Source organism: Canis lupus, chromosome 36 (genome assembly GCF_011100685.1).
Source record: "Canis lupus familiaris isolate Mischka breed German Shepherd chromosome 36, alternate assembly UU_Cfam_GSD_1.0, whole genome shotgun sequence".
NCBI classification, from domain to species: domain Eukaryota; kingdom Metazoa; phylum Chordata; class Mammalia; order Carnivora; family Canidae; genus Canis; species Canis lupus.
In genome coordinates this window covers 19,334,926-19,623,283 of record NC_049257.1, presented here as the reverse complement: position 1 = coordinate 19,623,283, position 288,358 = coordinate 19,334,926, and the positions used below count along the sequence as shown (strand labels likewise).

At 38.7% G+C, this 288,358-nt stretch overlaps 3 protein-coding genes, 1 long non-coding RNA gene, 1 other non-coding gene and 2 pseudogenes across 24 annotated transcripts; 3 read left to right on the top strand and 4 right to left on the bottom strand.

Annotated features, from left to right (window-relative positions):
* Nucleotides 1-39,789: 39,789 nt before the first annotated feature.
* LOC119867885 lies at nt 39,790-39,944 on the bottom strand (annotated as a pseudogene).
* Nucleotides 39,945-97,830: 57,886 nt separating this feature from the next.
* On the top strand, nt 97,831-98,895 carry TAF9 (TATA-box binding protein associated factor 9). Its single transcript, NM_001286231.1, has one exon. The coding sequence runs from the start codon at nt 97,959-97,961 to the stop codon at nt 98,754-98,756; it is 798 nt and encodes a 265-aa protein (NP_001273160.1). The 5' UTR covers nt 97,831-97,958; the 3' UTR covers nt 98,757-98,895.
* A 48,823-nt stretch (nt 98,896-147,718) lies between these two features.
* On the bottom strand, nt 147,719-250,123 carry LOC102155817. Of its 6 annotated transcripts, none has more exons than XR_005384759.1 (8): nt 250,027-250,120; nt 218,899-219,005; nt 213,443-213,484; nt 198,723-198,827; nt 192,788-192,855; nt 161,287-161,341; nt 159,079-159,953; nt 147,719-148,008 (listed from the first exon to the last, which is right to left on the bottom strand). It is a non-coding gene; the product is annotated as an uncharacterized LOC102155817 (long non-coding RNA). The 6 variants fall into 6 exon arrangements; XR_005384761.1 differs by lacking the exon at nt 213,443-213,484 and adding an exon at nt 220,279-220,336 and having other exon boundaries at nt 250,027-250,066; XR_005384757.1 differs by lacking the exon at nt 213,443-213,484.
* On the bottom strand, nt 158,326-158,427 carry LOC119867882. The gene has a single exon (XR_005384929.1). It is a non-coding gene; the product is annotated as a U6 spliceosomal RNA (small nuclear RNA).
* ATP5MC3 (ATP synthase membrane subunit c locus 3) lies at nt 166,238-169,343 on the top strand. The gene is made up of 5 exons (XM_038584921.1): nt 166,238-166,283; nt 166,418-166,525; nt 167,598-167,675; nt 168,200-168,393; nt 169,084-169,343. Exons 2-5 carry the CDS (start codon nt 166,487-166,489, stop codon nt 169,196-169,198), a joined length of 426 nt encoding a protein of 141 aa, XP_038440849.1. The 5' UTR covers nt 166,238-166,283; nt 166,418-166,486; the 3' UTR covers nt 169,199-169,343.
* Nucleotides 182,600-267,572, top strand: ATF2 (activating transcription factor 2). 15 transcript variants are annotated; one of them, XM_038584913.1, is made up of 18 exons: nt 182,600-182,769; nt 197,231-197,317; nt 197,938-198,036; nt 201,787-201,842; nt 202,413-202,447; nt 210,743-210,787; nt 212,453-212,527; nt 214,797-214,866; nt 221,172-221,268; nt 224,275-224,393; nt 224,529-224,657; nt 229,359-229,537; nt 230,351-230,465; nt 232,736-232,822; nt 247,799-247,948; nt 251,006-251,212; nt 260,421-260,526; nt 265,008-267,572. In XM_038584913.1, exons 7-18 carry the CDS (start codon nt 212,496-212,498, stop codon nt 265,232-265,234), a joined length of 1,518 nt encoding a protein of 505 aa, XP_038440841.1. In that variant the 5' UTR covers nt 182,600-182,769; nt 197,231-197,317; nt 197,938-198,036; nt 201,787-201,842; nt 202,413-202,447; nt 210,743-210,787; nt 212,453-212,495; the 3' UTR covers nt 265,235-267,572. The 15 variants fall into 15 exon arrangements, with proteins under 15 accessions (XP_038440841.1, XP_038440835.1, XP_038440836.1 ...); XM_038584907.1 differs by lacking the exon at nt 197,231-197,317; XM_038584908.1 differs by lacking the exons at nt 197,231-197,317; nt 210,743-210,787.
* Nucleotides 207,787-208,432, bottom strand: LOC111094253 (annotated as a pseudogene).
* Nucleotides 267,573-288,358: the final 20,786 nt, after the last annotated feature.

Here is a 288,358-nt window from a genome sequence, read left to right as displayed (position 1 = left end):
TAAGCAGGAAGCTAGCACAAATCTCCATCTTATGACCCTGAGATCATGACCTGAGCTGAAACCAAGAGAAGGACATTTAACTAACTGTACCACCTAGGCACCCCAAGATTTTTCTTGCTTCTTGCAGTATTGCTATAAACTTCTCTTAAAACTGCTTTGCCTCATCCCAAAGGTTTTGGACCATTGTGTCTTCATTTGCATTTGTTTCCAAGTTCTTTTTTATCTCTTCTTTGATTTCTCAGTTAGCCCATTATTGTTTAGTAGCATGGGATTTAACCTCCATATATTTGTGGTCTTTCCAGGTTTCTTCTTATGGTTGATTTCTATTTCATAGTGTTGTAGTCAGATGCATGGTATGACTTCAGTCTTTTTTAATTTATTGAGGCTTGTTTTGTGGCCTAATATTTGGCCATTCTAGAGAATGTTTTATGTGTGCTTGAAAAGAATATGTATTCTGCTGTATTATGATGGAGTGTTCTGAATATATCTGTTAAATCCATGTGGTCCAATGTATCCCACAAAGCCACTATTTCTTTGTTGATTTTCTGTTCGTATGATCTGTTCATTGAAGTAATTGGGTATTAAAGTCCCCTACTATTATTGTATGACTATTGGTTAGTTCTTTTATGTTTGTTATTAACTGTTATATGTATTTGGGTGCTCCCATACTGGGTGCATATATATTTACAATTGTTATATCTTTTTGTTGGATTGTCCCCTTTATTATTATATAACCTCCTTCTCTGTCTCTTTTTACAGACTTTGTTTTAAAGACAGTTTTGTCTGATATAATAAGTATTGCTATCTTACTGGCTTTCTTTTGACATCTATTTGCATAAGTGTTTCTCCATCCCTTCACTTTTAATCTGCAAGTATCTTTTGGTCTGAAGTGAGCCTCTTATAGGTAGCATATAAATGGATGTTGTTTTCTTATCCATTGTCACCCTATGTCTTTTGACTGGAGCATTTAGTCCCTTTATATTCAAAGTAAGTATAGATAGGTATTTATCACCATTTTGTTACTTGTTTTGTGGTTGCTTTTGTAGTGTTTTTCTGACCCTTTCTTCTCTTTCTGTTTTTCATTGTTTTCTGCTTTTCTTTAGTAATATACTTGGATTTCTTACTCTTTATTTTTTGCATATCTACTACTGTGTTTTGATTTATGGTTACCATTAAGTTTATATATAACATCTTCTGCATATATATAACAATCTATATTAAACTGATGGTCACTTAATTTTGAATTCATTCTTTACTCCTCTCCCTTCCATGTTTCAGATATTTAGTATCATATTTTATATTCTTTCATTTTGCTCTTTTCTTGACTGGTTTTTACAGATACTGTTTTTGTTGTTTTGCTTTTGTGCTTCCTATTTTTCTTACTCTTACTTATGGTTTTTGTTTTTCCACTCACTGAGTCCCCTTTAATGTCCCTGGTAGGGCTGGTTTAGTGGTCACAAATTCTTTCAACTTTTGTGTGTCTGGGAAACTCTTTATCTCTCCCTCTATTCTGAATGATTGCCTTGCTGGATAGATTGCAGATTTTTCCCTTTCAGCACTTTGAATACATCATGCACTCCCATCTGGCCTGCAAAGTTTCCACTAAAAAATCAGCTGATGGCCTAATAGGGTTTCCTTTGTATGTAACTGTCTTCTTTTCACTTGCAACCTTTAAAATTCTTTTTTAAACTCTATTTTTTGATATTTTAATTACTGTGTCTTGGGGAATCCCTGGGTGACTCAGCAGTTTGGCATCTGCCTTTGGCCCAGGGCACAATCCTGGAGTCCTGGGATCAGGTCCCCGTGGGGCCGTCGGGCTCCCGGCATGAAGCCTGCTTATCCCTCTGCCAGTGTCTCTGCCTCTCTCTCTCTCTCTCTCTCTCTCTGTCTAAAATAAATAAATGAATACATACATACATACATAAATCTTTTTTTTTTTAAATCTTAATTACTGTGTCTTGGTATGGACCTCCTTGGGTTGAATTTGTTGGAGAATCTCTGTGACTCCTGAAACTGGATCTCTGTTTCCCTCCTCAGATTTGGGACATTTTCAGTTCTTATTTCTTCAAACACATTTTCTGCCCCTCTTCTCTTTCTTCTCCTTCTGGAATCCCTATATTGCAAATGTTATTATGCTTGTTGGAGTCACTGAGTTCTCTAAGTTACTCCTAATTATATAGTATTTGTCTCTCACCTGTTCAGCTTGATTGCTTTCCATTACTCTAGCCCCCAGGTCACTGATACATGCCTCTGCTTCCTGTAGCCTACTATTTATTCTATCTATTGTATTTTTAATTTCATTTACAAGTTCTCATCTCTGATATGTTATTTTTTATCTCTTTGTCAAGGGTCTCAGTGATGCCTTCTACACTTTTCTGAAATCCAGTAAGTATCTTTATGATCATTACTTTAAATTCTGTATCAGGTATATTACTGATTTCTCTTTAACTTAGATCTCCTGCTGTGATTTTTGTCTGTTCTTTCATTTGAGACATATTTCTCTGTCTCCTCATTTTGTCTACCTCTCTGTGTCCATTTATAAATTTCTTTATGTTAGGAAAGTCAGCTCCATCTACTGCTCTTAATAGTAGTGGCTTTATGAAGAAGAGGTCCTATAGTGCCCTGCAGTGCAGTGTCCCCTGTTCACCAGAAACTGACACTTCAAAGGAGTCTCCTATGTGTATTTTATATTCTGCTATTGTGTTTGAGTCACTTTTCCTTTCATTATAAATGTCTGTACTAACTCTTTGCTTGTTGTGGGCTATGCTTGCTCTCTGTGATATTACTGAGACCCAGGCAGGCTGACTCTGACAAGGGTTGACTGCAGAAGGGCTCACGAGAGCCAGGCAGTGGTGTTAGCAAAATTTGTGCTGAGCCACTAGTGCTAGACTGGATCCCCTGAAGTGCAGTGGCCACCAAGGCAATGCTTGCAGAGGCAGTGGCTAGGTTGGCTCTGCACAGCATTAACAAAATTTACACTGAGCCCAGGGCTGAGGCCAGCAGGCTTAGAGAAGGCGAGTCCTCTGGGGAACTCACGGGTGGGACACACTGCTAGCAAGTGTCTGGGCAGCGCAGCCTCCTGCAGGTGGCTCATTGTCTATGCTGGGGAGCAGGGGAGGAAAATGGCAACTGCCAGCTCCTTTGTCTACAGAGAAGTCCCCCAACACAGTCCAAAATCAGTATAAACAGATTTCCCTCCCATTGTGCAAGCTGTCATTTCTATGTTGCCTCTCCTCAGATTGCTGCCTTTTTAAGGTCCTGGACCCAGCTATCACTAGCCTAGCCCTCCTGAGTCAGCTGACTTTTAAAGCTCCAGGCTAGGGGAGGCCAACCTTTGATGCCCTGCCATTTCTCTCTTGTCCCATTTGGCAACATACATGTCCATATGAGCTGATACTCCAAAACAAATCCCTCTGGAGAAGAGATCATAAGACTTACATCATGACTACTCCCTGCTGACTGTTGCAGATATTCCCAACTTCAAGGATGGGATAGATTGAGATGATGGAGGAGTTGGTAGCAGGGAGGAAAATTAGAATATAGGATTGAATATCTCTTGTTATTACTAGACAACAAATAAAGAATTCATTTATCATCCTGATAAAAGAAAAACAATGACTTTTAAGATTCTAGTGGAGGGATGCCTGAGTGGCTTGGTCAATGAAGTGTCCAACTCTTGATTTCAGTTCAGGTCCTGATCTCAGAGTCATGAGATAGAGCCATGGTGGGCTCTGCACTCAGTGTGGAGTCTTCTTGAGATTCTCACTCCTTCTCCCTTGGCTCTTCTCCCCCTCTAAAATAAATACATCTTTTTAAAAAAAAAAAGATTCCAGTGGATCTCTCTTCTTTTGAGGAAAATCTGAGAGGAAGTAGTAGGATGAGCTACACCCCACTCTTGCATCTGGTATGTGACCACAGCTGATCTTCATCATTTCTCTCCTTTATCACCCATTCTAAATTTGCTTCACTCTCAGCTACCATCTTTGCTGGTCTCTGTGGTTTTCCTGGTGATATGACCTAGAACCTCAACCCTGAAATATCTCAGCAATGGTCCCTATGCCCTTCTCAGGCCAAGGTTGCTGCACTTGTCCACTTACTATCAAATATGATCTAGTGAACACCAGGAAGCACTCAAATGGATCACCTGAGACCAACATATTATTCTCATTCCCATTGTGTAACTGCAGCCTGCCACCACCTAATTGTTAGGGGCAATGACCCCCCCTTCTTTTTCCTGGACATCAGAAAGCCAAAGGGCCCAGGTAGTAGCCACAGTTTGTAGTTCAATGAGACTCTTCCCTCTTTGGAGACCACAATCTCTAACCCTGCAGAACCCAGGTTTCTGGAGATGAGAAGCACAAATTCCCCAAGTAGATCATTGAAATGAAGATAAGTGGGGTCTGCTGCCATTCTATAGTTCCCAGTCCAATGTATTCTTCCTATTGAGGATGCAGCCACATATAAAGTTCTTTGATTCCCGGTGTATATTCTGTTTAATAGGATAACACTACCCTCTAGCTGGGTATGACCTCCAAGCTGGCACTTTAGCTGTGCCTTTAGCTATCCATTCCCAGGTTCTATCAGGTCACCAGAGTAGTGCAATATGTAAGAAGATCAGTGAATCTTATGGTCATAGATCCTCTCCTGTACCTCTTCACTGAAAAGTGGGTCCCCTGGTGTCGTATTATGTATGACCCCATACCAGTGAATCAAACTCTTAATAAGCCCTCAAATAGTGGTACTAGAAGAGGTCCTAGAGTCAGGAAAAGCAAATCTATACCCAGAATATGTGTCTATTCCTGTCTGAATGAATCACTATCCTTTTAAGTATGGAAGGGATCCAATGTAGTCAGCTTTCCAGCAAATAGCTTATTGGTCTTCGAATGGCACCATAATGGAGACTCAGCCAAGGATCACAAAGTATGTCTTTCCAAGTATGTCTTTCCCAATTATACATTCAGGGACCAAGAAAATGACCACCAGATGGATTTGCAGACCCAATTGGCCCACTGTGAACTAGACCCAACCTACCTGCTGTGGCAAGAACTTCATTCATTTATTACCTGGCTTCAGTATGCTCATACTCTAACAGGAGGCCCATGGCGATGCTTAGGGATCCAGGTATTTATGTCAACTGAGATTTTGTGTCCAATCGTTCTTGAAATGTTTAGGTGCTCAGTGCTTAGTTACCCAAGTAAATGATAGTAGGCCCCTTTAAAAAAGGACTAGAAGGATCATTATTGTGTGCACCTTCTGTGGTGTTGCAGGATCATTCCACCAGGCAACTGAAGCTTTCCTTTAGCCAATATGTTCCAGACCCCAAAACTGGCTCAGGTCTAGAAAATGGGAAGGGATTATGACTTTTGTTATGAAAACTTCCCACAGCCTTCTGACCATCTTTACTGTATTGAGTACTATTCCCCCCAAATTCATGCCCACTTGGAACCACAGAAAGTGAATAGGGTCATTATAGATGTAATCAAGTTAAGACGAGATCATACTATGCCAGTGTGGGGCCTTAATCCAATGACTGATGTCCTTATAAGAGGAGAGAAATTTGGACTCAGACATAGAGAATACCATGTGAAAGTGGATGCATATACAGAGAGGATGCCATGTGACAACAAAGGTAGATATTGAAATGATGCCTCAACAAACCAAGAAACACTAAAGATTCCTGGAAACCACCAGTAGCTAGACGAGAGAATGAAAGATGTTTTCTCTCAAAGTTTCCAGAAAGAATCAACCTTGACTACACCTTGATTTCAGACTTTTAGTCTCTAGAACTGAGAGAAAAGAAATTTCTGTTGTTTTAATGTGCCCAATTTGTGGTTTATTACAGCAGCTCTAAGAAACTAATACACCATCCATCCTTAATTTATTCTGATGGTACAAATTTCGTACCCTGTCACTACTCATCTATTTTGTTCCTAGAAATTCTGTGTTCTATTAACCATCCAGAACTCTATAGATTAGCAATCCTATTCCCCTCTATACTTGTGATCCTTTATAATAATTGTGTCCACCTGGCTCCCGAAGGTTAATTACTGCTACCTGGGCTCTCGTTTTCTGGTCTAAGATTTTGCTGTCAGGGTGCCTGGTTCTGTGGCGACATCTCCTACTATCAACCCTGGCCTCTAGGGAATAGCCATCACCAGACTTCTTGGTGATGGCTTACACCTCTCCCACCAATGAATTCTGTATGGTCTTCGTAAATAGTGCATCCTTTGAGGCTTAACATAATCATAGGGTGAGTTTTCTAACCTTTCACAGTATATCCATTCCAGCATGCTGACTTCTCTGAGCCCTTGAACTCCTTTTTTCATCCTTTTCATGGCAATTCTGATGCAGCATCTTACTTAGTGTAGGCCATTGGTACCTCCATGCTTCTCGGAGCCATCCTAGAAGCGAGTTTACACCATTTTCTGGGGTTCTTGCCAATGTGGCAAATCCTGTTTCTTGAAGAGGACTAACACTCCTTTTCCAACCTCAATTCTTGGATCAGGCATTGGCGGTAAAGCAGAGCTCCCTGCCTCTGGATCGCCACCAGAGTGTTGGGGCCATCTTAGCTCCTGAATCCTCTCTCTAACCCTTCTGATAATTCCCTGTGTTAAAATCCTTGTCTCCTGAGTTACCCGGAGTGCTTTCTTTCTGCTCTGATTTTTTTGTTGTTGTTTGGTTTGGGATTTTTCTTTTGTTTCTTTTTATTTTTTGATTAATACTTTTTTTAAATTTTTATTTATTTATGATAGTCACAGAGAGAGAAAGAGAGAGAGGCAGAGACACAGGCAGAGGGAGAAGCAGGCTCCATGCACCGGGAGCCCGATGTGGGATTCGATCCCGGGTCTCCAGGATCACGCCCTGGGCCAAAGGCAGGCGCCAAACCGCTGGGCCATCCAGGGATCCCTGATTAATACATTTTTAACAAGGTTATATTAGAAAAGGAAGAGAAAGGAGAGCAGTTGGAAAAAAAACAATGTCCAGAAGGGGCAGAGAGTAAGGATGTATTCTCACAGTATTTAAATAGCATGGCAAGGGCCCTCAGGGGTGGTTAACCCCTTAGATGCTAGGCCACAGGGAGATCCATGTGTCTCCAGAGGATGTCAGGGATACTCAGGGAGCGTGGGAGGGGTGTTTACTAATGGGTATTAAATTCTTCCCTATTTAACTACTGGTAATAATGTACTAGAAAGTCCTGGAAAGAAAATCACCTGAGAACAAATATAGACTGAGAGGGAAAAAAACTCACCTGTGGGGACTTGCTAAAAATGAAAATTTCTAGACCCCCTCCCCAAGGATTCTGATCCAATAGGTTTGGTGTAGGACCCAGGAATCTTCCATAGGCACTTCAGGAGATTCTGACAGAACAGATCCACAGAACATATTCTGAGAAAGACTAGTCAGCAGAGGAACAGAAAGGGAACACTGTGTATGGAGCAGAAGCAGGGTGCTGAGGCCAGAGTGGAGTCAGTGTGGTTCTGTGACTTTCTTTCCATGAGGAACCTGCCAACCAAGCACAGAAGCCAAGCGTATACACAGTCATGTATATCCAGGCTTGAGGACTTAGTGGAACAGTGCCAAGTAATGAGAGGCAAGTAATGAGAGGTTACGGAGAAAGAAAAGTTCAAGGTAGTCAATCGGCTGGAGCATCTAGACTAGATAAGAAGGAGGAAAAGCCAAAAGATCGAAAAATTGGGAGGAAATTGAGAATTTCAGCAACCAGGAGTCTCTATGAGGTCAGAGTGCAGACGCGGGAGAAGTAGGGTGAGACAGAGAAGGGAGTAGACTGTGGTCCACCTTGTAATGTGGAGCAGTTCTGGGTTATGACTGTCCTCAGCGTATGTTGTCCAGGAACTGGGTGGCTGAACTAGAACAGAGATAGAGGAATATGGAGATGACAATATGCAGGAAATGCAATGCTAGTGTGATGGGCTGAAGAGTGGCTCCCCAGATTTATCCACATCCCAATCCCTGAAACCTGTGAATGTCACCTTTTATGGCAAAAGGGGCCAAATGGGTCTTGGAGGTGTGATTAAGGATTCTGAGATGAAGAGATTATCCTAGATTATATGAGTGAGTCATAAAATACAGAAAAATACATATATATTTATAATTAACTTTGTGATATACTTCCATCTTTCCTGTATTTTTATCCACATATTCTGAAAAGTTATGCATTAATATTCTTAACGGCATACGTAAGAAAATTAAAATATATTTTGAAACTGTCACCCTATTATATTGAGGCACAATAACAACATAAATAACTCATATCACATATGTTAAATATATGTAGTTTTGTTTCTTGATTTTTTTTCTTCTGGCTGTTTGCTGAACCAGCCCCAATTTTGTGTGCCTTTTCATCTGGAACCACCAGATTTTAGTAGAGCAATGTGCACTGGTATCTTAAAGGTACAATGCAACATTTTGGAATGGATAAAACATGAAACCTTACCTACAGATGTATAGACAGGTAGTGGTACTGCTACAGATAATGCCCTACCACATAGTAATTCTAATAAATTTGAATTCCCATAAAAAATGTATGGTACAGTGTTAATTAATTGTACACAGCATTACCAAGAATAATGCTGACAGGGAGAACTTCCATTCTGGTGAGGCTTTAATGAAAATCAAACCCTCTCTTCAGAAATGTTCCCATCTAACTTTTTAAAAGATATTTCTAATCATGCTCCTTTTCCATTACCACCCCCTTCTATTTGTGTCAGACACTGCAGGGCACATTCATATCATGAGGCTAGTTCTAGCCCTGAAGTGAATATTTCACGAAGTTGGGTGTGTCACTCCAGTGGGCCGCAGAAGTATTCCTAGAAGTCATTCTTTCACCAGAATGGCTAAAAATAACTGTACACAGAAGTGACTGCAAACCACATAACTATCCCTCTAAACCCAAAATAAATGCACCTCCAATTCAACTTCCCCTTGCCAGAACCCAAAAATCCCTACAGCCATTTCAACACCATTCAATTCAAGAGAAGGTGCAATGGGAAGGAAGTCAGAGTGGAAACGGACTGTGTTATTTTATGTATTTATTTATTTATTTTTGCAAATTTTTCAAAACCACAACTATATAACCACATTGCTAAGTTTTACTTGGCTTCAAAGTAAATCTGCCTCTGGTTGCAGGACTCTTAACATACTCAAAGAAGCCACCTTCCTGCCAGTAAAAGGGCATTTGCAGAAACCTGCAGTCATTCAGAGTTGAGGTCTGATCTACTGTAACTGAAGTATTTCTGGTTAGTCACATCCCATCCCAGCAAACTTCACAGGACATTCAGCTTTTTTGGCTGTCCTGAAATCTGGCAGGGTTTAGTAGTATTGATATAAATGGGTCCTTAAATGGAACCTAGAAATGTTTGTGATTGTGAAAGCCTTGTTTGTGGTAATGTGATTGATTGTGTGTTGTCCTTCTAAGCTCATTTTGCATCTTTATTTGAAGTCAGTAAGCCATGAAAACAGGAAATGGATACTGACCAGAATGAATATCAGCTCTTTCGTTGCATCAGGTTCTTAAAATAGTCAACATTTGTCACTAGAAATGATATGCATTGTATGAGAATGCAGCATGTAAAGCCAGGTAGAGAGCAGACAGTTGGCTGGAGCAGATCATAAAGCCTTCAAAGATCATCAACTGTTGTCAATGTTGTTTCATCATCTATCAAATGAGAAAGCCAACGTGTCTCATGAAATGGCTGTCCACAGCTGGGAGATCAGAACCCAATACTGCTGCTTCATAAGCCTATAGGCACACTTTGGGGTGAGTTAAAAGAGCATCCACATTGTGTGAGATTAAAAGACATGTTTCCAGTTATAAACCCATTTCTTCTTCTTCTTCAAAGAAAACTAAAATGTTCTGGGTTCTAAATGTGAAAAAATGGCAGGATAGCTTGTTGTAGCAGCATACTACCTTCCTCACAGCAAGCTCACCAGCCTCAGTGCTTACCACTACTACCCGGGAGGCTAGGAAGTAACAATCACCTTACCCTCCCTTACTAATGATGGTTTGTCCAGACCCATGGACCAACCAGGGTTTGCATGAGGAGACTGCCCAGGGTGTGAACAACCCCTAAGACCTCATGCCTGGTCATAGTACTGCTCAGTTGCTTTCAGATAACCCCCATATAATAACACTCATATCCCCACTCTTCAAGTAGGAAACTCTGTCAGCCTAGGAGCTAATTATTTGGTACAATAATTAACCTCCCAAAGGCTAAAAGAATATGGACTTAAATCTGTGTTCAGGTTATAGAGCTACAATTATATGGAAAAGCTCAGTGTCCTTATCTTAACACTCTAAGAGCTATGCTGATACATCAAAAGACTTAATTAATCTTGATCTTTTTATTAGCTAAAGGGAAAGACAAAGACAAAATAGGGATATGGTAGAAAAAGAATAAAGTCCCAAATCAACATTACCCAAATTATCCATATCGCATGAGAACATTGGAAGGATTACTTCTATTAGGATGAGAGCCGTTTAAAGTGTTGTTATAAATTATTCAAATCTAAGAAGGTAGATCTGTATTGGGACTGTCAGGAAAGATGCATTAATATATGTTCTTGGTAATCAGAGGTAGCCTTATATGTAGGAGGAATGGTGGCCATATTTGACATGTAATTTCAGGAAAGAAAATCTGCATTCATTGGGCACTATATATATCTTATCTCACTCCTCCTAATACTTCACAAGGAAGCTGAAATTCTCATCATTTTACACACAAGAAAACTAAGGCCTAGAGAATTTAAGCAACTTGCCCAAGGTCACAAAGCTACTAAGTTACTGAGTCAGGATTCAAACCCAGGTCCATCTGTCTACACGATGGTACTTTCCTGGAGCTCCTAGCAGCCCCCATAAGACCAATTCAACCTAAAGAACCAGCTTCCATCTGCTGGGATCAATCCTTGAACTTCCTCATCATGAATAAAGCCTTTTCCCACAAATAGAGAACTAAGATTTTAAGTTTGAAAAGAAAACTCTTTCTATGTGTTAATTTACATAAAGGTACAAATGTGTAAGTTTACAAGTGTTTCTGTAAAGGAAGTTTGGGTAGGAATAAGGATCTTATAGTAAAGATTGTTCATGTCTACTCAGCACACTCCAAAAGACTTCCCACCTCAGTGATGATTTGGTCTAGGCTGAGTCAAACAAAATCCCATTCCCCTGTCATGGCAATTGGTCCATGGGCTGGAACAGTGTCAAACAGACTTTGAAGCGACACACTGAACGTCACACCCAGGTCCCTAATAACTGTGTGGGCCAAAGCCACCCATTCTTCCTCTTCCCATTTCTCACCCTACCACAAGCCACCCAGCATCCTGGAATACTCAGTCTACACTGTTGTGTGAGTAAGAACAAATTTTACTTTGTTAGACACATTGCATTTTGGGGTCTCTTTGTTATAGAAGTTTAGCCTGCACCCAATAATAACAATCATTGATAAATGTTAGTTTTATTCTTGCCCCATTCCTGGATTCTCCCATTTAGAACTCTTCAATGTTTCCAGCGATTTTAATAGATCTTTTTTAAAGCATTAGAAATCTACAGATACAACAGATATGTAAAGATAGGCACTTTAAAAAAAGTTCTGGTATAGTTAACATGCAATGTTAGTTTCAGGTATACAATACAATAATTCAACGATTCTATATATTATTCAGTGCTCAGATAAGTATACTCTTGATCCCTACCATCTATTTCACCCATCCTCCCATGTCCTCCGCTTAGGTAACCATCTGTTTATTCTCTATAGTTAAGAGTGTGTTTCTTGGGCAGCCCAGGGGGCTCAGCGGTTTAGCGCTGCCTTCAGCCCAGGGCGTGATCCTGGAGTCCAGGGATTGAGTCCCACATTGGGCTCCCTGCATGGAGCCTGCTTCTCCCTCTGCCTGTGTCTCTGCCTCTCTGCCTCTCTCTCTGTCTGTGTCTCTCATGAATAAATAAATAAAACCTTAAAAAAAAAAAGTGTGTTTCTTGGTTTGTCTCCTTGTTTTACCTTTGTTCATTTGTTTCATTTCTTAAATTCCACATATAAGTGAAATCATACAGTGTCTTTCTCTGACAGACTTATTTCGCTTAGTATTATACTCTCTAGGACCATCCATGTTGTTGCAAATTCCATTCTTTTTGTACTGAATAATATTCCATTATATATGTGTGTGTGTACATATATAATGGGCATATACATTTTATATGTGTATATATATCACATCTTTTTTTTAAGATTTTATTTATTCATGAGAGACACAGAGAGCCAGAGAGAGGCAAAGACACAGGCAGAGGGAGAAACAGGCTCCACCCAGGGAGCCCAACGTGGGACTCGATCCCAGGACTCCAGGACCGCTGAGCCACCCAGGCTGCCCTATACCACATCTTCTTTATTCATTCATCAATCGGTGGGCACTTGGGCTGCTTCCATAATCGGACTATTGTAAATAAAGCTCTAATAAACATGGGGTGCATATATCTTTTCAAATTAATAAGGGTTTTCTTTTTTTAGTTTTTTAGTAAATGCCCCTCCCTGCTACCAGTGTGATCTCAAAGTTACACACATCCCTTCTGCTCACTTCCATCTACCAGAATTTATTCACATGACCTGCTTTGTAGCTGGCTACAGAGGAGGCTAGGAAATAGAATCTTTATCCTGGGAAATCATGCACCCAGCTAAAAATTAGAGCTCCTATTGCTGTGGAAGAACTAATTGCTATTGGGGGTCAATTATCATTCTCTACCACACTGATTCCTTAATACATTAAATTTTACCTCCATTCTTGTGACTATCATAAAACAAAATACGGCTTAGCACGCTAGGATCATTTTTAGATGGGATCACAAAGGCTCACTGCACCAATGAGGATTTTACTTTTCTCACTTTCTCAACTCTGGATTCAAAATGTTCCTCTATTTTATCTTGAACTCCTCTTTCCTCTGGTAACATGATTTTTCCAATACATCTCTTATTTTATTCTCTTTTCTTTCTTTCCATGTTTTCTATGTATCTTATATTAGGGATCATGTTAGGTGGATTGAGTTCTCACCAGGAGACTAGGGCCCAGCCTTGCAATGACCTCCCTGCTACCTGAGGGAGCTCAGACTTGAATTCCAGGGTTGCGAATCCCTACCCAGAGTGCTCTCTTCTGGACTAAAAGCTTCAGCACAAGAGACTGGAGACAAGATAGTCCTCCATCTAGCCAACTGATCTGATCCATGTGATGGGGTCATGAATGATTTTGACCCAGGTTCAGAGTACAAATCCCCCAGCCCCTCAGTTGTACTCCATTGGTATCCAGGACAAAGTGTGTGGCATCAAGTCTAGGACATTGCTGCTCCCAAAATGGGTGGAGAGGAGGAGGAGTCACCCTCTGTCGCTCATTTTCTAATCTTCCCAAAGGCCTACAGGGAAGAGGACTGGGTGAGGGCCATGGATCTCGAGGGAGGAGAGGGAATCCATGGTTAACCAGCCAGTCATCCCATCTGCTAGCCTAATAGGTGATAACTGTAAATGACCAGGAAGAAAGATGTCATTGGAAACAAAATCATGGGCAGCCTGGGTGGCTCAGCAGTTTAGCGCCACCTTCAGCCCAGGGTGTGATCCTGGAGACCTGGATGGAGTCCTGCATCCGGCTTCCTGCATGGGGCCTGTTTCTCCCTCTGCCTGTGTCTCTGCCTCTCTCTCTCTCTGTGTCTCTCGTGAATAAATAAAATCTTTATAAAAAAAAAAAAGGAAACAAAATCAAAGATGATTATTACCTACAGAGGCCATTTACATATGAGAGTTATGTAAAATGCAAACATTATACTCAGAAGATAAATTACAGCATTGATTAGTTGCTTAATAAAATGGCCATCTTTTTCATTTTCTTTACTAAAAACGTTGCCCAGTGTGTACTTTTCAAATGTTTGGATTTGCCAAAGGCTATTTGCACATGGCCTTTCAGAGGCACATTAACTTCACAAAGGCAAGGTATCTCCAACAAACCTAGAGCTGAAATGAATGGTGAAAATACAGGGCTGGAAATAAAGATAAGGACTACTCAATGTCAAGACATTACTATATTATTCTTTCTAGAATAAGAAGGGACATACTTTTTGAAAAGAAAAAAATGTCAGCTCATGTATTAAAGATCAGGACTGGAAGCAAATTTCAGATCCCAGTCTTTGCAAAGAGACTACCATAGCTTTTAAAATCAGATGAAGGATCCCTGGGTGGCGCAGTGGTTTGGTGCCTGCCTTTGGCCCAGGGTGCGTTTTTGGAGACCTGGGATCGAATCCCACGTTGGGCTCCCGGTGCATGGAGACTGCTTCTCCCTCTGCCTGTGTCTCTGCCTCTCTCTCTCTCTCTCTCTCTCTCTCTCTCTCTCTCTGTGACTATCATAAATAAATAAAAATTTTTAAAAAATCAGCTGAAAACATTCATTCTAATAAAAGATCAAAGTTCCTTATTATCAATTTCTGTTCCTTATAGGGATGACACTATGTCTTCTCCCTACCTAAAAGTTGGAGCATGTGTGGTTCATCTGTTATTTTTGTTTTCCCGGATCTCATTTTCTTACCCTTTAAATCCTTCAGACCCTTCATGCTTCTTCAATCAAATTTTCAAAGGTAATTCACTAATTCACCTTTAATTTGGCCCAATGATTTTTGACACAGACATAGCAAATCAGTATTCAGATGAAAGCAAATGTCCTGGCGGCCCCCGGGGGCTCAGCAGTTTAGTGCCACCTTCAGCCCAGTGCGTGATCCTGGAGACCTGGGATCAAGTCCCACGTCAGGCTCCCTGCATGGAGCCTGCTTCTCCCTCTGCCTGTGTCTCTGCCTCTCTGCCTCTCTCTCTCTCTGTGTCTCTCATGAGTAAATAAATTAATTAATTAAAAAAAAAAAAAGCAAATGTCCTTACTTGCATTCAGAAAGCCATACTTTGCTCCTTGGCCTCCAGACGCTCACACTAACAGTGGAAAAAGTGAATGTGCTGGGGAAAAAAGATACTCAACGAGAACATCCAGCATGATTTATAATAATCAAGATTGCACCAACTTCACTGTGGAAAATAACTTAATAAATATTAAAATAATTATTAGTAAGTCATGATATTGCCATATGGTAAACCATCATCATAACCCTTTAGATTAAGGTTCATGAAGAGTTTTAATAAGCTAAGAAAATGCTTATGTTTTAATATTAAGTGAAAAATGAGGACAAAATTGTGTTTGCAACATGGTCACAACTATGTCAAAGAAAAAATAAGGAAAAACATAGCAAAATTTTATTGTCTTTGGATGGTGAAGTTAGGGGCGACTTTTCTATTTTTCTGTTTTTCAACAATTGTTATTTTTAGAATAGTGACATCTAACAAGGCACTATTTTGAGTGTTTTATATGTTTAACTCACTTGATCTCTGAAAAACCCTATGAAATGGGTATATTATTATGCCCTCGTTTGTAAAAAGAGAGTTTGAGTACATTTCCCATTATCACACAGCTGTGAAGTAGTGGAATAGTGGAGTGAAGCAGTGTTTGATTTTGCTTGCAGGGCAATATTATTTCCCTATGGTAAGTATGTATTACTGTCTATTGAAAGCCTTAAAATAACTTAAAAAAAAAAAAAAAAAAAAAAAAAAACAGGGATCCCTGGGTGGCTCAGTGGTTTAGCACCTGCCTTTGGCCCAGGGTGCGATCCTGGAGTCCTGGGATCAAGTCCCGCGTCGGGCTCCCAGCATGGAGCCTGCTTCTCCCTCCTCCTGTGTCTCTGCCAATCTCTCTCTCTCTCTCTCTCTCTCTCTCTCTCTCTGTCTACCATAAATAAATAAGTAAATAAATCTTAAAAAAAAAAAAAAAAACCGGCACACACAATTTGCTGTAGAAATTCAAAGGAAGAAGTCCTTCCAGCCTGGGAATTAGTGAAGTCTTAGAGAGGCTGAATGGGATATAAGTATGCACTACTTGGGGCACCTGGGTGGTTCAGTTGATTAAGCATCCAACTCTTGATTTTGGCTCAGGTCATGATCTCAGGATCGTCAGGCTCTAAGCTCAGCATGGAAACTGCTTTAGATTCTCTCTCTCCCTCTCTCTCTGCGCCTCCACCGCTTGCATGCTCACTTTCTCTCTCTCCAAATATATTATATATTTAATATATTTATAAATATATTAAATATATATTTATATATAATATATTTGTTTAAATATATTATATATTGTATTTTTATATATACTTAAATATATTATATGTTTATATATTATATATATTATATATAATATATATACATAAATAAATAACTAGCAAGCACTACTTAAAGGAAGGTCCTGCTAAGGCAACCAAACTTGCCATCAGTGGCCTGCAAACAATGAAGACTCATTGTTTTTATGCCTACTGTTTACATTGTATTCAGTGTCTTGGATCACCTTCCATCTCCTGGAGAGTTTATTCTGCTCCTTCAGAGTCTGCTTTTTTTCCCAAAATCCAATGCCCTTTCAGAAAATGTCAGAACCAGAAGGTACCATTCAAGCAGATATCCCTTCTGCACTATTCTTAACAGGAAACACACCTCTTTCTATAAAGAGGCTATTTTGCTTTCAGAAAACTGTAATTAGTAGAAAATGTTTCTTTATAGTTGGACTTCAGTTTAACTCTCTGTAACTTTTCCCTATTGCTCTGGTTTGCCCCCAGAAAGTATTCAGAGCAATACTAAATGCACTGCAGTTCCAGGGTTGTCTGTTATAGGACTCATCCTGATTTTTTCTTGTCCAAGATAAAAATCTTCAGTTCATTCAGTAATTTGCTTCCCGTCTTGATCTGCAGTACATCAGCTGGCATGTGACTTGGGGCTCAGACCTTTCCCATCATTACCCATTCTTTTCAGAAATCACTGCAGTTGGTAAATGGTCCTGTTAAAACAATGGTCCTGTTAAAACAATGGTCCAGAACCAAACAAGACTCTCCAGTGACAGAATGGTGAAGTGATTACCAACTGTGACCTGGGCTCCATCTATTGATGTAAGCCAGTGTAGGAGCCTCTTCACACCTTGCTCCAAATGAGCTGTCATCAACCAAAATCCTGGATGTTTTTCATAGAAATCTGTGTGAAAATAGGTATTTCCAAGTCTGTATTAATACAATTGCTTTTTTCTAATCTAAATATAGAGATTAATATCCTGGTCCACAAACTAGAATGTGATCCTGGTATTTCAGTAAAAACAAACAAAAACCACCCAATAATGGAATTTTACAGTTTTACTGTTCAGAATGGAACCAACACTAAATCATTTGACTTGGATATTGAGGAAAAGATGAGGTTGCATCATACATTGCAGATACGGAGGCTGTGTGTTGGGTGGGTGAAGTATACTCTGGAGCTATATGTGAAGGTTCGAGCAAATCTGCCTTCCCCCAGTAGAATAGAGGAAAGACATACACTTCTATCAAGAGCCCACAAAAAAGCACCAGACTGTCTCACATTTGGTGAGGGACAACATCTGTCCTCACGTTATGTGCAAGTAAGTCATGGACACATGCTCATCCATGATGACAGTGCCACCAATTCAAGGCAAAAATAAGGAAAAGAAAAGAACAATGTAATAAGCTTTCAAAAGTTAGATGTGTTCAATTTAAAGGATTATTCTTCATTCTGAAATTTAGTCCTTCTGACGTGTCTGGAATTAGGTATTCTTTTTTTTGTGAAATAAATGGTTGAATTTTTTTTTAAATGTAGTTATTTAGCAAATGAAAAGGAAGGTAGAGCAGAGAAATAGAAATGGAAATCCTCCTGACATGGATGACTACCTTTTAAGATCAGCTCTGAACATCACCCTGTAACCATGCATAATAGTTTTGTAAAAGCCAGTAGCTTTCCTTATTGTTTAAGCCAATACAAGTTATATTGATGCTATAACCTGGAACCAGACACAGAGAATTCAATTGTTGGTTAAATTAAGGAATGATCTCAGCCAAGTTCTCCATGTGGCTTTTGAACACGGACACAGTTCCCTGGCATGTTTGGTTGGCAAAGCACTACACCAGTTACTTTCTTCTTGCTTCCTTTTCTATGTCATCTTCTGCCACTGGAGTTCTAGCAAAGTTTTCTTGATATGTAACAAACATCAGGTCTCCTGTCACTTGAATAGTTTGGCCAAGGTTGAAATTCTGTTCAACCTTCTGTTCTGTTTTACCTTACCTGTCATCAACAGGATTCTCTTCTAACTACAGGTTTGGAGGCCACGGCACTCTCACAGGATGTAGCAGACACTGGCTAAACATCGCTGTCATATTCTTCTCCTTCCTGGGTGCACAGGTAAGCCATATTCCCCTTAGTTGTGGATAGGCGTGTAGTCGAGGTCTCCTAGAATAGGGCTGAAGGCCTAAGGCCTTCAAGAAATAGGTGTGTGTCTTCCATCCTTTCGGTCTCCTTCCACTGGCTGGATGCAGAAGACAGTGAGGCCCCAGAGAATAACTGAGCCACAAGATGGAAGGAGGTTGGGTCCTTAAATCAGCTCATAGAAGAGAGCCACCTATCAACCTGAAACACGTGCCTTGGTTTGTTGTCTGTGTGAGAAAAAGGTTGTTATATCTGAACCATTATATGTTTGGTTCTAACTGTTAAGGTAGCCAACAACAGCCTAACTTACTATCTGTCTCTGCCCGTAGGCTTAGTTTAAGCTGTTCTCTTTGGGTTCTGTGTTTCCTTGGAGAAGCACCCTCTTTTATGGCCTGAGCTTCCAGTTTTTCTCAACTTCTCCTCAGTTGTGGGCTTTCAATGCAGCCACCTCAATTCAGTCTGCACACATGCCCAGAGGAAGTCCCCGACAAATCTGTCCTCTCTGTATTCTGTGGGGCCGAGCTAAACCTCAGAGATCATCTGGCATCTTCCCTGAGGCTCTCTCTTTGCTTATATCTGTTCTTTCTCGAAAGCAAGTGAAGTTAAAGATCAGAGAGGGCTAGAAATATGCCAGTTCATGGTCCTGAACTGAGCTTTCTGCATCAGAATTGCCTGGGAAGAATTTTGTGAAACAGAAGTTCATGGGCCTCACACGCAGAAATTTTGATTTGATGTTTCTGAAATGGATGACTAGGGCCTATATTTTTAATGTATCTTTGTGACCTGGATGCAGAACCACTGTGCTAGACAATCACATGTGAGGGCCAGCAGCAGCACTGACAAATATTAATAGCGAGACATCCCATCATGGTCAGTAAGAGCACAGTGAGGAAGAGCTTGGGATTTGAAGTCACACTTGAGTTTGAGTCCAGGCTCTACCACTAACAAGTTGTGAGACTGGTAAGCTTAGTTAATGTCTCCAAACAGCCCCGAATTGGGCCACAATAATAAAACTTAAATGAAATAATGACTATAAAGTCCCTAGCACAAAAACAAAATAAATAGTTGAGTATACAGGGGAGTATTGTGTGAGAGAGAGCGAGAGAGAGAGAGAGAGATACAAGTCCATCATAGGGAGATGACATGTGACAGCTTCCATATCCAGGAAGAACAATATCTTGAAGAACACTGCTTGTTTAGTATCTTCTCCCTGTCATGGATCTCAAGATCATGAACTATGTTGGGGGCTGGTTTTGTGCTGCTGCCACTACTAGAAACAACCACCAGAGAGAGCTGTTTTGCCCCGTCTGAGATTTTGAATCTAACCAGAGTTTGGGTTTTTCCCTCTCTCCTTTAAAAAAAAAGTGGAGCCAGGCTCCTGGTCTGATCCTATAAAGCTTCCTTGTGCAGACGGGACAGAGTGTGGTCTCAGCATCCCCGCCCCCTTTCCCTGAGTAAAAAGCAGGTCCCACGAAGGGCAGTGGCCTCCTGCCCTCTGCTCTTCCCAGGGCTGGGCCCTGCAGCTTCCCGGCATCTGGAGAAAGCTCTTCACATCACCTGGAACCTCAGACACTTCTCCCTCTGGCCCATCCATTCCCATGCTCGGTGCCAGGCCTTGCATGACGGCAGATGTAGAAGTCCTCTGCAGCTGAATAACCCCTGGGCACTCCACTTAACGTCAGAGCCTGCGTCTCCCAACCTGCACAGCTTCAGTTAGTTCACAGGCTTATCATGAGGAATAACGAGATAATCCGCATGAGAGTGCTTATAATTGGCAAGTGCCAAGCGAGTGTCCTTAATGTGGCATATCTAGCAGGAGGCCTCAAGCCTGACAACCTGACAGCCTCAGGTTGTCACATTTGTCCCAACAGTCTGGTGAGTCTTCTCCAATCCACAGCAAATTGGGGGACCTGGGGACGTGGATGGCTCAGTGGTTGAGCGTCTGCCTTTGGCTCAGATGGTAATCCCAGGGTCCTGGGATCGAGTCCTGCATCCGGTTCCCATGGGAAGCCTGCTTCTCCCTCTGCCTGTGTCTCTTCCTCTCTGTATGTCTCTCATGAATAAATAAATAAAATCTAAAAACAAAAACAAAACAAACCCTGAGGGAGCTAAGTTCTGCTACAAGAAGACTCACACTTAGAAAAAGGAGACCAAGTTGGGAGAGTGATCCTAGAAGACCCTACTAGGAGTTTCCCAAAGAGGTTTGAGATTAAAGAGAAAATGTCACTTCGCTTCTGAGCCAGAGGAAAGAGCCATGAACCACAAGTCAGGAGCTTTTGGCATTACTATGCCTCAGTTTCCTTGCCTGGAGAATAGAGCTAATAACAACCTGCCCTTCACATGACTTCACAGGGGTTTCAGGAGGGTGATATCAAAGTATTACGATAAGAAAAATAATGTTTAGCAGTTGGTATATGTCAGACTCTGTTTTCAGTATTTTACCTTGAATCCTCAGAGCAACAATGTGAGGGTACTATTATCCCCATCCTACAGATAAGGAAACTAAGTATAAACATTAACCTCACAAGTGCTTATCAGTGACCATCTTGATGACTACACAGTATTTGTGTGACAGCGACATGCAGTTCTCATGCATCCATCAGACCCAGGTGCTCTCCCTCCAAAGACCAGGAAGCAGAATCTGAAAGCCCTGTGAGTGCTGGAAGCTGTGAGACTTCTCTTCAAACCCTCACTGTGCTGGGCCAAGGGTCCCCCCCCAAAGATGTCAGGGCATGATGATTTCAGAAGTGAAGCACTTATTTGTGACATTGGGAATTCTCAGAAATTATAATGAGGTTAAATCGGATTTGATTCATTATATATCAGGCATTGTGCTGAGCATTGAACAGGCATTGTTGGCTGTTTTAACAGTCTTTTGAGGTTAGTGTTATTGATATCGCCCTTTTATGTTTAAGGTTTAAAAAGCCTAAGACTCCAGATCAGGATTAGCAAGCAGTAGACCACGTGCCAGGCACCTGCTTTCCTAATCAAAGTTTTATTAGAACACAGCCATGCCATTCACTTAAATATTGTTTGTGTCTGCTTTTACACTACAAAAGCAGAGTTGAGTAGTGCCAGCCTAATTTATCACTAAAGTATCACAAAATTATCATTTGGCCATTTAAGAAAGTTTACCCATCCCTACTTTAAAAACAGACTGCCTGCATTTCAATTCTGGCTCCGCCTCTTATCAGCTGTGCAACCTTGAACAAGTGATTTCACTTCTCTGGCCTCTGGCTTCTTCATCTATAAAGTGGGGATAAGAGTAGAGACTACATCATAGGGTTGCTGCAAGGCTTGTGTTAATACACTGGTTTGCAAAGTATGGCCTCACATGTAACAGCATGTTACCTGGGAACTAGAAATGCAAATTCTGCTTTGCTCCAGACCTACTAAATCAGAAACTCTGGGGGCCAGGGCCTGCAATCTGTGCTATAACAAGCTCCCAGGTGGTTCCAATGCTCGCTGAAGTCTGAGAACATTGACATTGTACTGAGAGCAGTTCCCACAGTAAGTGCAAAGGTTTACTATTATGATTTCCTTCAGATTGGTATTTAATCGATCTTCGTGTGTGTTGTGGATTTGTCTTGAAAATCAGCCTTGCATTCATAAGCTCTTAGTAGGAGGAATAACATTTGACTTTTTGTCTCCACCTAGTACCAAGCACACTTGAGGTGCTTACTCAACATTATTTGTTTGGTTGAACAATTTCTAAAAATGGAGTTGTTTTCTTGGAATCTAGGGAACAGAAGCAGCCTGGAGTCCATGGGTGGGCCTCCCAGCAAATCTTTGAGTCCCCTGATGTTGAGTGCAAATGTTTGCATGTCCAGGTCTGCATTTTTCTCTGTAGATGCCCCAATATTTTCAGCACATTCTCAAAGATTCCCCAGCATTTTCAGTAGCACTGCTCCAGAACATAAGCAGCCACAGGTTAAGGTAAAGGACTTTTAGTGCCATCGTACTGGAACGGGGAGCCCTAGAGTGATCTTTCCCCTTTCCGTGGAGCAGGGAGGAGCCCAAATGCAAAGATGGCCTCCTCTGTCCTTTCTCCAGTTCCCCTTCTCTGCCCCTGCCATCTGTGCCTTCCTCCTCCTTGATTCTCTTCCTCCCAGAATACTGCTTTTCTTCCAGCTGCTAACGAAAGTGGAGTAGACAACCCTGCATCACATCATGGAGATGGCTGTTTAATTTGAGATGAGTGTTACGTTACTCATTGCTCGGGGCCCCCTTTGATCCACCAGCATTTGCTTCTTTCATCCCCGTGTAGAGCATACATTAGTGCCCTGAATGCTTCCTGGTTCTGTTGTCTTTTAGATGCCATCAGAGATTATTTATTTGGGAAAGCAGATGGATATCTTGTTTAATGTCAAAATAATTACTATTTGGTTGGTCTGATAGTTTATTTACGCTTTCAATGTATTTATGTTTACATCGAAAGAGCATTGCTAAAATTATATTTTATCTGTTAAAGTAAACAGGATATGACAACCTTTTTAACTGAATTTTTCTATCTGAGGAGCTGGTTTATTAAAATGGTTAAAAGATAATGGAACCAATTGGGAATGGCCACTCGAGTTGAAATGCACAACTGCATGCTTTGTATTACTGCAAAAGCAGGAAAGAAGCTGTAAACAATGCTTTAAAGAAGGGGCAGTATGGTACAGTGGTTAAGAATAGGCTTTAGCTTCCAGTTTCAAATCCCAGGTAATAATCCCAAAGATAATGTGCCCACTGTTTCTGTTTTCAATGGACACCATAAGCAAATGCTTCCATCTACCTGGAAGCATTTCTCCAGCCACACACCTTGATCATTCATGCATTTAGCAACTTTTGTTGGTAAACTAGTTCTCGGTTTACCAAAGAAGCATAAGGCAAGAAAGCTCTCCTGGTGGGTTGCTCCCACTTAAGCACTTGGGAAGAGCCATACAGAAGGGTTTCTACCATTCAGCCTCTCATGGGAACTCTTCTGGTTGTATTGACTTTACTCTTGTGCATGATATTAGCTCTATATTTCTCACATGACTGCAGCTTTCTATCACAATAAACCTGTATTACTACCTGCTAATTCATTACCGTAGTCGATTCAGATCGCTTCTAGTTGCTTTTCAGTTGTTTTGCTAGCTGTTCAATAGAATACATGTGTTAATTTAACCTCAGATCTGCTTTCTCAGGTTAAAGTTATTCTCCCTGGTTTACTGTGGTTCATAGAGACTCATCTTTCTTCATTTCTTTTTTTTTTTTTTCTTTCTTCATTTCTTAAAGCGCTTCTCCATATCCTTGCAGGGATGAATTTAGAAATGGTTGCATTTGTATGGTAGGTTGCCAGGTTTGGGGTTTGCTCCAAGTCTCTGGAGTCTTTGGCTTTCCCTCCTGGCCATGGAGAGATGGGTAAGGCGATTAGAATCAGGTCTGGAAAAGAAGGCTTCCTAAGAAAGTAAGACAGAGTGGGGCCAGCTTCTTGATTTCCCCAAAGTTCTGTGGCAGGAGGCCAGGGATCCCACAAAACACATGCCCTGTCTTACAGAAATCCGATGGCACTTCCTGGCCGATGTGGCAAGGGATACCCATTCCTGCTGAGGTGTAAATTCTTTGCATGTATCTGGCGTTAAAGATCTGATGGAAATTATGTCTTATTATCATTGCAACACAAGAGATTTAAAAAATAACAATATTCAAAAGACTTAGATTAATCTGGGCACGATCCTAGGGTACAATTTGTCAATCACTAATGAAACATTGGTCTCATTAGGGAAGAATAGAAGCGTCACAGTGGAATATAATCCTGTATGATGGAAATAAATAGATTCTTAGACCTAGAAAGGACCTTAAGAGCCCATTGAGGTTCTTCTGATATCAAAAACCTTAGAGAACTCTATCAATTGACAAAAAGGTTTAAAAGTGTAGGATGTAGGGGTGCCTGGATGGCTTAGTGGGTTAAGTGTCTGCCTTTGGCATGATCCCAGGCCCTGGGACGGAGCCTGCTTCTCCCTCTCCATCTGCCTCACTTTCCCTTTGCCTCCTTCTCCCTCTTCCGGCTACTCTCCCTGCTTGTGTATTCTCTGTCTCTCTCACAAATAAATGAAATATTTTTTAAAAGAAAAGTATAGGATGTGGCAAAATGGAAGGACACTGCTGATAGGTGTATAAGGCTGGTAAAAATCTAGAAAACCTCATGATCCATATATTCCACTTCTAATAGATATATCTTGGGGGGGAAATCTCACTAAATTCCCAAAGAGCCATGTAAAAAGATGCTCACTGCAAATTTGTTTTAACAGACAAATATTGGCTGTTAAGTAACAACCTAATTCACCAAGAGAGAGAGACAAATCCTCATACATGTATACAATATAATACTTTGCAGCAGTTAAATAAACTGAGCAGTGTGTATCAATGTGAATACATGTTGGAAACCATGCTGAATCCAAAAAGCAAGTTGCTGAAGAATGTATGTACAGTATGATGTCATTTGTGTGGAAGTTAAGCTCTATACAGATACATGCATCCCCAGAATGCATCCCTAGGAAAAGGATAAAGATGCAGAAGGGAAGAATAGACACCAACTTCACACAAATGCTATATCTGAAGAGGGCACCCAAATCAAAGGGGAAATAAGGGGATTTCAGCTGCATCTATAAAAACCTATGGCTTAAAAAAAATAGATCTGAAGCAAATACAGCAAACGCTACTGGAATAGGTGCATGAATATGTTGGGGTTTTTTCTTTTCTTTTTTTTAATTACTTGTGTGTTTGAATTTTTTTAATTCCTCAAACTGTTCGTGCAGATACCCTCTTTTATGGTTCTTCTAATGCAGCCAGCAATTCAGTTGGCCTTTTCTTTGCAATCCCTTGCCATATAAACTCCTTTATGCTATTAACATCTTTCATCCTTCAAAACTGGTGTAGCCTGGATTTAAGAAGAAATACTTTTTTTCTAATAAGTTCTTTCTACACTCACATCCACTTGTTTAGAGAACTGAAAGTTATTTCCAAGATAAATTAAATCATCAATGTCCAGACAGAATCACTCCTCTGCCAATAGATCTCATTCCTATCACGTATTTCCACCCTCCACATGGATGCCCTGACACCTCTCCATCTAATTTCATTAGCAAATTTACAAATGGGCTGTAGGGTCCTCCATCTAGATCATTAATAACTCTGTCAAGTGTTTCCATCTCTTGGTTCTACCTAAGCTTAAGGAGAGAACTTCCTCTCAGTACAGATGCTAAAGTTGCCAAAACAGTTGTGTAGGATTGTCCCTTTATTCACCCTCCTGTGTGCTTTCTCAAGGTTAAACTGAAAATGTAAAGAATGTATTTCACAACGAAAATGCAACTGGTTACACTGGTTTATTCCAACCATGACCTCACATCTTCTCTGTAGTCAACCCTAACTTCATGAAACTTATATTAGGTCTGGGGCAGCCCAGGTGGCTCAGAGGTTTAGTGCCACCTTCAGTCCAGGGCCTGATCCTGGATACCCGGGATCGAGTCCCACATTGGGCTCCCTGCATGCAGCCTGTGTCTCTGCCTGCGCCGCCCCCCTCTGCCTCTCATGAATAAATAAATAAAATCTTTATAAATCAGTCAATCAATCAAACATCAGGTCAAGGTTAGCTGGATTAGAAAAACCAACATTCAAATTTTCTATATAAAATCTTTAAGGAGGGGGATCCCTGGGTGGCTCAGTGGTTTAGTGCCTGTCTTCGGCTTAGGGTGTGATCCTGGAGTCCTGGGATCGGGTCCCACATCAGGCTTCCTGCATGGAGCCTGATTCTCCCTCTGCCTGTGTGTGTGTGTGTGTGTGTGTGTGTGTGTGTGTGTGTGTGTGTCTCTCTCTGTCTCTCATGAATAAATAAATAAAATCTTAAAAAAAAAAAAACCTTTAAGGACACTAAATAAGAGAGAAAGTAAATAGATAAATGGGTACAACTCTGCTAAATTGACAGGAAGAAATTTAGTGCTTAAGATGTTTACAAGTACCCATCCTTGTCTATTTTCCAGTTTCTCCAAGAAGAATTAATGAGAATGTTGAAAATTGTAGCTGGGAAGAATCTGGAGTATAATGAATAATCTGAAAGTTAAAAGCATAGGTCAGTTAAAAGAGGATAAGGTCAAATTTTTTGAATTAAGAAAACAAACCTTATTTCTGTTATATGCCTCCATAATTTTATAAGCATGCTCTCATTCATGATAAATTATTATTATTGTGGAACAGATGGATGAATCTCAATCATTATACTATAATGGAAGATTAAACATTTTCTTAACTTCTATTCATCAAATTAAGTCTTTATACTCACAACAAAGGACAATGCATCAATGTTATCATTAGGGCTTTTTTAATATAACTTTAGCGTGAAGCATAATAAGACATGATTAATGTACTGACAGAAGTAAATACTAAACAACATACATTAGTCTAGATTAGAATCACTTTTTTAGTTCTTATTTTTGGCTTCTCAGTCCTCTGAATTTTGTCAAAGAAAAAGAACCATCAAAATCATTTGATCCTTTTTGCTAGGTGTTCCTTTTCAGTCACATTTTTACTTATGAAATGTTACCTACTCCCTAAAGCTGTGGGGAGCCTGGGGGGATGGCTTCTGGGGAGAGAAAGGGAGACAATATCCACTCATCCCCCAGTAAGACAGGTTTCTCACTTGGTTGAGTTTTATGTCTCATTTAAGACAGGAAGATCTGGGAGGTATGGAGAGAAAAACTTCATGATCTATAGTCCTCTTGTCTACCACATCCAATATGCAAGACTGCCCAAACTACCCCAGATCCAAAAACATCTAGTCATTTCAACATCGTGGAAGGCAGTTTCACAATCTCCCACAAGAATGTATTTCAACATTTTTCATTTTATCAAGCACTCATTTGTCAAGATGGAGTTAAGGAACTGACAGCAGTAAAATACTACATAGAGTGTGGCCACGAGCACTGACCTTGGAATCCGAGGACCCAAGATCAAAACCCTAATCTTCCACTTTGTGGACCAGAGGGCCTCCCACATGCTGTTTAGTCCTTTTTTTCTTTTACTGATAACATTTATTGCCTTCTCTAACCAGATGCACATTAAACATCTTGCGTATAACACCTCAATTTAGTCATTAGGAAACTCTCTACTATATAGATCTTATTGCCCCCTCTTATACCTCATGTTATTATCCTTGTTAATTTATAAAGAATTGGAATGCAATAAAATGAGAAGGCTCCCAGAAAAAATTGCAAGACTAGTTAACAAGCTTCATAATAGTTCAATAAAATATCAATAATTAAATATTTGATAACACAATTAACAGCATCAACTGTCAATTAGTTTATTGTCTGCATACTGTTTATTCAGCATGGTGTTCCCCAGCTGGGATATGTGCTATAATTTTTAACATGAAAATAAACCTCCAAAAAAAAAGAAAAGAAAAGAAACCTCCATAGCAAATTGTCCCATCAACCCAAAAAATTTTGGAGGTAGTTTTTTTCAATCTATAAAGCATAACAAAGTGGGGTGCTAAGTTTGCAAGAGGAAAACTCCAAGGCTGCTGTACAAACAGCAAGACCAGAGAATGACCCTATGTTTACTTTACCTTCCAGAGAGAATCTTGTCCTGCAAAATAAGACATATCTCAGCCTTTCAAGAATTGATAAAATAAAGCTAGCGGCATGTTGTCATTTAATTACATGCAATACTGGAATCATTACTCTAACCCCTGACACTCAAGTAACCCTGATATACATTAATCTTTTTTTATAATAATTAGATAATGTCAGATTTGGGAGCACCCTGACTCATCTTTTTTTTTTTTTTTTTTTTTTTTTTCCTGACTCATCATTGAGTTGACATCATTGAGTTGCCTCCGTTTATGTGGTTTCTGAAGTCACAATTCTGTTCAGTGATAATTAATGTGGGAAATCATGAGTCAGGGTGCCCCCAAATCTGACATTATCTAATCATTATCAAAAAAAGATTAATGTAAATTGAACACCAATAAAAAATAAATTAAAAAAAAAAAAGATTAATGTATGTCAGGGTTACTTGAGTGTCAGTGGTTAGATGACAGGGGTTGGATTCCAGATAAAGAATTTATGATATCTAATCTAAATCCTTATTTAAATCCCATTACCTTTTACCTTTATACTTAGAAAAAAAGACAAAAAAAATTTGCTCACAGATAAGATGCTATTGTGAAAAACACAACCAGATTCTGGAAAAAAGCAGTCATGGAAGGTGGGGATATCACATACAACACGTAGGTTAGTGGGGAGGCCGGTGAGCAAACTTGTTGTCAAAGAAATATGAAAACTGTCAACTGAAAGAATCTGGTTACAAAACAATATGTATAATATGATCTCCTTCTGTTAAAAACACATGCGTGTGTGTGTGTGTGTGTGTATGTACATGTTGACCTGGAAGTACATCTGATCAAGGTGGAACCTAGGGGAATCTCTGGGTAGTGAAAACATGCTTTCATTTTCTTATTTTTATGTGTATCTTCTAATTTTCTTCAATGTACAAGCACTGATTTTATAATAATCACAGACGGTGGTAAAGTGATTATTTCCCTTCTCTCCATATTTCACAGTCTTAGTTCACCACTTGCCCTTCTGTCTTTCCACCACGATCTCAACCACAGGGTAAGACTAGCATTTTCCCTTCAGTTTGGCTGTTGAAAGGGATCCCTGCTGAAGACTGTGCTGGGGCTGTCATGGTTCTGACTCTTCTCTGGCCCCCCAGCACACGCACATGCTTCTAACTCAGACCTGAGATTAACTTTAAGTTTCCTTCTTTTAGCGCTATGGCCCAGACAAATGAATGAACTTCTCTCTGCCTCAGATTTCTTCAACTGTGAAACGTGGCTGATCAGACTTAAGGTGGATTGTGTGAATTAAGTCAGAAAATACATGTGAAAACATGGCAGATACTTACAAATGGTAGAACCCCCAGTATTACATGGTTTACGTAAATGCGTTTTTAGCAGACACTTCTCGGCTCTAGTATTTAAGTACTTTAATGTGGCAGTTGTGTGAGGAAATTATTGCCCGTGGCTGCTGACAGGTTGAACTGTGAGCCTCCAGGACTGTGGGAGCTGAAGCCGAAGTATGATTTTTTCACCTACAAAAACCACTGAAGCAGTTAGAGAAAAGGAAACTGCAGTTATCTGCTTTCTTATTGTCAGGAAACAGAAAATTGTTTCCTGATAATCTGACAAGAATGGAGGTAGGGAAGGAGATGAGAATAAAATGCCATTATCTCAGTTCACAAGTGGAGAGAGAAACGCAGAAGGGTCCCGGCATTACCGTCACATATTAGAGATGCTAGGAGAGAGGGTTGGAGAGCCCCTCCTAATCTGATGACAGGAATCTACTGCTGTCATAAGCTACCCTGGCCCTTTTCTGTCTGCCTCCAAAAGTGTCCACCGTATCTGTGATAGACTTGCCGAGAATTTGGCTTGCACAGAGAAAGTGAGAGAGAAGCCACTTTTCCAGCTACTGGCCCAAGTGAAAGCCTTGGGAAAGAGCTAAGTCTAAATGGAATTTTTAGTGAAATACGCTGGCATATGCAATGTAAATCACATCTTCAGCCTCTCCTATGAAAACCTTCAGGAAAATTTTCACAGATGCTTCAGGGAAAATGGATCCTTTATAATCAATTTAAGGAAATGCTGATTCCTGCCTTGTGTTGTCATGGGATCATTATGGGGACCTCCCTTGGGGCCAGCTAGCACATAGCTCATTCTGCTGTGAGTGAGTTTGAGGCCCTGCTTAGTGCCTTAGTCAAACTCGCCGTGGCAAATCCACACTGGTAGTGATGTGATGGCAATGCTTTCGTCACATGACTTTCATCATTGATTGAAACCAGCGGGTCACCTGTTCAGTGATGCTACATAGAAACTGTCAAGCTCCACCATCCATGCAGGCTGATGTGTACCCCCGCCCAGGCCACAACCTTTGAGCCTGAGACCTCCTGCTTCCATTCTTGCCCTTCTGCAACCGATCCATCATTACCTCCAGAACATACCATTCTTGAGGGACCCTGTGAGCATTTCATTAAACAATGCTGCCTAATCATTTGGAAATTAATTCTCCCATTGCCTTTTTTAAAATTTTACTTCAAGACCAAATATCACTTACTGTTCCAAACAGTGCTTCTTCGGTTTCAACAGACTTCATCTCTTTTCACGTAAATCCTAAGAGTTCACATCATTCTTCACAACTGAATTAAGTCCCATAAGTGTACTGAGCTAGCATGAGGATTGGGATTTGGTGCAACAAACAGAAACTATTCTAAGGTTTTCAAGGAGATTTAATATGGGGAATTGGGTTGTCTCAAAAAAAAGTTGTAAACATAGACTGAGTCACAAGCTCCTGACGCCATCACCGTGCTGCAAAGGTGTTTCAGCTACTAGGGCTGCCATGCTACCAAGTCCTCACTCCCAGTAAATGAGCATCCCCATAGAGGAACATGGAGTCTAACCACTGCCTGCAGTTGGCACTGGCAAAGCTTGCATCCTCCACTATAGGGAAATAGCTGCCACCTAATGTCTGCCTTCCAAATTGCATGTAGGTCCACTTTGAAGGCTGAACATAATTCACATGCAGAATCCTAGCTGCAACGCAACCTAAGAAATATAGCTTTTGGCTTTCCAGCTTCTTCAAATAGAAGGATAGCTAGTGTAGAACATGGCTTTCAATAAGATATAATCCAACAAACTTCTCTGTTTTTCACTCAGTAAGAGATTTAATATAGGGAATTAGATTCTTTCAAACAGTAGAACTAAAGTATATTTCATTCCACCCAAATACGAAACATTAATAATTATCGAAGCTAGGTTATGGGTAGATGGGGAGTTATTCTATTCTCTACTCCTACATCTGTTTGGAGGTTATTTTTCTTCTTTGTAAGTATGTATGTACTGGTGATTTCCCATTTGCCCCCAATTCAGATCCACTCTCTTCCATTCTCCATGAAGTTCTCTGCTTCAGGAAGCTGGTCTTTCTGGACTACATCTCTTGAGTTCCCTTGCTAGTTGTCTTCTGGTTGGATTTAACCAACTCGAGTTTCCTGTAAGAGGTCACAGGGTATAAGAAGGAATAATTAGTTGTCTTCTGGTTGGATTTACCCAACTAGTTGTCTTCTGGCTGGATTTAACCAATTCGAGTTTCCTGTAAGAGGTCAGAGGGAATAATTTCCTCTCCCTCCCTCCTCCACTTAGTTGACAGTGGCTGTGGCCTTTACTATAATAGCTCCTGCCCAGTGGTCCTTCTGTTGAGGCTCTGAAGTTTAGTGGGCTCTTGTAACACTGTGTCCTTCCTGTAATAATAGGGGACCATGGTTTCCTGCTGTTGCTGGTGTCTGGGGCCTCAGCATCCTCTGTTGCTTCCCTTATCCCTCTCCCCGTATCTGTAAGTCATCATTTCATTAAAAACCATTTGAACCATCTAACTGGAGCTCCATGTTCTGCTGAGCCGCTCCAGCTCCCCTTAAGATTCTCCTCTCGCTCTTAACTTTTCCCTCCCCTGCCAATACCCGCACTACCAAGCCTTTGTGCCTTCTGCCCAGGGTTTTCTTTTTTTCCTGATAGCTGTCTCAATTTTAACAGAAGGCATGTGGTATAATCCAGAAATATCAATATTATGATAAACCTTTCAGGCAAAAGTTGGGAACAAACATGGAGGAGATTGGTCTATAGAGCCTAGAACCTATAAAGAGGAATGTCTATTTGTCCAGAAGCCAGGTCCTAAATAAGTGATAGAATTTTATTTGATATTAGAAAAACAGAGAGCAAGCCCCTTAATGACAGAGATCTTTCTTGTTCTCAGTTCTTTCTCCAACACCTGCCACAGCATCTGACACCTGGTAAAAACTGCATGCATTTTAAACAAAGGAATCAATGAGTAACCATGGCAGGAGGCTGCTTAATCCTTTGTCTCTCAGGCTCCTCATCACCCCCACACTTGTGATTTTTGGGGGGCATCATTTTTTCATTGTCCACCAACATAAAACCCACATTTGGCCCTTGGAATTCTCATGGTGTTCTTGGATGAGTATCTTCCCCATCTGGGTCTTAGCGCCCTCATTGGCAGAAAGGCCAGGGTCAGAGACTGTCCACATTTACAACTAAAACAATATTAAAAATGCTTTTACCGCATGTTTTATTTGATGGGTGCTCTTGCTTTGTTTGATTTTATCTGGTTGATTGCTTTGGTAAACTGTGCGTTTGTTTTTTGGCATGAATATGGCATTTTAAGAAAGCATATGTTCCTCAGATAATGTCTTACTCGTGTTGACATTAACCACTTTATAGGAATTGCCTGAGGCACCCTGCCCATGCACAAGTTTATCTTTCAGAAAAGTTTACCCAAAATGTGCATAAGCATACACAAGGGAAAGACAGCCTAAATTAGAAGCCATTTTTTTAAGTGGGGGACAAAATGCCTCACTGACAAAATACCCTAACTAGCATCATGGACCAGAATAGCAATTCTCAAAAACTGAGAGGCAGAGTACATTTCATAGCCATAAACAACTGCCAAGACAGAGCAAAAATCTAAAACCTGAGCTTTTCAGGGTAAATTGCTGTTTCTGAAGAGATGAGTCAAATTTGGGAAACTATTAAAACCTAGATTAGAATATCAACTTTGTCAGAAGTAATGAAAATCCTCAAACATCTTTAACTAGCAGTAAGCAGTCCATCCTCAAATAGTAGAAATATTGACATGCAAACCAATGCTATTAAAGACTGGGTTAAGGGGTGCCTGGGTGGCTCAGTCAGTTACTCTTGGTTTCAGTTCGGGTCATGATCTCCGGGTTATGAGATTAAGCTTCACAGTGAATCTGTGTTCAGCAGGGAGTCTGCTTCTCTCTCTCTCCCTTTCTCTCCCTCTCTCTGCCCCTTCCCCTGCTTGTGCGCACTCTCTTTCTCTAAAATAAAATCTTTTTTAAAATGGGGTTAAAAAAGTCTTGGCTCAAAAAAATACAGGCATAGTAAAACTGAAAGACTAAACTCCAGATCCCCATAATTACTATCTTTCTAAATCAAAAATAATTTGTGACTCCAAGCTAGTCTAATGTATTGTGTTTGAATAGTTATGGCATCATCTAAACTTTTAAATAGTACTTCTTAAATTGGGCAACAAACATATTAACCTCAGCTAAGCAGAGTTCTTACCTTTCTAATTGAAAGATTTACCTCAAAGTTATTGCTGAATTGTGGCACAATTAACTTGAGAATAGAAATGTAAGTCAAAGGGAAAATACCATTCTTTAGTAAGAGTTATGAGAATTCCTTTTGAGGAGAGAGCCATCTTTGTTGGAAAAGTTTCTACTTTGGGCAGAAACAGTACTGCTTACCAACTCTACTATGGATTCCCTGTATTTCTTAGCCCCTTAAAGTTGGTGGAACCATGGGGGGCATCTTCCGGCCAGTGGGCTTTGAAAGTGATGTTATTGGTTGCTTTGAAGTAGAGGCATTTGGAGTGCTTGATGTATTGAAATGGTAGCGTCTCTGTCAGCCTGAGTCCCTGAGTGGCTCCGTGGAGTAGAGCTCCTTGATGACCCATATTGGACATCAACTAAAAATGGGAAAAATATTTTTGTTGTGGAAGCCTGTAAGAATTTAGAGTTAATATGTTATGTCACCTATCTTGACTAAAACAGATCAAAAGACCAAATCTCAAAAAACTTAAGTGTTCACGGAATTGATCTGCATGAAGAATTTCCTTGTTTAAGAAAGAAAAAGAAAGAGAGTAATACAGGCAGGAAATGAAGAAAGGATATGAGTTATACAATGAAATTTCAACCCTATAACTTCCAAATCTTAAGAAAATGCTACAAAAACTCACAAAATACTCGTTGTGATGGGCTATCAGTAAAGCAACTCATCTTTTCTCCAGGATGAAGCAACAGTAGAATAGAAGCAAGGTACTTAGTCTCAGAAGCAGGATCACATCTCTGGGCAGTCCTATGTAATTTTCATCGCATGAAATAGGAGGATTGAGGTGTTCTTATGTTAAACTCAAGGGTCAAGGAAGCTTAAGGTTTCTTATTATGTTTGGACTGTTGGACTACTTCCTACAGTCATAGAAAAAGTTTTTACTCTAAAAAAATACTTCAACTAGATTCAGTAAAATCCAGGCAGTCTAGTTATATGATCATAGAATCTCATAACCTTAAGGTTGGAATGAACATTAAAGGTCAGCTACCTGGCCCTTCCTATTCCTTTTTCTAAGATAATCCCACCAAGTGGTTTCTGATCTCTGCTTGGACATCTGCAGTGGCAAAGAATTCACTCTCTTCTAAAGCAGTCCATTCCACCTCTACATTGCTCTGACAGTCTCTAATTCTCCCTTACGTTTGTTGAGCTAACATCTCTCCTCCTCTCCTCCTATAACTTGTGTTCAGTGGCCCAAGCTCTACCTCTTGAGGCATGCAAAGTATGATCCCTCTTTCATAAAAATGGTCTTCAAATGCTTGAAGCCAACAGCAATCATGTCCTCCTCCCTCTGGAAGTGATTTTTGGAAAAGCATTACCCATATTCCCATCACCAAGCCTGGATGAGGTCTGTCCCTTTCCTTCTACTAATTACTCTGTCCTTCAGAAATGGGTTAGATGGCAGAAAGGAGAATAAAAAGGAATGCAGATCATGTTAATATCAACTAAAAACCTAATTAAGCAAGATTTCTTGTCTGCTCATTACCTCCTCATGAATCTCACCTCGAGAGACCCATTAAATGGGTGAGAACCAGAGTTGCCTTTTGAGTAAATCAAGTAAGAGCTCCCCTCATGGTATAATTTGAGACTATGCCAGAGCCTTCTGCCTCAAAATCCCAAACTCAACACAATGCACTCGGCCATTATTTCTTCTTTGGATAACGAGTTATCACCACAATAACAATTATGAAACATTTCTCTTCCTGCAGCCCATTTGCCAAGAAAAGACCACCCCTCCTCATTCACTAATGACACTCCAAAGAGTCAAAGTCAAAATTGATATGGCTGGTGCTGAAATGAAGAAACATTTCTCCTCCTTTCTGACCTCGTTTATAACATGAGTCCCCCGTATGGAGGGCTCCATATGTCCTACTGAGTTTTCAAAGGACTCTTTCAGATTTTTTCTGTAGTCCCTAATTTCTATCACTCTGACTAAACTGGATGATTCTGAGAAACAGACTTCTTGCTAAGCCTTCCCCTCCAATCACTAGGCAGGTCTTTATCCAGATTTGGGCTCCTCCTGCTCATGCAAATGAACCCTTAAAGATGAACTCACCAAGTGCTCTAGAGACACACACACAAGTCTGAATTCTAGTGTAAATGTAGCTTAGGTTCACATTGAGAGTCAGGACTGCACATTTCTGGTTCTTAAAAGTTTTTAACTGGAAGAAGATGAAATGCATATATCATACTAAGGCAAAAGGATTCACAGTAGATTTTTTTTGCTGACAAAGCACTTGTTCTACATAGCCCAAGGGTAAATGCCAATACGCCTTTAAAATGGAATGAAGGTATTAGAAATAAATTTGAACATCCCTGACGTAAAGCTTTTATCTCATGTCCTGGCTCTTCCCAGCTGAGTGACCAGGGGTAAGTCATTGAATCTCTTTGAGGCTTCATTTTTCTCACCCTAAAGTGGATACAGTATCAATCCCATTCCCATCACCTTCAGCCCCCTCACTTAAGAATTACATGAGATATGGCAGCCCGGGTGGCTCAATGGTTTAGCGCCGCCTTCAGCCCAGGGCCTGATCCTGGAGACCCGGGATTGAGTCCCGCATTGGGCTCCCTGCATGGGGCCTGCTTCTCCCTCTGCCTGTGTCTCTGCCTCTTTCTCTCTCTCTCTCTTTTTCTGTCTCTCTCTGTCATGCATAAATAAATAAAATCTTTAAAAAAAAAGAATTAAAAAAATAAAAAATTAAAAAATTAAAAAAATAATTACATGAGATGATATTTGTAACCAGTACAGTGCCTAGCACGAAATAAGGAATCAATGAATGTTAGCTCTTCTCCCTACCACACACACACACACACACACACACACACACACACACACATTCACACTCAGATTCTTTCCTTTCCCTTATCTAAGAAATACAGAGGCATGTAGCCTAAGAGGCTGGGCTGACAATCAGATGCAGCAGAGAGGGTGGCCGACCTCACCCTGGAACAACAAGGGATGGAGCAGGTGTTCCCCTGCGGGCTGATGGAGAGTGTGAGCACCAGAAATAAATATAAGGACACCAGGCTCGAAAAGGAATGGCTGCAACCACAAACCATAGGTCAGTGATCACAAGTGCTTGGTAGGGAGGGAAGAAGAGAGGGTAGCTCATGGTTTTTTTATTCCACTCAGAAAGAAACACTAATAAACTTTTTTTCCCAAAAAAACTAAGTTTTATATCTGTGCAGGTAGTATATTTACTTGCCTTTTTATTTAAAGAAAGCTGGTATCTTTTATGAAATGTAAGCAAAATAATAAGAATATTCGATAGTGGGAGAAACATGTAGCATCTTAGCACAGCATCATACAAAACAGTGCAAACTTAAATAAGAAGCACTTTTTCTAAATGTATGTAGAAGCCAGCAAGTAATTATCCAGTAGGAATAGGAGAGGGACATAGTGTTGATGCCATACCTCCCTTACTTGCCATTTTCCCCAGTGCACTTCAAAAAAACCAAAAAGGCAGAAATTTTATTTAAATAAATAAAGCCAGAAGCTTCCCCCACCCACTCTGCTCCCGTCTCCTGCTAGGGAACAGCAAGGCATTAACTCAGAGGGGAGGCTGCCACCTACTGGGCCACCACTAACATCCCTCAACATTTTCTGTGGGCTTTTCAAGGTCTTGCCTGCTTAAAATCCTACCTTGGCCCCAAGCTGCTTTGTTAGTGACAGTGATAAAATCATGACCCAAGATACTACTATACAGAAACTTAAAAGCTACAGCATGAATTAATCATAGGACAACCTCTTGCAAACTTCACAGCGTCACTTTTGCTTTAAGCATCAGAGAGCCTGCATTTTCAAAGAGGGGGGGAAAAAGCCCTTTCTCTCTTAATTTCTGTTGTGTTTTCTAAGGACAAAGTGCTTTAATAGTTGGTAAGTGCTGCTAATTGCTCCCTGGACAGCCCTAATCTGGCCATTTCCTCTCTGCCTTTTACTCCATAAATCCTTCAGAAGACTAATCTATTGCTTTAGTATCCCTCAAAAGTACCCCCTTTGATTGGACTGGTTTACATGTTTACAAACAGTCTCTCTACACCCACCCTTTGAAAGAGCCTATTGTTAGAAAATCTTTTATTACTGGTGCTCTGACCAACTCTAGGCTTACCACATCCCCAAGATCAACCACCAGACTCTTCTCTTTTTTCTTCCCTTCCCCCACCCTCTGTGAGAACACACCACCTTGAACTTAAAACAAGCAGAAAATCTGAGGTTTCTGCCTCCACCAGTTCTGTGTCTGAGGACAAATCACTGTGCCTCAGATCCTTGATTCACAAAGCAGGACAAAGAACCCTATGCTAATAATAACAATGGCTACACTTAACAGGTACACAGCTCAGGGCTCTGTCCCAATGGAGCGCTTTCTCCTAGTCTTTGAACCCTGCCCACGGGGTAAGAATCATCACCCTAGAGAAGACCCCACTGACCAAGGTCAACCATGGAGCAAGGGAGACAGAATTCACACTCAGAACTTCCAGTTGGTGGGGACTATTCTAGCTCCTTCCTGCTACTGCTCTTGAGCAAGAGAGGGACTCAAATAATTAGAAAGAGCTCTTCTGTTTATGACTCCTCTTCCAGAAAGTTGCCGGTTATTCGAAAGGAACATTATCCTGGTCCTTTTTCATTTCCGGCTTTTTCCCCCTGCATGTTTGCAGATTGCTTAATTACTTCATTGGGCTTTGGAACTCATACATTACAGATACATGATCGTCCAAGTCATTACCTGCATATTTTCCCATTAAGAATAATTATAGCTCTTACCACCACTGCCCATGTACTTATGTCCTGCAGGCCTGGGCACACTGAAGTAATCATCTTTTGAAAATGATCTTGATGGGCGAGTGTTGTGTGCACAATCAGTAATAAGCAAGATGAGGTGGGAAGATTTCCATCTCCTCTGTTATTGAGTGGCTCAAAAATCACGTTCCCGTCATTTCATCACCATGCCATGCAGGACCCCGGCGTGGTTTGTACTCTCCGGAAAAGTGAGTTAGCACTAAATGTGGAGACAAGACCCAGGGGATGCTGGATTGTATCTGCCTTTCCACAGATTATCTTTCTGAGCACGTACACCTCACCCATTTCCTGGCTCCATTTCATTGTCTACAAAATGGGATTTATAAGATGCTTTAAAAACCTCCGATCATCAAATGTGAGATGGCACAGCCTTATGAATGTGGCAGCAGAGCTTTTTATACTGATGAAGAGCCCAAGTTGTGGAATAAGGGCTCTTCCCTTTTACCACTCTGTCCCCTTGGGCCTGTTACTTAACCTCTTAGAGCCTCAGTTTCCACATCTGTGGAGAGAACACGGTGGTAGCCCGCGCCCCTTCGAGGTTCAGTGGGATCCCACTTGTAAAACACTTTGCTCCATTCGAGGTGCAGGTGAAAGTCCAGTGAATGTCAGCTATTACTATTATCAGCAGGTCTAAGCTGAAAGAGCCTGGGGACTGTTCAGCGAAGCTCAGGCTACACATCTAAATTAAAAACAATAATTGCCTGCCAGATAATAGTCCAAAGACATGGTGAAGGGGTCACATGTTATTTTAATCAGCGGACCACGAGGGGGTTCGATTTCAAAGGTAGGAGAGAGGCAAGCTGGCAGATGTTTGAAAAAATATTAAATTATAACCAAGAAAAAGCTATTTAAATACCTGGTTAGTAAATAAACTACAGCTGGTTTCTTGAAGCGTTCATCCATCAGTCTTAAATTTTTTCTCAAAAATCTTTGTTTTCAATACAGCTACAAAGCATGCACTGTTAAGTTTTTTAGATTTTAAATAAGCACTGAAAAGCCTCCATTAAAATTGCCTATTACCACCTAGAAAAGGTTAATATTTTTATAAATCATTCTGCTAGCTCTCACCCACGGTCTCCCTCATGTTACACTCCCCACACCCAATAAATAATATGGTTCTGTATGCATCCTTCTCTACGTATTGCCCTTTTTACTTACCTATGTATTGTAGACAGCTGTTTATATCACTTAATATTCTTTTCATTTTCTTAATGGTTAGGCGACTTTCTATTCAGTTCATGTAATTTATTTAACCAAGCCTCCATTATTAGTTATTTTGGTTTGCCCCCAAATGATTGTCATGAACAACTATGTAACTAAGTCTTTGAATAAATATCTGGAAGTGGGATTGCTAGATCAATGAAAATACACTTTTTTAACAGTTGTTTTTCAAATTCTCATATTTTTAACTTGCTTTGTACACGTAGACACATCATCTTTTTTTTTTTTTTTTTTTAAGTGTGAACACAGTCCTCCACCACAAATTATGCAGTTGAGTTTCACACAGTTGGGGAAACACAGAGGTCACCATCCCCTTTGTGTAACGAATAAGCCTCGCGCTGGGAAAACCACCGTCGTGACCGTGGGATCTCTCCTGCCAGGTAAGTATGACATATCCTCATCTTAACTAGAATTTGGTGTCCCCACTGGAAAAAAATGTATGTGTTTCTTCTGGGACAGACTGTCTTTGAGGCAGGTTCTGCTGGCACTCCTCGGCGGTGCTATAAGTAGCAAATGGCCAAGGGTTCTGAGCACAGCGACTACCTGGGTCCCGGTAGACTAAACATGTCACATTTATAACCTTCTTAGCTGTGCTTCCCATAAGCTGGGGACAGCATAAACTTGAGTGTCCCAGCCAGTATGCCCAACTGAATATGATTATCTAAGCGTCTGGGTCTCTTGGTTATCCAGGACACATTTGGTGTCACTGAGGTGAGTGGGCTGATGTTTAAAACTGTCCAGAAACTTCAACCACTTTTTTTTTTTAAGTGACTTGAAATACAAGCTTGTGTGTGCACAGAATATCTCTAGAAGGATACACAAGCAACTGGGGGCAAGGTTTGCCTCCAGCTAGGGAAAGTGAAAGGAACACAACCGGGTCAGAGGCTTACTTTGCACTGGGTTCTGGCACAGTTTTAATTTCTTACCACAAGCGTATAATCAAAAGGGAAATTTTTAAGCAAGAAAGACTAACCCCTAAAGAAACAAGTTTGCATGTACATGTTTTCTCTGTCAGCTACCAGATTGGTAAAACATAAGCAAAATAAGATACTTGAATGGTTTTACAAAAAGGGTATGTATGAATAGTTGAGTATTTAAGAATGCAAGGTCTGGAGCCGGCCTGCCTAGATCCATAACACAGTTCTGTCGCTTACCAGTTTGTGATCTCAGATAATTACTAAACCCCTCTGTACCTCAGTGTCCTCCTCCATAAAATGGGGCTAAATGTACTACCTACTTCACAGTTACTTGTATTTAATGAACAAATACATACAAGTTCTCAGAACAGTAACTGGCACACAGCTGGTGATCATTATATATTAGCTATCATTATTGCTTTGGTTGTTGCTATTATTCTTCACTTGATTTTTTGCAGTGTTATAATTATGCTAGCAAAGAGCCCTCCCTACAATTTGTAGACTTCAAAAATTAAAAGAGCACTTTTACTGGGGTTCCGTTGTAAGCATTGGACCCTCGATTTCGGCTCAGGTCATGATCTCAGAGTGGTGAGATCAAGCCCCATGACGGGCTCTGCGCTGGGCATGGAGCCTGCTTGGGATTCTCTGTCTCCCTCTCTCTCTGCCCCTCCACCCCCAAAAAAGAAAAGCAATTTTACTGCAAGCGTCTAACTGATTTTATGTTATTTATAATTGTGCAAATAGTTGGGGGAGAAGGTGGCGGGGGAGAGGTGCAAAACTTCCTTTTAGTTAATAGTGATTCCAGATTTGAGAATTGCCACAACTCTTTGCAAGAATAAGTGACCCAAACCATCTGGGGACTTTGGTTTTTGTTTTCTTTGTGTGTCAACATGATTTTGTTTCTTTCTTCTGTAGAGCATGGGTGGGGTGCAGGGGAGGAAGAGATAGTGGTTAAACAGCAAAGACTAAAGGTACAGTACCCATTTAACGTGATTGCCCCTTAAACAACTGTGTATTTAAGAAGCACATATTTTAAAATTTTAATTCCGGGGACACCCGAGTGGCTCAGTGGTTGAGTGTCTGCCTTTGGCTTACTTAGGTCGTGATCCCAGGGTCCTGGGATCGAGTCCTGCATCAGGTTCCCCACAGGGAGCCTGCTTCTCCCTCTGCCTGTGTCTCTACCTCTCTCATGAGTAAATAAATAAAATCTTTAACTAACTAACTAACTCACTGACTAAATAAATAAATAAATAAATAAATAAATAAATTTTAATTCCAGTATCATTAACATACAATTATATTAGTTTTAGGTATAAGATATAGTAATTCAACAATTCTGTACATGACTCAGTGCTGATCATGATAAGTGTACTCTCAAGGAAGCACATGTTTTGAGATCAGTATTTGCCTCAGAAAACCATGCACAAGATAGGAAGGCATTAAAGATTCCTGGAAATATTCTAATCCCACCTACTGTGAATAATGTGCTCAGTCATTGGAAATGTATTGCTGGCAAAGCAGATGATATGGTGACGGGGACAAGTAGACTCTGCTGTCACACAAGCCTAGATACATTCTTTTGCCCAATATTTTACTGAACATGATAAGCAGAGTGCTGTTATTATGCCTGTTTTATGGGTGACCCCTGCTGCCTTATTTCAATGTGGCTCTTCCCATGCTGCCGGCGTCATCGGAGTGGGATCTCTCCTCCAGGATTTTAGGTTCAGGCCATCCCAAACTCAGGGGATGGCCTGAACATATTTAATTAATGAGAGTCCAGCGGATGCTATTACAAGGATTCTATTCTGAGGTCTTAGCAGATTTGGGGCTGTGCCTCACACACAATAAGCTTTTGCTAAATGAGTCCCCAAATTTATCAGGATATTACATAGTATTGCCCCCATAAACACAGGACTATCCCAAGTGCCCTGGATCCACCAAACCTTCAGGCATAAAAAGGCTGTGTTGTTTGGTCCACAGTTCCTCCTTTCACTGCTTTGACTGCCAAGGGTGATTTGAATAGGGCAAAGAGTTGGAATTGGGTCCAAACAATCAAGTCTAGTTAGAAAACATGTTCATTGCATGTTCATAAATGCATGTTCATAAATGCAGGTTGTGTTAAGCTTAGAATTATGATTCCCAGTACCGCCCATGATAATACCTTTAAAAACAAACCGCAAATTGGCTTGTTTAATTTTACTAAATTATTCAAAATCTAAGAAGTGTGAAAAAGTGAGCCCCATGATGGATGATCTGATAGTCTGAAAACAGAGACAAATGTTGAAACTAATATAACATTGTATGTTATTACACGTCAATAAAAATTAAAAGTAAAAACAGAGATAAATGTCTATCCTGCTCTCCGTCGATGATACAGACAACATCCAGCTTGCCTGGTCATTACGGTAGGAAGCAACGGGCAAAGATTTTTCTGTATACCACAGAGCTCAGCACTCCTCCTGTGGATTAGACATTTTCTTTGAACAGTGACAGAAGCACACAACATACTTTTTAAGAAAGAACAGTTTAAGTATTAACATGCGTTTTGAATAAAAACTCAGTCAACTATATTTAAACCTCCTAAATTAGAATTTGTCAAGACACCAGATCCAGACATTTCAAAAGCAATATGATAATGAGACACAAAGACACTGATGGGTACAGATTAACTGATGGGATAATGTGCTTGTCTCCTCAGTGGCCACAAGCTATATGGCATTACCGTTGTTAAACTTTTGCCATATACAGGGAACAGCTAGGTTCCTGGGGCGAAATCTGTTGCAATGTGATATCAAGGCTGAGATGACCCTTTGAGGTTTGTAGGCATTTTAATCATAGAACATTTTTTTATAATTTTAACTGAGGTTATTGTATAAACATTTTTAATGCATCCTCATTATTAGGCTAAGGAAAGAAATCTATTTCTACCAACAGAGAGCAAATAAATCTTCACTATCTCTTTGGTCCACTAGTTTATGTTTTGAACATCACACCTTTCCTAAAAAGCTGTTGGAGACATATGCTCTCATTATTATCCTGCAGTGATTTATCACTTAACTCTGAAACAGGCAATATATCCAACTTACCCACTAACTGGTGTCCTAGTCCAATTACCATTAATTAACTCAAAATATGTTACTTTTACACAAACAAAGCATTATTTTAAAAATCCTAGGCTTCAGACCACCAACGAATATTTACACATTTCTTGAGCTAATATTTATTGAAAAACCAACACTGTGTTAGTTGATGGTATTTTTTAAGCTTCCAAAAATATCTCAAACTTCTAATTTGAAAATTTATTCCCCAAAAAGATTGATGAGAAGAACTCCAGCATCAGAATGTTCAAATACAAGACTGCAGGTTTTTATATCAGCTATACCAATGACCCATGTGTGTAATTCAGAAGTCCTGTATCTCTCTGTGCCTCTGTTTCTTCACCTGCAACAGAGTAGTAGTAATTTTTCTTGACCTGATTCAGCTGTTAAGAGAAACAGCTAATAAAAATTGTTGCAAAGTACCATGAATATTGAAAAGTACATCATCATCATGATTAATAATAATGTATAAAGCTCAAATATTGAAATGACTCTCTGGCATCATTCCAAATCAAGAAATATACGCTCTGGCCTTGCATAGTAATGAAGAGAAACAGTGTGAGATGCTCTTACTGTACCAGTTCAAATGAACATAGTGATGAATATCTTTAATTACAGTGTATTCTGTAACAGTGTGTGTGTGCGTGCATGCGCACACGTAAGCGTGAGTGTGTGTGTGTGGTGTGTTTTGAAATAAATGTATTGCAATCCTCTCAATAATATATCTAGGGTCGAACAGCACCATTCCCAAACCAGGCAGACATTTATATATCTGTACCTAACCTTGGAATGGAGTGCTCATTTTGATAGAGAAGGTAAGCAGCTAGCAGTCCTCTGTTAAAAAAAGCTGGCTCTGATTTCACAGATCTCAAAATCTGTCATCCTCATGTTAGCTGACTATCTGGCAGCTAATGAGAAAAACAAATCGCTTTTACTTTCTACGAAAGACATTTGCATTTAGAACTTTTTTTTGACTCGTAAAAGGTTTATAAAGCATCCACTGAAACCATTCCACCTGCATTTTTCACCTAAAAGGGTCTTTATGAAATCTTACAGTAAATTTAATAACCCTCTTCAATAAACATGAGCTTTTATGAGTATGACATATCTAAATACGGGAATGGGAATAAAATCTGCATCAGTAATATTTTCAGTGGGGTAATATCCTACATATTAAGGGGGGGGGGGGGAAGGCACGTACAGAGCAGAGTCCTGCATAAGAAAAAAAATAAATCTGCAAGTTTAAGAAAGCAAGTGGTCAATGAACACTTGAGTGACTCATTAAGTTAAATGTGAAATGTCCTGATGTGTACAATATGGAGCTTCGTGATACTCGAACATTAGCATCTTTCATTTTCTTCCATTTTCAGCAAATGCACATTATAGAAATAACTTCAGAAATGGCCTTCAGGAATCACTCATACTGGCTTTTTCGGGAAAGAGGCCTTCACATGAAGTGTTTCCACATCCCCATCGCCTCTGCGGGGAACTTATGCTTGGGTGAGCTGCTGACACAAGCTCCACTGCCACACTAGCATCTCATAGCTCCTTTCACCAGGTAAGCTACCAAATTAGGCATGAGACTGGGACCCTTGTTTCTCCTCTTGCTGGTATGGATCAGTAAGGAAGACAGGAAAATGCTAGTGACTTTTTTATAGCTGCTATATAACAAGAGAATGAAATGTCACAACCCTGGAAACTGCACCTTTCTTAGTCCTATCAAAGCTCATCTAGCTCCCGCTGATGCTGAGGCTTGCCCCTCACCTTCAACTTTGCCTTGTCAGCGAGTAGCAATTTAAAATTCAGCAATGCAGAGCGGTCCAAAAAGTCAAGACATCCTGATGAGGATTCGGTAGTTACTGGACATCCGCATGAGCTAAGGGCTTGGGCAAACCTTCAGAGAAGCCCAACCTTACCGTCTGGTTCCCACAGTCAGACCTGCTCTTCAGAAGTTGTATGTAATTGTTTCCTTGATAATTAATTCACACTTCTAACACCCCAAGGGATCGTGTTCTCAAGTACTATGACCATTTTTATACAAGTTTTTTTTTTTCAGATATTTAAATCATGACTTTTTAAAACCAAGATTTGCCTATTTAAATTAAGGTTTGCTTTATAGTAGGATAGATAGACCGAGATCGATGAAACTCAAACAAAACCCCAGGTTCTCATTTGAGTCCTTATTTCTAGCTCCTCTTGCCCTCTCATATTTTTTTAACCAGAATTTCTAGCCAGAACCAAATGAAGGAAAGATGTCCAACAGCCCAAAAAGCTCTGCTTCCTCTGTTTTCTGAGTTCAAACTTCCTTTTTCAAATCATGAGATAATAAAGGCCAAAAAGCAGAAGGATTGTGAGCGGAAGAGCCAGAGGTCAAATAAGACCTCAGCAGGAAATAATTCAGTTATGCTTTCACCTCTGCACCACGCTCATCCTTAACTCTCACTGCCCTGGACTCCACATCTCAGGACATAAGAGCACTCAGGAACCAAAGAAGGACCTTCTCCTTCCATTTTTTCATCTTCTATCAAGAACTTCAGACTAGAACCATCAGAATTGCCTGGCCAGCCTGCCTCTCCTGCTCAAGTTCCTTGTCCACATATAAACCTCCTCCCCAGCTCTTCTTCGCCATATTGGTCACCTAAGGGGCTTGGAGGCAAGGGAACCTGAGTTTCATAGGATGCTCAGACAAAGCAGAGTTAGGCACTCTCAGAATGCCCAGGCCTTACCCTCGCCCACCCCTGCACAGATGTAAATAAATAAATAAATAAAGCCCTTGCTGCAGACATAACCAGTAGAAAGAAGGAAGATAAAAATTATCTTATAAAAAAGAGGACATTTTCCTTTTTTTTTTTTTTTTAAGATTTTGTTTGAGATAACACAAGCAGTAGGAGGGGCAGAAGGAGAGGGAGAAGTAGACTCCCACTGAGCTGGGAGCCCTATGTGGGGCTGGATCCCAGGACCCTGAGATCATGACCTGAGCTGAAGGCAGATGCTTAACCAATTGAGCCACCCAGGTGCCCCTCATCTCCTGCTTTTAAGAAAAAGAATGAAGAGCCCTCCCTGCCCCAGCAAAAATAGACTAACCACCTCTTAAAACCAATGAGAACCTGCCACAACTTAAAACTCTTGTCCTTCTCCAATGAACTTTTGTTCAAAGCAACCCTCCCCAGTTTCCTCCTCTCCTCTAACAGGAAGTCCCTCTCCTTTGTTCTTAGGGTTTGCCTATGGATCACCATAGTTTGCTTGCCCCAAATTGCCCTTCCTCTGTTATTCCTGAACAAATTCATTTTGCAAGTAAAATAACTATTTTACTTTTAAAGTTGACAAGAGCAGCAACAAAGTAACAATTGGTCCAAAGGCTGACAAAGAAAACAGAAATGAATGAAAAAGGACCTCCAGTTAATCAACAAAATTAATCAAGTTAATGGACCAAAATAGATCATTGTTCCTAAATAGCCAAAAAATAGCGAAGCAGTACTTAAGCTTGATTTTAAAACTTGTTTGTAGGGCTTTCAGACATGACTGCTGCCCACAGAGCACTGGAGGGTATCTGCTGGGATCCTTGCCAACCTGGACCACAAACCCAATCTCAGTGCCAGAGAGCTCCCAATGATCATAAAGACTTTTTCTAAGGCCTGCGTAGCTATGCCTACTAAATGTTCTATTCCCAAGAATCAATGAAGCCTACTGCTCCAAAAAACTGAATTTTAAAAATACCAAATAAAATGATTGGGCTGATGATACAGAGAAAAGAAAACATTTAAGGATGAGCACAGAACACTGAGCTTCATCCTATACAGGGGAGGGGAGAGGGAAAGATCGGTAAATATAGCATACAAATAATAGTTCTTGCAAATCATCTCCTAATTAATCCTCATCCAGACAAAATGTACTAGTTTAACCTTTTCATTCTGGGTTTCTCACAATATTTACAAACCACTGTCTCTCAACAGGAATGGGAAACACACCCATTCGGAAGCTTTTGGACCAAGTGTATTCCTAGACGTGCTCCTGCAAGATGGGGTAAGAGGGTGCCTGCCCCTCTTCCTGCTGAGAACAGTGGCATCTGATCATACCATCAGAAACCACAATCCTATCACTTAGGACTATGGTCTGCATCTTCATTGCCAGAGTTACATGCACTTCATGGCAAAGGGTCTCAGGTTTTGTTTTGTTTTCAAATAACAGTAATATAATTGATCCTTCTCAAACAATGGAGCTGACCTCAATTAAAAAAAAAAACAAAAAAAAAACAGGTCTCACTTAGATCCTCCCCAAGAGTGTAATTGGTGATTTATTAAAAAACCTCATCAAAAGGCAATTGAATCCACAAGGGGAGTCCACAACATGGAGATGCTGGGAATAAAGAACATTCCAGAAAGCACTCAGAACTTTCAAAGCAGTATTCCAAATACATCATTTCTCAAGATAAGTATATTGATAATCAACTTAAGGCTTTGAAAATCTCAATTTGGAAATGATGTGAGCAAGTGCAGCGCCTATGGCCTACCTAATACTATTACTGGAAACGCCTGTCCTGCTGAACTGGCCCCACTCACTGTGAACCAGAATTGCGGAAAATAAAGAAGTAGCCTGAGATTTTGCATCACATTTCCATGGTTCCAGATCCACTCCAGCCAGCATACAGGGAGCGGTGGTAGGGAGGAGAGAGGTTTAGGCAGCAGCCAGATAATCATCAAATGACCTGAAGAATTACAATGAATAACATTTACTAAATGCCTTCTGTGTGCCAGACACTTTTAAGTACATTATACTTTTAATCTGTTTAGCCTGCACGACAACCCATCAAGGTTTGTGCTGTTGCTATGCCAGTATTTAGATGAGGAAACTGAGGCACAGCAAGCTTCCATAATTCTCCTAAAGTCACACGGCTAGGGAAACTGTGGATTCCTCCAGAGCAGAGTTGATATTTCATTCACCACTATATCAAGTCATTACCTAATTGGTGTAGTTTGTAAAATGTGTGTTTGTTGAAAAAATCAGGCTGAATTGAACAGTTCAAAGAAGGTAGAGATCACCTGGGGCTACAGAAGGGAAAGGGGATGCTCGCCAACTATGCTATGAGCAAGAAGTGCGGTTTCCTACTCCTGGCCAGTATTTAGGGTTGCACATTTCTTAGATAGCCTTGAGTCTAGAGGTCAGCATGCTGGAGGTGCACATAAGCCTCCATCTCCTCTTGATAATGCCCTTTCTTGAATGGCGGGTAACAATTACAAGTATTAAGCAATGTGTCCCGCTGCTGTAGATTTATGTATATTTAATTCAACAAAACAAAAATTTAATTCGACAAATAGTTATTGAGCATTTGAGCAAGGTGCTGCACTAGAGGCCACAGGTGACAAGACACTTGTTCCTGCCCAGCCAGAGCTTAAAATAGAAAGAAAAATGAACAGCTCCAACACCCCAGATACTTGTCTGGGTGGGACCCTGCACTTGATCCACATGTGGCAGACTGGATTCCAACCACACTTCCCACACACCTTCCCCCGAAGAGGAAGAAAAGGCTCCATGTGGCAGACCTTGGCACTGGAGAAGCCATGCAGATTAACAGGGAGCTGGCAAGAAGCCTGGGGTAGGAATTACAAATTACCCCAATCACCAATGTGCCTGTTGCCAGAGCTGAAGACTTTTGGACTCAGATTTCTACGGTGCAAGAGGCACCGGAACTCATGTCAACTTTCCAGTCACGCAACAGTGAAAAAGAGAAAAAACACGTCCATGCTGAAAGCCTTTTACAACAGCACAAGGCTGCAGCCATGGTTTGGAGAATTAGACCCTGTTACAGCAAATTGCTGCTGGGGCAATACGCCACCCATTACTGGAGAAGCTCCCGCTACTGAAGGAACCCAAGAGGGCACTGAATTCTCACTTGAGGAAAGCTAATTTGAGAGGACAAAGAGAGGCAAGGTTATCAGCTGTCCTTGGGGAACAAATCAGAGCATCAAAGCTGGAATTGGAGAATGGTTCTGATTTGCAGAGGTCTCTGCCTCCTGTGGTCAGATTCTCAAAAAAAGCAGAGCCCTGAGAGAAAGAAGTAGGTTCACTCAGCTCTGGTTAAGGCTACCCCCTAGGGATCCCTGGGTGGCACAGCGGTTTGGTGCCTGCCTTTGGCCCAGGGCACGATCCTGGAGACCCAGGATCGAATCCCATGTCGGGCTCCCCCGGTGCATGGAGCCTGCTTCTCTCTCTGCCTGTGTCTCAGCCTCTCTCCTCTCTCTGTGTGACCATCATAAATAAATAAAAACTATAAAAAAAAAAAAAAAAAGGCTACCCCCTAGAACAAACCAGGGGCCAGACATAGGGGCAACACCCACCAGTGTGCCCTCAGGATAGGGTCAGGTCCCACGCAGGACAGATGAGAGTCCACAAGACCTAGCAGGTTACAGGTATCCTGTGCAAAACCAGAAGCACACAGGCCTTCCGAGGACTGTGACGTGAAAACCCTGATCTGTTTTGATGGAGAAGGAGGCATAGAAGTCTCAGTCCCTAATACCCCTGCCTAGAAGCTAGTGACACAGCCCTCGGCCCTCCATGAACCACTGAGAATGCCTTCTGATGAAGGGAAGGTCGTGCCTGCCCCTGGGGGTGGAAGAGGCTCAGCATGTGACTCCTGACAGTAGAAGAAAAGTGACAGCCTCTCCCAATACCTGAGATGACAAGCAGAGCCAAGAAGAAATACCCTCCAAAAGGGTCTCCAAGTTTTAAAAAGTCCTGCCCAGTCCCTTGGAATAAAGAAATACGAGTGAGCTGTGGATGTCACAAACAATTCTTGGCTTCTGTGGTACGATGGGGATAGATAATCTGGTCTTTATCCCCGGTTCCTGGCAGACAGTTTCTAAAACCTTTGGAATATCTGGGATGATAAGAGTTTCTTTTGTGTCCTGGAGAATGAGTTAATCACCAATAACCAATGATTTAATCAATCATACCTACCTAATGAAACCTCCGTAAAAACCCCTAAGCCACAGAGTAGAAAGAGTTCTGGGTTGGTGAGCACTTGGAGGTGCTGGGGGTGGGGGGATGCCCCTAGAGAGGGCATGGAAGCTCCTCACCCCTTCTACACACCTTGCCCTATGTATGTCTTCCATCTAGATGTTCCAGAGTTGTATCTTTTTCCATAAATCAGTAATAGTAGGTAAAGCACTTTTCCTGAGTTCTTATAGAACTGTTGGAGCAAAGTATCAAACCCAGAGAGGGGGTCGTGAGAATTCTTTGATGTACAGCCAGTCAATCAGAAGTTCAGGTGGCAGCCTGGGACCTGGGATCTGGGACTGGCTGAGGTGGGGCAGTCTAGGACTGAGCCCTTAACCCATGGGCTACCTCTAGGCAGTTAGCATCAGAATTGAATAAAATGGTAAAACACCTGATTGGTGTCCACAGAAGAACTGGAGAATTGCTTGGTGTGGAAAATATCCCATATTTTTGTTGTCAGAAGTGGCGTGAGTACAAACAGCTTAGCTCAGGATCTCCTCTTGCATATGGTTTAGAAAATTTGCATAATAAATTAGCAAGAATGGAAATCTTGTTCTCATAGGAGAATATAAAAAGATGGTGAAAATGTCGTCCTCTTAACAACTACTGAACAAGTCAGAGAAAGAGGCAAGAGGCACCTATGTTGCAAATTTCCTGACAAGATTGCTTGGAACAGAAGCTGTTGAGCCCCTCTTCCCCAAACCCTTGGGACTATTCTAAAAAGAGAGGACATAGGTGTTGCTCAAGAGAAGTAGAGGAAAGATGAGAGAAGGAAGCTCAGAAGCAGTGGGGCACTGGATGACAAGAAGTAAAAGCACCAAGAGCTTTGTGAGGTGTTGATTTGGGAAGCGATTAAACTGGCCAAGGCTTTGAAGCAGCCAATGCACTCAAATGCAAGAGCCAGAGACAGAAGGATGGAGCTAGAAAGGGATGTTTGTGGGGAAGGGTGTTCTGTAAAACACAGAAATCCTGGGAGGGCAAAGGGGAAGGTGGCTGAGCCATAGATGTGAAGCCCCCAGCGCCAGGGAAGCCTTAGACTTTCAGGGTGACCCATGCCTTTGTCTCACAGGGATGCTGCATGCACCCCCACCTCCCTCATTCCCTTTGCCCTTAGTACTTCCACTCCCTCACACTCTCCCTTCCCATTGTCCAGCTCACTGTCCCAGCCCAGTCAAAGCTAGTTCACAGCCTCTCATTCCCAAACATTCTCCTTTTTTTAAGAGAAGCCATTCACAGAGTCATCCAGATTTCCTGCTCTTGTTAGAGAATTTCTTCATAGGCATTCAGAGAGTACACGAATAAAGTCACTTTGCTCTATTCCAGCCAACTGACAATACCACACACCACACAAACAGCCTCGTCTACGATGCAACCTACCCACACAGGAGGATGTTCTGGTTTTGCAGTTAGTGTACATACTGAGCAGAGTAATTTAAAATAAAGAATTGGATGACTACATCTTATAATTTGTCATTGTTAAAGAATTAAAGTGGATAAGTGGACAGGACAAATGCATGCAAGATAATATTGACAGCATGTTGACGAATCAAACACCCAATCATCTTACCTGCCACGAGTGAGAATTTGGTTAAACATTTTGATGATGTACAGAATAGCTCATGGAGGGATTTGTTCCCAGGTAATTGGCAGGAACTGCAGCTCATTAAATTAGCTCTCATCTGACATGCCAAATGATACTCACAGTTGATCCGTTAGATCATCAGCAAGCAATTGTTTATCTCTCCTATAAGCCAGGATGACAAATAAGCAATTTTAGCCAAAAGGGTTAAGGCCAGTGCCAATCATTATTCACACAGCAATTTAACTGATTCTGTGGCAATCAATACCGTGCGTTAAAAATGCAATACAGCAGTTTTTTCCACATCGTGGGACTCTTTATGTGAAAATTCTACCAGAATATAAACAAACAAAATACTAAATAAAGACAGGTCTCAAATGTTGTATTTGTCATCTGATTTTAAGGGAGTGGAGGAATCACTGAACCTGGAGGCATTTACCTTGGACGGTCGCATATAACGGAGCAGGTACACGAAGAGAGCTCCCACCCAGATTATTGGGGTAACCAGTAGAGAATCATGAAAGGCTGCAGGAGAGAAATGGCAGAGGCTGGTTTAATGCCTACACCAATCTTATCAGCCTCATCAGAAAACCTGGGATAATGATGGATAAAGCAGCTCCCAATGGCTACTTTTTCCTCTCCGTTTCCATGCACTTGAAATCAAGGTGTCCACTGGAGATTAGCTGAGGGAGGGCTTCTGCACCACCACCATGTCTTCTTCAATTTGCTGAATGCCGTGGCTGCCTCTTGTCCCATAATAGATGCTATTTCCTTTTCTGACCAATCGTTTCCCATCTTGCCTAAGGTTCTGACATTATGGCAAGAGTCTAAGCTGTTGGGACAGCAACTCCCCTCATGGAACAAATAACCAAAATAGAAAGGGTAACAAGGAAAGCTACTACAAATGAGGAGTTTAAAACCTCAGAACCGCAGCTTAGAAACTCAGTCATCACCCTGCCACTTAGTGAGATAAGCACTAAGTGGGAATAAAAGCACTAAGATGGCTCAGTCCCAAGTCTCGATTTCCCTCTCACTGGAACATGCAGACTCGTACCTAGTTTGGGAATTATTTGGGTTTTTTGCTTCTTCTTCTTTTTCTTACCTTGACTGAGAGTTGTGATCACTTAGCTACTTGACTCCTCATTGCTATGGGACATTCAAGAAGCAGAAATTCAAGCCAACAACAGCCTCCTCAAATGTGGCCTGTACTGATAAAATATGCAGAGGAAAAGAGGATTAAAGCTGTTGACTAATATGAGGTTTTAGGGGTGCTTCACTATTCCCATCCCCCGTGGTTTTTTTCCTTGGCCTCCCAATCAAGATAATCAAAATTTGATCATAAATCTTAGTTAAGAGCCATCCTTATGTATCATATGTTCCAATAATCACTGTGCTAATCAAAAGCCCTGAGGAGAAAGTGGTACGATAGGTCTTTAAAGCAATATATGTAATTAATGTGGCCATAATATTTATAATCTACATTCATAATTAAAATAATAAATACTATACACAGAGCTCTTTCTCTGGGATCTTGTCAGACACTCAATGACAAAGGCCTGTACTGAGTCCGTGGTAATGGTGCCATAGGAAAAAGCATGGGGACTTGCCAGATTCTCATCACAGGGAGAAGTTAGAGAGAGGGAGAGAGGGATAAAGTCAAAATCACCCCCAAGTCTCTGACCTACATAACTGAGTGGATGAGGCATCAAGATGGTCTGAGACAGGTGAGGGAGAGAAGTTTAGAGCATATTGAGTTTAAGATGCCAGTAGGACTTTCAGGTGGAGAGATCTAATAATCAGTTAAATATTTGGGCCTAGAGTTCAAGAGAGTTGCATAAGCTGGAAGGGCAGACTGGGAAGCTGGCAATACGTGGTTAATGCTGGAGCCATTAGCAGTGCATAAGATCTGAAGGGGGAGGCACATAAAGATAGAACAGGGCAAAAAGCGAACCTCTGCAGGCACTACATTTAAGGAGTCAACCAGGGAAAGCAGTCATCTGAAGGAGGCTGAAATGGGACCAGAAACTGGTGTTGGGGAAACCCCCAGAATCATCTAGAGGTTTCATGACTTTATGGGAAAAAAAAAAGTCAGGCCCCCTACCATTAATAAATACGTATCAATATGCAACATAATCAGACCTCAGCTACCCCATCCCCATCAATGGCCCCCTTTCTGTCCCTTCCTCTGCAAAAACCAAAGAAAGCATTTCAAAAATGGGTGATCATGGTCTTATGTTTCCATGAGTCAAATAAGAAAAAGAAAAAAATTCCACTGACTTTGAAAAAAAGGAAATTATTAGAAAACTCAAAAAATTCATTTCCAGGAAATAATGGAAATGAAACCCAACTGCAACAGGCTGAGAAGTTAGAAGGAGAAGAGGAGGAGAAAGCAAAGTAGAGGGAGAGGTTTTTGTTCTTTCTGTTTTTCAGATTAAAGATTGAAGCATGTAGCATGTATATGGCCTTTGGGGAAGGTACAGGTGGGGTGGTTTCTTTTAGAAATAAATGACGGGCAGCCCCAGTGGCGCAGCGGTTTAGCGCCACCTGCAGCCCAGGGCGTGATCCTGGAGACCTGGGATGAAGTCCCATGTCGGGCTCCCTGCAGGGAGCCTGCTTCTCCCTCTGCCTGTGTCTCTGCCTCTCTCTCTCTCTCTCTCTCTCTCTTTCTCTCTCGCTCTTATCTCTCATGAGTAAATAAAATAAAATCTTAAAAAAAAAAGAAAAATAAATCAGAGATCAGAGAGAGAGAAATTGAGATTTTCAAAAAAACCATTAGAAGGGGAGCAAAAGCAATGGATTAACCCTGGAAGGGAGAAGGCTCCCTCTTCATGAGCACCTCCAGGCAAGTAAATATGATTGATAGAACCATACGGCAGCAGGAGAGGAGTTGTCCATGCTGTGAGGATTGGGAAAGAGAGAGTGGACCTGGGAGGATACAGATACTGCCTCGTGTTTAGAAGGGGCCTATTCATGTGGGGAGTCCTACATCTACAGCGACACCAAAGCAAGCAACTGCATAAGTACTGCAGGTTGGGACGCAGGAGCAGAGATGACATGTGGTCAGGCTGAACCACGTCGGGGATTCACAAAGCCTATTTTGTAAAAGGACATGGCCCCACGAACACTTATTAGCAAGAGAGAAGTGAACTGTCTAATAGGCAGGGCTGCTATCAGTCTTGCTACTGTTTCTTCTTTGCCTGAGACACATCCTTGGGAGCTAGAGCTTAAGCAAGTTCCCTTTCTCTGTAAGTTGCTGCCAATGATACTTGCCACCTCTTATGCAAACGTGGTTCTCTTCTCTCCACGTTCCCTCTCCACTTGCCATCAACTCTCCTCTGTGTTCCAATGGTGAGGAGGATTATATGGACCACCATGGCTTTTTAAAGTTTTTTTTTAATTTTTTTATTTATTTATGATAGTCACAGAGAGAGAGAGAGAGAGAGAGAGAGAGGCAGAGACATAGGCAGAGGGAGAAGCAGGCTCCATGCACCGGGAGCCCGACGTGGGATTCGATCCCGGGTCTCCAGGATCGCGCCCTGAGCCAAAGGCAGGCGCTAAACCGCTGCGCCACCCAGGGATCCCCACCATGGCTTTTTGATAGGCTACCAGGCTACAATGTACAACCAGAAAAAGTCTACCCCACTGTGTAGAAATCATTGACTAGAACACTTCCTGTGTCACACCACCAAGCATCCCTCCGGCTGCAGCCACCTGGGTTTTACTGTCGAACTGTTTCAATCCCACTCTGTGTGGGCCAGACTCACAAACAGGAGCAGACCATCGATTGAGCCCTTAACAAATGTCTAATGGGTTCTCAGCCTAGTGCTAACAGTGGGATTAGCAAGGGAGCCTACAGAGACTGATTATTTCCTCATAGGCTTGGCCATAATCCAGCCTTCACCTGACTCTCTCCTCACCCAGCAACCTTTGAATACAATTCAGTTTCTCAAGTATCTTAATAAGAAAAGATAATAATGAACACAAAATCAACCACTTAAAGGACAGCCCCCTTCAAGTGAAATAATAAATTGGCATTGTGGTTTATGCATAATTTTTTAAGCGTAGCATCACAGCCATTTATTAAAGCTATGACATGACACTGGATATCTCCTTTTTCTCTTCCTTTCTCCCACAGTTGGACGTTTGGGAGCCCTGCATCTTGGTCATAGACTGGAGATGAATACTTCTGAGCTCTGGCATGGGAGAGAGCTATCCCTGTCCAAAGGCTGTGTGCATGGAAATGGTCTGAGGAGGTAATAAGGGGAGGGCATGTATTCTTTTTTTTAAAAAGGTTTTATTTGTTTATTCATGTGAGACAGAGAGAGGCAAAGACATAGGCAGAGGGAGAAGCAGCCTCCCTGTGAGGAGCCCAATGCGGGACTCGATCCCAGGACCCCAGGATCACTACCTGAGCTGAAGGCAGATGCTCAATCACAGAGCTACCCTGGCACCTGGAGAGGGCCTGCATTCTGAAAAGATAGCCCAGGAACACAGCAAATGAAAAATCCAAAGAGAATATCCAATGAATAGCTTATAGTTAGGCAGAGAGAAAAAATCAAATATGAAGGAAAAAAGGCAGAATATGGGTATTCTAGACAGGAGAAGAGGAAAAGAGACGAAACCCAAAACATAGCTCAGAGCCAATGAGAGGACAGCTTCTGGACCTTTCCTTTCAATAAGTTACCTGTAGTTTGGGTCATGGGATGCAAGGGTCATGTAAAGCAAGCAAGAATGCAGCCTAGTTATCACATGTTTTACTTATGTATATTATTTATAATTTTTACAACCCTAAAATGTAAAAAAAAAAAAAAAAGAATAAAACTCTTACCTATTTCCACTGTAGAAATGATAAAATTGAAGATAACCATTTAAGTAAGTGGCAGAGGCATGATTGATATTCACATCGTCTGTCTGCCTTCAATAATACTGTGCTCTTACCACAATGCCAAGCTAACTATGGCTTCCTTAAAGCGCATCAGTCATCAGTATATGAAAAATTCTCTATATACTGAAACCTGTCCGTGTATCTGTAAACCTGAAAAGTTTAGCACCATACCCCAGATGGCTGTGATTCCACGCAGACGCCCTCTGGGGACATCTCTGCCATCAGGCAAACTCCAGTGGCTTTTCTAGGTACATCACCATGTTTTCACTGACCACCACAAGTGCAGAAACCCTGGCTTAGGACAACATATAAATAAGTTCAAAGTCAGGAGATCTCATTTAAACCATTAACTTCAATTTGATCTGTAATATAGGCTGCTTCTCTAATTTTTACTTCTGATAAGGTGTGAATGAATCAGTATCAATACATCCCCAATAGAAAATAAATCAAGAGAAATGCCAAATAAGCAGTGGTAGATAACAATCGTCTTTCTGTAGAGTAAAATATTTTACAATTATTATGCATTATTATCACTGTTATTAATATGTATTACTGCCTAATTCATTAGGGTGGAAAAACTAATCAGAGCTCATTGGAAAGTATACTGGCAAAAACAAAAATATCTTTGTCTTCCCTTGGTATTAACTAACAACTAATTTTGGTAAAGACCCTGGCTTTATTTTTTTTTAAGATTTTATTATTTATTCATGAGAAACAGGGAGAGAGAGGCAGAGACACAGGCAGAGGGAGAAGCAAGCCCCACGCAGGGAGCTAAACATGGGACTCGATCCCGGGTCTGCAGGATCACTCCCTGGGCCGAAGGCAGCGCTAAACTGCTGAGCTACTGGGGCTGCCCAAGATCCTGGCTTTAAATGGGAAAGAAATTTGGTCTGTGAAAGTTATTCAATAAAAGATTATGAAGTTAAGGGATAATTCTGCAATTTGAAACCAACAGTCAATGTTATATATAATTATGAAACATTAGAGCATTTATTATTGACAGCCAGTAGAGAACCACTAGAAGTTCTTAAGAAATATGATAGAGAAATCAAAATTTATGCCTTAATCATTTGAATTTTTCAGTAGCATCAAGTACGAATAAAAATAGAGAGAGGACTATGGAGGCAAGGATGCCAATTATGAATTTAAGTGTTGAGATTTCTGGGTAAGAATATAGAGGTCTTTCCTACAAACATGCCTCAGCCCCACCTCATGAGCACTACCACTATGACCTCAAAATATAAAACAACAACAGATAAAATAAGAAGAGAAAAAGTCTTTAAAAGACATTGTTACCCTGAAAATCAGGCTAAATATCTCCATGGATGAGAAACAAGAGGCAAACTAAACTCATGGCGAGATATGAAGACAGAACATTTCCCAGGAGCAGAAGAGGACCAGGTCTGGGGTGGGGGCTGCCCCCCACCCCTCTGCCCCGGCCAGGAGCATAGCCTGAAGCCCTGAGTCTGCAGTGTTTCCTCAGAACAACACCGTAAGCTGCTCATATCATGTGAGATCTGGTTCTGGACTCATCTCCAGAAGACAGCTACAAAATAATTAAACAGGAAAGGATGAGCTCAGGAAGAAAACAAACACAAATAAAATCCAGATATTTCCACCCAAAATGCATTTGCAAATGAAAACTTCAAAGGCCATAAAGAAAATTCACCCCACCAAAAACAATCAACAAACTCAAAGCACAAAAGAACTTGCTTTTGTTTTGGGAATGGAAATAATGGAGCATCTAAAAAATAAAACAAACATTTAAGAGCCTCAGAAATGTTCTATTTTAAAACAAGAGGACGTGGGCAGCCCCAGTGGCTCAGCGGTTTAGCAACGCCTTTAGTCCAGGGCGTGATCCTGGAGACCCGGGATGGAGTCCCACATTGGGCTCCCTGCACGGAGCCTGCTTCTCCCTCTGCCTGTGTCTCTGCCTCTCTCTCTGTGTCTCTCATGAATAAATAAAATCTTAAAAAAAATAAAATAAAGCAACAGGACATTATAAAATAAAAAAACGAGGCATCATTCAAGTACAAGGATATTTTTTAGAGATTTATTAGACATCCTGGAAATGAATATATCTGTTGCAATTTTATAAAACCCCTCAGCAGGTGGGTAAATTCAACTAGTCTAGTCAAAAACTAGATAAAACTAGTGCAACAGCAGTTGAGGCTAGAAGTTGACAAATGCCCAGGGTGAGGTGATGGTGACAGGAACGTAAAAAAGAAAAAACATTCAGAAAACAGAAATAACTAGGCTACATTGCTGTGGGGTGGTAGCCATTAAGATTTAATTCTGTCTCACCACTGAAATAGCCAAAGATCAACTGTGATGATGACCATTTGAAATTCTATTTGTGGAGCTCTGTTAATGCTGCTGGAATGCAGAAGGGGGTAAATAGTTGAGGATGAAGTCCTCAGTTCTGTCCATCACCCACCATCTAAAATAAAGTGGGTTTACAATAAAATTCTTCACCATTCACATCTGTAACAATAAGAAACCTCTTTTTGAAGTTTTATTTAAGTAATCTCTACACCCAGTGTGGAGCTCAAACTCATGACCCTGAGATTAAGAGTCACCTGCTCTTTCAACTGAGCCAGCCAGCCACTCCAAGAAATCTTTAAGGATCAAGTAAGTTCATCAGAACTCTCCTGATTATCTGATTGTTTTCTGCTTCAGTCTGATTAAGTAAATCTACAAATAGTTTGTCGTAAGATATTTATTATCTATTTATACATGTATTATATCATATGTATTTATTACACAGATATTACTCTTATTTTCTTATAAAATTTTTTAAAATATCCTCTATTATGTCAATAAATTGATTACAGAGTAATGAGGGTTGAGACAATAAAAATTCCTAAAAAAAAAAAAAAAAAAAAAACCTTAACAAAATTACACTTTATTTGAAAAGTGAAATTTTTCAGTAAGGATGTGATAGAAAATAAATTTGCAATATTATGTTAAGACAAAATTTTAAAATAAGGTTGAATTACCCTGAAAAAACAATGTAACACATGATCTTAAACATTTTGCCGGGTCTACCACTAACAGTGTTTTTGCTGACCACCAACTCAACCTGATGCACACCCGGGGCACTCAGACTTTAGTCTCTAATATTATTATTTACTACAAAGAATCAAAGCTCCTTTTGGGGTGATGATCCTACATTCTGAGGCAGGAGAAAATCAGGACAGGCTTGGACCATCCTGTTGCCGCTGGTCAGTAATTAGGGATGTTCTCAAGGGCATCAGAAACTGTGCTGAAAAGATAGAAGGGACAGTTTTCAAAGGCTCCCTGGCTGGTGCCCCCACTGAGTGTCAACCCAGAGGGCTCTCTGACTCTTACCAGGGAACTTTTTAGGGAGGGTTATCTGTAGAGCCCGCCAAAGGACCCATGAAGGCGTCCCATGGCACCCGGACAACAGAGCCAGCATTTGGATGGCTGACCAATCACAGAGGAAGAGCAAGACCAGTGGGAAGGACAGGATCAGCCTTGTTATGTGCATGCATGGGAACAGCAATTACAGTAAAGACTCTGAGCACTGGAGCTACAAGGAAATGGTTTTGGTCTCTTGTTCCTCCTTTGCCCCTACACCAGAGTAGTAAGAACATGCAACACACACACCCAAGCTGCTGGCATCCCAAAGCTAATCTGTACTGAAGGAAGATGAATGCTTAAAATGAAATAGGAGATTAAACTTTTTTAATTAAAGGGACTAAATTTTAATAACTAGAATGAGACTCTTTTAATAATTAAAAGTGATTGAGAAAGTTGAGAATCAGTGGGAGCTGTTATCAACACAGCTCACTGTGCAGAAAATAGAAAGATAAAGCCCAGTATAGTAGTGATCAGAGTACGGAGCATTGTGATAGCAGTTTATATCTCAACAAATTGAAATTCTTGAATCATACCCCTTAAGATATGTAATTTGAACACAAACACTAAGAAAGTGCAATAAAAGAAATTCACCTCCAGACACAAAAAAAATCCTGGGACAACACATAAAATATAGCCCATTATTTAATAGCCCTTTATATTTAATAGTCATTTTTAGACAGTTTTTTTGGGTTTTTTTTTTTTTTTTTTTTTTTTTAGTCAAAGCAGCTAATTGTGTCCTGTACTATTTCAAATAGATTGTTTACTATGGAAACTGTAACCTATTTTAAAAACATATGCAAAGTATCTTCATCTACAGTTAAGATAATAAGCAGAAATTAAAGTGTATACCCACACACTTAGCTCATAGAATAAAAATACCAGCCACTTTCCTATGTACCTGTGTCAATACATTCCGTCCTCTCACCCCCAACCTCAAAATGGTTAGGGCCAATAACTTATCTTAAAATATTGCCTTAGACATGTCCAGTTCTACTCAGTGTTGTACTGGTCCATTTCACTTTCTGAACAATGTGCTGAAACTCCATCACATGTGCTCCTTTAATTACAGAACATGGGTAGTAGCGCCCTAGCTCTATTTTAACATTAATTGTAATACTATGATTTTTCATTTGTTGCTTCTTTCCACGGCATTTTGAGCCTTGATAAATCATAATTGACATAAATTAACCTCATATAATTAATGCAGACTTGCTTTTGAAAGTAAATGCATAATTAGAATTTTTATACTAAATACAGATACACATTGTAAGCTCTTTGGAAATGTATTTTAAAATGCATATTGGCAGCAGGGTGGATGTTTGAATTTTACAGATATAAACGCAACCTTTAACTATGAGAAATTACCACAAAGTTTATATATTTGATATATAATTAATAGACACATTTAAAATACTGTACTTGAAAAAAGCTTAATGCCTTGAGGGAAAAGGCAGTAAAGGACTGAGCTGTGACTTGGTAGAAAAACTTGAAAAACAAGAATGAAGGCTCCTGATTCAAGTGGTTCTCTCTACTCTGATAGATTGGCTAAGCCACAGAGCACCGGCCTTGGAGAGTCTGGTTTGATTTTTAAGTCTCTTGTTTATAACGTGGAAGCCTGAGCAAGACACATACCTACCTCAAGCCTTGGTTTCAGTGCTTTTATAAGGGTCAAAAAAATGCCAGCACCCAGAATCATAAGAAAGGATTATCGTCATAATCACTGTATATAATATAGTCCCCCCCTTGCATCTTAGCTACCAAAAGGTTTCTCAGGATAAAGAAAACTTAAGTCTGGAAAACTGTAGCCATTTATTAAACACTATACAGCAGGTATTGGGCCAAACTCTTTATGTGTATCATCTCATTTGTCCCTTTACCACACCAGTGTTAACCCCATTTTACAGTTCAGGAAATCAAGATCCAAAAAGGGGAGTAACTTGTTTACAGAGTCACCCAGCTGGTAACCAGTGGGTGGACACCTGGGTCAACTCCCTCTTCATGAACATCGGTACCGTTTTACCAGCCCCACTCATCATATGCAAACTCTTCATTCGTTATTAAGAACAAAATACTCAGTGCATTTAAACCTAGAAAGAATCCAGTCTATTCGAGGCATAGTCGGTCCCCTTGCTAAGCTACCACCCCCAGCAACGAGCAGGGTGGCCCAGACGGAGTCACCATCCCATTGGCTAGGCTCCGAGCCTCAGGGGTGGGAGTTCTCCTTGTTCACTGCAGAGTCCCCTGACAGATGGCAATGCTCGTTGGGTAAATATGTCATGTTACAGCCGAATTCCTGGAAAACATGCACCATTGAAGAAAAATTCCTCTCTGGCTAGTCTTCATATTAATAATAGAAGAAGTGAAGTCCGGATGATGAGATGGAGCAGAGGGTACTAGCCCCCCCCCCGCTGGCCCAGGAGCCTCAGAATGGAGGCATCCAGCAGCCGCCTAGGCTCAGCAGCCCGCATCTCCCACATGAAGACACGCCACAGGGAAGGGATCAATGAAGGGCCTCCTCCTCCGGGAGCCAAGGACATGGGCAAGAGAAGGAGCAATGAGAGAAGCCATTTGTCTTCCCCGTCCTAAGTGACCGGTGCTGCAATGGACTCTGTGCCCTGGGACACGCAAGGGAAAAAATGTTAATTGCAGAGCCCAGATGCCAAAGTGAAGAAGGAATCGAGTACTTCCAGCCGCCACATCTGGCTTTTTGGCCAGCTTTCCACTGTGCCGTGCCGATTCTCCCTGCACCTGCTGCTTAACTGTCTCACTAGTTACCGACGAACTAAATTTTACCCACTTTGACCACACACTGCTCAGAACTTGGATAAACGTGCCACCATTACATCGCTTTTCACGCCGCTGTAAGCCTTTCCATAGAAATCAATATCAAAACACTTTTAGCTGTAGGAGTTTTAAAAAAAAAGAAAAAAAGAAATTCTCTATCCTGGACTACTAGCAGCTAAGTACCCTGATCACGTACACATTAATGATTTTGAAAATCGAGATAAAACTCTATCTTGTCCTAAAGTAAGCACTCTCTTCCTGTAAATGAGCACAGGGTTCAAATGGTTAATCCAGTGGCTGTACAGTTAGGTAGGCCCTTAGGAAATTTAATCTACAAGGAGGCTTCATTAAAACACTCACCTTTAGCAGAGCTTTTTTGTGCACATCAGAAAAGTGAGATACATTTCATGGCTTTTCCCCTACACATTTTTATGCTGCACCTTTCAGCAAAAGCTTTTACAATGATATTAAACATTAACTCTGTATGGGTTAATCCCAAGACACAGCATCAGCCTTAAGGTTAATAGTCCTTTTAATTAAAGGATAAGTCAGTTATTGAACACAGAAGCTAATCACAAAAGGATTACCACTGAAAATGAACATAGTCTGTGCAATTAGTCTGATAATTAAGACTTAAGTACTGGACAGAGATCAAAGTGCTTGTAATATGCAATAAAGTTCCTAGAGTTGTAAGGATATTCAAAATGTTAGCTTGTGCTTTATTGCACCTTCCATTTATGGTGGACCCATGATAGCAGCAAACACATTTCCCCTGTGGATGTCAGCATGGGTAACTGCAACAGCTGTTACTACATAAGCCTGGTGTTTCTCACAATATGATTACTCTGTCAACGACGGCTGTAAAAGGTGGCATCTGCATTCATCAAACAGAGTTATCAATAAATGTAAAACCATACAACAATTAGAGATCTCAAAGGAAGAACAAATCCAACCAGAAAAAAAAAATGTCAACCACACTCTTTAATTATGAAGATTGTTAATCAATAAAATGCCTTCATAACTTTTAATTAAAATTTTATTTGAGCTGGATGTTTGGAGAATCTGATTCTTTGTTTTCATTACATTTAACAGTTGCTCTACAAAAATCCTCATGGCATCTGTGAGCGGCAGTCCCTTGGGGGGACACTTTGTATCTGTAATTGCATATTGTCACCTACAGAGGGTGTTAAGAATCCTTGTTAAAAATAAAGGAAATAGTTAGGAGACATCTCACAGTAGCCATTATTATGGAGCAAATTACTAGGTAGAGCAATCCAGAAGCTGTCAAGAAAGGTTAGCAAAAAGGGGTGTGAGGAAATCAACCATTCAGCAATTCATCATGAAACAAAACTAGGTCTAAAATAAAACCGGCAAAAAGGTATTGGTTTTATGAAGTAAAGACATTGCCTCTGTTTATAGCAATGAATAAAGATTATAAGAGGCTACTGATAAAGAATGAAAAGATGAAATGATAAGAGACAAGTTCTTTAATCACACTGATACTCAGGCAAGATATAAAGAGAACAAGTTAGAATTCCAAAGCTTTGTGCTGTTTACTTTATCTTTAATTTGCGTTCATATTAAGATTCTGTGTCATTTATGTATCACCGGCCCCAGAAGTTGCCTGGTCAATTCCCATACCTTCATGTCAGTCACTTCAAGCTGAATATAGGCCCCACTATGAATGTTTTTAAATGGTCTCTTTTTTTATTTATAAGAAAAGAAAATTGATCTTGAAGTTTTTTTCTCAGTTGAGTTTCCACTAGGATCTCATTGGCCCCTCAGTTCTGACTTCTATAAATAAATGAGGTTGACTACTGCTTATTCCATTGCTGAAATCATTAGCAATCTTTCCTTTCACACCTTGGAATGCTGATAGGATATAGAGTTCGGTGCTCAGAGGTTCACTCTGGGCTTTCCTTCCTTAATCTCAGCTTCGTTTCCTGGATTCCCGTATGAGTAAGAATGATTGTGAACCACAGCCAACCAATTCAACCCAGCGCCCTAGATGGCTGCCATCTCTAATTCAGAGATCAAAGCAGATAGAATGCACCTCTGTAGGGGCCAAGAGCAGCCTGCCCCAAAATGGGCCACTTTGGCCAGAAGATTATTTTGAGTTAAAAGCAATCAAAACTCAGCAGATTTAGGGAAAGCTCTTTACCTCCCCCACACCTGCCTAAATATACATTAGAAAAGACAGCCTGGCCCAAGAAGAGAGCTCTTCAAAGAGATTCCTTTATACCTATGAAGCTGATCATTACAACAGGGCAACCTTTGTTTTCCAAACATCTCCTCTCACCTTCCTGCTAATGGCCTTCCTCCCCTTTATATCTCCAGACCCCTACCTCTCTTCTGAGCTCAGGATGATGACCTATATACCTCATTTTGCTTGTCTTTGGAGATTCATGTCTGTATGGATTTCCCATACATAGGAGATTAAATTTTATTTTCTCCTGTCAATCTATCTCAGGTAAATTTAATTCTAGGTCCAGATAGAAGAATCTTGGACAGAGAAAATTTTCTTCCTCCCCAATATCTCCATGTCTTTCTTCTCTCAGAAAAAGTTTAAGTGTAATCATCAGAGCACTGCTTGAAAGATTAACCAGGGAAGGTTGGTTGTGACCAACAGGTCCCCAGCCCAACTTTGGTTCCAGCCATTGAAAAGAAAAAACTTATAACTGGGGCACAGGGGGGCAAGAGCACCTGGCCCCAGAGATCCCAGCCAGACCAAAATCAGCCACGTACTGCTGACAAAATTGAAAGGCAGGGAGATGAGTGAGTGGTGAAAGGAATTTATTTTAGCAAGACCAGCACCAGGGAGACAGACTAACATCTAAAAGGCTATCTCCAAAGTTTAAAGAAACTTCTAGGTTTGTATAACGAAAATGGGAGGAGCACCTGGGTGGCTCAGTCAGTTAAGCATCTGCCTTCAGGTCAGGTCACTATCTCAGGGTCCTGGGATTGAGCCCCTGCTCTCTGCTCAGCGGGGATCCTGCTTCTCCCTCTCCCTCTGCCCCTTGCCCCAGCTTGTGTGCTCTCTCTCTCTTTCTCTCTCTCTCTCTCTCTCTCTCTCTCTCTCTCTCTCTCTCTCACTGTCTGTATCTAATAAATAAATCTTTAAAAAAAAAATGTGAGACATAGATTTGTGAGTATGTGCAGGTGGCCAGCAAAGGTCAGCTCGGTCATTGTCTTGGGGTCAATCACATTGGGTCTTGCTAGTGACCTTATTGCTTGAGGGTAGTTTTGGTTCCCATTGGGAAGCTTTGGCTGCAGGGCCTTTTGCCTGAGTTAAGAGATAAGCTGGAAAGAAGAACCTAATGACTTAGAAAGTACAGACTGAGGTCATGAGGGAGGTAGTTGAAGTCCTCTCTCACTATGATTACACTCATCATGAAATCAGAGTCACATCTTAGAGAAAGAAGAGGAAAATAATAGTACTTCATACTTAAATAATGCTTACCAGATGTCAGACACTGTTCTGAGTCTTTATAGATATTAACTCACTTAATCCTCACAAAAACCCTAGGAAAGCAATTATTATTATCACACCAAGAGGTTAGGTCACTCGCCCATGTCACCTAGCACATAACTGATGGAGCTGGAACTATGAATCCAGCTGTCTGGCTTTAGAGTCTATGTCCTTAATCTCTGTCTATACTGCTTTTTTAAAAAACAGCACTTAAAAAATAAAAATCAATAAAAAACAATAAATAATTTAAATTTTGTTTAAATTACCAAAATGTTCAAAAAATAAATACAAAAGAAAACAGCTCTGACTGGTCATCTGCTTTCAAGCTTATGGCTAATGTTTTATTTCTGTGTGCACAATTCTGCAATGTGAATTTTACAGATGAGGAAATTAAGACTCAAAGAGGAGAACTAAACCTGCCCAAAGTCACACAGTAAGCAATAATGTCCGGATTCAAGTTCAGTTCAGTTAGACTCTAAAAATCCATATTACTTTCCATGTTGTTGGAGTAGGATAATCACTGGATTTTAATTCTTCAAACATTCAATGATGAACAGGAGAGAGGGCTAGGGTGCCTTGCTGGCAAGAGCATGAGACTCTTGATCCTGAACTAGTGAGTTCGATCCCCATGTTGAGTGTAGAGCTTACTTTTAAAAAAGAAAGAAAGGGAAAAAAGGAAAAAAGTTTTTTTAGATGAGTAAGCTTTAAAGACACCTGGGTGGCTCAGTCCGTAAAGCATCTGACTCTTGGTTTCTGCTCAGGTCATGATCTGAGTCGAGAGATGGAGCCCCACATCCAGCTCCACACTCAGCCCAGAGTCTGCTTCAAATTCTCACTCCCTCTCCCTCTACCCCTCCCACCCATGCTCTCTCTCTCTCTCTCTCTCTCTCAATAAACAAATAAATCTTTAGGGGAGGAAAAATAAAGATGTTCCCCAGGGCAGGAAGGATTGCCTTCAACCCTGACAGAAGGCCGTGTTTCCACCGTTCAGGGATGAATATTAGGGTGTAGCATTCATGGTGACATGTGCTCCTCCCTACCAGATTAGTAAAACAAAACAGGCAAGAAACAGGGATTTGCAAACAAGCAACCCAGGATGGGGAGGAGGCAGTGGGGGCAGGTGGGGAAGGCTGATGAAGTGAGAAAATCAGGGTCTGCTGCACATCCGTAAAACCACAATACCTGTTCCCTCTCTCTCAAAGCTTGGAGATAGTCCCTCCACACTCTCCCTAAACAACGGTCTCAGTAAGCATTTTCAACCTGACCGTGACTGCACTTCCCCATCTTTTTCTCCTGTAGCATTTTATTTTTTTCCTGTTTTTTACTCCTGTTATTCTCAGGCGTTAGATTTTCTTTTCCCCATCATGTAGTCCACACTCTGGGCTGGGCAGCGACTTTGTGTAAGTTCACGAAAATGTGAGTTTCAGGGTTCACAGTAGGACCCTTGTTTTCTTTCCCAATGCTTAGCATGGCCGAGTGTGTCCTAGGCAGCAGTCAGAAACATCAATGGAAATGATACGTGTTTATGAAAAATGCTTTGGGCATACTTTGAATTTTGTTCATACCTATAAACAAAGCAGGGAGATACCCGGCACAAGTAATTTTAACCACTTAATCTCACCCATTGCATATAAATAGTAGTCATATTTGAACACCAAAGAGATGTTTCAAACCTTAAATGATATGTAAAAAGCACTGCAGACCCCCGAGTGTTATTTAATTTCTACATTTTGAGATGATTGAAAATGAACATGATTGAAATATGAAAGTCATATTTTTTAAAACTTTCATTTTGCAAAGGTTAATTGACAAGCAGTTTGAGCAGAGGGAATGAGCTGCAAGTAAGTTTCCAATTACCAGAACTGGGACATGGACTTGGGAGAATGTATGAAATATATAAATCTTGAAATGCTAACAGAACATCCATTTACTGGGCTGAGGAACGAGCAGCATAGATTTGAAGACATTATGGCTCACTTTATAAAGCTATAACTATCTATATAAAGATAAAATAAAATAAATATCTTGATTTTAATGTCAGAAAGAAATTCTTTAAAAATTTTCCATAGGAACCATCAATGACTAGTAAAACAAGACTCTTTTTTCTATTAATGAAAACATTTGGGTACAGTAGCATGCCTGTGAATCTCTATATATTCATATATAGACACAGATATGTAAATTCACTGCCAAATAGATTAGCAAAATGCTAGTAGTGTGGCAATCTGGGGGAGAGTCTATCTTGTTGCAATTTTTAAATTTCTCAATCCATCAGTTAAATGTCGATTCAGGGCACAGACTCATATTTCCTTGTCAAATAAATTATGTCTTACATCAAAGACCACACAGATTCCTACTTAACAAAACAGGAGAATGTCTGAATAGACCATAAATGTGAAATATGAAAGAGAGCAAAATGAGACAGCCAATAAAATAAAAGATTTGTTAGTCAGCTAAAAACTATCTACAAAATGGTACTACCGACAATCAGAACTGGTGATTAAAGAAATATTCTTTAAAACTGATGCTAATTTTTTTCCATGAGAAATGAGTTCTTGTGATAATGCAAAATGGTAAAATTGCTATGCATAAAAAGTTTTTAATTAGATAGCAAAGACTGTGACGGTGCATGTATCTTTTCTGCGCGGAAATTGAAACACCATGTACACATAACAGGAGAAAAGACCAAGAAATGTGCCAGATCTTTAAGAAATAAGCCAGGTACTAAATTATTATATAGTTGTAAACTCATGCGTCAATAATATTTATCAACTTGACATTATTCCCTTTCAAAGTAATTTATAGCAATTAATTCTTATTTATAGATATGCTTTCTACTCTGGTTTCCACCCTCACCCCCAAAAGATGGTGTTGAAAAACCTGTTCCCATCTAGGAGCCACTACTAAAGATGTTATTTGGTGCAGTGATTTTGGTAAACTAAATTGTCAGCAGTTCTTAGGTTGGAACTACCTTGAAATTCGACAGACTGTAATGAATTCTAAGATAAATACATTATTTTTAACTTTTCTTTAAAAGGACTTCACTACGATACTGAATTTCTTAGATAAGCCTGACTTCCAAAGGATTTCAGAGGATTTGGCTTAACAGTAAAATGAGGTAATGCAAAGAAAGTGCTTGGCACAGTACCTAGCACGTGGGAAGCGCTCAAGGAAGTAGGAGCTCTATATAATTGAATGGACTCGATACATATTTCCAAGAAATTAGAGTCTTTTTTGTTCAGGGCTCCATCATGTATGGGTTCGCGTGCTAGAGAAAACCCATACATGGGTTTAATTTCTTAAAGTCCTGGAGGCTGGAAGTCAAAGATCTAGGTGTTAGCAAGATTGGTTTCTCCTGAGGCCTCCGTGTGCTTGGATCGTAGGTGGCCATTTCCCAGTCGTGTCCTCACATCATCTTTCCTCTTTGCACTGGCATCCCTGGTGTCTCTGTGTGGTCTTCTCTCTTGTAAGGACATTAGTCAGGTTGAATTGGGACTGATGCTAAAAGCCTCATTTTAACTTAATTGCCACTTTAAAGGCACTATCTCCAAATGCAGTCATATTCTGAGGCCCCTGAGGGTTAGGGGTTCAAGGTATGAATTTGTAGAGGATGCAGTTCAGTCCATAACAACACAATAAGATGAAGTATAAGCACCTCCCAACACTGGAGGAGCTGTTGGGATCCAAAGTGTCCAGAGGATGGGAAATCTAATAAGCAAGTATGGAGCAGAACGGCTGGGGAGGGTGGTGGCCCAGCACCTGCTCTGCACCTTCTTCTTGCCCTGGTACCATTTGCCTCCTCTCCTGCACCAGCGTCTGTGCAGCTTTGCATTTCTTCTACATCAACATCAAAGCATCTGAGCCCTGAGTCAGATGTTGGTTTCCTTAAATTAATACTTGATGAAAATGAGTAAAAGGCTTAGTCTTTGAGGAACCTCCTCCCCCTACCAGAGAGCCTAGTTCTGCCTAGAGAAGCTCTGGTTAATTGAATAGGGGCTAAGGGGGTGAGTAGGGAAGATCCCCCACCACGGTTTAAACCACCTGCTCAGGATTCTTTATTGTCCCCCACTTGCTTCCTTACCTTTTTTTTTGCAGGTGACTCTGTGCTCCCTGGATGAAGAAAAACCAAGTTATGGGGTGAAGAGGGGGTGGTTATTCCAAATAAGGACTGGGGGGCAGTGAGACAGCCAGTGGGGAAGTGAAAAGGAAAAGGGGAGGTCAGGGAGTGCCCTCTATTTAAAGGGACCTGAAGAAACTTGAAAAACAGAGACTGGTCTTAGCACAAGCAGTGTTCTTTTATCCTTATTGTTTCATCCCATGCAAATGATAACTGCAATTTATGAGACCCTATTAATGTGCTATTCAGGAAAGAGTCTTCTTTCCTTCACAGGATGTTAGCATGAAGAAACAGTGTCATGGCATAAAATCATTTCCATAGAATATGTAATTAGCTAGAGCGGAACCTTAAGGGAAGGGAGGAAAGAGACCTCTCTTCCCTGTTTCCCTTCTCTCCAAGTTACAGGGAGGAGGGGGCTTGAATCTGAGAGTGTCTGTAATTTAAGCCCTGGAATAATGCCTAGTACAGTGCTCTACACTGTGTTCAATAAATAGATGTTGTCAACTGACAACCCCATTGTAGAGGAACATTTGTTTCTTTAGCCAAATTCACTGTATCTGCAGAGTTCCATTGTTCTTTGGGGCTCTCTCTTCCTTAAAATGATGGATTGCCAAGTAATAAAAATGTTTTCACCTTTATCTCCTCTACTCTCACCCCCTTTACTTCTTTTATTGCCAGGCTCCGTGTCAGGTGATCCGTCCACCCATCTCTCATTGGCTTCCTGGTACCCAGCAGCTCAGAGCCATTCTGGTTTTAAAATTTTGGCAAATTTTTCATTATAATTGTTGAGGTTTGTCGATTAGGGGAAATGTGGATTGTGTTTTAATTGTTCAGAAATAATAGCATTCTGACTGGCATGAGCCAGGAAAGTCTCCCCTGAGCAAAGACGCCCTAGCTGTGAAAAATTAAGAGGCAAACTAAGCCATAAAACCAGGAAGCTGAGAGGGGTAGAGCAGCCTAACACCAAGGGGTTACCATCTTTTTTTTCCTAAATCGAAAGAGGTTATTTAGTCTTTTAAAACACTTTAGAAAATTAATGGTTTGGGTAAATAATGTTTTTATCCAAAAAGAAAATGAGTGGTTTCCTCTTATCTCTCTATATACTATCAATTATCCTGGAGCTCTCTGTGACCCACATTTCTCTCCATCTACCAGTCAGAACCTAAATTCCATGCAACACCTGAGGAAAAGGCACTCACCCAAAGAATCACAAGTTGACATTTGTCTTCTCTGCATAATCACAGGTAGTGTGAATATGTTTCAAGCTAGAACCAGAGAGATACTGCACAGAAAGTTTTTTGAAGAACTTTGCAGCTCAGAATCTAATTTAATTAATGAAATGGGACCTATGTGATCATGGGATAAATATACCACATCTTCTTTATTCATTCACCTACAGCTGAACACCTAGATTGCTCTCTTATCTTGGTTATTGTAAATACTCGTAGGAGTGCCGGCCGCACTGGCTCCATCTTGCCCTTCCACCTTGTTCATTGCCCCAGCAGTGACCTCCCTCAGGGCTATGGGTTCCAGGCCCCACGGAGGTTAATGTGTGCCCTGATGGGGATGTAGAGGACTTCTTCTGATCATCTTTAAAGTGGTGCACAGAAGGTACCAGTTTAGATAACTAGTCAAGATGACCGGCACACAGAAGGGTCTACTTCAGATAAGTAGTAGAGATCCTCTGGCCCACACATGGCACCACCTTCGATAACTACCCTGTGACCTCACTACCATGCGCCTCACTTCATAAAACCTGAGGATTGAGGTCCAGACTGGGTGGAGAAAGGCTCAGAGAAGAGCTGCAGGAGAATGGTCCTCACATGCCTGGATTATCACCGGATGCTTCTTGTCGGTAAGTTACACAGAATAAAACTGTGTAAACAGTGTGGAGTGGCTTGCTCCATTCTTCACTCTAAAGTGCCTTCTTAGTCTGGAGACTTTACTGACCCTTCACCACCTTCTAATAATAATGGTGCAATTAACATAGGGGTACATATACCTTTTCAAATTAGTGTCTTTGTTTCCTTCAGGTAATTCCCAAAAGTAGATTACTGGATCATATGGTATTTCTATTTTTAATTTTTTTAAAGTTTTTTTTGAAGAACCTCCACACTGTTTTCCAAAGTGGCCACAGCAATTTATATTCCCACCAACAGTGCACAAGTGTTCCCTTTTCTCCACATCCTTACCAAAACCTGTTACTTCTTGTCTTTTTTATTTTAGCCATTCTGACAGTTGTGAAGGACGATGTGTTGATTTGTATTTCCCTAATGATGAGTGACATTGAGCATCTTTTCATATATCTGTTAGCCATCTCTGTGTCTTGTTTGGGAAAATGTCTTTTCAGATCCTCTACCCATTTTTTTTTAAGATTTTATTTATTTATTCATGAGAGACCCAGAGAGAGGCAGAGACACAGGCAGAGGGAGCCTGATGTGGGACTCCATCTGGGGTCTCCAGGATCACGCCCCGGGCTGAAGGCAGCGGCGCTAAACCGCTGAGCCACCGGGGCTGCCCCCTTTACCCATTTTTAAATCAGATTTTCTTTGTGCGTGTGGTGTTTAGTTGTATGAGTCTTTATATATTTTGGATATTAACCCCTTTTCAGAAGTATTTGCAAATATCTTCTCCCATTTAGTAGGCTGCCTTTTTGTTTTATTGATGGTTTCCTTCGCCGTGCAAGTCTTTTTGGTTTGATGTAGAGCCATTATTTATTTTTGTTCTTGTTTCTCTTGCCTGGAAGATAAATTTCCAAAAATAATATTGCTAAGGTTGATGTTCAACATATTACTGTCTATGTTTTCTTTTAAGAGTTTTATAGTTTCACATCTCACATTTAGGTCTTTAATTCATTTTGAGTTTGTTTTTGTGGATGGTGTATGAAAGTGGTTGGATTTCGTTCCTTTGCACGTAGCAGTCTGGTTTTCCTAATTTATTGAAGAGACTATCTTTTCCCCATTGTATGTTCTTGCCTCCCTTGTCATGGATTAACTGATGGTATAAGTATGGGTTTGCTTCTGGGCTCTATATTTTGTTTCATCGATTTATGTGTCTATTTCTGTGCCAATACCATACTGTTTGATCACCATAGCTTTGTATGATAGTTTGAAATCTGGGATTATGATACCTCCAGCTTTGTTCTTAAGATTGCTTTGGCTGTTCATGATCTTTGATGGTCCCATAAAATTTTAGTATTATTCTAGTTCTGTGGGGATTGCATTGAATCTGTAGATTGCTTTGGGTAGTCTGGACATTTTAACAATATTAATTTTTCCAATCCATGAGCATAGTATATTTCTCCATTTTTTTCATATTGTCTTCGGTTACTTTCATCAATGTCTTACAGTTTTCAGAGTCCATGTCTTTCACCTCCTTAGTTAAATTTATTCCTGGGCATTTTATTCTTTTTGATACAATTGTACATAGAATTGTTTCTTTAATTATTTTGTTTGCTAGTTTGTTGTTTAGTGTATAGAAACACAACAGATTTCTGTATGTTAATCTTGTATCTTGAAACTGTACTGAATTAATTTATTCTAATATATTTTGGGTGATATCTCTAGGGTTTTCTATGTGTAATATCACGTCATCTGCAAATAGTGACTGTTATTTCTTTCTTACCAATTTGGATGCCTTTTCTGTTTGATTGTATTGCTATGGCTAGGACTTCCAGTACTATGTTGAATAAAAGTAGTGAGAGTGAGGTATCTTTGTCTTGTTCCTGATCTTAGAAAAAAAGCTTTGAGCTTTTCTTTTTTCTATTGAATATGCTATAGCTATGGATTAATTATATTAACATTACTTTTTTAACAGTAATTCTACATTAAGTAAATGAAAATTTGGTTACCTTATTTGTAAAAGTATTGAAGCCTATTCTTGGAAACTCATTGGATGTAAAATGTCCTGAAATCAATATGTTATGAATATTTTGGCAGCAAAATTTAAGAATTCAATGTGCAAATTCTTACTTCCTACACCAGTGAGAAGGATTTATAATTTTATCTGACTAAAAAACAAGGTGATAGGTGATCCCTCTGGAGGATGAGGCAGCACATAAATAAAACAAAATAAATAGGTTATGAAGACTTCTAAAGAAATTTTAATTTAATAAAATAAGGTTTCAACTTTTTCCCTTTACAAATATTTAGTAAGAAATATGACTTGTGTGTCTTTTATTTCTAACAATTTATCTGCAAACTTTTTAGCATTACTTACAAAGAAAACCCACAAAAGAAGAAACTAAGTGGCTGACATTACATTGTCTTGGCAGTTATCTCTGATAAAGTGTTTAAGTGAGCTAAGCTACTATTTATTTTGAAAGCTTCAGTAAACACCTATCTTTGAAAAACTGAAAGCTTCAGGGAACACACATGTAACTTGAGGTGAGTTACATTTAAAAAGATGGAGAAGAGAGGAGGGCTTGAGTCAAGACCAGTCATCATAGAGTGTGAACTTCAGAACTGCAAGGGCTAGAGGAAATGCCTCTCCTTTTCCTGGGCTCCACCAACCCGGTGCTCACTGACACCTCTGTCCTAGCACACAGCTTGCTAAAGTCCAGCGACCTTTATTCTACTACTAGAGGAGCTCCTTGAGGAGCAGATATCTTATTTCTTCTGTTATACAGCTGTCTAACGTGTCTTTTCAAACACATTCAGTAAACTGTGGGTGAATAAATAACATGGCTCAATACTCTTGTTACAGACAACAAAAAAGAGATCAACAAAAAGACAATGACTTGTGTTAGAGTCACACAGTTGATTAGAATGGTGACTGGTATGGGGCTCCTGGGTGGCTCAGTCAGTTAAGCCTCTGCTTTCAGTTCAGGTCATGTTCCCAGGATCCTGGGATCAAGCCCCACATCTGGCTCTCTCCACAATGGGGAGCATGCTTCTTCCTCTCCATCTGCCACTCCCTCTCCTAGTTCTCTGTTACTTGCTCTCTTTGTCAAGTAAATAAATATTTTTTAAATATTTTTTTTTTAATGGGGACCAGATAAAACACAGATCTTTCAAAATTCATGCTGTGGAAATCTTAACCAGGAAGTTGAATCAAAAGTAGGCCCAAAGTGCAGAAAATGGGTTGAATGTAGGTTGTGGCTCATGATAACTGATTGATTTATATAGTTTTTTTTTTTTTATATAGTTTTTAATGAAGACATTGCCCTTAATATTATCAACATAATTATCTTACTCCATGGAGATAACTAACATGGAAGTCCAGTGATTTAGAACATGGTGGATTTGAATTCCAGGTGGGACACTAGCTGTGTGGTTTTACTAAATTCCTTGGTCTGATCTTCAGATCCATGCTCTCTGTAATATGGATTGGAAAGTAGCTACCTCTTTGTTGTTCCAAGGAACAAACAGATAATACATATTTAAGAGCATAGAGCTCAGGGTGTATCACATGCTTATCAACACAGCAATAATTTGAAGTGCTTTGAAGGGATTCATTAAACCTTTGAATGAATGAATGAATGAATGAATGAACCCTTGAATGAATGAGAAAAAATGAGAAAAACACTCAAAATTTATTTAAAACCTGTATACCTGGGGCACCTGGGTGGCTCAGTGGTTGAGCGTCTGCCTTTGGCTCAGATCCTGATTCTGGGGTCCTGGGATTAAGTCCCACATTGTGCTCCCCGTGGGCAACCTACTTCTCCCTCTGCCTCTCTCTGTGTGTCTCTCATGAATAAATAAATAAACAAAATCTTTTTTTTATTGGTGTTCAATTTGCCAACATATGGCATATCCCCCAGTGCTCATCCCGTCAAGTGCCCCCCTCAGTGCCCATCACCCACACCCCGTCCCCCCACCCACCTCCCTTTCCACTATCCCTTGTTCTTTTCCCAGTTAGGAGTCTCTCATGTTCTGTCCCCCTCACTGATATTTCCCACTCATTTTCTCTCCTTTTCCCCTTTAATCCCTTTCACTATTTTTTATATTCCCATATGAGTGAAACGTATAATGATGTCCCTCTCCGATTGACTTACTTCACTCAGCATAATACCCTCAAGGTCCATCCACATTGAAGCAAATGGTAGGTATTTGTCGTTTCTAATGGCTCATTAATATCCCATTGTATACATAGACCACATCTTGGCTATTGTGGACATTGCTGCTATAAACATTGGGGTGCAGGTGTTTCAGTTTTTCACTGCATCTGTATCTTTGGGGTAAATCCCCAGCAGTGCAATTACTGGGTCATAGGGTAGCTCTATTTTTAACTCTTTGAGGAACCTCCACAGTTTTCCAGAGTGGCTGCACCAGTTCACATTTCCACCAACAGTGCAAGAGGGTTCCCCTTTCTCCACATCCTCTCCAACATTGTTGTTTCCTGTCTTGTTAATTTTCCCCATTCTCACTGGTGTGAGGTGGTATCTCATTGTGGTTTTGATTTGTATTTCCCTGATGGCAAGTGATGCAGAGCATTTTCTCATGTGCTTGTTGGCCAAAATAAATAAAATCTTAAAAAAAAAAAAAAAAAAAAAAACATGTAGGGATCCCTGGGTGGCTCAGCGGTTTAGTGCCTGCCTTTGGCCCAGGGCACAATCCTGGAGTCCTGGGATCAAGTCCTACATAGGACTCCTAGCGTGCAGCCTGCTTCTCCCTCCTCCTGTGTCTCTGCCCCTCTCTCTCTCTCTCTCTCTCTCTATGTCTATCATGAATAAATAAATAAATCTTTTTTAAAAAGTATACCTATTAAAATAAATCTTAAAACATAGCTCATGCACATTTATATATTTAAATAACTTCCATAGGTACAGTATATTACAGAAAGGGAAACAGTTCTGGAAAAAAGTACAAAACATTAAGATGGTTGTTTTGGGGTAGAGTAATTTTTATCTGTATTTGCATATATTTTCTACAATAAGCATGAATTAATTGTATAAAATAAATTTATTTTAAAATGTGAATATTTGGTTTTATCTGGCTTCAAATTATATTTAAGTCCTAAGATTACTGTACTTTCACACATGAGCTACTGATAATGTCAAAGTTATTGGGATTTTCCTCCCAAATGCTGCTGAGGTTTTTGTTTTTCATTATTTTTATAGTGATTGATTCTACCTAATACCATGTGTCAGGTACTATTCCAAGTGCTTTATAAATATCAACTTAAGAAACAGCAATAATACCTTATTTGGGGAGAAAAGTAGCTCAGGGTAAAGGCAAGACAGACCTGGATTAAAATCTTTTTAAAGGACAGTCTAAATTCGGTCTTTTAAAACCAGATTAATGAAAAATGCAGGGCAAATACAAAATTCCTGCAAGCTATTCTATTCATATGTGCAGAGTAGCCACAAAAAAAGATCTAGTTAAGTATATTCTGTTAAGAGATTAATAATGATTTTCTAAATAATTTGGACATGGCTTTATAAGGCATTATTTCACAGGATCACCAAAAATTATGTAAACTACATAATAGGCACCTAACATACCCTATTTTTTTCTCTAACCTAAGCTACAAATTGCTGTTCTCTAAGTGAAATTCAAGTACATAATTACAAATGTAATAATAAAGTTGAAAAGTAGTTCTCATTATCTCCCCATCTTACTCTTCTCTGCAAGCACAAGGTCCCCATGAAGCCAGCAGGCAAGACTGGGTAGCTGTGAGGTCACAGAGGGGGCACAGCGGTGGGTAAGCCTCGAGCTGGTAGTCAACATGATATACCTCTAGAATCCGTATAATCACCCTGAATAACACAGGCACATCATGGTAATATATGATGAGCTATCATTCTCCCTTGCTGTTCCTTATGTAGCCGTGATGACCATAACTCAACAACAAATTTGTCATAGAACCTTCAAAGAAGGGGGGGGGGGGGAAGAATCAACGAGCTTGCATACGTCTGTTCTGGGAACATATGATTTTGTTCTAATATAAATCCAGATATATTCACAACCGTATTTGCTTCATGTGTAGAAATGGCTACTCTTAAATATCAGTGTTCCAAAGGCACCAAATGTGCCACTGCTGTCACCTCAATGTCAAGCAACAGAAAGGAGGCCTTGCCAGAGGAAGGCTGAAAACCTCTTAGCAACAGGGAGAACCATCATGAGTCTCCCTGAGCTGGGCGCTGGGCGCTGCAGAAAAGCCAGTGGCCGCAGCCCCACCTGGGAGAGGTTAACTGCTTTCCAACCAGCTCCAATATTCATCTAACGCCAGAAGATGATTTCATGTTTGAAGTTTTAAACCCTAAGCATTTGATTGAGGAAACAACAGAGCCAGCCGCCTTTTTTCCTAATGCTCCCTGGGCGGGCGCTGGGGGGAGACCTATGCCGGCAGGGGCCGAGGGCTGCACTGGTAGCTGTTTTCACATGGAAAAGAAGGCAGCAGAGAATTATAAAACCACCTCATCCTGGCAGTAAAACAAAGGAGCTCTTCCAATGCCATATGAAAAAGCAGAAGGCCTGAGAGGATTTTTCTGAAATTTCTTTAGAAATCTCATGGACACCTGCTAGAAGATGTGTCAAAGTTCAAAGATCTCTGAGTCTGCAGAAGGGAAGGGCTCTGAAAGAAAACAACACTGATAAATAGAAAGAAAGCTGAATGGGTGTTTAGAATTCACCATACCTGATACCGACCCCTGTCATCCCATTACTGACGAGGGAACAGAGGTCCAGGGGCACCTGAGTGGCTCATTCGGTTAAGTGTCTGCCTTTGGCTCAGATAATAATTCTGGGGTCCTGGGATCAAGCCCCACATTGGGCTCGCTCAGCAGAGAGTCTGCTTTTCTTCCTCTGCCCCTCCCCCTGCTTGTGCTCTGTCTCTGTCTCTCAAATAAAATCGTTAAAAAAAAAAAAAAGAAAGAAAGAAAAGGAAACAGAGATCCAGAAGAAGGACAGTGAGCTTTGGGCTGAGCCAGGATTAGGGACCTACTGGGCTTCTGTTGTAGCTTCCAGGACTCAACCTACAGACTCCTCCCTCAGTGTTGTACAATGGGCTGCATTACAATAGGGAAGGAACTGGAAGCCACTGGAAGTTTGAGCAAAGAAATGACCTGGTCCTCTCTGTGTTTTAGAAGACTGATTGGGTAGTCCCTATGTAAACTGGATTAAAAAATCAGCATTAGTACAGTATCACCTTAGTCCAGGTAGATGGGAACAGGAACTGAGGGAATAGGGTGGAAGGGGCAAGGTGTACATGCTCTTTTAAACCTGCCTGTCTTCAGACCACAGGAAACCAGAACCAGTCATAGGCCTGGTCCCTGACATAGTGCCTCGTGCTTTATAGAAGGGACACTGTGGCTGCTGTGAAATGAACAGGTGAATCAAAGAGGTAGAAAAGACAGGAATCGCTGACTGACTGGATAAAAGGAAGGAAGAGAGTCAAAGATTACCTCTAAATTTGTGGGTTCCATAGCTAAGAGAATGTTATGGAAGTGGGAGGAGAAATTGGTAACAGGAGCATCAGGGAGAAAATGGAGTATTGGGGTCACCCAAGGTGGACCTGGACAGCGCTTCTTGAACTGCTGACCTAGAAGTGATTGGTGAAGCCCTAGGATAGATGAGAGTGCCCTGGAATGACAGAAGCAGACAAGGGCTGAAGCTGTCCGGGGGTCAATCTGCACCTACAGGGTGACCCAGCTGTGGTTTTTAAGACTCCTTGTTCTCCACACATGGTTGATAGAACAATGGTGTTGGCCACTGGCAAAAACAAGAGAATCTATCTTCAGACCTGAACTCAACATCCATGTGAGATCTTCAAACAAGAAGACCCAAATGTGTGCTTATGGTACAATCAAAAAAAAATTCAGCTTGAACTTTGAGCTTGTCCAGAAGTTTACAATCAAAAAAACCTTAAAAAGTTTCTATTTTAGAATTTGTAGGGGCTCCTGGGTGGCTCAGTTGGTTAAGTGTCTGCCTTCAGCTCAGGTTATAATCTCAGGGTCCTGGGAATTGAGCCCCACGTGGGGCTCCCCACTCAGCAGGGAGTCTGCTTCTCCCTCTCCCTCTGCCACCCCCCCTCATGCTCTCTCTCTCTCAGATAAATAAGATCTTTAGAAAAAAATTGTATAAATTTTTAGTCTCATGGTGAAGAAATGTTTAAATTTTGGAATATATGCCAGATTCAGGGGACGAGGGAACATGATAATCTTCTCAATGATTGGACCGGGTGGCAGATGGGCCTTGACACCCCACTCCCCGCCACCCCACACACACATGCACCTCTAGGAATAGCTGTACGTATGCATTCTCTCTGGGAAGCCGTGGGGTGTAGTCACCTACACATGCACGCTGTGCCTGCTGTGGCCTCAATAGTCTCTTCAGGGGTACCCTACAGCTTTTCTGCAACTTCCATCCACCTGCCTAATGAAACAGAGGCCAGACTTTTGAAATGGGCCTTTTATAATCGTGGTTATTACTTTCTAAGGTAGTTAAATCCTAGAACCATAAATATCAAAATTCAAAGACTGTTATATTTGAACACAGCCTTAGAAATGAGCTAGTTAAATCCCCTTGAGGAAACAGAACCAAGTCTGATCTTCCCTCTAAGGACAGAAGGGCTAGGTTTTTAGCCACAGCTGACATTCTAGGATCTGAGGCTGAAAGTGAGGTTAAGTATGGACCTGGTCCTCCTGCTGGAGAATGTGCAGTCAAGAGGATGGCATGGGGCAAAGGAGCTTGAGAACCACACTCTCACTGTTGTCAGACATGAGAGCAAAGTTTCCAAATAGGAGCTGGGTCCTGGAGAAGGAGAGAGGGTAACTGGACAGTCAGTGAGGTACGGGGAGGTAAGGATAGTGCTTACAGACTCTTGTGGGTGAGGCCTTCTCCTCACATTAACCTGGGTCTGCCATGAGGACTGTCCTTTGAAGATAGATTTCCCCAACACCCTTATGGTCCTAGAGCTAATTCCCATCACTGGTGGAAATAAGAGTTTTAGCATAAAGAGGGAAGAATACAGTACGATCACAAGTATTAGTTAAGCATATGGAACTATGTAATTATCATGAAGAATAGTATATTTATTTGCCAAAAAGAAAGTTGAATGTATCAACTTGTACAGGATATATAAAGGTACCTAGCTCTCTTTTTTTCTATTTGCTCACTGACCTCTCTATCCACCTATGTTTAAAAAAAAGTATTCATGTATTCATTAGTTCACTATTTACTCAACAAATATGTATTGTTTGCCTAATGTGTGATGGACACTAGGTATACATATATTTTCACAAAATTACCTGGAGTTTTTGAAGAATAATATCAATCTACTAGCATAAATTCAGCCCATGGGACTCCTGGGTGGCTCAGTGGTTGAGCCTCTGCCTTTGGCCCAGGTCGTGATCCTGGGTCCTGAGATCGAGTCCTGCATCGGGCTCCACACGGGGAGCCTGCTTCTCCCTCTGCCTGTGTCTCTGCTTCTCTTTCTGTGTATCTCTCATGAATAAATAAATAAAATCTTTTAAAAACTAAGTGAATAAATTTAGCACATTCCAGCATTTACCCTTTCTAAAAGCAGCTCTACTTTCATGGGAGAGGAGTCACTTCCCCTGAGCTGAGAGTATCTGTTCTTTGGGGGGGAAAGCCCAAAATAAAAAGCCTTCCATTGCTATATCACAGGCATTTCCTGGATAGTCTTCCTTCAAGTAAGCAACAATTTCTAATCTGCCCCTTAGGAATATTCAAAAATAGTACCCCCCAGCTTATCCTTGCTGCCCACAGGAGTTGTTCGTAATATCTCTATTTTTGCTGTTCAGTTTGCTTGCATTTTGACATTATTCAGGGTTTACACTGTTAAATCTTCCCAGCCTTTATCCATACCAACTTCTTTCAACACTTAGCTAACCTGTGGATGGTGATGGGACATTAACTTATTCTCCACATGATCTCTACTACGGTGAACAGCCAGTATTTTCTGCAAAAGGCATTTTCTCCAAACTGAAAGGAGAAGAAAGCTAGCTCCAGCTTCCTGTGGGCCAAGTCCCCACGGAATTCTGGGAGGGAGAAAAAGGTTAATTGTGAACAGGTTCATGCATGTGTCACTTACAGCTCACCACTGGATCCCTTCAGTCTCACACCCTTTCAGCAGTAGCTTTAACACACTGAGACCAGACAGGAGTTTTTATTGCTCTCTTCAATAAGACACAGGGTGAGTTTAAAGAAGGCAATCTTTAAGATTTATCCCTGTGTTCTGGAATAAACGTTCAGTAATTCCTTTAATCCATGTTGCCATCTCCCCTGGACTTTTGCTTCACTTTGGTCTTTTAACATCTCACCTTACTTTAATAGCAATTATCCGAATCCATATACTAATTCAATCTAACAAGAACGCTAGTAGCATGAACTTTGTATGGGCAAGGCAAGGTACTGGACCAGGCATTTATATTACACTTCATAATGATAATTGGATAGATTTTTTTTCATAAGGAATTAGAGTCTTATAACATCCCTTAACACTTGTTGAAGCACTAGGCATGAACTTGCAAATGTATGCTAGAAATAACATAAACTTAGTGAACAGGATCTGTAGAGGTAAAAGCCAGATTTTAAATAGAAGTATTTGGTCCCAAACTTCTTTATGTTTTTATCTATCCATCCATCTACCCATCTATCTCCACAGCAGTGTATATCTGTACATATATGCTTAAATATGCTTAGCTTTTTTCTGAGAATTGTCATTGATTTTTCTACTTCAAAAGGCACTACACATGGTCCATTTCCAGGACATTTTGGATTAGGGCAACAACATAACATTTCTTGAAATTTTACAAAATCTTTTATACCTATCCTCTTTTGAGATAAGTGTCAAAGAAATCTGAACATTTTGATACCTGAAAACAATGTGATTCTCTACCATCCTCAAAGTAAGTCAACAGAATCATTAGTCCTTATTTAAAAGCTTATCCAAAACCTAGGACCTCTACACATCATGTGATTCATTCTACATCTGAAGTAATAGCCATCTTTAAAATCATACACCTAGTATAATTTTGCAGCTTGAAGGCTTTTTAGCAATCCATTAGTTCATTATTTCTGAAAATTCCCTCCAAAAAAAAATTCATGTACTTCAACTTGTTAATAGGTGTTTAGGGAAATGGTTTCTGTGTTCAAATAAAGTTTGAAATGTCCTCTCTGGAGGCTCACAGAGCACGTTAGCATATTAAAGGCCTGGCGGACTTTTGTTTAAAAAAAAAAAAAAAACCTACTGATGGAAGGGGGTGGGGCTTTCATATTTTATTCTCTATATATTTATTACCTTATATAAAAATATATGGCATGCTAACTGAAAAAGAAATGAAGATCTAGATCTCAGAGGAAGTGGAGAAAGAGAAGAGAAATAGGGAAAGAGGGATCCCTGGGTGGCGCAGTGGTTTGGCGCCTTTGGCCCAGGGCGCGATCCTGGAGACCCGGGATCGAATCCCACGTCGGGCTCCCGGTGCATGGAGCCTGCTTCTCCCTCTGCCTGTGTCTCTGCCTCTCTCTCTCTCTCTGTGACTATCATAAATTAAAAAATTAAAAAAAGAAAGAAATAGGGAAAGATTTGATCCAGTCCCGGTAGAGGACTGGCATTTAAGGATTAAGAGATATGTCTGAAGAGCTCTGGTATAAAGTTTTGTAATGCGAGGTGCTGTATATCCCTTGCTGGTGTCCTTAAGAATCACATTATTGGGGCACCTGGGTGGCTCAATGGTTGAGCACCTGCCTTTGTCTCAGGTCATGATCCCCGGGTCCTGGGATCCAGTCCCACATCGGGCTCCCTGCAGGGAGCCTGCTTCTCCCTCTGCCTATGTCTCTGCCTCTCTCTGTGTCTCTCATGAATAAATAAACAAAATCTTTAAAAAGAAGAAGAATCGCATTACTTGTCAGAGCAAGAGAATGAAGGAAGGAAAGGAAAGAGGGAGGGTAAGAAGAAGGAAGGGAAGGAGAGGAGACAGGATAGAAGGATAGAGAAAGAGAGAAAGGAACTGTTTAACTTTGTAAAACCTTGTGTTTCCAAAACTGATCTGACTATAGAACTCTTTATGCAAAGAGTATCCATGAACGTTAGGGATGTGCCGGCAAATGTTTAACGACTTTTGGGAAAGGGAGGGGCCTGATTTGTAGCATTTACCTGTTTCCATGGTGTAAATTCTCACCATGGTCAATTTCAAGCTGCCAACATGGCATCCACCATTTCCCAAGCTTTGGGCCCCAGCATGGGACACTAGTGTTCCTTGGGACAGAGTTTGGAAATGCTGAGTTGGTGTACCTTCTTTCCTTCCCCAACCTCTCGCCTATAAATATATGCCTTAAAGATGAGCAGGGTAAAGCCTAGAGAGGTTATATGACTGTCGAAATTACACAGCTAATCATTTTTATTGGTATCTAAACTCTAATTTCTATACTCAGTGATGATTCCATGCTAGCTACGTAAAATTTTAACTATGTAAACAGGAAGTGCAGTACCATAGAGCCCAGTGAGAAGGAAGATCCTTGCCTCAGAGATAGGACTTAAAAGTTTTCTGGGGCTCAGCTCCTCTGCTTGTTAGATCGTATAATTTGGATAATAGGTGTGTATTACCAATATTTCTAATTGTAATAAAACATGCAGGCTCATTTCTTCATAAATATTTTGAAATCTTTAGTCAAAAGAGGCTGTATAACCATTTAAATGTTATTTTGAAGTATTCATGTTTCATTCAAGTCTTGAAATCTTGTAGATCTGCCCGTCAAACTAGAGATTACTCTCCAAGGTCGGAGGAAATACCCTACTTAGAGACCAAGGAAAAGTTACCTCTCATTTATCTGAGTATTTTTGTTGTTCAAACTTTTCCTCTCAAACCACAGTTCAGTTAATATATTTCTACTTGCCAAAGAAGGATTTGTTGAGGTAAATGCTTTTAAAATATAGAATTATTTTTGATATATATTTACACACATTTATAAATAAATTTGATATTGTTTGTGGAAGGTGATGCTACTTCCTTGGACTCAAAGATGAGAATACAAATTTGCTTGTATTGAGAGTCATTATCCTTTGTGGCAGAGACATCCCTGTGAGCCCTTCTGTGAAAGGATTTGTCATGTAAATCCCAGGGTCTTCTCTGACTGGCTTTCACCAATCTTAGACAAGTCTCTTAAAACCTTGATTTCCTTATTATAAAAAGAATGGCATGATAGTAATCTAAACTTTATGGGGTAGCTGGTCTCTCAACTACAGAGATTTTGGGAAGTGATCATTAAGTCTGTGAATTTCACTTTGACTTTTGGCTGTTTTACAACATTTTGACTCTTTCCCCAAAAGCTTAGTGAGAAAAAGAAGTAGAACTAAAATTTGTTTCCTTTATCTGTGGATTGAAATCATTCAGATTCTGCTTGTGTCTCATTAGAGATGGGTGCCAAGAGTTGATGACAGTGAATTGTTGATATCTTGTAAATATAATAATGGATTTGTGTTGCCACTATATTTACTTAATAAGCAGCATCAATAAAAGGACAATTTTATAAACAAAGGCTTTACAAAATCCAATAAGCCACAGATACAAGATAAAAAGAAGAAGTTTAATCAATAGCGGAAGGAATTAAAGGGTAAATGGAGCTGCCTGCTGATTGGGACACTTTCCTGGGTACCTCTGGCTGAGCTGCTTTTTACACCCCCAAACAATGGAAATAATTAACATTCTTCTAAAATCCCTTCCAAAATGATGAATTTCTGATTTTTCAAAGAGTCTAATGAAATTCTGCAAACTTTCAGAGGTTTTAACTTGAAACCTTCCTCTATCTTCAAGTTTTTCTGTGGTTGCAAAATGATTGATTCCTTGAACAATGCATACGAATCATTCAAGAAGACAATTTCCTGAGAGTTACATACATTACCTATTCCTAATATCTAAGGAATATTCTGAACAAGGTAGGTAACTGCAAGTGCCAATGAGTCCTCCTAGGATTGGTATTCTGTGATATTCATTGCTCCTTCCAAGTGAACTTAAGTTTGTCCAGCAGTTCGTGAGTGCAACTATTTTATGCGATTCTGGGGAAAATCCTGAAAATTATATGAAGATGAAGAAGAATTGTAATTAATATTTAAATAGAATTTTGCTCTTTACCTAGTATTTTTCCCCATGTTGTCCCATTTAATCCTCACAGCCACCATAAGGTGTATTCCCATCTTATGGATAAAGGAGTTGAGGTTTCAAGAATTTGCCTTCTCCAGGTCAGTGGAAGCCTATGGGGGAAGTTTGGAACTCAAATACCAAATTCTGTGCACTTTCCGCTATAGCACGTTAACTCTTAGAAATGAGCTCCACTTTTGCTTGTACTATTCATTACTAATGTCAGTCAGTCCCCAATCCTAGGGAACCAGCAAAGGTCAAGTAAATATGTTATCTCTGCATATTAACAATAGGGCTCTGAGGCACTTGGGTGGCTTAGTCACTAAGGCTAAGTGTCTGCTTTCAGCTCAGGTCAAGATCCCAGGGTCCTGGGATCAAGCCCTGCATCAGGCTCCCTGCTTTTCCCTCTCCCTCTGCTCCTCCCTACTATCTCCCCTCCCCACTTTCGTTCTCTCTCTCTCTCAAATAAATAAATAAAATCTTTTAAAAACCAACAAACAAACACAATAGGGCTCTGACCTCCAGAGTCAGTAGTAATGAGGCCATATAGCAGAGAGCACTTCCTCTATAATCCGACGGTACATGATTGGAATTCTGGCTCCGATGCTTAGCTGGGCAAGTTTCCCAATATCATAGAAGCTCAGTTTCCTCATCTGTACTATGGGGATAATGATAGCACCTATTTTATGGCATTGTTGTGAGGATTAAATGGGGTTAAATACAAAGAGCGCTTAGCACGTAGTAAGCACTGACTAAACACTAGTTTAAAAGAAATAGAGTTGTGTGGCTGTATGTTCCCCTTTGTTGACTAAAGGAATCCAGCAGACTTAAAATTTTGCCCATCCAGTGAAGGTAACAAATTGAAGACATATGAAAATGCCATTGTCAGTACCATCTCTAACATCAAAAACACTTCTGGTAAATAGTACTAGAGTATTAGAAAGTATAGAGTGGAAATTATATGGAAATAAAAATATGTATAAACTTCAATACATGAGATTTGCATTTAAACATAGAATCTCTAAGACTCCAGGCCAAAAATTCTATGACTACGGTAATTTGGTACTAGTTATTTGATATGAGTTTACTGAAGATAATTCCTCAGTTTAGTTACCTCAGTTTTTTTTTTCTTTTAATGTCTTTTTTTTTTTCTTTTAATGTCTTAACATATACCTAGTCTAGTCAAGGCACACACAGAATGTCCACATAAGGCCCATCACTTGGGGCTTAACTGCTCGCTCCTGTCTGCAGAAATGTAAAGGCCACCCCAGGCCACCAACTTAATTATATCCAGGATGCGCACCAGAGGTGAAAAGCCTCCTAGAACTGTTTTTCAATCATCATCTCTCCAACTGAGCCGGACCAGTGACACTAAAACCAGCAATTAAAAGCCTCGAGTTTAGAAATACATTCAGTTTCCCAAGTCCCCAAATGGCAAAGGTTAAGTGAATTATGTGGAGATAATTCGCCAAGGTCCCAAGGGAGGGTTCTGCTAACTTCAGATCGCTGGCCGTTTTGGTCTTATTTTTCCCTTCCAAACTGATCTGCTTCTTGCAGTGGTGCTGCCAATGTAAATATCAGAAAAATAAGAATAGTTGCAGATAGAGAAAATTTAAAAAACTTTCAATATGTTTTCTTGGGGGAAGCCATGTGATTAGCCCATTTAGCATGTTTGTAACATGGAAGGTTTTCTTCCTTTAGCTAATTTTCAAGAATAAATGTGAGTCAATTTACACTCACCTCATATTAAAAACATTTGAGATCTTTACTGTGTTGCTTTGCTACTTAAATTGGAGCATGTCGCCGGGGATCTTACTGTGGGAGACCATAATGGGACCCGCAACTCTCCTCCAGGCTGAATTAGAACCACCCATTACACCTCGAGTTGTGTGGTAACACCTCCACAGTGTTTCCAATTAACTTTGTAAGTTTTTAATCAGTGACCAATGCATCTTTGTAAATTCAATTTACCTTTTATTGCACCACTATAAAGCGTCTTGCAGCATTCCGGTACTTTGTGAACATTTTACTTGCTACTGACATAAGACAGCTATTGGACCTACAACAAAGGCTAAGCTTTATGAGTTACCTGAATTAGGATGGAGGTGAAGTAATTAAACCCCAAAGAGCAAGACGGGGGGAAACAGCTATGCCTCCACAATCCACACACACCAATACACAGGCAGGAACTCCCGAAGCAACTCAGAAGCTGAAACATTTGAGATTAAATCCCCAGGAACTCCCTTCTTTTATTGTGAATTTTAACTCCTAATATGTTGACAGAAGTACATAAGTGAAAGGCTCAGGCACATTTTATTATTAAATCTATACTGCTATTTGTTTTTTCTTTAATCAGATTCAAATGCATCCTGTTAAAGAGCCATGGGTGATTAGATCATAAATCTGAATGACCTTGAAGATGATGAAGGAAATGCTTCTCTGTAAAGCGATCATCATGCTGCCAGCTTCATCAGTTACACATTTTTACAGGTGCAGAGAAAATGTTCAATTTCAGATAGCTTGCAAGAATCACTCAGAATAAAATATTACTTTATAAGATCTCCAGATAATAAAGCAGATGAACTAATTGCACTACTGAAAAATACGCTATATAGTTTTTTGGTTTCTATTTTTGCTCCTAAAATAAGAAAATGGCAAAAAAAAAAAAAATTAGAGGAAGGATTAATATAATTCCTTGACCTCAAATATAGCTACTCTAGGATCCCAGCTTAGGTTTTGCTGTGTTTGAATATTACTAATGACACATTAACTCATTGCCCCTCACTGCAAATTATTAACTAATTGTGCATAATATGGTCATGAGACATATCTTTTGTTACATATTTAATCAAAAGTCTGCATTTTTATAAAGGCAGCAAATTTATGGATGACATTTATGGTTTTTTCCTTAAGTACTGAAGAATTCTTTTGTCTTATTTTTAGATTTATCATTCAACCATGAGACATTTGACATTCAAGACGTAGATCTGCATCTTGCTATTATCACATTGAAAATATTATAAATGTTGTAATTTGTCAGAAGTTTTTTAGACACTGACATTATCCAGTTCACTAATTGATTCATTTATTCATCAATTTATTTATTCATTAAATGCCTAATACCTACCTAAGATAAATAGTGCCTAAAAATGTGACCCTTCTCCTGCAGACCGAGGATTATAAATGCAAGAAAAATTTCAGACCTACATACACTTAATGTGTTGTTTATTTTGGATGTTTATTTAGACTTTATTTGCTTTTCAGGTATCTTTAAAAATCAGCCATGACCTAAAACTTCTCATTGAATCTGTACATTGTTACCATTTCTAAACCATGGGCTTGGCTTTCTTTGACCTTTTCTGAAGGGCATACTCTTTAAATACGGTTTTGATTCTTCTGTATCATAGATGATTTTGATAGCTTATGAATTCTTCATAATACATATACAAACCAGTCAAAATACAGCTTTGATTTCATTACCCTATTTTTTCCCATTCTTTATTATGTGCATTAAAGAAATAAGAAAATGCTTGACAGGTTACTATATAGCTACTTTAGAACGTAGGAATTAGATGTGAAAAGCACCCTTTTAAATTGCTGTATACCGATCATTAGTTTCTCACCATTTCTGCTGGGTGCTCAAAAATATATGACAAAAAAAATATATATATATATATGACCAGATACAGAAGAGGAGTTTCAATAGATAGTATTGAGTTTATGTTCTTTATCCCACAGTATGATCTTCACCCAATCGAAGTAACATTCCAACAGCAGGGCTGCAACTGGAGGACAAATGGGCCCTGGCATGGCAGTCACATGATGGGGAGGCTTTCAAGGGGTTACTAAACTTTACCCCCCTTTGGCCTATCCCTAACAAAATCAGCCATGGGATGTTCAAAGGGGTGAAGAGAGAGATGTGGCTACCCAGCACTCAGGCCTTCATGATCATTTCCCAAGACCTTCATCTGACACCCCAGAGTGACATCAGAACTTGCCCCAAAGATGAGGCACATCAGAGGTTAGAATGAAAAGCTTTGGAGAAGTGCCTTGATATAGTGACTAAGCTATGAAAGGCTGCCACTAGTTAAGAGCTTGAAATATGCAGGCATGGAGTTTGTCACATCCACCCCCACATGGTGGATGGGGAAGCAGAGGCTTAGGAATTGATCAAGAGCTAACAAAACTTTGGAACTAGAATGCACACCCATGTTGGCTATGAATTTCAGGGCTATGGATGTTACTGCAGACAGTAAGAGTACCCATGCTCTTAACCACTGTGCCACCTCACCCATCAGATGCCAGAATGTCATGCTATCTCTGAAGCCTAAATCCTCATTCTTTAAAATTTTAAATCTATGAATTATACCTTGAGTAACAAAATTTACATCCCAGAAACCCACCCTGATGCAAAAGCTGAATTATTACTATATTCTAGTGCTATTTCCTTTTACTTAATGCTGCCAAGCTATGCCTGATGGAGACACTGTTGTACAGATACGTTGGAATTAAAGATCCCCTCTGAAATAGCAAGAGTCTGCCCTATTTTATTGCAAAACGTGGCTCTATTTTAGAAAAGTAGACTAATTGTCTTGCCTCCCACCCCCCCACCCAGCCATCACTGGATCGTTTCCATTTAAACCATCTTATAGCCAAAGCCACTTTACATCATTTAGGTTTAGCCCTTTAAATAAAAGGCTTCTAATATCTCTTACATATGAAGGATTTTAGAGTATTGTATATGATATGCAAACTGTTTGCATTAAAATCTAAAACAAGATTTGTATATATTCCATGTTATTTGGCCACATAAAACTCCGGCTCTTGAAGTAATTAGGGATCATTGGAAATTATCATTTTGGATCCTAGTCAGGGAGTATTTTAAAGATCAATGAACATCGGAGGCTTCCAAATTCCACATTCCGCATTCCACCCTCTCCACACCCAAAAGAAAGAAAGATTAAAAACAAATTCCTCTGGTATTGTCAGTTGTTCTCAGGCATTCTCCGCACACCCGCTCACGGGATCGGCCGCAACAGCTCAATCAATAGGGAAGAGTAATGTAATCATTGCCGCCGCGTTTTCTGTAATTCCTCATTGTGGTAGCAACAGCATTTCAATAATATTCAGAGAGACTATTTATGGTGCTTAAGGTAAGAGGTTTGTGCCATGTGTAGAATATCAAAAAATTCAGTGCTAATATTTAACCCCTAATGAGAAACATTCTTAAGGAAAGAAACATTTCAGCACTTCTCTGTGCCGGACAATAGTCAGAGGACACTGAGCCACAGGGCATTTGAATGGGAAAAATAGTACGTGATGACCATTAATTAATCGAGGACCAATACAATATAGCATACCCCCACCATAAGAGATTACATGGCTGATAAATGAAAAATGAGGACACCCACTATATACTGATACAAAAACTTCTCCAAGGTATTTTGTCCCGCAAAGCACAACACTATCCTCCTGCATAGTGTATACAGGAGGCTATCTTTTATGTGTAAAAGGAGAAAAATTAAAGATATACATATGTATTTACTTCTTTATAAATAAGGAAACTGAAAGCTGTATCTAAAACTGATAACATTTTTCATCTGGGTGTGTGTGTGGGGTTGGGGGTACTGGGGTGGATGAAAGACAGGAATGAGTAGAAGATGCTTTTATATATTCATATATATGATTTTAAACATGTGAATAATTATTTGAGAAATTAAAAGTTATATAAGTGGTATATGTATCATCAGCAGGGAATGAGTTTAATAAATATGGTATATTCATAGAGTGGAATATTATGTGGCCATAAAACAGAATAAGGAAGCTTTCTATCTACTGATTTAGAAAGATCCCTAGATGCGTTATTGTGTTTAAAAGGAAATCCATATACAGAATAATGTCCTTAATATGCTACCATTTTTGTGGAAGGAGGATGAGTATTTGCTTGCATGTGATTAATTAGCTCTGAAGGAACACACAGGAAATAAATAGCGGTGATTGGTGTGTGAGGGGAAACAACTGTGTGGTGTGACTTGAGGTTGGGAGACTCTTCATCGAATAGCCTTTCTATGCTTTTCTCTTCACCACTTGAATATATTATCTTTTTATGATAATAAAATTCAGGCATTCATTTTTTAAATTGTAGTATTTAACTACAATTACTGCTTTTTCCTGAAGAAAGAAAAGAATTAATTAATAAATTGATCTTGGAATTAGAGAAAAGAAAACCAAGCTCTAATTCATCAAACTATCTCATTTGACAGACTACTAATCTAACCACTACCAAAGTACTAATATTTCTCCTCACTTTTCTCTATACTAATTTGACTGGAGTGTACTGTCTTTGATTCAAATGTACCTTAATAAAATTAACTGGATTCATTTTTTTTCTAGACATGTAAATAAATGTCAGGCTTGTCTCCCATCCACCCCACCTCCCATTCCAGGAAGGGAGGACTAAATGGATTGAGACTGTGTAATTTAAATTTTACCTGGCTCATTATCACTTTCAAATAATTTATGCATTTTAAGCAGCTGCTTTTCTTCTCCTTATGTGTCAATCATGCAAATTAGCAACCCCTCAATGAAACTAGCCTATAATAAATCAATTTTTAAACTAAGTATTTCACAGGATTATCTTTCCCTGTACAGATTTTAACAGCTGTAAAACACCAGCACTTCCAATTGGAAAGTCATGGAGAGATCATGAGCTTATAGTTAAACAAATCTGGGGTTTAATCTTGACTCTGACATTTATAAACTACATATCCTTGGACAAATCATTTAACCTCTTTAATCCTCAGTCTTCCTTATCTGTAAAATGGGAATGAGAATGCCTATTCGCAGGGCTGTCATTTAAAAGGCATATTAAATTGTTTAGTAGAATGCCTGATAGTAGAGTGGCCAATAGTCTTGGTTTGCCTGGGACTCTTTCCTTCAGTACTGCAAGTCCTACCCACTGGGAAACCCCTCAGTCCAGGGCAGATCTGGACAGCTAGTCACCCAACTGGTACAAAAGGAATATTCATTGCGAATTAAAATCTTGAGTGCACAGAGTAGGGAGGGCAATAGTACCCATAGTAGGTTGTTTTGTTTCTTGGGGAACTTCTGAGAGGAGGATACAAAAAGTCAGCTCTGAAACTTTTAGACAACAGAAGCACAAGATAGGCAAGGAAAGGTGAGTAGTGACTTGACTTGGGAGCCAGACGGCCTGAGTTTTATTTAGTTCTGGTTCTGGTTGAAGACCAACAGTGTGGCTTCAGTGCTACTGGGCTTTGGGTTCATCAGCTGTAAATGAGAACTTTAAACCACCTCTTTCTTAGCTCTAAAAGTCTACTTTAGGAATAGTCAGAAATGGGATCCCTGGGTGGCGCAGCGGTTTGGCGCCTGCCTTTGGCCCAGGGTGCGATCCTGGAGACCCGGGATTGAATCCCACGTTGGGCTCCCGGTGCATGGAGCCTGCTTCTCCCTCTGCCTATGTCTCTGACTCTCTCTCTCTCTCTCTGTGTGACTATCATAAATGAATTTTTTAAAAAAAAATAAAAAAGAAAGGAATAGTCAGAAATGCTCACGTGCTAGGAAAATATCTGAACATCACCAAAAGGCAATGGAAAAGCTCAATGTTCCTTGTCTCGTCAGCCCCTCCCATGCTGTGAGCGTGTATCAAGCATTGTCTACTATGTTGAGAACTTTCTGCTGGATAGAAACAAGGTGAATGAGATCCAGCCCCAGACCTACACTCACATAGGACCAAGTGAGCATTATTTTTGCCTACTAGAATCTGAGGAATCTCTGGCAAGAAGTTGGTAACCAGGGTCTAAAGGTTAGGTAAAACATGAATGGGCTGTAGATGGCAAGATACTGAGGACAGAGGCAACAGTCTGAATGGAGGGGAGAATGCTAGTAGGCTGGAATCCTAGTGCAGACTGTGGAGATAGGTCATGAGGTTTGCTGAGAGCAGAGAATAAATACTCCAGAGAGCTCTAGTAAAAGAGGGTCTTTGCAATACCACCCACTGCCAAGTGAGAAAGAAAATGGAGGCCTTGGGTAATGAGGAGGAGAGAGATGAAAATCTAAAGTGGAACCAGAGCAAGGCCAAGGGAAGGTTTCTTTAGAAAAGAGGGGACATGGTTGCAATACTTGACAAATTTGCAGCAGAGAGAACATACATAGAAAAGTTCACTTTGGAAAGGAGCAGGGGGTTTTCTTCTTCCCTCATTTGGGCACGGGAATAAAAGAAAACTCCAGAGAAGCCAAGCGGTGGTAGAATGGGTTTCCTGGTCTCAATCAACAGAATAAAATACCAGTCAATGCCACCATGCTAACCCTTTTAGTTGATTTAACTATCACCTCAATATGGTGAATTATCTTCGTGGGTACGGAACAAGGACAGTGGTGTTCAATTAACAGGATAATGTTTTGGTTAACTGAAGGTTTATTGAATGTTTCAAATAGAAATTATGCCTTGTTCCAACTTCTGTTTTTTTGGATTTTATAAAAATCTATTGATCTATTCTCCTCTCCTGGCAATTAAAGCATAAAGGTGGGCAGCCTGGGTGGCTCAACAGTTTAGCGCCACCTTCCACCCAGGACGTGATCCTGGAGGCCCAGGATCAAGTCCCACGTCAGGCTTCCTGCATGGTGCCTGCTTCTCCCTCTGCCTGTGTCTCTGCCCCCCCCCCCCCCGTGTCTCCCATGAATAAATAAATAAAATCTTTATTTAAAAAAAAAAGCATAAAGGTGGACTTAAAGATAGGATTTATTGGATTTTAATTTAAAAATTGTTAATTATAAAAAATTCAAAGAGGAAAAATTCTCACATACCCCCCCCAATCCAAATATTACTAAGATTTTGGGGCCAGTATTTCCTCCTAGTTTTTTTCTAGGGATTTTTATTGTTATGATATTATGCAAATTGTTAACATATATCACAGTGGGTCTTTTTTCACTTAACCAAAAAACCAAGAATTTTCTCATATTACTGCAAACTCTTACAAGAATTTGCTTACACTCATCATTTTAATATCTGTATTCCATGATAAGACTATACCATAAATTATCCACCTACCCCTCTATTTGGACATTTGGGTTGTTTTTAATTTTTCACTATTATATGTAATGCAACAGCACACAACCATATAAAGAAAAGATATTTTCTAATTTATTTAGGATTGTTTTCTTTACCTTGATTTCCCAGGAATAAATTTTTTGACCTCTTTTTTTTAGTATAGTTTACATATCTTGGAAGTCACTCATTTAAAGGATACAGTTGTTTTTCATATATTCACAAATATGTGCAACCATTACCACAGCCAGTTTTAGAGCATTTTTATTGCCCCCAAAAGAAATCCTATACTGTTTAGCTATCACCTCCCTACTCCTCACCCAACACCCACCTCTCACCAGCCCTAGGCAACCACTATTCTATTCTCTATCTGTATAGATTTCCCTGTTCTGGACATTCCATATGAATGGAATCATGTACTATGTGGTCTTTTACAACTGTCTTCTTTTACTTAGCATAATGTTTCCTTTTATAGCTGAGTAATATTCCATTATATGGATATACCACATTTTGTTTATCCATTCCTTTAGTTAATGGGCAATTGAGTTGTTTCCACTTTGAGCTACTGTGAGTAATGCTGCTATAAGCATTTGTGTACACATTTCTGCGTGTACCTATGCTTTCATTCTTTAGTGTATATACCTAGGAATGGAATTGCTAGATCATAGGGCTACATCACAGAAATATAGGTCACAGAAATATAAATTCCTGCCCAAGAGAGTTAAGATACATGTAAGTCTCTTAATATGTATCTCCAAGTTGCTTTTCAAAAAGCTTTGAATTAAGTTTTAACTCTATGATTGAAGATCTTACTGTTATTCATGGTCGGTTCTCAGGAGTAATGATGTCCCAAAATAACAGCCTAGGACAGTGTTGTCCAATAAAAATATCATACAACTCATTAGGTAATTTAAAATCTTCTAGTAGACACATTTTTTAAAAAAGTAATAAACAGGGGAGTGTGGGTGGTGTAGTCCGTTAAGCATCTATCTGACTCTTGATTTCAGCTCAGGTCATGATCTCAGAGACATGAAATTGAACCTCACCTCGGGTTCTGTGCTGAGCACCAAGTCTGCTTGGGTTTCTCTCTGCCTCTCCTTCTGCCTCTCCCCTTGCACACTCGCGTGCTCTCTCTCTTTCTCTCTCAAATAAGTCTTTAAAAAAGTAATAAGTGAAATTAATTTTAATAATATATTTTATTGAACTCAATATATCCAAAATATATCTTTTCAAACTATATATTTAAAAATTATTGCTAAGGTTTTTTTTCTTCTTTATTCACATTCAGTTTCTGAAATCTAACATGTGTTTTACACTTTACATCTCCATTTGTTTTTGTTTCTGGTTTGTTTTTGTTTTGTTTTGTTTTGAGATTGTATTTATTCATGAGAGACACAGAGAGGCAGAGACGCAGACTCCCCACAAGGAGCCAGATGCAGGATTCAATCCTGGAACCAGGGATCATGCCCTGAGACAAAGGCAGATGCTCAGCCTCTGAGCCACCCAGGTGTCCCTCACATCTCCATTTGAACTAGGCACATTTCCAGTGCTCAGTAGCCAAGTGTGGCTTAGTGGCTACTGTATGGAATAGCACAGGTCTAGGAATTTGGCTATCTTCTTTGGAAGGTGGCAGGCGGTTACTTTTAAAAACATATCCTCATTTATGTCCCTTTGTTACCTTACTCTTTTTAATAAAAATGAAGCAGAAACAAAATTTAACTGACTAAAAAAGCCTCCTAGATAAGAGAATGGCTTACTAAATACTGTTTTACTGCTTCATATTTCTACCTGTTGAGTAACAATGTATAATGGGTGAAAAAAAAGACAACTTTAAAAGATACACTCCTTTATTCCAGCTTACTTGAACAGATCCTGGGGCTAGTTTTGTTTCTAGAATCTACATTATGTTACTGAATGCTAAACACCAGTGCAATGTTGCTCCCGAACATCCTGCTCACCGGTACCCCGGGGGTTGGAAAAACCACACTAGGCAAAGAACTTGCATCGAGATCAGGATTGAAATACATTAATGTGGGTGATTTAGCTCAAGAAGTCTGATCAACAGATATCATGGAGTCTGGCAAGATGGCTTCTCCCAAGAGCATGCCGAAAGATGCACAGATGATGGCACAAATCCTGAAGGATATGGGGATTACAGAATATGAACCAAGAGTTATAAATCAGATGTTGGAGTTTGCGTTCCGATATGTGACCACAATCCTAGATGATGCAAAAATTTATTCAAGCCATGCTAAGAAGGCTACTGTTGATGCAGACGATGTGCGGCTTGCCATTCAGTGTCGTGCTGATCAGTCTTTTACCTCTCCTCCCCCAAGAGATTTTTTATTGGATATTGCAAGGCAAAGAAATCAAACTCCTTTGCCGTTAATCAAGCCATATTCAGGCCCCAGGCTGCCACCTGATAGATATTGCTTGACGGCTCCAAACTATAGACTTAAGTCTTTACAAAAAAAGGCATCAACTTCTGCGGGAAGAATAACAGTTCCACGGTTAAGTGTTGGTTCTGTTACTAGCCGACCAAGTACTCCCACTCTTGGTACACCAACCCCACAAACCATGTCAGTGTCAACTAAAGTAGGGACTCCCATGTCCCTCACAGGGCAGAGGTTTACAGTACAGATGCCCACATCACAGTCCCCAACTGTAAAAGCATCAATTCCTGCCACATCCGCAGTTCAGAATGTTCTGATTAATCCATCATTAATTGGGTCCAAAAACATTCTTATCACTACAAACATGGTGTCATCACAAAATACTTCCAATGAATCATCAAATGCATTGAAAAGAAAACGAGAAGATGATGATGATGACGATGATGATGACGATGATGACTATGATAATTTGTAATCTAGCCTTGATGCTGTAACCTGTAAACTTGGTCTTAAATCCATTGTACTGAGATTAAACGTGCATGCTGGGTATTTTGAAGTTGTGTTGTAGAAAACTTAAATGGTATTTAATGAGTAAATATAGTTATCCTTTCCTATTGAATGTTGGGTTTTCTTTAATAGGATTAGTAATGGTTATTCATTAGCCTTTAAGTGTGAAAAATAAAATTGTTGTTCATCAAAAAAAAAAACAAAAAACACCAGTGCAAACATTCTCTTAAATTAATAAAAATTTCTTTTGTTGAGTCTTTAATGATGAAATGAACAGGAAAGAAGAAAAGCAAGAAATAGATTTGACTGTGCTATACTGATGAAAACCATGTTTTTCAATTTATTCTCACAATAAAAAGTATTTGATCTGAAATCCTATATAATCCCAGGATGCAACAATCCTTCTCTGTTGTATGGCAACTTCCTGCCATGCATAATTATTTTCCAAAAGCGTATCAGGTCAGAAATGAAGCAGAGAATGGGGGAAAGAGTCCATAGTGATCTTAGGCAGATTTTATTTTACTAGTAGGAATCAGTTGGATAGTTATTACCACCTGGCACTGCTAATGAGTCTAGTTGGGAAAACAAAGCAGCAAAGCATTCCACAGCAGACTGCACCGTGGTCCAGTTCTGGGGAGTCTTTTGGGGTCTGTTGAGCATCTGAAGATACATTTGAAGGTGTTTTGGCTGTTATAAAAATCAAATTCTTCATTCTTCAGTTTTAAAAGAAACCTTTTGCTTAGAAAGAATTACCAGTTGTGATTCATTGGTGCTTCTATAACCTAAATATCTTACTGTATTTATAAAATAACTTCTTATAGCTCAAATATATCTTATACATTAAAAACAATTTATTTATAATAGTCTTGGAGGAAGTAGACCATCTCTTTCAAGAAAGTATTTCCACTACTAATTCAAATGGCCTCTAAGGAGCCTAAATAAAGAGACCCTATATTGTAGTCATTCAGTGCAGGAAGTCTGATGTCAGAGTCCTAGATTCAAATATGAGCTCCATTTACTATCCAAGTTATTTTTCTGTGCATAAGAGCCCCCTCCTGAAAATAGGAATAATGACAGCTATATTAAGGTTGAAGTGACATAATGTATAAATGGTACTTAACAGAAAGGCCATCACTTCTCTTTATTGTGGGTTTTAGGGGGATTATTGATTTCATATACATCTTATGGATTCTAAGATATCACAGCAGAATAGAGAATAGCAAATAAAAAGTCAGGGAATATCAAAGAATCAAGCACCGATTATTATAGTATAAAATTGCTATGCTGTATTGAAGAAAGCATGGCTATTCCCCAGGCTGTGAGAACTAAGGAAAAGAGGACTGGAGCAATGGGCAGGGGAAATAGTGGGAAACATGAACTTATTTACCAAGAAGATGTTTTACTAACACACTCCATATGTTGTTAACTAATTCACTACATATTTACTGAGCACTAAGTGTATGCAAAGTACTATGCTTGGTATTGAGGTTACAAATATGAGATATGCCACCTGCCTTCCGTAATCTTTTTTTTTTATTATTTTATTTATTTATTCATGACAGACAGACAGAGAGACACAGGCAGAGGGAGAAGCAGGCTAGGTGCAGGGGATCCCGGGTCTCCAGGATCACACCCCGGGCTGAAGGCAGAGCTAAACCTCTGGGCCACAGGGGCTGCCCTGCCTTCAGTAATCTTAAAGCCCAACAGAATGTTGTCTTTATGACTGTATGTACCACCTTACCTTGTAGGTCGTCGCTGGCTTGTCAGCCCTGGCCTCTTGGTTATGAGCAGCAATGCTTTCTTATTCACATCTGTACCTCTGCATTGTGCACAGTGGCTGGCTCATAATAACTACTCAATAAACATTTGCTGAAGTGACTTCCTTAGCAAGAAGGAATCAATCATTATTGGATTTCCAGCTGTAATAGATAAACTCTTTGAAGGCAGAGACCCATGCTTGTAAATGTCTTCATTCTAAGAAAGGTGGAATTTTGATAGTAGTTACACCACTATTAAAGCATTATCATGCAAAAAAATAAAATAAAATAAAGCATTATCATTAAAATGAGAGTCACTCTGTAATATCATATTTCCAACAGGTTTCTTTAGTCACAAGTACAAAAAATACACAATTGCATTGCACTGTCATATCTAATCAAGGGAAATAAAGCAATGAAAATGTGCTCTGATATGTTTTTTTTTTTTTCTTGAAGTCTGGAAAACCTTTTATTTTTCAATGAGAGAGCTTTTTGTTGAATCATAAAATGCTGGGATTTCATCATTATTTTCTACTCAGATTACTTTATTCCTCTTTTTAAAATAAAATTTAGAGTAGCCCAGGTGGCTCAGCAGTTTAGCACCATCTTCAGACCAGGGAGTGATCCTGGAGACCCAGGATCGAATCCCACATCGGGCTCCCTGCATGGAGCCTGCTTCTCCCTCTGCCTGTGTCTCTGCCTCTCTCTCTCTCTCTGTGTCTCTATGAATAAATAAATAAAATCTTTAAAAAAAATTTAGACAATGAAACACACTTAAAGGAGGAAAGACAGATTATATCATATGTGTGTGTTCCAATTCTCATGTGAAAATAATGTAGTCAATGAGAACAATTCATAATACTGTTGCTGTGTATTTGATAAAATTATATTTTGAGTACATCCTTTCTGATGCCCTGTGAAGTAAATTGTGCATTAGGATATTATTAACTTTGTTAGATTGTGGAAGTTTACAGCAACGTTTTGATGGGGTAAGTGGAGGCAAATTATAGATATTCCTAGTCTATTGAAGCTCATTATGATTGGCAGTCTGGAATCGAATGCTAATCTACAGCCGAATCCAAGCATGATGACTTTCCATTAATCTGTGATGGGTTTTTATTTCTTTATTATGAGCTAAATGTGTAAATTCAAAAGAATTAACAAAGCCATCTTGGCACGATTTAATTCTCAGGCTCCCTCTGCTGGTAGTAAAAGACAACAGATTTACAGAGAACTTAAGAATGAGAGTAGTATCACTATTTCCGCAATTTTGCCTTTTACAGTAAAGCGAAATTTATTGTTAGACATTCATGTAATAAAACCAAGTTTTTTGGTTTATAGCTAGCCAGTTTTCTCACTAAAGATTAAGCGATATTTTGTGGTTAAATTAATTCATATTTTCATCACAGAAAATTGAACTATTTTGTATTTAAAATAAATATTTGCCAGAGTTATACAGATTAATTTATAACATCACTTATACAAATGATCACCAACAGCTTTCATAAGCAGAAACGGCACACTTAATAAAGACATACTGAAGATTTAGTAGCTACCCAAACTACTTTATCCTCTCCTATATAAATCCTGTACAACGTAAATACACACCCCACATACCATCCAATAAAACAATTACTTTTTAGGCCATAAGATCTCAACATAACACATAAAAATACATTGCAATTTGGAAAAAATATATTCGACTTGCAATTCTCTGAGTATTTGTGTATACAGTGCTGTTTTAACTTTGAAAAGCGTTTTCACATTTATCATCACATTTTATCCCAAAGCCCGTGAGACAGAGCAGATACAATTATCCCTATTTTACAGACAAAGTAACTGAGGTCAGAGAAGTTAAATGATTGGCCCCATTATGCACTAGTTAGCAGAAAAGAGGCTTCAGCTCTTCCAAAAGGGTCTGCAGGCCTCTCTTTTGAGAGCTATTTAATAAAAAGGCATTAAGAAAATTATCTAACTTGTCTAGTTTTTTATTAACCGTGTTGTCTTGAATTGCCTATCCATATTTATGCTTCACAATCCCCTATTCAGATCACCTCTTAATGAACCCAAATCTTCTGAAAGCTATACACAATTTTCAACTAAGGGTCCTGGTAAAGAAATAGAAGAGAGAAAAAAGAACCAAGTGGGGACCAGTTTAGCATTATCCACTGGGTTGGTGCAAGAATTGGGGGAGGGCTGTGTTCTCCTGACCAAGTTCTAAGATCATTTGGGAAGTGATAAGAGTTAGGTGATTGTATAGAAATGTAACCTGGGTTCTAATTGGGTCAACCTCAAGATAAAAACAAATGAATACTCCAGTTCCCAGGAGTCACCCAGGCCTATAAAGTAGAGTCTTTCAAAACCAAATCACGAACTTAGCTTTTTTTCCCCATGCATAAGTGAACAACCTTTTAGCAAAATTTAATGACAGAGTTGAGACCAAAGATTCTGGTCTAACTAACAATCCTCAGTGAAATAGGTTTGATGGTTTCAGTTGAGTGCATATCATGAAAGCACTCTGGCACAATTGATAGGATGTTCATGAGGAGGTAATATACAGATCCACAGATTAAATTACTTTTCACCCCAAGAGATATTTATAGGGGCGATCTATCAAGGTTACAGAGAACAGCAGTGACATGACAGTGGAATGCTCAACCTAAGCTTATATGCTAGAACATAAAGACACCTGCAATTTTATCCTTGTTAACTACTACAATTGACAACTTTTCATTTAAAAAAATATTTTGGTTCAGAAGTCAGTTCTAAAGATTTATACTTGTTCTTCAAGTTGAATAAAAATGCAAAAATATATCTTTTATTATAGAAAAGATACTACCTGCATCTTAAAAAAATATATATAAAATTACTGTTTTCATAGCAAGAAAAAGTCTATTTTATTATAGAATAGATGCTACTTCTATCTTCAAATAAGAAATAAAGACCAGAAATACAAAATTATTGTTTTTCATCACCATAAAATCCATTCAATTGCAAAAAAAATATTTTTCTGAATAGAAATTTCAGTAAGCATTTTGCCTCTAGAAAGCCTACCGTGAAATCAACTCAATTTCAACTACATTTCAATGTTAGGTAATACTGATGGATAGAATTGTCATCTTCTACCTCACAAATTCTACTTCACTAACTCTTAATTGGAATGAATCTGTTCCACCTGACCTTTAGATACACACATGTTCAAAATTGTGTTATTTTCTGGATCTTGTCAACAATCAAGAAAATAGACCTAACTGTGCTTTCAAAAAATATAATAACACTTTAACATTATCTCATATATCTGATTACTTCATTCTTCAGACACAACAACCAAGGAAGCAGAAGAAAACCAAAAAAAAAAAAAAAATCTAAGAAATAAAAATAAATCAGACCTAAGTTCATTCACTTTATTCGCAAGAAAGTTCCTTGGCACCTCTTTTATAGTCTATTTCCTCTTATTTTTAACGTTCCAACAAGCTTGATTACCCAGGAAGAAAAGTATTGCTAGAGGTGGGCATATTGACATTAAGAACAGCGTTTTATATATACCAGATATAAGTCAAACTACCACTCATGTCCAGAGAAAGGATTGTAAAATTGTAAAACACACACCAATTCGTGTCTAGTCTGTCATAATAGCAGAGAGCAAGATTGAAATGTACACTTATAATTTCTAACGCACAATAAGCTAAAGACCCTATACTGCCTGCTAACCCTATTGCTTGGCTTCGGTGGGGCTATCACAGAGAGAGAGAGAGAGAGAGAGACCCCTGAGCAAGTTTACTCTAGGGAGGGGAGGCCAAATCTCTTCCTCCACACCTGAGTGCAAACACAGGTTCAGAGGCCCAGAGAAGGGCCTCGCCAGGAGGGAACAACCAGAGTTGGCAGCCCATGTAACCCGCATTCACTTATCCATGCAAGGCCACTTCTACAGGGCCTCCATTGCAGGTTCTTCTGTTCTGCTTGTACTTTGACACAGGAAAGCTGCGTCCCCACCCCTCCTGGGTAGCATCCAACAGGGGTGGAAGTGAAGGAAGATTTTCTCCTTTTGATATTGGAGCAGTCTGACAAGAGCTAGAAATAGAAACTCAGGTTTACATGTTTGATGACCAGTTGTCTTCCCAAAGTGATAAATCGTGGTTAAATCAGAAAGCCATATCAAATACCTTTTGCCAATCAACCTTTCAATACTGTGTTTAGTCCCATTTTTCTCTCTATAAATATAACCTTAATTTGATGAAGTCATAGTTGCTGTGTTTCTTTGGTTCTCTCTTTAAATGTTGAGCCCAACAAAAATCGGACTATTCTATAAAAGACAATATCATGAGAGAAGTTTCTAATTTAAGTGGATATCTTTGAGAATCTTCAAGCAAACATTTGGAAATGTTTGGTTAGACAATTTAGAGAATCTCCAAGTGATCATTCAAAACCAGGTCTCAACCTTCTTAATAAAGATCCTTTGCTGCAAATCCTTGAACTTTTAGTATCTGCTGATTAGAAAGCTACATAGTGATGACAAGCCACTGTGCCAGGTTAACAATTTAATTTTAAATTAACTTGCATTTAATCATAACATCTCATATATTTGAAAGTTAGCAATACAAATATATAGGAGACACAAATTGAAGACCCACTCACACACCTTTCACAGTAACTCCAAGGGCTCTACAAACTAAGACCCACAGATTGGAAACTACTTCTTTAGAATGACTAAACTCATGAAAATATTAAGTAGCTGAAAGAACATCTGACCATTTTGAATGTGGGCAGGTTTTAATTTGGCAAGAATCTGGGGGGAAAAGATCAAATTAACTGTCTTCCCCGCCTTTTTTAGATCAAGTGCATTTTGAATATAAATAGGATAAAGAAACAGAAAAACTGAATACTTGACTGTCATTGAAACCAAAGAGCCATTACATTTTAACACAGGAAGGGATGTCATTAAAAACCTATCCTTATGTGAGAAAAATATTTTGTTGGTTTTTTTTCCCCCATTTTATCTTTTATCCTAGGGGGGAAAAAAAGGCAGAAACTTACAGAATGGGGCAGCCTGGGTGGCTCGGAGGCTTAGCACTGCCTTCGGCCCAGGGTGTGATTCTGGAGACCCAGGATGCTGGAGTCCCATGTCGGGCTCCCTGCATGGAGCCTGCTTCTCCCTCTGCCTGGTCTCTGCCTCTCTCTCTCTCTCTCTCTCTCTCTCTCTCTCTCTCTCTCTCTCGGTCTCTAATAAATAAATAAAATCTTAAAAAAAAAAAAAAAAGAAAGAAAGAAACTTACAGAATGATTAAGTAGGAGAGTCTTGTAGTGAATAAGCACTGAGTTTTCAGAGCCAAGAAAAATGAATTTAACACCAGGTCTCAGCCCTAGCCAACTGTAGGATCTTGAGTTTCTTCACACCTATGTTTCATATGTAAAATAAGAATAGTACCTTCATTAGAGAAAATAATGATAAAGGTCGGACGAAGTAACTATAAAGTACTTGGTGCATATTGATATCTCAAAAAATGGTGGCCATTATTATGCTTAGAGAATTTTGCCTGTGAATGGATGCACAAGTGAGCTGTACCTTTAGAAAGCTAATATATTTTTAGTATACGTAAAGGAAGAACAAATTGCAAACAGACCTGAAAGCCAAAGGCCCAAAATGCAAAGAGAGTGCAGATAGGTAGCTATCCTTACTCTACTTAAGTCAGCTCCAGGAAATGAGAGAAGGAATTTTTATCACTGTTTATTTTGTGCTTGGGCTCTTTGCTGAGGCCACGAGTACTAAATGGTGTCTACACTCTTGGTATTACAGGAACCACTTGCAGAAGAATTAAGCAATTCTCATACTTAAAAAAAAAAAAAAGCCCATAGACCTAGGAGAATGTTTGAGACAAGTATGGATTATGACACAGACATAGTTTTCAGACCTTCTTGCTTACGTGAAATTTATAGATCACATTTGTGAGAGGAAGCCAGGTTTCCATGTTTAAATAGGCATATGTATCCCACTGCTAGATTTAGAGATTGTTTATTGTCAAAAAGACTCTCAGATGGGCTCATATGCTGATACTGCAGTTTTTCTTTAATAGAATATTAATTGCTTTCCACTACTACCTCAAAACAATTGAAAAAAATATGAATCACAAATATGTTGTGGCTTTAAGCTAAAAGAGTTTCCACTTCATTTCTTTTAAGATTTTTTTTTTTAATTCATGAGAGACCAGAGAGAGGCAAAGACACAGGCAGAGGGAGAAGCAGGCTCCCTGCAGGGAGCCCAACGGGGACTTGATCCCCATCTCTGTCTCCAGGATCACACCCGGGGCTGAAGGCGGAGCTAAACCACTGAGCTACCCAGACTGTCCTCCACTTCCCATTTTTTATAACTCTGAATATTATGCATTTTTTTACCTTGACAATGAATAGGTATAAAAGTCTAGTTCTTCATATTTGGTGAGAAGAGAGGGAAGAGATCTCAACTTAGAATTTCCTTTTTTCTTGTAACTTATTAAAATACTTAGGAGCCAAACATTTAGCTTCACTCGAAATAAGGATTGTAACATCAAGAAAGTACCCTTGGCCCTTCAGGGATTTTCTTGAAGTCTGCAGAAAATCATCCTGATAGCACCTGAAGGATCAGGAGGGGATAGTTCAATTACAGTTGGGAAGTGCTGCAAGGAAGATCTGCACATAATTCTCACAGTGCTCATTACCTCTGGCTTTCTGCCTTAGCAACTGCCATGTACTACATCAAGCGTGTAAATGTTCTATGCAGAATGTTTTTTTGTCACAGCCTTTGGGCTCCTGGAGCACAGACAGGGCTAAGAGAAAGTTAGCATAAAATATTTGGGATCCAGTTCCCTAACTTTTCAAAATATTGAGGTTTTAATCATAAGATATATGATTAATAAAAATATCTAAATGTACTACATAATAGTTTGGTTAAATCATACAACAGTTCTATGAAGGATATAGATACTGTTACCACCTTCACCTGAGTCTGTGTGATGGGTTGCTTCCCCGTATAAGGTTTAAGAATTCATACAAAGTCACCCATTACATTAGGCCCACGTATCCTAGTTCCTCTCTGCTTTCCTGAGGGCATATTAGGCCTAGGCATTGTTCTAGTAAATTCTCAGTTTCCCATTCAGGCTCCTATCATTCTTAAATCCATTCATCCCTTCCATAAGCACTTATTGAGCTCCTACTGTATGCCAGGCACTAAGTATACATATGTATATACTCCCTACCATTGGGTAGGTTATAATCTGTGGGAGAGACAAAGATAAACAAATGAACACACAACTACAGATTGTGGTCCACACTGAAGGAAATAAGTAGCAAGGTGACAGTCAAACCTAGAGATCCTCTGTGGTGTAACATTCAAGCCACAGTCTGTAAGATGAGAAGCACCCAGAGCTTCCTAGGAAGTAGGAACAGTAGGAATGTGCTCAAGGATTCCTGGGTATTCCCAGAAGGCACAGAAGATCAGTGTGGCTGAGGCAGAGCAAGTGAGGAGCAGTATGGGGGCAATCACAATGGAGAAGGGCTAGGGCCAGATCATGCAAGGTTTATTAATTCGGGTTTTCTGAATTGCAAGAAGCCTTTGAAAGGTCTTAAGCAAAGGAGTGGTGTGTGTTTAAAAGACCTCTCTTCATGGGGCACCTAGGTAGCTCAGTTGGTTAAGCATCTGCCTTTGGCTGAGGTCATGATCTCAGGGTCCTTGCTCAGTGGGGAATCTGCTTCTCCTTCTCCCTCTCCCTTTGCCCCCCCACCCACTTGTGCTCTATCTCTGTCTCTGTCTCTCTCAAATAAATCTTTTTTAAAAAGGCCTCTCTTTGATTGACTGTGTGCTAAATGGACTCAAGTTTGCCAATACTGGAAGTGGGAAGACAAGTAAGGAGGCATTTACAATTGGCCATGCTTTTGAAGCAGCTCTCCTCATTTTGACTTCAAGAGATGCTGTAAATGCAAATGGAGGGCAAACTCTAAGGCAAGTAAGCACTGTGCTGCTAATCAAACTCTATGGAATATTAATAAGCATATCCATTTTTTTAATTTCCTTGAGCATCAGATTTTCTGGAGAAAATTGGTGACCTTGAAGAGTTGTACAAAATGAAAAATTAACAAATATGAAGCATAAACATCATGCCTAGCAGAGAGTAGGTGCTCACAAAATTGTATCATCATTTTCCTAAAAATGGTACCTTATGACCCATAAATTCTCTGTTTTAAAAAATCATCAATATTTGCATTGATAAACTTGTTAGGACATCAAAATTACCTTGTTTGGGTCCTTATCTTCTTTCTTGCTTTTTCTTTTTTTTTTTTAAGATTAATTTATTTATGATAGAGAGAGAGAGGCAGAGACACAGGCAGAGGGAGAAGCAGGCTCCATGCCAGGAGCCCGATGTGGGACACGATCCTGGGTCTCCAGGATCGCGCCCTGGGCCAAAGGCAGGCGCCAAACTGCTGAGCCACCCAGGGATCCCCTCTTGGTTTTTCTGTTTCATCTCGGAGTACAGGTTGATTTTGCAAGAAAATGAATAGTCTACTTAATATATGAAAACCAACCAAGTCCTTAAAAATTCCAAGTATGTTCAATGCCATCCTAATAGTAGTTTATTTCTGGTTAGCATCTAAGACACATTGACATCTTTGTATCTATACAAATGGAGGAAAAGATATTTTAAATATGAATTTTTTTTTTTTGGCTGGGTACAGTATACTTTATTGATGGGACATGACAAGGTAGGGCTCCCCAAGCCCCTCCCCTTCCTCGGGGTCTAGGATGTAAATTGGAGGTCAGGAGATTCTCAGTGTGTTGGGGGATTAAGTTGGGGCAGAGACTCCCCAGCAGCTGAGGGCCTTTCTCTTCCTCTTGTTCTTGCTGGGGCTGGTGGTCCAGGAGGCTCTTACTCCTTGGAGGCCGTGTGGACCATGAGGTCCACCACCTGGTTGCTGTAGCCAAATTCATTGTCATATCAGGAAATGAGCTTGATGAAGTGGTCATTGAGGCAATGCCAGCCCCGGTGTCGAAGGTGGAAGAGTGGGTGTCACTGTTGAAGTCACAGGAGACAACCTGGTCCTCAGTGTAGCCCAGGATGCCCTTGAGGGGGCCCTCCAATGCCTGCTTCACTACCTTCTTGATGTCGTCATATTTGGCAGCTTTCTCCAGGCGGCAGGTCAGATCCACAACTGACACATTGGGGGTGGGGACACGGAAGGCCATGCCAGTGAGCTTCCCGTTCAGCTCAGGGATGACCTTGCCCACAGCCTTGGTGGTGCCAGTGGAAGAAAGGATGATGTTCTGGGCAGCCCCTTGGCCGTCACGCCACAGCTTCCCAGAGGGGCTGTCCACGGTCTTCTGGGTGGCAGTGATGGCATGGATGGTGGTCATGAGGCCCTCCACAATGCCGAAGTGGTCATGGATGACTTTGGCTAGAGGAGCCAAGCAGTTGGTGGTGCAGGAGGCATTGCTGACAATCTTGAGGGAGTTGTCATACTTCTCGTGGTTCACGCCCATCACAAACATGGGGGCATCAGCAGAAGGAGCAGAGATGATGACTCTCTTGGCCCCGCCCTTCAAGTGAGGCCCAGCCTTCTCCATGGTGGTGAAGACCCCAGTGGACTCCACAACATAGTCAGCACCAGCATCACCCCATTTGATGTTGGCGGGATCTCGCTCCTGGAAGATGGAGATGGACTTCCCGTTGAGGACAAGTTTCCCATTCTCAGCCTTGACTGTGCCGTGGAATTTGCCGTGGGTAGAATCATACTGGAACATGTACACATGTCTCAACAAGTAGTTGAGATCAATGAAGGGGTCATTGATGGCGACAGTATCCACTGGTGGTGGCGCCTGGTGACCAGGCGCCCTGGTGACCAGGGCCCCCAATACGGCCTGGTGACCAGGCGCCCAATACGGCCAAATCCGTTCACTCCGACCTTCACCATCGTGTCTCGGGGACGCGGCTGGCACTGCACCAGAAGATGCGGCTGTCTGTCCAACGGGGAGGAGCAGAGAGCCTCAAATATGAATTTGTATCCTATTTAAAATTCTGCTTCCGGGATCCCTGGGTGGCGCAGCGGTTTGGCGCCTGCCTTTGGCCCAGGGCGCGATCCTGGAGACCCGGGATCAAATCCCACGTCGGGCTCCCGGTCCATGGAGCCTGCTTTTCCCTCTGCCTGTGTCTCTGCCTCTCTCTCTCTCTCTGTGACTATCATAAATACATAAAATTTTTTTAAAAAAATCTAAAATTCTGCTTCCAGGCAGCCCAGGTGGCTCAGCGGTTTAGCGCCGCCTTCAGCCCGGGACGTGATCCTGGAGACCTGGGATCGAGTCCCACCTCGGGCTCCCTGCATGGAGCCTGCTTCTCCCTCTGCCTGTGTCTCTGCCTGTCTCTCTCTCTCTCTCTGTGTCTCTCATGAATAAATAAATAAAATCTTTTAAAAAATAAATAAAATAAAATTCCACTTCCAGTTTTAATTATTCACTAAATCTGAATTATATTTTATAAGTCAGTACTTGTCATTTAATAACAGTATATTTGAACTTTACATAATGAAATCATAAATTAAATATTAGGAGTCAAGTAATATTTCCACTCAATAATATTTATAATTAAGATATTGATGTGTCTACTTTCTTACGCAATACACAAAAGTAAGTTCAAAATGGATTAAAGACCTAAATATGAGATCTGAAACCATAAAAATCCTAGAAGAGAATATAGGCTGTAATTTCTGTATGCCATAGCAACATCTTTCTAGATCTGTCTCCTGAGGCAAAGCAAGGAAAACAAAAGCAAAAATAAACTACATCAAAATAAAAACCTACTACACAACAAAGGAAATAGTCATACTGAATGGGGGAAGATATTTGCAAATGACATATCCGATACAGGGTTAGTATCCAAAATATATAAGGACTTGCATAACTCAACACCAAAAAAACAAATAATCCTATTGAAAAATGAGCAGAAGATATGAACAGACATTTCCGTAAAGAAGACATACAGGTGGCCAACAGACACATGAAAAGATGTTCAGTGTCACTCATCATCAAGGAAATGCAAATCAAAACCACAATGAGATATTACTTCACACCTGTCAGAATAGCTAAAACCAAGGACACAAGAAACAAGTGTTGGTGAAGATGTGGAGAAAAAGGAGCTCTCGTGCACTGTTGCAAATTGGTGCAACCACTGTGGTTCCTCAAAAATTACGAACAGAATCACCATATGATCCAGTAATTCCACTACTGGGCATTTACCCAAAGAATACAAAAACACAATTTAAAAAGAGATATGCACCCCTACGTTTATTGCATCATATTTACAGTGGTCAAATTATGGAAGCAGCCCAAGTGTCCATCGATTGATGAATGGATAAAGGAGATATATACATATATCTCACTATGAAATGTATATGTGATGGAATATTTAGCCATAATAAAGAATGAAATCATGCCATTTGCAACAACATGAATGGACTTAGAGAGTGGAATACTGAATGAATTAAGTCAGAGAAAGACAAATACTCTATGATTTCACTCGTATGTGAAATTTAGGAAACAAAACAAGTGAACAAAGAAAAAAGATACAAACCAAAAAATGGACTCTTAACTGTAGAGAACAAGCTGCTGGTTACCAGAGGGGAAGTGTGTGTGGGGATCGGTAAAATAGGTAAAGGAGATTAAGAGTTAAGATTAAGAGCACTGAGTAATGTATAGAATTGCTGAATCATATATCTTACATCTGAGACTAATAGAACACTGTATGTTAACTATCCTGGAATTAAAATTTTAAAAATAAGTAAAACAAGCTTAGCACCAAAAAAAGATAGCTATGTGTCTGTATCGATAAATGATTTTCCTTTGCAATAAAGAAATATGAACTGTATTCTGACTAACATTCTCCATGTTCTTTTTTTTTAATATTTTATTTATTTATTCATGAGAGACACACACACAGAAAGAGAGAGAGAGAGAGAGGTAAAGACACAGGCAGAGGGAGAAGCAGGCTCCATGTCGGGAGCCTGATGTGGGACTCGATCCCAGGACTCCAGGATCACGCCCTGGGCTGAAGGCAGAAGCTAAACCACTGAGCCACCCAGGGATCCCCCATGTTCTTTCTTAATGCTTTAATCCATATTCAATTTTTAGCTATAAACAGGAATTTGGCCTGTTTTTAGGGTGGGGGGTGGAGGTGAAATTCTGGATTTGAGAATACTGAAAAGGCATCCGGAAAGCCTTCCAAAATGGATTATGACCCAATCATAAGAGTCAGAAGAACCTGCAGCCACAGAGGACCCTAACCTGTCAACACTCAATCCTTAGATTATTCACTGTATCTTTTCCCCCTTCAAATGACCCACCTGCAAAAAGAAAGACCGATTCATAGTTGGGCAGATATTTTAATTCAGTGCCAATTTTAGAATGCTCTACAAAGTAATATGTTATTAGACTGGTATTAGATGAGTCAGATCAAGCAAAGATCTCAATATAGAAAAATCTGGATCAAAAAATTGTTGGTGAATAGTCAAGCAGATTCTTGTTGTTCCCCAGCACTAATATGCCTTTTCATTTATTTTTATTTTTTTTCTAATATGCCTTTTTAGTGAAGAGTCATGTTTCTAATGTTGACTTGTGAATCAGTATGTCTCAGGTCAGCACAGAATTCCCTTTCATGTCAAATACAGGTGAAACGTGGAATCAACAAACACTGCAGAAAATAACTACAGCTTGGTTCGACCTTTCTTGGAAAACCCAAGTTCAGAAAATGGAGCAGAGATGCTAATGATGCAATTCCTCTGGCTGCAGCCCTGGAAGGGAACAGGGACTCTGTCTTTTTTCCCTTCTCCTTTCCTGTCAGAGAGAAGGAGTGGGGGCTTCCAAGCTCTAAAATACAAGCCACAACCACCACCAAGGGGTGAATGGTGAGAAGTGGTGGCACTCTGAACCACGAGAAGGAGCTGGGGTGTAGGAAATAGAGATGAGAGAAGGGATCAGGAGGCAAAAGAGGGAAAGAAAGGGAGGTTCCCACAGTAACTGAAAAAATGCTTCACCTAGCCTTGGGGAAGCTGGCAAGTGATGGCAAATGTCCCAGGTAGAGGCAAGAGCAGGATGAGGGCAAGAGTGGGATCAAAGTCACAGAAAGGGGAGCAGAAGAGAAAAAAAGTACTGAAGGCCAGTGAGGTGTGTCCCCCAGTCCATATGGCAGGAATTGATGCAACACAAACTAGGGTAAAAAAAACTGGTGGCTTTTCACATTTTTCATGTTGGTTTTAGATGTTCATTGCTCCATTTCTTTTTCTTTTTTTTTTTTTCTTCAAGATTTTTATTTATTTATTCATGAGAGAGACACAGAGAGAGGCAGAGACACAGGCGGAGGGAGGAGTAGGCTCCCTGTAGGGAGCTCAATGCAGGACTCCATCCCAGGACCTGGGGATCACAACATGAGTCAAAGGCAGTCACTCAACCACCGAGCCACCCAGGTGCCCCTTGCTGCTCCATTTCTATGCTTCTTGGAGGTTGGAAAACATGGATTGATTCTCACTGCTAAATGTGATTTTCTAGACTAAGTTACCCTCATGAAGACAATATGGAAAAGCTTATATTTCTACCAGATTTAGGTAATTTGTTTACAAATTGAGGATGCAAGCTATATCTCAGAGTTCCGATAGTGCAGGTTGGGAATTACCTGATGCCCTTTTACTGTCTTACCCGACACCCTATATCCCCGCCCCTGGTACACACCTGGCATCCGTGGAGCTCTCGATAAATGGCTGCTGAGAAGATGGTGATACTTCTTGACATGAATACCTCTAGACTTCACAAGCAAAATAACCTTTCTATGAGTAATTTTTACCAACATTCAGAGAACTAGAAACTTTGAAAGACTAAGCTGGCCATGTCTGTGACCACAGGACTACTAATCCGGATCATGAAAGAAAACAGATAACAGAAAACATTTTGTCAACAGAAAGGCTTTCCTTAAGTTTTTGATGGCCTTTATTTTTTAGAGCAGTTTTAAGTTCACAACAAAACTGTGCAGAGCTCTCATTTATTGCTGGTGGGAATACAAAATGGCACATCCACTTTGGAAACTAGTTTGGCAGATTCAAACAAAACTAAACATACTTTTACCATATGATCTAGCAATTGCACTCCGCAGTATGTCCACACAAATAGATGCACCCAGATGTTTCTAGCAGCCTTATTCACAAGTGTCGGAAATTGGAAGCAACCAAAATATCCTTCTGGAGGTGAGTTGGCCAAATAAACTGTGGAACATCCAGACAATGGAATATTATTCGGTGCTAACAAGAAATGAGCTGTAAAGCCATGAAAAGAAATGAAGAAAACTTAACTGTGCGTTGCTAAGTGAAAGAAGCCAATATGAAAAGGCTACTACCTATTGCATGACTCTAACTATACAACATTCGGGAAAAGGCAAATCTATGGAGATGGTCAGACGATCAATGATTGCCAGGAACTAGGAAGAAGGGGAAGATGGATAAGCTGAGCACAGAGGGTTTTTTTAGGGCAGGGAAACTACTCTGTATGATACCATAATGATGGATCCATGCCACACGTTTGTCCAAACCCGTAGAATGTACGACACCAAGAGTGAGCCCTAAGGCGAAGAGCGGACTTTGGGGCCTAGTGCTGTGTCAGTGTAGGCCCGTCCATTGCAACAGATGTGCTTCCAGGCAGGGGTGATGATAACGAGGGAGGCTGTGAATGCATGGGAACTGGGGGTATATGGGAAATCTGTACCTCCTGCCCAGTTTTGCTGAGGAAGGTTTATAAGTGGGCTACTCACAGTGTCTTGCCATTTGGTAATTGCTAACTTTGCTGAGTCCTTACTATGCGTCAGGCAGGTGTAGAGCCGGTCCTATTTAATCCTGAACATTGCCCTGTGAAGTAGATGCTCTTATCGTCAACCTCCCCATTTTGCAGAGGAGGAAATGAGGCTTAGAGAGACCGAGCACCTTGCCAAAGGCCACAACGTCACAATGGACGGAGCCTGCACTTGTCGTCATCATGCCATGCTCTATTGGGCCGCTGACGCCAACTGAAGTTAGTGCTTTGTCACAAGGACATTGTAACATGTGGGCATGACTAATAACTAGGACGGGATAGGAAGACTATGGGCTGAAATTTCCTCTGAAGCTATTTATAAATAAGCTGTAAAGATCATATAGACTGCCACCAAGTGAGAGATCCGGGGACTAGCTTTGCATGAGTCACTTAGCATCCTCTGCCTACGGATCAAGAAACATTTGCACAAACCATGTTAGAGATGGTCCTTCTGTCAAAGAAAAAGGAGTTAAAAGTCTTCTGGTGGCAAGCATTTAAATAGATGCTAATGATTTATGCTCTGACTTTTAAAAAAAAAGTGTCTTGCTACTTCATTATGCCTAAAATAAAGTAAAATATGACTTTTTCACTTTTTAGTGATTTATAGACTACCTCACACTGTGCCCTCACAGGGCACGTACAAAGGGAAGACTGAAATCATTAATAATGTAAACGACGCCCACATCTGGTTGATCCTCCCAGGTGAGTGAAGCGAAAGCCTGATTTAACAGATGGACACTGCACTGTTTCCTGATGGTAAAATCACCAGATGTTTAGAGATTCCAGAAGTACAAAGGCAGAAGGAAGTGCGTTAATGATGAGGTTTCTGGCACACCTTTGAATTTTCTTACTTTTAACACTGCATTTTCTTGCACATAGGGTATATGTGCACGAATTGTGCCATTACCTGAATTTTAATTAAAATAGAATTTTACTCTAGAATATTTTATTCTAAAAATAAGGAACAAAGGAAATGGTCTTATAAACCATTGCCAGACTATACCAAAGACTATTCAAAGTTTGAAAAAAATTAAGTTGTTTTACTTCTGATGGATTATTTTTTGCAAAAGCCCTGGAAGGGGCCAGGGCCAAATATACAGACCCTTGTGGCAACGATTTGCCCAGTCCTCCCTGGCTCTGCCTCCCTGGCTGTGCAGGGCTCGGAGCCTCTGGCCCCGGCTGCAGGGGAACCATAGCCAGTTTGCCTCAGCACTTTACTAGGCTGTATCCATTATTTTTTCTTAGATTTTATTTATTTATTTGTCAGAGAGAGAGAGAGAGCACAAGCAGGGGGAGCGGCAGGCAGAGAGAGAAGCAGGCTCCATACTGAGCAAGGAGCCCAAGTTGGAGCTCTATCCCAGGACCCTGGAATCATGACCTGAGCTGAAGACAGACACTTAGCTGACTGAGCCACCCAGAGGCCCCTGTATCCATGATTTTCCTGACCCTGGCAGGAAGTTGAGCCCACCCTCACTCGAGAAAGGGAAATTGTAGAGGCCATAATACTGAGGACCTGCCATGAGGATTTTGGTGCCAGCAGAGGCACAGGAGGAAGATTTTTTTTCATGGTGAGGAAGTGCATAAGAGCAAGGGCTATGCAGAGAGCAAGACTTGGGTTTGAGTTCTGACACCAACACGTGGACTTCTCTTCGGACCAGTCACTTAACCACTCTCTGTCTTGGTTCTCAGTTTTCTCCTCTGTATAATGGGATTAGAATGCATACCTCATAAAACTGTATCGACGATCAATGAGATAAAGGGTGGAAATGCGCTTTGCACACTACCCAGTAGAGCTGAGCCCTTAAATAAGAAGAAACCAGAGAGAGAAAAACCGCACAGTGAATTTCTCTGTACACTGCCTCAGGCAACACACCCTTCCTCCCTTTTGCCTCAAGATGTTTCCATTGCCATGCCCCGGACAAACTAGTTTCAACTCATTTGGTCCAAACCTGTGTTGATCACTCCCATAATCAAAGCTCTGGGCCCTCCGCTCAGTAAAGTGAATGTGGACAACAATGTCCCATTATCATCATCATCAAGCTTGCTAGTTATTCCCACCATAAAAAAGAAATGATAATTCTGTAACGATCACTTCAATAGCAATCATGCAATATATCAATGTACCAAATCAACACCTTAAGTTTATGTAATATGTCAACCATATTTCAAGAAAGAAAGGGAAGGAAGGAAGAGAAAGAAGGAAAGAAAAAGAAAAGAAAGTTTATTCATTCCTTCATTCAGGGCTGTGGACTGGTCCCAATTGGAGCTTCTTCAGAAGGGGGAACAGGCTGAGGGACCCACCCAGCAAGGCTCTCCGGTCATGATTCCTCTTTCAGATATTCAGAGGTTTGGCCTTCTGACTCCATCCTGATACAGAGACAAAGTACAAAACAACCCAAGTAGCCTTCTCTTCTCTAAGGATCTTTCACGTGTGCTCTGAGCGGGTGAGGCTGCCCTGGGGTTAAGCACTGGGCTATCAATTGATGGAAGGCAGAAGTACGCCCTGAAAGAGGCAGGCCAAGCCTCCCTTTTTCCTGTTCTCTCTCAAACTACCTGCTGGGTGACTGTTTAATTAGTGGGAAAACAGCGATTCCCAGAAATTATGGAGTCTTTCGTGTTCACAAGGATCTAGTTCCTTACGCGTTTTTCCCAGCAGTATATACAACCATTTCCTACTATTAAGTACTAGGCTAATCTGAATATTAACTATCTGCCAATTTCAACACACCTCTCCTATAAACATTTCCTTCCTGGGTAGAGAGGAAGCCCAAATGATGTGGTCCTATGTAGTTCTTTAACTTTCTTTTTTATGATTGGAGCAGAGCATCTGATTATTTCCAGGTGTTTCAGATTTTCTCATGGTCTCCTTGTTATTTCTCTCCTCTTTGAGCTCTTTTGGCAATGAATGTGACCATGAGGTCTAAAGCTATAAAGGATGTGTTCGCCACTTCCCTCTTATGTCTGTCTCTTTATTTAACCACAAGTTCACTGTCTTTATCCATGTTAATTCCCTGAGGTATTCACACAGCATTTGTGTTGACTGCCTTAATTTTGATCTTCTCTAATCATTCCCTGCCAGATGGTAGTTAAAGTTTAATGGTCCCTATAAAAATAGTTCCCTTTCTTCTTTCATCAGTCATGTGTGTTTACTTAGCTAACTGCTGGATGTTCAGAATGAACACAAAGTGACCACCAACAAAATGAATTCAACAAACACATTGGCTTAATACTTTTCATGGTAGCTAAAGATGTTGCCTGCCATTACCCACTCAGCCATTATCCTTACATTTTATTGTCTTTCCTTTTCTGTTTTTGTTAGTTTTCTTTCCTTTTTATCTCCCTTCTCAGGTTGTTTGATGGAAAGCCACAAGATTGTGAGGCCTGGCAGTCATCAGTATGCAACAATTAAAGTGTGTGGACATGTCCAGCTCCAATAGCATATAAGTGCTAGATAGATGACATCTGGCATATCTGGAGAGCTTTCCGTGCCACACCCGTAAGATGTGAGTGAGCATCATTCTTTATGATTCAGATAAAGATGCTGAGGGAACTCGCAGAAGGCCACACAAGAGGCTAGGATAGAAACTCGCATTCTTTTTTTTTTTTTTTTTTAAGAATTTTCTTTATTTCTTTTTTTTCTAAATTTTATTTATTTATTCATGAGACACACACACAGAGAGAGAGAGAGAGAGAGAAGCAGAGACACAGGCAAAGGGAGAAGCAAGCTCCATGCAGGGAGCCCAATGTGGGACTCGATCCCTGGTCTTCAGGATCACACCCTGGGCTGAAGGCAGTGCTAAACTGCCGAGCCACCCAGGCTGCCCAAGTATTTCTAAGTAATCTCTACACCCAACATGGGGCTTGAACTCACAACCCCAAGACAAGAGTTGCACATTCCTCCAATTGATCCAGCTGGGTGTCCTGAACTTGGCATTCTTAAGGAACAAAACAAAACAAAACAAAACAAAAAAAACATATAGATGTAACAAACTCATCTCTAAACAAAATAATATGCCCTTTGTGGGTTTTATGCATCCTAAAACATTCCTGAGCTGGCTAGTTCAGGAAAAGCAAGTAAATGAGGATATTTGGTATGCCATTTTTCAGACAAGGTAACTGAAATCAGTCACATTACATGACTCTTGCCAGGCCACACACACATCTCTAGAAGGATCCTGTCACTTAGATTTACATTAGATTTATTAAAATATGTAGGAGCTATTTAAAAAATAAATAAAACTAACCAAACAAAAGATTAACAGCATTTTTAGAGCAAGCGTTCTGGGTGACTTTATATATACACTCCACTTAAAGCCTATAAAATTTAGGACTCCAGGGCAGCAGTCTGCAAACTACAGCCCGAAGGCCAAATTCAGTACACTGCCTGTTTTTGTAAATAACGTTTTATTGGAACATAGTCACAGCCATCCTTTTGCATATTGTTTATGACTGCTTTCACACTACAAGGCATTGTTGAGTGGTTTTAACAGAGACTATATGAACTGCAAAGCCTAAAATATTTACTATGTGGCCTTTTACTGAAAAAGTTTGCCAACCCCTGTTCTAGGTCTTTGAATTATGGCATTGCATGTCACTTTTACATAAATAATTTCTTGTTATGACTCAGAAATGTTATTTGGTGTTGTTGCTGAACGTATCTTCAAATGATCTGATTTTAAATAGCATTTCAAATGCAAAAGGATTCTAAAATCATCTACCAAAATGTATATTAATTGACCACCTTAAAGAGTTAAAAAGTGACAAATGTTCAACAACTTCTTGGTGATCTGAGAAGCAGTTAATCGCCGCTGTACATTCTACAGGTGGTAGTATTCTGGAATGTGAGCAAAAGATATGCCAACTTAAAAAAAAAAAAGATATGCCAACTATTACTCAAGGAAAAAAAAGTCAGTGTTAGTATCTGTCCAGTTCCATAATTTGGGGCAAGAACCATAATCCATCTGGGCTTTTGTTTCTTCATCTATGAATCAATGCCATGTATTAAATAATCTCTGGCATCACTTTCAGCACTAATGTTCTGTTGCCCATATTCTACTCAAAACTGTAGTGTACTCCACAAAGTGTAAGTGACCCTCTTTTCCCACTCCCTGCCTCTCTGCCAAAGGGGAAAAAGAAAGTTTCTAGGCTCTCATAGGAGTATAGTTAGTCCCAATGGTTGTTTTTTATTTTAACTCCAGGATATTAACATATAATGTTATATTAGTTTCAGCTGTACAGCATCGTGATTCAACAGTGCTATACATTGCTTAGTGCTCATCATGATAAGTATCCTCCTTAATCCTCATCACCTATTTCACCCATCCCCCCCACCGCCCCTCTGGTAATCATCTGTTTGTTTTCTATAATTAAGAGTCTGTTCTTTGGTTTGTCTCTTCTTCCCTTTGTTCGTTTGTTTTGTTTCTTAAATTCCACATATGAGTGAAATCATATGGTATTTGTCTTTCACTGACTTTTTTCGCTTAGCATTATACTCTCTAGGTCCATCCGTGTTGTTGCAAAGGCAAGATTTCATTCTTTTTATGGCTGAGTAACATTCCATTGGCTATATGTATTGTAAACAATGTTGTGATAAACATAGGGGTGCATATATCTTTTTGAATTAGTGCTTTCTTATTCTTTGGATAAATACCCAGCAGTAAAACTACATGGTCATATGGTGATTCTATTCTTATGTTTTGAGGAACCTCCATAGTGTTTCCCAAAATTGCTGCACCAGTTTGCATTTGCATCAACAATGTGTGAGGTTTCCTTTTCTCCATATCTTTGCCAGCACTGTTTTCTTGTGTTTTTTATTTTAGCCATCTTGACAGGTGTAAGATGATATCTCGTGGTTTTGATGTGCATCACCCTGATGATTAGTGATGTTGAACATCATTTCATGTGTCTGTTGGCCATCTGGATGTCTTCTTTGGAGAAATGCCTGTTCATGTTTTCTGACCATTTTTAATTGGACTATTCTTTTGATAATGGGTTGTATAAGTTCCTTATATTTTTTAAATACTAACCTGTTTTGGGTGTGTCATTTGCAAATATCTTCCCATTTCATGTGATTGTTTCCTTTGCTGTGCAGAAGCTTTTTACTGTTTACTAATTTATCCTTGCTTTTGTTTCCCTTCCCTCAAGGGACATATCTAGAAAGATGTTACTATGGCTGATGTCAAAGAAATTACTGCCTATGCTCTCATCTAGGACTTTGATGGTTTCAGGTCTCACATTTAGGTCTTTAATCCATTTTGAATTTATTTTTGTGTATGGTTTAAGAAAATGGTTCCATTTCGTTATTTTGCAAGGTAGCTGTCCAGTTTTCCCAATACCATTTCTCGAAGAGAGTTTTTCCCATGTATATTCTTGTCTTTGTCAAATATTAATTGGCCATTTAATCGGGGTTTATTTCTGGGCTCTCTAGTCTTTCCATTGATTCATGTTATATTTCTGTGCCAGTTCTATATTATTTTGATTACTACAGTTTTGGAATATATCTTGCTATATGGATTATAATATCTCCAGTTCTGTTCTTCAAGATTACTTTGTTCTTCAAGATTACTCAGGGTTTTTTGTGGTTTCATACAAATCTTAGGATTTGTATCTTTTCTCTTATTGATGTGGTGTATCACATTGATTTGTCCTAGTCTGTGAAAAATGCTCTTGGTATTTTGATAGAGACTGCATTGAATCTGTAGATTTCTTTGGGTAGTATGGGCATTTTAACAGCATGTGTTCTTCCAACCTATGAGCATGGAATGTCTTCCCATTTGTGTCATCTGCAAGTGCTTTCATCGATGTTTTAGAGTACAGGTCTTTCATATCTTTAGTTAAGTTTATTCCTAGGTATTTTATTATTTTGGTGCAACTGTAAATGAGAATGTTTTCTTAATTTTTCTTCCTGCTGATTGATAACTAGTATATAGAAATGCAATTGATTTCTGTATACTGATTTTATGTACTGCAACCTTACTGAATTCATTCATCAGTTCTAGCTGTTTTTTTGACAGAGTCTTTTGGGTTTTCTACAAATAGTGAAAGTTTTATTTCTTCCTTACTAATTTGTGGCTACGACTCCCATATAATATTGAATTAAAGTGGTGAGTGATGTATTTGGACATCCTATCTTGTTCCTGATCTTAGGAGAAAAACTTTCAAGTGTTTCACCATTGAGTATGATATTAGCTGTGGGTTTTTCATATATAGCTTTATTATGTTGAGTATGTTACCTCTAAACCTACCTAGTTAAGGGTTTTTATCATGAATGGATCTTGTACTTTGCCAAATGCTTTTTCTACATTTATTGAAATGATCTAATGGTTTTTAAATTTTTTAAATTTATTTGACAGAGAGAGAAGGCACAAGCAGGTAGAGCAGCAGGCAGAGGGAGAAGGAGAAGCAGGCTCCCCACTGAGCAGAGAGCCTGATGTGAGGCTCGATCCCAAGACCCTGGGATCATGACTGGAACCAAAAGCAGATATTCAACCGACTGAGCCACCCAGGCACCCCTAACCCCTATGTAAGCCACCCAGGCACCACCAGGCACCCCTAACCTAATGGGTCTTGCCCATTTTCTCTTGTAGATGTGATGTAGCACATTGATTGATTTACAAATAGTGAACCATACTTGCATCCTTGGAATAAATCTCACTGTATTGTAAATAATGATATTTTTAATGTATTGTTGGATTTGGTTTGCTAATATTTTATTGAGGATTTTTCATGGATGTTCATCAGAGACATTAGCCTGTAGTTCTCTTTTTCTTTATGTACTGTCTTTATCTGGTTTTGGTACCAGGGTAACACTGGCCTTATAAGAATGGATTTGGAAGCTCTCCTTCATCTTCTATTTTTTAGAATAATTCAAGAAGAATAGGCATTAACTCTTCTTTAACTGGTACAATTCATCTGTGATACCATCTGGTCCTAGATTCTTGTTTCTTGGGAGTTTTTTGGTTACTGATTCAAGTTATTGCTGGTAATCTGTTCAAATTTTCTATTTCTTCCTGATTCAGTTTTAGGAGGTATTATATTATAATAATTATATTATGTACATTATATTTGGGAGAATTTATCCATTTCTTCTAAGTTGTCCAATTTGTTCATATAATTTTTCGTAATATTCTCTTACAATCCTTTGTATTTCTGGGTGTCAGTTATTATTTCTCCTCTTTCATTTCTGATTTTGTTTATAGGAGCTCTCTCTCTCTCTCTTTTATGAGTCATGGTAAAGGTTGATCAATTTCTTGATCTTTTTCAAGAACCAGCTTTGATTCTTTTCAAAGGACCAGCTTTTGGGTTCATTTATCTATTCTATTCTAATGGGTTTTTTAGTTTCTATTTCATTTATTTCTACTCTGATCTTATTATTTCCTTCCTTTTACTGATTTTGGGATGTGTTTGTTCTTTTTCTGGCTCCTTTGGGTAGGTTGTTTTATTTGAGATTTTTCTTGCCTCTTGAAGTGTGTCATTCAAAGCCACTATTTCTTTGTTAATTTTCTGTTTGGATGATCTGTTCATTGAAGTAATTGGATATTAAAGTCCCCTACTATTATTGTATTTCTGTTGATTGCTTCCTTTATGTTTGTTATTAACTGCTTTGTGTATTTGGGTGCTCCCATGTTGGGTGCATAAATATTTACACTTGTTACATCTTCTTGTTGGGTTGTCTCCTTTATGATTATATAGTGTCCTTTTTTTGTCTCTTGTTAAAGTCTTTGTTATAAAGTCTATTTTGTCCAATATAAGTATTGCTACCCCAGCTTTCTCTTCACTTTCATATCCACTTGCATGATAAATACTTCTCCATCCCTTCACTTTCAATCTGCATGCATCTTTTTATTTTAAATGTTATTTATTTGAGAGAAAGCTCTAGAGAGAGCATAAGCTGGATGGGGAGCAGAGGAAGAGGGAGAAACAGACTCTCCACTGAACATGGAGTCTGTTGGGGGCTTGACCTCAGGACCCTGAGTCCATGATCTGAGCCAAAGTCAGATGTTTAACCAACTAAGTCACTCAGGCGCTCCTCGATCTATGTGTGTCTTTAAGTCCAAAATGAGTCTCTTGTAGGCAGCATATAAATGGGTCTTGCATTTTTATCCATTCTATGACCCTTTGTCTTTTGATTGGAGAGTTTAATCCATTTACATTCAGAGTAATTATTGATAGGTATGTACTTATTGCCATTGTGTTACTTATTTTATGGTTGTTCTATAGATCTTCTCCGTTCCTTTTTTCTTTTGCTCTCTTCTCTCACAAGGAATTGGCTTTCTTTAGTGATATATTTGGATTCCTTTTTCTTTATTTTCATATTTTTATTATTGGCTTTGGATTTGCGGTTACCATTCAGTTTGTATGTAACATCTTCTGCATATTGGGCAGTCTATATTAAGTTGATGGTCATTCAAGTTTGAACCTATTTTTTTAACCTATTTTTTACTGCTCTTTCTCCCACATTTTAGGTATATGGTGTCACACTATACATTCTTTTCTTTTGTGAATCTCTTGGCTGATTTTTAGTTACTGCAATTAAAAAAAAAAAAAAACCCTACCTACAAAAAGATTTGAATTTTAAATAACTTTAACCTGAATTTCAAGGGAAGGGGGATGAAGGAGAAATGATATTCTGAGATAAAAAAATGTCAAGTACTTTAATGCCAAATATTTCAGCTATGACTAGAAAGTGGAGGATGCCTTTTTGGACATGAGGAAGTATATCCAACACAGGGCAAATTCAGTAGCAACTTTCCAAGAAGATTTTGAAGGGGAAATTAAGAAATTTAACTGACAATTTAAAAGATTCTTTTTGTATTTATACAATTTAAAATATTCTTTTTATATTTATACCAATATTTATACCAATTTATACCAAGATTCTTTTAAAATTTATACCAATGCTGTTGTAGAGCAGCATGGAAAAATCAACATGAATTTTAAAAGTAAAATACAACACTTCAGAGAAATTTTGTTCTTGAGGAAAGAGCTTTAGATTTCATGGCCAGAAGCCTTCTCTCCCCTTGTCCCCTCACATAAAGGGTTGTTCCTGGTCACTGAGGAACCTTAACAGAAAAGTTGGAGAGACCTTTACCTTCAGAAAGTGAATTCTCATCTTCCAACATGAAAATTATCACTTTTACCTTTGAGTCAGTGCAGCAGAATTTCTATTCAGACTTATTACCATGTATCATAACTTTTAACTAGTTTTGAGAAGTTTATTCCACTGATATGTGTACAAGCGAGCATTCAGAGTGGCTCAGATATATAAATTCCCAAGAGTATGTGTGTCTTGTCCTGATGTTTCAATACATTATTGTGGGTAGAGTTCAAGGCATCTTACATCAACCAAGTTATCTCAATGTTCCATTCTAAGCAAGGGAGGCAGTGGTAGGAGGTGAGGAATGGAATGGGAAATAAATAAAGAGGTTCTCCCCCTAACTCTTGGGTGACCTTAGTAAAATACAACATTGGGCCATGGTGTCTTTATTGTAAAGGAGAGGTTGGAACTACAGGCAGGCCCACATGTGCCACATGTGAAATTCTTAGTAAATTATAACTGTTGTGAAAATACTATTTGTTTTTCTTTAAGACTTTATTTGACAGAGAGCACAAGCAGGGGAACAGCTGGCAAAGGAAGAGGGAAAAGAGGGCTCCTTGCCCAGCAGGGATGCCCAGGACCCTGAGATCATGACCCGAGCTGAAGACAGTCGCTTAACCAACTGAGCCACCCAGGCGCCCCTGAAAATGCTATATTTATATTATCTTCCACTCATGATCCTATTTCTGGCTGTTGTAAAAACTTACCATACCTTCTAAATTTCCAAAATAGGAGTGACATTTGCTATTATACTTAATCTAATTCCATATTTTAGTAAAGGGAACATTAACACCATGACCAGTGCAGATATCAGAAAAATAATTTGGAACACAATAAATGAAAAAAGAGAGAGATGATTACATATCTAAAGGAACTGCTGTAAAGAGACCCAACAATAATAAGGCTTAAGAAACAAGGCACCTTAATTCTCTCTCAGGTAACAGTCACAGGTAGGCAGGAAGCCCCTTCCACATAGCCTGAGACTCTCTCAGTAGCTTCCAAAGCCACTTTGTTGCCATTCCAGCCACCAGGAGGGCAGATGCCTAGAACTCCAGGACCAGGAGTCGGTGAGAGGCAAGTTGCTCACATGGCCTCCATCTCCCTTCTGTTGGCATGAATTCCCCCACACACCCACACCTAGCTGCAAGGGATGGCTAGGAAATGGGAAGGCTCATCCTAGCCTCATCTCCATGATTACAGACGAAGAGGAGAATGGATTTGAAAGGACAGATAATCCTTATGGCCACTGGAATGAAAGAAGCCTGAAGAGGCAAGTTAGTCTGTAACTCAATGTATAAAATGTATGTACAGATATATACATTTTAATATTTTTAAAGATATGGATAAAAATTCTAATATAATAAAATAACGTAAAATGGTGCTCATCCCCACATTGACAAATCTTAGAATTTATAAGTGGAAGACTCTAATTCTCTTCCCTCCCTTACCAGAGGGAACACACTTGTGAATTTAGTGAGAAGTCTTCCCTTCTTGTTCTTTTTAAATTTTTCTACATTTTAAATCAATAAACAATATGAAGAATAATTCTGTATTACATAAAGTGGTACCACACTGTATCTATCATAATACAAATTATGGTCTTTAGACTTATCCATGTTAGGAATAAAAACTCAATTCCTTTTTTTGACAGCTTTATGGTATTTATATGTGAAGATATGGCTTATTTCTGATCTTTTTTTATTACAAATATTGCTGCAATGAACTTCTTTGTGTACATGGGAGTCTTCTTTTGCTAGAATCGTATTGTTTAATAAAGTAGCTACTAGCCACATGTGGTTACTTACATTTAATTAAAATTAATCAAATAACATTAAATTTTTAACTTCTCAGCCACGGTAGCCACATTTCAAGTGGTCAGTAGCCACATGTGGCTAGTGGCCAGTGACTAGCATACTGGATGGCATAGCCATCATCACAGAAATTTCTAATGGACAATACTGCTCTAAAATATATATACAGTAGAGGAATTGCTGAGTTTGTAAGGTATCCTCTGTTTTATTTTTTTTAAGTTTTTATTTATTTATTCATGAGAGACACAGAGAAACAGAGGCAGAGACATAGGCAAAGGGAGAAGCAGGGTCCCTGCAAGGAGCCCAAAGCGGGACTCAATCCCAAATCCCGGGACTACACCCTGGGCCAAAGGCAGACGCTCAACCGCTGAGCCACTCAGGCGTCCCACATAGCCTCTGTTTTAATAGATTTTACCAAAGTGCTTTCTATATGAGTCAAGATTCTTAGTTATAAGCAACAGAAAGTTATTATAGATTATGTAAACAAGGTAAATATTTTTTAAAGGATGTTAGATAGCTTACAGAATTTCAGGAAAGGCTTGTGAACTAACTTGAAAATAAACTATCTAATATCACACCATGGACTTGACCTAATGAGGACAATGGTACTCTGCTTAAAGGAACAGGTACTGCCCCCTTTTATTTCCAAAGTGACACATGCCAGATGTTGGCCTGTTTCTTGATCTATAATCATTGCTGCCTCCAAAGATTGTGTATAGGTACCATCACTGCTGCCACCCTAATTACAGAGGTTCCACTTGGTCCCTCCTTTTTAACACCATCTTCAAAGTTTGGAGCTGATGCACCTGTTTGGCAGACCGGGTCAAACACATGCCTCCCATCTTCACAGTAGGCTAGGAAAGCAAGTGTCTTGCAATTTTTCACCTCTGGGAGATGTGCAAATTTCACAAGTACCCAATTGGTCTCCAGAGTGGATATAAATATTTTAAGCCCTGCCATAGCAAAGGTCAGTTTCCATTTCTCCATGTAGTTTCCAACATGTGGCATCATCCAGCATGTTAACATTTGCCAGTCTAATGACTCTGCCAAGCTATCTCAATGTGGTTTTAATTTGCATTCTCTTAATTAATAGTAAAGTTGAGAACTAAAAAGAAGATGAAGGAGGAAGATGAAAAGGAAAGGAGATGTACTTTAGGTATACAGTTTGCCTGTAGCCCCATCCTTAAATAATTTGTTCCTAACTCACAACCAAGAATATTATCCAAAGGTTCCTAACCAAAACCAGTTGAACCTGAGCGATGATAGACTCCAGTTTGCAAGTCAACCTGAGGATGCCCAGCCTTAAATCAGTCTGCCCAACTGTCTCTTATGGAACCTCTTATAACACTTGTGTTCAAATGGAGACTGTTCCTGTTGGATATTACAAGATACAAAAAGGTTACACAACTGCATGATTTTGTCTAACTTTATGATGACATTTATGTGATTGCATCTTGGCCATGACCAAGGCCAGAGTCCCTCTGATAAATTAATTTCATTTTATACCCTCCCTTCATCATTCTCTTCAGAGGCTCATGTACTTCAGAATTTACTTGTATTAATTCACCCCAATAAAAAAATCTTTCTTTTTCTTCAGCTTCACATTTATCGTGCTTCTTAAAGTTAATTTTATCATCGGAGCTTCTGAAATTGCCGAAGCACAAGGATGAATGTCAGCGGTCAAGGGTTTTTAAATGAATTCTGACAAGACAGAAAAGGTCAAAGCAGATTTCAACATGTTCAAATGTGGTCCTGATTATAAAGATTTTTACAAAGAGTATTTAGGTTGTTCCTTAAAACGGCTGCAACATTCTGCTATACTTGCTGTATTAAATTTTGTCTGGAACATTCCTCTGTCTTGGGCCCCCAATTTCTGCATTGCTCACTTGGTTTAGATGTCATTGTTTGTAAGAAGTGTTTCCAGATCCCCCAAGCGATAGTCAGTTGCCCCTCCTAACACCCTGTCCATTCTCAGTGGTTGTCTCCCTTACTGCATTTATTACACTGTATTGTAATTGCCTGTAAATTTGTGCACCTCTATCCTCTGAAAGATCAGCTTCCGGGGGGGCAAAGACTGAACATAAGGTATTCCAGAGACTAGGACAGTGTCCACCTAAAAATATCTGCTATACTTTTATTAAATTAAGAGACATTCTTCAAAACCATTGCCTATACTCCATAAAAGTGTCGTGATCATGAAAGACTGAGACACTGTCCCAGGGTAGAGGAGATTAAGAAGGCCTGACTCTAATCCTATATTGGATCCTGAACCTGAAAAATAACCTTAATGGGACAATTGGCAAAATTTGAATAAGGTTGGTAGGTTAGGGGCTGCCAGAGGGCTCAGTCAGTTATGTCCCACTCTTGATTTCAGTTCAGGTCATGAACTCAGGGTCATGGGATCGGGCCCTAGGTCAAGCCGTGTGTCTGGTGTCTGGCTCCATGCTCAGCAGGGAGTCTGCCTTTCCCCTTCTCCCTCTCCCTCTGCCCTTCTCCCTACCCCGCCCCCATGTGTGCTCTCTCTTCCTCTCTCTAAAATAAATAATTAAGTCTTTTTTTTTTAATGTTGGTAAGTTAATTAATACTATCAACATTAATTTCTTGGTCTTGATCATTGTACTGTGGTTTTGTAAGATGTTAACATTTGGGAAGCTGGATGAAGAGCTCATGAGAATTCTTTGATTCGTGCAATCCTCTTTTGTAAGCTGAAATTATTTCAAAATGGAAAGTTAAAAAATTTTTTAAAGATTTTATTTATTTATTTGAGAGAGATAGAGCATGAGCAGGGAGGAGAGGGAGAAGCAGATTCCCCGCTGAACAGGGAGCCAGATGTGGGGCTCAATCCCAGGACCCTGAGATCATGACCTGAGGTGAAGGCAGACACTTAACCAACTGAGCCACCCAGGTGCCTCTAAACATTTTTTTAATAGGAAAAACATGAATCTGTTGACTCATGACTAAAAAGGGAGGAAGAGACTGGGAAGAGGAGGAGGGAAAAAAGGAATGAAAGCTAATGCCTCAAGTGCCATGTTGTTACCACATTCGTAGCAGTCTAATTAGGAGATGTTATTCATGACCACAAGCTACGTAATCCTTTCTTTACCGTTTACTCCTGAGCTTTGTTCCATATGCTTTCACATCATTCAATCGGATTTAGCAAGCGCTGAGCACCTGCTATGTGCCAGGCACAGTGAGAAGCACTTTGGATAGCTACAGTGTGGTAAGATGCCCACGTTTCTCATCCTCAGAGAGAAACACAATCTACAGGGGAAGCGGAAGCAGAAAAAACCGATGTGGCAATACAATGAGGAACACACAACTGTTCCCACGAGGACCAAATCAAGAGGCAAGACCACGAGGGCATTAGGCTAAGTGAAATAAGTCAGACAACTAGTGTATGATCTCACTTACATGTGGAATCTAAAACAAACAAACTCATATTTGATTGGTGGTTGCCAGTTGCAGAGAGTAGGGAGGTGGGCAAAATGGGTGAAGGTAGTCAAGAGGTACAAACCTCCAGTTATAAAATAAAGAACTCCTGGGGGTGTCATTTACAGTGTGGTTACTATAGTTGATAATACTGGATTACATATTTGAAAGTTACTAAGGTGAGTGTCCAGGTGGCACAGTCAGTTGAGCGTCGACTCTTAATTTCAGCTCAGGTCATGATCTCAGGGTCTTGGGATCGAGCGCCTAGTCGGGCTGAGTGTCTGGCTCCATGCTCAACAGGGAGTCTGAGATTCTCCTCTCCCTCTCCCTCTCCCCCTTCCCCTACTCATGCTCACACGTGCTCTCTCTTTCTAAAATAAATCTTAAAAAAAAAAAAAAACTAAGAGAGTAGATCTTTTTCATTCTTTAAGCTTTTACTTAAATTCCAGTTAACATACAGTGTAATTTTATTTTCGGGTGCACAACATAGTGACTCAACACTTCCGTAGAACACCTGGTGCTCATCACAGGTGTCCTCCTTCATCCCTGTCACCTATTTAACCCATCCCCCACGCACCTCCCTTCTGGTAACTATCAGTTTGTTCTCTATAGTTAAAAGTCTGTTTCTTGGAGAGTCTCTCTCTTTTTCTCTTCCCTTTCCTCTCTGCTCATTTGTTCTATTTCTTAAATTCCACATATAAGTGAAATCATATGGTATTTGTCTTTCTCTGACTGACTTATTTCACTTAGCAGGATATTAAGAGAGTAGATCTTAAAATTTCTCATCATAAGAAAGAAAATATGTAACCATAGGTGGTGATGGATGTTAGCTAGACTTTGTGGTGGTCATTTCACAACATATACAAATACCGAATCATTATGTTGTACACCTGAAGCTAATATAATGTTATATGTCAATTATATATCAATTAAAAAACAAGAAGAGGCAATAGAGAAAAGTGCTTACTTTCCTGGGAGGACAGACACTTCACAGAAGAGGTGATGCACCAGCTGGGTTTTGAAAAATAAATAGGATTTACCAGTAGATAAAACTGGAAAGAACATTCCAGGCAGAGCATGTATAAGATCTCAGACATGGGAAACAGCAAAGTGAGTTCAGCACAGCTAAAATGAAAAGTGCCCATAGAACAGATTCCTTTTTAGTAGCTTTATTAGGATATAATTCACATATCATAAAATTTACCAATTTAAAGGGTACACTTGAGTGAGTTTTAGTATAGTCACAAAGTTGTACAACCATCATCACTATCTAATTTTAGAACATTTCATCAGCCTCCAGTGAAGCACCATCGCCTTTAGCAGTTACTCCCCATTCCCCACCCCCAGCCCTAAGCAACCGTTAATCTACTTTCTGCCTCCATAGGATTTGCCTATTCTGGACATTTCATATTAAAGGAATCATATGATATATGGTCTTTTGCGATTCTTCCATTTTGCCTAATGCTTTCAGGGTTCATCCATTTTGTGGCATGGCTCAGTAGTTCATTCCTTTTCATTGCCAAATAACATTCCAGTATATGGATGCGTCACATTTTGTTAATCCAATCCACAGTTGATGGACGTTTGGATTATTCCCATTTTTTGGCTATTAAGAGTGTGGCTATAAACATTCCTGTACAAGTTTTTATGTGGACACACATTTCCATTTTTCTTGGGTACATACTTAGAAGTAGAATCGCTGGGTTATACAGTAACTCTATATGGTTACTTTTTGAAGAACTGCAAACTGTCTTCTACAGTGGTTGCCCCATTTTACATTTCCACTGGCAGTATATCAGGGTTCTGATTTCTTCACAATTCCACAACACTTGTTATTGTCTATCTTTTTTATTATAGTCATCCTAGTGGGAGTGAAGTGGTGTATTAGCTTTCTAGGGCTGCTGCGACAAATTATCACAAACTGAGTGATGTAAAATAACACATATTTATTCTTTCACAGTGTTGGGGGCTAGAAGTCTGAAATCAAAACATCAGCAAGGTCATGCTCTCCTAAGAGCTTTAATGGAAAGCCATTCCATACCTTTCTCTTGATTTCTTGTGTTGCCGGCAATGCTTAGCATTACTTGGCTTATAGATGCATCACTTTCATCTCTGACTCTATCATCACATGAAATTCCCTACTGTGTCTCTGGGTCTCTTCTGCAATCTTACTGGGACCGACCCTAATCCAGTATGACCTCATTCTGACTTGACTACATCTGCAGACTCTATTTCCAAATAAAGTCATATTCCCAGATACTACAGTTAGGATTTCAACACATCTTTTTGGGGGACACAATTCAACCCACAACAAGTAGTATCTCATTGTGATTTTGATTCACATTGCCCTAACGGCTAATGATATTTGGCATCTTTTCATGTGCTTATTAGCCATTTGTATACCTTCTTTGGAGAAATGTCTATTCAAATCCTTTGCTGGGACACCTGAGTGGCTCAGCAGTTTAGCGCCTTCCTTTGGCCCAGGGCATGATCCTGGAGTCCCAGGATCGAGTCCCATGTCGGGCTCCCTGCAAGAAGCCTGCTTCTCCCTCTGCCTATGACTCTGCCTCTCTGTCTGTCTCTCTCGCTCTCTCTCCCTGTGTCCCTCATGAATAAATAAATAAAATCTTAAAAAAAAAATCCTTTGCCAATTTTTAATTGAACTATTTGTCTTTTTATTCTTGACTTGTGAAAGTTCTTTATATATTCAGGACCCTTATCAGATATATGATTTGCAAATGTGTTCTTACTTTGTGGGCTATCTTTTCACTTTTTGATAGTGTCCTTTGAAACACAAAAGTTTTTTACTTTGATGAAGTCAAATTTATCTTTTTTTCTTCTATTACTTGTGTAATAGCTAAGAAACTGTTGACTAATTCAAAGTCATGAAGATTTATGACTATGTTTTCTTCTAAGAGCTTTGTAATGTTATTGCTTAAATTTAGGTTTTGTATCTAATTAGAGCTAAATTGTGTATATGGCATGGGACACGCATCCAAATTCATTCTTTTGTATGTGGATATCCAGTTGTCCCAGCACTACTTGTTGAAAATAATATTCTTCCCCATTGAATTGTCTGGGCACGCCTGCCGAAACATGAATTGATCATAAATGTAAAAATTTGTTTCTGGATTCTCAATTCAATTCTATTAATCTATATGTCTGTCCTTATATTGGCAATACACTGGCATGATTGCTATAGCTTTGAAATCAGGAAATGTGAATTGTCCAACTTTATTCCTATTTTTTAAAATTATTTTGGTTATTCTGAGTCTCGTTCATTTTCATATATATCTTAGGATCAGATTGTCATTTACGACAAAAAGTTAGCTGGAATTTTTATATGGATTGTGTTGAATCTGGAGATTAATTTGGGGAGTATTGTCATCTTAACGATACTAAGTCTTCCAATCCACATGCATGAATGTTTTCCTACCTATTGAAATATTCTTCAATTCCTTTCAACGTTTTATGGTTTTCAATGTGCAAATTTGACATTTGTTTTGTTAAATTTATTTTGAGTATTTTATTTTTTGATGCTATTAAAAATGAAAATGTTTTCTTAATTTCATTTTCAGATTGTTCATTGCTAGTATATGAAATAAAATTGATTTGTATACTAATCTCATGTCTTGCAACTTGCTGAATTCATAGGTTAGTTCTATTAGCTTTTTAGTGAATCCCATGGGATTTTCTATATATAAGATCATATCACCTGCATATTAAGATATTTTTACCTCTTCCTTTTCAGACTGGATGTCTTTTATTCCTTAATTAACCTAAGGCTTAATTGCCTTAGAGCTTCTAGTACCATGTTAAGTAGAAGTGGAGAGAATAGATATTTTTGCCTTGTTTCTGCTCTTGGGGGAAGAGCATTCTGTCTTTCATCAAGTATAACATAATTGTGCATTCTTCATAGATCCCTTTAACAGGTTGAGGTAGTCTTCTTCTACTCTTAGTTTGTTGAGTGTTTTTGTCATGAAAGGTTGGCAAATTTTGTCAGATGCTTTTTTATGACTTTTGAGGTAGTCTTGTGGTTTTTGTCCTTTATTCAACTAAAGTAGTATATTATATTCATTGATTTTTTAAAGGTTAAGCCAACCTTGCATTCCTAGGGTAAGTACCATTTGATCATGGAATATAATTCCTTTTATATTTTGTTGCATTGAGTTTGGTAGTTTTGTTGAGGAATTTTACATGCATTAGGGATATTGAGCAGTAATTTTCTTCTCTTACAATGTCTTTTTCTGGTTTGGGGATAACACTGGCTTCACAAAATGAGTTGGAATGTGTTCCCTCTACTTCTGTTTTTTGGAGGAGTTTACAGGATTGATATTAATTTTTCTCTTAAACTTGATGGAGTTTATCCGTGAAGCCATCTGATCCTTGGCTTTTCTTTATGGGAAGTTTTTTTGATTACTGATTCAGTCTCTTTACTTGTTGTATGTCTATTCAAGGTTTTATATTTCCTCTTGAGTCTGTTTTAATAGTCTGTGTCTTTCCGAAAATTCATCCATTTCATCTACATTATATAATGTATATATATAATGTAGATTATATATTTATTGGCATGTAATTGTTTATGGCATTTCCTTATAATCTTCTTGATTTTTTTTTAAAGAATTATTTATTTATTTATTCATGAGAAACACAGAGAGAGAGAGAGAGAGGCAGAGACACAGGCAGAGGGAGAAGCAGGCTCCATGCAAGGAGCCTGATGTGGGACTCGATCCCAGGTTTCCAGGATCACACCCTGGGCTGCAGGCGGCGCTAAACCGCTGCGCCACTGGGGCTGCCCTCTTCTTGATTTTTTTAATATCAGTAGTTACATTCCTTCTTTCATCCTGATGTTAGGAAGCTGAGTCTTCTCTCTTTTTTACTTGGTTAGTTTAGGTAAAAAGTTGTCAATTTTGCTGATCATTTCAAAAGACCAACTTTTCAGTTCACTGATTTTTCTCTATTATTTTTCTATTCTTTAGTTCATTTATTTTTGCCCTCATCCTTATTATTTATTTCCTTCTCCTAGCTTAGGTTTAGTTTCTTCTTCCTTTTCAAAATGTCTTAAAGTGAAAAGTTAGGTTACTTATTGAGCTCTTTCTTTTTAGTATAGTCAGTGAAGTAGTGAGGCACTCACGTAGAGTACAAAATTTAAGAGCACTTTAAAAGGCTCAGTGATCTTTTTTGAACTTTCTTAGTAGCCTCTATACTGTTTTCCAGAATGGCTGCACCAGTTTGCATTCTTACCAACAGAGCAAGAGGGTTCTAATTTCTCAACATCCTCACCAACGCTCATTGTTTCTTGTGTTGTTGATTTTAGACATTCAGACAGGTGTGAGGTGATATCTCATTGTGGTTTTGATTTGTATTTCAAATCATGAATGATAATCAGTGATGCTAAGCATGTTTTCATGTGTCTGTTGGCCATCTGTGTCTTCTTTGGAGAAATGTCTATTTGTATCTTCTAACCATTTTTTAACTGGATTATTTGTTTTTTGGGTATTGAGTTGTCTAAGTTCTTTATATATTTTGGATACTAACCCTTTATCAGATATGCCATTTGCAAACATCTCCCATTTGGTAGTTTGCCTTTTGGTTTTGTTGATTATTTCCTTCACGGTGCAGAAGCTTTTTATTTTGGTGAAGTCCCAATAGTTTACTTTTGCTTTTGTTTCCCTTGCTTCAGGAGACATATCTAGAAAGATGTTGCTGCAGCTGATGTCAAAGAAATTAATGCCTGTGTTCTCCTCTAGTGTTTTTATGGTTTCCTGTCTCACATTTAGGTCTTTAATCCATTTTGAATTTATTTTTGTGTATGGTGTAAGAAAGTGGTCCGGTTTCATTCTTTTTGCCTATTGCTGCCCGGTTTTCTCAGCACCATTTGTTGAACAAATGGTCTTTTTCCCACTGGATATTCTTTTTCCCATTAGATAATCTTTTGTCAAATATTAATTGACCATATGGTTGTGGGTTCATTTCTGAGGTTTCTATTCTGTTCTACTGATCTCTGTGTTTAGTTTGTGCCAGTATCATACTGTTTTGATCACCATAGCTTTGTAATGTAACAAAGTCTGAAATTGTGATGCCTATAGCTTTGCTTTTCTTTTTCAAGATTTTTTTTGGCTACTCAGGGTCTTTTGTTGTTCCATACAAATTTTAGGATTGTTTGTTCTAGTTCTGTGAAAAATCCTATTGGCATTTTTATAGAGATTGCATTAAATGTGTAGATTGCTTTGGGTAGTATAGATGTTTTAACCATATCTGTGCTTCCAATCCATGAGCCTGCCACGTCTTTCCATTTCTTGGCATCATCTTAAATTTCTTTCACCAGTATTTTGTTGTTGTTTATTTGTTTTTTAGGTAGGCTCCCCACCCACCATTGGGCCCAAGGTGGGGCTTGAACTCATGACCCTGAGGTCAAGACCTGAGCTGAGATCAATAGTCTAATGCTTAACTGACTGAGCCACCCAGGCGCTCCTCATGAGCATTTTACAGTTTTCAGAGTATAGGTTTTTCACTCCTTTAGTTAGTTTTATTCCTAGATATCTTATTGTTTTTGGTGCAATTGTATATGGGACTGATTCCTTAATTTCTCTTTCTGCTGCTTCATTATTATTGTATAGAAATGCAACAGATTTCTGTATGTTGATTTCATATCCTGGGACTTCACTGAATTCATTTATCAGTTCTAGAAGTTTTTTGATGGGGTCTTTTGGGTTTTCTATATAGAGATTCATGGTATATACATACGATAGAGTATTACTTAGCCATAAAAAGGAATGAAATCTTGCCGTTTGCAATGACATAGATGAAGCTAGAGAGTATCATGCTAAGTGAAATAAGTCAGTGAGAGAAAGGCCTATAGAAAACCATAAATCATACCATATGATTTCACTCATATGTGGAATTTAAATGTTTTTTTTTTAATTTTTATTTATTTATGATAGTCACAGAGAGAGGGAGGCAGAGACATAGGCAGAGTGAGAAGCAGGCTCCATGCACCGGCAGCCCGACGTGGGATTCGATCCCGGCTCTCCAGGATCGCGCCCTGAACCAAAGGCAGGCGCTAAACCGTTGCGCCACCCAGGGATCCCTCATATGTGGAATTTAAGAAACAAAGCAAATGAGCAAAGGGGAAAAGAGAGAGAGGAATGCAAGAAACAGATTCTTAACTATAGATTTTCTGTATACACAGTGGATTTATGGGATCCCTGGGTGGCGCAGCAGTTTGGCGCCTGCCTTTGGCCCAGGGTGCGATCCTGGAGACCCAGGATGGAATCCCACGTCGGGCTCCCGGAGCATGGAGCCTGCTTCTCCCTTTGCCTCTCTCTCTCTCTCTCTTTCTCTCTCTCTGTGTGTGTGACTATCATAAATAAACAAAAATTTATAAAAAAAAAAATTTTTTTAAACAAAGTGGATTTATTCAAATAATTAGAAATTGTTCTAAGAGAACGTTTCTTTAAGGTTGTAGCAGAATAGTAATTTAGTCTGTGAACTGCATACTATTCTGAGAAGTGTATTAAAAGTATACCTAGGGGATCCCTGGGTGGCTCAGTGGCTTAGCACCTGCTTTCAGCCCAGGGCGTGATCCTGGAGACACGGGATCGAGTCCCACATCGGGCTCACTGCATGGAACCTGCTTCTCCCTCTGCCTGTGTCTCTGCCTCTTTCTCTCTCTGTGTCTCTCATGAATAAATAAATAAAATCTTAAAAAAAAAAAAAGTATACCTAGTGTGCTGAATACCTACTCATAAGACTCAAGTGCGGGTGATTCACAAGTTTTGAATAGATTGTCTTCCCAAGTTCCTTGTCTATTTCTGAGCTGTGTGCTCCACTCTTGGATCATATTTTCACAAAGGAATGATGATGCACATGCTAAACAAGTCCATAGGCTCATTCCCCAAATTCTATTTGAATATGGCCACAAATCCAACCTTGAAAATAAAAAGGAGGGCAGCCCAGGTGGCTCAGTGGTTTAGCACCACTTTCGGCCCAAGGTGTGATCCTGGAGACCGGGGATCGAATCCCACGTCGGGCTCCCTGCCTGGAGCCTGCTTCTCCCTCTGCCTGTGTCTAAGCCTTTCTTTTTCTGTGTCTCTCATGAATAAATAAATAAAATCTTAAAAAAAAAAAAAAAAAAGAGGGATCCCTGGGTGGCGCAGCGGTTTAGCGCCTGCCTTTGGCCCAGGGCGCGATCCTGGAGACCCGGGATCGGTCCCACGTCGGGCTCCCAGTGCATGGAGCCTGCTTCTCCCTCTGCCTCTCTCTCTCTGTGACTATCATAATAAATAAAAATTTAAAAAAAAACTTGATTAAAAAAAGAAAAAAGAAAAGAAAAAGGAATGAAAAATTTCTTGAAAAATACTTATTACTAATAAAGTAAATAACACTTAATTTTTTAAAGAGTTTTTTTTTCTTTAACTTCAAAACTTGCCATCAAGAGAAAGTACTTGTTTATATACAGAAGTTGGAGAAATGGTCAATGTGGAAATCGTGAGGGATACTTCTAGACACTTTCAAAGACTTTAGAGGCTAATGAGGAATGTTAGTTGATTCTCTCTCATTTCTTTTTTTTTTTTTTTAAGATTTTATTTATTTATTCACGAGAGACACACACAAAGAGGCAGAGACACAGGCAGAGGGAGAAGCAGGCTCCATGCAGGGAGCCCGACGTGGGACTCCTTCCCGGGTCTCCAGGATCAGGCCCTGGGCTGAAGCCGGCGCTAAACCGCTGAGCCACCCGGGCTGCCCTCTCTCTCATTTCTGAATTCACTTTTACTTGTGACTTTCCTCATCCAACCAAGGGGGGATAACTGATAAAAAAGGTTTTCCATAGTCACAATTCATTATTCAGCTTTGCTTTGGATCTTACAGCCAGAGGTTCTTTTCCCTGGAATTTGGGGTACATAATGCTTCAGACCACTGACTCCCCTTTCAAGTCCACTTAACCCAATATAAAATCAAACCATAGTAAAGAGAGAGGGCTGCCTCTTCTCATTTTTCCTTGCACATTCATTCTACAGCCATAGGTTCCCATGTCCAAACCCAGCATTGTCAGTATGCCTTCTTAAAAGAAAATAACATTTTTGCAGTTCTTATAAATCAAAGAGTTTCTGTCTCATGAATCAATGGATTTCTTTCTCAGTGTTTTACTTTTTATTTATTTTAAAAAGCTCAAGCAATTTTTAACCTAAACACCAATGTTTTAACTCAAAGTGCTCAAAGATCTCATAGCCCAGGTTTGATGATGGCCCAAATAAAATAATATATACACTTACATTTATAATCAATGAAGTTGATTTATAATGTAATTGGAATTCTGTAGCAGAAACTTCCCCAGTACCGATCTAATTTTTTAATAGGACTCTTCTATATTTTAAAAATCAAATCAGATACTTCAGAAAACTTATGATGGGGATGCCAAGCTCAGAAATAGAGTGAAAACCTAAGGAAAAAAAAACTTTTTTAAATCATAAAAAAGAAATAAAATTTTAAATGTAAATAAATATAAAGAAAGCAAAAAAAGACCATAACATCTACAAACAAATAAATGCAGTTGATCCAAATCTTAGTTTTAAAGCACTGCACATGCAGTCCTTAGGAATGGCTTCCAGCTCACCGAAGAGAGAGTCCTTCACTACATGCCAAATTACAGCACTAAGGCAGATTGAGGGAGAAATATAATCAACCATTTGTTGATTATTTATTTTTTTAATCATGTCTTCAACCATCTACAGATGTAAAGAAGCATGTGGCCTCAGGCTGGAGCTGTTTGCAAACAGCAGGATTGCCTGGCCCAAGAAATGGCGCTTGCTGTGTGATGAAAGCTGCCCCTCTACAACCGTGTTTGGTTAGCACCTATGCCCTGCTGAAGTTGGCATAGCACATTCTTCATGGGCACGCTGCCAGCCTAACAGATGGGCATGAATGTAATCCTGCCAAAGAACCAGTGTGTGCAGTGAGCTCACAACTGTGGTTAGATTCCTTTCCAAGGATGTTGCATCTACTTAAGCTGCCCAGCAAAAAATTTATGACTTGCATATCTTCAAATGGCACTAATGAATATGTAAATTAATTTTTCAAATTAGTACTTCTCAAAGTGTGGTTCCCTGGACCAGCAGCTTTGGCACCATTCAGCAGACTACTGGAAATTCAAGTTCTTAGGCCCCACCTGAGACTTGTTGAATCAGAAATTCTGGGGTTGGAGCCCAGCAATCTGGGATTTAACAAGACTCCCGGGGGATTCAAATGCACAACTCAAGTTTGAGAACCACCGCTCTAAACCACATTCTCAAATGTTTGAGTTACTTGAGAAGTTTTTTTTTTAACTTATTTTTATTTATTTATGATAGAAATAGAGAGAGAGAGGCAGAGACACAGGCAGCGGAGAGGGAGAAGCAGGCTCCATGCCAGGAGCCCGACACGGGACCAGATCCCGGGACTCCAGGATCGCCCCTGGGCCAAAGGCAGCCGCCAAACCGCTGAGCCACCCAGGGATCCCCCGAGAATTTTTTTTAAATACCGATGCCTATGTCTTAGGCCCAGAGATTCTAATATAGTTGGCATAGGGGGAAGCCTGGGCCTCAAGAGTTTTTAAATTTCCCCAGGTGATTCTAATGTGCAGCAAAGTTTGAGAAGAGTTGTTCTAACTACTCAGAATACCTCACAGAAGCGTTGAGGAGTCCTTCAGACCTTGGCAAATGCAGGTAAGTCTTCATTGAAAGAGCATTTATACAGATCTTAGCCTAAATAATTCTTTGATTGGTCCCTTCACTTTATTTTAAGCCCTTAGATGTTTATGTAATCTGTGGATTTAAGCAAAGCCCTATGTGTTCTGTGAGTCACTTTCAAGATGACTCTTCCTCACAGCACCATATTGAAGTTGCTCCAGATTTCAGATTTCAGTGTGCTCTTTCAATTTTATCTTGACGTCTTCTAATGTAATATCCCCAAACTCACTACTGGTACCTCACACCTCTCTGTCTTTCAAATGCTGAAACTTCATTTCTCAGCTAGGAGGAAGCCTCATATCCAAAAATGTAGGCTTCAGTCTAAATTGAGATTTAATTAAAAAATAAATAAATAAATAAGCCCCTGTAAGTTTAAAACTTACCCATTACCTTTGCAATAGTACAAGTATTTGACTAAGAAGGCAAGAGTAGAAAAACTTGAAATATCCACCATTTTTCTGTGCTTTTACTCCCTATTTCACATGAAGGCACACACAGACATGATCATAATTGCACATCCCAGCAGAGGAATGGAAGAGGCTGCTGGCCACCTAGCAAGAGAGGGCAAGAGGGCAAGAGATTAGGATCTCACACACACTAAATTCACTGTTAAGATGCTCTGAATTGATGACAGTTCAAGTTCATGAATAAAATCTTAGGATTTTATCTTATGAGACAAATATTTGGTTTCCCTTCAACTTTTCAGCAACTAATCTATTGCAAAATGATGACGATAACCCTTTACACTACTATTGACTTTGTTAAGGTCCCACTTAACACTGAAAATAAAAAAGGGAAGTGATAGGTTGAATGCACCCAGCTTATTTTTTCTTTGTATATTTTTTTATTGGTGTTCAATTTGCCAACATATAGCATAACACCCAGTGCTCATCCCATCAAGTGCTCCCCTCAGTGCCCGTCACCAGTCACCCCATCCACCTGCCCACCTCCCTTTCCACTACCCCTTGTTCGTTTCCCAGAGTTAGGAGTCTCTCATGTTTTGTCTCCCTCTCTAATTTTTCCCACTTATTTTCTCTCCTTTCCCCTATAATCCCTTTCACTATTTTTTATATTCCCTGAATGAGTGAAACCATATAATGATTGTCCTTCTCCGACTGACTTACTTCACTCAGCGTAATACCCTCCAGTTCCATCCACGTTGAAGCAAATGAGTGCACCCAGCTTCTTGTGGTGGCATCTTGGTTCTGCACCCCCTACCAGCTGTGGGACCTGGGCAAGTAACTCAGTCATGTTGTACTTCAATTTCCCTACCCATCAAATGGAGAAATGATAGTTCCTATCTCATAGGGTGGTTGAGGTTCCTACCTCATTGGGTAACTAATATATAAAAGCCCAGAATAAACCAAGATGAAGTGGTCACTATTCTCATTAACAGCAGTTACATGTAATGACAATGTTGTGTGGACCTATTACTAGCCCTCAGCCTCATTTTCCTTGCCTTAGTCTCACCTGGCTCCAACAGATGGACCTACTGAGGTGTGATTATTCAACCATTCTAGCAGATGAACACAACAGGGCACAACAAAATCCAGGCATATAAGGCATGCTTTGCCCTCAGAGAACAAGGTTCTAGGCCGGGTTCAGCACAAAGCCCCTGGGTCCTGGGGTGGTATTCTGACTTAATGGTTTTTAAATGGGCTGTCTCTACACATGGCCAACAAACACATGAGAAAATGCTCCACATCATTTGCCATCAGGGAAATGCTCAAAAACCACAATGAGATACCACCTCACACCAGTGAGAAGGGGGAAAAATTAATAAGACAGGAAACAACAAATGTTGGAGAGGATGTGGAGCAAGGGGAAACCTCTTGCACTGTTGGTGGGAATGTGAACTGGTGCAGCCACTCTGGAAAACTGTGTGGAGGTTCCTCAAAGAGTTAAAAATAGAGCTACCCTACGACCCAGCAATTGCACTGCTGGGGATTTACCCCAAAGATACGGATGCAGTGAAAAACCAAAACACTCTGCACCCCGATGTTTATAGCAGCAATGTCCACAATAGCCAAACTGTGGAAGGAGCCTTGGTGTCCATCGACAGATGAATGGATAAAGAAGATGTGGTCTATGTATACAATGGGATATTACTGAGCCATTAGAAACATTTCTGGTTATACGCAGCTACTAGCGTTTAGCCAGTGTTGCTACATGACCTCAAATGAATGGAAACCGAAATGGCAATAGCAGCCACATTGAGAACAAAGAGCAGAACCATGTAGGCCCCAGTATTGACTAGGCATAAAGCAGGTCACCAGAAGAGAGGCATAAGAACAAGAACTAAGAGTGAGCACTAAAAATAAAACTGAGGCCCATGGTAAGGTTGTTTATAAAGGGACACCCTTCAGATAAACATCTGTGAAGGGAAGGGGACTATCTTAGTCTATTTGTTATAACAAAACATCACCAATTGAGTGGCTTATAAACAAAAGAAATTTATTTCTCACAATCCTGGAATCTCGAAGTCCAAGATCAAGACACCAGCTTGGTAACCTTTTCTGGAAAGGAAACTCTTTCTGGTTCATAGCCAGCACCTTGTTACTATGTCCTCAATATGGTAGAAGGGGCCAGAGAGCTCCGTGGGATCTCTTTTATAAGACCACTATTTCCGTTCATGATGCCTTTATCCTAATGACCTAGTCACCTCCCAAATACCCCTTACCAATACCATCACCTTTTGGGGTTAGGATTTCTTTTCTTTTCTTTTCTTTTCTTTTTTAGATTTTATTTATTTATTCATGAGAGACACAGAGAGAGGCAGAGACATAGGCAGACTCCCCATGAGGAGCCTGATGTGGGACTCAATCCCATGACCCCAGGATCACGACCCGAGCCAAAGGCAGACACTCAACCACTGAGCCACCCAGGTATCTCTGGGGTTGTGATTTCAGCATACGAATTTGGGGGAAACACAGACATTCAGATCATACCAGAGGCAGAAGTAGATTGGACAGAAATCAAGCTGCCTCAGCTGACTCTACGGAAGTGCTGAAGCTAGAATGGTCCTGCAAAGTTGTCCTCGAGCTGAGATGTCAGTGTCTTTATATCCCCCATTAATCAATCACTGGACATGGGCTGCCCTGGAAAGGGTATAATCTTGGGCAAGACCATTCTCCTTGTTAGGTAACTGCTAAACAGGCTAACAACTGAAGGCTGTCTGCTGACCACACTCCTAATAGCTGGCTAATACGTTCCATTAAAAGAGAATCTGAATGGTGTGTAACAGGGATAGACAAAGTATGTAGAATAACGTGGAATCCTAGTGGTACGTGCAACAGCGCTCTCTTCCAGGTCAGCTTTCAGCGTGAGTTCCCTGACCAAACATATTAGTCCCACTTTCAGAGTTTGGTTGATGGCCACTGACACAGGAAAGTTGCATTTTCTCAGGACAATGCCCAGTTAGCCTTACTTGGCATGGTCTGAAAGAGGGGATTGGTCAATAAAGCCATGGAATTTTTCCAGACTCTGCAGCAAGATACTGGTTGTCACATTCTCTGTTCTTGGGTGCTCAAGCCCAGGGTTAGGCGGTTAAAATGTTCAACCTTCTGACTTAGTTTCATTCCACTGGTCTGTTAAAGAGAACCTAACATGGCTATGTTTAGGTGCTGCCTCTCTCTTTCTCTCATCAATCTTGCTTAAAAGGGACAAACAGTAGCCTCTACATAAATCTCTGTCATAGAAATTGAGTTGGTAGGAATGGGTTTTTGACACCAGTTCTGGTTTATTCAGTCGTCCAGACCTGCCTTGAATGCATTTGTTTGGCTGGGACTCTATCAATTCACCTAGTCTTGGTTGATCTATTTTTGCAGGGACCGTGTCCCTGATCCCTGCATGCTCACTAGGATCCTGTTTTCACCTGAACCAAAATGATGTCACCCATTGAGTTTCACCAGCATAGCTACTGCTCAGGAAGTCTTGCTGCAGGATCCCAGCTCACCTTATCTAATGCCTTAGTTTGAGTTTTGTGATTTGGACTTCCGGTCCAGCTTCCTTGGAAATTGATGAGGTCAGTCCCCCAAACCCTTAAAAGCTTAAGTTTATTCCCATCTCCTCATAGGCCCACTGTTAAGGGTCCAGGATGACCACTGGCAAGGTATACATTCCATGACACTTTGAAGCCTCTTAGAAGGATGTTTCCAAAGTATAACTTTGAGGAGTCATATTGCTACAATAATTCTATTTTAGCCATATACAGATGACAGACCTTAACCCACAATCTCCTTGGCTTCCTCTCTTCCCAGATCTTAGTCTTTACTCCCACAGATATGGTCATTTTACTTCAAACTTCAAGGAAGTATTCCTCTAAACATAGCAACCCCTTTGCTAGAACATGGCAAAAGATGGTAGCCCAACATCTCAGACTCCCTTGGGAGCCTCCCACTCAGGTTTGGTTTCCTGTCTGGTTTGTGTTCCTTCTGCAGTTGACTACACACAATAAATAGTTTACACTTTCCAGGCTATTTGGGGTAACTCCGGCTCCCAATACTCTGGGCAGTGGTTTTGTCATTTTCAGGTTTGCTGCATAAATAATATCCTAACCATTTAATACTAATAGTATTTATTCAAAAAAGACGCTGCCCACATTCACAGAGACAGAAGGTAGAATGGCGGCGGCCAACGGTTGCAAAGAAGGGATGGTGGGCAGTATTTTTTAACAGATACCGGGGCACCTGGCTGGTTCAGTCAGTAGAGCATGTAACTCTTGATCCCGGGGTTGTGAGTTCAAGCCCCATGTTGGCCATAGAGCTTACTTTAAAAAAATGGGTATCGAATTTGGGAAGATAGTGGTACTAGTGGCACAACAATGCAAATGGCCCTGATGCCCCTTACTCTACACTTAAAAATGGTTAAAGCAATAAATTTTGTTATGTATATTTTATCACAATTTTTTAAAGACTCAAAGCAGCAATATTATTCTTTCATCTTACTCCTATTCTAGTCAGTTGGTTTGGTAGCAAGGGAACAAATATTCACTCAAGTTTCCACAAGTAACGGCTGTTTCTTGTAAGAGGCTGGAGCCAGGACCACATGGCAATCAGTGAACAGAGACCTGACTGGAAGAGAAACCCAAGGACCCTCAGGGGCAAGAGCTATGACTCTTCTCTCAAGTGCTCCACCACAAACATGCCCCAGCCTCTCCCTTCCCTGCTTCCTCCCATGTCTTGCTACTTCTTGCACTAAAAACTGAATCCCTCTACTCTGTCTTTTCTCCTTCTTCTAGCTTCTGCTTAATTATTGTCTCACTTTCGTCAGAGTGTGGCTTCCTTATAACCCAGATTTTATCTGGGCTTCTATCCAACATTATATCCCCTCTATACATCCTTTCTTATCAGTTCTTTCTGATTCCCACCTCATATTTTGTTTCCCAAATTAGGTTCCCATGAGTATGTCTGTGATTAGTCTGGTTGTCCCTCATCAAATAGAGGTTTTTGAGCCAGGCCACCCCACATGATGTCCCCAGCCTGCATTGCGGCTCTCTTCTAATACACATGAGAAACAGACTTATATGGTGCAAAAACACAGCCACCTTCAATTGCCTCTTTGGCAGAGGTGATAGGCAGAAAAGAAACTGTGATAGCCATGCCCAGTACAACCTCATTTCTATACCTTCTTTCCTTCTGCTCTAGAATAATAACCACTTTCCAGGCAGAGTCACAGTAACTGCATCTGGGTCAGTGACATCTTTGGCGTATATTTCAGGTGCATCTCTACTATGTGATGCAGCTAAAGACCACATGACTGACCTAGAGGTTATATCAGCACCAATACCTGCAGAAACCTCCCCTCCTCTAGGAATCACCAGTTGTACCCATATCAGAGAGCATGGCTCAGGTGAGTACTAAAATCTATTTAAAACACTTATTTTGGGATGCCTGGGTGGTGGCTCAGTGGTTGAGCTCTGCCTTTGGCTCACGTCATGATCCCAGGGTCCTGAAGTTGAGTCCCACATCAGGCTCCCCACAGGGAGCCTGCTTCTCCTTCTGCCTATGTCTCTACCTCTCTCTGTGTGTCAATCAGGAATAAATAAATAAAATCTTTTTGAAAAATAAAACACTTAGCTTTATTGTATGACACATTTTTACCCCTGCTAGTTAATGATTATGTTCCTGATTTGGGCATAACAATAATCCAAAAACTTCTTTGGACAAATCTATCATTTTTAGTCAGCAAATTATTTTTGGTTCTTGGTTATTAAATCTTACTAACATATCTAGCACATTTGGCCTTATAGCGAGTGCACTCATTATTAATGTTTTAAATAGCACATAATAGTTTATTGTGTGGGCAACATGCTAAGTGAGATATTCTGCAAAGTTGGAGATACAGAAGGCTATTTCTTGAGACATCAGATCTGGCTGGCTGGGTCCTGGAAAGCAGACTAAATTCATCAGCTGGCTCCACTCCAGCTCTGCAGGGCTTGAAGCTTCTGGGCAGGAAAACAGGCAGAAAAGCTGCATTGTGGGTGCCCCCAAGTGGGTACATTTTGATGTGCATGCTGAAGATTTTCTGGTCAGCTCTTCTCATATTAGGTCATGTCTGTGAAGTATTTTTAAGGATGATAAAAGCTATTAAAGTATATATGTTTTTCAGCATACGTGTCTTATTATGTATTATCAGCTGAAGCAATACTTAATGAATCAGATTATCACAAATCATTTATTTTCAAGCAAATATAAGAAAAATTTCAAGTTATGCTGCCTTTTAAAAGTGTGGGATAGAAAAAGGATGGACTTTAGTGTCAGACAAAACTTCACTTTGAACTCTTCGTCCCTAATAAATTGTCCCAGGCAATCCACTTACCCTCATTATTAAACTGGGAGTTAAGAGTATTTGAAAGGGGTTGCCTGGGTGGCTCAGCAGTTGAGCATCTGCCTTTGGCTCAGGGTAGGATCCCAGGGTCCAGGATCGAGTCCCACATGGGGCTCCTTGTGGGGACCCTGCTTCGACCTCTTCCTGTGCCTCTGCCTCTCTCTCTGTATCTCTCATGAATAAATAAATAAAATCTTTTTTTAAAAAAAAAGAGTATTTGAAAGAAACTTACCTGATGGAGCTATTTTAGATAAGACAATGCATTTAATGTGATACGGAGAGTGTCTAGCACATTATAAGTGCTTAATAAAGTATCATTTATCATTTTTTTCCTGTAAACAATATTATTTGATTTATATATGCAAAGTAAAATATTTTTATTGAGATTATTTGAAATTCTAGGAGTTCCCGAAAAGTTTTTCAATGAAACTCATCTCTTGCTTAAATTAGCAATTTATGACTTATGACTGAGAACTAAACAATGTGTATGATTATAGTAGTGAAAAAGAGTGAGGTTAACCTGTAGTCCTTAAAATTGCCAATGTCATGAGAGACAAAGAAGGAATAAGAAATATTCTAGATTATAACAGGTTATGAGACACAACTAAGTACAATATGTAATTCTGGACTGGATCCTGTATTAGAGGGACAAAATTCTATAAAGGACCTTACTGGGACAACAGATGAAAGTAGAATGTGGACTGCAGATTGAATAAAAATATTTTATCAGAGTTAAATTTCCTGAATTTGATAGGTAAACTGTGATGACAGAATCTATCTTCATGGTTGTATAGTTGACATATAACATTATATTAGTCTCAGGTGTATAGCATAATGATGCGATATTTGTATATAGAGCATCTCATCTTCTTATTCTTAAGAAATATACATAGAAATATTAAGGGGGGGTGGGAGTGAATGGGTGACGGGCACGGGGTGTTATTCTGTATGTTAGTAAATTGAACACCAATAAAAAAAAAAATAAAAAATAAAAAAAATAAAAAAATAAAAAAGAAATATTAAGGGGCATGATGCATGCAACCTACTCTCAAATAGTTCAGAAAAATGTGTACTATGTGTGCATGCACGTATAGATAATAGATGTCTATGACTATAGACAACTCTATACATATGCTCTGTGTGTGCATATCTACAGACAGAATAAGAATATGAAAAAGTATAGAAAATGGTAAAAATTGATGAATCAGGACAGAAGAATAATAGTTTTCTGCTCTCTTTTTGCAATATTTAAAGTTTAACAATCTAGGTTTAAATATTTTATACAAAAATTTGAGAAGACACTGAAGTAGTCCCCTCAAAAAATATCTGGTAGGAGCAGCTGAGTGGTCCAGTCGGTGAAGTGTCCGACTCTTGATTTTGGCTCAGGGTCATGATCTCAGGGTCATGAGATTGAGCCCCAGTCAGCCTCTGCACTTAGCATGGAGTCTGCTTAAGATTGTCTCTCTCCCCCTCCTTCTGCCCCTCCCCTCTACTCTTTCTCTCTCCCTCTCCCTCTCCCTCTCTTGAAAAAAAAAAAAAAACAAAAATCTGGTAACTAGTATTTGAGACAAACCCACGAAATTAGTGCAAATTATTTGGCAAATTATGCTACATGTTAAAGGAACGTCTACTCTCTAAAGATCACTGGACTATATTAACTAATTCTTTTTTAAATTGAGAATTAAGGCATACATGTTTTTCATGAGGAAGAAAAATTATGAGCTGTAAGAGCTCAAAGGGACCTCAGAAATCACCTGATCCAGGCTTCTTTCAAAAACAGAAAATCATTCAGAGTTCCCTAAAGATACAGCACCTACTTTTAATCTACAGGATAAATCACTTGATATTCATTTCCTGATGATTTAAATGATATATAACTCATTATTCTGAAATCTATAAAGAAAAAGAATCAACTATTTATTCCGTCTTGTCTGTCCTAACTGTAATATAAGGAAATAAAAATAGATGATATGGGAAAGCTCTTCTTTATAGAATAATTTGAGCTAATAAATGAATAAGAAATGATAGAAAAAGAATATTGTCATACTTCAATCCTAAGGAATAATGGATCTCAGAAGTAATCATAAATGACTGCTAAAATCATCAAGTAAAAAGCTGATGGGAAACTTTATAAACTTTATTGAGGCTGACTTCAATGATCAATTTTTTTTAAAGATTTTATTTATTTGAGGGATCCCTGGGTGGCGCAGCAGTTTGGCGCCTGCCTTTGGCCCAGGGCGCGATCCTGGAGACCCGGGATCGAATCCAACGTCGGGCTCCCGGTGCGTGGAGCCTGCTTCTCCCTCTGCCTATGTCTCTGCCTCTCTGTCTCTCTCTCTGTGTGACTATCATTAAAAAAAAAAAAAAAAAAATTTTATTTATTTGAGAGAGAAAGAGTGAGTGAGAGAGAGAGATCACAAGCAGGGAGGAAGGGCAGAGAGAGAATCAGACTCCTCACTGAGCAGGGAGCCCAACGCAGGACTAGATCTCAGGACCCTGGGACCATGACCTGAACCAAAGGCAAACACCCAACCAACTGAGCCACTCAGGCACCCACATTGATCAATTTTTTTAATATCAGAAAAAAGACAGCCAGACATTATGTATCTCCTAAATGATGCACATAAGAAGTACTCAACACCACCTGTAAAAGGTATTTTAAGAAGAAAAAAAGCTGACCAAGCCTTTAGATCCATCTATCAATTTATAGAAAGTATAGAGTTCAGATGAACACGTTAAATGACACCATGAGGATAAAATTAGCAAAATCCAGAATGTGGAAAATTCTATATGCTAAACAACCAAGTTTCTTCAACTAATAAATCTGAAAGAAGAGTGAAGGAGAATCTACAGGTTAAAACAGACTTAAAAGACATTGTATAACTAATTACAATGCATAGAACTTGTACAGATTCTTCACTTTAACCAACCGTTAATATTATGAAACAATCAGGAATATCTGAACACTGAATGCATAATTTGGTGATATTGAGAAGTTATTGTTAGATACTTAAGGTATAATAATGGTATTGTGCTTATGTTTTTCAGGAAAGAGTCCTTATAGAAACTCACACTTGAACATTCATAATTTAAATGTTATAACTTCTGGGGGCACCTGGGTGGCTCAGTCAGTTAAGTGTCTGCATTCAGCTCAGGTCATGATCCCAGTGTCTGGGGATCCAGCCTCACACAGGGCTTCTGCTCAGTGGGGAGCTTGCTTCTCCCTCCCCTACTCCCCCTCCTTGTGCACTCTGTCAAATAAATGAATAAAATCTTTTAAAATGTTTTAAATGAATCTTTAAAAATAAATAATGTTATGACTTCTAAAATTTGTTTCAAAATCATATGGAGTAGACATGGAAAGAAGTGGTTGAGAGGAAGAATAAAAGATATGAGACCATCTGCTAACTGTTGAAGTTGGGTGATGGGTGGGAATCAATATACAATTCTCTTTACTTATGAATGTGTTTGAAATTTCCATTATAAAGCTTTAAGGATTATTTTTTTAAAGATTTTATTTATTTATTCATGAGAGACACGGGGGGGGGGGGGGGGGGGGGGGCGGGGAGGGCAGAGACACAGGCAGAGGGAGGAGCAGGCTCCATGCAGGGAGCTCAACATGGGACTCGATCCCAGGTCTCCAAGATCACGCCCTGGGAGGAAGGCAGGCACTAAACCGCTGAACCACCCAGAGATCCCCTTAAGGATTATTTTTAAAAGATTGAAGTAGCTATGTGTTTACTGAAATTGAAATACTACTAATACATACATTTTTTGAAAAATCAAAGTACAACTTGTTTGTTTTTTATTATGGCAAAATATATATGTAATTTACCATTTTAATCATTTTTAAAAGATTTTATTTGAGAGACACCCCCCATTTTAAACATTTTTAAGTGTATAATTTTTAAGCAACAGTAAGTACATTCACATGTTCTACAACCATCATCACTATCCATTTCCAGAACTTTTCAACATCTGAAACAGAAACTCTGTACCCATTAAACAATAATTCCCCATTTTCCCTCCCCTCAGCTCCTGCTAGCCTCTATCCTATTTTCTGTCTCTATAAATTTGCCTATTCTAAATACAACATATGGGTGCCTGGGTGGCACAGTCAGCTAAGCACCTGCCTTTGTCGTGGGTCATGATCCCAGGGTCCCAGGGATGGAGCCCACTGTTGGGCTCTGCTCAGTGGGGAGCCTGCTTCTACCCCACCCTCTGTGATTTCTCACTCTTGCTCTCTTTCAAATAAATAGATAAAATCTTTATTTTTTTAAAAGATTTTATTTATTTATTCATAGAGACGGAGAGAGAGAGAGAGGCAGAGGCACAGGCAGAGGGAGAAGCAGGCTCCATGAAGGGAGCCTGACGCGGGACCGATCCAGGGTCTCCAGGATCACGCCCTGGACCGCAGGTGGCGCTAAACCGCTGCACCACCTGGGCTGCCCTAGATAAAATCTTTAAAAAATAAATAAGAATAGCACATAAATAGAATTGTACAATATTTATCCTTTGGCATTATTTCACTTAGCATGTTTCCAAGATTCATTCATGTTTTAGCACATATCAGAATTTCATTCCATCTTAAGGCTGAATAATATCCCATTGTGTGTATACTGCATTTTGCTTATCCATTCATTTATTGGTGGACATTTGTGTTGTTTCCTCCTTTTGGCTATTGTGAATAATGCTGCTGTGAACACTAGTGCACAAGTTGTCTGCTTGAGTACCTGCTTTCAATTCTTTTGAGCGTATACCTAGAAGTGGAATTGCTGATCATATAATTATCTGTTTAACTTTTTGAGGATCCATCACACTGTCTTCATCAACAGCTGCACCAGGTCGCATTCCTACCAGCAATGCACAAGGAGTCTGGTTTTTCTACATTTTTGCCAACAGTTGTTATTTTCCTTTTTTAAAATAATAGCCATTCTAATAGATGTGAAGTTGTATGTCATTTGATTTGCATTTCCCTTGTGACTGGTGATGTTGCACAACTTTTCACGTGCTTATTGACCATTTGTATATCTTGTTTGGAGAAACACCTATTCCTTTGTCCATTTTTTTTTTTTAATTTATTTATTTATTTTTTTTTTATTTTTTATTTTTTTTTTATTTATGATAGTCACACACACACACAGAGAGAGAGAGAGAGAGAGAGAGAGAGGCAGAGACACAGGCAGAGGGAGAAGCAGGCTCCATGCACCGGGAGCCCGACGTGGGATTTGATCCTGGGTCTCCAGGATCGCGCCCTGGGCCAAAGGCAGGCGCCAAACCGCTGCGCCACCCAGGGATCCCCTTTTGTCCATTTTTTAATTGGGTTGTTTGGGATTTTTCATCGTGTAGTTGTAGGAGTTCTTTACATATTCTAGATATTAATCCCTTAACAAATATGTGATTTGTAAATATTTTCTTCTGTTTTGTGGGGTATCTTTTCACTCTCTTGACAGTGTCCTTTGATGCACAAAATTTTTAATTTTGATGAAGTCCAATTTACCTATTTTTTTCTCTTGTTGCCTGTGCTTTTGGTGCCATATGCACGAAATCATTGCCAAATCCAGTATCATAAAAATTTTCCCTTATATTTTCTCCTAAAAGTTTTATAGTTTTAGATCTTACATTTAGGTCTTTAATCCATTCTGAGTTAATGTTTGTACATGGTATAAGGTTAAGAGTCCAACTATTTCACATTTAGTTACCAAATTTGCCCAATACTATTTGTTAAAAAAAAAGACAAATTTTTATTAAAATTTTAAACTATATTCATACACTTTCATGTAAAAACATAGTGAAAGATCTGGCTATATATATATATTTCCTTTTTTTTTTTTTTTTTTTTAAAGTAGGTTCCACACCCAATGTGGAGCTCAAACTCATGACCCAGAGGTCAAGAATCACATGTTTTACCGAATGAACCAATCAGGCACTCCTACACTATATTGTTAGTACTAATTACTTCTGGGAAGGAAAATAATTTGGGGAGGATAATATATAAGAGCTACAGTTTTTGCTCTATATAATTTTATATTTTTAAGATTATTTTGTTAAGTCTGTGTTCACATATTACTCACATAATTTTTAAAAGGTAGCTCTAGTGGGGTATTTTTCCTGTTTTTAAGAGAAAGTTGATTGGCTGTTGAAGCATGGGACAAGTAGGCCAACGGTTGATATTTGGCAAGGTAGAGGGCCAAATTAAATAAAAAAGGCTGAGGCTGAATTGCAGCGTGGGAAGAAATTAGCAGATCTCAAGGGTAATGCTGTTTGTCCAGATAATCTGGCAGTAGCAATAGCAAACAGAGACAGTTAAGAAGACTTGATCCTAGTTCTTAACCTTCCACCTACCCACAATCTTTCACCCTGATTTGTTTTGTTTTTAAGCTTCAGCTGTATTTGGATAGCATATATTTTGCTATTATATGTAAGGGGTAACTAAAGACTTAAGAGATCTCTGTGAACTTTGCCAGACCAAAGCAGCCAAAAATACAAAGAACGTTTTATGTGATGGTTTTTGGAGGATGGGAAGTGGCCTGTTTTGGCTAGACCAGAGAGCTTTAATAGCAGACTGGCAAGAGGGCAGGGGGAAAAATGCTTTTATTTTTTATTTTTATTTTTTGAATGCTTTTAATTTTACATTAATTAGTATGTATCTTATTCTAGAGTTTTCTTTTTTTAAGATTTATTTATTTATTTATTCATTAAAGATCCAGTATTAAAGATTTTCCCTTATGTTTTCTCCTGAAAGTTTTATGTTTTAGATCTTACATTTAGGTCTTTACTCCATTCTGAGTTAATGTTTGTACATGGTATAAGGTTAAGAGTCCAACTATTTCACATGTAGTTATCAAGTTTGCCCAATACTACTTGAGACAGACAGACAGACAGAGAGAGGCAGAGACACAGACATGGGCAGAGGGAGAAGCAGGCTCCATGCAGGGAGCCTGGGTTTCCAGGATCATGCCTCGGGCTGAAGGTGGCGCTAAACTGCTGAGCCACCTGGGCTGCCCTATTCTAGAGTTTTCACCAAAGAAATCTCTTTGGAAAATAGTCTCACAATTGTGTATAATAAATTAATAAAATGCTTGTTGAATGTATGACACATGAGTCTGAAGAAGCAATGAAGACAAGTAGACTAGGTAAGAGTAGACTCACTAGTAAGACAGTGACCTAAATAGGATTTCAGTGGGGGAAGAAAAGAAAGGAATACATGGGACCTGCTGCCCAGTAAGTGCCTGAACAAGACCCCTGAATAGTCAAGAAATGTGAATATAGAAGCCTATGACTTTTACACTCTAGTGAGCTATCAATGAAACTAATTCATCACTGGACTGACACTGTCTCACATTTCTTGGCGCTCCCTCTGTTCCCATTCTGGCTAACACCCTATCGTTGATGACTCTCTTCTAGCTGCCCTCTTCCTACAGGGTTTTATACCCTAAGAGCAACATGGAGGCCAACCTAGAGAGATATTCCTAGCTCTTCTCCTAGAAGTCAGTGTGGTTCTGAAAGTATTCCATTGCTTTATGCTCAACAGCATTTCAGCAATATTATACATCAGCTTCTGGTATCTACCTATCCAGAGATACCAATCTTCCCTTCTGATACACTTCTGTCCATTCACCTGGCTCTTTTCCTATCCTCCCATATTTTAGGTGCCCTGAATGGACCTGGTCCTATGACCTAGCCAGCCAACTAGTCTAGTATACCTTCTATGCTCTTGGAGATCATGCCATCATTTGTCAGAGCACACCCCTGCTGCTGCTTATCTCCCTGGCCTTGTACTAAACTGAGATCTATTATGAATGACCCATCCCATACAATGCCAGGCAGTTCAGCTGCCTGAATCCCAAAATTACGTCCTCACCCCATCTTTGATTTGTCCCTCCAGGTTGATAACCTGTGACTGGAATCAGACAAGAATTTGACTATATTAGTTTCCTGTGGTTGCTACCACTGGGCCAACTACCACAAACACAAATTCTTTTCTCTTTTGGAGGGACAGAATGCTGAAATGGGTCTTACTGGGCTGCACAGAGTCATGATAATCCAAAATTCAAAAGAAAATGAAGTATTACTTAGCATGGTACACTTGTACCATACGAAAACCTTGCAATTCCCAAAATTGATGTAAGACCCTATATGTATCACACAGCACTAAGACTAGGAATATGGCCCTTTAAGACTAGGGCTAGAATAGCAGAAAAGTTTGACAAGCAAGAGTCTTCTCATACATCTTGTTAGTGTTGCAAAACTTCTTATCTCTTAACACTAAGCTGAATATCTGGGTCCACTGAATACAGATGGATTTAATTTCTTAAAGGAGAATAGGACATATAATTGTAATTGATTATCTTAAAAAGTAGCTGAAATTGACATAATGCCTTATAATCACAAAAAACTCTAGCCAAGATATAGATGAGGTATACGCACGTGCACACATATATAGTGCTTTAAAACAAAGATAGTCTGGGGCACCTGGAGACTCGGTCAGTTAAGTGCCCGACTGGTGATTTCACTGAGGTCATGAGCTCATGGGTTGGAAGATGGACCTCCAGGTTCTATGGGAAGTCTGCTTGAGATTCTCTCCCTCTACTCCTCCACCCACTCACTTGTGCATGCACATACACTCTAAAATAAATAAACTTTTTTAAAAAACTAAAACAGGAAAAAAAAAAAACTAAAACAGGGATAGCCTTCCATAGACAGATTAAAGTCATGTATAATTTAAAAAGCATTGTGTCAGGCTATCTCCAAGCCCATCACCAAGAACTAAAAGTCAACATTTAATAATGCTTCCTTGGGACACCTGGCTGATTCAGTCAGTAGAGCATGTGACTCCTGATCTCAGGGTTGTAAATTCAAGTCCCATGTTGCGTATGGAGATTACTAAAAAATAAAATATTTAAAACATAATAATAATAATGCTTCCCTTTGGGTTAATTAATGCAAATACCACAGACTGGATGATGTAATGTATTTTATCAATGATTGTGAATTTTTTTTAAAGATTTTATTTATTTATTCATGAGAGACACAGAGGCAGAGACATAGGCAGAGAGAGAAGCAGGCTGCCCAGGGAGATTCAATCCCAGGACACTGGGATCACAACCTCAGCCTAAGGCAGATGCTCAACCACTGAGCCATGAAAGGTGCCCAATAATTGTGAATTATTAAAACTTTCCTAACTTACGGGTTTTAAAATGTTAAAGAAATTCCCACTTATGGTAACTTCTCAAATAAATACAGTGGTATGTGAAGAAAAAGTTAACAGTTTCTCCCTTCCTTCCCCAACCTCGTTGCTCAAAATTTACTGAGTCTCTATTAATGGGCCAAGGGTGTTCTAGACTCTGTGGTCTATAGGAATGAACAAAATAAGGTCCTTGCAGCCATGGACTTAGAGACTGATGAGAAAGTCAAACAAATAATGGTAGTAGCATTAAGTGTTATAAAGAAATATAAAGATATGTAAGGAATTCAGAAAGGCCTCTCTTAATAGGAGACTTGAGCAAAGACTTGAACAAAGTAGACTCCTAAACCAATTGAATATACAGCGGGAGGTGGTCCATGCTAAAGGAACCAACGTGCAGCTCTCTGAGGTGGAATATGGTTGGCGTGTTGGAGGAATAGCAAAGAGACCAGCACACATAAAGTGGAGTGATCAAGGAGCTATCTTTTTATCCAACTATAGAAACTCTTTGTATTTACCCTATGTACTTATGATATCAGCTAGACACAGTTAAATTTATCTATTTCATTTACTTTCAATTATTTAGGGATTTTTAAAACTTTACGTTCATAAATGGTTTGCATAGTTCCAAAGTCAAATCTACAAAGCAAAGTATATTCAAAGAAGTCTGGCTTCTATTATTATTTCCTCCACCCTATTTCTTCTCCCATGAGTAACCATCTATGAACCTTTTAGTTTTTAAATATAGGAAATACGTTTGTAATTCCACTTCTTAGATGCATTAACTTTTTAGATGCATTGACATCCACCACCACCCCTGCCCTACCTACCTTCTGAGGTAAATGCTAGTATAGTGTAAAAATATGGAATATTTGAGTTTATGTATTGTACTTGAATAGGGACCGTGTTAATCTTCTCTATCATTATAATGCTGGTATATGTGCTGCTGAAGCAAGCACTAAAAGATTAATATTTTCCGTGGATAACGGTTCAGAAGCTGGACACTGGCTGGAGAGAGATGGCTTCAGTAGGTGCTGCCATGGAAAAACTTGCATAGTCTCTTGTCACTATGAAGATACCAGGTGCTTGCAGAAAGAGCAAGTTTCTCTGAATGGACCAAAGGCAATGAAAAAAGAAGTGGAAGGGAACTGCAGATAGACATTGCCTACTTCACAACTTGCTTCAGTTTATGTTCCATTCCTGCCAATATTAAGTTGTATCAGAGAATGGATCAGTAAAGGGCTTTAATGTTTTGGTTTTTCAATTAATTTATTAAGCACATGAGATTATAAACACAGAGTCCTTCAAAAGCACATAAAAATGTTTGAACAAACTCATGTCACAAATCAAAAAATATTCTTCAGTTTCTCTTAGATTGAATTTTGCAATACTAGAAAGAAAAGGCATTCTAGAGGTCATCCTAATTTGTCCAAAGAGACTAATATCTTCGTCAAAAGAGAAAAAAAATTATTTCATATTACTTTGTATATACTAAGCCCTTATATATTGAGCAAAAATTTATTAAGTGACTACCATGTTTAACACTCTCTTAGGTGCTATGGGAGACATAAATATGAATTAGACCTAATCCTTGCCCTTGAGAATCTTACCATCTGTGCCAGTTATTAACTTATGACTTCTCAGCTACAAATGCATCCTTCTTTGCTTTACTTCCTTATCTAGAGCTGGACCCTGCAGGCATTGCTGCTTTGATAACTGGCAAAATGTTAGGCTTTCCCAAGAGAGGGCAATGGAAAGATCCTGTAGGGGCAGAGCTGGAGGAAATGACTTTTCTTTCTTCTGGTCGGAGCCCATGGGTTGGTTTGCAAGAGAGGTCTGGTTATGTTCACTTCAGCAGTCTTCCTGGTTCACTTGTGACTGGTGTCTCCAGCAAGTTCCTTCACCACAAGTGGACTCTATGTGCCTGTGACAGCCATATCCTCTCCTCTAAATTTCTAAATTCTTCCTTTTTGTTCACTCTTCCTCAGCCAAGGGTAGTAGCTATTCTGACAGTTGTTAGAATCTACTCTATCCTTCTTAGTAGATACCTTTTATTGGTTAACAATCTTTACATTAAGTTTTCTTTGTTCAAATTACTAAAATGGTTCTGTCTGCTGGCTGGTCCCTATCAGACATACCATGGAATAAGGAAAAAAGACAGATCCAAGTTAATGAAAATTCTGTCACGACTATTTCTGCTGTAATCACAGATCAAAGACCAAAAAGCACCAGAGATGTAGATCCATAGCATTATATCTCAGTTTGTGTTGTGTTCAGCTGCATGTAATAGAAGACTGACTTCAGTGGCTTAAACAGAGGCTTTTTCTTGTATAACATGGAATCCATAAATAGTTAATAGCTCTACTCAAAAAAAAAAAAAGTTTAAGAACTCAATCTCTTTTGGTTTCCAACTTCTCCATCCTTAATGTTTGGTCTGTACTCATGGGTGCAAGATTGTTGCTTTACCACCAGATACCAGATCCATCTTCCAAGCAGGAAAAAAAAAAGGAAAAGGAAAAAAAAAAAAAGAAATGAGCCAGTTAGATCTATATGCTTTGCATGCATTCTTAGAGTCAATACCAAGTAACTTTAACTCACATATCACTGATCATTCTTAACTGTAAGGAAACTTGGGAAGTTCAGTATTTTTTAACCCTGAATGGGGTTCTGTAACTAAGAAAAAAAGGGAGAACATATGTTGGATAGGCAACTAGCTGTATCTGCCACAAATTAAGTGAAAAATGGGTAACTTACTTTATTATTAAAGTACAGTTGACCTACAATTTTATATTAGTTTCAGGTGTACAACATAGTGATTTGCAAGTCTATACATTCCTCAGGGCTCACCACAGTAAGTGTCGTCACCACCACAATGTCACCACACATTATTATGATATTATTGACTTTATTCCCTATGCTGTGCCTGATGGACAAGAGGTAACAAAGAGACTTGATCTCATAGCCACATACTTATTCATTTTCTTCTATGTAAACACTCTTTGTATATTAATTGTCAACTGTGACATAAAATTGTTTTTTTCTCAATTACTAGCATGTTTTACCAGAAAAAAAATGGAATAATATTTATTATATTAGTATATTGTTTTCATGTAATTCTTTAATATAAATTTCAGCCTGGACCTGAGTCAGGACCTCTGAAAGGTCATAAAGATATCTTTACTTTTAATTCCTGACTACATCTTTGGAAGCATTTAGTTAATAATCTATTCCATTATACTAGATGGCATGAAAACAACTAAATAATTAGCAAAGTAAAAAAATGAAGATTAAGGACAAATTTCTGCACCAGAAAGTGATTAGTCTAGGCAGACTTGGGAGTGTTAGGTTTTATATAAGGGATACCAAGAAACAGTTTTCTTTCTTTTGTTTTTTATTAAAAAATTTTCTTTATTTGAGAGAGCGATAATGTGAGCATGAGCAGGGAGGGACAGAAGGAGAAGAAGAAGCAGACTCCTTGCTGGGCAGGGAGCCTGATGCACGGCTCGATCCCAGGACCCTGGGATCATGACGTGAGACAAAGGCGGATGTTTAACGAACTGAGCGACCGAGGTGCCCCCCAAGAAATGTTTTCTACATGAATCACCCCATCTTTTTCATCCATGCTCAAGTCTGTCTCAGTGAGGCTCTTTCTAAACAGGCCAATCTCTTTTCTTAAGCTATTTCCCTTATCAAACACCACACAATTTTGTCCTAAAACAGTTACTAATTTGTATTTTTTTCTAATTTTTTATATACCATAGTTAAATTTTTCATATACCCCAATTATAATGTAAACTCACATTTTCTTGTATACTCACTATGTTCAAAGAGGAGACACAGTATTTATTTGGAGCTCATCTCGATTGAATGATCCTACAGAATTAGCACAGGTTTAGAGGTTTATTTTCATAAAAAAGACAAATTGATAGCAAATTAAGGCCAATAATATGAAACAAAATTTTTATTTTTTTAAAGATTTTATTTATTTGAGTGAAGGAGAGCATAAGCAGGGGGAGGGGCAGAGGCAGAGAAGAGGGAGAAATCCCCCCGACTTTGCAGAGAGACCAACGTTGGGCTCGATCCCAGGACCCTGAGATCATGACCTGATCTGAAGGCAGACGCCTAACCGACTGAGCCACCCAGGCGCCCCTATATGAAACTAATTTTTTAATAATAAAAGCAAAATAGTTTTATAACAAAGCCCAGAATATTTTTAATTCACATTTCTGATTTTGATTTCCACAAATAATACATTTTTAAAAATCCCACGGATGTGAAAATGCTAGTGAAAACTTTACAGGCTGTTAAAATGAAAACTTTCAAAAGCAGACAAGTCAAGCATCTTTCCATGTTTCCCAGTTAGAGCTGCCTTACGATTGTTTTAACAATAACAACCCTACTCCACCCCAAATTTCAAGGGAAGAGGAGTCAGTGCACAAGACATGTGCTTCTATCTGTTTTGCTCTGAGTTATGCCTGGAATTCTGAACTGAAACTACCTACGTTATGATGATGCTGCCTCCTGATTATTTTTAAAAAATGTTTACTTTAAAAAGTAAAAAAGGGGCACCTGGCTGACTCAGTTGGTGGAGCATGAAGCTCTTGATCTCAGAGTCATGGATTCGAGACCCATGTTCGACGTAGAGATTACTCAAAAAAAAAAAACAAAACAAAAACATGCTGCCTCCACATAGGTCTCAAAGGAAGAGTGGATATTTTGAGGAGAATATCATCTTCTGTCTCAGTTATCTTGCTGTGTAACAAACCATCCTAAAACTTAGTAGCGTCAAACAATAACCTTTCATTGCTCTTGATTCTGTGGGTCAAGAATTTAGGCAAGGCTCACTTCTATTCCATGTAGTATTGGCCGGGAAGACTTGATTAAAGCTAGAGAACCCAACATGGCCTCATTCATGTATCCAGGGCACCTTAGTTCTCTTTTATGAGACTTTTTTTTTTTTTTCTGTCCAGAAGGTTTCTTAGCACTCATGTTGTCTAACTCATGTTTCCTGATATGATGATTGGCTTCCAAGGAGAAAATGAAAACAAGGAGACCTCTTTCTAGTCCATAAGTCACACAGTGTCACTTCTCTGGGTTAAAGCAAGTCATAAGATTAGCCCAGATTTAAGAAGGGAAATAGACTCCATTGCTTGATGAGTGGCAAAGTCACATCGCAATGTTGCATTTACATTGGGATAGGATTTTCCATACTTTTCTTTACCACCCCATTCCTTCCTTCTCCATGCCATCTTCACTCAGGTTTATCAGATACTACCAAACTATGATGTCATCACTGAAGATGATCATGTCCCAGGTGCCTGGGTGATTCAGTCAATTGAGCATCTGACTCTTGATTTTGGCTCAGGTTGTGTTCTAAAGGCCATGATATCCATCCCTCAATGGGCTCCAAGCTCAGTGTGGAGTCTGCTTGTCCCCCTCCTCCCACTTGCACTCCTGCTGGCACATGTGCATGTGCACACCCACTCTCTCTTTCAAATAAATGAATAAGTAAAATCTTATTTTAAAAAAGATGATTGTCTCTACTACTTAAGAAAAAAATGTAGACAGAACTGAATACTTCAAAAGAAGTCCCTGGAACATCTTTATGGTCTCACTTTACTCCTCTCAGAAGATGCCATTTTTCTTCAAACTTCTTCAGCACAAATATCTAGCCTCTATCAACATGGGTTGGTGTCACTCAAGATCCACTTTGTTACACACACACACACACACACACGAGCCATTCTCACAGGTAGCACCATCTGTTCTTTGAACATCTAATATTCTTTGTAAATATTTAAACTCTGATAGAATTGTCTCCTCTTCTAGGCCAGTTCACCTGCTTATTGACATACTAACAGTGAAAGCCTGGACTTAGACTGCACCTCTCCCTGTCATAGGTACCTAGCCCATGTGCACCCTGGAAGTGATCCTCTTAGGGATCCCAGCTTCTCTCCTGCCTCCTCTTCCTATTCAACAGTTACTGCTACTGATTCATGGCTGAAGAGAGAAGAACTTTCCTTAAACCATCTCTGTACACAAATCCAATTAGTATACTTTTTCACTTATAAAGATCTATTATTGAAGTATATGATGTGTGGTGGTTAATTTTGGGTCAACTTGACTGGCCATGGGGTACCTAAATTTAATATTATCTCTGAGTGTTTCTGGATGAGACTAGCTTTTGAATCCGTGGACTCGGTAAAGTAGACTTTACCACCCAGTGGTGGGTGGGCATCATCCAATCCATTGAGGGTCTGAATAGAACAAAAGGCAGAGGAAAGGCAGCCCAGGCGGTTCAGCAGTTTAGCACCACCTTCAGCCCAGGGCCTGATCCTGGAGTCCTGGGATCGAGTCCCATGTCAGGCTCCCTACACAGAGCCTGCTTCTCTCTCTGCCTGTGTCTCTGTCTCTCTCTCTCTCATGAATAAATAAAATCTTTTTAAAAAATTAAAAGACAGAAGAAGAAAGAATTTGTCCCTTTTTCCCCATCTCAGTGTTGAGTTAGAACATCTCATCTCATCTCTGGGTTGATGAGACTGGGAATTATACTGTTTGTCTCCCTAGTTCTCAGGCCTTCTGACTTTGACTGAATTATATCACTGGCTTTCCTGGGTCTCCAGCTTGGAAACAGCAGATCCTGGGGCTTCTTGGCTTCCATAGCCACATGTTCTAATTCTTCATAATAAATACACAGATAAATCAATAATTAGGCGATCTCCTACTGGTTCTGGTTCTCTGGAGAATGCTGATGAACGCAGGACATTATTTAGTCTACTTTAGACATCACAGGACATTACATACTTCAGGTAAGAACTGAGTACTTGAGAAAATAATCTGTCTTCGAACTGCACATGTGAATTCAATTCAATTGAATTCAATTCAATTATGTCTATTTTATGGGCTAAAGCTTGAGCCTAAAATGATTAGCTTTCACATGATTTTGAACCATTTGCATTTGAAGTTGGATCAGGGACAAATTCTTATTCATTCTTCATGTTTCAGTTCTGAGGGGTTCTCCCCAAGGTTGCCACTAGATAATACCACACCTTTGTGTTAACTAGAAAAAGTGTGAACTAGAAAAAGTGGGTAGGACGTTGTCCCTTGCCGAGGCTCTAGGCCAAGTGGGTGGGATTTCAGTCCCCTGCTAGCCCTTCAACTGGGCATACTGGGTGTTTAAACATCCATGTTGACTGATATCACTTCCAGTGGAACTACTAAGAACTACTAAGTAAAATGCACAGAATTTGCAGGTCTATCAGAAGTTCGGTAAAAGCCTTTTTTATTTTTATTTCTTCTGAGACATTTCTGTATTCATCAAGCAAAATGACTTGTCCAAAGTTACTAAAAAACCGGGATCCCTGGGTGGCGCAGCGGTTTGGCGCCTGCCTTTGACCCAGGGCGCGATCCTGGAGACCCGGGATCGAATCCCACGTCGGGCTCCCGGTGCATGGAGCCTGCTTCTCCCTCTGCCTGTGTCTCTGCCCCTCTCTCTCTCTCTCTCTGTGACTATCATAAATAAATAAAAATTAAAAAAAAAAAAAAAAACAAAAAAAAAAAAACAAAGTTACTAAAAAACCAGGTGTCAAAGTCGGGTAGGTCTTGAAAATACTCAGACTTTCTTTAGTCCCGCCAAAGATACTCTTCCAAGCATAGAGCTGGAGGAAAAATTACCTCCCTCACTTTACCAAGAGGCAACTTTGTGCCCAAAGTCACAAAACTCGGAATCCCTGGGGGGCTCAGCGGTTGAGCACCTGCCTTAGGCCCAGGTGGCCCCGGGTCCGGGGATCGAGTCCCGCATGGGGCTCCCTGCAGGGAGCCTGCTTCTCTTTCTTCCCATGTCTCTGCCTCTGTGTGTGTGTGTGTGTGTTCCTCATGAATAAATAAATAGAATCTTTAAAAAAAAAAAAAAAGTCACAAAACTCTCTGATCAATTCATGTGTTCATTCCTTTGTCCCAGCAGTTCTCGGTCAGGTCCGAGGTCGCTCAAAGGAGAAGCCATACCTCTGGGATACTTTTCCAGATCCCTTTAGAGAAAGGTGCTCGCTTTGCCAGGGACCCTGACTTCTCTTTTTTTTTTTTTTTTTTTTTCTTTTTAAAAAATTTATTTATGAGAGACACACACACACAGAGAGAGAGAGAGACAGACACAGGCAGAGGGAGAAGCAGGCTCCGTGCAGGGAGCCCGACGTGGGACTCGATCCCGGGTCCCCAGGATCACATCCCGGGCCAGGGCGGGCTCCAATCCGCTGGGCCATCGGGGCTGCCCTCCTTCTGTTTTTGTTTTTTTCCTGGGCCCTGACTCCTAGTCAAGCAGAGCCTCAACTCCCTCCCCAGGCTCGCAGGGACAATGACCAGGAGAGGGGCCCTCTAGGGCAGCTCAGGTCACGGGGGAAACCAGCTGCTCTTGAGTCCTCTCTGCCGGGGCCGGGTTTCCGTTTCCTCTTTTTTTTTTTTTTTTTTTTTAAGATTTTATTTATTTATTAGAGATGCAGAGAGAGAGAGAGAAGCCGAGACCCAGGCAGAGGGAGGAGCCCGACGCGGGACTCGAACCCGGGTCCCCAGGATCAGGCGGCGCTACCCGCGGAGCCCCGGGGCTGCCGGGATTCCGCCGCCGCCAGCCCGCGCTGCTCGGCGCCCGCCGCTGTCCGCCGGAGCCGGTTGCCAATAAAGTTGTTACAAAGTGACCTTGAGCGCGGGGCCCCCGCCCGCCGCCCGCCTCCTCCATCCGGGTGCCGCGCCGCGGATAAGAGCCAGCCCGCGCCTGCGCGCCCGCGCCGCTCCTTCGACCTCTGCCGCCGCCGCCGCCGGGAAGGTAAGCGGAGGGCGCGAGGGCCGGGCCGGGCCGGGCGGAGCCGCGTCCGGGCGGGACCCCCTCCTTCGGCGGCCCCGGCGTGCCCGGGAGGCCCGGGAGGGCGCCGCGCGCTAAGCCCCTTGCCTCCGCCGCAGGGAAGCGGGACAGGAGCCCACGTCGCCGTCAGCCGGGCCCGCCAGCCGCGCCGCGCCGAGGACCGCACCATGTTGGCCTGCGCCAAGCTCGCCTGCGCCCCCGCTCTGGTGCGTACCCGGCCGGGCCGTCCGCGAGGCTGCGCCCCCCGCCCCCGCCCGCCCTCCTGGTAACCCGGGCGGCCCCCTCCCCGGGTGCGGCGGGGCCGCCGAGGCCTGCGGTCGGGGGCCGCCCGCTGGAGGTCAAGCCCTGGCGGCCCCGGTGCCCGCGCCCCTCCCGGCTGCCCGCTGCCCGCGCCGCGCGGTCGGGGGCTCCCCGAGGCGGGCGCCCGAGGCCTAGGCGGCCCCGCACGTCCCCGCGCCCCGTCTGGAGGTCACACTCGCTGCTGCAGAGGGAGGGACTGCGCCTGGCCCCGCGGGGCGGAGGGAGGTGCTGGACGAGCCCGGCGTCCCAGTCTCCCTGCCTCTGCCTTTATTTCCCGAAGCCTTCAGGGAGGCTTTCGGGGAAGCGAGGGGGTGGGGGCATTTGTCTGACCCACTCAGGTCTCGGTTCCGAAGGGATTCTCCGTGACCTTAGTGGAGTGGACACTCAAGGGCAGCGACGCTGGGCTGCAGTGTCCTCCGCTCAGACGCGTCAGCGACGTGCTCGCCCCGATAGGGAGTCGCTTCGGCTGCTGCTTAGGTGCTATGATGAATGGACCTGTAGGAACGTCTCGGGAGCTGTGGGGCTCCTGTGACCGCTGGGCTGTTGTAAATGACCAGCTTAGAGCAACACTCTTGATAGACTTGTTGCTCCCCTTAAACCTACCAGAGACGGTGCGGGGGTGCTCGTTGCGGTTTTTCTGATCAGAGTGGTGGCATTACGGTAATTGAAATTTTAAAAATGCTTCCTTTTTAACCAGTTGCTTAGAAGTTTTGTTCGGGTTATTACAGATAGATGAAGTAGCACCCTTTAAACTTTAATTTAGCAACTTTAAAATAAAAGTCTTTCGTGCACTGAAAATAACCAAACAGCAAGATAGGAGAACATACAGAAGTCAGGAGCTTTCTGATCAAATTTTTTTTTTTTTTTTTTTTTTTGCTGGTGGCTTCTTTAGGCCTCATGGTACAAAAAAGGGTTATTGAAATCTTATCTACTCTTAATATTTGGAATGGTTTGTTTTGTTTTTTTTTTCTTTAATAGATCCGAGCTGGATCCAGAGTTGCATACAGACCAATTTCTGCATCAGTGTTATATCGACCAGAGGCTAGGCCTGGAGAGGTAATAGCAGTAATAATAGAAATTAAGTAACCCCACCAAGTAAGTCTTATGGTTTTAATTAAAAGGGAGGAAACCTCACTAGTGAATGGTTTGAAGGCAGTCTTTTTCCAGCCTTATATCCAAAAAATAGTGCAGAGGATAAGCCAATGAAAGAAACTTGGCTGAGTTGGCTAAGCAATACAGTCAGTATATAAATATATATGTACATGTATATACGTATATATATGTATGTATTTATAGTCTTGAGTTACCTATATTTAAGATTATACTAGCTGCAGTTATTGAAAAGCCTACCCTATTAAAAAGCATATTCAAATACACTGTTTTCAACAACCTTATGAGACATAAATTTTGTTAGACCTATTCTACGCTGCAATTATTCTAAGCTCTTGATTTTCCCATTGTGCCACAGCCTCCCATTCAAAATCACAAAATAGAGAAGCAGTTAACATTTGACAGTATAGTAATTAAAATAGCTGATTGTGATTACTGATTTAACCTTTGCCTTATTTCCTTTTCTCTAGCGCTCTACGGTATTTAATGGGGCCCAGAATGGTGTGTCTCAGCGAATCCAAAGGGAGTTTCAGACCAGTGCAATCAGCAGAGACATTGATACTGCTGCCAAATTTATTGGTGCAGGTGCTGCAACAGTGGGAGTGGCTGGTTCTGGTGCTGGTATTGGAACAGTCTTTGGCAGCCTTATCATTGGTTATGCCAGGTACTTTCTATCACCAAATAAACTACTTTAAGAGCATGCTTAACATAGTTGGAAACTTAGAAAACTAGTGAAATAATAATAACTACTTTGTATTAAGTGCCCACTCTGTTTCTTGCCTTGTATTTTGAGGGTTTTGAATGCATGATCTCACTTAACCCTCAAAGTACCCCTTGGAGATCTACTCCAGCTTATTTATGAAGAATGAGCAACACAGAAATTATACTGATTGCACAAGTAGCTAGTAAGTGTCAAATAAATTTTAATTCTAACTTGAGAGTCTACACTTTAAATTATTAAGCTATATTAGGACTGTAGTTAACCACAGTCTTTAAAAGTATCAATTTCCATTTTATTTAAGACCTTATTTCTAAACTGTCAGATCTTAAGTAGTATAGAACATACTTTCACAGGAATAGCAAGTACCTCTGAACCCTTCAAAATGGATGAGGACTAACCATTTATATTGACATCCAGAAATCACTTCCTTACCTTTTCCCCCTATGATTAGGATTGAGGAGAAAGGAATATCAAACAGGCAGAAGCAAAAGAGATCTAGGCAAATACTTTTCCAGGACTTACCAGTTTACAAAGATCTCATACTAGTAATTTGATTTTTTTTTAACATTTACCAAACAATGGAATTCAAATAATATTTCAAAGTAACAATTATATGTGTTGTGTCTCTTTTAGAAACCCTTCGCTGAAGCAGCAGCTGTTTTCATATGCTATCCTGGGATTTGCCTTGTCTGAAGCTATGGGTCTCTTTTGTTTGATGGTTGCTTTCTTGATCTTGTTTGCCATGTAACAGAAATTACTGCTTGAAATGTTGTCATTCATATTAATTACGGATGTAATTCTGTGTATCTTACTGTGACTCCGTAAACTGTACTATTGGTGTCATGGAAATGTACATTATTTCCAAGGTCATTTCATTAAAGATGAAAACTTTAGTTTTTGCTGTTATTTGTACCTACCTAAAGTTAGATCATCACAAAGAAGAATATGCATTCAGGCAGATGCTGTACAAATCAGAGGAAACCACAGCATATGCCCTGTTATGAAAAAGCATATGCCCTGTTATGAAAAAGCCAGTTTGTATGAGATTTCTTTTATACAGTATTCTGCACATTGTAATTTGTAGGGCTTTTGGTTACTTCTATAAAGAAGAAAAATATGTGAGTGTTTTCAGCTTCTGTGAGATACGATTAATTAAACTTAGATAGTTAAGATGGTTTTGTGTTTTTAAGGCCTAATAGGAATTTCGATACCTGGGAGCAGAATTGCCTTCCAAGACTAACTTGGCTGGTCCTACACAGCTAAATCTAAAAATAAATCCTGTCCGCTTTTTAGGAATTGAAGCCTTGTTAGACTATGTTTCGGGGTGGTTTTTGCTATTCAGTCTCAACATTAAGTAATTAAGTGTCTATAACAAAGTATTGAGTTTCTAGGAAGAAAATCTCATTAGCAGCTAGTTAACTATTAAGTGGCAAAGTCAGGATCCAGATTCAGACCTTCCTTAATTCTAAAGCCCTTACTTTTTTATTTTCTATGTTTATGTAAAGCATGAAAAAGGAAAAGCTCATTTGGGAGAAATTTTATTTTGGAAAAGCACAAAATTGAAGCATAATCTTAGTGTTGTAGGCTTGAAAAGAGGAAAGGTATGGTGGGTATGGAGTAGATGAGGATAAAACAAGTGCAGAGCCACAGTAAGAACCCAGCTCCAGGTAGTACCATAAATTTGTATTAAGTTTTGTTAACCTAGTTTTATGACTCCTCAGCAATGTTAACACAAACTGATAGAGAATGGTGATGGTTATCAAGACTGGTTACTGACAAAAAGAAATGACAGGTCAAAGGAGCTCTAAGCAGACAGCAAGCAAGCACATTTTTCAACAGCTAACCTATGAGCTTCAAACTCAGGAATGAGTAAAACCACAATAGGAGGAGTGGTAAGTTGGAATAAAAGAGAGAGTTCAAGGGTATTGTGGGAAGCACCAGAAAGAGAGATTCCCACCTAAACAACAATTGTACTGTCCAAATCTATTTTAAGTATATTGGGACTCTATCGAAGGCTTGTAACTTCCAGAAGAAGGCTTGAACTGTAAATTGGGGTTAATGTAATTTCAGGTCTTCATAGAATAGCAGCTGCCACCCCTCAGCCCTAGGCCCAGGGCAGGCTGCTATGCACATCTTCCTGGAGCAGCTTCATACAGCTTTCTGGAGCCAGGGTAAGCAAAAAGAACCATGTCCTCCAAATGCTGGTTATCAATGCTTTGATCACTGATTGCTACTTCTGATTACAGGAGTGTAGATAAAGAAGAGAGTGGCCATTGTTGCTGTACCTCCCCTCATTGTTGCAACCGCCTTCCCCTATAGCTGAAGTGACTTCAGGGAAAGGCATCCATTTCCCCCTTTTTTCTTTTTCCCCTTTTGGGGAACTGGATGCTAAAGACTAGGACATTTAAAAGTAACTGCATATATACTGGGAAAATTTGAAAGTGACCACTCATACCTAAGAAAAGACTCAGAAAAGACCTGAAAGGGATCCCTGGGTGGCGCAGCGGTTTGGCGCCTGCCTTTGGCCCAGGGCGCCATCCTGGAGACCCGGGATCGAGTCCCACGTTGGGCTCCTGGTGCATGGAGCCTGCTTCTCCCTCTGCCTATGTCTCTGCCTCTCTCTCTCTCTGTGACTATCATAAATAAAAATAAAAAAAAAATAAAAAAAAGACCTGAAAAAATATTAAGTTTAAATATCAACTAATCCTTGATACAGAGACAGTGTACAACCAAAAAATAATAATAAAATAAAAAATAAACCCTAGGGAAGGTGGGTAATCTGATTGCCAGAGATACCATATTATTCGGACGTCTAGTTTGCAACAAAAAAAAATCACAAGATGTTCAAAAAACAGGAAAGTATGGCCCATTCAAAGAGAAAAGAAACAATCTTGCTAAAAAAGGCCTGATAGCAGATCTCCTACACAAAGACTATTAAACAATCATCTTAAAGATGATCAAAGAACTAAAGAGAGAGTTTAAAATATGATGTACCAACTTACTTATTTCAAAACATCCTACAGAGCTGCAGTAATCAAAACAGTGTTAGTGGCATAAAGATAGAATAAACCAATGAAATAGGGGATCCCCAGGTGGCTCAGTGGTTTAGCACCTGCCTCTGGCCCAGGCCTGATCCTGGACCTGGGATCGAGTCCCACGTCTGGCTCCCTGCATGGAGCCTGCTGCTTTCTCCCTTTGCCTGTGTCTCTGCCTCTCCCTCTCTCTCTCTCTGTCTCTCTTGAATAAATAAAATTTTTTTAAAGATTTATTTATTTATTTATGATAGACACACAGAGGCAGAGACACAGGAGGAGGGAGAAGCAGGCTCCATGCCAGGACCCCAATGCAGGACTCAATCCCTGGACTCCAGGATCACGCTCTGGGCCAAAGGCAGGCGCTAAACCGCTGAGCCACCCAGGGATCCCCTGAATAAATTAATTTTTTAAAAAAGTAAACCAATGAAATAGAATAGAAATAAATACTTGCATGTATAGTCCAATAATTTTTTTTTGAGATTCTATTTATTTACTCATGCTAGTGAGAGAGGCAGGCTCCATGGATGTGGAAGCTGGATGTGGGACTCCATCCTGGGACTCCGGGATCACACCCTGAGCCAAAGGCAGGCACACTCCACCACTGAGCCACCCAGGCATCCCTGGTCCAATAATTTTTGACAGGAGGGTCCAGAAATGATAGCCTTTTCAACAAATGGTGCCTGGAAAACTGGTTATTCACATGCAAAAGAATGAAGTTGGACCCTTAGCTAATAACAAAAATTAACAAAAATGGATCAAAGACTTAAATGTAAGACCTAAAATTACAAATCTTTTAGAAGAAAACAGGGCAAAACCTTCAGGACGCTGAATTTGGCAATGATTCCTTGGATACAACACCAAAGATACAGGGGAAAAAATTTTAGATAAATTGAATATGAAAGTTACAATATTGTGCAATAAAAGACACGGTCAACAGAGTAAAAAGCCCACAAAATGGAAGAAAATATTTGCAAATCCTGTATGTGATAAGGGATTAATATCCACAATATATAGAGAAGTCCTAAAACTCAACAATGAAAACAATTTAAAAATGGTCAAAGGACTTAGACATTTCTCTGAAGATATGCAAATGGTTGACAAGTACATGAAAAGATGCTCACTATTACTAATCATTAGGGAAATGTAAATCAAAGCTACAATGAGATACAACTTCACACCCTGCAGTATGGCAACTATAAAAGCAAAAGTGTTGGCGAGGATATAGGGGAATTGGAACCCTTGTGCACTGTTGGTAGGAATGTAAAATGGTACAGCTGCTGTGGAAAACAGTATGGTGGTTCCTCAAAAAGTTAAAGATAGAATTGCCATATGATCTAACAATTCCACTTAAAGGAGTATATACCCCAAAAACCGAAAGCAAGGTTTTAAAGAGTTATTTGTACACTCATGTTCTCAGCAGCATTAATATAGCTAAACTATGGAAGCAAACCAAGTATCCATTGATGATGGATGAATGGTATAAGCAAAATGTGGTATATACATGCAGTAGAATATTCTTTATTCTTAAAAAGGAAAGAAATTCTGATACTACAATGTGGATGAACCCTGAGGACATTATGCTAAGTGAGACAAACCTTTCACGAAATGACAAAATAGTGTATGATTCCACTTAGGTAGAGTAGTCAAAATCATAGAGATTAGAATTGTGGTTGCGAGGGGCTGGATGGAAAGAAGGGGGGGGCTTCTAGTTTAACAAGAAAAGTTTGTTTCATGAAATGAAAAGATATAAACATGGATGGTAATGATGGTTGCATAACATTATGAATGTATTTTTTTTAAGTAATCTCTATACCTAACATGGGGCTCAAACTCAGAACTCCATGATCAAGTCACATGCTTTTCCAAATGAGCCAGCCAGGTGCTCCTCATGAATGTATTTAATATCACTGAAAATATATATTTAAAATGGTTAAGATGGTAAATTTTGTTACATGTATTTTGTGAAAATAAAATAGAGGGCAGCCCCGGTGGCGCAGCAGTTTAGCGCTGCCTGCAGCCCGGGGTGTGATCCTGGGGACCTGGGATCGAGTCCCATGTCGGGCTGCCTGCATGGAGCCTGCTTCTCCCTCTGCCTGTGTCTGCCTCTCTCTCTCTCTCAATAAATAAAAAATAAATAAATAAATAAGTAAGTAAATAAATAGAATGGTCAAGGGCCCAGGAAGTACAATAAAGTTGAAGATCCATTTCAATAAGAGCCAATAAATAGTCAAGAAATAAAAAGAACTTCAAAGTTCAAGCTCTTGGAGGTAAGGTAGGTCTAAGGAACGATAAAAATTTCCTGAGCAGCTCAAGTTGGTTGGAAATGAATGTCACTAAAGTTAAGTTTAAAGAACGATTATAGATAAATGGGAAATATCATTTGAGAACCAAAAAATATATATTCATGTTTCTGCTGTAAGTTTTAAATTCTATTTAGTAATTTTAGCCAACGTGGTTTGGTTTGGATGTTAAATGTTTGGGAAAAGAAAATATCAGGGCAGCCCCGGTGGCGCAGCGGTTTAGCGCTGCCTGCAGCCTAGGGCGTGATCCTGGAGACTTGGGATCGAGTCCCACGTTGGGCTCCCTGCATGGAGCCCGCTTCTCTCTCTGCTTCTCTCTCTCTCTGAATGAATAAATAAATAAATCTAATTAAAAAAAATATCAATACTATCCTCTGCAAAGCCTTTTAAATATGTGATTTCTATATCTGAAATTATGAGTTGAAGTCTCTACATGCTGAGCATATATTAATTTAGTACTTTTATGGTATTACTCTATTGATAATAGGGACTTAAAACCTAAATACAAAGTCCATCAATTACTTGCCCAAGTCTTTATTTCTTAAGATTTTATTTGAGAGAGAGAGCAGGAGCAGTTGGGAGAGGAAGAAGCAGGCTCCCTGCTGAGCAGAGAGCCCGATGTAGGGCTCCATCCCAGGACCCCGGGATCATGACCTGAGCCAAAGACAGCTGCTTAACCAACTGACCCACCCAGGTGCCCCTGCCCAATTCTTTACATTATTAGGGCCAATAATTTTTTTTCAGAGCTATTACCATCCTCCTCTGCCTCAACAAACATGGCAGTTGGACTCTGTCTCTGCCAATAGCAACATTATGCCTTAGCTTGCTCTGGTGTACAGAGAGTTAATAAGTAGTAGTCAAAACTTGTGATAGTATAGGATTTATAAGCAGTATCATTTTTACAGATTTTTTAAAAAGTAGATAGCATGGGGATCCCTGGGTGGCGCAGCGGTTTGGCGCCTGCCTTTGGCTCAGGGCGTGATCCTGGAGACCCGGGATCGAATCCCACATCGGGCTCCTGGTGCATGGAGCCTGCTTCTCCCTCTGCCTGTGTCTCTGCCTCTCTCTCTTTCTCTGTGACTATCATAAATAAATAAAAATTAAAAAAAAAAAAAGTAGATAGCATGAGTTTGTTTATATTCTTCTTTTCCCTCCACCCACCCATATCCTACTCTCTTCTCACACCACACATACACAGAAGCTCACCTGTACATTCTTTTATAGGCTTTCTGGCATTGTGTATATCACAATATACTACAGCATTGCTACTCAAAGTGAGGTCCGAGGATCATCAGTGTTGGCATCACTTGGGAGCTTGTCAGAGATACAGGTTCTAGAGCTTCACACACAATTTTCTGAATCAGAATCTGAATTTTAGCAAGGATTGCATGTGATTTGTATATACGTTAAGTTTTGAGGGCAATGTACTAGAATACAATTCCCCATATGCCTTCACTCAGGCTCCTTATCTTTTAAAAAGCTATCAACTCATTAATTGGGCAGCTCTCTGCCCCACCCCTTTTGGAATGTATTGCTAACCCAGTGATTCTGAAAGTGTGGTCTGAAAACTTCTGAGGGCCCTTAGAACCTTTCATGGGGTTCACAAGGTCTTCGCTCTTCCACTTACGTAGCTGCATGAGGCTAGACTGTCATCAGAACTTCAGCCCAAACAACATATTGCAACAGATCAAGTACAGAAATAGATACAGCTACTATTTTTTGAAGTTTTTTTTTTTATTTATTTATGATACAGAGAAGAGAGAGGCAGAGATACAGGCAGAGGGAGAGGGAGAACCAGGCTCCACGCACCGGCAGCCCGACGTGGGATTCGATCCCGGGTCTCCAGGATCTGGCCCTGGGCCAAAGGCAGGCGCTAAACCGCTGCGCCACCCAGGGATCCCAGATACAGCTACTATTAAGAGTGACACTGTTATTTACAAAAGTGAAAACAATGCCATTATTCTATTTTTTTGGTAATACTTTTGTTTTGGAAAATATAGTTACTCTCCAAAAAAATGCTATTTATGTTAACATGGAGTGCACGGGCCCAAAATAAAAAATTAGAACCACTGTCTAATCTGTCAATGAGAAAACAGACTCCAATATAGCATTTCACTTTCAACTTTATAGAAACATCAGTTTTGTAAATTGAGGGTAACCCTCTATTCCTAGGTCACATCCTTTCAGCTATCAATCTATTTATAATCTCTAAAATCTCACATTCCTAGTAAGAATCTGCACTTCTTTTTCCTGAATGAAGCAAGTAATCTATCTCCTCTCAGATGTTTAGTAACTTAGAGCTGCTTTTTCAAGGGAGCTTAACTACTGAAGAGAAGAATTGACCTAAGATCAATTGGGACTCACAAATCCAAGGGCTTTTGATTGTTCTGTTCGCACGAGCTAACATCCTACAACTGATGTTGGCAGAGACTCCTAAGAGGACTAACCGTTGTTGGCAGTGGCTGCTTTTTAAAAAAGTATTTAGTCAGCATTTCCCAGCCTTGGAGATTCCAGGATCTGCTCCTCTTACAGGAGAGTCCCAGGGTTTGCCTTCTCAAATAGTTTACACGGTTTGGCTGCATCTCTGAGATGAACAGCTCAATATTATTCTCTCAAGACTTTTACCTAAAGTCCAGCTCAAAGTATTTATCTACCTCTCTAGAGATATCTAAAACATCTTTAGCTCTCAAGATCCCTAAAGTTGTACAAAAGGAGTAAGCTTATAATAATGTATGTTATCACATTTCTGCTTTGGGTCTCCATAGCACTACTGTTTAAATTATCTTACTGTTTATAAATGTGTTGTGACACCCCTCCTCTCTCACAAAAGTCTCCTTAGGACTGTGTCTTGTTTATAGTTGTAGCTGCAGGGCCAGAACAGTGCCTGGCATGTGCATGCTTAATAAATATTGATATTTTATGAGTAGTGAACTATATAGAAACGGAGCATTAGGTTAACAGTTAACCTAAGAGGCTGTCTCCAAGGTGAGAATGTAACTGGAAAGAGCAAGGTATTAGTCTAGGGCCTAAGAGGGTCCATATGACAAGGCCTTTCTTAGTTTCTGGCATAAGGAATTCATGGCTTTGGTATTATGTGGGCCACAGGTTGACAGACTAGTTATGGGGAGTCATCAAGGGTAGACACTGGAATGCCAGACAAAATTTTTTGCCCTAGGAGTGGTCCTGTCTACCTGTATTGGTAATTTAATTGTGTGTGGAAAGCTAAGTATGATGATGATAAACCCTTTTTCTAGTGAGTGGGGTAAGAAGTAGAAGGAGGCATTGATATGAAGGATGGAAAGTAGACCCTTAAATTCCATTCTCTCTCTTTGGACTGGTCTCACTGAAGCTGAAATGAGCTAATGTACAATTTGAAGATAAATAGAACTCTCTAATTTTTTCCTCATAATGCCATACATAGTTAATTACAAACTCTTTTGAGACCCAAAGACGGGGTGGGAAGTGGACAAGGACCTTCCTTGTACTTGGAATGTTCTGAATGGAAATTTTCATAGTGAGACCAGATGCTGAAAGGTTAACTACAACATAGGCCATTTCAGGGATGTGCAGGAAAACACCAGGTTGTCAGAGGGAAGGAAAGATCTGCCAGGAGGCAGAAGCTACCAAAAAAATCAACTAAAATGTCTAGCACCATGCTGTCCTCATCTCATCACTCTGTACTGGGCTGCATCTTGAGGATTACCTGTGAAAATGTAGAGGCTTTCTCTAAGTCCAATCCAAACATAAGGAATGCCCTGGAGCATGCTGTTTTGTTTAGCTACAAACTGAAACTATGTCTTACAAATTAAATCTTTCTTTTCACCCTATTTTTCATATATACATATTTGTGTATTTATATACTACATATAAGCGTATATACACTGGAGCATGGTTTTAGTTGAATTCTGAAGAAACGTTGCAGATTAATGGATTAACAACCACATAATAGCTTCTGAACAAGGTGGAGATTCCACATTCTGTGGCATTTGGAAGGTTTTGAGAGCATTCAGAGGCCTCCATTGTTTCTTGCAGTATGTAATAATGGACATTTCTGTGGTAGAAATAGTTTTCTTCAAATAGCCTCTTGTATCTAAGGGATACCAATTTTATTCAGAAGTCATGCTGGGTTCTTAAAGGAGATTTACCAGATCCTCACTAATTTTCTTAGGAGTCAAGTTGGCTAGATGCATGTGTGGAATGATGAGACAGGCAAAGAAGGGATCCAGAACAAATTTCCCGCACTTGCAGAAGAGAAGATTGTAGAGAATTTTAGGGTTGTAGAGAATCTTAGGGCTATTAGAGGATATTGAGGAATGAGGAAAAAAAATTGAAAAGCAAAGCATTTTATGAAGATATGGATAGTGAGACAAGTTCATGAGATCAGAACCAAAAATAAGAACTACATTCATTTTGTCTAAGCGGAATGTTATCTCCATTTGTGGAAAAGTTATAGTAAAGGAACTGTTGTGGAACTATGAATATGTAAAATAAGACACTTTCTAACCACCAGGTTGCCAACAAGCACATGGAACAGATTTACATCCTTTCCACCTGTTTCTTTCCTGTGATCTCCTTCATTTTTTCTCATTTGTTTACTTTTTAAAAAAGTAAAGTAGCTAAAACTGCTTTCTTGCAACAGAACAGAGTACTATTTATATTTCTAAATAATAATTCTCTCTTCTATGAGGACTCCTGAAAGATTTTCTTTAAAGTAACATGTTCCTCAGGGTGCCTGGGTGGCTCATCAGTTCAGCATCTGCCTTCAGCTCAGATCATGATGTCAGGGGCCTGGAACTAAGCCCCACATTGGGCTCTCTGCTCAGCAGCAAGTCTGCTTCTCCATCTCCCTCTGATTTCTCTCACTCTCTCTCAAATAAATAAACAAAATCTTTAAAAACATAACATGTTCCTGTAGTCCAATATGTAGATATTTAGCTACTTGACAACAGACTGGAAAAGTAGGGATGTGGAGAAATTTAAAACTAAACCTATTGTCAATTGAAAATAATTCATTCACAACTGGAGAAAAGAATTTCAAATTTTTGATATAAGTGAATGGAAAATAATTGTTTTAAGAAAATCTAATTGATGTAAACTTTTTTTTTAAAAGATTATATTTGTTTATTCATGAGAGAACAGAGAGAGAGAGAGAAAGAGAGGCAGAGACACAGGCAGAGGGAGAAGCAGGCTTCATGCAGGGAGCCGGAGGTGGGACTTGATCCCAGGTCTCCAGGATCAGGCCCTGGGCTGAAGGCAGCGCTAAACCACTGAGCCACCCGGGCTGCCCACAGATTTCTTTGGAAACGCCATAACATTTTAAAAAATATTTTATTTTAATTCAATTTGCCAACATATAGTATAACACCCAGTGTTCATCTCATCACGTGCCCTCTAGTGCGGGTCACCCAGTTACCCCATCCCCCCACTTTCTCCCCTTCTGCAACCCTTTGTTTCCCAGTTAGTAATCTCTCATGGTTTGTCTTCCTAATTTTTCCCCACTCAGTTTCCCTCCTTTCCCTTATGTTCCCTTTCACTATTTCTTATATTCCACGTATTAGTGAAACCGTATGATGGTCTTTCTCCGATTGACTTAGCATAATACCCTCCAGTTCCATCTGCATCGGAGCAAATGGTAGGTATTCATCCTTTCTGATGGTTAATATTCCATTGTATATATAAACCACATCTTCTTTTTTAAAGATTTTATTTATTTATTCATGAGAGACACAGAGAGAGAGAGAGAGAGAGACAGGCAGAGGGAGAAGCAGGCCCCATGCAGGGAGCCGGATGTGGGCCTCGATCCCGGATCTCCGGGATCACGCCCCAGCTGAAGGCAGCGCTAAACCGCTGAGCCACTAGGGCTGCCCTAGACCACATCTTCTTTATCCATCCATCAATGGACACCGAGGCTCCTTCCACAGTTTGGCTACTGTGGACATTGCTCCTGTGAACATTGGGGTGCAAGTGTCCTATCCTTTCATTACATCTGTATCTTTGGGCTAAATACCCAATAGTGCGATTGCTGGGTCATAGGGTAGCTCTATTTTTAACTTCTTGAGAACCTCCACACTGTTTTCTGAAGTGGCTGCACCAACCTGCATTCTCGAAATGCCAAAACATTGAAAGTTCTTTTTCTCAGAGAATTAGGCATTTTGAGAGATGGAGTGAAGAAGTACCATTTTAGTGAATACATACTTGACCTAACAACTTGTGATTTGTCAATTGCACATCCTGCCCATTATCATATTTTGTGTCAGTAATCTGACCTGCTGAGGTTTAACTGATATAATTTGTGCTATGTGACTCAAACACTACCACAATTCTAATACTAGATAGGACTAGTACTTTTATTTTATTTTATTTTATTTTATTTTATTTTATTTTATTTTATTTTATTTTATTTTAATTAGGATCTATGATCCAGACTTTTTTTTTTTAAGGTTTTATTTATTTATTCATGATAGAGAGAGAGAGAGAGAGAGAGGCAGAGACACAGGCAGAGGGAGAAGCAGGCTCCATGCCAGGAGCCCGACGTGGGACTCGATCCCGGGGACTCCAGGATTGCGCCCTGGGCCAAAGGCAGGCACCAAACCGCTGAGTCACCCAGGGATCCCCAGTACTTTCATTTTAATTTGGGACATGAATAGTGTTAATATTCTAGCTTCTTTTTGGTCTCTTGAATAATGAAATTAGTTGTTTTTTTTAAGATTTTATTTATTTATTAAATTTAAAATTTTTTTAAAGATTTATTTATTTATTTATTCATGAGAGAGAGAGAGAGAGAGAGAGACAGGCTGAGAGAGAGAAGCAGGCTCCATGCAGGGAGCCTATGTGGGACTTGATTCTAGGTCTCCAGGATCACACCCTGGGCCGACGGCAGGCGCCAAACCACAGAGCCACCCGGGCTGCCCAGTGAAATTAGTTTTAAAAGACGAGTGAGTTGGCTCACATACGTGTACACAGGCCAGAAACCTGCTAAAATGTTCAGTGCCATGAGAATTTCACTTTTATGCCAGATACCATTATTAAACTGCAAATTAACTTTTCAAATACGATACCCCACAAACTTCCAATAATTTCAGTTTCACTTTGACTTGGATGTTTGAGAGTGCATTTTACATTAATACACAAACTTTACTCATAACTTGTCATAGACTAGAAGTCATATAATACATGAAAAACCAAGGCACTGAGAAAATCTAACTTTAAAGAAATCATTATAACAAATGTTTGTGGGAGCCCTTGATCATACTTTCCATTGTGTCCATTTATTGAACAATCAATATCCCCACACTTGACGTCGAAATATTTAAGTTATATAAAGAATCATAGAGCAACATTAAAAAATATTTTCAGTACTATTCTTTGTGTTTTCATGAGTGTATCTGTGTCGACTGCAGAACAGAAAATATGGTATCTTTTGTCCCTCAAGTTAAATTAATCAAATGGTCTCCCTTCTCTAACTCTTTTTTAAACAGCTACTTTCAAAGCTTGACAGACATTTCTTTGTCATCGTAGCAACCTAGTGAGCACTGGCTAGTATTATGAGAAGAGAGCCATTTCTAGTCCATATTCTAATTTGGTGTTCTTCGGTCCCCAGTAAAGGTTACTAAGGAGTTGATGTTTTAAAAGTTTGAAATTATCTGCATTAAAGGTGATACGTTTAAAATCTGTAACTACTAAGTAAAGGGAAATTGATAGAATACACCTTCCTAAGGAAGATTTTCTCTTGCAAGCAACTCCTTGAGCTGTTTCAACTTACAGTTATATAGTGGGGGGCGCTGCATTTCATATCCTTCCGGGTACCAGGCGTTCAGGAGCCGGAACAACCAATATCAGCGATAGCTTCGTAAAATTTGAACAAATGCCATCCAAAGGCTTTTTCATTTCTTTGTAAAACTGACTTTTTTTTTTTTTTGCAAAACTGACACTTTTTTTTTCTTTTCTTTTCTTTTTGCAAAACTGACTTCTCTTGGGACTCCCGGGTGGCTCAGCGGTTGAGCCTTCAGCCCAGGGCGTGATCCTGGAGACCCAGGATCGAGTCCCGCATCGGGCTCCCTGCATGGAGCCTGCTTCTCCCTCTGCCTGAGTCTCTGCCTCTCTCTCCATCTCTTATACATAAATAAATAAAATCTTAAAAAAAAAAAAAAAAAAGCTGACTTCTCTTTCCCGCTTCAGGCGTGTGGAGGCCTTGAGGGGGAGGGGCATTTTGCTGCAAACTCCGCCTCTCCCAAATCTCAGCTCCACGGAACCTCCCCGTCTCACATTTCAGGGCAGCAGAAAAGTGGGTCCAGGCGCGCGCCCGCCTAACGTTTTGCCCTCCTTCCTACCCAGGGCCCGGAAGGGACGGCAGCAGAAATACTGGGCTCCCGTGACGGAGCTCGGAGGCCTCCTCGCGCCTCCCCTCCCGCCACTCGCAGCCTCTTCCGCAGGTCCCCTCGTCCTCGGCGCGCACCGTCAAGCCCTTGGGCCACCCCGACATCCACCTGTTCCCGCATCCACAGCCCCGCCAGTCTCCAGCCCCAGCCAATCACAGCCTTCCGCAGGTGACGGAGGCTCCTCCCCTCCGGCTCCTTCGGCCCCGCCCCCTTCCGGAACCGCTTCCCGCCCTCTGGGCTCCTTGACCAATCGTCTGCGACTGAGTGGCCTTTGGTTCCCGCCCCCTCCAGCCCCTCCCTCCTCAGGTCCCGCCCCCTGCCGCTGAAGGCTGACGGCATCACCTGACCCGGAGGCGCTCGGTCGAAAGGAAGGCAAGAAGGGGCGTGTGCGCGGAGGGGAGGGGCGCGAGAAGAAAGGGGGGATGCCGGGAGCGGGGCGGGGAGAAAGGGGTGTCAGTCGGATCTCGCGAGAGAGGACGGAAGCCTGTGGGAGCCCGTGGCCTTTAAAGTGCGGTTCAGCCCTTTCCTCCAGGGGTAGTTTGTAAACACGGCTGAGCTCGGGCCTCCCGGGCGGCAGCGAGAAGCATGAACTAGCGACCTGGGAAGGTGAGTAGCGCGGGCGGAAGGCCGCAGGGCTGCGGCTGGAGGGAGAGGGAGAGAGAAGGCGCTAACATGGCGACGTCGCTCCGCGTAGTCCCCACCCCCCGCTTCCCATCGCCTCGGGCGCTCCTGCCTCGGTGCCCGGCCCTCGGGGCGACCCAGGCCGTCCCGCCAGCTGCGCGGCAGGCGCGGCGTCGGCGGCGGGGAGCCCGGCCGGCCCGGCGGGCCCGTTATAGGGAACTGGCGTTCGTCGTTCCGGCCCCTCCCCGCTCGCGCGCTTTCCTAACGAGGAGGAAAAAGGAATAACGGCGCCTCTTAGACCCCTCCCCCCCGGTTCGCCTTCCCCTTCCCCGGTTAGGTCGGAGGTGTCCGGGCGCCCCCACGCCGCACCCCCGGGGGCGCAGGGAGACCCCCGCCTTCAGCCCTTGGATCTGCAGGGAGAGGGCCGGCTCGGGTCTCCCCGCCCAGGACTCGGGGGTGCGGGGACTGTGTGGGTGATGCTGGCGGGGAGGGGGGTCGGGGTCCCCGCCTGCGGCCGCGCCGACGGCCTGGGCAGCCCGGGAGCTGGAAGTCCCCGCCGGTTCTGTCCTTTCTGCCCCCTCACACTCCCGCCACCCCCCGCTTTTTCCCTGTGGGGCGGGGCTGAGGTGTGGGTGCAGATTGATTCTGGTATTTTCCCCCATTTTCTTTCTTTTCTTTTTTTTTTTTTTTTTAAACCTCCCCGCACGGACTGCAGAGCCTCTGTAGGGTAAATAACCTGTGCCTTTTTTTTTTTTTTTTTTAATGCCCTAGGGACCAGGGCCGAGGGAGTGACTGTGTGTGTCTGTATTTTTTGTGTTAGCTCGTTGAACCGACGCTAGAGGAAGGAGAAGGCGGAGGAGCTGGGGATCATTTGTGTCCTTAGATAGTCTGAAATTGCTTTCGCTTGGGGGGCGGGGGCGGGGGGGGGGGGGAGTTGAAAACTGGTTGAGGCCAAGCGCAAAACTACCGTCAATATGGTAGAGTAAAGGGATTACACCTGATGGACGACCTTCGCCCTGTTGACTGATAGTTAAATCATAATGTGAAAGTCCTCATTTCTTGGGGGTTTTAAATTATGGAGACGGTAACCGTGCGTTGACTTTAATGTACACACTTGATGTCCAGACAAACCTGTACCTCTCTGAGTGCACTTTGTGTCCTGTGTGAAGAAACCACTGGCACTGTCAGTAAGTAATAGCCTTTCTAGGCGTCGTTTTTAAATAGCCGTGTAACCTTGGTCCGTTGTACCAGAACTTGAAGGTAATAAGCTTGTTCAAAAGTCAGCCCTACAGGTTAAGTGACCTGAAAGGCAAACACAGTAGCAATTCCATCTTGTGATTACATTTGTTACACTGATTTGAGGAATCCGCTGTAAACACTTCGCAGAACTGCAAGAGTATCTTTGTAAAGGATGTTTAAAAAAAAAAAAAAAAGAGATGCCCTCTTACAGATAAAGAATTAGTTAAGGATGTTCTTGAATCTTTAAGGTCATCAGTAATTGAGTAACAATTAAAAATCTTGGTCTTTTTTTTTTTAAGATTTTATTTATTAAAAAAAGAAAGATTTATTAATGAGAGAGAGAGGGAGGCAGAGACAGAGGCAGAGGGAGAAGCAGGCTCCATGCAGGGAGCCCCATTTGGGACTCCATCCCAGGACCCCGGGGTCACGCACCTGAGCCGGAAGGCAGATGCTCAACCGCTGGGCCACCCGGGCATCCCAAAAATCTTGGTCTTTGTAATTTATAAGAATCTTACAAATTTATGGTTGTTTGTATGCTGCTTTCCGAAGACCTGTTTTATCTTGCTTCGAGAGGATTACGGCCATTAGATTTTTAATTATTTGAAATATATTGTGGTAATTTAGAACATAGATGTTTGTATTTGTCAATAAGGAAGGAGCTTTCAGGAACTGTGTGTGTGTGTTTTTAAGGTACATGTGTCTTCTGTAGATCTCATTGCATTTCTTGGAAATTCTTTTTAACCTTATAAGAATGTATATTTCATCCTTGGGGCACTATATCATAATGTATTAAATATGTAATCCAGAAATTCCTGTATTTTCTTTACTTGGAGTATTTGTTTCATATTTTTAAACAGTACAAATTAAGATTATTATGTCAGCTCTTTAACATAATTTGGAGGGATGCTTTTTCTTGGTATTCAGGATTTAAAAGCTATCTGAATATCATTTTTAAAAATGTTATGCTAGGGGCATCTGGGTGGCTCAGTTGGTTAGGTGTCTGCCTTCGCTTGGAGTCATGATCCCAAGGTTCTGGGATGACCCCCCGCCCCACTCCTTGCTCAGCAGGGAGCCTGCTTCTTCCTCTCCCTCTTGTTAGTGCTTGCTCTCTCCTCGCTCTCAAATAAAATCTTTAAAAAAAAAATGCTACACATCAAATGTCTACTACCTATAACTAGCATTAAGTCTCAAGAAATAATTACATTTTTTCCTACCTAAATTGTTGTATTTTGAAAAAGTTGGGTTTTAATGATTTAGATGTTCTCTGCTGATAAATTGTTAGATTATATTAGATCAAATGTGTCGATCTTATCTGTGTCATTTTGAGCAAATAATACAATCCCCCCCCCCTTTTTTTTGGTATATTTTTTTATTGGAATTCGATTTGCCAACATATAGTATAACACCCCGTGCTGGACAGCCCAGGTGGCTCAACGGTTTAGCGCCGCCTTTAGCCCAGGGTGTGATCCTGGAGATCTGGGATCGAGCCCCATGTCGGGCTCCCTGCATGGAGCCTGCTTCTGTCTCTGCCTCTCTCTCTCTCTCTCTCTCTCTGTCTCTCATGAATAAAAAAAATAAAATCTTAAAAAAAAAAAAAACAGGGATCCCTGGGTGGCGCAGCGGTTTGGCACCTGCCTTTGGCCCAGGGCGCGATCCTGGAGACCCGGGATCGAATCCCACATCAGGCTCCCGGTGCATGGAGCCTGCTTCTCCCTCTGCCTATGTCTCTGCCTCTCTCTCTCTCTCTCTCTGTGACTATCATAAATAAATAAAAATTAAAAAAAAAACAAACAACTTGTCAACATACAGAATAACACCCAGTGCTCATCCCGTCAAGTGCCCCCCTCAGTGCCCGTCACCCAGTGATCCCATCCCCTCCACCACCTCTCCTTCCCCTATTCCTTGTTCATTCCCAGAGTTAGGAGTCTCTCGTGTTCTGTCACCCTCTCTGATATTTCCCACTTGTTTTCTCTCCTTTCCCCTTTAATCCTTTTCCCCATTTTTTAATATTCCCCCAATGAATGAAACCATATAATGTTTATCCTCTGATAATCTCTCTTTTTAAAAACTCATTGAATAACAGTAATTGGATAGTTAAATGATCCTTAGAAATTAATACATTTAGTACTTGTTATGCTATTCACTGTCATTAAAATGTACTATTTTAGTTTAACTTGGTTTTTCACTTAGTATTTCACACCTATTCCTTGAGACTAAGGACTTACTTAAAATGCTGCATGTTTTCTTAATGTAATTCTTAATGAGGGGTATAGTGATAGTATTCACTTATTTTCATCCAAGGGAAAACCCACAAAACATTTTATTTCTTTTGCTCTGTTTCTTGAGCTCAAGGTTAAAAAGTTAGAGTAAAACATAATTTCAGAAAATTTAAGGAAGTTTGTGGATTTTTAAGGCTAACAATAACTGGAATTACTTTACATATATTACTATAAATGTGTCCTGTATTATATAATTATAGCTATGTATGTATTATATATACTTTCATTTATTCTTTTTAACAATCTTGAAACATTCATTTACATTTTTAAGTATGTTTAAGTGATGCTTTTTTTTTTCTTGGCATTTTGGCAGTGGTAGTAGAGTGATTAAAAACATGTTTTTTTTTTTAAGATTTTATTTATTTATTCATGAGAGACACAGAGAGAGAGAGATAGAGGCAGAGACAGGCAGAGGGAGAAGCAGGCTCCATGCAGGGATCCGGATGTGGGACTCGTTCCTGGGTTTCCAGGATCAGGCCCTGGATTGAAGGGGGGCACTAAACTGCTGAGCCACCTGGGCTGCCCAAAACATTTTTTTGTTTTCTATTTACATCCCCCAGGAAGGGATGTAAATAGAATGTTTTTGGGCTGAGGCTTATTCACCCATGGCTGCGTTCTGTATCTTAACAAAGATAGTGATTCTCCTTTTTTTCTCTCTTAATACCCAAGGAATAGAAACAGTCCCAACAGTAGTAGTAGCTTATTACCACAGTGATTCTCAAGATTAGTAGGGGAAAACAGGGTGGGAATGTTTAAAATTGGCAAAAAGCCCATTGGCACAATACCAAGTGTATTTTGGTTATTTGACTAATAGTGGATCTCGTTATCTTGATAATACTACCTTAATTTACAAATTCCGTAAATGTTCTTTAGTTTGCTTACCTGAACCTAAACCTTACCTTTGTCATTCCAACTTCATAGCTTTGTTCTTCTAGTTTTGTAGGTTTTTTCTAATTCTTGTGTGTGGGCTAGTGTGTTTCTATTTATTGAACACTTAAAATAGTGTTACTAGAAATCAACTACAAGTTTGCCCTACTGACAAATAACTTTTCATTATTTTTGTTGCCTTCTAATTTTTGCATATAAATTATAGCTTCAAAATAAATTATGGCTTCGACAGAATTATATCATTAGAGACAGTTATGTTTTATTTTTATAGCTTTTGCATTTCCCCATATTGTCTAACTTTTGTAATATATAGTGGTTACATGATAGTTTACCAGTTGACCATTAAAATTTCCTCAATTTAAAGCCCAATGGGAAAATAATTTTCATTTTCTATTTTTATATTGAATTGAGCATCTCTGTGCTTAAATCTTTTTATTTATTTTTAATTGTTTCTGTAGGATACTAATCTCAGTTGAGATTACTAGGTCAGAGGATATAAATATTTCTCTATTGCCAAATTTTTACCTCCCCAAAATGTTGAGCAAGTCCACACTGTCAAGAGAATCTGAGCGCACCAACTTTGGAGTTGTGCTGATTAATAAAGTAGGATTGCTTAATTAGAAATTATTAATGGAAATAAATTGGATTATTTAGCAGTTTTACTTAGTAGACCATATCAATTATTCAGTAGACCAGTCTATAGTTATTTGCTTACGAGTGATCCATGTGCTGGGACAGATATATATATATATATATTTACTGTCATTTCACTATTTCTCATAAAGATTACTGAAACTTCTGACGGTCTGGTAACAGCAATCCTTAAATTTGATGTAGTTTTACATGGCTTTCATGTTGAGTGTTTCATGCTAGTTTGCTTTAATATAAGAGCTACTCTCTGACCTATAGATTGATGAGTTATTAAAACTCATGATGACATTTATTTCCATATAGGTAATCTTTGAAATGAATGGGTATTTTATAGTCAAATTGACTGCATTGTTGTTTCCTTAGTGTAGTCTTCTGGTACATAATATGTATATAATGTTTTAGGAGCTAGACTGTCATGGTTTATATAGTGCTAGTTTTAGGTATATAGTTTAGTGATTCAGCACTTCCATACATAACCCTGTTCTCATTATAAATGACAAGTGCCTGCCTTAATCCCTATCACCTATTTAAATCCATTCTCCTCCAACCCCCCCACCCCCCGCCCTTTCTGGTAACCATCAGTTCTCTATAATTAAGAGTCTGTTTCTTGGTTTGTCTCTCTCACATTTTTGTTTGCTTATTTCTTTTGTTTCTTAAATTCCACATGTGAATAAAATCATATGGTATTTGTCTTTCTCTGACTTATTTCACTTAGCATAATATTCTCTGGTGCCATCTATATTATTGCAAATGGCAGGGTTTCCTTCTTTTTTTATGGCTGGGTAATATTCCGAGGGGTGTTTGTGTCTGTGTGTCTGTCTGTATCACATCATCTTCATTCATTTATTGATGGACACTTGGGCTGCTTCCATTGTAAATAATGCTGCTATAAACTTAACAGGTGCATGTATCTCTTTGAATTAGTGTCTTTGTATTCTTGGGGTAAATACCCATTAGTGCAATTGCTGGATCCTAACGTAGTTCTACTTTTAGCTTTTTGAGGAACCTCCATACTGGTTTCCACAGTGGCTGCACCAGTTTGCAGTCCCACGAAGAGTGCACAGGTGTTCTCTTTTCACCACATCCTCACCAACACTTATTATTTCTTGTGTTCTTGATTTTAGTCATTCTGACAGGTGTGAGGTGATACCTCATTGTAGTTTTGATTTTCATTTGCCTGATAAGTGACGATGAGCATCTTTTCATGTGTCTTTTGGCCATCCGTATGTCTTCTTCTAATGTTCTTTTGAATTCTTTACGATTATTCAACTAATGTAACTGTACCATCAGTTCTCAGTCACAGTTTTGAGAATCACTGTGTCTTTTATCATTTGTAAGGAAGGTTTTAAGATTATTGACATATGCTGGATTGAGGGTTACTCCTTTTTTTTTTTTTTTTTAAAGATTTTATTTATTTATTCATGAGAGACAGAGAGAGGCAGAAACATAGAGGAAGAAACAGGCTCCTTGCAGGGAACCAGATGTGGGACTCGATCCCTGGACCTGGGATTATGCCCTGAGCTGAAGGCAGACGCTCAACCATTGAGCTACCCAGGCCTCCCAAGGGGAGAATATTCCTATAGTAATATTCTTTCACTTAATTTTGATATACTTTGAGAGGAGGAGAGAGAGGAGTTTACTAATGTTGTAGTGGGAATTATACATAACCTATATCGTATCTAATTTGTCCTCTTTATAATGAGAAATTGGTATCAATATACTCTTAATAGCAGTGATAGCTAGGACTTACTGTAATTCTTGGTGAGCTATGAATTTCTATTTTCTTTTTACTTTTACAAAAGATAAGTTTTTAATAAGGAGTAAGTAGGGACGCATGGGTGGCTCAGTGGTTGAGTGTCTGCCTTTGGCTCAGGGTATGATCCCAGTCTGGGGATGGAGTCCCACATTGGGCTCTCTGTGAGGAGCCTGCTTCTCCCTCTGCCTGTGTCTCTGCCTCTCTCTCTGGGTCTCTCGTGAATAAATAAATAAAATCTTTTTTTTTTTTTTTTTTTTAAAAGCAATAGTACATTTTTTACATCTACCTTTAGAAAAATAATGCTACGGGCATTATTAGATAACCAAATCTAAAATGATATTATTAGTAAAAACTTGTATTATGTTTTATGTTCATAATATGTATTGTTTATGTTCATAACCATAAATCTGCAAGGTCTTGTACAGTTCTTTTTAAAGATTTATTTATTTTAGAGAGGGAGAGAGCGCACAGGTGAGTAGAGGGAGGCAGAGGGGGAAAGAATCCTCAAGTAGACTCCCTGCTGAGTGTGGAGCCTGCCATAGTGTTCTATCCTACCCTTGAGATCATGACCTGAGCCAAAACCAAGTCAGACACCTAACCAACCTACAGAGCCACCCAGGTGCCCCTATGTCTATTTCTAACGTTCTGTTGTAATTTTAAGACAATAACTTGCTTATCTTACATCACCCAGGGATTAGAGGTCTGGGAATAATTAAGACTCACTTAAAAAATGAAGTTTAACTTAAAACTGATATTTTTACTAAGGAATATTTTCGTATATGGGGCTGATCTCAATATTCACATATTCACATTTTCATGAATACAGTATTGGGAAGCCTGAGGTGTTCTTTATGTCTGCCATCAACTTTGAGGAATTTTGTCAAAACACTTCTATACTCTTGGGAATTGGTGATAAGTGTGAAGAACATGTCATGTCTGCTGTGAGTGGGGCAAAATTAAAAGCTGTTTTCCTCATTAAAGCTGGGCTTCTGTTTTTCTCACTTTTGAGGCATTTGATTTCCTTACATAGATGAACTAGACAGTATGGGATAACATCAAATTCATGGGTTAAAGATTAAAAACCTTTTATTTAAAAGTTAAACATGTAGTTCTCAGTTTGGGGCTTTAAAGAAGGTAGTAAGATTAGGATTGATTAGTATTAGGAAAATATATACTTAATGTCAAAGTAAAATACAGTAAAACTTGTAATAAAATTAATAGATACCATGTAAGTGCCATATACTGTGCTATGTATTTTATATATAGTATTATCCTTTATTCTTTTTGACGACAGTGAAAGTGATGTGTTATTTCTTGTGAACTAGGACCATAGTGAAATCACCCCATTTAAATTTTTCCTAATACAGAAATTAAGGGGTGCCTGGGTAGCCCAGTCAGTCAAGCATCAGCTGTCAGCTCAGGTCATGTCATGATCCCAGGGTTCTGGGATCAAGCCCCACATCTGGCTCCCAGCTCAGCAGTGAGTCTGCTTCTTCTCCCTCTCCCTCCTCCCTAGCCCCTGGCTTGTGCTCTCACCCTCTCAAATAATCTAAAAAAAACCCCAAAGTTAAGATACCTTAACTTTGAAAGGGAGTATAGTCCTACTAGCTCATAGTTACAGATTTTCAAGCTCTTAGGTTTAAATTTTGTTATTATGACCATCATGATGTTCCCAAGACTTCAGGATTGCGCTAGGATCACTTTTTGCATTTTGTGGCTCTAGACCAAGATATGAGAAGGAAATTACAGCACAGAGTTCTGTGTCTATAAGGTATTGCGGCCCTGAAACCTTATGACACAAGCCTGACCTCCTGGGTATCTTAACATTTTTGCTCATTCTATTTCCTATTCCTGCATCTCAATTTGCCCCACATACTTTGCATCTTAAAGCAACACAAATTCATCTCACAGTTTTTGTAGGTCATAAGTCCAGGTAGGCTCAGCTGGGGCTTCTGCTTAGGGTCTTACAGAGCCAAAATTTAATGTTGCCTGAGCTGTATTCCGTGTTAAAATGAGTGGGGGATAGATAATCCACTTCCAGGTTTATTCAAATTTTTGGCTGAATTCAGATCCCTTGTGGACTGACAACCAGGGCTGGTATTTGCTCATGGAAGCTGAAAGGCTTTCAGTCCTGCCCACTCCAGTAATGTCAGGTCTCTCTCATGCTTCTAATTTCTGTGAATTATATGCTGCTGAATCTGACTCCAGACAAAGTTTTCTCTTCTAAGATTTTATTTTTGTTTATTCATGAGAGAGGCAGAGACACAGGCAGAGGGAGAAGCAGGCTCCCTGTGGGGAGCCTGATGGGAGACTCAATCCCAGGACCCTGGGATCATGAACCAAGCAGAAGGAAGATGCTCAACTGCTGAGCCACCAAGGCGCCGGAAAGTTTTCTGTTCTTAAAGTCTCCTATAATTAGATTAGGCCCACTCGATAACCCAGGATAATCTTCTGTTTTAGGATCTGTAATCTTTTTCTACTTCTTCAACATACTTTTATTTGAATCCAGTGGATTTTGATGTTTTAAGGTATTGATCAACTTACACTTCTCTGCAATAAATATAAATTGAACTTTTCTAAGTTTCTTACTGATTTCATGGAACTCTATTGGGACAGAGCATTTTTGGGCAATATTTTGAGAATGGAAGAAGCAATCATTACATGAAGAGTTTTATTGTTCCTGTCATCACACTAAACAATATATATGAATTCAGAACATTCCTAAACACAGGGCAAAATGCCATTCTTAAAAACAAAGCTTTGCTTTAACAGGAATACTTATAAGACAGGCAAAGACACAAGCCTGAGGTTTAGTGGTGCCTGGATTAAGGGGTTTTAAGAAACTTTTAAAATAATCCCCTTGTTTTGTTCTATGGCGGTTTTACAACCTGGGGCAATGCATGGTAATGATATTTGGTTATGGGTGAGAAGTATGGGTTTCTTTTGAACTGTGGAAGAATGAGGATTTAGGGAAAGTAGGCAGATCATTTTTAGGAAAGCAAACATAGGGAAATTAAAGATATGGAAATTTTCTTAAACTTATCCTGCTTAGGTGTCCCTTGGAATGCATTAGTGTACTTTAAGTAATACATACACCTGTTTGAACACTGCTTTGAGAAGACTGTCCTCTTCCTGCCTAGCTCCTATCCTCCCACAAGGCCAGGTTAACTATATCCACATACAGACATACCTTAGAGATATGGCAGGTTTGGTTCCAGATGACCACAGTAAAGCAAATCAGATGAATCTTTTGGTTTCCTAGGACATATAAAATTTATGTTTCACTATGTTATAGCCTGTTAATTTTGTGCTAGTATTATATCTAAAAAAATAAAGACTGTAACTTAAAAATACTTTATCGCTTAAAGAAAAGTACTAACCATCATCTGAGTTTTCAGCCATTTGTAATCTTTTTGTTGGTGTAGGGTTTTGCCCTTGATGGGTGTTCACTGATCAGGTGGTGGTTGCTGAAGATTGGGGTGGCTATGGCAGTTTCTTTAAATATGACATCAATGAAGTCATGGAACTTTCAAAGTTGAAGTCAGTCCTCTCAGACCCAGTCACTGCTTTATCAACTACTTTTATTAATATTCTAAATTCTTTGCTATCATTTCAACAAGGAGTGGATTCCGTCTTAAGAAATCACTTACTTTGCTCATTCATAAGGCATCTCCTCGTCCATTAAGGTTTATCGTGAGATTGTAGTAATTCAGTCACATCTTTAGACTCCACTTCTAGTTCTCTTGCTGTTTCCACTGCATCTGTAGTTACTTCCTCCACTGAAGTCTTAAACCCCTCAAAATATTCATAAGAGTTGGCATCAGCATCTTCTAAACTCCGGTTAATGATATTTTGAATCACAAATACTCTTAATGGCATCTAGAATGATGCATCTTTTTAGAAGGTTTTCAGTTTACTTTGTCTAGATCCATCAAAGGAATCACTATCTTTAGTAACTACAGTTCTACAAAATCTATTAAGGCTTGAAAGAACTACTCCTTGATCCATGGGTGGGAATAGGTGTGTTTAGCAGACACGAAAATGTTAATCTTATACATCTCCATCAGAGCTTGTGGGTGTCTAGTGCATTGTCAATGAGCAGCAACATTTGAAAGGAATCTTTTCCTGAGCAGCAGTTATCAAGAGTGAGCTTAAAAAATTCAGTAAACCCTGTTGTAAAAAGATATGCTGTCATCCAGATTTTGTTCTTCCATTTACAGAGCACAGAGTAGACTGAGCCTAATTACTAAGATTTTCAGAATGATCTAGGAGCATTGGCTTCAACTTAAAGTTACCAGCTGTGTTAGCCCCAAGCAAGAGAGCCTGAAGCTTTGAAACCAGGCGTGAACTTTTCTCTAGTTATGAAAGTCCTAAATGGCATCTTCTTCTGAACTATGGCTGTTTCATCTACATTGAAAATCTATTGTTTAGTGTAGCCACTTTCATTAATAATGATCTTAGCTAGATATTCTAGGTAACTTGCTGCAGTTTCTATATTAGCAATTGCTGCTTCATCTTGTACTTTAAAAAAAAAAAATTAAGTAATCTCTACACCCAGTGTGGGGCTCAAACTCATGACCCCAAATCAGGAGTTGCATGCTCTACTGACAGAGCTATGCAGGTACCCCCTCACCTTATACTTTTATAATTATGAAGGTGGTTTCTTTCCTTAAACCTCATGAACCAATTCTGATAGCCTCCAACTTTTCCTCTGTAGCGTCCTCACCTCTCTCAGCCTTCTAAGAAAGAGAGTTAGGGCTTTAGTCTGGATTAGGTTTTAGCTTAAGGGAATGTTGTAGCAGGTTTGATCTTCTATTCAGACTACTAAAACGTTCAATTATAAAGCTGTTTCATTTATCATTTGTGTGTTCACTAGAATAGCACTTTTGATTTCCATCAAGTTGTTTACTTTTGCATTCACGGCTTGCATTCACTACCTGTATGGTGCAGCTTTTGGCCTGTCTTAGCTTTCAACATGCCTTCCTCATTAAGCTTAATAATTTCTAGCTTTTGGTTTAATGTGAGAGATATGCCCATCTTCCTTTCCCTTAAACATTTAGAGGCCAGTGTAGGATTATTAATTGGCCTAATTTCAATGTTTTTGTGTCTTAGGGCACCGGGAGACCTAAAGAGAGGGAGAGATAGGGGAGGAGCTGGTAGGTGGAACATTAGTACATACCCAAAGTTTCTCAGTTAAACTTTTATGTGGGTGTAGTCTGTGGTGCCCTAAAACAATTACAGTAGTAACATCAGTGATCACAAATCACCATAACAAATAAAATAAGAATGAAAAAGTTTGAAATTTGCAAGAATTACCAAAATGTGACACAAAGACATGAAGCGAACAAATGCTGTTGGAAAGATGGCACTAAGAGTTAGTTGTTCAATACAGTGAAGGTAAAATTAAAAAAAAAAAAAAAAAAAGAGGGGGGATCCCTGGGTGGCGCAGTGGTTTAGCGCCTGCCTTTGGCCCAGGGCGCGATCCTGGAGACCCGGGATCAAATCCCACGTCAGGCTCCCGGTGCATGGAGCCTGCTTCTCCCTCTGCCTGTGTCTCTGCCCTCCCCCCCCCCCCCCGTGACTATCATAAATAAATAAAAATTAAAAAAAAATACAGTGAAGTTGCCAAAAACCTTCAATTTATAAAAAGTGCACTATCTGTGAAGAATAATAAAGTGAAGCTCAGTAAGATAAGGTACACATGAGATGCCTGGATGGCTCAGCAACTGAGCTCTGCTTTTGGCTCAGGGCGTGATCCTGGAGTTCAGGGATCAAGTCCCACATTGGGCTCCCTGAGAGTAGCCTGCTTCTCTTTCTGCCTATGTCTCTACCTCTCTCTGTCTGTGTCTCTCATGAATAAGTAAATCTTAAAAAACAAGGTACACCTGCATAAGAAGTACATATACAGTAGCTAGGGTAGGGTAGCAGTGGTAAAAAAAGAGTAGTTCTTTACATCTTTGTGTTTCAAGTTATCAAAAAAACAAACAAAAAACCCAAAGATCATTGTTTAATGTCTTTCAAAGTCTGGATGGTAATCTGACATTGCATGCATAAAACATAAGCTGTATAGGCCAGGTACAGCTTGCTAGCTTAATCTTGTTGCCTTTCACTTGAAGTGAGGACCAGAAGTCCATCTTGCTGTTTTTCTAGGGTGTTAGTTCCTGGTCTTTTGTGAGCAACTGCTAAAATAAGAATACAACACTCCGTAGGAAAATCTGAGGCCCTACTTAAAAATAAACATTTCCCTGAAAGAAACAATTTGCAGAAACTTATCTCTACCTTTACACAGAGACATTTGTCCTTTGAATTGCTGCTCCATGTATAGTCCCTATTTTACACACATATAGCTAACTGTCCTGTTCAGTTCCCTTTCCCTTTAAAGAACAGTCTGTATAAAACAGAATTTTGATGCCAGCTTTGAAATGAGAGCCTTTCCAGCTTCTAGTATTCTCATCAAAGTTTTAAACATGAAGACTGTTTTCAAGTCAACCTTATTCAAGGTAAAGTGCAATTCTTTCAACAGTCTGCAATAGGGACATCTTCCAAGTTCATACACAGACTAATAATGAGAAATCAGTTCTTAAATAATGGTAGAGGAAAGTCTACTTTCCCTTTAACATCTTGTTCCAAGGATTACTGCCTTTTCCTAATGGGAAAACTTGGTTTTCTGCCAGATTCTTACCCATACTCAGTTTGGACACTCTGTTACTTAATATAATGGCCCCATGTTCTAGTTTCTGAGTTTTGTGGACTGCATATGTGAGTTTATCCTCCCAAACTACAACTTATTTGTTTCTTTGCTTTTGCATTGGTGTTCTGGTCTTCAGGTTTCCCCTTTTTCCCGTTACCTACAGATTGGCCTTTTATATTTAGAGAAGTTCTTTATGGACACTGGTCTGGCTCCTTGGTCACTGGCAGGACTTCTACTTTTGAAAGCATTCTTCAGGGGGATCCGTGGGTGGCTCAGTGGTTTAGCGCCATGCCTTTGGCCCAGGGCGTGATCCTGGAGTCCTGGGATCAAGCCCCGAGTTGGTGCATGGAGCCTGCACCTCTCTCTGCCTGGGTCTCTGCCTCTCTCTCCGTGTCTCATGAATAAATAAAATCTTAAAAAAAAAAAAAAAAAAAAGAAAGCATCCTTCACTGGATGGTAAGGCATTTCTACAGGGTACCCAATCATCTTACATTTTAAAATGAGAGAGTATGATGACAAATGTTGACCAATACTCATTTTCTTCTTTTTCTTTATTATAGGTGCTCCAATTTTTAACTGAGCATATGGTGAAATAAAGAAGTTATTTCTCGGCTAGGTATAGCTGTTGTGACTTAAGTTCTGGTGTATGGAATGTAAATAGAAGTTTCCTGTGAGTTGTTGAAAAGTTTCCTTAAAAGGAAGCTATTGCTCATCTCCTCATTCTCCTTCCTGCTGTCTGATCAGCAGATGTTATGGTTAGACCTTAAGCAGTTATTTTAAACATGAAGGAGACACATGTTGAGGATGGCAAAACAAAATAGAAGGAGCTTGGGTTACTAATGATCATGATTTGGGACTGCCTGTGCTTGTATGTGAGAGAAAGAAACTTTTGAATCTTTTAAATTAAACCATTGTTAATTTTGAGTTTTCTGTCCCTCATAGCTGAACCCAATCCAACTGATAAAAGCATAAAAAAAAAAATCAAGCTGTTTCCAAATGAAAAGCATATTGAATTGGGCCCCCTGGATGGTATGTATGGTGCAGTACTGACACATGAAAAACTCTTTCATCTCCTCTTAAGAATTTTGATGCACTGCTGTGTCACCTTTTATCTGTGGCTACTTCTCCCTTCTATTAAAAAGCTTCATTTTTCTCCTTTCACCGAGATTCCGTTGCTGTACTTCCATCCTTAAAACTATTAGACCTCTAGGTGTCATTTTGCTAGGAGTTACAGGAGACCACAGGATAAACCTCTTCCTGGAGCGTTACAACTTTTGGAGGGAACCTTGATTTCTGTATCGTAAAATAAGGAAATGGAAGGCAAACTAAGGAAATGGAAGACACACACATTTTTTTAAAAGATTTTATTTATTTATGAGAGATACAGAGAAAGAGGCAGAGACATAGGCAGAGGGAGAGAGAAGTAGGCTCCCTGCAGAGAGCCTGATGCGGAACTCAATCCCAGGACCCCAGGATAAGGACCTGAGCCAAAGGCAGACACTCAACCACTGAGCCACACAGGCATCCCTAATTTTTAACTATAAAGTAAACATTTAAAAATTTTTGTATCGAAGTTAAACTGTACAAGCCTATTTCTTTAAATCTCACAGAGTAAGTTCACTCTCTTTTCTGCCTCTCCTTTGCCCTAGAGATACTTGGATGGAGACTTGAGAAGGACTGCTTACTTGATTAGAGCTGAGGGATTCCTGGCAACAGTGAATAAAGCTCATGGCCCACCAGTTAGAAAGGTAAGAGATTTTAAACTTTTAATGCAAAGTAGTTTGATTTTTGCAGTTGTTTCTCAAATATTGCTGAATTCAACAGATGCTTCTAGGTAGTATCCTCAGGATGCTAGTGCCCTACCTTTCTGATAGTGTTTTGTTAAAAAAATAAAAATAAAAGGAAAAAAATTGTTTTTAAATTGGAGGTTCACCAATTTGGAAATGTCCTTTTGGAGCTAAAATGCATATCCACATATTATAAAAGCATGCTGAAGACTTAACATTAAATTGTTTAATTTTTAAATCAGAGCCTCCTAAACTTAACTGACTAGAGAATTCTCTATAGTGAAGGGTCCCCATATGAAAGTCCCAATTCTAGGATTTTATGAAGAATAGTAACAAGAGTTACTCCTTGAAGTATTTTCTTTTCCTTCCTTTTTTTTTAAGTAAGCTCTACACCCAGTTGGGATTTGAACTCATGACCTGAAGGTCAGGAGTCACATGCTCTACCGACTGAGCCAGCCAAGTGCCCCAAAGTATTCTCTATATTCCAAAAATATTTTGAAAAAAAAATATTGCCCATTTTAAGGCTGTATGCACTAAAATGTCAAAATTTATTGAATTTTGGATTGGATTAATTCATAAACTTAGTTCCCAGATTACTCACACTGATCAGAAATATTAATAGGAAGTTATATAGTTCTCAAATATACCTTTATGGAACATCTTCTGTGTGTCAGCCACAGTGTGGTGATGTTAGAGTTACAAAATACAGTGGTTTCTGGTCGCAAGCCATTTATAGTTTGAGGATATAGCTTCTAAAAATAGAAGGAAAATATTGATGTAATAAATGTGATCTGGCATAGAAAATTTTTTTAAAAACATGGTTGTCAGATATAGTAAGATATACAAGCAGATTAGTGCATGCTATTACACCTGAATCTGAAGGTTCAGATAAAAAAAAAAAAACAAAAACAAACTGTAAATATATACTTCTATTCTTGACAAAATTTAGAAAATAAATTTTAAAATTTATTTCCTAAACAAATTTGAAATTTATTTGAAATTAGAAAAATACAACATATTTGAAAAAGTAAAAATATATTCTTTTAAATTAAAAAATTTTTTTTCTTAAATTCTTTTTTTATTTTATTTTATTTTATTTTATTTTATTTTATTTTATTTTTATTTATTTACTTATGATAGTCACAGAGAGAGAGAGGCAAAGACACAGGCAGAGGGAGAAGCAGGCTCCATGCACCGGGAGCCTGATATGGGATTCGATCCCGGGTCTCCAGGATCGCGCCCTGGGCCAAAGGCAGGCGCCAAACCGCTGCGCCACCCAGGGATCCCTTTTTTTTTTTTTTTTTTTTAAGATTTTATTTATTTATTCATGAGAGGGACAGAGAGAGAGGCATAGACATAGGTAGAGGTTGAAGCAGGCTCCATGCAGGGACTCGTTCTTGGGACTCTCGTTCTCGCCTTGAGTCAAAGGCAGGCAGGCAGGCAGGCAGGCGCTCAACTGCTGAGCCACCCAGGCTTCCCTCTTAATTTAAATTCAATTAACATATAATGTATTGTTAGTTTCAGAAATAGAGTTCAGTGATTCTTCAGTCATATATAATACCCAGTGCTCATTACTTCAAGTGCCTTCCTTAATGCCCAGCACCTGATTACCCCATCTCCTGATTCTCCTCCCCTCCAGCAATCCTCAGATTGTTTCCTGTGATTAAGAGTCTCTTACTGTTTGTCTTCTGATTTTATCTTTATATTTTCTCTTCCCCATGATCCTCTCTTTTGTTTTTTAAATTCCACAGAGTGAGATGATATAATTGTTTTTCTCTTATTTCCCTCTAGTTTTATCCATGTCCTTGCAAATGGCAAGATTTCATTTTTGTGATGGCTGAGTAGTATTCCGTTGTGTGTATGTATGTGTATAAATATAAATTATATATATATATATATATCGCATCTTTATCCATTTATCTGTTGATGGACAGCTGGGCTCTTTCCATAGTTTGGCTATTGTGGACGTTGCTGCTATAAACATTGGGGTGCAGGTGTTCCTTTGGATCACAACATTTAGATCTTTGGGGTAAATACTTAGTGCAATTGCTAGGTCATAGGGTAGTTCTGTTTTCAACTGAAAAAGTAAAAATTTGTAAGCAGGAAATTCTTTGAGGAGGAAAGGATGGCAAACTTCTTGCACACTGATATTTATATGTTGAATAATTTTTGAGCTACTTGACCAACTTAAATGTTCAAATCCTGATTTGGTTAGAAATATTTTCCATAAAACGTAAATTCCAGGGGCACCTGGGTGGCTCAAGTCAGCTAAATGTCCAACTTTTGATTTCAGCTCAGGTCATGATCTCAGGGTTGTGGGATTGAGCCCCATGTCTGGCTGTGTGTGCTCAGTAAGGAGTTTACTACTCTCCTCTTCCTTTGCCACTACCCCCACTTGTTTGCGTGCCCCCCCCCCCAAGAGTCTATCCTACCCTGTTGCATGTACTCAATAAGTATTTATTGACTAAACTACTAAGTAAATGAACAATCTGAATTTCAGGGTAGAGAGTGGATAGAGGTGAGCAGTGTTTACTAAGAGAGATGTATAAATGGGAAGTGAGAGCATTCTAGGCTGAGATAGATAGAGCTGATAAAAAGCCTGCATGAAACTAGACCCAAGGGATTAAGGAGTAGTATAAGACCAGAGTAGAAGTCAGGGGTCAGTTCCTGCATTGGTCTGGAGTCAATGTTATGGATTTGAGGCCTTATCCTAAACATTTTTTCCATAACTGGTCCTTTCCTCTCATTTTGATGGATACTGCTGATACGCAAATTATCATTCTCTTTTCTGAATTTAGCAGTAGTTTGTACTGGCTTTCTTATGTATAGTGTTGTCCTCTAGTCCATTCTCCACACTTCTATTAGATCTTGCAAAAATTCCTCTTTATCTAGTTAACATAAAATCTTCCCATTTTTTACAGCAGGATTAAGTGGACTTATTTTTTTAAAGGGCTAGATAGTGAATATTTTAGACTTTATAGGGGCCACATATGGTTCCTGTTGCTTATTCTCCTCCCACTCCCGCCCATATAAAAATGTGAAAAACTTGCTTAGCTCAACATTTTGACACAGGCTTATATTTATAACCTCAGAGTAGCAGTGGGATGGGGGTGGTGAGGGTGGAATCCAAACTCCTTGTCAGGATAATAAAGGCTGTTCAAGATTTGCTTCTCTTTCTGGACTTCTCTCTCTTCCTTTTAACCTTATATCCTATGCTTCAGCTGTCAGAAATTCTTAGAGATCCCTCAATATACTCTGCTTCTTTGTGATTCTACATGTTTACTGTCTTCTCTGCTGAAAACATCATCCCTGACTGGCTGAGGCCTCTACCTTTGAAGCTACACTCAGGCATTACTTCTTTCAGTAGTAGCCCTACCAGACCCTCTCTTCACATTTGACTATGTACTTGTTTTAGTTAGGAATTGGAAAATTAATCAGATAAATTCATGTTTAAAAAAAAACTCATACTCAAAATACAGAAGACTTGCATAATTCAGTCACAGAAAGCATAGGCATCACAGAAACTACTTTCCTTCTTGGCTGCATAGTTTCTCATGTCTATTTTTCTGTGCCTACTCCCTTTCTGGTTTTCATTAATTTCTTGTCAGTATGAACAGGATAGTAAATGTCCACCAGTCCGGAGTATGATTTGGAATCTCTGCTTCTTACCTCTGTTTAGCTGATTTTTTTTCTTTTTCAAATTTCTTGAAGAGATCATCTGATTGGCTTAACTTGGTGAGATGTCTCCCCTGGTTCACCTGAGGCAGGTATGTCAGGGTCATGGATATTATAGGATTGCCCTTCCCTGGTAATCAGGCTTTCTAAGAGGGAAATACGGGTGCTGAGGAGAGATGACTAGCTCCAATATACTCCTTTTTTTTTTTTTTCAATATACTCCTTAATCTTAATCCCCTATGCTCCCATTGTGCCTGTGTATATCTTTACTTATTTTTTTTTTTTAAGATTTTATTTATTCATGAGAGACACAGAGAGGCAGAGACACAGGCAGAGGGAGAAGCAGGCCCTATGCCGGGAGCCTGATGTGGGACTTGATTCTGGGTCCCCAGGATCATGACCTGAGCTGAAGGCAGATACTTAACCACTGAGCCACCCAGGTGGTGTCCCATATCTTTATTATTATTTGTATATCACTGAATTATACTTATTTGTCCTTACTAATCTGATTTTTGAGGGCAAGGATATCTTTTATTAATATGGCATAAGGTACAAAATAGGCAGTCAGGTGTTTTCCAAATACATCTTATAAAATAGTTGTATTAGAAATGTTTGAGAATGTTATACGTTGTATGTAACATTTAGTGTTATCGATATTTTAGAAATCTGCTTTGAAACTTGAGCACATGCTTTAAAGGTAAGAAATTATGACATTTATACTTATATAGCTAACTACAGGATCAGTAAAATTAACATTTTAGAATCCAGAGATTTTTGGGGTGCCTCACTGGCTCAGTCAGAAGAGCATGCGACTTTTGATCTCCGGAGTTGTGAGTTTGAGCCCACATGAGGCATATAGATTACCAGTTAAATACAAAAACTTAAAAAATTTCTTTTTAATTAAAGAATCTAGAAAATTTTCAAATTCATCACCAGAAATTGACTTGCTTCTTCCCCCCCCTTTTTTTTTTAAGATTTTATTTTTCAGTAATCTCTATACCCAACGTGGGGCTTGAACTCACAACCCCGAGAGAGTTATATGCTCCACCCACCAAGCCAGCCAGGCACCCCACTCCCTCCCATTTTTAAAGCTTCATTTACCCATCCTATTTTCTGTGAAGTGAACTGGTTTCTTTCTTACTTTTTTTTTTTTTAAGATTTTATTTATTCATGAGAGACAGAGAGAGAGGCAGAGACACAGGCAGAGGGGGAAGCAGGCTCCTTGCAGGGAATCCAACGCGGGACTTGATACAGGGTCTCCAGGATCGCACCCTGGGCTGAAGGCGGCACCAAACTGCTGAGCCACCCAGGCTGCCCCATTCGGGTTTTTGATAGAGATTGAAGAAAAGCAACTATTTTTACTAGCTGAATCATGCCATTTTAAATTCTGATATTATGAACTAAAGAATCATCTTGATTAACATATTTTATATTAAAAAAAACCAATAGGATAAATAATTGTCTGATATTATCTCTTAAGTTTTTATTCAGGTATGGTCATTCTTCTATCATGATTCTGTTTGCTCTTAACCTTGCAGCAGAAGTGATTTTTCTACTCTGACATCTCATAACATGGAAGTTATAAACCAGAAACAAGCAGAGAATCATTAGAGAATCCATGCTTTGTAGTGTTTTCCTCATAACTACTCTTAAACACTAAATGACACTAATTATATAATGGTTATATAGTCCATTATTATAGTGCAAATTACTATAATATAAACTCCTTTTGTAAGTTTTTCCGTTTTTAATTTTATAGTTCAGAATCTTTTAAGAGTGAGTTGCCAGCGTGATGTCCCATTACCCCAAATACTTTATTTTCTGCAATTAAGACCTTTTCCTACAAAACCACAATACAGCCCTGAAAATCAAGAAATTAACATTCATATATTGCTACCATCTAATCTGCAAATCACATTTAAGTTTGCCAGTTGTTCCAATATGTCCTTTTATAGCAAGAGTTCAGTCTAGAATTCACATTACAGTTAGTTGTCATGTCTCATTCATCTTTTTAAATCTGAAATAGTTCTTCAGTCTTCCCTTGAGTTTGATGACGAGCACTTTAGAAGATTAAAGGCCAGTTATTTTGAAGAGTTTACCTCAATTTGGGGTTGTGTAATATTTTTTGTAATTAGATTTAGGTTTATGTATCTTGACAGGACTCTCACAGAAGTGATGCTGTGTCCTTCTTGTTGCATCCTATTGGGAGTACATGATATTGGTTTTCCTTCTAGTTTTGTTAACTTGCGTCATTTGAGTAAGGTGATATTTGCCAGACTCTTATAATTAAAATACATTTTATCAGGAGATACTTTGAGAGGATATAGATATCTTACTGAATGTTGAATTCTTTTATATCAATGTGGATTAATGAAATCCTATTTTATTCGCAATATGATTCACTACTATATTTCTTTTTTCTTTTCTTTTTTTTTTTTTTTTTTTTACTATCATTATTTCCTTTGATTCTCAAATTGTTTCAGATCCGGCCACTTTATGGCCAGGTTCTTAGCTAGGTCCTTCTTTATTTTCTTGCACAAGATACTCAAGGCCCATCCTGTACTTGCCCTTCCCTATCCCTGGAATCAGACAATTCTTGAAGGAGCCCAGGTACCTTTTGGTAGAGAATGGTATTTAGACATTAAGATCTGGGTGCCTAGTGGGTATATTACTTTGCAGGTATTTGTGTACTAGCCCCCCTTCAGTAGACACAGTTAGGGTAATATATGAACATATATGCAGATATATACATGCACATACTGTCTTCTCTGTATTCATGTCTCTATTTCTGTACCTTTATATCTCTGTTGAAAGTTATGAGTTCACACCAGTATCTCCAAATTTCATCTAATTACTAAGGGTCATTCTGTATAATTAACTTCACTTGTGGTATGAATTTACCTTTACCCAATACATCCTTGATATATCTACTTAATCTCTCAGTCCCTGTGTGTGTATTTAATGACTCACCTGTTGCCACCAGGCCCACTCCTCCCCAACTACATGTTCTCCAGCCTGGGTCCTGTTTTCCTGTGCTGGACTAGTACCATCTCTGTTCCTCACCTCATGTAGTTGCCGTATTAGACTTCCCTCCAGCCACTCTCCATTCCCATGGACAGTTTTCTCACCATGCCACTCTGCACTGGTTTGCTCCCCAATACCCTGTCTAAGCTGCTTTTCAGGAAGACATATATATATATATATATATATATATATATATATATATATATATATTTTTTTTTTTTTTTTTAAGATTTCATTTAGTCATGAGAGAGGCAGAGACCTAGGCAGAGGGAGAAGCAGGCTCCCCACGAGGAGCCTGATGCGGGGCTGGATCCCAGGACCCCAGGATCATGACCTGAGCCAAAGGCAGATGCTTAACCACTGAGCCACCCAGGCGGCACCCCCTTATATATATATATATTTTTTTTTTTTTTTTAAGATTTTATTTATTTATTCATGAGAGGCACACAGAGGGAAAGAGGCAGGGACACAGGCAGAGGGAGAAGCAGGCTCCATGCAGGGAGCCTGATGTGGGACTCGATCCCAGGTCTCCAGGATCACACCCTGGGCTGGAGGCAGCGCTAAACCTCTGAGCCACCCAGGCTGCCCCCTTATATATGTTTTTTATGGAGGCTTGGCTTTTGTATTAATTTAAGCTATAAGAAATGGTTTGCTAGTTAATTTCTCCCATTTTCTTCTTGTCATTGTTCCTAGAAGTCTTGTTCTTTACTATTTTCTTATTAGCATCTCATGTGTGATTTTATTTGATAATAGGTCTGTTGAATAATTCTTAAAGTCCTGAAGGGTCTTTCTATACTACTTTTTAAAAGGTGGTTTATATAAAATTTCTGTATGGTTGGTAGGCATAGAATAACAAGGCTTAACAGTTGATATACATAGTGTATGCCAAAGTATACCAGCTGGCAGACACAGTATGACATTAAAAATGTTCTTGTCCCATTTTTTACCTTGAGTAAGTCACCCTTTGGCACCTCTTATGTAGGTTAGGTAGTTAGGACTACATCAAGAATACAATAAGGTACATGATCAGAAATCCATGTGATAAGAAAGCCTATTTATATTTAAGAGAGAATTTTAGATTAAAATTTTATTTTTATAGAATGGGCAGAGGAAGCATTTCAGAACTACAAATGACCATTATACATACGAAAAAGTTTAATAACCTTATTAGGGTGACAAGATTTGCAACTTTAAAATTAGGGTCTTTTTTCAGTAATCTGACAAAAAATGTTAATATTAATTGTTAGTATAGGTGTTGAGAAATGAGATCTTTCTGTACAATATTGGTAAAGTAGAAGTCAATACTACATATTGAAGGGCAGTTAACAATGTAAATCAAAAGTCTTAAAAATATGCCTTCACTTTCCCATAGTAATTTTTTTGTTGTTGGTTTTCTTTTTTTTTTTAATTAAGCAGAAATTTGCTTAATTTGCTTGGATGAATTTCCAAGTTCATCAAAAGTTATTGCAAACACAGAATATCCTTTTAAAAGTGTCCCAAATTAAACCAAAGACACATCATCAAAGGAAAAGTACTTGTGACATTAAGAATTCATTTAGGTTGGGGCACCTGGGTGGTGCGGTGGGTTAAACGTTGGACTCGTGATCAGCTCAGGTCATAATCAGGGTTGTGGGATCCATGCTCAGTGTGGAGTCAGCTTGAGATTCTCCCTCCCGTCCCTGGCCCCTCCCACTGTGTGGATGCTCGCCGGAGTGCGCTCGCACACACACTCTCTCTCAAATAAAAAAAATATTTAAAAAATTTTAAATTGTATTTTTACATTATTTTTAATCATTTACAGTGTTCTCAAGATCACATTTAAACATTTTTTTAAAGATAGGAAATAGGGATGCCTGGGTGGCTCAGCGGTTGAGCCTTTGGCTCAGGGCATGATCCTGGGGTCCAAGGATCAAGTCCCACGTCAGGCTCCCTGCATGGAACCTGCTTTTCCCTCTGCCTGTCTCTGCCTTTCTCTCTCTCTCTTTGTCTCTCACGAATAAATAAAATCTTTAAAAAAAAATAAAGATAGGAAATCATGTAGTATATTTATTTTTTAAAGGATGACCACAACTGTAAAATAGAGGAACTTAAGACAAAGAACAGGTCTGTTTCAACAGGCATTCTAAACCCGATATGACATGAATCTTCCCAAAAAAGTTTGCTGAGGAACAGCTCCCATGTTAGTGTTAAAAATAAAACAGTCTTCTCATTTAGAAAAATCAAGATGAAGGAATGCCTGGGTGGCTCAGCGGTTGAGCGACTGCCTTCCCGGGGTCATGTTCCACATCCAGCTCCTTGCAAGGAGCCTGCTTCTCCCTCTGCTTATGTTTTTGCTTTTCTCTCTGGGTCTCTAATGAATTGGATAAATAAAATCTTTAAAAAAAATTTTAAAGGGATCCCTGGGTGGCGCAGCAGTTTGGCGCCTGCCTTTGGCCCAGGGCGCGATCCTGGAGACCCGGGATCGAATCCCACGTCGGGCTCCCGGTGCATGGAGCCTGCTTCTCCCTCTGCCTGTGTCTCTGCCTCTCTCTCTCTCTCTGTATGACTATCATAAATAAATAAAAAATATATTAAAAAAAATTTTTAAAAATCAAGACATCATTTGATTAATAAAACCTATTCTTCCCCCAGTTGTAAAAATGCTTATCTTCATTTAGAAACTGTAAATTCATGACAAAAAAGAAGTTTTTCTATGGTATAAAAATCTCTGGACGAACAAATTTCAAATATTCAGTTTTCTCACAAAAATGTTTTCCTTCCCAAAATGTAAACATTTAGTAAATAAAACAAATATTATATTCCACGTATAGAAATACTGCGTTTGGTGGTAACATTTTTGTTTGTCTTATATATAAAAGCGCTTTACCAAAAGAATCAGGTCATTATTATTTAAAGCTTACTCCTTCTCTTAGTTTTCTTATCTGAGTAGAAACTCATCAATTTCTGTAGAATTTTGACTACAGGACCAGACCACAGGAAAGGTCTAAAATATCTAAAAGTCATTTGGCTGGAGAAAAGTGTTTTCTTGAGATTTGGAAGCAGTCATTCATCACTTGGCACTTAAATGCATTCCTCAGTGGACTTCTTCCCTAAAAGCCTTTAGAATAAGGCACAGGATCTAGGCTCCTGAAAGGGTTTGCTTCCAGCTGGAACACCTAGCAGCAAGACGTCCTTGTAGGCATTCTGCATGCAATACTGCTACGGCCCTGCAGCCACGTGGGGGCCTTGGTCCTTTCCATGCCAGCCTCCAGCTTGACCTGCTCCACCAGGCCACCACTGCAGAGCATTCACACTGGCCCCAGAAGACATGACAGAGGTGCTGACCTCCTTGACATAGTCATTTCCTTTCATTTCTAGAAATTCTTCTGTGAAAATTATAGATACTGCACAAAGATTTATTAATCAAGGATATATATTTTTTCTTAAGATTTTATTTATTTGAGAGAGGAAGTATGCATGAGTGGAGCATGTTGTGGGGGCAAGGTGCAGGGGGAGAGGGAGAAGCAGACTCCCCATGGGGCAGGGAGCCCAATGCAGGGCTCCATCTCAGGGACATGACCTGAGCCAAAGGCAGACACTTAACCGACTAAGCCACCACAGCACCCCTGTTATCAAGGATATTTATTGATGATAAAAATTCACTAATAGAGAATTAGTAATAAATATGTTATAACTGTATGATAGAATACTATATAGCCATTAAAAATGGCATCTAATTTTTTTAATTAAATATTTTATTTATTCATGAGAGACACACACACACACACACACACATATATGCAAGGGGAGCCTGACGCGGGACTCGATCCCGGGTCTCTAGGGTCAGGCCCCGGGCTGAAGGCGGCACTCAACCGTTGTGCCACCGGGTGTCCCAGTTCTCATATTTCATGTTCTTACTATTTAATGATGTGGCAGGATTTAGAGAGTTGCATTTTAAAGAAAGTTGTGACACTGCTCTTACAGTGTGTAAAGCTGCATATCTCCATGCAGTGATAAGAGACTGCAATACTCTGTGAAATGTCAAACAGTAGGTGGTGGGATTTTAGATGATGTTTATTTTTTTCTTTTTGCTCTTCTGTATTTTTATGGAAGCAAACCTAAAGTTCCTTACTACATCTTATGTAGTTCAATAGGTAGAATTTAGTTCATATTATCAGGAAATACGTGACCTCCTTCTGAATCCCAAACTTCTGCCTTAAAGGTTTTTTAGAATTATGTAAGACTGATCATTTATGTGGGATACCTAATAGTGGAAGTTTCTCTATTTTTTTTTTTTTTTTTTAAGATTTATTCATTTATGATAGATACACAGGGAGAGAGGCAGAGACACAGGAGGAGGGAGAAGCAGGCTCCATGCCCGGAGCCCAACGCGGGACTCGATCCTGGGACTCCAGGATTACACCCCGGGCCAAAGACAGGCACCAAACCACTGAGCCACCCAGGGATCCTGCTCTGGCTATTTGTAACAAACAATTCAAAGTATACCTTAAAGTTTGGGTCCTAAAATAAAATGCCTTAGAACAATGAAATAGAAAAACATTTTGGGGAGAACATATACATGTTTACATGTGGAATTGTCTTAGAAACCTGGAAAGAAGTCTGTACTGCATGTTTGATTAGCTGGTGTGAACTCCCTCACTGTCCTGGAATTTTTTTTTTTTCCCTAGAAATTTCTTGAAGACAGGTACCTTAGTTCACTGCTACAGTCCTGGCATCTGGCAGAGTGCCAAGCCCGAAGGGACACTCAAGTATTTGCTAATTGAAAGAAAAGAGGAAACTGATGGTAGTAGATCATGAGGGCAAGGAAGATAAAGGACTGTTAGAAGAAGAGTTAAGAGTGAAGTTAGAGAACACAAAGGACTTTTAAATTTTGCCTAGAACCCTCTTGTGTATTCCTCATGATAGTGATTCTCCTACTGGTATTGGTTTGGATGCTTGGCAGAGTGGTGTGGTATATTAACAATTCTCTGTCTATAGTCATTGACTTCTCCAACAGTTTATTGTTGAACAGAGCCTCTTTTCAACCTAGGGATGCCTGGGTGGCTCAGTCAGTTAAGTATTTGTATTCAGTTCAGGTCATGATCCCAAGGTCCTGGGATTAAACCCCTCATCAGGCTCCCTGTTCCTGCTTTACCCCACCCCCTGCTTGTGTGCACACGTACTCTCTCACTCTCTCTCAAATAAATAAAATTTTCTAAAGAGAGATAAGCCTAGATGTAAAGGCTTGAGATTCAGTTTAAGGAAGAGATAGCATTTAAGCCTCCCAAAGCAAATATCATCATTTATGTCTCAAGGTGCTTCAACTGTTGTATTTACAACTACCTCAGCTAGGTTTTAGAAAATAGTAATAAGGGGGATCCCTGGGTGGCGCAGTGGTTTGGCACCTGCCTTTGGCCCAGGGCGTGATCCTGGAGACCCGGGATCGAGTCCCACGTCGGGCTCCTGGTGCATGGAGCCTGCTTCTCCCTCTGCCTGTGTCTCTGCCTCTCTCTCTCTCTCTCTCTCTCTCTCTGTGTGTGTGACTATCATAAATAAATAAAAATTTTAAAAAAATTAAAAAATTAAAAATAGTAATAAGGAATGGGAATTTTTATTGGTTAGCTAGGAAATGGGCTGTGTAGGTAAGGAACTGCTTTTGTAGAGAAAGGGGGCAGTTGTGGGGGAGTGGAAAAGATAAGAGAGAAAAGGGTATCATGGGCTAATTCCCTCAGAAGGAATTTCTAGAATGCCTTCTAGAAAACCAAACTTACCAGTTTGGTCCTTACACTACCTGTGTATTCTCATAGTATGTTAAATAACTCTTATTCTTACCAAAGGAATTAAAATTATATTTCTGTAGTACTCTTTCTCCTGCTAGACTGAAAGTCTCTTAAGGGTAGGGACTGTTGTTTCATCTTTGTGTCTTGGGTTATATTTGGTATTTAAATGTTTCTTAACTGAATTTAAATTTTGCTTTGATTTTTCATAGCAATATGAACTACATTTTCTTACCAGTTTTAGAAGAGTTTTTGAGGTAAACTGATTTTGACTTGTTCATATCATATGGCTGTTTATTCATTCTTTAATATTTAATGAATACATGCTACTGTGGAGTAGGCACTGTTTTAGGTAGTTAACCCAAAAGATAAGTTCCTTGCCCTCATTAAGCTCACATCTATAGGTAACAACAGAAGAACAGAAGTATAACCTTCATAGATTTCCTTTGGTTTATTCGAGTATTCTTTACCTTCTTTTTATAGACAGCATGGCAAAGTTAAATGTGAATGGAAGAATAGAACCCAGATACAAGGAATAGAACCAGATACAAGTTTTTCCTGGAAACCAGGGAAAAAATCTTCTGTCTCCTATACCAACTCACCCTTAACTCTAAGACTCAGAACTGTGGCTATTTATGCATTTCCCAAATTGTCCAGAGCAATACCACATGTATAAGCAAAATTATGAAAATTTTTTGTCTATGCATCATTATCTTATTTGAATAAACCTATAGTTACTCTTCACCACCACAGGATGGAGTTTTAGTGAATGTAAGATGAGGTATTAGGAAAATTATGTATGTATGTATGTATGTATGTTTGTATGTAATCTCTAAACCCAATGTGGGGCTAAGACTTGTAACCCCGAGAGTCACATGCTCTTTGGACAGAGTCAGCCAGGTGCCCCTAGCACAGTTTTTAAAATGGGCACTGACCTGGATAGTTTCAACATGTACTTATTCTTAAGCTCATATTCAGGGGCACCTGCGTGGTTCAGTTGGTTAAGCATCCAACTCAGTTTTGGCTCAGGTCCTGATCTCATGAGTCATGAAATCAAGGCCCACATCAGGCCCTGCACTCACTGAGAGTCTGCTTGGATCTTGTCTCCCTCTGCCCCTTTCTCTCTCTCTCTCTCTCAAATAAATAAATCTTAAAAAAATAAACTAATATCAAATAAACAAGTTATAAGGGTATGGAAGAGGGAGATACTTACATAGATCAACTATATTTTGGGACAATTAGATTTTGATAAATTAGACTGAGAGCTTGATCACCTCCAACTATATTTTAAGAAGTTAAAAACTTTCCAGATCTCTGAAATGCTGGATCTCCTCTTTCTCATCAGACTTCAAAGGTCAGGATTTTTGCTTTCAACCACAGTCCAAAGGACTGAATTTAATGTTTTTTCTCCTTTTATCCCTGTGATTGAGTTGGATATATACATATCTGTGTTTAAGGCATTTATATGGGTATTCATATTGTAGGAGCAGTATTTTTACTCTTTATAAAGATTCCTTTTTTTTTTAAGATTTTATTTATTATTCATGAGATTTAAGATTTTTTTTTTTTTAAGATTTATTTATTTATTCATTCTCTCTGTGCCAGAGAGAGAGGGAGAGAGAGAGGCAGAGACACAGGCAGAGGGAGGAGCAGGCTCCATGCAGGGAGCCCGACGTGGTACTCGATCCGATCTGGGTCTCCACGATCAGGCCTTGGGCTGAAGGCGGCGCTAACCACTGAGCTACCAGGGCTGCCCTGTAAAGATTCTTTTTTTTTTTTTCCCCCTGTAAAGATTCTTAATAGTGACAAGGTTTGGGGTTGACAGTGTTAAAAAGTATAATTATTCAGGTGTTTTTATTTCCTGTGTTTCAAGCATTGTTTCAAAACTATTTTTAACAGTGTGAAACCACTTTGTTTTTTAGTATCCTTGCCATGAAACAGAGGACGTGATAAGTTGCTCAACTTATGAAATTCAAGTTACATGTGAATTCTGCCAGGTATGTATGCGGTATTTGGAATGGTTAACCATTTTTCATATTTTAAATTATAAAAATTCTCAGTTTCTAGATAAATATTTCAGCATTTTTTCCATAAATTTAAAACAAATCTCTGTATATTAGTTTAGCTGATACTCCCATTATGTCTTTTTTTTTTTTTTTTTTTTTTTTTTAAGATTTTATTTACTTATCTGAAAGACAGAAAGCACAAACCAGGGGAGGGGCAGAGGCAGAGGGCGATGGAGAGGGAGAAGCTGAGCGGGAAGCCTAACTCACGGTGCTTGATCCCAGGACCCTGAGCCCAAGGGCAGCCTGGGTGGCTCAGCGGTTTAGCGCCACCTTCAGCCCAGGGCGTGACCCCAGGGTCCTGGGATCGAGTCCTATGTCGGGCTCCCTGCATGGAGCCTGCTTCTCCCTCTACCTATGTCTCTGCCTCTCGTTTTCTCTGTCTCTCATGAATAAATAAGTAAAATCTTTAAAAACAAAAACAAAACTAAGAAAAAGACCCGAGCCAAAGGCAGGCACCAACTGAGCCACCCAGGTGCCCCTATTATGTCTACAAATTATCAAACAGAGCATCAAAACACACTTAACTATATCAAACAAACATATTTTAGGGTTTGATTTCTAGAGTTTTAAATAACTAGTCCCATGAGATGTTCTATGAAAAAGCATTTTGAATAGCAAACAGATGTGACAAAAATGCCATATGCTAGGTGCTCATCTAGTCACTTCACTTGAACATATTAAAGGTGCTGAAAAGTCTTGACAAAAAAAAAAATACTCCACATTTCCCAAATTTGTTTGATTTTATACCTTTTTTTCTATATAGCTATTGTCATCCCTGTTGAAATGCTTTGGGAAACATTGCTTTGAAGGATTAGCAAGCCAGTGTTGAAAAAGGAACAATGTTACCTGATTTTTAGTTGAATCAAATACAGTTGTTGTATATAATTTCTAGAAAGAAAGCCAAGACAAAATTAAAACCTAAAAGTTGTTGGAAGAAATGACTGGGTGCTTTATTTTTTATTTTTATTTTTTTAAAGATTTTACTTATTTATTCATGTGAGACAGAGAGAGAAAGAGGCAGAGACACAGGCAGAGGGAGAAGCAAGCTCCACAGGAGCCCTACCTGGGACTCTATCCTGGACCCCAGGATCACGCCCTGAGTCAAAGGCAGACACTCAACCACCAAGCCACCCAGGCGTCCCGACTGGGGACTTTAAATCAAATATAGGAAAATAATCTTATCTCAGAAATTTCATTATAGTTATTTTGTTCAAATCAGGATCCAGAAAGGATTTACATTTGGTTAGGTTTTTTTTTTTTTTTTTTTTTTTTAAGATTTTATTTGAAGAGAACACACAAGTGGTGGGGAGGGGGAAGGGAAAGAGAAAAGCAGACTCCCCACTGAGCAGGGAGCATGACACTGGCTCAGCTGGTTCTGGGATCATGACCTGAGCCAAAGGCAGCCACTTTACTGACTGAGCTTACCCAGGTGCCTCTGGTTAGTATGTTTATTAAATCTCCTTTAATTTGTAACAGATTCCACTTACCTCCTCTCCTTTTGTTCTTCATCCTATTTATTTGTTGAAATGACCAAGTCTTTTTCCTATAGAATTTGGCTGACTGCATCCAGATAGTGTTGATGGTTTTTCTACCCCTATATTTCCTGTAGCTGAATCTAGGGATGCCTAATTAAATTTAGGTTTGACTTCCCACTGTGTCCACACACATATACTACCCCTACCCCTGCCCAAGAAGATTTCTCATGCTTTCTCTTGCGTCATATCAGATGGCACATAATGTCTAACTGTCCCACTCTTAATGATGTTAATTTAAGATTGACCTGAGTTCACTATAAACCATTATAAAGTTCCCAGTCACCTTTTTTCCTAATGTTTTTATCAGACATTGGTGATAGTGGCCTAGATCCATTATTTCATTGGGTATTAAAGTGGTGATTTTTTAATTATTTCATTCTTTCTTTACTTAAACTGCTGAATAAGAAAGATTTAGCCTGATAAACCAGGCTTCCTGACTTTTTTTTTCTATAGTGTAAAATTTGCGTGTTATGTGTATTTGTCTACTCATTTTAAAAAGATGGAAGAAAATATGGCTAAAATGTCAGTAAAAGTATTTTATTTCACATTGAAATGTAAAAGGTAATAACCTTAGTGAAAATCATATAATATTATATTTTAAATGATTCTTTGTTTAAAAATCTGTACTTTCAAACATTAAGCTATCTCTTAATGTTTTATTATAGGCAGTACAAGGACCTGTGGAATATGAGTGATGACAAACCCTTTCTATGCACTGCCCCTGGATGTGGACAGGTAATATATAAGTTACTTTAAATCATTTTATAACTTCTCATTTATTAAACCTGATGATAGTTTATGTTGTCACTAAAAAGATTCTCCTATGATTTTTTTAATAAAATTTTGAAGTTAGAATGTAAAAAATAACCCAGAAAAATTTTGAGAAGAAATTCTTTTTCCTCAATAGCATATTTGAGTTTTTAAAGACACAATCTAATAGGGAGAAAAAAAATTCGAAGTCTTAAAACAGAAAGATGGATACCTAGACAAAATCCAGGGCTTAACAGTATCTTCATTTGACCATTATTTGAAAATCATTGTAAATTACTTAATTGGAAATCAGATACACCTCTTGTTTGAAAATTATTTTACTTACTAAACTCTTATGAAATTAATATTTACTTCTGACAGTATCACTAACACAGTAATGTTCTTAATGTATAACATCTTCAGAGCAGGTATGAAAACATTTGCAGGAAATAATCTTCCTACATTATATCAAAAAATATTTCAATGTTTGTAACAGGCCATTAAATTATTAATCTACTGTTGTAATAATTCTAAATTTAAAATAATTATAGACACCAAGAAATGAAATAATAAACGTAATATGTAGGCAAATTACAGAGTACTTAAATATTCAAACTATAGATCATAAATAAGCATTAGTGTTTCATTGGTTATTTATTTCTAAATATTTTATTTATTTATTTGAGAGAAAGAGAGTGAGAATGTACAAGGTCGGGGGAGAGGGAGAAATAGAGGAAGAGGGAAAGCAAGACTCCCCACTGAGTGGGGAACCCAACTCAGGACTTGATCCCAGGACTCTGGGATCAGGACCTGAGCCAAAGACAGATACTTTACTGACTGAACCACCCAGATGCCCCTTATTTGTTTTCTTTAGTTGGTGTTTTGGATTGAGGTGTAATTGATATACAATGAATTGCATGTATTTATAATGTATAATTTAGTTTTAACATGTATATGCTCATAAAACCATAATCCATAATTAAGATAGAAAACATACTCCTCACCCCAAAAGTTTTGTTATGCCCAGTTGTTATCCCTCCTGCCTTTGTAAACCACTACTCTGCCATATGTCCTTACAGATCAGTTTGCATTTTGTAGGATTTTATATGAATAGAGTTCTATCATATGTACTTTTGTCTGGCTTCTTTTGTTCCTTATAATTAACTTGTAATTTCCCCATGTTATTTGACAAGTAGTTCATTCCTTTTTGTTGAGGAGTAATACTTCACTATTATCCAATTGTGGACATTTCCCTTATTTCCAGTTTTTACTTATTAAAAATAAAGCTGGTATAACTATTTGTGTACAAGTCTTTGGCGTGGATGCATGCTTTCTTTTTTCTTGGGTAAATGCATAGGAATGAAATAAATGGTGGGATCATTTGTTAGATATATGTTTACTTTTTAGAAATTGTCAAACTGTTTCCCGTAATGGATGCATCACTTTACATTTCCACCAAGAGTGTATAAAGAGGTCTTGTGCCATATTTGCCTACGTTTGGTGCTGTCAGTCTTCTAATTTTAGCCATTTTCATTGTGTGTATACTGATATATCATGTGGTTTTAATTTGCATTTCTTTGATGAAAAGATGAGCACTTGTTCATGTGCTGATTGATCATTTGCATTATTTTTTGTGACCTATCTTTTCAAATCTTTTGCTGTTTTTAAAACTCAGATTGTCTTTCTTTTAATTATTAACTTGTAGGAGTTCTTTACATGTCCTGGATACCAGTCCAGTTTCAAAAAGTTCTCCAAGTCTGTGGTTTGCATCTTAATTTTCATGATAAGTGCGTCTGATGAGCAGATCTAATTCTAAAGAAGTCTAATGTATTAATTTTTTTTCTTCTATGGTTATTTTCTGTGACTGTCTAAGAAATCTTTGCCTACCTTTAAGTCACAAAGGCACTCTCCTTGGTTTTATCTGAAAGTTGTTTTTTCATTTAGGCCTCTGTCTCATCTTGAATTACTTTTTGTGTATATATATACTCGTGTGAGGTAGGATTTGAAGCTCATTTTTATCCCATGTGGTTTTTCAGATATTCCACCATCATTTATTGAAAAGATTTTTCTTTCTCCATTAATTTGCTTCAGCTCCTTTATTAAAAATCAAATCATGGTATAAGTGTAGGTCTATTTCTGCGGTTTCTTCTCTGTTCCATTCATCCATCTGTCAGCTTTTATGCTAGTACCACAATGGTTACTCTAGCTATATAGTAATGTTTCCAGTCAGGTGAGGTAATAAGTTTATCAATTTAGTTCTGCTTTTTGAGATTGTTCTGAATAGTCTCTTAATTTTAGTCATTACAGTGAGGATATAGTGGTATCTCATTTTGATCTTAATTTTCATGATATATCCAAAGATGCTGAACCAGGGTAAAGGTAGGAAGTTACCAGGATTGGTGCTATTTTGATAGGTTGGTCAGGGAATGCCTCTGATAAGGTGACATTTGGATTAAGATGTGAAAATGTAGGAGCAGACTTTTGGAGGAAACATTTTTCAGACTGAAGGAACAATAAAGGTTCAAAGGAGGGAATGGTTTCGGTGTGTTTAAAAACAGAAGGACAGCTATTGTGGCTGGAGTATATAGTGACCAACAAAGATAAGGGTAAGAGATTGTCTCGGGTAGAATAAGAGTCCATATCCTGTAAAGCTTTGTAGACTGTGATAAAGTGTGTGGGCTTTATTCACATAAGGTGAGAAGCCATTACTGAACTAAGAGTGGAAATGGAGAGTTAGAAACTGAGACCTGTCAGGCAAGAGGTAATGGTGGCTTTGCTAGGTACTAAGAGTGGACAATATAGAGAAATAGACTGATTTGACATATATTTTGGAGATATATTTGATACTCATTTTTCTATAAATTCAAGAAAGGTTAAAAAAAATACCTCCCAGAATTTTTTGTGAATAATATTTCCTATGAAATTGAAAGTTCAAATAAGAACTGATTTTTAGAATCACCAATTTGATAGTGGTAGTACAAGTTACTTTTTGTCATGAGTATTGACATTATTCTAAATTTGAATTTTAGCTTTAATGCACACAATTGACATAAAATTTCAGGTAGATTTTAAATTTTTTTAAAACTTTGAGAATGTTATTTTGGAGAGAGACCTATAGAAATCAGTGCAAACAAAGAATTTTAACTGTTGACTTTTGCTGTTAAAAATGTTTTTATATGCCTCAGTCACTATTAGGTATTTTACAGAAAGTTCTGTTGATGGATTTGTTTTAAAGTTATGGTCCATTGAATTTGGTGAAAGAGACAAAGCGAGATAATTGAATGAAAGATTATATTGGACCTCTTCTATTTTATTGGTAGTATCTTTGTTTTCAGTGATGCTTTCATTGAAAATTACTTTGGTAGAATGTTTATACATTATAAACTTTTACAAACGAGATATTTTATTTAGTCTAAAGTTTCACTGGAGGTGTGTAAATGTGTGTGTGTTACTTCCTGATGTTGAATAAATTTCCTTCAAACTAGTAAAAGAAGCAGTAAATTGAGCCTGGTGGCTTTATAACTTAGTTGTATCTATTTAGTCTGTTTTGTTTTGTTTTTAATTTTTTTTTTAATTTATTTATGATAGTCACATGGAGAGAGAGAGAGAGAGAGAGGCAGAGACACAGGCAGAGGGAGAAGCAGGCTCCATGCACCGGGAGCCTGATGTGGGATTCGATCCCGGGTCTCCAGGATCGCGCTCTGGGCCAAAGGCAGGCGCTAAACCGCTGCGCCACCCAGGGATCCCTCTATTTAGTCTGTTAAATAGGAAAAAAAATATATGTCATGGATGTGAATGCATGTATTAAATGCAGAATGACTGACTTCTTAGGAAGTTAGTTCTGGTGAGTGTTCAAGCCTTATTTACAGATTTCTCAGATATCAGAGCTTAAATTCATTATAAAAGCGATTGGTTTACCTCCCTCCCATCTGTCAAGTTACCTTCCCTTTTTTTTTTGTTTTTTTTTGTTTTTTGTTTTTTTTTAACTTTTTAAGAGAGATGGTTATTCTGTCCTACCTTTTGACTGCCTTTCCCATTGTTTATTCAACTGTATACTCAGTCTTGTTTAACAAAATACTGTGTACATCTGTAACAGTTGGCATTGGACATGTGCCGTACATTGCCTAGAAGAAATAAATTATGAATTTAATGTATTATTAAAAGTATAGTATCGTTATATTTTTCTACAAAATTTATTTTTAAAATGAACTTTTTAATTTGGCTCAGAAAGCAATTCAAATAGATTCTGCAAAAATTTTATCTTGGCATGTAGCAGTAGCTATTTTATAAGCATTTGTTGAAAAAATAACTTCATTCATTCATTCATATATATATATATATATTTTTTTTTTTTTTTTCCTGGTGACTGGCTTTTGACAAGATGGCCTTTGACTTTTTTAAGTTTCTTGTTACAAGTAAATAAATTAACTCAGTTGACAGCTAAGGTTAAACTCCTCTATTATGAAGTGCCAGTTTCAGTGTATTTTATCCATGTACATCAATAATATATCAAAAATCTCTTAAGTAGTATTTTGGTAAATTTGATCTGTAGATTATATATAAGACTTTGTAAATTCATATTTCTTGCATTCCCTCTTATAATATTCACATGATCCTAAGTGATTTTTTTTTTTTTTAGGGTCCTTATAGCTGTTCCTTTTCACTTAGGATCAATCTTGGTACCATTTTTTACATGTTTTGTACAATTTGTACAATTCTCTATGTGGTTGCTCTTTGATTTTGATATTTGTGGTCAGACCATTCCAAGCAGAGAATAGTAGTAGAATAAATTCCTAGGAGATAATTTTCCGGGTTATCTACTAATTATGACCTCTCCCAAAATGCATTTATTCACAAATGTTCAGTTACTACCTCCTACATTGTTAGGTTCTTTGGACATAAAGTGAATCTGGCTTTAAGATACTTTTAGTGTAGAATTTAATATACATATATTTAAAACTCTAATGGAAACTAATGATTTAATGCCTACATTATTCTGTAAACTCTACACATATGTCCATTCTCTAAGAGCTGTTACTCAACAGTCTTATAAAAGACAACTACTTTTTATTCCAAATTTGGGAGGGATTCTTATAATGATAAAGCAGTAGGAAGATAGCACTTGAGTGGGAAAGAGCTTGATTATTCTAAAATGAACTTTTGTTATCATATTGGTTGTTCTTTCTTTGTTGGATTATAAGAAGCATTTTTTATAATGTGGTAACATAACCTGATTTACGTCTTAATTTTGTCCAGGAATAATATTTCCACAAAAGGAGGAATTTGTTGTTTTTTTTTTTTTTTTTTTTTTTTTTAAGATTTATTTTAAGAGCATGTGCATGAGCTGAGGAAGGGGCAGAGGGCGGGGGAGAAAGAGAGACTCTCAAGCAGACTCACCCCACTGAGCGCGAGCTGTAAGACACGGGATTCAATCTTACGACCCTGAGATTGTGACCTGAGCCAAAATCAAGAGTTGGATACTTAACTGACTGAGCCATGCAGCCACCCCAGGAATCCCATTATGATAGTTTAGGGAGAACCAAGTTCAAATATTTTATAATTTTAACATCCCCATTTATAAAGATGGTAGGGTAGAGAGCTTATATATCTTAATTTGGCATTTTATAATTATTGCTCTGAAATAAAATGTAAGTGCTCCTTATTTTCAGTTATAATTGTTTCTTGGTAAGGAGCATCCTCATAAAAGTTGATGTCCAGACATAATTTTATTTTAAAATGAACTGCTTTGTATTGGTTGCTATTTCTTTGCTGGATTATAACCAAAGCATTTTTTTTTTTAATGTGGTAACATAAAGAACCTGCTTTACTTCTTAATTTGTTCAGGAGTAATATTTTTATGAGAGAACTCTCATTTTAAAAGTGGTAAGTAACTTGAAGTCTGTGTAAATACAGTACTTTCTTCAAAAATCACTGAACCATGAAATATATATTTCTATGACATGGCAAAAAAAAATCACTAGTGGTCTATTTTTAGTGTCCAGATGAAATTTATATGAAGTTTCTTTGCCTCAGGTTTTATTTTTAAATGCTCTTAAATGAGTAATGTGACTTAATAATACATCAGTATTGCTTATTCTTGAGTAATGGGTTTTTCTGATTATTTGAAGTCTTGTATGTTTATCTATACTAACAATAGATTCTTTTATAGTTAACAAACTATTTCATTGTTAATGGTGGTTTTACATGTTGTGGAAATGAATTTCCTTATCATTTTACTTTATTTGATCAAATTGAAAATCTTAACTATATTTTAAAACTTTTTGCCACAGCGTTTTACCAACGAGGATCATTTGGCTGTCCATAAACATAAACATGAGATGACACTGAAATTTGGTCCAGCACGTAATGACAGTGTCATTGTGGCTGGTTAGTATATGCTTTTATTAATAGCTTATATACATATTTCACCTGGAATGTGCACAATTTTTGTGTATTCTCTGTAAATAATATAGTCTGGTGATACTCCAATTACTTCATTTACAGTAAATGTTGGCAACATGTATTTTACCCATTACATTTCCATGTTTCCTTCTGACCATTCATTTCACTTTTCTGTGTGGTTTTCAAATGTAGATTTCAATGTTTTGTGGAAGTTAATTAGAACCCCGGGAGCATTTATAGCATCTCCAAAGTTTACATTTAATTGATAATTGAATTAATGTGATGATTAGTCAATGTTTCTTGTAGATTTTTACACCTGGTTTGCAATGCTGTGGGAAGATAGGAAATGATCAAGCTCCTCCTGTTGGAGAAAGATCAATTAGCAGACTTGTTCACTAGAATTTTGTTTATATTTCTTTTGGGACTAAAACATCTGTGTTAATAAAAATACTCTCAATAAAGGGGCCTAAATTCAGTCAGTGCTTTTTTGTGTGTGTTTGATCCTATGAATATACAGTATCATAAGCAGATGATTATCTTTCATAGTATGTGAAAAGAGAAAATTCATGCTTGTTTATTGTCTTCTCGTGCTTTATATTAGTCGCCCCTTTTTTGATATTTAAATATATATAAACACACATCTATGTATATGGACACATAAAATATGCATAGGTTTACTGCATTTTGTATATTTTATAGGTATTATAAGAAAACGTTTTCTATAAAACTTAATATATTTATATAAATTTCAGAACTTATCATGGCATAACCACAGAGTTACATAAATATTCAAAATCAACCCTAAATATTTTCTCTTCTGAAGTTTGGATTATACTATTTGTAAGTCTGGAAATAATCCTGAAATCTGAGTATTATTAGTATTTTGAAATTATTACCCAACATAATAGATTAAATTGTCATATGCAATGCTTTGGAGAGATAATGAGGCAAAAGGTTTTTCCTGTACTTTCAGTATCATGATTTTTGTAATAAAAAAATTTGAGGGAACAAAAAGTTGGTTATTTGTCAAAAACTAAGAAAAATGAAAGAGCATATTCAGCATATCTTTAATTCCATAAGTAAAAGGAAGCAAAGAAGAATGAGGTATGCATTTCTTTTGAATATTGTACATCAGCTATTAAGAGCTGATACCAAAAAAAAAGCAAAGTAACAACAACCTGGACAGTTCACTCTCCTAGGCATGAGGGTCTTTGCTTGTCTGAAACTTAACTGCCATAGAGCAATTATCTGTAACTTTTCAACTCAAGAATATTTTGAGATTGGCTTATAGAAATTTCCTATTGGTTTACCTTTATTACAGTGAAAAAAAATAGAACACATTCAACACAGCACTTGACGATTTTTTTACTAACGTGTTGAAGTTAGTAATTTAACGTTACTGTATAAGTATAATGCATGATGTGTGTGGTATATATTTGATGATCAATTGCCATAAGCCACTGCATGATTAAGCAATTATGCCTATATTGACTTTTTTTCTCACACCTAGTCATTCCAGTAATCACTGATAACAGTGTTTTATTCATATGTATTTTATTTTTAAGACTTTTCTCTCCCTTTACCACACTAGCCTTTTGTTGAGCTGAGATAGACAAACCCTTTGATTGTGAACAGAAGAGACAAATTTATATTTAATTTACTAATTCAGCTATAATGGATTTAGGCTAATATGTGTACTCTGAACCCTTACTATAATACAATTTTAGAAGTCTTTTGAGAGTTAGTGGGTATGTATGTTATAGACTAATAGGTAAAATGATGACACAAGATAGACCCTTTAGTAATTTAGGTAATACTAATAGTGTTTAAGATAGGCTTACATTATATCCAGTGTGTATGACAAGTAGGTCATTTTAGTGTTAAATATATTTATATGTAATAAGCATATTAGTACTCTACATATATGTGGGGCAAAGATGAAACAATAAGTAATGCCGATTCTGGGGACATAATATTTAACAAATATATGAATTTTAATTTTACAAAATCTTAAACTGGGAATCATCCTTATACTTTTATTTAGCTTAGGCTAGATTCCTGATAAAACCTAACTTGATGCCCTAAAATACATAAAATGTGAATAGAATTTTAATGTGTCCCCAGCTCTGGTCAGTATGAATAAATAGCCTGGAAAGTAATAAGACCAAGGAGAAATCCATAAAAATACTATTTTTCATTCAACATGGATCTTAATTGACATTTATTCCATCACCAGTACATGTGTTAATGTACATTGCATGAGTACATATTCAAGTATAGTTAAAATACTTCACGTTGTGAGAAAATAGAGTTGACTATTCCTCTACTGCCTAGAAATTAAGGTAGAGCATTCCATAAATATGTAACTCTTATATAGCTCCTTGTTCCAACCTTGAAAAATGTATTAAAATAGAAAATTGGCTTCTATGGATAGTGATAAGGAGGATTTTGTTTTGGTTTGTTTTTGTTTTAGGGCTCTTGTTTTAACCTTCTTTTTCTTCCTTGTAGTATTTTGGGCTACCTACTAAAAATTCCATTTTATCTTAAGCTTGCTTTCATAATAGATTATGAACACTAGTGGAAGGGCTGAGCTAGAGTGAATATACATGCTCTTGTCCTAGTTTTCTCCAGACTGCATGTATTTTAAACAATCATAATTTTTAATAATGTAAACTTTTAAAAATTCTTATTGCCTTAATAGTTGATAATAGTTGATCTGAGTAGAAGATGCTTAGGTCACTCTACTCAGAAGGTCTGGACTAAGGAACAGGAAGGACTTTTTTCATACTTCTATGGTTCGTAAAGTTGGAGGAAATATCTTGAATTGCAACAAAAACTTAACCAAATTTTGTTTGCTTTAAAGGAAGAGGTCTTTCCAAAGAGAGAATTAACAGCTGACTGAACCAGTCCTGCTAATTTGTTAACTTACTAGCTATATTTGAGAGTCCTGCATATTTAAATCTATGTGATTGCTTCTGACATTTATTTCAGATCAGACCCCTACACCAACAAGATTCTTGAAAAACTGTGAAGAAGTGGGTTTATTTAATGAGTTGGCAAGTCCATTTGAGAATGAATTCAAGAAAGCCTCAGAAGACGACATTAAAAAAGTATGTTAACCATGAAATTAAAAGAGTACTTCTAACAAAGTAGTAATCATAGCTTATACTTCTTGCTTTCTTACTTTAGATATACTGACTGGCATTTTTGAACTTCTGATATTTTCTTTAATGTTTGCATTTTAGATGCCTCTAGATTTATCCCCTCTTGCAACACCTATCATAAGAAGCAAAATTGAGGAGCCCTCTGTTGTAGAAACAACTCACCAGGATAGTCCTTTACCTCACCCAGAGTCTACTACCAGTGATGAAAAGGTTAGAAATTTGTATTTTGGGTAGAAATGCAAACTTAGTGTAAAAAAAACAGCACCCCCAAGTGAAGTTAAATGTTTCATTTACATAAAATGTTAATGTGATAAGTTATACATAATTGAGTATTAGGTTGTAATAGCCTTATTTGTGAAAGCCTGGGAATACTCAGAAATTTCAGGGAAAGAAAACATCACCTTTATAGATAATTTGTTTTTTATTACATGCAGAAAAATAATAGGGGAAACAGCAGTCATTTTAGATAAAATTTATTTTTTTAAAGGCTACATGAATTTATAAAGTGAAGTTAATTTTTCTGGGTTTTTCTATTTTATTCTTCTCTGCTTTTAAATAGTGACAGCTTTTTATTTACAACTAAAATTCTTGAACCAAGGTTATTTAGGCTTTTTAAGAGCTAAAGGAGTAGTTTACTCATTCTCTACAAGGAATCTTTGGTACTACCAACTAAGATGATGATACTGTCTCTGGTACAAGCCTTTTGTAGATGGTTTAGGGCCTTATTTCTGGATCTTGAATACCTTGGTAACTTGGAACCCCCTGAGCTATAGTGTGTGTTATGTGACTATTACTGTGGGCATTTCTTTTCTTCTTCTTCTTCTTCTTCTTCTTCTTTCTTCTTTCTTCTTTCTTCTTTCTTCTTTCTTCTTTCTTCTTTCTTCTTCTTCTTTCTTTCTTCTTTCTTCTTTCTTTCTTTCTTTCTTTCTTTCTTTCTTTCTTTCTTTCTTCTTTCTTTTTTTTTTTTTTTTTTTTTTTTTAGAGAGGTGGAGAGGGAGAGGAGTGGGGAGGGGCACAGGGAGAGAGAATCTTAAGCAGTCTCCAATCCCAGCACAGAAACCGACACGGAGCTCTATCTCACAACCCTGAGATCATGATCTGAGCTGAAATCTTTAAGAGTTGAATGCTTAACCAGCTGAGCTACCCAGGTCCCCATGGGTATTTCTTGATCACTTTTTGTTCATAAGCATGTATAATGAATACATGGGGTGCTACGTGTGGCACAATTAAGAGGCAATGAATGGCAATTAAGAGGAAATGAACATTTTCCCATGTCATTAGAAAAATTTTTAATAGTTGTACTTTATCATTATCTTAATGTATTATCTTGTTCTTTTTGTATACTATGTTATTCTAAAACTGTAAATGAATTAATGGACTTCTGTCATGACAGGATCTAGAAGTAAGGTAGAAAAAGTAACTTTCTACATAAGAATAAATGCTTTGACCTAAGAGGTTTCGTGCATTGTTATTCTCATTTCCTAATTATAAAGTGAGTTTCATTATAAATACTTTAATACAGAAAAATATGAAGAAGAAAACCAAAATCTTGTTAGCCCATAACTGAGTGATAAGAATTACCAATATTTTGAAACAGTTTTCATAGATACATGCAAATATTATACAAATACACATACATAAGTGAGTAATTAGAAGTCACATATATAAGTGAATATATATGTATATATATGTGAATAATTAAATGGATACAAAGAAAAATTCAAAAACCGTAGTTTACTTTTTTAAAAACGTTTTATTTATTTGAGAGAGAGCACAGCTTGGGGAGTGGCAGAGGGAGAAGCAGACTTCTCGCTGGGCAGTTTACTTTCTAATTTAAAATAACATTAAAAAAATAGGGCAGCCTGGTGGCTCAGCGGTTTACCGCCACCTTCAGCCCAGGGCATGATACTGCGGTTTCAGGATTGAGTCTCACGTCGGGCTCCCTGCGTGGAGCCTGCTTCTCCCTCTGCCTGTGTCTCTGCCTCTCTCTTTCTCTGTGTCTCTCATAAATAAATAAAATCTTTAAAAATAAATAAATAAAATAAAATAACATTAAAAATATTTTTATAGGCAGCCTGATCCTAGTTTACTTTTGTAGTATAATGAACACTTTCCCATGTCATTAGAAAAATTTTTAATGGTTGCACTTTATCATTATCTTAATGTATTATCCTGTTCTTTTTGGACATAAAGATTGTTTCCACATAATCACAGTTAATAGAAAATGCTGTTAATTCTGTGATATAAATATCCTTTTTCTAAAGAGCTTTCCAGTTCCTCCACACTCAACAGTTTTTCCCTCTTCATTGCTATTTTAGATCTTTCTAGGGTAATCCTTCTTCCTGCATTCCTGTCTATAGGTCTATAGCCTCTCTCTGGACAGGGCATAGTTGTGCCAACTTGTAAAAGTCTGTTCTGGGCCGCCTTCTCTTGTCTTTCTCACTTTTCGTCCTAGGTGATCTCATCTACACCCATAAATTTTAAAAAACAGCTACATGCTGTTGACTCTCAAACTTATGTCAACCAAGATATCTTCTGGATTTCCATACTCATTTACAGCTCCCATCTTGACATTTCTTTTTCTATGTCTAATAGACCTATTAAATTTAATATATCTAAGTCAGAGCTCTTGATTCTTTCCATAGTTTTCTCTAGCTCAGTAAATTTTCTCTCCATCCCATCTGGTTGCTCAAACCAAGAATCCTTAGTGCTGTCTCTCTCTCTCTCTCTCTCTCTTTCTTTCTTCTTTCTTTCTTTCTTTCTTTCTTTCTTTCTTTCTTTCTTTCTTTCTTTCTTTCTTTCTTTCTTTCTTTCTTTCTTTTTTTTAAGATTTTATTTGTTTGAGAAAGCACAAGTGGGGGAAGAAGGGGAGGAATGAGCAGACTCCTCATTGAGTGGAGAGCCTGATGCAGGGCATAATTCCAGGACCCCCAGATCATGACAGAAGCCAAAGTCAGATGCTCAACCAACTGAGCCACTCAAGGGCCTCCCTTCTTTTTCTTTACACCAAAGCAACAGCAAATCTTCTTAGACATCAGATATACCTTCTGAAATATCCTCAATTTATCTTCAGTCTTCAGTGTTAACACCTTACTCCAAGCCATCATCATCTTTTACTTGGATTAGTAACAATTATCTTCTAATTGGATTTGCTGCTTCCATCTCCAATATTCTATAGATGGCTTTGTTTTTAACACATTATAGTCACTTTTCTGCTTAAAATCTTTCAGTGGTTTGCCATTACATTTAAGATAACTAAATATTCTTAAGGGTGCCTAGGTGGTACAGTCTGCTGGATGTCCAGCTCTTGGTTTAGGCTCATCTCAGGATCATAGGATCAAGTCCAGTATTGGGCTCTGCAGTCAGCTTAGAGTCTGCTGAAGATTCTCTCTCCCTCTCCCTCTGCACCTCCCATTCATGGGTGCATTCTCTCTCTCTCAAATAAATCTTTAAAAGAAAAAAAAGACTAATACTCCTTTCTTAAGTCCTCGTTGATCTGAGCTTATCTGCTCATCCAGCCTTCACCTCATGCCACTGTGTTACATTCATCAAATATTCTAAGTTATTTCCTACCTCGAAGACATTACTCTTAGTACTGCTTCCCTCTCCCTCTCGCTTGTTATTTTTTCAGTATCCATTCATTCAGCACCATTTTTTTTTGCAAAGAAGCTCACCTTACTTGCTCTCTGAAGTAGCCAACTCTAACCTTCCCTCAGTTAATCTTTCATAATTTATTATGCTGTAGTATTACTCTGTAACATATTATTATCTGAAATTTTCTTCTTATTTATTGTCTCTTCCCCTAGCCCTTTGAAGGTATGCTATAAATTCTCAAACCTGTTGAATAAATGAAGTTCCAATAGTTCTAGTTGATCTTTCTTCCAAGGGGCTTAATAAGATTTGGTAATAGGCAGCATAAAGACCAATTCAAAGAACACAATAGACCCAATTTTTACTCTAACTAGTTAAGAAGTTCTATGTAAAGCCCTTAATCTCTTCCTAATCTGTGAAACTGGGGGGAAAAACCATCTTTAAGGTCCTGACTAACTCGCAGATTCTGTGTTTTCCTCTAATTAATTAATTTTTAAAGATTTTATTTATTCATGAGCAGCAGAGAGAAAGGCAGATAGACAGGCAGAGGGAGAAGCAGGCTCCATGCAGGGAGCCCAACATAGGACTCGATTCCAGGTCTCCAGGATTATGCCCTGGGCCAAAGGCGGCGCTAAACCACTGAGCCACCCAGGTTGCCCTGTGTTTTCCTTTAATTTAGAAAGATTTCACTCTAGTAATTATTTATTTTACATTCAGGATGTTAATCAGTATTCCTTGCCCTTTTGACATTGGGAAATTATCAGGAGTGGGGGATAGTAATAGCTACCTGAAATTAACAAACATTTGTATTGTGTTAAAATTTTTTTAACCGTTTCTATTACTGAATTTGTATCAACCATAAACCCAGTCTCCCTGGACCTGTTTCCTGTTTTTACAGTATAATGATGAAGTAGGACTAGGCAATCTCTCTGGATTTTAAGCTCTACAATTCCATGAGAATAAATTATATTTTTACTTTTCACAGAAATTCTCATGGAATCGTAGCCAAGTTGCCCAGCCTATTTCTGGATTGATAGGAAAACAAGTTGTACTGGAAAAAAAAAAAAAAAAAAAAAAAAAAAACCACTCTGATGTCTTTAAATTAAAATATGAACGTTGCATTTGAAAAGCTTTATAGCTACTTCCAAAATTTTCTTTATATTATATTTAAGTTATTTAAATAAAGTTAACATGAAATTACTTTGGGGGAGGATATTTATCCTGTGGACACTTTTCAAAGTGTGTTATATTCTGTTCACTCTAACGTCATGGATTGACTTACATTTTTAAATCCTACTCTTTCTCTATCTCATTAAATAGGAGGTACCATTGGCACAAACTGCACAGCCCACATCAGCTATTGTTCGTCCAGCATCATTACAGGTTCCCAACGTGCTGCTTACAAGTTCTGACTCAAGTGTAATTATTCAGCAAGCAGTACCTTCACCAACCTCAAGTACTGTAATCACCCAGGCACCATCCTCCAACAGACCAATCGTGTAAGTGATGATTTGGGCTAGTCATTAAACTGTTTATGAATTAAGTTTTTCTTAAGACATTTAATTATTCAAATTGTAGCCTTAGGGGTATGTGTGGGTATGTGTTAATCATATTCTGCATGCTTTGATTTTTGGAAAGTATTTGGGTTGTCTTTTTTTCTTCATATTATCTAATAGATTAGAAAACAAATATATAAAATTTAATTGGGGGAGGGGGGGAACATCAGAGAGAGGAGGAGAGAATCTAAACTCTCACAACCCTGAGATGACCTGAGCCAAAATCTAGGAGTCAGACACTTAACAAAATGAGCCACTCAGGCACCCCAACTAAAATTTAGTTTTAAAAACAAATCAACTTTATGAATTTAAGGCGGTCTCTTATTTTTAGTTCTTAACACATATCCCTCGAGCTTTCTTTGTTTTGTTATTAAGATTTTATTTTTAAGTAATGTTGACATTCAGTGTGGGGCTCAAACTCATAATCCCATGATCAAGAGTTGGCATGCTCCACCAACTGGGCCAGTCAGGTGCCCCTCAAGAGCTTCTGATAAGAATTTTTCTCATTTAACATTGGAGCTTGTCCTAAGTAAATCCATTAACTTTTCCTATTTTTCCCCTGTTGTTTTTCCACACTGCTTTATGTATTATACATTTAAGATGCAATTAAAAATAGTAAAAATTTGCAATTTGCTTTGTGATGGTTAGAAAATATTTTTAAAATATATTTTTAAAAAATAGTAAAAATACTCATATTTTTAGAGATGACTAATAAGGATTTCTTATCTTTAATTTTCCTTCTTCTGTTTTTCTTAGTCCTGTACCAGGCCCATTTCCTCTTCTGTTGCATCTTCCTAATGGACAGACCATGCCTGTTGCTATTCCTGCATCAATTACAAGTTCTAATGTGCATGTTCCAGCTGCAGTCCCAGTAAGTTTGAGATTTAGACTAAATCTTTTCTTCATACCAAACTGATCTTTGTAATCAGAAAATACACTTTCGGAAGCTTGATTGGTTTATGAAACTGAATCCAACAAAATACTTAGTAGTAGTTAGTAGTATTTACTCCCCTTTTAGTGGTAGCATATACCAGTAAAGGGAAACATAATTGACTAGAAAATGTTTTTCTATCTTCCAAAAAATTTTTTTCCTTCAATTGTTAATATTAAGAAATTTATCCTTATTTAACCCATTTCAATTTGACTAGTTCATAGAATTAAAATATTAACACATAGTTCTATTCTTTAGGAAGATATTTATACTAGAACACATGTCCAGTAACTCCATGATACTTCGATTATTGTAGGAATTGTTTATAAGAACACTCTCTGAACTTTTATGGTCAAGTTGGGTTTACAGAATTCCTTTGCTGGCCCAGGCATGTGGAAATCTAAACAGTCTAAAACAGTAGATAGTCCTTCAGTTTGCTAATGCAAATGTCTCAGAGAAATTGACCATTTGAAGGGTAAATCAGCATGTCAGATCCAAAAGAGAAGTCTCTTGAGCATGTTAAATATAAATATATAAATTTTGAAAGTCATAGGCAAGTTAAACACCTACTTGTAATACTTAATAATATAGAGAATATTTAAATGCACATTCTTTTGAGTAAGAAATACTTTTTCTTTTCTCACTTTTCATATAACAATTTTATTCAAACTCTTCTTCAAATGTGTCTTCAGTGTTCAGGTTTTCATCATTAAGATCACTTTTTAGGGCAGCCCTGGTGGTCCAGCGGTTTGGTGCCGCCTGCAGCCCGGGGTGTGATCCTGGAGACCCGGGATCGAGTCCCACGTCGGCTCCCTGCATGGAGCCTGCTTCTCCCTCTGCCTGTGTCTCTGCCTCTCTCTGTGTATCTCTCATGAATAAATGAATAAAATCTTAAAAAAAAAAAAAAAAGCACTTTTTAAAACACCTACCACAGTTTTTTCAAAACACTTTTTGTTTTCACCTAAGTAATTTCAACATAACACTTTCTGAATGTATATCTTCCTAGAAATCTTACCCAAGCCCTAATACTCCTTCATATGATAAAAAGAAATTTTTTTTTTACCTTACAGATATTTATTTCTGATCAGTACAATATAATCATTTATTGTATAGCTTAAAAAAATTTTTTTTCAAGATTTTATTTGAGAGAGGGAGCAGAAACAAGAGCAGGGAGATGGGCAGAGGCAGAGGGAGAAGCAGGTTTCCCACTGAGCAGGGAGCCCGATGTGGGGCTGGATCCCAGGACCTGTGGGATCATGACCTGAGCTGAAGGCAGACGCTTAACTGACTGAGCCACCCAGGTGCCTTTGAAAATTATTTTTAAAAGTCTATTTACAATAACTTCCAACATTTTGGTGAGATTATACCCCCAGGAAAATTATTAAAATTAATATGAAATATTTTTTATTAATACATTCTTCCAAGTGGCCTTGCTAAGTATTGAAAATTAGCACTGATTGGCATAATTATAAGATGAGGTATCATCTTCAGACAGAACCTTGCTGTTCAAAATGCATTATTTGAGTGACTTTATAAGGACTCAGATATTAGGTGACTACTTCCTATTTTTCTAGGATATTTTTGAAGGGGGAAACATTCTTGCCCTTGAATTTCAGATTATATAGTTACCCTGTTAAATATAATTATGATAAAACTAAAATGCAAGGAGAGCTACTGTAGCTATATAATAACTAATTACCAATGTTAATATTAGTTTTTTTAAAAAGGTATGCAAAATGAAAAAAATCTGTTCCACATTATTTCTAGAGAAATTATTTGAGGTAACCAGGTTCTTTCTTTGTCATTATGTGCATATTTATATACAAACGAACCTTTCTTTATGTATTTTAGAAACTGAATTAGAAGAGCAAAATTCATTGTGAAGTTATTTGCCTACTTGTCACAAGTTTTGACATTTTTTCCTTTCACATTCAAAATGTCAGTATGACAGATCTTTGGGAAATTTTGCATCAGTTTAAAAATTGAGTTTCTGTAAGAAGAAACTATTTAAAAAAAGACATTGAAAATTAGAGATTGGAGAAGCAAGTGTCTCAGAAATTGACAAGTTTTAAAGGATAAATCAGGACAGAAGATCAATAAAGATTTACACCTTTCTGGTTCTGAACTCTCAAATTTTTATAGCCATTGTGCAGATATAGGACAATCATTTTGAATATACTCTCTAGCAATTATTTTTCAATATATTTTAGCTTGTTCGACCAGTCACCATGGTGCCTAGTGTTCCAGGAATTCCAGGTCCTTCCTCCCCTCAACCAGTACAGTCAGAAGCAAAAATGGTAAGCAAGATTTACTTGTTCTGTACATTTCTTGAGCCTGTTTTGAATTAGTTTTTCCATTAAAGCCTGCTTCAAATATACAAGATAGATCACATTTTATAAAATTTGGAATGCATCACACTTTAGAAGAACCAGAAAATGTAGAGACTAGTTAGTGGTACCTTAAATGGATGGATTTGGGAGTAAAGTTCTAGCTCTTGTAATTGGTTTGGTTTTTGGCTGTAGCTTTTTAAACAAAATCTCCTCCTGGTGGTGGCTGGGAATATTACAGCTCAAACTAGATGTAATCATCTGAAGGCAGTACAGATGGTTTTATAAACAGTGACACAAATTATAGAACAATGTTAAGAATTCTGAAATCATATACAAGTTAGCAAATGTTACACATAATATACAAAGAAAAAACATAGTTTTTTCTTTTTTTAAAGATTTTATTTATTCATGAGAGACACAGAGGCAGACATAGGCAGAGGGAGGAGAGGTAGGCTCCATGCAGGAGCCCGATGTGGGACTTGATCCGGGAACTCAGGGATCATCACATCCTGAGCTGAAGGCACTCAACCACTGAGCAACCCAGGCATCCCAAAAACACCATAGTTTGGGGTTGTGTATTGACACTAAGAAATTGGTGTTGTTTAAGGGATGAGCTATAGATTAGGAGTCAGGAGACGTGTTTTAATTTTAATCCTAACTCTGCTATTTACTACTCTTAAGCCATTTTGACTTTGAGGAGACTGTTTCCTTATCTGTAAGATAAAGAGATTAAACTTTGATTTTTAGAGTTTCTCTTAGATTCCATAAACGTGCTAAATTCCTTGGTAAAAAACCTAAAGGTGCTGTTGATTTTTTTTTTTTTTTTTTTTTTTTAATCCATGTAATTCTCCCTTCTATATCCTAACTTACCTTAGGGCTAATTCTTAACATCAATTAATAACTCTACATTCTTAGAAAATCAGTAGTTATTAGACACCTGTTGTCTATGGGCACTGTAATAACAATATAAAATTACATGTTTAAAAGCCATTATATAATATATTGCAAAGCTTTAAGTTTTTACCTCTGTTTTCCATTATTGCAAATAATCAGTTTGAAATTGGCATGTGATGACTTTGCCAGTAAAACTTACACACACCATCTAAATGAACAGTGGTTGAAAAGTATGAAAATTAGCTGGTCCTTGATTAGGGGGAGAGAACTTTTGAAAACCCAAAAGGGAATTTTTTTTTTTTTTTTTTTGCATAACAGCATGTTTGGCTCAAAGCTTTGGAAATACAAGATGAATCCTCTTCACTTGATAGCAAAACAGCTTCACGGGGAATGTTTTTTACATTTCCTACTATAGACATACTGTACTAGTGAAAAATTCAATTAGTGAGAACTGAGTGGAGTAGTAGGAATTAAAGAGATCTGTTGTACACCGCATCTAAAAATATATTTACATATTCAGTGGACTTTTTTTTTTTTTGGACTTTTTTTCCTAACAAATTAATTCAAAAGGAACAATTCAAATTTAAAGAAATACTTTTGGCTATAAGAAGAGTAGGCCATATTTGTAGAAACTATTACATTTAATACTTCCTTGAGTAACTTTTAGGTCATCAGGAAATTAAGAAGAATAAAAATGTTTTATGTGCTTATATGGTAGAAAAAAAATCAAAGCTACAACTTTAATAAATTTATATATGGAAAACAATCATTGGTTGAAGGCCCAAAAAATAGCATGGGGAGTCACAGATTGCCACACTTAAATTTAACAATCCAATTAAATTTATTAGAATTTTGCTAATGTTAAAATAGCCATATTTAGGTGATGGCCTGTTTTAATTGAAGTGGTAAATAAGATTGTCCTTTTTAATTAAATAGAAAGACTCAGAAATTAGTCTTTCCTTCCCCCCCCCTCCCCCAACTTTCCATTATGGAAAATTTCAAACATATACAAAGTAAACAGTATGGTATAATGAGCCCTCATGTACCCATCTCCAACTTCAATTATTAGGAATATAACTGCCATTCTTATTTTATCTATGCCTCAGACCGTTCCCTACCCAACTCCATTCTTCTTTTTCTTTCCTTTTTTCTTTTTTTCTTTTTTTTCAAAGATTTTATTTATTTGTGAGAGAGAGAGAGAGGGAGACTGATGTGGGACTCGATCCCAGGACTTTAGAATCACGCCCTGGGCCAAAGGCAGGCACTAAACCACTGAGTCAGCCAGGCGTTCCCTCCATTATTCTTTTAATAGGCCTTTCTTAATGTAAAATTTATATACGTTGAAATGAACCAACTTTAATTTTGATATATAAGTGCATTAATGTAACTCACACTACTATCATGGTATAGAAGATTAACATCTACCCAGGAAGTTTATTTTCCTCCCTAGTCAGTACAACGTCCCAATTGTTCTGATCTTTGTCGCCAGCAATTGATTCCTTTTGTATGAAATTCTAGAGCTAATATATACTCTTCTGTCCAGCCAACCATATGTCTATGGGACTTACCCATGTTGTTGAATATATCATTGTTTACTTCTTTTTATTGCTGAGTAATACTCCATTGTGCAAATATACCACAATTTCTTTATCCATTCTCTTGTTGATGGACACTTGAATGGTTTTCAGTGTTGAGCTTTATGAACAAAGAGGCTATACACATTCTTGTATAACTCTTAATGTGGATGTTTATTTTCATTTGGTATGTCTACTGAAGAGTGCAATTGCTGAGTAAGAGGATAGTTACACATTTAACTTCGTAAGAAAACTGCCAGATCCTTTGCCAGACATCTACATTCTCACAAGTAGAGTATGGGAATTCAAGTTGATCCCACATTTTTGCCAGCATTTGGTTTTATCTGTCATTTTAATTGTAGACATTTTTAGGAGTTTATAGCAATATCATATGGTTTTAATTTGCATTTCTGATTTTTCCAGATGCTTTTTGTGATATCTTACTGCTGATTTTTTAAATTGGGTTGTCTCTTGTTATCATGTTATAGGAATTCTTTAGATATAATAAATACAAAACTTTTGTGACATACAGATATTTTCTCTTAGTCTGTAGCCTGCCTTTATTTTTCTTAATAATATATTTGTACTATCACTGATTGCTACTTTTATCTCTAATACTTACTTTCTCTTAATCAGGTTTAATTTGCCTATGTTTTTTGGCTTAAAGTGGAAGCTTAGATTTTTTTGATTAGATCTATTTACCTTTCCTATATAGGCACTTAAAGCTATAAATTTTTCTATTCACAAATTTTGATTTGCTGTATTTCATTATCTTCTAATATGTGATTTCTTCTTTGAGCTATGGGTTATAAAAAAGTATATTGTATAATTTCCAAATATCTGGAGACTTTTTTTTTATCTTACTGATTTCTGTTTTAATTACATCGTGATTTGGGAACTTAACCACCTTTGGTATACTTGATTGCCCTGTTTTCTAATATATCATACCTGTTTGGCTCATTTCTATCCAGGTAACATGAACTGGTAACAATTTTGTTACCAATTTGTTACCAATTGCCTGGTATGCTAAGGGAATTCTGATTAATTGGGTTTTTTTTGGTGGTGGTTATACAGAAATTACTGTACATTTCACCTTTGGTTTTATATTTTTATCAAATATTACTAGTCTATTTTCTCTATCTTAGTAACATAAAATGAACATTGTTGACTATTTAAGAATTTTCATTGCTTGCATGCCATCATCAACTATACTTACATATTGTTATAAATACAAAACCAGTCTAGCAACATTAGGAAATAAACTGAAAATAGTTTGGTTATTGTATTTTGATTCACGTTCATATATTTGGTCTCAGCCTCTATAACAATTATTTCTTTCTATTGTTATTTATTTAACAAACATTTCTTAGGTACTAAAAAACTTAGTTTAAATTTAAACTTAGCAGTTTAAATTTAAATTTTGAAAATTTTCTTGCAAATGATTCTGGTGAACATAGAAAGTCTTCTTACCTTTTAAGGCCATTACTTATATTTTTCAACAGTTAGGATTATATCATATCAATGAGATTTTTTATTTCTGGGTTTTGGTGCCCATGTGCATAAAAACCATTATGCAGGGACTACTTTTTTTTTTTTTTTTTTTTTTTGAGGTTTTATTTATTCACGAGAGCACGGGGCGGGGGGGAGGCGGCAGAGGCACAAGGCAGAGGGAGAAGCAGGCTCCATGCAGGGAGCCCGATGTGGGACTCGATCCTGGGACTCGAGGATCACCCCTGGGCCGAAGGCAGGCACTAAACCCCTGCACCACCCAGGGATCCACGGAGGGACTACTTTTTTTTTTTTTTTTTTTTTTTTTTGGAGGGACTACTTAAAAAAAAAAAAAATTAGATTTATTAAAGTTACAAATTCCAAAATTTAATTCTTCCCTGAATTCTCAAGGCCAGTTTACAAATCCAATTATATAATGATTGCTTTTAAAGGTCTTCAAATACAATTAATCTAAAACATTCTAAACTTCATTTGAGACTTGATAAATCCTATAGGTAACTCAGTTGTCTAACAAACTTCCCTAAGTATTTTAATAACTTCAAAGGTTAATTAAACTTATAGTGAGGTTTGGTTTTCCTAAACTGTCTAGTATTAGAAGATTGGTAAAGCTTTTAGCTTTTTTAGCTTTTCCAACTGACAAGACTAAACTGATCTCTTAAACATTTTAAATTGAAATTCAAACGTAACCTGTTAAACTCTGTGGCAAGTTATTTTAATTACTTTTAGGACATAAAATACCAAATAGCTACAGTTTTTTTCTAAATTAAAATGTCAGTGTCATTAATTTACAGTATTAAGTTCCTGTGGGCTAAAAAAAGACTTACCAAATGAGGAAATAATTGTATCATCCCTGAAGAAAGTTGAGACTCGGTTCAGATCCCAGTGTATGTGTAGGTTTTTTAATGACCTACGCAGGACTAGATAAATGATCACAGGACATGACTGTTCTCCATCAATGATAAGACTCCAAATCCATACTCTCCAAATGAGTGGTTTCCATCCAGCTCATATCTCTTAGATTCATGTTACACGTTAAATAATTTTTCTCTTTGTCAGTCTGCTTGCTACCCTTCCTCAGTAAAACTTAAAAATTTTTTCTTTCGTGCTTCAGTTGGATTTTGCTTTGTTGTTTTCAAATCTTTGAAAATTATTTAAACATCCTTCTTACTTGATTCTTCGTCTCTCCTAAGGATTTATTTGACCTATGTCATCATAATCTCTCAATGCCATGCTAAATAGTATACTAGTGATTCTGCTAAAATGACATGTGGTTCCGAAGATGTCATATACAAACCTAATGGTAACCACAAATCAAAAACCAGTAATAGATTGGAAAAAAAAGAAATCCAAGTATATCATTAAAGAAAGCCAACTTAGGGTGAGAGAAGAGAGCAAGGGAGAAAGAAACAAGATCTACAAAAACAAAACAAATGACAGAAGGCCAGTAAATACCTAATTACCTATCAGTAATTACTCTGAATGTAAATGGACTAAACGCTCCAATCAAAAGAAATAGGGTGACAGAATGGATAAAAAAACAAGACAAATGTGGCTTTGAATGACACATTAGACCGTATGTTTTAATAGGCATATTCAAAATATTCCTTCTTAAAATAGCAGAATACAAACTTTTCAAGTACACTTGGAGCAGAATAGATCATATATTAGGTCACAAAATAAGTCTCAACAAATTCAAAAAGTTCAGTTACACTGTGCATCTTTTCAACCACATTGTAGTGAAACTAGAATCAACCAGTAGGAAAAATCTGAAAAGAGAACAAAACATGCTACTAAACAACAAATGAGTCAATCAACAAATCAAAGGGAAAGTCAGAAAATAAATGGAGACAAATGAAGAAAGTCGGGCAGCCCCGGTGGCATAGCAGTTTAGCGCCACCTGCAGCCCAGGGTGTGATCCTGGAGATCCTTGTTTTTTTTTATCGAGTCCCACGTCCGGCTTCCTGCATGGAGCCTGCTTCTCCCTCTGCCTGTGTCTCTGCCTTTCTCCCTCTCTGAATAAATAAATAAATCCTTAAAAAAAAAAAAACTGGTCCAAAATCTTTGGGAAGCAGCAGAAGCAATTCTAAGAGGAAAGTTTATAGCAATACTGGTCTGTGAAGAAGCAAGAAAAATCTCAAATAACCTAATCTTATGCCTAAAGGAGCTAGAAAAATAACAAAACTCATTAGAAGAAAAGAAATTATAAAGCTTAAAGCCAAAATAAATGATAAAGAATATATAAAAAATAATGAAATCAGGAGCTGGTTCTTTGAAAAGATCAACAAAATTGATAAATCTATAGCCAGACTCATCAAAAAAAAAAAAAAAAAAGGAGGTGGGGAGGGACTCAAACAAAATCAGGAACAAAGAGGAGACCTAAACTACAGAAATACAAAGGACTGTAAGAAAAAAAAAATATATATATATATATTTTAAAGATTTCATTTACTTATTCAGGAGAGACATACAGAGAGACAGGCAGAGGGAGGAGCAGGCTCCATGCATGGAGCCCGATGTGGGACTCGATCCCAGGTCCCCAGGATCATGCCTTGAGCTGAAGGAGGCGCTAAACCGCTGAACCACCAGGGCTTCCTGGATTGTAAGAATATTATGAAAAATTATGTGTTAACAAACTGGGCAACCTAAAAGAAATGGATAAATTCCTAGAAATGTGTAACTTCCCAAAAATGAATCAGGAAGAAACAAAATTTAAACGGACTGATTACCAGCAATGAAGTTGAATCACTAATCAAATAACTTCCAACAAACAAAAATCCAGGACAGATGGCTTCACAGATGAATTCTGCCAAACATTTAAGGAAGAATTAAAACCTATTCTTCTTAAACTTTATCCAAAAAATAAAAGAGGAAGGAAACTTCCAAATTCATTCTAGGAAGCCAGTATCACACTGCTACCAAAACCAGATAAACCCCACAAAAAAAGAACAAGTCACTATCTCTGACGAACAAAAATCCTCAACAAAATATTAGCAAACCAAATCCAACAATACATTAAAAAAGTTATTCAGAGGCACCTGGGTGGTTCAGTGGTTGAGCGTCTGCCTTTGGCTCAGATCATGATCCTGGGGTCCTGGGATCAAGTTCTGCCTCCCTCTGCCTATGTCTCTGCCTGTCTCTGTGTGTCTCTCATGAATGAATAAAAATCTTTAAAAAAGTCATTCACCACGATCAAGTGGGATTTATTCTAGGGATGCAAGGGTGATGTAATGTTTACAAATCAATCAACATGACACATTACATCAATAAGAAAAAGGATAAAAACCATATGATCTTTTCAACAGATGCAGAAAAAGTATATGACAAAGTACAACATCCATTCATGATAAACACCCAACAAAGTAGGCTTAGAGGGAACATACCTTAACATAATACAGCCCTTATATGAAAAATCCACAGCTAACATCATAATGGTGAAAACAGCTTTTCCACTAAGGTCAGGAACAAGATAAGTTTTATTTGACACAGTACTAAAGTCCTAGTCACAGCAGTCAGACAAGAGAAAGGAATAAAAGGCATCCAGAATAATAAGAAGTAAATCTTTCACTATTTGCTGATGACATGGTCCTATATATAGAAAACCCTAAAGACTTCACCAAAAAACTGCTAGAACTGGTGAATTAATTAAGTTCGCAGGATACAAAATCAACATACAAAAATTGGTTTCATTTCTATAAAGTAACAAGCAGCAGAAAGGGAAGGAAATTAAGAAAATCCCTTTTACAATTACACAAAAAATAATAAAATAGCTAGGAATATATTTAACCAAAATGGTGAAAGACCTGTACTCTGAAAACTATAAAGCATTGAAGAAATTGAAGATGATGCAAACAAATGGAAAAACATTCCATGCTTGTGGACTGGAAGAACAATATGGTAAAAATGTCTATGCTGCCCAAAGCGATCTACAGATTTAATGCAATCTGTATCAAAATAGCAATAGCCATTTTCACAAGACTACAACAGACAATCCTAAAATTTGTATGAAACCACAGAAGACCCCAAAAAGCCAAAGCAATCTTTAAAGAGAACAAAACTGGAGGTGTCACAATTCCAGATTTCAAGTTATATCATAAAGCTGTAGTAATCAAAAAGTATGGTACTGGCACAAAAATAGACACACAGATCAATGGAACAGAATGGAGAGCTCAGAAGTAAACCCACAATTATATAGTAAATTAATCTTCAACATTGGAGGCATTGGAAAAAAGTCTTTTCAACAAATGGTGTTAGCAAAGTAGACCAGTTTCTTACATCATACACAAAAAGTAAACTCAAAATGGATTAAGGATTTTTTTTTTAAGATTTTATTTATTCATGAGAGACAGAGAGAGAGAGAGAGAGAGAGAGGCAGAGACATAGGCAGAGGGAGAAGCAGACTCCATGCAGAGAGTCCGATCTGGGATTCGATCCCGGGACTCCAGGATCACGGCCTGAGCTGAAGGCAGATGCCCAACTACTGAGCCACCCAGGCGTCCCGGATTAAGGATCGTAATGTGAGACCTGAAGCCATAAAAATCCTAGAAGAGAGCACAAGAAGTAATTTCTCTGATACTGGCTGTAATGACATGTTTCTAGGTATGTCTCCTGAAGTGGGAGAAACAAAAGCAAATTAAACTATTGAAACTATATCAAAATCTAAAGCTTCTTTCTACACAGCAAAAGAAACAACAAAACAAAAAACGTACTGAATGGGAGACACATGAAAGGATGCTTACCATCACTCATCATCAGGGAAATGCAAATCAAAACCACAGTGAGATACCACCTCACACCTGACAGAAGGGCTAAAACCCAAAACTCAAGAAACAAGTTGGCGAGGATGTGGGGAAAAGGGAAACCACTTACATTATTGGCAGGAATGCAAACTGGTGCAGCCACTGTGGAAGACCGTATGGAGGTTCCTCAAAAAATTAAAAATAGAACTATACTATGACCCAGGGTAATCTCACAACTGGGCATTTACCCAAAGAATACAGAAACCCTAATTCAAAAGGATATGCACCCCTGTGTTTATTGCAGTATTATTGTTACAATAGCCAAATTATGGAAGCAGCTTAAGTGTCCAATAGACGAATGGATAAAGAAGTAATATATATACATACATACATGTGTATATATATATATGTATACACACACACACACAATGGAATATTATTCTACCATAAAAAAGAATGAACTCTTACCTTTTCCAACAGCATGAAGGATCTAGAGGATATAATACTAAGCAATATAAGCCAGTCAGAGAAAGACAAATACCATGTGATCTCACCCATATGTGGAATTTAAGAAACAAAACAAAAAAGACAAACCCCAAAACAGACTCTTAACTACAAAGAACAGATTGATGGTTACCAGTGAGAAGGGGGTGGGGTGGTGAAATAGATGAAGGGGATAAGAGTGCACTTATCTAGATGAGCACTAAGCTATATATGGAATTGTTGAATCACTATATTGTACACCTGAAATGAATATACTACTTTCTATTAACTACATTGAAATTAAGATGAAATATAGTGGAAGATACCTTAAAAAATAAATGTAGGAGAAATGGCATTGGAATACCTAAGAATGACTAGCACACTATAGCTAAAGAGAAACTTATTTGTATCCCAAGATAGCCAGGGATATTTTTCTGGGGCCCTGATTTTCAGATGCCTAGGGCTCATAGGGAGACCGATATGCATTGTCTATGTCTACTATAAATATTGAAATGGACCCTCCCCCCCCCCCTTTTTTTTTTTTTTGCTAAAGAAATTACTCCTGAGCAAGCTTTTTTGTTCTTGGAACATTTAAGTCTTTGTAAAAGTGAGAATGTGCCAAGAAAAAGAAATGTAGGTGGGGGTCCACAAATATAAGATTATCTAGTATTTTTAAATTTTAGTACTACAGAAAGATTCCTAGGATCTACAGTCTTACACAGAATTTCAGTGGACTTCACTAAATTTAGGTTTAGGAATCTTGTCATTAAGCACATAAACCATAGTTAACTTTCCATCTGTGTTACTCTTCTAATAAAACAACTTTCTTATGTATTATTTGTAATCAAAAAGTAACTTGTATGAATAAGAAAATATTAATCATCTAAGAGTATTGTTCAGATTTAATAAAGTATTTATGTAGCATTCTCCACAGTCGTTCCTTTAAGTCTTGTGTGACAAACAGAAATATCCTTGCACACGGTGGGTAGCCAGTAGGTTTTCTGCGGGGGGTTTCTACTGAGAGCTGACAGAGGGCATCTTGGCAAATGTTCAGAAACCTACATTAACTTAGTTGGGCCCTGCATGGAACCTCATGTTCAGCAGAATTCTTCTGACCTGCCTCTGCATGCCAGGCTAATCAGCAAACACCTAATGAGCCCACTCCAAAGAAACAGACTCTCTCCCAACCTACTTCATTTTCATATGTTCTCTGGGGGTGGGGAGACAAGACTTCATGAGGACTGATGATGCTGCAAAGACCACAATAATGATAATTAACTTGCTGAATTTAGAAGATTATGCTGTTAATTAGTTGCAAAATAAAGATAAGTAATAGAGCAGCAGATGGTAGGATAACACCCAGGAGAAGGAGGGTTATTACTCTGATGAGCTTTTGTGGCACATATGAAATATGGATCTGACTTTTTCATAAATTGTTTCTAGAGAACATTATGTTTTTTCTTTGAACTATGATGGAGTAGTTTGTTCCTACTAAGTTCTGACAGATGTGATAAAATTTGTTTTCAGGAGTGTGAAATATAACCTAGAATTTGAATAGCAAATTATTTTTAGCAGATTACTTCTTAAAAATGAGTAAGTGATCTTGGTCAGCACAACTAACTATTGATCTTTTGACACAGTTTATACCTAAGAAAAAAGTTTTCGATATAGTTCTTGAATTTTACATTGCTAAAAGTTAATTCCAAACATTAAAACACTAGTCTGCTTAGAAATACAGTAATAAAGATATTTTCGTTTTCTTTCAAACAATGCCTCTAGTTTAAAATTAAAATTATACTTAAGTTTTATTTTACATGTTGGAGAATACATTTTGGATCTTAACTAAATTTCTCTGAATACTCAATCTTTTTATTATATTAAATTTCTGTATTGAGAGAAATGAACTGACCAATGTCTGATACTCTTCTTATTGATTGCTAATATACTTAGAATACTTAATATAGGCAAAAGCTTTAGTTAGGCAAAACTTTTGTTTAAGATATATTCAATGAGGGATCCCTGGGTGGCGCAGCGGTTTGGCACCTGCCTTTGGCCCAGGGAGCGATCCTGGAGACCCGGGATCGAATCCCACGTCGGGCTCCCGGTGCATGGAGCCTGCTTCTCCCTCTGCCTGTGTCTCTGCCTCTCTCTCTCTCTCTGTGACTATCATAAATAAATAAAAATTTAAAAAAAAAAGATATATTCAATGAATTCAGAGTAAACAGATAGAATACCGGGGTCCCTGCTCTTCTTCTCACGTACTCTTTGATTTGGAGAAGTAACTTCATTCAGTCTTTGGACCTTAGTTAGCCTATCTCTAAGCTGGTGATTGTATTAATTGATCATCATTATATCTTCTAGTTCCAAAATACCTGTGGCATTTATATATGTTTTCATTAATATTTTTGACCCATGTTATTTGTCATTTTTTAAGATGTCTCTAACATATATATGGGTGGATTATAGATATCCTTATATTATAAAATTTTTATGAATTCTATTTAGTGACTTTTTTTTTCCACCTAGCCCATTCTGAATTTTTTAGCATACATGTATTTTTTTACTGCTCTTTAAAATAAATATATACACACACAGTTCAGAGCAGTGTTAATTAACCCTTGAAAATCTTTCTTCTTAAATTTTGTACCCAGTGGCACACTTTCTAAGTCAGACCCATTGTAACAATGTAATCAATGTAACAGCACGAAGCAAACATTAGAGCTTCCTCACTAGGTGAGTACTGTATACACTAGGGCAGTCAAGAGAGGATAATGAATGAATACTGATGCTGCTTTTAAGTGCTCTATAAGGTAGTAACTTGTCCTACTAAAGATTATTCAAGAGAGTGATGTTTATGTACTTCAGACTCCCCTATGTGCAGTTACTGTATTTCATTAATTCTAAGAGTTAAGCTCTTCACTATAAAACTTTAAATGCTCTTCAATTCTATGATGTTTTCTACCTAAGGACTTAAAAGTGTTTTATCAACACATAACTTACCAAGCTTCACATCTCAACCACTACTTATATTTATACACATTTTATACCCAGAAATGAAAGCCTATAGCCTAATAGTGTAGACTGTTTATTGAACTTTGATGTATAACACTGTTTTTAAAAGATACAGTTACGCAGACTGACTGACTACCTTCCCTGATTTTCCTCCTTTGTTCTGTTTATATTGACCTATACTTTCAAAGCCTTGTGTTTTTTTGTTTTTTTTTTTTAAGATTTTATTTATTCAGGAGAGACACAGAGAGGCAGAGACATAGGCAGAGGGAGAGGCCTATGTAGGGAGCCTGATGTGGGACATGATCCCAGGACCTCAGGATCACGACCTGAGCCAAAGGCAGACGCTCAACCACTGAGCCACCCAGGCATCCCTAAACTCTTGTCTTTCTATTTTGAGCTCTTTGACCACTTAGTCTAAGTAGTCCTGTTGGTTGTAGCCAACTACTTTGGCCCATTATCAAACTTTAGTTTAATCCATCCATGTCCATATTAACCCAGCAGTTACGAGTGTCTCAATTTCTTGTGTCTTAGCCACTAATGTGACCTTGGGCAAATGATCTCATGTTTCCTAATCTGTAAAGTAGGGACACCGTCCTCATTGAAATTCATTGGAAAAGTACCAATAACATGGATGAATTTCAAGTGTATTATGCTAAAAGAAAGAAGCCAAATTCAAAGGCTGTAATACTGTATAATTCCATTTATATGATGTCCTAGAAAAAACAAAACTTTTGGGATCTGAAAGCAGATAAGTGGTTTCTTAGGGGCAGGGGGTGGGAGGAGGCTTTGACAAGAAAGGAGTGCGAGGGAATTTGGGGGGATAATAGTACTGTTCTGTATCCTGATTGTAGAGGGTGGTTACACAACTGTATGCACTTGTTAAAACTCAAAGAACTGTGCACAAAAAAGACTTCATTTTACCATATGTAATTTATACTTCAGTAAACTTTTTTTTTTTTTTTTTAAGATTTATTTATTTGAGAGAGAGAAGGAAGACATGAGTTAGGGGAGAGGCAGAAGGAGAAGCTGACTCCCCACTGAGCAGGGAGTCCGACAAAGCCCAACTTGGGGGCTCTATCCCAGGACCTTGGGATCATGACCTGAGCTGAAAGCAGACACTTAACTGACTGAGCCACCCAGGTGCCCCAGTAAACTTGTTTTTTAAACTACTGACTTGTTTTTAAAATGATACGTAGGGATCCCTGGGTGGCGCAGTGGTTTGGCACCTGCCTTTGGCCCAGGGCGCGATCCTGGAGACCTGGGATCGAGTCCCGCGTCGGGCTCCCGGTGCATGGAGCCTGCTTCTCCCTCTGCCTGTGTGTGTCTCTGCCTCTCTCTCATCTCTCTGTGTGACTATCATAAATAAATTTTAAAAAATTAAAAAAAAAATAAAAATGATACGTAGCATCTATAATGAAAGCAGTATAGAGAAAATGTCCATTAACACTTGTCTAGGTGTAATTATTGCCTTGGGAAGTTTTAGTGACCTTTTCATGTATGTTTTAGTTTTTAAGGGGTCTGGATCTCTTACAGATGGAAAGGAGATATGCATAGAGAAAATCAAAGATATTAGAAATTTAAAGACAGTTGTACAGATTTCTAAGTTGCTCTTAATTCGAGTAAATGAAGGCAGTTGTACTAAAATCATCTGGAGGCCTCTTTAAAAGCACTTGTCTCTGGAACTTAATTTGGGCTCAAGGACTACATTTCAGTTACGAAAACAATATCAACAATCATAGTCCTAGATCTCTCAAGTCCCTTTCATTTCTAAGACAGTATAATTATCTTGTGCTAATTATTTCATATTTATGTATTTTTAATAATAAAACTACCCCAAATATCACTTGTGCCATATTTGTCAGAGAATCCAATTTATGTCACTTAACAAATACATCTGTTATTTGCCATGTAGCAAATCAATCAGTTGCTTAAACCGGGTGCAAAGAAAGATAGGGCAGTCTCTATTCTTGAAAGAAAGACCTTACTATCTGGTTGAGGAGATAAGACACATATACATTTTTGCTGGTAGAATAATAAGTTTTATGCAAATTGTACCTTTATTAAGAGGTAGCCATAAATGTTTAGGACCTCATTCTAACACTAGATCGATCGTTCATACTCTGACAGTGGGTCAAGTGCAATTCAGTTAATGGCAAATGGAACCTCGTAGAGGGGATAGACTTGGAACTAAATCTGCTTACTGGAGACAGGGAAGACCTAAGGGAGGTGAACCTAGCTGTAGATTCTAGGAGATTCATTCTGACTTTAATATAGTGGCCTAAAAAATGCAACATCAGGTCATTATCCAAATAGGCACTGACATCAGACCATCAAGCAGAGATTAATTGGTCCCAAATTTGGATGAGATTTAGGCTTTAAGAATCTAGGCAGAGCCTGAGAAGATGGAGATAACAGGAATGAGGTGGGAGAAAATAGGTAAAAGTGTACATAATTAACTTATGTTGCTTATTTTAGTTGAACAGAACTAGTTATTTTCAGTCAACAGTGTTTTTATTTTTCACTCTTCTTAAAATTGATTAGGAACAGCAAAGTGTAAAATCCTCTAGTACCAGACAGAAAAACTCAAGAAAGCTCCCCCAAGTGTTTGTCTTACTATTGGTATCAAATGTATTCACGCATTCCTTAACTTTTTTGTTAACCAAAGAGTATGCTGGGAGTTGAATTTGAATGGAAAGCGGGGGAACCTTTTTTTTAAATTGGTGTTTGCATTTCAGAGATTAAAAGCTGCTTTGACCCAGCAACATCCTCCGGTTACCAATGGTGATACAGTCAAAGGTCATGGCAGCGGATTGGTTAGAACTCAGTCAGAGGAATCTCGACCACAGTCGTTACAACAGCCAGCTACATCCACTACAGAAACACCGGTATGTGTGTTGTTTTTATCATTCATGCTCTGTTATCATCCTTTAAAAACCAAATACAGTGTAATTTAAATGACTGTTTTATATACTTTGAAAAAAAAATATTTCTGGTCATAATTCAAAAGTGTACCAAAAACCTTTGGAAAAGATAATTCATTGTAAAAGTATTGATACCAAAAACAGATAAAATAGTCAAGTTGCTGATTAGAACACCCTATAAATGCTTCTATAGGTGTCTGTGTGTTAGCCTGACATGACATCGACACTTTTTAAATCATTTTTTTCCCGTTGATTGTATTCAACGAGTAATGTTTACATGGTGTGTATTTATTACATTACTAACATAAATCAAATGATACTTGAATTAAAATTTGAGAAACATCACCAAAGGAGCATATATATATAAGCTTTTATGGAAACTGTTAATACTAGAGGTCCTTTTCATTTATCTCTGGTTTGTGACTGTGTATCAGATAATTGATATGTCTATTTTGTCTACACTGCATTTCTACATGGCAGGGTTACTGTATTAAGTGTTTTAGAACTTTATTTAGAACATTCAAGATAAAAGATACGGACACTTAAAGATTATTACCACTGGCATTAAACAGCAAAACTTTGCAATTAAAGAAACAGGTAAATCACAAGTTTTAGATTACCTCATAATTGTAACTTTTTAAATAACTGTATTTTACCTTCACAGACCTTAAAATAAAGTGGAATGTAGCTGTGGTAGTCATCTACTAAACAATTTAGGGACCAAGAGAGAAGGAAAATAAGTGTATTATTTTTAATGTCATAATTCGGAGATAATTCATGTTTTCTGAATTTCTTCATATGGTCTGCAAGCTATATGTGTGGTTTTTACATCTTTAAAAGTTTATTTAAAATAAATGAATATATAATTTTCTTGAAGTGAATATATAATTTATTTTCTTACACTAACTCTATAGCTTATCTGGATCTCACTTTTATTTATATCCTTAAACTGTATTAGATGGAAGCTTCATGAAGGCAGGACTTTATCTGTTAACTATTATATCACTAGTTTCTAAGATAGTTCCTGTGTTCTTTTTAATAATGTGGAATGAATGAATCGGTGGAAGGAGGGAAAGGGAGAGGACTATATGCCTTTTAGTAGCCTTAATCCTTGTTAGTTGTAAAAATGTACAAATATAACTCTTTATTGGTTTCTGCTTATAATACTTGTGATTAGCCTTTGCTGTAATAACTGAGTTGTCAATTTTTTAAAAAACTGTTCTTTCCTATTCAGCCAAATGAGTAAAAGAAAAAAACCTGCTATTATCAATAAGTTAAGAGGATGAAGAAAAGAAAATATTTCAAGGTTGCCATTCTTGAAGCAAGCCATAGAAATATTTTTCTAAAAGATTAACTTGCAATTATGTACGTAAAAGAACTGGTCTAATTTAATACTTAATCTTTATTACAATTAAAATAAAGTATAAATTAAATTACCCTCAGAATTTTTAATGCTAGCTATTTGGAAAAGGAATTAGATGAGAATGTATGTCTTTTGGAGTTTGTAGAGTGAGAAGTAGTTTGATGATTTCCTTGCAGAACGTATGTTGAGCTTATATATAAGGCTTTTGCTTATTATGTAGATTAGAAGATAGAAGTCTTATTTATTCACACTATTTTGGAATATAATTATACATAAAAGATTGTCTTCAGGCTTCCTTGGGTCATGAGCCTGTGATCACAAAGTGCCATTTCCTTTACACTGTTTCCAAGGGTTCATTTCCTACATCCCAAGTTCAAGTGTTCTGTGGCATAATTTTGGGATTTGAGAGAGGCTTGGAAATACTTGCTGTTCTTAATCCCAGATACTAGATAATATTACCAGTGACCGAAAACTGTCTCTGGCTGATCCGAGATAACTAGGCTGATCTGTTGAAAGGCAAAGGGAAGCAATTAAAATTAAAATCTGGACACCTGTGGGATTGCTAATTTTCACCAGGAAAATGAGCATCAATAATCACATGTCCTTGACCCTAAATTTTAAAAACTGAAGAAAAGCTGAGTATACCAAAATATGTACATACTATATAGTTCCCTCCTACCTGCAGTTTAGCTTTCTGCAGTTTGAGTTGTTCACAGTCAACTGTGGTCCAGAAGGAGAGGATTCTCCTTCTGACAGATTGTTAGAAGGGTCACTAGTAACCTAGCAGTATGTCATAATGCCTTTATCAGTCACTTTACTTCACATCGTGACATAGGCATGTTACCTCCTACCATCACAGGAAGAAGGGTGTGGGTACAGGACAGTATTTTAAAAGCAAAAGAGACCACATTCACATGACTTTTATTAGAGTATATTGTTATAATTGTTCTATTTTATTATAAATTATTGTTGATCTCTTACTATTTGATCTCTTACTGTACATAATTTATAAATTAAGCTTTATAATAGGAATATATGCATAGGAAGAAACATGGTATATATTGGGTCCGGTACTATCCGTGGTTTCAGGGATCCACGGGAGTCTTGGAACATACATATTCCCTACTGATAAGGGGGCACTACTGTACTTCTCAATTTTAGAGAAACTAGTTTTTAAGAGAAAATTTTACGATTTTTTAAAGTTTTACTTCAAAAATAGCAAGTAAATGGTTTCTCATAGTGAATTTAAATAAATTATTAAATTTTAATAATTAAAATTATAATTTAGTACCTTATAATTTTTCAAAGGATTATATAATACCGTTATGTTAAAAAGTACACTTGGAAAAATTTAAGATCTATGCATGTTCATTTATGTTGCATTTTCAACTTCTTATTATTTCTATATAAATGAAAACATTATACAAACTTTAAATATATTCACTATGATAGTGAATTAGAATCTTATTTTAGCAGTGCTTATTTATTTCAAGGAATTTGTTAAAGCACAGGGTGATTTTCATGTCACCCCAAAATGTTGATATATACAGTGAGACTTAGAAAACAAAGTTAGTAGCTCTTTTCTTCTGCCACCCTTTACTGTGCCTGTGTTCTCACTGGATACAAACATAAAAAACTTCCATTTGTGTTTACTGTAGGCTTCTCCAGCTCACACAACTCCACAGACCCAAAATACAAGTGGTCGTCGAAGAAGAGCAGCTAATGAAGATCCTGATGAAAAAAGGAGGAAATTTCTAGAGCGAAATAGAGCAGCAGCTTCAAGATGCCGACAAAAAAGGAAAGTGTGGGTTCAGTCTTTAGAGAAGAAAGCAGAAGACTTGAGTTCATTAAATGGTCAACTGCAGGTATGGTGCATATATGTATATTTTGTCTAATTTTAATAATTGTGAACTTAGTTCTTCCCTGTTTTTCCCATTTAGCCATCTAGACATTTTAGCACACAATATTGGGTGTGTATGGGATCTGTAGTGAAGCATAGTTTTATAAAACTATTTGAATACTGAGGTGAAGTAATACAAAACTTGCAACACTGATACAATGAGGAAATACTAAATATAAGTTTTCACTTGTGTGCTACAAAAGTAACAAAACTGTTTGGCTTAAACTTTGTAAAGTTCTGGTGTATAAAGTTCAAACAAAGAATCTTAAAATTTAAAATATGGCTGGTGTTTCACTTTTCTAATTTGTTTGGTCTCTATCACAACTGTAAAGTTGCTTCGGTAACATTTTAAAGTTCTTAGGTTCTTTGAATTATAAATTTTGTTGTGTTTATTTGGAGTGAATATAGTGCTTGGGAAAAGTGTCAGATTGATAGTTTTGGAAACTGAAGAGCTCTAATCATCCACAGAACAGGTACAATATAGCCAATGGCAGTAGAAATGATTTCATAATGTCGTGCAAAATGCACCTCAGATAGGTTTCTTAGGAACATCATGGGATATACAGATTTTAAGGCTCCTTCTTGTTCAGTCTACTAAGATTTCCAGTGATGATGTCAGACAGCATGAAGTCTATTTTCTTCATTCTGATTTTTCTTTCTTCCTTTTATTTTTACTGTTTGGTTTAAAGATTTATTTATTTTAGTTCAAGAGGAGAGAGAGCGCGTGAGTGCGATTGCAGGGGGAGGGGCAGAGGGAAGGGAGGGGAGGAGGAGGAAAGAAGCTGAGCCAAAATCAAGAATAGGAGCCTTAACAGAGCAGGCCATCTAGGCGTCCTCATTTTTTTGGTGGGTTTTTTGTTTTGTTTTTTGCTTTTCTGAAAGATTTTATTTAGGAGATAAAGACAGAACATGAGCAAGGAAGAAAGGCAGAGCAAGAAGCAGACTCCCCCGTTGAATGGGAAGTCCAACTGGGGCTCCATCCTAGGGCCCTGAGAGCATGACTCAAGCGGAAGGCAGTTGCTTAACTGAGCCACCAAGGCGCCCTCTTTTTGTTCTGTTAATATTGTGAATATTCTCAGAAAGATCTTGTGAACCAGTTGATGAGCATTAACTAGAAAATTGATGTTAATGAATTGTAGTTGTTACTGGCCAGTCTTCTGAGTAAGCCATCCCCAGTGAAAAACAGATCTTTCCGTATAATTATAATTGATGTTGAAACTTGCTCTTTTTTAAAATCTATCTTTAAATATGTCACCAATATAAATGTCTGTTTCAGTTCTTAGGAAAAAGTTTTTAACATAAGACACAGCATTTAACCTAATGTAAATTTTATAAAAATTGTTTCATATGTGAGACAATCCTTTTTTAAGATTCTATATTGTGCTTTAGATATTTGATGCATGAGTTCTAGAACAAATGTCTTGCAAAATTTATTTTTAGTCATTTTAACCATTTAGAAAAAAATTATTTTTTTAGAAAAAATTTAAACATGATTTATCACATCATCACAGAGACTTGAAATAAATACATACGAGGATATCTTAATATTATCATCTGATAAATTCTTATTCAAGAACTATTTTTATAACTTTGTAGAAAACTTGATTCTTTTCCTTTTAAATACAATGAAACAGGTTATAGTTACTAACTTATTTATATTCTTTAAAAAATGGCTATTTGCCAAGTTTCTCTTAAAATATGAAGTATTGTCATTCAAATTTTCAGGTACTCATGTTACATTCACAAAATGATTTAGCTCTTTTTTTCTTTTCTGTTCTTAACAAAATTATTCTTCTGAATAACTTGGCTATTTTTTAGTTGTCATTCTTTGTTAGCCTCATTTGTCTTATCCATAGAATATACCTGTTGATCCTACTTCTCTGAGAATTTTTTGCATAAATCAATTGAATTAGAATGAGTGCAAGTATTTTTAAATACATAAATTTTAAGTCTTAAATTTATCAATATTTTCCTTTGTGATTTGGCTTATTGTCATTTTTAAGAAGTTTAAAAAGGCTGAAAACTGTACAATGGTATAGAAATGTACAGTATCATTTACAGAGTAGTCTTCAACTTTAGATTGGGCCAGTTTTCTGCTTTGACCTAAGGTATAGCAGTATATTAACAGCTTTCACGAGATATTGTTATTTCCTTAATTGCAGCCCATTACTAACAGCAACAGGACTTTGTTATTTCAGAAAACCCTGGAAAATTCAGTATTCAAGATAAATGTAATCTTTGTTTCATTCATCTCATGTTTTTTCCACCAAACAAACTATGATTAAATGTCATTATTGTAAAGTATATTTACATTTTTGTGTTTCCTAATCTGGGTAGAAATTTCTTGATTGGAGGAATAAAGGCAAGATTTATCCTTGAGGTAAAGGTTAACAAATGCATCATTTTCAAAGCATGAAACTTTCAAATAGAAGTCAAATTCAAGAGCGGCCTGGGTAGCTCAGCGGTTTAGTGCCACCTTCAGCCCAGGGCCTGAACCTGGACACCTGGGATCGAGTCCCACGTCAGGCTCCCTTCATGGAGCCTGCTTCTCCCTCTGCCTCTCTCTCTGTGTCTCTCATGAATAAATAAATGAAATCTAAAAAAAAAAAAAAGTCAAATTCAAGAAATTCCTAAATTAAGCTCTAAAGTTGAATGTAATGTTAATACCCCAAATTATAAACAAAATTAAAATCCATTATTTATTTACTTTTTTAAAAATTTTATTTTTTAGCACCAGGGGAAGGGAAGATGGAGAAGCAGAAGCAGACTCCATGCTGAGTGGGAGAGCCCAACATGGGGCTCAGTCCCAGGACCCTGAGATCATGACTTAAGCCAAAGGCAGACGCTTAACAGACTGAGCCACTCAGGCTCCAAAATCCATATTTTTAATCAAAAACACTAAGTGACGATGGGGAATCATGGTTAGATAGAAAGTGTTATTAATTTTGGAACTGTGTATCAGAATGTGAAGATAGGTGATGAAATGATGTGTTATCAGGGATGTTCTCTCTTTTTTTTTTAAAGATACTGCTTATTGAGAGAGACCATGAGCATGGGGGGAGGGGCAGAGGGAGAGGGATGGGCAGACTCCTCCCTGAGCACAGAGCCTAATGTGGGCCTTAATCCCAGGATCCTGAGGTCACGACCTGAGCCAAAATCGAGAGTTGGATGCTTAATAGACTGAGCCACACAGGTATCCTCTAACAGGATATTCTTTAAAATATTTCTGTATAAAATAAAAAAATAAAATAAAATAAAATATTTCTGTAAAAAAAAAAAAAAAAAGAATGATGTTCATATCAGGTACTAACCTAGGAAATTAGCTATAATATATTGTTAGGGGTAAAAGGAAAGTTGTTGAGAGCAGCCCAAATGTCTATCAGTGGAGGAATGAATAAATTATGGTCTATGCATACAATAGAATATTCAGCCATAAAAAGGAGTGAATGTGGATGAACATGCTAGAATATGGATGAACCTCTGAACATTTTGCTTAAATGAAATGAAGCCAGAAAAAAGCCACCTATGACTCCATTTATATGAAATACAAAGAAGAGGGTTGCCTGGGTGGCTCATTCTGTCATGTCCAACTCTTGATGTCGGCTCAGATCATGATCTGAGGGTAGTGAGATCAAGCCCCACATCAGGCTCTGCGTGGGTGTGGAGCGTGCTTAAAATTCTCTCTTTGTCTCTCTCTGCCCCTCCCCACTCCTGTCTCTCTCTCTCTCAGGAAAAAGAAAGAAAAAGAAAAAGAATAGAAATCCATAGAGACAAATGCAGTTTAGTGGTTGCAGGGGTGGCAGGGGGAGGTGAGTAGAAAATAGGGAGAAACTGGTTAATGGGTGAGGAGTTTTACTTTGGACCGACAGAAGTGTTTTATAACCAGATTGAGGGAGGTGGCTGTACAACATTGTAAATGTACTGAACACCACTGAACTGAATTGTTTACTTTAAAATGGTTAATTCTAGCTCAGGGCAATGTCACCTCAATAACTTACTCAAAAAAATAGTTGTACACTAAAATAGCACAGCTCTTTTTCATTAATAAAGGGTTTATAATTAGATGGATAAATGTGTAAATATGAAAATCGATATAGGAATGAATCCCTAAATCGAATTTTGGAATGACACATGTAGCAGGAGTAAGTGAAGAGGCTTTTGAGGGCATGAATAGTTTAGGAAGAAAGTGTGCTTCAATTATGACTTTCTCTATTGTTTAGGTGGATATATGATTCTTATTTTTTGTTTTTTAGTTATCAAATTAAACAGTCTTAAAAAGTGACAGATTCTTGTTTTCAGAGTATAAAGAGTTAACATGCTTATGATAGATTCAGGGAGAAAAATTTCAGTCTGCCAACAGCAAGACCATTAACTGTGAAGAACAGAATGACTTGTAAAGCAAATTGAATGTCAGTGAAATAATTAAACTCTACTTTATGTGAAAACACTCATCAATTCTACATTTCCTTAATAATCCTTTATGTGACATAGGCTTAGCTGATCGTATAGTGGGCAGTAATGACCCATGGTTACTTATATATTATAGATAAATCATAACGAGTGTTGAGGTGTAACTTCATATTTTTACCAAATACATATTGGGTTTTTTTGTTTTTTGTTTTTTTTAAAGATCTTATTTGTTTATTCATGAGAGACAACAGAGAGAAAGAGGCAGAGACATAGGCAGAGAGTAGTAGCAGGCTCCATGCAGGGAGCCCGATATGGGGCTTGTTCCCAGGTCTCCAGGATCGCGCCCTGGGCTGAAGGCAGGCGCTCAACCGCTGAGCCACCCAGGCGTCCCCATATTGGGTTTTAAAGAACATTAATTATTCAACTTTCTTGCCCCACTCACTGATTTTGATTATATTTTGACTTTCTAAAATTGTTGCTAAAAAGACAGTTGCATCAAATTGCACCAGAGACATGGTAATCTAGACCAAAACTGGGATACTGTTATAAATTACTATTTTTTCAAGGTAATACATGATTTTATTGTCTTTTACTTGAAAAAGTTTTCACCTCTTTATGGCTTTTTCAGTTATATTCATTTTGGAATTTTGTTTTCGGCTTAAATTTCAGCATGTTTCCTTTGTGATCAAAGGTAGATTCTTTACTAACCGCAGCTTCTTAACAGTTGGTCTGTATATAAAACTTAGGAGTTTTTGTTGTGGATAATATGTGTAGAGTAGAAGCTCAATAAATTAAAAAAAATAGAAGCATTCCCTCATAGCTGGATACGTGAGGAGTTTTCACTCATAAGTTAATGATACAGAAAAAGTTTGGTTATTGCTCTATTGATTCAAAAGGGAATAGGATCAAATCTTTTATTTCTGATACCCAAACCATATTTTATTTCAGTATTTATCATTTGAAATAAAAAGGAATGGTGACAATTGGAAGATGCTACACTGGTTTTTAATTCCTGAAGAAAAAAAAAAGTATTCTCTGCTATTACAGCCTTCCTTCATTTTTAACTATGTTCTAGAGGGAGAACGGGTAATAGTGAAGCCACTTATACTTGATGCATTTTCTTTTTTTTTTTTTTTTTTTTTTTGATGCATTTTCTTATGAGCCTGAGACCTAGTACTTCTTTATACTAGGCCTTACTAAAAATCTTTGAGCCTTTACTTCCCCATCTGTCATATTCATAGAATAAGTACTATTATGAAGATTAAATGAGAGAGAGGGTATAGAGAAGTCTGTTATAACTACACTATGCAAATGCTAGCTATTTATTATTCATTCTGTCATTAAGTATCTATTGTGTGCAGGGCATGTTATTAGACACAGGAGATACAACAGTGACAAAGACATTGTCCTTGCACTTACAGAATTTGTGGTCTAGCAGAGGAGACAGACATGAAACAAAGTCTGAAAATACTCTGAAGAGAGTAACAGAAGAGTCCATTTGGCAAAGTATTTCCAAAATATTAAGAACCCAGTTATCTCTTTTTCTATTGTTACATACATAAATTAAATGTTTTGTTCTCAAGTGTAAGATTTTTACATCCATGACAATCCTTGGAATTGTGTGATGGGAATCTTGATACCTAATCATTGATTTTTGGAAAGACTTAACATAAAGAAAACTGTACCTTTACCAGTGAGAAACTCCCCAAAGAAGAAATTATCCAATATTATTTCTTTATTTTGGGGGGTAGTAGTTCAACTAGAAAATCAAAGATCATAAATTTTTGGAATACCAGGTCCTCAGTCTATGGCCAAGTATCCATGAAAAGCTTTCATCGATTAATCAATTGGCTAATCTGTCATGATTTTATCAGCCTAATCTGCTTCACATAAACTGTAAAAAAAGCAAAAACAAATTGTTCGTTAGTATATAATTAACCTTTGAGATGGAATGGAGCAATGATACAGACATTGCCAAAGTAATTTACATTTCATTTTAGACTAGCATTAACAATTTTTTCAGCATCTGCTTTATCTTACCACAAATATTTTACTTTGATAAAATAAATCATAATATCGTTTATGCTGAATGTCTAGAATATATAGGAGAGAGGGCATTTGTGATTTTTAAAATTCTATAATTGAGAGGATACTGTAAAATATGCCAGTTTTCATTTTATGTCTGAGGAAATGAATAGTGTAAGCTATGTTGGTGAGATTGTTGGTTTAAATAATGAAATTAGGACCTCTGACTGGTTTTATATACTTAAGCAATTTCACCTTCTTTGGACTTTTTCCCCCACCCTCAGGGACATAGATTTACATGGTTCTAAAATATAACCATGTACTCAGTCTGTGCTAGGCTGTGTGCTGTAGTCTAGGGATACAAAAAGCAAGATAATCCCTGTTCTTGAGAAATTCCCAATCTGGCAGAGGTATCAAACAAGTAAATAAATTACAGTCCTGTGTAGTAAATACTCCATAAGTGTACACACATATATGCATATGGGTCTGGGGACAAGATGAATGAAAAAATTAGCAAAAAAAAAAAAAAAAGAAAAAGAAGAAATTAGCAAGATGAGATAAAGAAGAAAACTTATTTTTTTTTAACTTTTCTTGATAATGACAGCAATGTGTATTTATAAAACTTCAATATGTATAGGTCAGAATGATTAAATATTGATTTTTTTTCATAGGTTCAAACTAATGTGAATCTGGTCACAGGTACCAGATTATAAGATAATATTACTGTGGACTAAAAATACATACCCAGTCCTATTTCATATCACAGAAATTAATAAGAGAAACTTGTTAGGAATCTCAAAATCAAGCTGACGCAGCAGAGAGGGAGAAATTTGGGATTTATATTAGATTATTCGTAACATGGTTTCTCATCTTTGATGTCACTAATAAAGAGCTATAATTAGTGATACTGACATTAATGACTATAGTCTTCCATAGAAATAGCTGCTTTTTTTCTAAACAGCATATTTTTTTAAAGCAAAACTCTAAACTCTAAAAATTTCCCTTTGTATTTTTGATCACTACACACCCATTCTTGTCTCAAATACAATATTGTGAACAGAATTTAACCTTTTTTTAATGTTTAGAGTTACTGTGAGCATCACTTTTTATTCTGTGCTTTAATACATTGTTGTATTTTGTTGTTATAGGGGGTGCGAGGAACTATTTGAACCAAGAGACTTGCTTAACTTTTATTCTCTGAATTTTTATGTTTCCGTCTTAAGGGGACCTAATGAAACTAGTCTGCTAAATTATTTTATATTCAGCTTTCTTGTTAAGAGACAAAGGGATGGAAAACAAAGTGCCTGAGCTTTTACAAAAGTACATATGCTTGTTGTATTTCTTTATTTAATTTTGGGTTCATAGATGAAATTTGAATACTCAAAGTTAATGTAAGTCCAGGTGAGTAGAGGTGTTTGTAAATTAAGCATTTTTAACCATTTTATTAATTCATATTATTTCTAACTTTTTTTAAAGAGTTTATTTATTTGAGTGAGAGAGAGAGACTGCACATAAGCAGGGAGAGGGGCAGAGGGAGAAACAGGCTCCCCACTAAGCAGGGAGCCTGATGCGGTGCTTCATCTTAGGACTCCCAGATCATGACCTGAGCCAAAGGCAGATGCTTAACCAACTGAGCCACCTAGGTGCCCCCCCCCTTTTTTTTTTTGGTGCCCCTTAATTCTAACTCTTGAGTATTGGTAATTGTCATTAATTTCTGCATCTTTAATATTTAGGGGTAACCAAAAGGAATCAAAGGAAATCTCTTAATTTGGAACTTTTATACAGAATATACCAGATTAATATGCATCCAAAACAAAGGCTGAAATGCTCATCTTTTAGTAAGGACTAGGACAGGGGTGCCTGGGTGGCTTAGTTAGTTAGGTATCCACCTCTTGGTCTCAGCTTGGGTTGTGATCCTCAAGGTCATGGGATCGAGCCCCATGCTGGGTTCCACACTCAGTGCCAGAATCCTTGGGATTCTCTCCCCTTCTCTCTCCCTCTTCCTCTGCTCCTCTCCTCACTTGTGTGCGCTCTCTCTCTCTCTCTCTCTCTCTCTCAAATAAATGAATAAATAAAATTTTTTTTAAAAAGTAAAAGACTAGGACAAATCACCATTTATCAGGTTTAAATTTAGATGTGTACAAATTACCTAGATCAAGGGCAACTAAGCCATTTCAATAATACATCTCCTTTCATTGGTTCCATGTCCGAGACAGTAAGTACTTTGATTCATTTTAGGTATCCATGATTATTTGGTTATTGTGATTTCCCCTGTGGAGCTTTTCATAGTTTCTGGAAAACTAGAAACTTGCTTAATTGAGTTTCTAGTATAAATTTTTCATTTTCAGGTACATAGAGTCAGTGAAAATTCATTCTGACTTCCTTGATGTTTCTAATTTTTCAAATAATCAAAAGAGCATGCAACATAAGTAAAAAAGTATCTTCTACAGGTAACCTGTAATACATAAGCAGTCCCAAGGCAAATGGTAATGTAAAAAACTTTGAAGTATGTTATCCATTCGTGTTGTTACCTCATTTAAATTTTTATAGAAGTTTTTTGTACAAATGCTAAAATATGAAAACTGATGTGTACTGAACAAACCTATTTAAACAGTATATTTTGTTTATTCCTTGATATTCTGTTAAAGATATCCGATGTTCTTAATTTTCACTTGTTATAAACAGTAAGAAATGTTTAGTCTGATGCTGTTAAGGTACATAAGTTGTTTCTTCTCTAGAGTGAAGTCACCCTGCTGAGAAATGAAGTGGCACAGCTGAAACAGCTTCTTCTGGCTCATAAAGATTGCCCTGTAACCGCCATGCAGAAGAAATCTGGCTATCATAGTGAGTAATGTTCCATTACCTATAGCCTTAGGCTGCATGAGTGAAATACTGCCAGAGCGAACAAGCTACCATTTAAAAAACAGACTGGGGTATAATATTTAATATTAAGTATTAGAACTTCTGCAAGATTATTATGGAATGGGTAATATACTTTTTAGAATCTAGAGAGTTTTTGAGTTTTCCTATTTCTAGCTTTTTTTCTGAGGATTATTATACATCAACAAAACAGGTTAATAATTTAAAATAAACTGTTAAGTACTGATGGTATTTTATCTTCCAGAGTAACATTTTGTCTTAGAGTGAAACACTACTTCTGTTCCAGCCTCCATTCAGTAATGTTTTTAAAAATTAACTATCTTCATTTAATAATACATAGTACCCAGTTCCAGTATCAGATCCTTTTGTTCTTTCTTAAGTCTCAGCATTGTGCCATTTTTATTGTGAATCTTTATATTGAGTCCTTTAGTCATAAAAATGCTGAAATAGAACACTATTTAAATTATCTGCTTTTTAATTTTCTCTTACATGTTTTCCCCAAAATGAGATTCTTCTGTTTTCAGCATTTTAGAGGTTAATTGTGCTTTTTCCATCTTGTAATGTCCTTCTTTTTTGTTAAGATGCACAATATTGGAGCCAGCTGTTACTCTTGAATAAATGGCCAATTTTGTCCATCGTACACAAATTTGTAACAAATAACAGAGCTGGGATGCATTAGGCAACATTCATAATATATAACCCACAGCTTTCGTTTTTATGATTTAGTGATATTTCAGGATATTTGTAAATGTGAAGATTGTTTCAACCATATGTATCCACTTCATTTTAATTTGCCAGTGTCAGTAATTCAAAAGAAAGAAACATTTTGTATTGGATGCAAACAGTTCCTCAGGTGCTCACGATAAAACTTAATGGCCACCATCTTTACTTGTAGTCATTGTAAGCAGTTTCATCAAAATGGGCAATATTTTTTAATTTAAAAGATTCAGTAGATTTAGCAACTCTCTATTGCCATATATATTTAGAACATTGATTTTTGTCAGTTTTGAGCAAATAAATCTCAGTCCTTTGATATCTAGTCATTTTCACGGGATAGTGAAACACATTGTGAAGTAAATTGGACCCATATAGAAATATGTTTGAGGTTTGTATTAACAATGATTGCTGTGGGGATGAGGCCATTATGGCTCCCATCTGATTTAACAACATAATTTCCTATAGAAGCTACTGAGTTCAGCATTATGCATATATGATTTTCTTAACAAGAGAGCTCTCTTGAATGTTGATAGTTCAAAAAGAAATATACAAATGAATCTATAAAATTAGAAGGAAAATGAATTCTTCAGTTACATCCAACTAAAATTTTATCTCATCTGCAGTTGTTTTTTTTTTAATTTTGTTTTCATCTGCAGTTTTTTAATCTTAGATAATCTCTTAGATAATCTCAACAGTTTTATCTCTGTAATCAAGGCAGCATATGCTCAGGAAAGGCAAGCCAATTTTTCATTTTAAGTAATAATTTATAAAGATATTTTTAAGGTCTAGATGTATGGATTTATGTGCCATACATACCCTTAGAATACACTGAAAGTCTAGATTAATAAATTTTTAGGGAATATATATTATGGCTAGATTGTATGGGCTATAAGAAATGATAAGATATTTGTGATGTTTGAAGTTATTCCTACATTTTTTCTGTCTAGTCATCTAGACAAACTGACTACAGTAAAAGTGTAGTTTTAGCATAAAATTAGTTCCTTCAGCTCTTGGGGAGATAATTGGGTTTTGTAGAGATTTTAAAGTAATTTCTCAAGTTTGAAGTCTTAGAAGAAAAATAGGACTTCTCTGTTTAGTGGTCAAGGTAGATAAAGTGAATATTTAAATCTTGGAGAAAATGTGGGGAGATTCACAAATATCTAACACTATTCATATTGTAGCACACAGGTGTTGCTAATGGTGTTGAATTGTTATAGTACTTTTAAAGCATTTGTGGAATTGAGGTTTTATAAAAATTAAGGAATATTACAAAATCCTTCAGGTAAAGGTGACAGTATAAAAGCATACACATAGGGTCTCAGTTCTAATACTCAAAGTCCCTATCTTATAGGATGAAAGGGGAAAACCATGACAGTTGGTCACCTTAACAATCAGATATAGTATAAAATGTGAATGAAAATAGGAATAAATTTTTAATGTTTGGATTCTATGAAGAATAAGCACAAGAGTGATCTTATTACTACCATTAATTCATATTTTGTAGATCTCTGGGCATTATTAAAATGGTTTTATACTTGTTTCCATAAGTAGGAAGCAAAGCTTCTTGGGCCTAAATGTAATTGAGAATTTATATTTTCATTAATGAAAATATGTATGAACATTAGGTAGAAAACTTCATAGAGTGAATTGTCAAACAGTTGGGGGTTTTGTAGCTTTAAGTAGGGCTGAAAATGGCTCTTAAAGTGCAGTAAGATCTGGTATCTTTTTAGTGCTTATTATTAAACTAGTGATTTTTCTCTCCTCACCTCTAGAAGTAGACAAAGGTGCAGGTATATCACATTATAAAGATATTTTGTATACTGATGCTTTGTACAACCTAAAGATTTGCTTTACCTAATTCTTAAAATCTGGAGGTAAGCACTTATCATTACAATTTACTGTTTCATTTTGAGTCCTTGTCTCCACTGTGTATTTATATTTACTTATACCTTTTGTCACAGATCAGCCTCTTTATTTTTGAAACCTGGTGTATCCCCTAGAACTTAACATTGAGAGAAAGGTCAGTTTGTTTCCTGTTGAAGAAGAGTGGTGAAATAAAGAGAACTTTTTTTTTTTTTTTTTAGTATTCTTTTCAGTCATTGCCAGGGTTTGGGTTTCTTTGAACACATAACTATTGTATTGGCTGTTTAACTGAAATATAAATATTTTAGAACCTTTGTTGTTGTTTCATCAGAAAAGTATCCTTTCTACTTTGTATAATTTTAAAAGGATTATTGTGATTTTTTTTATTGTATCTTGAAGTCAAGCTTTTATGTTGAGGTGTGATTTTGCATTTATAGCAGATTTATAGAGAAGATGGGATTCTAATTAATACATTTTAAAAACTGCTTTCCCAAAAATACGTCGATTTGAGGCAAACTTGTCAAAATTCTGTAAGTACTGTATTTCAGAAAACTCTCAAAATGAGGAATTTTATTTGAACTAAAGTTAAGCTGGCCAGGTTCTTCCCCCTTTGCCTTCTGCATTACAGATCATGGGATAAGTCCTGTTGCATAGGATCCACAGTCTTTTTAATGCTTAACTTTTAGAATGGGCACCTGTGCAGTAAGCAGGCCAGTATGCATTGCGAGATTTGGTAGAAAGCCTGCTTGTGACTTTAAAGCACTAAATAAGCATTTTAATGCCAAGTGAAAAGTACAAAGGAATACATCCAGTATGGTACAGTTTTCAGGATGTTCAAAGACAAAGCCAAATGCTATTGTGTAGGAACACACACCCATTTGATAAAGCTTCAAACCAAAACTAAGCGAGTGGTTAACTATCAGAATGGTGATTACTTTTGATGAGAGGATTCTCTAGGAAGCATTTACTGGCAGTGTTCTCTTAAGTTTGGCACTGGGTTTATAGTTACTGGTTCGAGTTACCATTGTATCTCATGAGTTACATACACTATAACTACTTGGGTGTTGTACATATCAAATTTTTCACTAAATGAAATAACTGGATTCTATCCTGTTAAAATGAGAAAGGTGTAGGAAATTCATTGTTCAAGCCTAAAAGTTGGTAGCTTTTTATAAATACTTAAGCCCTTTTCTGAATATCTTTTCCATTGCAGTGTCTAGAGTTTTATATAGTTTTTTATTTGAACCTCAATTAATTCATGCAGCTATAACAGCTGGTGGCATTTAGATTCTAAATATTGCTTATTCTCATGTGGATGCATCATTAGAATCAGGTGTTGTAAACACCCATTGCTACAGTAGATGGAGAGTCAGCCAGAATAAATATAGTTCTGGAGATGCAGAGGGAATAATTTGAAAATGTAATTTGTATGTAAGAATTTATTTTGTTTATGCATGTGGTTATAATTTTTTTATCTTTCAATAAGAATAGCATGTATGCAAACACACTGGTTTTGTTAGATGTGTTACTTTATAAGTGTTTGATTATATCTGTAAGAGGCTGTCTCTTGAATTCGTACCTGATTTTCTTAACACTATTTAGCAAATACTTCAGCTCTGTTCAGTGAAGCACTGGGCATACAGATGCTCCGTGTGTCTGGTTGTACCTTCATCTGACCTGTTGCGGTGAAATTGCCTCCTTCCTTCCTTGCAGCCACCTTTCATTTATTTAGTTCCAGTCATTCCACTTTAACTCAATAACCAATTTTTGCAAAAGCCTAACTTTTCACTCTGTATATTGACAAACTGTTGACACATTCCTAGAGATGTTTTTAAGAAACAGTAACTTTTCTTTTTTCCACTCAGCCGCAGATAAAGATGATAGTTCAGAAGACCTGTCAGTGCCAAGTAGTCCACATACAGAAGCTATACAGCATAGTTCTGTCAGCACATCCAATGGAGTCAGTTCAACCTCCAAGGCCGAAGCTGTGGCCACCTCAGTCCTCACGCAGATGGCGGACCAGAGTACAGAGCCTGCGCTTTCGCAGATTGTTATGGCTCCTGCCTCCCAGTCACAGCCCTCAGGAAGTTGATTAGAAACCTGCAGTGCAGCAGTTTTAGATACTCATTAGTGACTTCAAAGGGAAATCAAGGAAAGACCAGTTTCCATTTATGCGAAATCTGTGGTTGTAAATTTTTTTTTTTTTTTTTTTTACTTGAAATTAAATTTGGCTCTAAAGTTGGTGTAGCAGCAGTTGATGATAGACTGAACAACAGTTTTTAGTCTCTGGAAAAAGACTGATTTTGCTTTTTTTATAAATATTGTTAGATTTATTAATTTTCTGTGCTCAATGTGTAAATTGTATTATAATTCATTGTGGTTTATTTCACTTTTAATTTGGTGGTGTTTTAATAAATGGGGGTGTTACTGAATCTCTTCCCACTTCCATTTCTTTTGACCACCTCTTAATCCTCAGCTGTGATGGTAGTATTGTTTATCATTTATACCAAAGTTCTGCATAGTCCCTATTGACTTTGTAATAATAACAAGGTCATAAAGCACTAGCAAGAGAAAGATAGAGATTTGCTTTTAATCTTTTTGCCTTTTATTTTGCACATTATGCAAAAGGAATAACATTAGCGAACACTTTTTTAAGTGAGTGAAACATGGTGAGAGACATACGGTGCTTTTATGCACACTCTGAAACTAAATCAAGATCATTAATCGTGCATTTTCTTTTAAGATTTTAAGTAGACATGAATTTTGGAATCCTTTATCATTTCAAAATGACTATTTTTCAAGTCTTAAATTCAGTATTTTAGACCGTATGTTTTGAGGCTAATAAAATACGAAATTACATAATCTATGATACAGGGTTATCCAATATAATAATTTTTTGAAATTAGGTTTGGTTTTGGTTTTCTTTTTTTTGCAGATTTCAGGTTACAAACTGAGAAGTTTATGCATAATCAAGTATGGTATGGTTGCCAGAAAAAGCCTAAAAATTACTTAGAAAATTTAAGACTGTTTACCCCCCATTGTCTTGTACTTGCAAGCTAACTTGTACTTATTCTTGTGAAAGCACTGTCATCTTTTAGTAGCAAATTTTGATAACGTTTCTCGTGGGAAAAAAATCAGTATCTATCTTTAGAACAATGTAATTATAATGTGAGAAGCAAGAGTGAATGAGAGAGAGAGTATGAATGTGTGTGTGTGTATGTTTCTTTCAATAGTTTATGCCAGCAGTCTTTGCTTGAATGTTTAACGATGCCTTCAGTGTGATGCTGGCCAATAGATGATTGCAATTTAAAATGTCATTACTGTGCAGGCTTGGATAACTAACATTCCATGATGTAGTTTGTTTCTGATGAGATGATTGTAGGTACACTTTCCTCATTATCCAATCATCTGTGGGATACTGAGTTTTCTAATGTGCCATTATCTATTTTTATTCTGCAGTTATGTTCAAAATACAGTACAATATTTTAAAATAGACTAAATTGTTAAAAATAAAGTAGTAGATGTGTGTAAGAAAACTTTGTAAAATAGTTGAGTCCTACCCAGTAGCAACTTCTGGCATTCAAGCAGGATTCCATTATGTAAATATCTGTAATGCATTTATAATAAGTTGTGTAGTTTGTTCTGCATCTATACTACACTATTTACGAACGTCTCAGTGCCATCTCCTAATGAGACTGACATTTAAAAAACCTATATCGAATATCCTTGATAATTCAAGGAAATATCCCACCTGCCTAAGTTCCAAACTGGGAAACATTCAAATTATACAAATGACATTTCAGGACTTTTAAGTATGAAGATAATAGGATTTTTATTGTTTGGCTTATTAAAAGTGAGCGTTTTTAGTTGATAATTCTACTTCTAAATTTTTTTTATTTTTAACTGATTTTATAATTTTAAAGTAATGAATTTCTAATCGTGATTTTGCCATAGTTATGCTAAGGAGTTGATCTCAAAGGCACAAAATATAAATTCTGCAAGAAGGCTATTTTTTATTGTAGTTTGAATGGGTTAGGAAAAGCCTCAATTTTTCACTCTCCTAAGTCCTTCAGTACATTTTTCTTTCATTTTATTATTTATGCAAGTTAAAGTTTTTTGGTAACAGGAATTCTTGCAACTGTAAAATAAAACTACATAGGTGTAAGAAGTCATGTAAACGGTTAATGAACTTTTATCAAGGTTAGCAAAACTTTCATTGTAAATCAGTCTGTACTCAGCAAATAAAAATCATTATTAGTTGTATAAACACAAATTCCATTTCGACTTTCAGGATGTCACACTACTTCTGTACCTAGCATTTTGAGTCCTTATATTTGCAATGTTACACAAACTGTACTACTTTCTTTTATGTGCAGTTTGCATGAGTAAACCATCAGAGAATAAATTCTATCTTTAAATTATGTTCATAATTTGCTTGTCCTTACCTATCTTTCATAAAGTAACATCACCTGATAATGACACGGGTTTTTTTTTCCTTCAGGACATTTATTACCTGAGAAGAACCAGGTAGTCTCTTTCTGTGATAAAATTCATTCCTTCTCAAAAATTTTTCAACCGCAAGGTGCTCAGGCCTTGTTCTTCTCTGCATTCATTCCTTAAACCCCATTCATATACAGTGAACCTTTAATGATCCCCAGCCTGGAACATTCCCTCAACTACAGCCACACACAGATCCACCAGCCTTTGGCATCTCTTGGCAACTGGCTAACAAAAGATCTTAAATATAACATGTCCAACTTGTATGTCAAATGCAGTTCAGTGTAACATGTCCAGCACTGATTCTTCATCATCCCCCACCTTCTCTTCAAGTACGCTTCTCCAGCCGTCTTTCATAAGGCAGCACAGATGACAGCTCCATTCTTCCAGTTGCTTAAGCCAGGACAACTCTGTTGTCATCCTTGATTCCTCTTTTCTTGCATATCCTACCTCCAGGCTATCAGGACATGCTATTGGCTTCACCTTCAGAACAATCCATAATTCAACCACTTCTCACCCTGCACAGTGCTATCATCTTGATCCGTGCACTCATTATTCCTCACACATGTTACTGTATTTGCCTTGTAATTGTCTCCTTGCTTCCACCCTTCCTACTGCAGCCCATCCTCAGTACAACAGCTACAAAAACACAACATTTGTGCTCTCCAAATATGACTCAACTTTTAGCATGTCTCTACTCCAAGTCCTGGAGCCCACTCCTCATTGTACTCAGAGCCTGGAGTCCTTAAAGTGGCACAACATGATTTGCTCACCGACCCCCATGCTGTTATATCTCTGAACTCTTGTACAGCATTGTTTTATTCAGTGAATGAGTGCTAACTTGGTGTGTTGCTCGTTATTCTAGGCACTTGGGATACACCAATAGCCCAAACACAAAAATCCCTGCCTTTGTGGAGAGCTACATTCCAAAGAGGGTGGGTGGGAAGGTGTTGGGGAAACACAATTAACATACCAAGTACATTGTATATTATGTTAGAAGTGGTCAGGGCTAAGTGAAGAAATGGGCTAGAGAGCACATGAAGTGGTATTTCAGTCTTTTTCAGATTGAGCCAATCTGAAAGAAATGCAAAAAAAAAAAAAAAAATCACATGGCAATTTTTTACTTTAAGGTACACATTCTAACAAATGTACATAATCTGGATTACGTGAGATTAGATTTCATGAAGACAATCTGATGTACTTCTCTAACAAAATTTGGTGAAATTTTAAAAGGTCAAACATTTGCATTGATTTGTTTCAGAGGACAGGAAAGATAATCTTGTCTCTGGTGTATACTTACTGTTAAATGTAGTTTTATTAACTCTGCATCTCAGACTATATAGTGTTTAATGTTTGACATTAAGAATTGTGAGAATGTAACTATGGGAGAACCCTGTTTACTCCTAGGCCTTCATTTATGTAATACACACATGCACAGAAACACAGGGGAAAATGCCTAGAGAACACAGTTATCAAGGCAATTAATTCTGAAAGACATTTAGAAGAAAAATATTTTCAATCTGACATTCCTAGATACCTTGACCATGGGATAATGGTTACTTTTGAAGGAAAGTTATACTATTTTGTGTCTGATGTAGTTATGGAAAATCATTTCTTCTTTAAACTATTAATAAATACAAATTCTCACCTTTTTTTTTAAAGTACAAGTCTTTCCAGTCTAATAATTGACTGAGACATGGGTGTTCATTGAGGCAAAATATTAAGATCTTAGAGAGTTAACATCCTTCTATTGGGAGAAAAGCACACATAAAATTTAGAATAAAGACCTCTCTGGAAAAAAGCATCCTACCATTTAAGTAAATGGTGAGTTGCCAATTATATATATTGCCATAGAAAAAGCACAATCAGTGAAAATGTTTCAAAACTAAAAGATATATTCTAAAATAACAAAGGCCATGTGACACTGGAACCTACAATAAAATATAGTTTTATTGTATTGTAGCAGTCCAAAGCACCAAATCTAAAGTTAATTGTAAAATATCAAATATGTCATGGCACTCTAAATGGGTTTTGTTATTCAGCAGTGGGCCAGTGGGCTGCATCTTTTTTCTCAAACATGAAAATTTTTCCAGTGGCTTTTTGAGAAGGGGAAGTCATTAGTATAACCTGGTCATCGTCACAGTGCTTTCCCTTGCCTCTTTATTTTGTATTAAATTTTACGTTTAAGACCATTCCTTGAGCTATAATTTAACAAAATAGTTGCCATGGTTTTATCATGCATTATCTCAATTATTTGACAAAATATTTGAGTCTAAATCTCATTTTTAACTTGTCACGTCAAAGGTTGGTTTACTCTATTCACTAATCCTAGGTTTTGCTTTCTGTGAAAGTAGACGCAGCACCACCACCCAAAAAAGAATGTTCAAAGAGGACCTTTTAAAATTATGTTTGCTGATTTTTTTAAAAGCATGTAAATTAGAAAGAGATGCGATTTTCTATAGCCTGACACAAAAACTAAGCAATAATTATTTAATGGGGTTTACTTAGCAGAATTTAAGATGATGGAGTTATTTGTTGTAAGTTTCTCCACTGGGAACAAGTGCATTATGTTTATGAGGAAATGAAATTTGTCAATACATTTATGTTCAAAAGTAAACCCTTTCGCGTTACCCATTATTACTGTATTTCATGTTTTTCTACTAGTAATCTTTTAATTTAAACATGTAGCTAAGTTCCTTTGTCCATTTTGATAAATTGTACTTGTTAAAATTGTCATAGGGTCTAACTAACATCAGTGAAAAAATGGGGATAATGTAACTATCCTAGCATTAATTAATTTGGACATTTAAAAAATTAATCCAATAACTATTGACTTTCCCCAACTGCTAAGTTTAAGAAAGTACTTCTTTTACATCTCAATTTATTCAGCTCAGCTAATGGTTTCTGAGGTGACTTCCAGCACCATGAGGCAATCTGCTAATGCATAAACATCCTTGTCAACAGCTTAAGTTAACACATTACAAGCAAAGCTCTTAAAATCTTTTCCATAATATTAAAGGTAGAATAAAACTGGCTGCAGTTCTTTTTTATGGACTAGAGTGTATTTGTGACAAGGTAACATTAGATAACAATTTTGAAAAGATGTTTCCATTATCATTTTCATTAATAAGTGTCCTATTTATCTGTAGAAGCTGTATGAGTGCCTCAAAAATAGCTGTTGTTGAAACTGACATTGTTTTGTAATATAAGAACTTGCATAAAAGACATCTGTGTGCTTGCTGTAATCAGAGGCATATATAAAATCGTATTAATTTAAAAATATTTTACCCTCTCAGAATTCTTCCCCACCCCAATCTTTTACCAGAATTTCTTTTTTAAGATATATTTACTGGGGGCACCTGGGTGGCTCAGTGGTTGAGCATCTGCCGTTGGTTCAGGTCGTAATCCTGGGGTCCTGGGATCCAGTCCCGCATCAGGCTCTCCACAGGGAGCCTGCTTCTCCCTCTGCCTATGTCTCTGCCTCTCTCTGTGTGTCTCTCATGAATAAAATCTTTTTTTAAAAAAAGATTTTATTTGAGAGAGCAAGTGAGTGGGGTGGGGGTGGAGGGTGGCGCAGAGGGAGAGGATCTCAAGCAGACTCCATGCTCAGCACAGAGCCCAGTACAGGGCTAGATCTCATGACCTTCTGTGACCTGTGCTGAAATCAAAGAGTCAGATGCTCAACTGACTGAGCTACCCAGGTGCCCCTTCACTAGAATTTCTAACATAAAAAATTATTTTAGGTTTCTCTTGCTGGTGGAAGTACTTATGAGCATTGATTGGCCCATTAAATGACAGGCCATGGAAGAGAAGAATTTGGCTGTTAAGTACTAGTGAACACCTATTTTGTACTGAGGTGTTGGACTACAGGGACCATAGAAGAAATAAAGACCAGGATCCTACCTTCAAGTAGGATCCATTTGGAAAAACAGCATACTTGTTACACATATGATAGGAAATAATCACAGTGTACAACTTACAAAACAGGTTTTTGTAAGTTCAGAAAAGGAGACCACATTAGATTTGAGCTTCATCTTAAATTATGAATGAGGTTGGGGTTGAAAGAAGAAAGGAATGACAAGAGGTTAGAGAAATATGTTCACACGACAATGGAGAAACCGGAAAAAGATTGGGAATGAGAAATGATACTGCGTAGCTAGAATAGGTCAAGATTATAGAGGCCTTCAAAGTTGACTGGGACATTTCAGAAAAGGGACATGAGAAAAGTGGATTAAGGAACAGATAATAATAGGCTGGCCCACATGAAAATCAGCTACCAAGTTGCAGTAATTCAGGCATGAGTTGTAATAAGGACTAGTGAAGAAGGGCCAATGGGTAGCAAAAGGAATAGGTCTAAGAAATAGTTTGCAAGAAATACCTATAGAATGTATAGATTAAAAGATGATGAAAAGCAAAAAAGGAAGACTCCCATTTTTCAAGCTTAAAAGATGGGAATGGTGGAAGAATAAGTTGGGAAAGGGAGCTAATTTGGGCAGGACAGGAGATTACTATTTTGGAGATTAAATACAAATGTCCAGACTCCACCAAAAAGCTACTAGAAGCAATTAATTCAGTATGGTCACAGGATACAAAATCAACATACAGAAATTATTGCATTTCTATATCCTAATAATGAAGTAGCAGAAAACAATTCCATCTCTAATGCACCAAAAAGAGTAAAGTACTGAGGAATAAACTCAACCAAGGAGGTGAAAGACCTGTACTCTGGAAACTGAAACATCAGTGAAAGTAATTGAAGATGACACAAACAAATGGAAAGATACTTCATGCTTATGGACTGGTTGGACAAGTACTGTTAACATACTGCCCCAAATAATCTACAGATCTAATGCAATCCCTTTCAAAATACCAACAGCATTGTTCACAGAACTAGAACAAATAATACTAAAATTTGTATGGAACACAAAAAAACCCCAAATAGCCAAAGCAGTCTTGAAAAAGAACAAAACTGGAGATAACCACAATCTCAGGTTTCAAGAAATACTATCAGGCTATAGTAATCAAAAACAATATAGTATTGGTACAAAAATAGACACATAGGTAGAGAACCCAGAAATAAACCCACAGTTATTTGGTTAATCTACAACAAAAGAGGCAAGAATATACAAGTGGGGGAGAAAACAGTCTCTTCACCAAATGGTGTTCAGAAAATTGGATAGCTGCATGCAAAAGAATGAAACTGGACCACCTTCTCACACTATATACAAAAATAAACTCAAAATGGATTAAAGCCCTAAATGAGAGGCCTAAAACCATAAAAATCCTAGAAGAGAGCATAGACAGTAATTTCTCTGACATCATCCATAGCAACATTTTTCTAGATAAGTCTAAGTCGAAGGAAACAAAGCAAAAATAAACTGTTGAGACTGCATCAAAATGAAATGCTTCTGCACAGCAAAGGAAACAACCTACTGAATGGGAGAAGATATTCGCAAATGAGATACCTGATAAAAGGATAATACCAAAAATACGTAAAGAACTTCTACAACTCCACACCCAAAAGGCAAATAATCCATTTAAAAAACAGGCAGAAGACGTGAACAGACATTTCTCCAAAGAAGACATCCGGATGGCCAACAGACACCTGAGAAGATGCTCAACATCACTTGTCATCAGGGAAATGCAAATCAAAACCACACTGAGATAGCACCTCACACCTGTCAGAATAAAAAAAATCAAAAACACAAGAATCAAAACAAGTGTTGGCAAAAATGTGGAGGAAAAAGAACCCTTTTGCACTTCTGGTGGGAAGGCAAACTATGGAACACAGTATGGAAGTTCTGTAAAAAGTTGAAGTAGGTTATGATCCAGTAATTCCACTACTGGGTACTTACCTAAAGAATGTGAAAACACTAATTCAAAAAGACATATGCACCCCTATGTTTATTGCAGCATTGTTTACAATAACAAAGTCATGGAAGCAACCCAAGTCATTGATGATACGTGAATAGATGGAGTGAAGTTTGTGTGTGTGTGTGTGTGTGTGTGTGTGTGTGTGTAGAATAGAATAGAATATTACTCAGCTGTAAAAAAATGAAATCTTTTGCAACATCCATTTGCAACGACATGGATGGATCTAGAGGGTATAATGCTAAATAAGTCTGTGCGAAAGACAAATACCATATGATTTCACTCGTGGAATTTGAGAAAACAAATCGGCAAAGAAAAAAAACAGACTTAAATATATAGAACTGGTGGTTACCAGAGAGGAGGTAGGGAGTGGGGGGTTGAAATAGGTGAAGGGGATTAAGAGCACACTCTCCGGGATGAGCAATAATATAGAATTGTTGAATCACCATACTGTACAACTGAAACTAATAAAACACTATATTAATTATACCGAATTTTTAAAAATGTAAATATCCAAGGAGCACATAAAAATGTAATAATACCTTCCAGTGAGTATATTGTTGACTAGGGTACCTTCATTTATCTCATTCAATCATTATCCCAACCCTATGATAGTACACGGTTTTACTAAGAAAAAAGAATTGACAGCAAATTTAGAAGTTGATTGTTAAAATCCTGAGACTGAATTAATTATCTTGAATTATTTGAAAGACAAGATGTAATGGGAGACAGGCGGAAGATCAAGTCTTGAATATTACCATATGATTATGAGAGAGAGAACCCAGATAGTATAATAACTCGTTTCTGTGGTGCTCTACAATATATTACATACTTTTATAGATATTAACTTATTATAACCTCTGAATCCTATGAGGATGGCATTATCTCACTTTATTATATATTTTTTAAGATTAATTTATTTTGGAGAAAGAAAGTGTGTAGGGGGGAAGGGCAAAGAGAGTAGAGAGAGAATCCCAAGCAGGTTCCTCACTGAGTGTGAAACCCGACGCGGGGCTCAATCCCACGACCCTGGGATCACAACCAAGAGTTGAATGCTCAACCAGCTGAGCCACCCAGGCGCCCCATCCTCATTTTAAATAAGAAATCAACCTCAAAAGTTGTTATTTAATGTGCCACACAGCCAGTAAGTGGCAGGATCAGTATATACACCCATCTCATGCCAAATAAAAGTGTGTTTTCCACCACAGACACGAGAAGCAAAATTTATTTTTTTTAATTTATTTTTTATTGGTGTTCAATTTACTAACATACAGAATAACCCCCAGTGCCCGTCACCCATTCACTCCCACCCCCCGCCCTCCTCCCCTTCTACCACCCCTAGTTCGTTTCCCAGAGTTAGCAGTCTTTACGTTCTGTCTCCCTTTCTGATATTTCCCACACATTTCTTCTCCCTTCCCTTATATTCCCTTTCACTATTATTTATATTCCCCAAATGAATGAGAACATATGTTTGTCCTTCTCCGACTGACTTACTTCACTCAGCAGAAGCAAAATTTAAAACAAATGATTTACATGCAACAAAAGTGTCAAAGGTTGTGAAGATGAAAATTGCCACTTAATTTAGCAATGAGAATTTTTTTCTTAACCTATAGGACAGTACAATGGTTTGAGCAAGTGACAATAACTTCATAGGCACTTGGATTTTATCTCCCATCAGGGGATGGCAGAGAAATACTGGGCTTCCTGATTTTTGAAACTACACCCTTATATTAAAGGAATACCTTGGAAGCACAAAGACAAAAGAAAACTTGTTACTGCCTATGTTCCATGGGGGGCCCCAGGTGGCTCAGTCAGTTAAGCGTCTGCCTTCTGCTCAGGTCATGATCTCAAGGTCCTGGGATCAAGCCCCACTGCTCAGCGGGGAGCCTGTTCCTCTCTCCGCCTCTGCCCACTGCTTCCCCTGCTCATGCTTGTTCGCTGTCAAATAAATACAATCTTAAAGTCTCCCCTGAAAAATGGAACACCCCTGCTCTGTGCAGTAGAGTTCCATTTTTTCCATGTGCACCATCCACATGATCTATGAAATCAAGCTGAAAAATTAACAGGATAATTTTGGGGACAAATGCAAGATTTCTACAAGTGAACATTCCTGCAATCCAGGTCATACTCAAGTGTCGCATCAGGAAAAAATTGCCTGACTAAAAACGAGTGTATGTTGGAACAAACGAACAAAACTGCCACAAAATAGGATTAGCAAACAACAGGAGGATTAGAGCACCAAGAACTTGAACTAATAAAACAATAATCTGAAAGAAAATACAAACACGTTAAAATGACTAAGGAATAAAAACTCAAAACTGTAAGAAAATGAGACACTATGAAATATGAACAGGGAGATTTGAAAAATAATCACTAGAACGTTTACCAGTGAAAAATATACATATTGAAATTAAAAGGTAAGTATGCTAAGTGTAGACTAGAAGCAGGGAATAGTAAACTCAAATTAGACCTGAAGAAATCATACAATGTGTGAAGAGATAAGGAAATAGAAGAGAGAAGTTGTGAGTCACAGTAGATTAAGAAGCTCCTATGTGTGTCTAATAGGGATTCTAGAAAAAAGAACTAAAAGAATGGGAGAAATTATATTCAAAGAGATCATGACTGGAGATTATCTATAATAAAGATGTGAATCCTCAAATTCAAGAAACAGTTTCCATAAATCTAAATCTCTACCTGGACAAACCACATTAATACTTTAGAACACCAAAGACAAAGAGACAATCTTAAAAGCAGAGCAACAGAGGAACAAGAACAAAAAAAAATGACAATGGATTTGTAACGGATGTCAGAAGAAAAAGGGAATAATATCTTTAAAGTGCTGAAGAATCCTTGCTAAATGTTAACACAGGAGTATTTTCTCTACTTGATGGTGTTTCTGAAGCCCCCCCAACCCAAAAAAGTTCATTTTAAAAATTGAAAAACACTGAGAGATGAACAACAGCCCAGAATTCTATTATTTAACTGTTATTTAAGAGTGCAAGATCTTGAAAACCCAAGCTGTCAAAGCCTGAGGGTTCCTGCTAAAATAGGACCATAGAGTGCATAGCTGGAATTTCATAAACTTAAATAGGAAGAGAAGAAAGGTTGAAAATGAACTAACAATCTAAAGTTATGAAAACAATAACAAAGAACACTAAAAAAATGATAAAGGAAAATGCCAGTGGAAATGGATTTTTTTTTTTTTAAATGAGAGTAGTTACAACGCTCAAAGTTGGCTTTTGAAGAAGGAATGGAGGAAAAGACAAACCCCTGGGGAAGAAATATTTTAAAAATCGAAAGAAAGGGTTATGGTTAGTGTGCTTTTCCTTATATAAGATTCTACTTCAGTAAACTTTTTAAATTGTAACAAAAAAATAACAATGTTGAGAAGGGATTAAATTTAGCAGAGACATAAAATAGTAGAATAACAACTCCATAACAATAACCTAAAAACCTGATAAAGAGATAATTTTTCAGAAAATGTAATTCAAAAATTCAAAACTAGTTGGAGATTAAACAACATGCCACTGAACAACCAGTTGGCCAAAGAAGAAATCAAAAGAGAAACATTTTGAGACAAACTAAAATGGAAAATACAATGCAGCAAAACATGGGACACAGCAAAAGCAGTCCTAAGAGAGAAGTTAATTCTGATAAATGCTTGCATCAACAAACAAGAAAAGTCTCGAATAAACAATGTAACTTTACACCTCAAGGAACTAGAAAAAGAACAAAGGAAAGCCACATTTAGTAGAAGGAACTAAATAACAAAGATCAGAATGGAAATAAATGGGGGCCCCTGGGTGGCTCAGTTGGTTAAATGTCTGCCTTTGGCTCAGGTCATGATCCCAGGGTCCTGGGATGGAGCCCCACATCCTCGGGCTCCCTGTTGAGCAGGGAGTCTGCTCCCTCTCCCTCTGCCACTCCCCACTGCTCTCTTTCTCTGTTAAAATCTTTTTTAAAATGAATAGAAATGGGATCCCTGGGTGGCGCAGCGGTTTGGCGCCTGCCTTTGGCCCAGGGCCGATCCTGGAGACCCGGGATCGAATCCCACATCGGGCTCCCGGTGCATGGAGCCTGCTTCTCCCTCTGCCTGTGTCTCTGCCTCTCTCTCTCTCTCTCCCTCTGTGACTATCATGAATAAATAAATAAAATCTTTAAAAAATAAAAAATAAATAAAAATAAAAATGAATAGAAATATATTAAATAGACACTAAAAAGACAATAGAAAAGAACAATGAAACTAAGCTGGTTCTTTAAAGAGATAACATTGACAAAGCTTTAGTCAGACTCACCAAGAAAAAAAAAGATTCAAAATTCGAAATAAAAAAGATGCAACAACTAGTACCACAGAAATACAAAGGATCATAAAAGGTCCCTATGAACAATTATATGCTAACAAATTGACAACATAGAAGGAAGAGATAAATTCCTAAAAACATTAAACTTACCAAGACTGAATCAGGAAGAAATATGAAATCTGAAGAGACCAGTTATAAGTAGGGAGACTTCATTAGTAATCAATAACCTCACAACAAACAAAAGTCCAAAACCAAATTGGCAAATTCTACAAAACATTTAAAGACAATAACACTCCTCAAATTCTTCCAAAAAATAGAAGAGGGGGAACACTTCCCAACTCATTTTGCAAGGCCAGCATTATTCTGATGCCAAGACCAGACAAGGATGCCACGAGAAAATACAGTCCCAATATCCTTTATGAACATTGATTCAAAATCTTCAACAAAATATTAGCAAACCAAACTCAGCAAAACATTAAAAGAATCACACAGGGGCACTTGGGTGACTCAGTCAGTGAAGCATCTGACTCTTGATTTCAGCTCAGGTCATGATCTCAGGGTCCTAAGATCAAGTCCCATGTTGGGCCTCACATTCAGCATGGGGTCTGCTTATCCCTCTCCCTCTGCTCCTTCCCCTGCTCTCACATTTGCTCTCTCTCTCTCTCATAAATAAAAATAAAATCTGAAAAAAAAAAAGAATCGTACATCATGATCAAATGATATTTATACCAGGGATGCAAGTGTGGCTCATTGTCTGCAAACCAGTGTGAGATACCACATTAACAAGATGAAGGCTAAAAATCCTATGACTATCTCAAAAGGCACAGAAAAACCATTTGACAAAATTAAACATCCATTTATGATAAAACCTCTCAACAAAGTGAATATATAGGAAACGTACCTTGACATGGTAAAAGTCATATATGATAAGGGCACAACTAACATCATACTCAGGAGTGAAAAACTACAAGCTTTTCCTGTAAGATCAAGAACAAGGTAAAGAGGCCTGGTTTTGCTCTTTCATTCAACATAGTACTGGAAATCCTAGCCAGAGCAAGTAGGCAAGACAAAGAAAATGAATCCAAATTGCAAAGGAAGAAATAAAATTGTCACTATTTACAGGTGACCCCTAGAAAACCCTAAAGACTCCACCAAAACAACAACAACAAAACTGTTAGAACTAATAATTGAAATCAGTAAAGTTGTAGTATATAAAATGAATACAGAAAGATCTGTTGCATTTCTATACACTAATAATGAAGAAAGAGAATGTAAGAAAGTTATCCCATTTATCATTGCATCAAAAAGAATAAAATACCTAGGAATAAATTTAACCAAGGAGGCAAAGAACCTATCTGAAAACTATATAATATTAATGAAAGAAATTGAAGAAGACACACATAAATGGAAAGAGACTGAAAGAATTAAATTGTTCAAATGTCCTGATAGTGTTGAAATGTCCGTACTGCCTAAAGTAATCTATAGACTCACTGCAATCCCTATCAAAATTCCACAGGAATAGAAAAAAATAATTCTAAAATTTGTATGGAACCACAAAAGACCCCAATTAGCTAAAGCAATCCGGAGAAAGAAGAGCAAAACTGGGGCATCATTCTCCTTGATTTCAAACTACATTATAAAACTATAATAATCAAAACAGTATGATTGGCATAAAAACAGACACAGATCAATGGAAGAGAAGGGAGAGCCCAGAAATACAGTCACACAAATAAGGTCAATTAATTTACACAAGGGAGCCAAGAATATACAATGGGGAAAGGACAGTCTCTTCAAGAAATCGTGTGGGAAGAGCTGGAGAGCCACATGCGAAAGAATGAAACTGGACAATATCTTAAACCATTCACTAAAATTAACTCCTAAAACTCAGGAGAAAACATAAGCAGTAAGCTCTTTGACATCAGTCTTGGTGATGAGTGTTTGGATTTGACATCAAAGCAAAGGCAGCAAAAGCATAAATAAACAAGTGGGCCTACATCAAACTGAAAGTTTTCTGTACAGCAAAGTAAACCCTCAACAAAATGAAAAGGCAATCTATGGAATGGGGAAGAATATTTGCAAATCATATGTCTGGTCGGGAGAAATAGCAAAAATATATCAAGAACTCATACCAAGCAAGTATAAGGTCTCCTACTCAATAGCAAAAACCCAAAATCTGATATAAAAATGGCAGAGAAACATATTTTTTCAAAGAAGACCTACAGACGGCCAATATCACAAATCAGCAAGGAAATACAAATTAAAACCACAATGAGGTATCACTTTAGAATGGCTATTATCAGAAAAATAAGTGTTGATGAGAACGTGGAGAAAAGGGAACCCTTGTGCACTGTTGGGAATGTACATTGGGGTGGCCATTGTGGAGAACAGAATAGAGTGTCCTCGAAACAACAACAACAAATAGAAATATCATATGGTCCACAATTCCACTTCTGAGTATTTATCCAAAGAAAATTAAAATACTAACTTGAAAAAATATATGCCCCCTCATGTTCATTACAGCATTGCTTAGAAGAGCCAATATATGGAAACTAAAGTGTTCACAGATGGATGAGTGTGTATGTATATCCAATGTACACACACACACACACACACACACACACACACACCCAATGGAGTACTATTATAAAGAAGGAAATCTTGCCATTTGTGGCAACATGGATGACCCTTGAGGGCATTATGCTAAATGAAATAGGTCAGATAGACCTAGACAAATACTGTATGATCTCACTTTTACGTACAATCTTAAAAAATAAAATCAAAACAGAAAAACCTCCTGAGAATAGATTGATGGTTGCCAGATTTGGGGGTGTGGGGAGATGGGCAAGATGGGTGCAAGGGGTCAAAATGTATAAACTCCGTATCCAGTGAGGATAGAATGTACAGCATGGTGACTATAGTTAATAATATTGTACTGCGTATTTGAAAGTTGCTTAGAGGATAAATATTCAAAGTTCTTAGCCTAAGAAAAAAATTTTATAACCATGTGTGGTGATGGATGTTAACTAGACTTACTGTGGTGATCATTTTGCAATATATACAAATATTAAATCACTATGTTGTACAACTAAAACTAATATGTTAAATGTCAATGGTAACTCAATAAAACAGATCATTGGGTAAAAGATGCATTCATTTTTCTATTTGTACAACAAATTACCACCGACTTATCAGCTTACAACGATACTTATTTGTTATCTCAGTTTTTTTTTTTAGGCCAGAAGTCTGGGCCTTGACAGAACTGGCTTCTCTGTTTTGAGTGTCACAGGCTGAAATCAAGGTGTTGGCTGGGCCGGTAATCTCAATCGAGGCTCTATATCCTCTCCCAAGCTCACTGCTTATTTACAGAATTCAGTCTCTCTCTCTCTTTTTTTAAGGTGTTATTTATTTATTCACAAGACAGAGAGAGAGAGAGAGAGGCAGAGACACAGGCAGAGGGAGAAGCAGGCTCCCTTCAGGGAGCCCGACGTGGGACTCGATCCTGGGTCTCCAGGATCACACCCTGGGCTGAAGGCAGCGCTAAACCACTGAGCCAACCTGGGCTGCCCCAGAATTCAGTTTCTTAGAGTTGTAGGACTGAGATCACTCAAACACCATGACCAAATTCCTGTCCCCTTATGTTACTTCTCATGAGGCTGTTTGTAATCTTAAATAATTGCAAATCCTTACAGCAAGAGCACATTTACTTGACTAACATTTGAAAGAAATGGCCAGTGATTTGATGCCCTAAACTGCCACTGTGGAGATTTTCTCTTGTGTTCATCATGCTTCCGAGGTCCATTCTTTCATTTGAGTGAAATATAAATACTCCTTTGGTCAGAGGAGAGATACCGACCCAGTACTACATCATCCTCCTTCAAGACAAACCAAAATAGCCCCAATTTAAGCAACTCATCTCAAAATATAGAACTTCTTTCTAAAACTTAGAACAACTTTGTATCTTCCTAAAGGGAAAGTCTATTAGAAAAATTGTGTTTAGAAGGAGAGCCATAGTTAGGATTTTTTTTTTGTAGGAATTTTTTTTTTTTAAAGATTCTATTAATTTGAGAGAGAGAGAGACCACATGAGCGAGGAGAGGGGCAGACAACAGAGGGAGAAGCAGACCCCCCCCCCCCCCCCCCACTGAGCAGCAGGCCCGATGCTGGACTCGATCCCAGGATCCTGGGATCATGACCTGAACCAAAGGCAGACGTCAACCAACTGAACAACCCAGGCACCCCCAGATTAGGAATTTTAAAAAATAATTTCAAGATCTTAAGATCAGGTGTATCTAACTCTAAATTAGATTATATTTATGTTCTACTTGAACAACAAGCAGAAGCCATTAAGAAATTCACTACAAAAGCATTGCATGGGAACCCAATGAATATTAAGCATTAAAATCATGATTTATGTTCTAATTATAACCATGTAAAAAGATGCATAGGGTAAGATGAAATAAATATATTTTAAACGAAAATAAAACTAGTGCTTCTGCTTTCCTCATTAACTTTTGTTTTTAATATTGGAATTCTAGGTTTATTATCGTTGGGGAGAACTTCGGGATGCCAGATAGAGCTAATGTGGAATACAACTCTATCTCTTCCCCATACATAAAAATAGGTATATAATATTTGTGTGTGTGTGTGTGTGTGTGTGTTTAATTTTAGAGAGCATGTGACGATGGGGAGGGCGCAGGGAGGGGAGGGAGAGAAAGGATCCTAAGCAGGCTCCACACCCAGAGCAAGCCCAATATAGGGCTCAATCTCATAACCCTGAGATCATGACCTGAGCTGAAATCAAGAAATTTTTTTAAATAATTTCAAGGGATCCCTGGGTGGCGCAGCGGTTTCGCGCCTGCCTTTGGCCCAGGGCGTGATCCTGGAGACCCGGGATCAAATCCCACGTTGGGCTCCCGGTGCATGGAGCCTGCTTCTCCCTCTGCCTATGTCTCTGCCTCTCTCTCTCTCTCTCTCTTTGTGTGACTATCATAAATAAATTTAAAAATTAAAAAAAATAATTTCAAGATCTTAAGATCAGGTCTATCTAACTCTATCAAGAGTTGGATGCTTAACTGACTGGGCCACCCAGGAGCCCCAATATTTGAAATATTTTATTTTATTTTTGAAATATTTTAATACATAGCCAAGCTAGAGTGCGAAAAGAGTGTCACAGAAGAGTTGGATTTGCAGTTAGGTGTCATTTGGAGCTCACCTGACATTATATAGCAGACTTTTAATATAACTTGCCATCAGGAGGGCTGGTGTAGGGAGGGTGGCCAGTGACCATCAGAGAGTCCATGTGGCCTCTTAGCTCTCCCATCATTCTGAGCGCTCTTTGGACTCTATGCCGTAGCCGTAGGCAGTTGGCTGGGCCTTCGTGCTCTGGGTCTGCAGTCACCTGCCATCACCCTTGCCAAAGAGGCTCCAGCCCAGGACCTCATCACCAGCCCACCTCCTGCTACAAGAAGAGGAAGGGGCTCAGGCAAAGTGTGCGCAACCCTGAGCCAGAGCTTCTCCTATAGCCAGATTTTGCTCTTTGCTCATTTGGGCAGCAGGGGGAGGGGGAGTGGGAGGTGTGGATTTGATCATTGATTTAGAAAGAGCTATTTAAACTGGGTAAGAGTAGGTTTGAGTACACTGGAGGGAAAGCCCCAAGTCCATCAGGCTGGGGTTTGGTGTAGAGTCCTGGGGTAAATGTTCGGTTCTCAAAGTCCTTTGGTTTGTTTCTTACCAACTGCTTCCAAAGTGCGCACTCGTCCAGCGTCTGCTGTGGGATCATAGGGGCATCGTTGTCAGTGAGATTAGGTGAGGAGTTAGCATAAATGTGGAATACATTGGGTGAGTCCCTCTGTTTGTTTCCCCAGGGGCCATAGGATCAGATGTTTTGTTTCGTGGAAGTCTAGAAGGGACTGGGGAAAGCAGACTGAGCTGTCATAGGTGCTCCAACCTGAGAAAGAGTGGATGCTGGGGGTGAGGGAGTTGGATGACATGAGATGACGGATAATGGGGCTCATTTGGGAGAGGGACAGGCTTTGGGAGGCAGTAAAGATGCTTGGAGTCGGAGGGAAGCTATGAGGTCCCTGCCCTGTCACCCCTACTCCTCAGCAAAGTCAAAGAGCATCACAAAATGTGGAATGTTCAGAGTTCTTAGAACAACGGAGGAGGGATGGAGGAGCCTCACTGTGGGTCTAGTCTACACCTGAACCAAACAGAAGGGGGAAAGCAAACAAGAGAGTCTGCACAGCTGCGATGTTATTTAGCATTTTCAAGCAAAGATATCAACGATTCTAAAAGAAAAAATGTAGGCCGCGTAGGTGGTTCAGTCAGTTAAGCATCTGCCTTCAGCTTGGGTCATGAGGTCCTGGGATCGAGTCCCACACCTAGCTCCCTGCTCAGTGGGGAGTCTGCTTCTCCCTCTGCCCCTGCTGCCCCCCCCATGCTCTCTCTCTCTCTGTGTCTGAAATAAATAAAATCTTTAAAATAAAGAAAAAATGCACTCGTACTTAATTTCTGCTTTTTATCAAGAAACTTGATACATTACATTAAAACAACATTACATTAAAAAAAAATCTGTTCAACATGACAATCTTGGGAGACAGATACTGGCGTTAGGGGCAGAAGAGCCTCTGGTTTAGAGGCTTGTCCAAGGTCATGGGGCTGGTAAGTAGCAGAATTCAGGTTCCAACCCAAGTTGGATACAGAGGGAAAGGACGTCTTTGGGTTGATGCATAAAATCCTAGTTGCCATTTCTAGTGAGAGAAAAATGTTTTTATTTTACTTAAATAGTTCATTCTAGCTTGGAGGGCTTTCATCGGAGATCCGTAATTTTGGTTTCTAATAAAGTTTGCCGAAACCAAGAGCCAAATGCTCCACTGACTAAGCCACCCAGACACCCCATTTTTAATGAAATAATTAAATTACAGAAGACTTAGTATGTCTACCTTAGGAGTGGTAGGCACTATTAAATAAGGAGGTAAAAAAAAAAAAGCTAATCAATATTTTTTTATGTAAAAGGGAATTTGATTTTTAAGTACGAAATTTTCATTTTAAAAGGAAGATATAAAATTATAAACACAAAGTGATCTCTCCACCAGGCAACATTCATGCTTCTCTTCCACATAGGGCTTGGCCCCCTGCATCATCCCACTCCCTGGATCCTTTCAAGGGGAGAAAAAGGTAAATAGGGCTGAAATGCAGCTGGCAGCATGTTTACTTTTCAATACATTTTCCTTCTGGAAGGAATCAAATGAAAATTTTACTTTTGAATTAATTGAACAAAACACCACCTAGTGGTAGGTAGGTAGACATATTTTGAAAGTCCAGAGAACATTAAGTTTCTTGTAGAAAATTTGGACTCCATTCACTATTGGTTTATTTTACCAGGTAACTTTAGTTTAATATTAAAACATTAAAGAGCTTACGTAGTTGGGGTTTGGGGCAGGCTTATGACTGTAAAACACTGGACAGATGAAACCCTGTCGCACCAAATATCATTGAATGCTCCTTGCTTTACACATGGGTTCCAATAGTGTGTTCATAGCCAATGGGATAAACACAGTCTCCACTTTGAAGCCCCCCAAAATATCCTCCCCACATTTAAAATGTTGCATTTTCAAAGCGTGTGATGACAATTTGCGTTCTTGGGTGATCAAGGAGCCCTGCGGTGCCCCCTCTCTGTATGCACCCCGACCCCCGTGTCACCACCACCCTTCCTTCTCCAGCCCTTTATCCGTGTGCCATCTCTCTGAAGGCAATGGCCCTGCCCATGACCTCACAGATGAAAGGGAAGCCAGGGGCTGGGAAGGCACCCACTCCCCACCCCTGAGTCTACACACTTAGGTACAGCTGGGCCCACTTGGTCTCCTCCCGTCCTGCTGTGGGAGCCCGGCCCGATGCTCAGGCCGCCCCAGGATGGCCCTCCCTCTGTGCTCCCCGCTTCCCCCCCACTGACTCCCCAGGCTGCGGCCTGCGATGGGACGTCTCTCCCGTCCTAGAGACAGACAAACCCCACAGTTCCTCAGTGACTGCCTCGCCTTAGCCCTATTCCCTTCCTTGCAGGTTGCTGGCCCTTCCTGCCTCCAGCCACGGCCTGCCTGCCTCGGTGGGCTGGAATCTGGGCTCCCAGGGCCGCCCTGCAGCATTTGCTCAAGCACTCGGTCCTTCCTTACTGGAGGGATTTCGTGCCTCGACTTCTCTAATGTCACACTGCCCTGCTTTCCCCCGTCCCTCTCACCCTTCACGCCTCGTCTGCTCCCCCTCGGAACACTGGCATGCCTTGGAGACGGCCTTCGACTCTTCCAGACGTTCTCCTGGGAGTTTAACCCACCCCTGGCCTAATTTACTGGTGGACTGGAGTCTGCAACCTCTTAGTACCTCTCCCATATACAACCACCTCGTCGTTCCACATATCTAGAACATTCTTGTCATTGTCCATTGATACTCCGCCTTGTTGTAAAATGGAATTGACGAGTTGGTGTGCGTGTGCAAAAGCCAGAACTGTGCCACATATTACACTGGGCGCTTTACCCGAATTATCTCACTGAAGGCCCCAAACAAATTTATGAGTAAGCTCTATTTATTTCCTCTATTTTGCTGATTATAAGCAAAGCTCGGGGCAGATAAATAATTTTCCCAGGGTCACACAGGAAGTGACAGAGCTAGGGTTCTGTACCGGGGTAACGTGTAATATTAAGTGATACGCTTTTCCTTTCTTGACCCTCACCCTCTCCCCCAACCATCAAGCAAAACAGTTTTCTCTCTCTTTTTTTTAAGATTTATTTATTTATGATAGAGAGAGAGAGAGAGGCAGAGACACAGGAGAAGGGAGAAGCAGGCTCCATGCAGGGAGCCCGATGTGGGACTCGATCCCGGGTCTCCAGGATCATGCCCTGGGCCAAAGGCAGGCACCAAACCACTGAGCCACCCAAGGATCCCTCGCAGAACAGTTTTCTAAGGGCATGAGCGACCGAGGACTGATGGATCCAGTTATTTATTTATTTATTTATTTATTTATTTATTTATTTATTTAATTTTGGTTTTTTTGATGGATCCAGTTTAGAACAAGGAATTTATAGCTCAGTTTTAACTTTCAAAACTGGCCTTTTACAGCCACGTGTAGAAGAGCTAGTCATGGGTTTCTTTTTTTTTTAATTTTTTAATTTTTTTATGATAGTCACAGAGAGAGAGAGGCAGAGACACAGGCAGAGGGAGAAGCAGGCTCCATGCACCGGGAGCCCGACGTGGGATTCGATCCCGGGTCTCCAGGATCGCGCCCTGGGCCAAAGGCAGGCGCCAAACCGCCGCGCCTCCCGGGGATCCCTAGTCACGGGTTTCCACCGCAAGAATGAAGCACTTGAATGAGGCGAAGATTCTCGCGACGGATCCTAACACTGAGAATTAAATTTGGAAACTGAATCACAGAGCATAGGAAGAGCTCCTGAGAAGACCACTGCAGAATGGGCATAAAGGTCATGCCTTCTGGGTTAAGAAGGAACTTGGAGAGATTGGGACGGAGGGGGCGAGTACTCAACACATGTGAGGGTCTGTTCCTTGACCCCCACTTTGGGGCCAAAATTCTGATGTAAGGGGGTGATGATGGCCGGCAGATAGATTTGGAGAAACTCAAAGCAGATGGCCTTGTTTCCTGATTTCCAGGACATGGGGAAAAACAAAAAAAAGGTGCTAAGCCTCCTAGAGATGCCTTGTTTAGGATGGTGCCAGAACAATATGATCTCGGGAGGCGGGTTAGCAGTGGATGGCAGGACTGTCTGCAGGGCAGCTTCACTGGGGACCAGACCCTCCAGAATAGGACAAGGAATCCAGCTGGGAGGACTTGGACTGCGAAGAAGGGGCCCGGAAGTGCTGAGAGACTCAAGAGCCTGGAAAAGTGGCAGGGTCACTCTGGGCAGGACCCACCAATGGCACACGGCCAGGGGGCACCAGGCCACACGGCAGACAAGACCTCAAAGGATACCGACCAAGACAGGATGACAGCTTAGGGACTGGGCCACCCTTCCTCGGTGCCATTATGAAATTTGAGCCTTGTCCTGAGCCCAAATGTCACTTGGGAAGAGCAAGGTGGAGCCAGGCAAACCCCTTGAAAGGTGGACACTCCTACCAAAGGAAGCTGGAAACTTAGCAGAGACTGGTGCTCAGGACAGAGGCAGTTAGGCGAGAGCGGACGAGGAATTCTAGGCCCAGAACTGTCGGCCATGAGAAAGTCCCCCAGGTCACGTGCCCTCTGGAGCTGTCCCTGTTTTTCTGCTTTGTCCTTGCAGTGACCATCACCGGAAGGCTGGTGGCCAACGGTCCTGGACACGGTTGGAGTGGGAGTCTCACCACGGCTGCTCATATTAAATTAGCAAAGTTTTCCTCATTTTATTCTTTGGAAGACTGGAGATCAAGAATCCCTTTGGCGGTAGGAAGAAATAAAATTTAAAAGCTACTTAATTTGAAACGTGGATTGGGAGAGTGTGTCCTTGAGTGTTTCTGGCTGTAACCAAACAGCTCGGGGGAAGGTACGGGGAACTGGCTGCTCCTCTCAGCGTC

Coding starts and splice junctions, on each gene's coding strand:
- TAF9 (NM_001286231.1), top strand. CDS start 97,959: ATGGAGTCTGGCAAGATGGCTTCTCCCAAGAGCATGCCGAAAGATGCA.
- ATP5MC3 (XM_038584921.1), top strand. CDS start 166,487: ATGTTGGCCTGCGCCAAGCTCGCCTGCGCCCCCGCTCTG. Junction 166,526..167,597: donor TCGCCTGCGCCCCCGCTCTG/GTGCGTACCCGG, acceptor TTTCTTTAATAG/ATCCGAGCTGGATCCAGAGT. Junction 168,394..169,083: donor CTTATCATTGGTTATGCCAG/GTACTTTCTATC, acceptor TGTCTCTTTTAG/AAACCCTTCGCTGAAGCAGC.
- ATF2 (XM_038584916.1), top strand. CDS start 212,496: ATGAAATTCAAGTTACATGTGAATTCTGCCAG. Junction 212,528..214,796: donor TTACATGTGAATTCTGCCAG/GTATGTATGCGG, acceptor GTTTTATTATAG/GCAGTACAAGGACCTGTGGA. Junction 229,538..230,350: donor TCCTCCAACAGACCAATCGT/GTAAGTGATGAT, acceptor TGTTTTTCTTAG/TCCTGTACCAGGCCCATTTC.